At 43.2% G+C, this 288,358-nt stretch overlaps 4 protein-coding genes, 1 long non-coding RNA gene and 1 other non-coding gene across 12 annotated transcripts; 5 read left to right on the forward strand and 1 right to left on the reverse strand.

The window, feature by feature from the left end:
• The first annotated feature begins 37,662 nt into the window (after positions 1 to 37,662).
• On the forward strand, positions 37,663 to 38,280 carry LOC149744706 (endogenous retrovirus group FC1 Env polyprotein-like). The gene has a single exon (XM_089902487.1). The coding sequence runs from the start codon at positions 37,663 to 37,665 to the stop codon at positions 38,278 to 38,280; it is 618 nt and encodes a 205-aa protein (XP_089758613.1).
• Positions 38,281 to 46,825: 8,545 nt separating this feature from the next.
• MON1B (MON1 vesicular trafficking associated B) lies at positions 46,826 to 55,560 on the forward strand. Of its 5 annotated transcripts, none has more exons than XR_016391027.1 (6): positions 46,826 to 47,336; positions 47,750 to 47,907; positions 49,828 to 50,148; positions 50,670 to 51,489; positions 51,854 to 52,245; positions 55,115 to 55,227. XR_016391027.1 is itself a non-coding variant. In XM_022583142.2 (6 exons), the coding sequence occupies exons 2-6, from the start codon at positions 47,760 to 47,762 to the stop codon at positions 55,322 to 55,324; spliced, it is 1,647 nt and encodes a 548-aa protein (XP_022438850.1). In that variant the 5' UTR covers positions 46,838 to 47,336; positions 47,750 to 47,759; the 3' UTR covers positions 55,325 to 55,560. The 5 variants fall into 5 exon arrangements, 4 of the variants coding, with proteins under 4 accessions (XP_022438850.1, XP_022438852.1, XP_022438851.1 ...); XM_022583142.2 differs by having other exon boundaries at positions 46,838 to 47,336; positions 51,854 to 52,001; positions 55,115 to 55,560; XM_022583144.3 differs by having other exon boundaries at positions 46,838 to 47,206; positions 51,854 to 52,001; positions 55,115 to 55,560.
• Positions 55,561 to 55,673: 113 nt separating this feature from the next.
• SYCE1L (synaptonemal complex central element protein 1 like) lies at positions 55,674 to 70,292 on the forward strand. Its single transcript, XM_089903332.1, is given in 13 exon segments — positions 55,674 to 56,616; positions 61,787 to 61,849; positions 63,781 to 63,840; positions 64,032 to 64,106; positions 64,687 to 64,734; positions 65,005 to 65,059; positions 66,571 to 66,650; positions 66,653 to 66,738; positions 67,481 to 67,550; positions 67,637 to 67,724; positions 67,939 to 68,021; positions 68,024 to 68,124; positions 68,127 to 70,292. Coding segments are annotated over 13 exon segments (1,017 nt in total). The 5' UTR covers positions 55,674 to 56,555; the 3' UTR covers positions 68,274 to 70,292.
• Positions 70,293 to 75,644: 5,352 nt separating this feature from the next.
• On the forward strand, positions 75,645 to 168,296 carry LOC111179486 (uncharacterized). 3 transcript variants are annotated; one of them, XR_016391030.1, is made up of 9 exons: positions 75,645 to 76,705; positions 137,563 to 137,747; positions 141,056 to 141,231; positions 141,329 to 141,391; positions 143,356 to 144,704; positions 148,495 to 148,619; positions 149,372 to 149,438; positions 152,722 to 152,944; positions 163,962 to 168,296. It is a non-coding gene; the product is annotated as an uncharacterized LOC111179486 (long non-coding RNA). The 3 variants fall into 3 exon arrangements; XR_016391029.1 differs by lacking the exon at positions 152,722 to 152,944 and having other exon boundaries at positions 141,989 to 144,704; XR_016391028.1 differs by lacking the exon at positions 152,722 to 152,944.
• LOC115802522 (U6 spliceosomal RNA) lies at positions 109,625 to 109,731 on the forward strand. The gene has a single exon (XR_004022985.1). It is a non-coding gene; the product is annotated as a U6 spliceosomal RNA (small nuclear RNA).
• On the reverse strand, positions 140,486 to 221,960 carry ADAMTS18 (ADAM metallopeptidase with thrombospondin type 1 motif 18). The gene is given in 19 exon segments (XM_089903331.1): positions 140,486 to 141,386; positions 148,483 to 148,630; positions 154,368 to 154,580; positions 160,509 to 160,694; positions 163,052 to 163,256; positions 166,484 to 166,610; positions 169,246 to 169,387; positions 184,358 to 184,602; positions 185,331 to 185,454; positions 186,280 to 186,410; positions 190,583 to 190,755; positions 196,659 to 196,807; positions 201,046 to 201,141; positions 206,389 to 206,542; positions 208,584 to 208,721; positions 212,047 to 212,152; positions 216,773 to 216,932; positions 218,476 to 219,020; positions 221,226 to 221,960. Coding segments are annotated over 19 exon segments (3,420 nt in total). The 5' UTR covers positions 221,488 to 221,960; the 3' UTR covers positions 140,486 to 141,270.
• Between the last annotated feature and the right edge of the window lie 66,398 nt (positions 221,961 to 288,358).

The raw sequence follows: 288,358 nt of genomic DNA on the forward strand, positions 1-288,358 counted from the left end.
CAACGGGAGAGGCCACAACAGTGAGAGGCCCGCGTACCGCAAAAAAAAAAAGATAGAGCTCCTGGAAAAAGAATTAAGAACCTGAGTGGGTATAGTTATGGTTAATAAGCATAATGGGTGGCTGCAAAATCCATAGACCAATTGCCTGTGATCTCATCCTCCCTGGAGTTCAACTATCAACCCTGGAATCAAAGGATGATTCAGAAAATAGAGCAACTATGGGACAGATGGCATACCTGTCACAGGCTGGGGGAACCAAATGGGCACAAGGAGGTTTTCTGTGGCTACAAGGCCACACACACACACACACATAGATGCACACATACACACACACAGTTACAAAAAATGTTTTAAAATATTTGTGTATACATTGATAACATATATTTCCTAGCTTAGTGTGGTGAGTGCCTAAGTGAAATAAAATTTATCAGTGGCCCAGGCAACAGATACTCACAAAAAGCAAAAATCTATAAAAGACAAACTGACAAACTGTGCCTCATTAAAATGTAAGACTCCCACACTTCAAAAGCTGTAATTCCAAAAATAAAACAATAAGCTTCGGAAAGAAGTGTTATATGCAAAATATACATTATCTGACAAACAACCTGTATCCAGAATACATTAAAGAAAATTTAAAAACCTCTTACCACTCAATAATAAAAAGAGAAACAATACAAATGGGCAAAGTATTTGAATATTTTATAAAACATGGTACATGAATGTCTAATAGTCCATTACAATATTTATTGGAAAAATATATGTAAAACCTCTGCAGGATACAACTTCACATCCACTACAGTGGCTAAATTAATGACTGATAATACCAAGTGTTGACAAGGATTTGAAGTACCTGGAACTCTTCTTTTTTTTTTTTTTTTTAATTAATTATTTTTTTGTTTTGTTTTGTTTTCTTTTTTTGTTTGTTTTTGCGGTACGCAGGCCTCTGATTGTTGTGGCCTCTCCTGTTGCAGAGCACAGGCTCCAGACGCGCAAGCTCAGCGGCCATGGCTCACGGGCCCAGCCGCTCCGCGGCATGTGAGTTCTTCTCAGACCGGGGCACGAACCCATGTCCCCTGCATGAGCAGGCGGACTCTCAACCACTGCGCCACCAGGGAAGCCCCTAATTTATTTATTTTATTTATTTTTGGCTGTGTTGGGTCTTCGTTGCTGCGTGTGGGCTTTCTCTAGTTGAGGTGAGCAGGGGCTACTCTTCCTTGCGGTGTGCAGGCTTCTCATTGCAGTGGCTTCTCTTGTGGCGGAGCACGGGCTCTAGGCACGTGGGCTTCAGTAGTTGAGGCACGCAGGCTCAGTAATTGTGGCTCGCGGGTTCTAGAGCACAGGCTCCGGAGTTGTGGTGTACAGGCTTAGTTGCTCTGCAGCATGTGGGATCTTCTCAGACCAGGGCTCGAGCCCGTGTCCCCTGCATTGGCAGGTGGATTCTTAACCACTGCGCCACCCAGGGAATCCCCTGGAACTCTTCTAAATTGCTCTTGGGAGTACAAAATATGACAACCAATTTGGAAAAAGCCCAACAGTTTCTTATGAAGCTAATGATAAAATTATCATATGATCAACAGATTACAGCCTTAGAATTTACACAAATAATGAAAGCATATGACAACAGAGACTGGTAAGGACTGTATATAACAGCTTTATTCATAATGGCCAAAATCTTGAGAGAAAACAATTTTCCATCAGTAATTGATTGAATAAACAAATTTTGGTTTATTCATACATTGTAACAGTGACTAATAAGAAAAGGAATGAACTATTAGTACAGGCAACATGGATAAATTTTTAAATGACTGTGCTGAGAGGAAGAAGCCATTTACCAAAGAGATTATGCTATATTAACTTATTTATATTAAATTCTAAAATATGCAAAATTAATCAATATTTATAGAAATTAGGTCAATGTTTGTCCAAAGCTGGCATGGGTGAGTGATTAACTCCAAAGGGATATGAGGGAATTGGAGTATTTATGCTATTGTTCTATATCTTGACCAAGGTATTGTTACATAGTGTATTTATTCATAAAAATTCTTTAGACTGTGTGATTGAAATGTGTATGTCGTGTTGTGTGTCCATTTCTTTAACATATTTGATTAAATTAGTAACCATCATTTTACTACTTCTTATATCTATCCCAGTTATATTTTTGGAGACCAAGATCCAAGTCACTGACTGTCTGTAGCCCTAGTAGGAGTCACATCAAAAAATAAAATACCTAGGAATAAACCTGACCAAGGAGGTGAAAGACATATATGCTGAAAATCATAAAACACTGATAAAGGAAATTGATGATGGTTCAAAGAAATGTAAAGATATTCCACTCTCTTGGATTGGAAGAATTAATATTGTTTAAACAGCCATGCTACCCAAAGCAATCTACAGATTTAATGTGATTCCTATCAAAATACCCATGACATTTTTCATGGAACTAGAACAAACAATCCTAAAAGTTATATGGGACCACAAAAGACCCAGAATTGCCAAAGTAATTTTGAGGAAAAAGAACAAAGCTGGAGGCATAACCCTCCTAGACTTCAGATAATACTACAAAGCTATAGTAATCAAAAGAGTGTGATACTGGCGCAAAAACAGATATATGGATCAATGGAACAGAACAGACAGCCCAGAAATAAACCCATACCTCTAGGGTTAATTAATCTACAGTAAAGGAGGCAAGAATAGACAGTGGAGAAAAGACAGTCTCTTCAACAAGTGGTGCTGGGAAAGCTGGACAGCCTCATGTAAATCAGTGAAATCAGAACACTTCCTCACACCATATACAAAAATAAACTCAAAATGGTTTAAAGACCTAACTATAAATCATGACACCATAAAACTCCTAGAAAGGAACATAGGCAAAACATTCTCAGACATACATTGTGGCAATATTTTCTTAGCTCCAACTCCTGAGGCAAAAAGAAATAAAAGCAAAAATAAATAAATGGGACCTATTCCAACTTAAAAGCTTTTGCACAGCAAAGGAAATCATCACCAAAATGAAAAGACAACCTATTGAAAGGAGAGTGTATTTACAAATGATGTGACCAACAGGGCTTAATTTCCAAAATTTACAAACAGGTCATACAACTCAATATCAGAAAAACAAACAAACAATCGAAAAAAGGGCAGAAGACCTAAATAGACATTTCTCCAAAAAAGACATACAGATGGCCAACAGGCATATGAAAAGATGCTCACCATTGCTAATTATTAGAGAAATGCAAATCAAAACCACAGTGAGGTAGCACCTCGCACTGGACAGAATGGTTATCACCAAAAAGCCTAAAAATAATAAATGTTGGAGAGTGTGTGGAGAAAAGGGAACTCTCCTACACTGTTTGTGGGAATGTAAATTGGTGCAGCCACTATGGAAAACAGTATGGAGGTTCCTTAAATATCTAAAAATAGAGCTGCATTACAATCCAGCAATCCCACTCCTGAACATATACCTGGAAAAGATGAAAACTCTAATTCAAAATGATACATGCGCCCCAATGTTCATAGCAGCACTATTTACAATAGTTAAGACATGGAAACAACCCAAGTGCCAATCAACAGACAACTGGTTTAAGAAGATATGGCATATATATACAATGGAATATTACTCAGCCATAAAAAAGAGTGAAATATTGTCATTTGCAGCAACATAGATGGACCTAGAGATTATCATACTAAGTAAGTCAGACAAAGACAAATATCAGGGGCTTCCCTGGTGGCAGAGCAGTTGAGAATCCTCCTGCCAATGCAGGGGACATGGGTTCGATCCCTGGTCCAGGAAGATCCCACATGCCACAGAGCAACTAAGCCCATGTGCCATAACTACTGAGCCTGTGCTCTAGAGCCTGTGAGCCACAACTACTGAGCCCCCATGCTGCAACTACTGAAGCCCAAGCACTTAGAGCCCATGCTCCACAATGAGAAGCCACCGCAATGAGAAGCCCACACACCACAACAAAGAGTAGACCCCACTTGCTGCAACTAGAGAAAGCCCACACACAGCAATGAAGACCTAACACAGCCAAAAATAAACAAAATAAATAAATTTATGAAAAAAAAGACAAATATCATATGATATGACTTATATGTGGAATCTAAGAAATAATATAAATGAATCACTATACAAAACAGAAACAGACTCGCAGACACAGAAAACAAACTTATGGTACCAAAGGGGGAAAGGAGTGGAGGGAGGGATAAATTAGGAGTATGGGATTAACAGATACACGCTACTATACATAAAATATATAAGCATCAAGGATTTACTGTACAACACAGGAAACTATATTCAATATCGCATAATAACCTATAGTGGAAAATGTTCTGAATATACATATGTAACTTAATCACTTTACACCTGAAACTAACACAATATTATAAATCAACTATACTTCAATTAAAAAAATAAAAACTCCAAGGAGAAATGTGTGTGTTTCCTATGGACACCGCTCTATCAAATTCTACAACTCCTAGTATTCCCCTTACCAGAATCTGGATCAAGAAAGAAAACACAAACCACTTAAGTGTTATTAGATTTGAGGAGGTTGGCATGATGTCTGTGAGGGTCTTATTCAAGTTATTTCAGAACAACTGTTCACAGAGTTTAGACAGGTGCTTGGTTTGGTAAATTGTACACCCTGAAGACAGGAGAAATCTTGCCTATATGACTGTATGAGTATGAGTAAGCAGTGACCACTATCCCTACGGAAATCTCTCTGGAGGATGCAGAAAGCAGAGCAAAGTTTACCACGTCTTAATTCTGTGCCCTGTTCAATGCAGACAATAGAAAAAAGGTGGAACAGAAGATGAAGGATTGGCAGAGTCCTGGGAGGAGAGGGAAGGAACAAAAAGACAGCAAGTGGAGCAAACAGTAGCAAGTAAAGCAGGTAGTGACAACAGAGAACAGGGAAGATCAGAAGCTCATCAAAGAGAAAGGGCAAAAACAGATTTAATAAAAGGAACTACGGAACGGCCAAGAGGATAGAGAGGAGAGGAGGAAAGGAAGAGGGAGAGGCAGCAAGGCACAAAGAGAGTCGGCACCAGGTCCTGGGCTGAAAGAACAGCAGATGGGTCATTCATGGTAGAATGACCTGTCCTGTAGATATCGAGAAGGTATCTTAGTTATACTCTTTTCCGTATTTCATGCTACGTCTATTCAATTTTGATTTATTGTTACTCAAAACTGCTCATGAAGACAGAAGTCAAATTTGGAAGGTCAGCACACTGTGTCCACTCTGTGGTTTAAGTGAATCTAGCCCTAATGGCCTCAGGAAACCCTGGGCCGGGAAACAAATCAGCTATGGATGAGCAGTCCTGGGAGGGAGCACAATGTTCTAAGTTACTAAAGAGAGATTATATTTCTGGTCTGTTGGCCAAAACTGAGGGTTCCATGCCAGCGGGTGAGAGAAGGCAAAGGGCTAGGGGGTGTGTGACTCATCCTAGATTAGGTATTTTTGCTGAAAACTCCACTCAGGAATGTAACCATGATAATTTTCCTTACCACTTGCATAGATAAATTCAAATTTCTCCTCAGGAGATCTGATCACCTGCGGAGGAAAGAGAATGATATGGCACTCAGGAATATGTGTGGGGTGGAATGACTGTGGTGTTTGTGTGTAACCCAGACCTGTTAAGACTCCAGACACCCTGCACATTCTCTCAGTCAGAATCTTCCGTTGGCCAAAATCTTCCGTTCTCAAGGGGAGACACCTATGGGGAGGAATCGGTAGGGTTTCCCTGCTAATGCGCTCTCATAGGGCTACATTTTCCTGCTGACATGGCCAAGCCCTAGGATAAAACAGCAATGATTGAGAGGGTGGAAAGAGTATGCATGGGACCCCTCATGTCTAGGTATTCAAGATCCCACTCATGTGCCTCCAGCCAAGACTCAAAATACAAAATGTGCAGCCCCACTGCACTCATACCTGGGATCCTTCCCTCAACCACCTGAGCAGGGTGAACTCTCACCCCTTAGAACCAAATGTTGAAACACCACAGCAAAGGACCTTGCATTCTTTTTTTTTCTTTTTTAAGATTTTTTTTTTTGATGTGGACCACTTTTTTTTAAGTCTTTATTGAATTTGTTATAATACTGCTTCTGTTTTATGTTTCAGTGTTTGCCCATGAGGCATGTGGGATCTTAGCTCCCCAACCAGGGATCGAACCTGCACCCCCTGCACTGGAACCACTGGACCACCAGGGAAGTCCCCAGGACCTTGTATTCTTAACAGACTCCCCAACTTCTAAGCAGCAATCCAGCGGTGTAATAGTGCACAAGAGCAGGCCTGCCCAGGCATGGTGATGAGAGGCAGGAAGATGCAGAGGCCACCAGGAAGGTGGCAGCCAGGTGGGAGCGTGGGGGATAAGGAAAGATTTAGGAAAAGACCTTCTTGCAGTCTTTAATTGACGTAATATTGACAGGATGTAGATAAATAATACTAGTGACTTGTGATAAGTATTCTTTTAATCACCATGAGAAACACAGAGGTTAAATAAATGGAGCATGGACTCAAGGTGCTTGGGTGAAAATCCAAGTTGCATGAACTCCCGACTGAAGTACCTCAGCACAAGTCATTCAACAGCTTTTTGCCTCAGATTCCTCAACTATGAAATGCAGATAATCACAGAACTTCTCTTACAGGATTACCGACAAGGTTACACATTTAATGCACGGAGTACACTTGAGGTATGACCTGAAACCAAGTAAACACTCAAAAAATATGGATTTGTATTGTATACTCTATGGTTAGTAGTTTCTGTTACTAACATAGCTTTAATAAGTAAGGATCTACCTATTTTACACCTCACAAATACTCATAAAAATATAGATTTATCCCCCTAATTTACAAGTATCTCTTCATTCCTAATTATAGTATTAATTTCAATTATAAAGGCAAAAGTAATATCAACGATGCATCGTAACTATCCCAATTTTGTATAGATTAAGAGACAACAACAGGATTCACCAGGGTAGTATTAATCATGGTTATAATGTTATATTAATGTAAATTAACAGTGTACTGAAATCATCCCCATTTCCTAAAGGGAAATCAATACTCCCAAAGAGAATGCCAACATTCTTATGACGACTTTCTTGGCCCTGGTTATAAAGGTCCCGGGATATGAAAGAACGCTTGTAGGATATCAAAAACTGCTCAGAGATTAGTCCCCACAGTCGTTACCCCCCCATTTTCCTTCTAAGTTGGCCGTGAATTTTCTTGGACATAGCCACGTCCCTACACACTCACCCCATGCTGGCCACTCACCAGAGTGAGGCCATGCCCTAGTCTCCCCCCTCCTCTGAGAATGCCCAAGTCTAGGCAAGCACACAGCCACAACACACCTCAACAAACAACATACAATCTTTTTGAGGCTATAATCCCTGACTTTAATCACACACCCTGCCTTTTGCCTCAGGAGGAGGTCACAAATAGGTCAAGGATCAGTTTCTTGTCCCCATGCCCTCTTCTAGGGCCTCTCGGTGCCACCAATGAACACATCCAGCCCCCCTGCATAAGCAAGGGAGAGAAATGCTGTTGAATACATTGCATTTTGTGGTGACAGAATAGTCAGAGATATCAGTGCAGTGAGTATTCATGTCTATTTTACTATATATTCAGATACTCAGGTGCAGAAATAATTATAGATATGCTTATATACAAAATTAGCAGTATATATATATATATATATATATATAATCTATTTATTGAATAGATATTTACTGAATATTTATTCATTTGTTTCTTTGTCTGTTTCTTGGCTCTGTCTCCTGAGCAGACCTAGAAGCACTGACACCTTGAAAGCAATGAGCACATTCAGTGCACAGATCTTGGTTTCTAAACACCATTATCCATTAAAGGGAAACCAGAGCTCTTTGGAAAAAGGGCTGAATACAGGGCTGGGCCAGGTAAAACACAAGATGATCCCATCTATGTTATAAGGACACATGAATCAATATGAAAGAATGCCCAATAGACAAGGCTGGAACCATTTTCCTAGAAAACTATATAACAAATGGAACAATTAAAATATGGGACAGGGCTTCCCTGGTGGCGCAGTGGTTGAGAGTCCGCCTGCCGATGCAGGGGACACGGGTTCGTGCCCTGGTTCAGGAAGATCCCACATGCCGCGGAGCGGCTAGGCCCGTGAGCCATGGCCGCTGAGCCTGCGCGTCCGGAGCCTGTGCTCCGCAACGGGAGAGGCCACAACAGTGAGAGGCCCGCATACCGCAAAAAAAAATAATTAAATAAATAAATAAATAAAATAAAATATGGGACAATTTTCCTAGCAAAATAAATATATAATATTGAATTATACCCCAAAGAACAAAATAAATATCCATCAGCCCATACCAATATTTATAAAATATTGAATAAATAAATGGAGGGAACAAATCTTCCTTATGGAAGAATTCCAAATAACATGTTGAGATACCTGCCTTCTAAGAAGTGGAAATTCATTTCCTTCCCCTTCAGTATGGGGAGGACTTACCATATGCCAAAGAATAGAATATGGAAAGAAGAAAATCATGATTTTATAATAGAGAAGTAGTGAAGAAACATCTTAGGCAAGCAATCAAGGCTAATTTCAGCAGTGATAACTTTTACTGAAATCATATACCCCCTGACATGATGCAATGAGAAACACACTCTACCTCTGAGTATATTTTAGAAATATACTTTCTCTCTTTTCAAAGTGAAATTTACTTAAACATGTAATGAATGCATTATATTTAAATTACAATTCCTTTGTAAGCCTCTGCTACAACGTACTGAATTTATGACTATATCTATAACCACTGACTCTAAACTAATGCAAAAAAATTAAATGCTGACCATTACAGATTTGCCCTCATTTTTTTTTCTTGTTGAATTTTCTCATCTAGGATCCACTAAGTTAATGCAAAAAATTAATCTCAAAATTTGACTACTGGAGTGTAGGTGTCTTGCCTTCTGGTCTTTCAGGATGTTTGCTGAGAATGTGACTCAAATGAGGTCCTTCCCTATGAGACTGCAACTCATGTTGTTAATGACAGAAGATGGAGATGTCTTAACCTTCATGATGCTTGGTATATATATGTTAAAAAATAATGCTCTTAGTAATTTCCAGATTTTCTTACAAGCATGTTCCAAATTTCTTTTACATACTCTGAGCTCAGTTTTTATTTTTGCAGGCTAAGGGAAATTCAGGGATCTGTATAACATTTGGTTGATACCACCATTGCTTGTCAGGGAGGTGAGTAAGGCAAACAAATGATAAGGATCAGATCTTCTACTAATTTAAGTGATCTGGGTGTGTGGTTAATGCACGCCCTTGACACCACGGCATTTCTATGTGGATGTAACTATCCCTCCTTTCCACATATGATTCTGTATTTAGGCTTTAGAAATGCCTAATATTAAGGGTGAAAAAAATTTAGTGGATTTTCCCCTCAAGTTAGGCAATTTTCTAAAACTTATTTCATGATCTTGTCCCTAAATGATTCATCTAAGAGAAAACAGATAACAAGACAACATCACTAAGCCTGTGAATTCGTTCATGATGCAACACCAAGTGTTACTAATCCCAGCATCAGATGTGAGCCTACTTTGAAGGGTGATGAAGGGTGACATTCTGGGGCTCTGGTGATGATTAGTTAGATGCTCTCCTTTGAAGAGACTTACAAATAAAACAAGCAACCGTGAATGAAATGATTAAACAGGGCCTGTGAAGACCTTCAGAGACTGTTGTGGGTTTAGGCAAACAAGAGAATGCATTAGGTTGTAAGAGACAGAAAAGTAGCTCAAAGTAACTTAAGCAAAAGAGGAAGAATTTATGGGATCTCACAGTGAGGAAATACAGAACTGCCTCTGGCTTCAGACCTGGCTTGACGCGAAGACTGAGTACCTTGAGGCCTCCTGGTCTGCCTCTCCACCTCACACTCTCTGGATTCTTTTGGCGCCTTTCCTCCGATGGGCTCCTATATGCCGGCTCAGCCACCCCACTGAAAAAAGGCAGTCTTTTCTCTTTTCAGGCATGAAAATTTCCAAGGAGACCACCCCAGGGCCATGTGCCCTTCACCGACTGGTCACTAAGGTCTGGGCTGCGGTACTCCAATTGGACAGGCTTGGCCCAAGCCTTGACTCCTCTGTCCAGGGGAGAGTGAGGCCAGGTGATTCATGGACCAAAGGGCCACGTGGGTGAGGGAGGAGAAGTTCCTAAAAGAGAAGAGGAGCGCCACTTTCAGAAAACAGGGGACGGAGATCACAGCCCCTACAGCTCTCTCAAGCGAAAGTGTTCTCTGACCAGAGACACCTGTGATCATATGGCAATCATCCACCAGGGCCTAAGGGAATGCCCCAGAGGGGGCCTCATACGCCATCCACTACCCTGTTACTGTTCTGAGCAAGGTCTACCCAAGCACAACTATGGAGAGACGCTTCTCTGTCTGTTGCAGCCTTGTGGATCTGTGCACTCCATCTGGAGCCCCTCTCTCTCACACAGTAGGGACAGGCTCCCAGAAGCCATGTGTGTACCACGTGATCTTGCTCTACCCACAGCTGACTGGTAAAAGGCAAGTCTCAGAATTGAACTCATCAGATATTTGCTGAGGAACTTGGAATTGGGGCCAACAAGGCAGATCTTCCTATGTGGCTAAACACGAAACATGGGAATTTGAGAGCTTTGTGTGGTTAGGATTTTCATTCAGAAACAAGGAAAGCTGGGGGCTCAGAATTAAATGACAAAGATAGAGAGAGAGGTGTGGAGAGAGGTATAAGGATGTTTGGACAGAGGTATAGGCAGAGGGCAGAGAAAGAAATCTCAGGATTTCCAGTTTCTGATTCCATCCCTCCTGAAGTTCAGCTGCTTTCCATCCAATGTGCCATGAGGTAGGCTCTGATTCCTTACCTCCCTTTTAATGAGCTCACCAGAGCTGGGTTCTCTTACTTTCAACCCAGCATCCTAACCACTATAGCAGTGTTAGGAGATGGGCCAGTGAGTAGGGAGGCTGTTTTCTAGGCACAGGACCGTGGCACAACACAACACATCTCTGACAAAACTCACTCGGTCCCAGGGGTGCTGAGGCTGAGCTGTTCCACAAAGCCCATGAGCATCAAACTAGACCGCCAGAGAAACACATCAGGTTGGAAGAACTGAGTGATGTTCTGCCTGTGCAGGAGGAAGAAGATAGACTCAAGATGGCCCTTGGCAGCTAGGATGTGTGATTTAACCACTCCATCATACTAAAAGAGGGTCATGGGACTTCTCTGGCGGTCCGGTGGTTAAGACTCCACGCTCCCAGTGCAGGGGGCCCGGGTTCCATCACTGGTCAGGGAACTAAGATCCCACATGCCACACGGCACGGCCTGAAAAATAACATAACAACATAACAGAACATAATATAAAATAGGGTCATGTAACCTGGGGCCAGCAAGACAGTCCTGGTTGAAAATATTCTCTAACATCAGCCTGGATGCTATCACAGTGCTCTCTTAAGCATTCATTTACGGTCACACTTACTCAAGATAACACAGCTAAAACTGTTTCCCAGATCTAGGAAGGAGAAGATGTTAACCCATGTGTCACAGTGTCAAGAGAACAATAACATTTCACCTGAATTCATAAAGCTCCAGCAATGCTAACAACAAGCACCACATTGTTAACTGCATGTAGTATGAATAGATAAAAAGGAAAAGTCCTGAGCATTTTTCTAATTGTAGGACCTTGAACAAATTACTTGAACTCTCTGGGCATCATTGTACTTCTTAGTAAAAAAAAAAAAAAAATTGTTAAATAGCCATCACTTCTTAGGGTTATTGTGAAAATTAAATGTGCCAATATGAAATGCTTCATACAGCGCCTAGCATATAGTAAGTGCTAAATAAATATCAGCTTTTATTATTATTACTAAAATTATAGGGCTGCCTCCACCAAGTTAATTTCAAAAGCCCATGAACTCTTTCCTTGTCCAAAATTATTCACACACCATTCTATTACACATTCATCACTTTGGATTGCCAAATCTCTATTGTAATGCAGAAAACTCTAGTAGGAAACATGAAATACCACATTCAAGACTTTTATAGTTTTCAAAGTAGAGGGACTTCCCTGGTGGCGCAGTGGTTAATAATCCGCCTGCCAATGCAGGGGACATGGGTTCAATCCCTGGTCTGGGAAGATCCCACATGCTACAGAGCACCTAAGCCCGTGAGCCACAACTACTGAGCCTGCACGCCACAATTACTGAGCCTGTGCTCTAGAGCCCGTGAGCCACAACTACTGAAGCCCATGCACCTAGAGCCCAGGCTCCACAACAAAAGAAGCCACTGCAATGAGAAGCCCGCGCACTGCAACAAAGAGTAGCCCCTGCTCACCTCAACTAGAGAAAGCCCACGCACAGCAACAAAAACCCAACGCAACCAAAAAAATAAATAAATAAAATTTTAAATCCCTAAAAAAAAGAAAAGTAGATTATTTCCTCCTAATGGGTTTTAACGAAGAGAAAGGTGAGATTAACCACAACACTCTTCTGACAAGTACAGATTTGGACAAGTGACATAGAAGTAGGTGGGCAGTGTTATAAGCGGTGGGCTGAGAACAGAACGTCTTGATGGAAAATTTGATGATATCACGATGATCTGTAATTCTCAGTACTCACCAGGCAGATGAGCCGGTGTCCTTAGAAAAACTCTAGACTGTCAAAGCTCCATAATTTTTGGAGCACATGTCTACATATACAAATCATATATTTTTCTGCCATCTACTGGTCATTTTTGAGAAGGACCATAGTCTTTACGTGAGCAGAGACGGCAGGGTCTTGATGCTGCTCTTCTTTCTTGGCCTACCTGGGGCCTTGCCCACAAACCTCACTGGAACTGTGGAGTGTGAACTGGGTTTGTGGGATAAGTGACAGGGCTTTTGGGGTTGATGACGGTGGTGTATGGAGACACTGATGGACATATGTGGGGTAGTGAGTATCGATCCGTGGGCTTACAGAATGGGGTTTATATTTTCAGGAATGGGTTGTCTGTGGACTTTTATATCCCATCGAGACCAGTCATTGGATGTAGGCTGCCGCTTATGGGTAGGAAACCAGTCCTTGCACTCCAAGTGTGTGCCCTCCATGACTGGTGGCTGTGAATGGACCCAAGTTGATGTGGCGCCCAATCCTTCCCCTCCAAAGAAGAATCCTGAGGTACACCTGCCCACTTATAGCCTGAATCCCAACAGTTCCCCAGCACACATGATAACTTTTCTGGACACAACTCTACCGTTCCACCCAAGGACCCCACCAGCTCATCCAACTGTTAATCCTGTGACCTTTCCATCCAGACCCCTAACAACTACGTGGAATGCAAAAACTCCTCCAGTTCATTTAAACTACTTGAAGTTAGTCCAAGCAGTACTTCAGCCTGTCCTTTCACTGTAGGGTTATAATGTTTGGTTCCTTGATGTGGGAAATGGGGACAAGCTGGGGTGATTTTGTGAAAGTTCATTGAGTTGTACCCTTAAGTTTTGTTTACTTTCTATAAGTAACATATGCATTAATAAAATTTATGAAAATAATATGAAAATAAATCTCAGGATAACAAACTCCATCCTGATGAAAAATCCCCTTGATCCTCTGTATTCTTCATTTCCCTTTTTTTTTTTTTTTTGCGGCACGCGGGCCTCTCACTGTTGTGGCCTCTCCCGTTGCGGAGCACAGGCTCCAACGCGCAGGCTCAGCGGCCATGGCTCACGGGCCCAGGCGCTCCGCGGCACGTGGGATCCTCCCGGATCAGGGCACGAACCCGCGTCCCCTACATCGGCAGGCGGACTCTCAACCTCTGCGCCACCAGGGAAGCCCTTCATTTACCTTTTATCTCTTATTCATCCAGCAAACTCATGCCTGACCCTAACCCTTCCCATTCCAAAATTCCTGCCATCTTCTCACTCCATCCAAAGCAAAACACAGCCTGGACAAAGAAACAGATCCAGTGGGATCTGGAGTCAAACTCCACCTGACATGCCCCGAACATTCCCTAGATGATTCGCTGAACCCAAGAATCATTGGGCAAGAGAAGGGAGGGTATTCTAGCTCCCAAAGAGTAAAACTTTTAAAATTTTATCATAACACAAAGGAGACTATCTTTAGGACTTCAAGATACAAAAGGCACAAAATATGCAGGAAATTGTTAGTGAGTTTGACTACTTTTAAGTAAAACATGTTTCCAAAAATAAAATAAAGCACAGCCAACACTATGACAACACAGTAAGGTGCAGACACAAGTTAGATATGAGTCTGAACAGTTCATATTTTGGGAACTGATTAAATGTCTCCTTTTAACATAATTTCACAACACCAAACTTTTCTAGAGTCCTTCAAAGACAGCGCATTCTCTATTTTGTTTTGTTCTATTCATTTTTAGACTTTAGAATAAATTTAGATTTGCAGAAAACATTCTAAGATGGTACACAGAATTGTTTACAGCCTTAACCTAGTTTGCCCTAAGGAGAATATCTTACATAACCAGGGTACATTTGTCAAAACTGAAAAATTAATATGGGCACAGTACTATTAACTAAATGACAGACCCTGTTCAGATTTCACCAGTTTCCCCATTAATGTCGTTTTCTGTGCCAGAATCTAATCCAGAACATCACAGCATTTAGTCACGTTTCCTTAGTCTCCTCTGATCTTCGACAGTTTCTTAGTCCTTTTTTGTACAACTTAGAAAATGTAAACAGTATTTATCGATCATATATTTTGTACTATATCCCTCGATTTCTGTCTCCTGTATTCTCATTATTAGGCTAGGGTTACATTTTTTATGGGAGAAAAAAATCCCCGTAGAGCAAGTACCCTTCTCATGAAATCATAACAGGAGTATGTTATATGCCCGTGGTATCTCTGGTGATGTTAATTGTGATCATTTGGTTAAGGTGGTTTCTACAATGTCTTCTCCAACGTAAAGCCACTTTTTCTTTTCTCTCTCCATACCCTATCTTTTCTTTTTTTTTTTTTTTTTGGCCGCACCGCAAGGCTTGTGGGATCTCAGTTCCCCAACCAGGGATTGAACCTGTGCCCTCAGCGGTGAAAGTGCAGAGTCCTAACCACTGGACTTCCAAGGGAATTCCCTCCATACCCTAACATTAGGAAGTGAGCCAGAAGTCCAGCCTACACTCCAGGGAAGGGAAAGTAATTGGAATCAATTCAAATTGTTCTGTAAGGAAGATCGACCTCCTTTCCCCCCATCTATTTATGCATTCAATGATTCATTCACATTATCATAGACTCGTGGATATTTAGTTTCTTGGGTTATATAATCCAGTACTAGTATTATCTATGTATTTGCTCAAATTGTTCCAGCTTTGCTTATTGGGAGCAATTTCAGGTTGGCTCCTGTACCCATTTGCAAACCCCATATTTTTTAAAATCAGAGAATGGTATTTAAAAGCCAGTATCTAGAGGAGTAATGTCAGAAAAATGGCAGCTCTAAGCTCTTGTCTCCCCACAGACACATCAAAAAACAGAAACTATCAGAACCAATTTTATCAGAACTCTCCAGCAATCAACAATGTACAGCAACCAAGCCAATGCTGAATCAAGAAAAAAATGAATCTTCAAAATTGTAGAAAAGTTTTGTGGTTATTTTATTTGCCCTTATTCCACCCCTCTCCCCAGCCAAGCAGCAGTTTTAAAGCAGTAGCAACCTGCATTCCCTGAAAGGAACGCTTCTCCCTGGATCAGGAAGGAACTGAGTAGACCTTTTTTTCAAATTACTGTATATCTGTTCAGATCTGTCTGGGGGCTACCTATAAAACTAATAAAAGTTCCTCATCTCTGTTTCATCTAACTTGGAAGCCAGCACAGGACAACAGAGCAGAAAAGTAACAGGCATTCCTCAGAAACACTACAAGGCCTATTAACTACCCTCAGATGCCTGGGGTAAAAATATTACCTTCAAAACATTCAATAGATTGCTTAAGGCCAGAGAGCAAAACTTCAGAGCAAAATCTGGGAAGACTTTCTCTGGGAAATCACGCATTCAAAAGCACTCACATAGACAGGGAAGTTAGAAGGTTATGCACAGGCCCAGGACAAGGCACATGCTCAGAACAGACCTGAGAGGATGCTAAGTTTTCACCTGGGATTGATCCAGTGCAAGCATAGTTTATGTGGACCTGGTCAACTCAGAGTGAGCTGTTATTTGGGCCAGGATTCTATTAATTACCTGGATGTCATATGATCCCAAATCAAACTTGTTTCTCGGGATAGCAATGTGAACTCAGACCTGTGCTGAACAGTGATGGAAATGGTCAGTTAGACTCCTTGTCCCAGTATATAGTTACCAAAAGGTCCAGAGTCCCATTGGAGGACCAGGAAAATGTTTACTGTATGGTGTTATAGGGTCTTCCCTTCTGTGGACCAATCCTCTCCAGCATTTAGTGTGTTCCCAGTAAAGACAGTGGCTCAGGACTGGGGAAGTGTTCAGTTTGACAGCTTCCCTGAGCCTCCCACCCCTCTTTTACTTCATTTGATTGTACAGATTGAGAACTACCATGATGGCTGCCCATCTGTTCTGCTTTGGGTGGACTCTTTTCTATTACTTATCTCGATTACTTTCAGCCATTCAGGCCCCTTTGTCTTCCATTCCCACCTTGTAGCTCACGAAGATAATCGTGTCACCAGGCTTTTGACGGTTAAGTGCTATACCTAGTACCTATATTCTTGGTTACCTACCATTTCCAATGCTATTAGCGAGCTCAGATCTGAATGGCATTTCCTATCTTCAGTACTGAGCTTCGAGGGGAGCCACTAAATAACTTTCTATGATTCAGTGCATTACTTCTGGATGATATAAACGGTTATCTCATGGGCCCTCTTAAAGAACTGAGATGTCTGATAGTTCCTCTGGTCTTACATAGTTTATCCACTCCAACACGCCTACTTCTGTGCGTCTATGTTACCTTCTTCTGTCTGCTATGGCATTTCTGGTTTTTCTCCATCAAGTACTTTAGTTATTACACATTGCTAGGAGCCATCCTAGAGACAGGTTGACACCATCTAAAACAGTTCCTGCCTTGGTGTTAAATCCTGTATCCTTGGTGTTCCTATCCAAATGGAATCTTCAATACCACCTGGCCAGCAACCTCAGAGTCTGGTTCCACATCCACTCCATGGCTCTTGCCAGTACATGATATCTATGTACTGTCATTATACTGAGATATTGTCTCTATTCTCCTAGCAGGCTCAACGTGTCCCTCACTGGGATACATTATGACCTTTTCATAGGTATTGACTTAGTAGGGAAGCCCTTGAAAGGCTCTGAGTTAGGAAAATATTTGGTAGAACGTGACAGAGTGCAGCACCAGGGAGAAATGGCTGATTCCAGGACAGAAGCAGGGACAATGCAAAATGATCCCAGGGCATCATCTTGTGCCACAAGTCAAGGATGTAGAGATTTTTCCAGCTTTATTGAGATATAATTGATAAAACTGTATATATTTAAAGTAGTTAACATGATGGTTTGATATATGTATACATTGTGAAATGATGACCACAGTCAAGCTAAATTAATACATCTATCAGCTCATATAGTTGCATTTTCTTTAAAAAATTATTTCAGTGCTATGAGAACCCTTAATATACTCTCTTAGCAAGTTTCAAGTATACAGTACAGTATCATTAACTATGGCACCATGCTGTACACTCAATCCCCAGAACTTATTTATCTTATAACTGAAAGTCTGTAACCCTTGAACCCACCTCTCCTCCATTTTCTCCACCCCTCGGTGACCGTGGCCGAGAAGAAAGCACAATTTTTAAATAAATACATAAGAGTTACAGATATCCCAAAAGGAAACAGGAATTGATCTCAAAGAGATCTCAATGGCTAAAGCTGGAATAATTTGCCCAAAATATATAGTGACAGTATAGGATTATGCCCAAAAAGAACAAAATAAATATCACTAACTATATGGATATAAATTAAAGATTGAATAAAGAAATAAATGAGGAAAAGAGGCAAATCCTTCCTACAAAATTTTTCCAAATAACATAACGTAGATACCCCTAGAGCAGTGGTCCACAACTTTTTGGTACCAGGGCCCGGTTTTGCGGGAGACAATTTTTCCACAGATGAGTTGGAGGGAATAGATCAGGTGGTAATGCGAACGATGGTTCAGGCGGTAATGCGAGCGATGGGGAGCGATGGGGAGCGGCAGATGAAGCTTCGCTCCCTCGACCGTCGCTCACCTCCTGCTGTGCGGCCTGGTTCCTAACAGGTCACAGCCTGCTAGAGGTCCACAGCCTGGGGGTTGGGGACCACTGCCCTAGAGGACTTCACTTCCTTCTTTGAGTGCAGACTGGACTTAATGACTCACTCACTTCCAAAGAATAAAGTATGGAAAGGTAAAATTAGCAACTTTACAGTGGAGAAACCTGACAGGCACCTTCAACCAAGTGATCAAGGTGAATATCACCAGTGATGGTTCATACTGATATCATGTATCACCTGATATGATACAATAAGAAGGGGAATACACCTCTATGGTATTCTTCTTGAAAATCCATAACCCAAATTTAAACAAGAGAAAACACCAGACAGACAACAATGAGGGACATTCTATAAAATACCTGACTAGTACTCTTCAAAACTCTCAAGGTCATGAAAAGCTAGGAAAGATTGAAAACTGCCACATATTGTAGCAGACTAATGGCACTTAAGGAGTCAATGTCATCTGTTATCCAGAATTTGACCAAGGAAGTGAAAAAAGATATGGGTGGCAAGACTGATTAAACATGAATAAAGTTTATAGTTTAGCTCATAATATTGTACCAATGCTAATTTCATAGTTTTAGCAAATGTACAATGGTTGCATACCATGTATTTTATGTGCTTTCCCTGGGGAAACCGGATGAAAGGTATACAGGAACTCTCCATACTAAATTTCCAAAATTAAAGTTCATTTAACAAGTTAAAATGTAAAAACAAAATTGTGAAAAGGCCCTTCCTAAGAATAAACAAAATAAAGCAAAGGAGTCTAGGGCAGGTGGAGTTGGTGACTTGTATTAAGTAACCTAAGAAGAATGATTCCACTTGATTTGTGAACCCATCATCAGCCTGTATTTCTCTCACAGACATGCCCAAAAGACAAAAATAAACTACAGTTGACTATTTATCTCCTCAGGAGCTTGAGAGCCCTGCAGAAACTCTGTGGAGTGTCTCAGCCAAGAACGCCAAAGGAGCAGCACTTTAGAACAGTGGCCTAGGCTAGGGATATGTCATCTCCAGCATCTAGCTGTAGAATTCTTTGTGCTTAACCTATTCTGAATTTGTTGAACTTCTTAAATGCACATATTAATACTTTTCCTCATATTTGAGCTTTCAGCCATTAAATGTCTCTTTTTGACCCCTCCCTCCCTTCCTTCCTTCCTTCCCTTCTCCCTCCCTCCCTTCCTCCTGTCCTTCCTTCCATCTCTCTCTGGGATTAGCATTGCATGTTTAATGTAGTATGTTTAATGGTTTCCCAAGGGTCTCTTAAGATTCTCTTATTTTTCTTTGAATACATTCTTCTATGTCCATCAATTGGACAATCTGTATTGATCTATCTTCAGTTTTGCAGATTTTTCCTTCTGCTAGCTCATATCTGCTGTTGAACCTCTCCAGTGAATCGCCCATACCAGTTATTGTATTTATTTAACTCCAGATATTCCTACTAGTTCATATGTATGATTTCAATGTATTTATTCATGTTATCAATTTTATGAGTCATGTAATAGTATTTTCTTTGATTCTTTAGTTTTTAAAGCATATTTATAATACCTGTTTTGAAGTCCTTTTCTACTAAGTCCAACATCTTAGCCCCCTCAGAGAAGATTTCTATTGATAGATTTTTTTCTTCCTGTGTATAAGGAACACTTTCCTACTTCTTTGCATGCATTCTTGGAAAACTGGCATTTTAGATAGTATATTATACTAACTTTAGATTCTGTTGCTGCCTTGTGGGTGGTTGTAGTTGATGGATTTTTATTTGTCTGTTTAGTGACTTCCCTGGACTAATTCTGTAGTCTGCTTCTCCCTCAGTGTGTCTGTGACTGCTGTCATCTTGTTGCCTAGAGCTTGAAATTCCATTCCTACATCCTCATTGCTTCCCTACAATAATAAGATGGCATTTTTTCCTATCCCAACTAGAGAGTATGGGGAGCTTTATGGAAATGATGGAGCAGGAGAAAGGGATTCACTAAATCTGTATTTGATGTCCTGGTAGACCCTTAAGAAATGTATGTATGAAAGGGGCTATAACCAACACAGAAGAAAGTTTGAGAAGTGAATTACAATATAGAAAACCAAACAGGTTTCAAAATTGGCCTCTGGGTAGCACACACGTGAGGGAGACAAGAGTCACACTGCAAAGGCTTTGAAAGCTAAATTCATAGCTGAGCTACAGCCCATAAAAGCAGGTCAGAATATGCGTTCCAAACCAAAACAGACTGATCACTTACTAAAATGGAAGATTTTCAAAGGAACCATGTACAAACAAACAAACAAATAAACTCATAGAAAGAGAGATCAGGTTACCTGAGGCAGTCGTTGGGGGAAGGGGAAATTGGAAGAAGTCTGTCAAAAGCACAAACTTCCAGTTATAAGATAAATAAGTACCTGGGATGTAACGTACGATATGAACAAATAGAATTACCACTATCATATACAGTGCTCATATATATGTTATATATTAAAGTTGTTACAAGAGTAAACCTTAAGAGTTCTAATCACAAGGAAAAAATCTTTTTCTGTTTCTTTAATTTTGTCTACATAAAATGATGGATGTTCGCTAAAGTTATTGTGGTAATCATTTCATGATGTATATAAATAAGTCAAATCATTATGCTGTACATCTTAAACTTAATACAGTGCTGTATATCAATTACATCTCAATACAACTGGAAGAAAAAAAAGCAAATGCAATACCATAAACCAAATAAATAAATAATAAATAAATAAATAAAAGGAACCATGCCATATAATATTCAACAAGCCCAAGACACAGTCTAAAATAGCATAGTTGCATTCTCCCTTGTAGACCCAGAGTTTGCCTTGCTGCTACTCCCAGCTAGAAATCATCCCTAGTAATTCCTGCTGCATATATTCAGTTTTAATTTCTTGTGACTCAGAAAGGCTCATGGGAACAGAGGTCATAGCCCAGAGCCACCTCAGTGTGTAGATATCCACAGACAAGAACACGTTGTGGTTTACAAATAGTCTGTTCCAGAGACTCAGGGCACCCTGGGGCAGGTATAGAATGGACATGGCTGGTCAGTACTGGGAGACTCATGAAGAATAATGTGCAGGGAGTGGGACCTTTTGTCCTGGGAAGATGGGTTGGGTACACTTTTGAGGAACACATACCAAGGGTTAGGGGTAGGAGTCTGGACAATGGTCAACTTAGCCTAGATGAGGAACCAAGGTAAGTGCCTCCTGAGAAGTTCAACTTCTCCCGCGATGTCCACTTTTGGATGTAAATAGTTATCCTCCTTAGACGTTATACAAATGAACTCATACACTCTCTCAGTTGCCTTGATCATCTATAATGAAAAATAGGAGCGTGGCATGGCCTGAAGAGTATGGAAGTGTTTTAGTCAGCTTAAGCGGCTATAATAAAATAGCATAGACTGGGTGGCTTAAACAACAGACGTTTATTTCTCACAGTTCTGCAGCCTGGGAAGTCCAAAACCAAGGTGATGACAGATTTGGTTTCTGGTGAGGGCCCACTTTCTGGTTTGCAGATCACTGCCTTCTTACTGTATTCTCACATGGTGGAGAGTGAGCAAGCTCTCTGGTCTCTTCTTATAAGGCCACTAACTCCATGATGAAGACCCATCCTCACGGCTGTCTAAACCTAATTACATCCCAAAGGCCCTACCTCCAAATACCATCACACTGGGGGTTAAGGCTTTAACATATGGATTTGGGTGGACATAATTCAATCCATAGCAGAATAATGCCCCCCTCCCAATATGTCTGTGTCTTAATCCCAAGAACCTGTGATTATGTTACCTTACATAGCAAAAGGGAGTTTGTTGGCATGATTAAATTTAAGGACACTGAGTTGGGGAGATTATTCTGGATTATCTGGGTGGACCCGATTTAACTGTGTGAATATTGAAAAGTAGAGAACCTTTCTTAGTTCTCAGTCAGAAAAGTAAATGTGGCGACAGAAGAGTACTCAGAGAGATGCAACACTGTCAGCTTTGGATATGAAGGCAGGAGACCATGACCCAAGGAATATAGGAAGATTGTAGAAGCTAGAAAAAGCAAGGAAACAGGTTCTCCTCTAGAACCTCCAGAAAAGAACACATCCCCAATGATCTTTTTTTTTTAATTAATTAATTTGTTGGTTTTTTTTTTTGGCTGAGTTGGGTTTTTGTTGCTATGTGCAGGCTTTCTCTAGTTACGGTGAGTGGGGGCTACTCTTCGTTGTGGTGCATGGGCTTCTCATTGCGGTGGGTTCTCTTGTTGCGGAGCACAAGAGCACAAGCACAGGCTCTAGGCGTGTGGGCTTCAGTAGTGTGGCACACGGGCTCAGCAGTTGTGGCTCATGGTCTCTAGAGCGTACGCTCAGTAGTTGAGGAGCACGGGCTTAGCTACTCTGCGGCATGTGGGATCTTCCCGGACCAGGACTCGAACACGTGTCCCCTGTATTGGCAGGCGGATTCTTAACCACTGCGCCACCAGGGAAGCCCTCCCAATGACGTCCTGATTTTTAGCCTGGTGAGTGAGATCCATGTTGGGTTTCTAACCTACAGAACTGTAATAAGACACATTTGTACTGTTTTAAGCCACTGAAGTTGTGGTAAGTTGTTAAAGCAGTAAGAGGTGATGAATACAAGGGAATCTGTGGGAATCCAGAGTCCTAAAATTTCAAGAGAATTTGTTGGGCTCTAGGAATTCACCCAACCCCATTCACCCAGAGCTGTTTTTAAAGGCCTTGTATTTTGGTGGGGACATGGAGGTTGGAAAAGTTCATTTGTTTAAATGTTGATTTCATGGACAGGCATATTCCTGCTAATATGGCCAGGATCCTGGAATTTAACACAGGAGGCTGGCCAGGGTAAGAAAGGAGTTACAATTCAGGAATTCCCTGCTATGAAGAGACTAAAGAATTTATCCTTACACATATACCCAAACCTTTGGAGGAGAAAGTGTGCAGAGACCCTTTCCAGGCTCCCCTAACATGAATCAATGGGCCTGTGCAATCTGGGAGATTTGATGGGGGTTGAAAATGAAGGACAATCTGTTTTCCTGTGGAGGCTGCAGTGACACTGAGGGGACTGGCCACAAATACCAGATAATTCTGGATTAAATGTGAATTCCCAGTTCGGTTTATGATATTGAGCATCTGTCGTGTACTGATTAGTCATGTGCATACCTTAGTTTAAAAAGTATCTATTAGAACCCTTTGCTCGTTTTTATTGGGTTGTATTCTTCTTATTAAGAGTTCTTTCCATATATTCTTTGTCTGAGAATTTGAGACATTTAAAAATTTTTAAATGTGCAGTGGTATCTCACTGTGGTTTTAAATTGCATTTCTCCAATCCTTAATGATGTTGATCATCTTGTATGTGCTTATTTACCAAATGCACACTTTCTTTGGTAAAATTTCTTTGTCAATTATCTATCTACCTAATCTATCATATTCTCTCAGTCTGTGTTATTTGTTTTTATTTTCGTGGTGTATTTTGAAGTCCAATTCATCTATTTTTTTTTTTTTGCATGATTGATGCTTTTGGAGACATAAGTGAAAAAAAACGTTCCTAACCCAAGACTGTGAAAATTTTTCTTCTGTGTTTTCTTCTAGAAATGTATAATTCTAACTTTTATGCTTAGGTGATTGACGTATTTTATATTAATTCATTGTATGGTGTTAATTTAGGGTTGAGTATTTTTTTTCTGTATGAATATTTACTGTTCCAACTCCATTTGTTGGCAAGACCATCATTTCCCCCACTGAATTATCTTGTCATTTTTGTTGCACCGTAGAGGTGGGGGGTGGGGGGGAGGAGTTCTCTAGTGTGGTCCATTGATCTATATGTGTAAACTTTCTCACTATCATATATCTTTTTTTTTTTTTTTTTTTTTTTTGCGGTACGCGGGCCTCTCACTGTTGTGGCCTCTCCCGTTGCGGAGCACAGGCTCCGGACGCACAGGCTCAGCGGCCATGGCTCACAGGCCCAGCCGCTCCACGGCACGTGGGATCTTCCCAGACCGGGGCATGAACCCGTGTCCCCTGCACCGGCAGGCGGACTCTCAACCACTGCGCCACCAGGGAAGCCCTATATTTCTTTAATATAACCTAAGTATGTGATTAAACCTGCTAGTGTAGGTATTCCCTCATTTTTTAAATGGTTTTAACTACTCTAAAATATTTGCATTTTCATGTAAATATTAAAATAATCTCATAAGTTTCCTCAAAAATGCACATTACGGTTTTCATTACTATTATATTAAAAAATGAAACTTCTGTGGAGTTCTCCAATCAATGATCATAGTATACATCCCAACGTATTTACATCTTCTTGGTTTCTTGCAGCAAAATTCTAGTTACCTGGATACAGGTCTTGCACATATTTTGCTAAAATTCCCACTAACTGTCTTGTGGTGTTGATGCTATTGTTTATCCTCTTGATTTTTTAAATTTCATTACTTTTTTATGTTAAACATTTTATTAAATATGCAGTAGTATCTCTTTGTGATTTTAATTTGCAGTTCTCCAATGACTAATTAGTTCAGCCCTTTTTATATGCTTATTTACCATCTGTAGAACTTCTTTTGTAAAGCAGTTGTTCAATTTTTTGCCAATTTTGTATTTGGTTATTCATATTCTTGTTGAAATTTGAGAGTTCTTTATGTATTCAAGATACAGTCCTTTACTAGCTATGTGATTTTCCCCTAATCTGTTGCTTGCCTTTTATTCTTTTTTTTTTTTTTTTTGCGGTACGTGGGCCTCTCACTGTTGTGGCCTCTCCCGTTGCGGAGCACAGGCTCTGGACGCGCAGGCTCAGCGGCCATGGCTCACAGGCCCAGCCGCTCCACGGCACGTGGGATCTTCCCAGACCGGGGCACGAACCCGTGTCCCCTGCATCGGCAGGCAGGCTCTCAACCACTGTGCCACCAGGGAAGCCCTCCTTTTATTCTTTTAACAACATCTTCCAAATAGCATAATTTAAAGTTTAATGAAGTCCAATGTTTCAAAAGGTTCTTTTTTCAGCTTTGGTGATTGTGGTTCAGGATGATTTGTGAGACTATGATCAAGAAGAAAATCAGAAGCACAGATATCTCAAGACTCGAGTGTAGGAGAGTATGCCTCGCAGGTTACTTACTTGGATCTTGGCAGAGCTCAGTTTTTTGCCTTGAGACCCTCTTCACCTGCCTCATGACATGGCAGCTGGCTTCCCCTAGAGCAAGAGAGATGAGGGAGATCAAAAGAGTTTGCCCAAGAAGGAAGATGCAGTCTTTATAACCTAATCAGCAAATGGCATCCCATTACTCTGCAACATTCTATGCCTCAGAACTGTCATTAAATCGAGTGTACACTCAGATGAAGTCTTTACACACAAGTATGAGCAACAAGAGGCAGGAATAATCGAAGGATATCTTAGAGGCTGTTTACTACAGTTCACCCTCTGGCACTAAAATTCACAACACTTCCACAGGCAAAATACTCATCCCCTCCCGTTAAAGTATAAGCTAAAATATCCGGAATCTTATCATCTAGATCAGGTCCAGATATGGGTGAAACACCTCTGGTGTATTTCCTTTTGCAAATTACCAGAATCATCCCATTTCATGGAAGGGAACAGAGATCTCAAGTACTTGTAGCCATACATTAGGCCCTGGGAAGGCCCTGGCTAGATCTTGTGGAAGGTCACACAAAGATCTGAGGCCAGTTATGAAGCTCCCAGGTCACACAAAGATCTGAAGCCAGTTATGAAGCTCCCAGGTCCTAGACTGGGCTAATTATATGCAACATTAATGGCTTCATCTTCAGCCTAAGAATGTCCAAGACCTGTCAGGCCCTCAATGGAAGGAGATGCACTGGTCAATAGCTCGTGGCTCCCACCCCAATCTACGGGGCTGGCCATGCCCAAGCCATTACTAAGGCCAGTCCATGCCTCATTATGGGACGGGGAGAGAAGCAGGCTTTCTCTTATCTGAGTCTTTGAGGCCTCAACCAGCTCATCTGGTCTGCACTACAACTTGTTGACGTCCTAAAAGGTCTCAGGTCTCCTTGACCCCTGGAGACCCTATGTGCAGCAATCATAGGAGAGCACAAGTCAAGCAAGGAAATGTGCAGATTGAATCAAGGACTTAGTGAGAGGGCAATTACGGGTCAGAAAGCAGTCACCATGCCTTCATAAATTCTGGATACACACTGGTCTGTAACCAGACCATCAGCTCCTTCCCAGTCCTGGCAAGGCCCAGGGCCAAGGAGGTGTTTGGCTAGAGGATGCAGGCAGGTCAGGCTCTGGTGGCCCTGTTCTCCTCCAGGGCTCTCCTCTTGGGCTGTGACCCCAGGTCATAACCATTCTCCAAGATCTTCTCCGTACACAGCAGGAGATCACTCACTTCAGAATTAAATCCATTCGATCAGGCACGCTCTGGACCTCTCAAAGTCCCCAGGGTACTGTGGAGGAGACAGGGTTTGGCAGGATGGGCCTTGACTAGCTCATCTAGTCTGCCATGATGCCTGAACTCCCAAAGTGAGTGCCTCCTGCCTCGAGCCGTGTAATCCCCCAAAGACCCTCTGAGAACAGGAGCAGGAAAAGGGATATAGGGCCACTGGGATTCAGAGGAAAACCAGATTGTAGATAGGAGGAGGTCACAGGCAGTACAGGAACCTCTCCCCATGCACCATGCCCTTTTCCACAGACCTGTCCATTACCCCATGAGCCATGGCCCTGTCCCTGCCTTGGACTGGGAGCCAGGCTTACAGGCTCATCAGAGAAAAAGGGTCAAGCTGCCAATGGCATCCATGAGGCACAACCCTACTCTTCGAAGTACACCCACATCTCAAGACCATCTCCTGTGCGCGTCTAAGACCTTGTGGGATTTACCAGTCAAATGTAACACTCAACCCTCCAAACAGGCCAGATGTTCTGTCTCCCTATCCCAGATGACTCAAGGCTTCCATGATCTTTAAGAGAGGTTCACAAGATGAAAGTTTTCTTACCCCCAAAACACTCTGGATCTAGCACCCTCTCTAGCTTGAGGTTTTATACTCTCAGTGGGGTAAAGATGCAGACTATACTTGAGATTGAGGGGAAAAAAGCGCCAGGAGTGTGACTTGCAGGTGAGGAAGAATTCAAATAGCAAAGTACACAGAATGAAGAGGCAGAGAGGAGAGGACAATTTGGGTATACTTACTTATTCTATTATACTGATGTGTGAACATCATAAGTGTACAACTCCGTGAATTCTTACAAAACAAAACAAGTGCCCACATGCAGATAATTCATGTGCTTAGTGAGCTTTGGGGGCTTGGAGGAGGGGTGATGGGATTAACAAGAACGGTGTGTTTGGAATGACTGGTGAGCCTGGCAGTCTTAAAGTGTTTGGGAACATTGACAGCCTTGGGGAGATTTACGAGCTTAGAGATTAAGACAACTAACCAACTGGGTGAGGTGCAGTGAAATGCAGGAGGCTCTTATTTATATAGTTTCATTGACAGTGGGCAAGCAGAGAGGGCATCAGGAGCCGGTCACCAACAAGTGGATTGAACTCCATGTTTTCATGCAAATGGGGCTTCTTCATGGGACAGCAATTCAGGAAAGCAGCAACCCACATTTGTTTTGAAATCTATCTACAGAGTTCAAAGTACAGCAAAGTCGGTCCCCGTCTGCTCTCCATTACTGCAGTCTACTCCAACTAGAGAAGAGAAGTGAATCAAATATTTGAGAAGAGGAAATGGAGTCTTGGTGAAGCCACGGAGCAGATAGATGGAGACAGGCTGAGAGTGAGCGGGAAGAGAACGGGGAGGAAAAACAGAGACCAGATCACACAGAGAACAGCAACGGGATCAGAAAGTAGGAAGAGAGGGATCGGGGAACGTGGTAAAAGAGCTGGGAACAGGGACAGGCATTGGGGAGGAGGAAGGAGAGCAGGGTCAGTGAGTGAACGCAGGGAAGGAGAAGAAAAAGCAGAGAACAAGGAACACGGAGAAGCAGTAGGGAACATGGTGGGAAAACAAGCCATAGTCCTGGAGCTGCAGGGTCAGCTGCTTGTGGTGCCGTTTCATCCCACGTGTTGTGTACCAGGAAACCTGGTTTTGCTCAAAACGCAGCACCATCCAGGAATCCATAGGGCAAATACTGTGACTCAGATAACCTGTTATACAGATAACTTTGAGGGAACACACGGTACAACATTAGAGCCAGAACAATGTGTCCAGATAGCTCCATAAAAGGACACATTGTGGTTCACAAGGGTCAGTTCCAGAAGCTCAGAGGACGCCGAGGCAGGTAAGGAATCCTCTAGGACTCCTTGTTCTGCAGCACAGTGTCCTGGAGACAACTCAGAGGGCAGAAGACCTTTTGTGAGAGGTTCTGTGTGGCCAGGCCCATGTCTGAGACCCAGCTACAGGGAATCGTGCAGGGCAAGGAGACTGGCATGGGTCACGAAGCCCACATGAGGAAATCTTTGCTTGGGACTCCAGCCTCATGGCTGTTCTCAAGCAGAATCAATGACATAGCTAATTAGAAGACAGCAAATGTCCTCACAAAGCTTTTGGTCATCTACGGGGAGAAAAGGAATGAAATGGGACAGAAGAGTTTCTGTGGGATGAAGGGCCAGAGTCTTGTTCTTTCAACAGGACCTGTTGGAGGCCTGAGACCCACCTGGCTCCCTCAGCTACAGGAGACTGGGGCGGGGGGCGGGGTGGGGGGTGAAGGGTTCTGGGGCTACAAGTTGGAGGAAACATTGAAGGATATACCTGCCTGACGATGAACTCATGAAGTGTGTATTATCAGTAACCTTGCTGACATCACCCAACACTACTATGTCAATATAATGTGGATGACGCACAGCCACTAGAGGCTTGTGACAAGTTTCCACAAGGCACAGCATCAAAGAGAATGGAGCCAGACCCCTAGGTTGAAATCCAGGATGTTTTCTTCCTGACGTTTACCCCTCGGCTTTAGGTCAGGTGCCCCGGCCTTACCTCAGGTTCCCGGCTTCACAGCTGGTGCCACAGCTTTATTTCACGTTCCCTCTTTAGGTCTGGTCCTTGGGCTGAACGTCATGTGCCCAGCTTTTGTAACATAACTGACACTAAATACAAGGGTCCCCAGGCTTTACCTCAGTTTCCTGGCATTTACGTCACCTGACCCTGCTTTATGACACTTTACCCTGCTCTACGTCGGTTGACAATGCTTTACGGCACTACCAGGCTTTGCTTACATTAATTTCCCCGGCTTTACGTTACCTTACCCTGTTTTACACCACTTGACAATGCTTTACGACACTTCCAGGCTTTACATCAGCTGACTTTGCTTTACCTCACCTGACCCTGCTTTATGGCATTCCTCCTGCCTGGCATGACCTCAGGTTTTCAGGGTTTTCGTCAGGTGATCTGGCATTACCCGTCTTATCCCGGTTTAACTTTCCTAACCCTGCTTTTCCTCAAGAGCCTAGCTTTATGTCAAGAGCCTGGCTTTCTGTAACGTGCCCGGCCTTACATCAGGCGCTGTAACAGGGAAGAACTAATCTGGTTTCGTATTACATCTTTCTTTTATTTTAACTTTTGTTTTCTATTTTTACTACAAGATAATCACTAAAGGAATGTTGCCTATAGCTTAAAATATACATAATGGCCTGTCTTCTCTGAGAGCCCTGCCGCACCCCCAGCCCCATGCCTGAATGTTAAACTAAAATACCTTTGTTCAGCTCACAGGAAACATCCTGACCCAGCCCACCTATAAATGGCTGCAGGCAACAAGAAATTAATACATTCCCTCCGGGAGTCTGGATTAAGCCAGATGTGTGCAACAACTCATGGCCTTTTATTTTACCTCCTCACCTCCCCCTTTACGTGTTCTCTAAAAGAAACTAGCATCCAGACCCTAGTAAGATGCTTCTCTAGGACACTGGTCCGCCATTTTCTCGGACTCCCGGCATTCCAAACAAAGTGGTCATTCCATGCCCCAACACCTTCGCTCCCGATTTATTGGCCTGTCTTGCAGCAAGGAGAATGAGCTTGGACTCGATAACAAGCCTAGACCTAAGAAAGAGATGATATTATATTGTAATAGTGTATGGCCACAATGTGTGTTAGGATCAGAAGAGCGATGGCCCCTGAATAACTCACTCAATTATTATACGATCTTGCAGTTAGAATTGTTTTGTGAAAGAGCAGGGGAAAATAACAAGATCCTACACACTGAAGCATTTATACTATTACATCAGGAGGAAAAGGAGTCAGAGGGCTAACGCCTTACGGTGCATCGGTCTGAAAGGAAACCCAAGGGAAAATCTGTTCTACAAGAGGGAGAGAGAGGAAATGACAGCGGGGACATGTTATGTCAAAACTTACCCCGGGGGTTTCCCTGGTGGCGCAGTGGTTGAGAGTCCGCCTGCCGATGCAGGGGACACGGGTTCGTGCCCCGGTCCGGGAAGATCCCACATGCCGCGGAGCGGCTGGGCCCGTGAGCCATGGCCACTGAGCCTGCGCGTCCGGAGCCCGTGCTCCGCAACGGGAGAGGCCGCAGCAATGAGCAATGAGAGGCCCGCGTACCGCAAAAAACAAACAAACAAAAAAGAAAAAAAACCCGGAACTGTAGCCTATCCGCTTCCCCCACCGGCAGAGCCGATTGTACCAGCAGCTGTGCCGACCGTCCGCATGCCGCCAATATATTCACCCCTTTTACCGCCTCCTGTTTCCCCTACTAATGGGGATCAAGTAGACGTTTCTAGGTTAACCGCTGGGGCACGGAGACCTGGTTTGGTATCACCATTTAAAACCCAACAGCGCACTCAGTTTGGACCTGGAGCCACTTCCGGAGCTGGGAAATTTCCCTTGTGCTGATATCCCATAGAAGGCTTTAATGCAAATGGCCAACCAGATAGGTTTCTATGGATGCACAATCCATTCTCAACTTCATATTTGTGTAAGGCCAGCAGGTCCTGGAAAGGGCCCAGGGAGCCAGACGGAACCCCCGCCAAAGTGGCTGATGCAACCGACACCTGACATTGCCACACCACTCGGCCCCGGTCTTCCCGCTCCCCGAGGGGCGGAACCAACGGCTCTGAGGCTGATGCAACCGACACCTGACATTGCCACAACACCCGAGAGATTACCAAAAAAGGGCTGCTTCACACAGCAAGCACCTCCCCTGCGTCCGCCCCTATAAATTTTGTTCATGCCCGCACCCGGGCGCGCCTTCTCTGGCCCCTTTCTCTCGGACCAGTAAACCTCGCCCGGGAGCGTTCCCAAATAAAGCTTGTTTAAGCTCTCCTCCGTCTTTGGTGCCGTGCCTTACATTTGGTGCCGAAACCCGGGAGGGGTACCCAGCCCCACAAATTACCGCGGGGCCACCCCTCCCCCCCCAGGGAACGACCGGGGGCCTCTGCTCACCCACCCGATCCGGCAGAAGCGGGGTAAGTTCCTCCTTCGTTCCCCTCGACCCCCAGGGTCCCTACCCACCGGACTCCCTGTCCTTAACCGCGGCCGCGTCAGGGACTCCTCCATCCTCCCTCCGAGCCTCGGGCGATTGTGGAGACGTCCCAACCGCTTGACTGCTCTCCGATCCGCCGTGACCAGAGATTGAGACCAGAGACGTCTCTCTCTTTCTCTGTTCACCCGGGGACAGACCGGAGGTCATGGGGACTTCAGAATACAAACCAGATCCTAAGGCACCCCTGCGGTGTCTCCTGGCCAACTTTACAAAACTCGGCTTTTCTCAAGATCTCCGCCGCAGGCGGCTCATATTCTACTCCACCGAGGCTTGGCCACAGTACCCTCTAGACAATCAATCTAAATGGCCTCCTGAAGGGACTTTGGATTTCAACATCCTCCGCGATTTAGATAACTACTGCCGCAGGACGGGTGAATGGTCCGAGGTCCCCTACGTCCAGGCCTTCTGGTATTTACGCTCCCGCCCTTTCCCTCTGCGTCGATTGTTCCACTTCCCAGATCCTTCTTGCCAAACAGACATCTCCTACATCCAAGCCCCTAATTTCCTTTGACGATGACCCCTCTCCACTCGCCGACCCACCCGAATCTCTCGCCTCTCCCCCCTCCAGAGCTCCTCTCCAACCCCCACCCTACCCTGGACCGGCCCCTCTCCCTCCCGAACCCACTCCAGCGCCCCCCCACCGCTCCCCCGCTTCCCCTGGCAACCTCCCCCTTGGCTTCCCCTTCCCCCGCTTCCTCCCCCTCCACCTCTCTCTCCTCACCCCTCTCTTCGCCAATCAGCTCACACACCCGCTCTCACCACCACGACTCCCAAGACCCAAACCTTCTCGGTCCCTTAAGACAGGTGGCCGGAGCGGAAGGATTGGTTAGAGTTCATGTTCCCTTTTCCCTCCAAGATCTCTCTCAAATAGAAAAGCGATTAGGCTCCTTTTCTGCTGACTCCTCCCACTACATCAAAGAATTTTGCTACCTCTCTCAAGCTTACGATCTAACCTGGCATGACATATTTGTGATCCTATCTTCTACTCTGACCCCCGACGAGAGGGAACGAATTCAAACTGCTGCCCGAAACCACGCAGATCAGGTCCACCTCACTGATAACTATGCCCGTCGGAGCCACTGCCGTGCCTGGCACCAATCCGGGCTGGAGTTATCAGGACGGCCAAGACGGTCTCCGCAAACGCAATCTAATGATCCAATGCCTCTTGGCTGGTATGCAGGCTGCCTCCCACAAGATTGTCAACTTCGAAAAGCTAAAAGAGATAACCCAAGAGCCCAATGAAAATCCAGCCGTTTTTCTCAACCGCCTTACAGAGGCCCTAACTCTCTACACCCGCTTGGACCCTGACACCCCCGCAGGCGCAACGGTCTTGGCCACCCACTTTACCACCCAATCAGCCCCTGATATCAGAAAAAAACTTAAGCGGGCAGAGGACGGCCCCCAGACTCCCATCCGAGACCTGGTAAAAATGGCCTTTAAAGTCTACAATGCCCGTGAAGATTTGGCAGAGTCCAGCCGAAAAGGGTGGCTCTCCAAACCCAAGCCCTCGTAGCCACCCTGCAGCTGGCCATCTCCCATGGACAACATCCACGGGACCCGCCGAAGGCAACCCCACCAGGGGCCTGCTTCAAGTGCGGAAAAGAGGGGCACTGGGCTCGCCAATGTCCCAATCCCCGGCATCCTTCCAAGCCCTGCCCTGGCTGCAGGCTAACAGGCCATTGGAAAAGTGGCTGCCCTACGGCCGGCCCTCCCTCAGCGCCTCCACGTGGAGGGCGGACCGACGCAACGGCTCCACCACTCGAACTCCTGGGATTGGCTGACGACTGACAACACCCGGACTCAAAGACCCCCATCACCCTCGCCGAGCCCAGGGTAACGCTACAGGTAGCGGGTAAGTCCATCTCATTCCTGGTGGACACAGGGGCTACCTATTCGGTCTTGCCTACATATTCCGGGCCAGTTTTTCCTTCCCAGATCTCGGTTACGGACATCGACGGTAAGCCGTCCTTCCCGCTCCAGACCGGCCCCCTCTCATGTTACATCGAGAGGCTCCCTTTTACTCATTCTTTCTTAGTCATACCGTCCTGCCCGGTTCCTCTGCTAGGTCGTGATGTTCTCTTCCAATTAGGGGCCTCTCTATAACTTGCCAGGCTTGATCCTAAGGCCTCCTCCTCTCGACTCCTGCTCCCCCTCCTCGGTCTGGCAGCGGAGCCCCCTCCCTCCTCTCTTCCTCCTCCCATCTCCCCCAACCGGATAGACCCCCAGGTCTGGGATACATCAAAACCCATAATAGCGACACACCACACCCCTGTCCTAATCCGTCTTAAAGACCCCTCCAAGTTTCCATCCAGGCCCCAATTCCCCATTTCTGAAACTCATCTAAGGGGCTTACGACCTATTATCACCAGACTCTTAGACCAGGGGCTGCTCATCCCCACGGACTCTCCCTGCAACACCCCCATCCTGCCTGTCCGCAAGGCCTCAGGAGATTACCACCTGGTCCAGGACCTCCGACTGATCAATGAGGCGATAATTCTCCTCCACCCAGTTGTGCCAAACCCATACACTTTGCTCTCCCATATTCCCCCGTCCACCACCCATTTTACGGTCCTCGATCTCAAAGACGCCTTCTTTTCTATCCCCCTACACCCTGATTCCTACTTCCTTTTTGCTTTCACCTGGACAGATCCGGATACCCAGGCTTCCCGCCAGCTCACCTGGACGGTTCTTCCCCAGGGCTTCCGCGACAGCCCCCACCTCTTTGGCCAGGCTCTGGCGCGGGACCTCGCTTCCTGCCCTCTCACCCCCACTATAGTCCTCCAATATGTGGATGACCTCCTCCTCTGTAGCCCATCTCTCAAACTCTCAAATCAGCACACTGCTGACCTCCTCAATTATCTCGGCTCTCGGGTCTCTCCAACCAAGGCCCAACTGTCTACACCCTCAGTAACCTACATGGGGATTCACCTTACCCCCACAACAAAGAGCCTGATAGCCGACCGCACCCAGGCCATCCGCGACCTCCAACCTCCAGAGACAGCTGACCAGATTCTCTCCTTTCTGGGCCTAATAGGATTTTTCCGACACTGGATCCCTAACTTTGCTCTTCTTGCTAAGCCCCTATATTTAGCTGCTAAAGAAACCCCCCAAGGACCCCTTACCTCTCCCTCCACTGTTCGACAGGACTTTCTCACCCTCAGAGACACCCTGATATCCTCCCCTCCCCTTTCTCTGCCTAACCCAGACCGTCTTTTCCACCTCTTTGTAGATGAACGGATCGGAATAGCTACTGGACTCCTTGCCCAACCCGTAGGACCTTCCTACCGCCCCGTGGCTTACCTCTCCAAACAACCTGACCCAACCATTCGGGGTTGGCAACCATGCCTCCGAGCTTCGGCAGCAGCAGCTGAACTGACCAAACAAACACTCAAACTGACCATGGCCCGCCCGCTGACTGTATTTTCCTCCCACCGACTGGCCGACCTCTTCGGCCATAAGTCTCTCTCTCTCTCGGGCCCCTCCCGCATCCAGGAATTCCACCTGCTGTTCATTGAAAACCCTGCTATCTCCCTCGACCTCTCCCCCCCCCACCCCGCCTAAACCCGGCCTCCCTCTTGCCTATCTCCGATACCAGGACCTCCCCTTCCCACTCCTGCCCCCAAGTCGTAGAGGCCCTCAGCCGAGGGAGGGACTCTTTGATACTCCACTGTTAAACCCGGATCGCACCCTCTTCGTAGATGGCAGCTCTATACTCGGCCCCGACGGACACGCCGCCAGGCGGCCTACGCGGTAGTAACCATCTCAACCATTATCGAGGCCAACCGCCTCCCAGAAGGGACAGCCTCTCAAAGGGCTGAACTGATCGCACTCACGCGGGCCCTCGACCTCTCTAAGGGCCGAAGGGTCAATATCTATACAGATTCTAAATACGCCTTCCTGATTGCGCACAGCCGTTCAGCTCTTCGGAGGGAACGCGGATTTTTGACCACCAAGGGCTCCCCGGTGGTTAACGCCTCCCTCATCGCAAAACTCCTGGAGGCCCTCCAGCTGCCCGAGGAGGTGGCAATCACCCACTGCAGGGGCCACCGGCTCCCTCTAACCCAACAGCACAAGGTAACTCCAAGGCCGGCTCCGCGGCCCGCGAGCTCGCCAAAGAGGCCCCTCCAGCTCCGATCTTGTTCCTCACCACCTCAATCCGACCCGCATACGACCCCCACGAAGAGACGGCCCTACTATCCAAAGGGGGCCACAGGACCGAAAAAGGATGGATTTTTATGGACAACAAAGTTGCCCTCCCTTCAGCCCAAGCGGCCAGCCTCCTAGCAGACATCCACAAGTCCCTACACATTGGCCTGAAGGCGATGTTCCGTTTCCTAGATCCCCTCTTTTACATGCCTGGACTCAGAGGTGCCATCTCAAAAACTCACGCGGCTTGCCAGACTTTCGTGTCCGTCTCTCCACAAGGAGGCCTACGGCCCCGAATCCCTACTCACCAGATGCGCGGACACCAACCTGGCGAGGACTGGCAGGTTGACTTCACCCATATGCCCCACTGTAAACGCTTCCGATATTTGCTCACTCTCGTTGACACCTTTTCAGGTTGGATCGAGGCCTTCCCAACGGCCCAAGAAACGGCGGATACAGTCGCCACCATCCTTCTCCAACATATCATCCCCCGATTTGGCCTGCCGATCTCCATCCAGTCAGACAACAGACCCGCCTTCGTCTCTCAGGTGGTTCAACAGGTATCCGAGGCTCTTCAGATCACCTGGACACTCCACATCCCCTACCACCCCCAGTCATCCGGTAAGATTGAGCGTGCCAACGGAATCTTGAAAGACCACCTCACCAAGCTGTCCCTTGAGGTCCGTATCTCGTGGCCCAACCTGCTCCCCCTTGCCCTCACCCGAATCCGAGCCTCACTTCGGACCCCTTCTAGTCTCAGTCCATTTGAACTGCTCTACGGCCACCCTTTTCTCCTCCATAACTTACCAACCCAAAACCCACCCCTAGCTTCCTACCTCCCCTACCTGTCTCTGCTTCGCCACCTTCTCCGTGAGCACGCTGACCACAACCTGCCGACGGTCACGGCCTCTGAAACTTCCTCTCTCCCTACAACCCGGCGATAGCGTCCTCCTCAAAGAATTACACCCCCAATCTCTCAAGCCACAGTGGACAGGCCCCATACGGTGATCCTCACCACTCCCACAGCAGCTAAACTCTTGGGACACCCCTCCTGGTACCATGTCTCCCGCCTTAAAATGGCCCCAACTCCAGAGACTTGGACGGCCTTACCGCTGGGTCCCACGAGACTACAGCTTGTCCGTCACCCTGTCTCTCCTCCTGCTGCTCCTCCTGCCACCCAGGACTCGCCAGATGTCCCTATGGCGCTTCCATGTCCATGGGACATGGCAAGCTAAAGGTCGGACCCACGCCCGAGTCCTGGGCACGGGAGACTGCCAACCAGATGGGTGCCAGGCCCTGGTGACGATCCAGATCCCCATCTCTAACATAGAAGGTGTTCCCCTGGGTTGGTCCACCCCCACTGTCTGCTTCGCTTATGATCAGACCCAAGACTACTGTCAATGGTGGAATGAGACCTATGGGGGGTGCCCCTATCACTCATGTAACATCCATGTGGCAAAACTAGATACCAGGAGCTCGCTCCGACAATCCCACCTGCTCACCACAAATGGCAAGGGTCAATTATTCATCAACATCAAAGATCCCTGGGACACAAGATGGATAAAAGGGGTACAAGGAAAAATCTACCGGTGGGCAACTGATGCCTACCCCGTGGGCTCTATCATGGTCTTCCGCTCATACGTCAGAGTGATCCCTGAAATCATCCAGCACTTGAGCGAACAGGCCACCATGGTCCAGGAGACCGAACAGGCCCTAGAACGCCAACTACCCCACCCTGACCACAAGATGGCAGCCGTCCAAACTTAACTAATGATGCACTCCCTTGCAATTCATCCCTCCCTGTAACTACGCCAATGGGGGCCGCACCAGGCTTGTTCTTCTGGTGTAATGGCTCCCTTACAAAAGAGGTCAACTCTTCCTCCCCCTTCCCATGTATCCCCGTCACCCTTGTTCCACAACTCACATTATATGGCCAAGCCGAATTTCTCTCACTTACCACACAACTTTTTGGCCGACAAAAAAGGGCTATCTTTCTCCCTATGGTCGCAGGCATTTCCCTCGCCACCTCTCTTGTCGCCTCCTCTCTTGTCGCTGCGGGCATCAGGGGAGGAGCCCTAACACACAGTGTCTCAACATCCCGCGACCTAGAACAGAAACTCCAGCTAGCCATCGAGGCCTCTGCCGCCTCCATCACCTCCCTCCAGCGCCAGATCACCTCAGTAGCCCGAGTTGCCCTCCAAAATCAACGCGCCCTGGACCTTCTGACAGCCGACAAACGAGGTACCTGCCTCTTCCTACAGGAAGAGTGCTGCTACTACATCAACGAGACAGGGGTCGTTGAAGACAATGTAGATGCTCTCCGACGCTTAAAAGAAGAACTCCAACGCAGGCAGCGACAATCCACCTCCCCCACCCCCGATTGGTGGCGGTCCACCCTCTATACCTGGCTGACACCAATCCGAGCCCCTTAGTCCTTATCTGCATCCTATTCATGCTTGCCCCCTGTTTCCTCAGGTTTCTCCGCAGCCGTATACAAGAAGTCTCTCAGGTGGCGGTGAATCAGATGCTACTCCACGCATATACCTTACTACCCACAGAACCCCCCGCGGCCGCTCTCCCCTAACCTCCGGACCGCTGGCCACCCGACTCCCTTCCGGCGCCCCCGTACAGCAGGAAGTAGCCAGAGACCAAACATCGCCCCATTACACCAAAGAAGTCGGGATGTAAGGCCAGCAGGTCCAGGGAAGGGCCCAGGGAGCCAGACGGAACCCCCGCCAAAGTGGCTGATGCAACCGACACCTGACATTGCCACAACACCCGAGAGATTACCAAAAAAGGGCTGCTTCACACAGCAAGCACCTCCCCTGCGTCCGCCCCTATAAATTTTGTTCATGCCCGCACCCCGGCGCGACTTCTCTGGCCCCTTTCTCTCGGACCAGTGAACTTCGCCCGGGAGCGTTCCCAAATAAAGCTTGTTTAAGCTCTCCTCCGTCTTTGGTGCCGTGCCTTACAATTTGCTTAACTGGAAAGACCATAACTCTGCTTACCGAGAGGACCCCCTCTGCATGACTGAACTCCTTATATCTGTTTGCCACTCAACATGCCACTCGGGCGGACATTCACACTCATGAATAGGATGCTTACTGGGGATGAAAGGAGGATGGTTGTTGACAAGGCTAGAGAGGAAGCACACCAGCTCCATCTAGCGGATCCAGGTGAAACCCCAGAAGCAAATCTGGCATTCCTATTGCTGAGCCTAATTGGGACCTAAAAATGGACGCATGCCACACGCAGAGCATTATATCAATAGAAAGTGTAGCGGGTCTTCAAAAGGGGGTACCTAGGCAAAAGAGCTTAAACAAAATTCAGGAGATAGAACAAAAACCCAGTGAGAATCCATCAGAGTTTATAGAATTTATCAAGCTCATAGATGCTACAGGGATGCAGATCCTGAGGCCCCTGAGAATAAAAGGATGGCAAATATGACCTTCATCGGGCAAAGCTCCCCAGATGTAAGAAGAAAACTACAAAAGTTAGATGGTGCATTTGGAATGGACCCTTCTCAGTTGGTAGGTGTTGCTTTTAACGTGTTCAACAACAGGGGATGACGACAGAAGAAAGAAGATGCAAAACAGAACCACTTTTCTGGCAGCAGCATTGGATTCCCAGAAGGTGAGTAACCCAAAGAGAGGTAAGCCACCACTGGGGAAAGAACGATGGGCTTACTGTAAGGAGGAAGGGCACTGGAAAAAAGATTGCCCTAGGCTGAAACAGGAACAAAAACGATAAAAGGAAGCAGGGAGGCTCTCTTGCATGGTAGAAAGAGAGGAAAGCTCATGGTAAGCGAAGAGGCCCGGGGGCTCCCTTGGACTTGACGCATCAAATTCCAATCTCCCCACAGGAGTCCCGGGCAACTTTGACAGTGCGGAACAAGTTGATTGACTTTCTAATAGACATGGGTGCAACATATTCTGTGGTAAACACCAAGGTGGCACAGAAAACATCTCAATCCATCCTGGTCATGCGAGTCTCTGGAGAAGTACAAAATCGTTCATTCTTACAACCTCTAGAATGTCAACTAGGGGACCTCACCCTGAAACACATTTTCTTATATATGCCAGAGTGTCCAATCCCTCCTTTGGGACAGGACCTCCTTTGTAAATTAAAAGCTCAAGTAATATTTTTGACAGAATAGCTTGACATCAGGGACCCACCAGAGCACGCTTTGAGCCTACAGATGGGGCTCACGGAAACCCCAGAAAAGGAGACAGAGCTCTTTTCCCCCCTGAAGTCTACGAAAAGGTAAGGCCAGAAGTGTAGGCTGACAGCACCCCAGGGAAAGCCAAAAATGCATGGCCAATATGAATCCCATTAAAAAGGAATGCTGGGACACCTAATCTAAAACAATATCCTCTGAGTCAAGAGGCCCAAAAGGGAATTCAGCCAATTCTCGAAAAGTTTTTGAAAACAGGACTGATTAAACCTTGCAAGTCCCTGAACAACACCCCTATTCTCCCGGTCAAAGCCAAACTCAGCAGAGTATTGCTTTGTCCAAGACTTGAGGCCTATTAATGAAATAGTCCAAGATTTGCACCCTGTGGTACCTAATCCATACACTGTGCTCACAACGATTGCTGGAGAATACGGCTGGTTCTCGGTTTGGGACTTGAAAGATGCTTTTTTCTGCATTCCTATTGCAGAGGAATCATAGCAGCTATTTGCTTTTACGTGGCAGGACCCAGAAACACAGGTAGTCCAACAGTATTGTTGGATTGTCCTGCCTCAAGGATTTAAGAATTCCCCTACTGTAAGCTGCTCTTTGCAGGAAACCGCCCTCAGCAGGAAGCCTCTTTCCTTGTCACTTTAGCAAGGCTATATTGTAACTAACTTTTAAACCAAGCAGCCCCATGCCCTACTCATATCTGACCCAAGCACACCTTTCAGCTCTTTTAATCAAACAATACCTTACCTAACTTTTCGGTTCTTTCCATAGATCAAAGCAGTAAAAATGAAGAATAAGTAATTAACAGATGACCAGATCTCTTCCCTAGCTTCCCTTTCAGTAATCTCTGGAACAAACTGTGTGAGCAAACTCTGTGAACAAGATAATGTCTAGAGGAAGATCAGAAGTCGACAAGCCTGCACACAGTGGGCGGTGGCGCTGACTCTGACCCCCATCTCAATGACTAACTGAGATTCCTTCTCTGTTTCCCTTTCAAAACTTTGATGCCTGAGCAGAATCTTTGGAGGTGGTTTTGGGCTGAGGCCACCATCTTCCCAGATTGCTGGCGTTCTGATTAAAGGCACCTTTTCTTTCTACCGACATTTGTGAGTATTGATTTTGTAAGCGGCAAGCTGCAGGACCTGATTCATTCAGTAACACTACTTTGTTTGGGGAAATGTTGGCTAGGGACCTCAGAAACTTAATATTGGATGAAGGACTCTAACTCCAATATGTGGACAATTTGCTCATAGCAAGTCCTACATATGATAAATGTCTATAAGATACCATCAGAACCCTGAACTATTTGGCCAGCTGTGGATATAAGGTCTCCCAGAAAGAGGCCCAGATATGTAAGCAAGTCACCTATCTGGGCTCTTTTCTCTCCCAAGGACAGCGGGATCTTTTGCCTGATAGAAAACAGGCAATTGCAGGCTTGGGAATACCCAAGACCCACAGGCAACTGAGAGGGTTCCTGGGAATGGCAGGGTTCTGTCAGATTTGGATCTCACAGGAAAACCCCTCTATGAGGCTTTAAAGGGACATGATGTTGAGCCCCTTACTTGGACTAAAGAGTGCCCAACAGCCTTTGAAACAATAAAAACAAACTTAGTCTCAGCCCCGACTTTGGGATTACCAGACTGAAAGAAACCTTTCAAATTGTATGTCCATGAAAGACAAGGCATAAGTCTTGGGGTGTTAATTCAAGCTCTGGGGAATATCCCCCCACCCACTGCCTACTTCTCAAAACAACTAGAAGAGACTGTTAAGGGATGGCCACCTTGCCTTCGAGCTGTAGCCACTACGTATGACAGACTTCAGGAAGCTGAGAAGTTTACTCTGGGGCAACCCACCACTGTGTATGTCCCTCACCACGTCCTTTCTTTACTGGAACAAAAAGGGGGCTATTGGCTGAGTTCTGGGAGAATGGGAAAGTACCAAGCCATTCTCTTAGACAATTCCAACGTAAGACTTCAGGTCACTTCAGCCCTAAATCCAGCCACATTGCTCCCAATTGATGCTGCACAAACACCAGAGCACAACTGCCTACACTTCATTGAGCTAGTGTACTCTAGCAGACCAGACTTAACGGACCAACCCTCAGCTGAGCCAGATATGGAACTGTTCACCAACGGAAGCATGGACCAAGGTAGCTGACACACTGGGTATGTGGTGGTAAACCTTAAAAAGATTGTTGAAGCAAAAGCCCTGCCCCGCAGGGAGCTCAGCTCAGAAGGCGGAAATCATTGCACTGACAAGAGCCCTACTCCCACTGAAGGCAAGGGAGTAAATATATACACAGACTATTTGCTATGTGTTCTCCGTGGTGCATGCTCACGGGGCAATCTGGAAGGAAAAGGGGCTCCTCACTTCGAACAATAAAGACATAAAACATTCTTCTGAAATCCTGTCACTATTGATAGAGACAGTAAAGGGACAAAGTAGGTAATTAAATAGTTAATCCCACTAGGGTATTGTAGGTAAAGAAAAAGGGGTGGGAGACCCCTGTAAGTTAATGATCACTCAAGAAAGCAGGTTTGCTTAACCGCAAAACCAAGCAAGCTTGCTTAGCAATAAAACCATGGAACAGAAGCATGAGAAATGCCCCAAAACAATAAAACAATGGTGTCATGAGACCCATATCCTGCCCAGTGAGCTCAGTAAGTTAATGACCCCTAGGACATGCTCTCTGCACGCATAAAAAACAATAATTTATGGAAAGGTGACATTTCAAAGTGAAAGACCCTCACTGTACCGAGAGCTGAAATCATTTTTCCATAGTGCCATGACGCTCCTGGCTTGACCATGTAGGGACAAGAAAACTCCCCTGCCCAACCTGGAGGATGACCTGATGATGGAACTGTGACGTCTACTCAAGAATGAGGAAGAAGGTGGTCTTCTCCCCCTCCCCACTTTTCCTCTGATTATAAAACTGTAGCCCACCGAGTTCTCACGGTGCAGCACCCTCTCACCCGCCCACTTGTAAGCCTCACAAGTGTCCTATTCTAATAAATCACTTCTTATCTATCACTTTGCCTCTCGCCTAGTTCTTTCTGTGCTGAGGCATGAAGAACTGGAGCTCCTTGGAGCCCCCGAAATGCCACCTAGTGGTTTCTCTGTTAGAAGCAGTCCATAAGCCCTCCCAATTGGCCATGATGCACTGCCCAGGCCACCAAAAGGGTGAGACTCATACAATAGAGGGCAACTGGCTAGCTGACCAAAGCTGCAAAGAAGGGAGCAACCGTCAAGCCATGATAGGATCACTTCTCCCACAGATTGACTTGTCAAAACACCAGGCAGTGTATTCAGAAAAGGACAAGGAGAGGGCCGAAGGGTGGGGTTTCACTCTTGACCACACATCACCTGGCTGGAAATGTAGTGCACAAGGAATTGTTTTGATTCCTGAGATACTCCTGGACACTGTGCTGTAGCACATTCATAATCGTACCCATCACGGGAGAGATGCCACCTTACAATGGATTCAAAAGTATATAATGGGGCCTAACCTACAAAAAACCGTCCAGTGAGTCACTCAGAATTGCATGATTTGGGCTAAAAATAATCCAAAGACTGCCTGTCAGGCCTCCCCAGATGGGGACCCAACACAGAGGAACCTGCCCCACTGAGGACTGGCAAATAAAATTGACTCAAATGCCTTGAGCTGTAGGAAATTTCAGATATCTGCTAGAGTTTGTGGACACTTTTTCAGGATGGGCGGAAGCATAACCCACCAGGACAGGAAAATTCTCTGAAGTGGTTCCAGCCCTCCTTAAGGAAATTATCCCCGGGTTTGGACTGCCTAACACCCTTCAAAGTGATAACAGGCTTGCTTTTGCCTCTAGCATAATCCAACAAATGACGTCTAAAGCACTACAAATTAATGGGCAGTTACATTCATCCTGGGACCACAATCAACAGGAAAAAAAATGAGAAAATGAATCATACATTAAAAAGAAGCACTGCTAAAATAGGTCAAGAGAATAATTTAACTGGGGATAAGGCTCTGCCAACTGCCCTGCTATGAATCAGAGTGGCTCCCAGAAGCAGGCTTAAATTAAGCCCCTTTGAAATATTTTATGGTAGGCCATTACAGGTGTCTACCTGGACCAGGGAGTCTGTAAACGCTCTGAAAGATCTAGCTGTTGCTAATTAGTTAAAATTTGGGGCACTATACTGACCTCTCTTCAAGAGTTTGCCTCCAACAGGTCTGCCTATCCAACTGAAGTAGCCTTACATCCTTTCCGACCCAGAGACTGAGTCTTCCTTAAAACCTGGAGAGAACAAGGGCCTGAAGCTCAGCTGACTGCAAGGTGGACAGGACCACATGTGGTATTACTTACCGTGCACTCATCTGTCAAGTTAGCTGAAGAAAAGCCATGGATTTATCACACTCAGATTAAAGCAGCACCACTGTCATCAGAAAATGGCCCAACTCCCAAAAGGCCTAGAGAGCAATGGGTTTGTGAACCCTTAGAAGACGTAAGTTTGCTCTTCCAAAAAGATAAATATTGAGATTGCAATTTCATTGTAGCTGGAGAAGGGTGGGTCAACCTACGTGTTTAATCTTGTTCAACTGAACAACACAGCAATCTAGTGTAATTATGACACCGTCGGAAAGTTAAAATTAATAGATATGTATAGAAACTGGAACCAAAACCCCCAATTCCAATTACAAATTAGACAAGAGAAGGACTGAGGGATTTCATCGGGTTCAAATAATTGAGAATTGTCCTATCTACCAAAGATTCTAAGGACTATTCTTAGACTAGAATAGAATATTCTTATCAACCCAAGGCTGATCAATTCCATTCTACAATCACCCACATCACCCCTATTTAGCAGGAAGTAGCCAGAGGGGTCATTGCCCCTTTTCCCGTAAGATTGTGGAATGGACATTGACAGTGGGGAATTGTAATAGGGAATAACAAATCTGACTCCATATTAGATCTGTTTCTTTTACTTTAACCTTTGATTTCTGTTGCATTTGTTACAAGTTAATCACTAAAAGGATGTTGCCTATTGCATGAAGCATACATAATTGCCCGTCTCAGGTAACCCTGCCCCCTCTGCCTGAATGTTAAACTAAAATACCTTTGTTCAGCTCGCAGGGAAACATCCTGACCCAAGCCACCTGTGAATGACTGCAGGAAAGAAGAAATTAACATATCCCCTCCTTGAGTCTGGTGAAACCAGAAGATATTTGCAAAACGTATGGGCTTTTTACTTTACCTCCTCACTTGCCCCCTCTCTGTTCTATAAAAGAAACTAGCATCCAGGGCTTCCCTCGTGGCGCAGTGGTTAAGAATCCGCCTGCCAATGCAGTGCACACGGGTTCAAGCCCTGGTCTGGGAAGATCCCACATGCCGCGGAGCAACTAAGCCCATGTGCCACAACTACTGACCCTGCGCTCTAGAGCCCGTGAGCCTCAACTACTGAATCCCGCCCGCCTAGAGCCCATGCTCCGCAACAAGAGAAGCCACTGCAATGAGAAGCCCAAGCACCGCAAGGAAGAGTAGCACCCGCTCGCCACAACTAGAGAAAGCCCGTGCACAGCAACAAAGACCCAACTCAGCCAAAAATAAATTAATTAACAAAAAGGAAACTCGCATCCAGACCCCCTGCAAGACGGTTCTCTAGGACCCTAGTCTGCCATCTTCTTAGACTCCCAGCTTTCCAAATAAAGTTGTTATTCCTTGCCCCAACACCTCCTCTCTTGATTTATTGGCCTGTCATGCGGCGAGCAGAACGAGCTTGGACTCGGTAACAATGAGAGTCAACTTCTCCTAAGATTGCTCAACGTAAATAGGAATCCTGTGGGCAGTGGAGGTCGGGGTTCCAACTAGGCTGGTCCTCAGGGACTTTGCCTCATTGAGCTCCATTCGGCTGACCAAAGGGGAAAGAGTGGGAAGCCAGAGATCAAGCGAGAGCAAAGTGAGAGCGACACAGAGGAAGAGAGAGAAAGGGAGATATTGGAGGAGAGAAAACTGAAGAACGACTAAGACAAAGACCTGGAGAAAAAGACATAAAAAGAGCTAAAGGGATAAGGAAGGAGGGCACACAGACACACGGAGACATAAACATCGGAAGAGAGACAGAGATGCAGACGCAAAGAGACATCCAGACACAGAGAGAGAAAGAGGCTCAGAGACAAGGAGTCGCGGGCAGAGACATTCAGAGCAAAGAAGGAGAATCCAGAGCAGGACTGTCTACATCTGCGCTCACCCTCACACTAAATTTGTCGGCTAGGACCGCCTGATGCAGCCCAGGAAAAGAAGATCGGATCAACCGGACCGCGCACTCCTCTAAGCTAGCTTAGACACCCTCCAGGGAACGTATCCCAGCGGCGGGCATCTTGCCCTACCCTCGTCCAGCCAGTGGTGGCGCTCAGAGGCCGAAGGGGCATTTTCCTCAACCAACGAGGTCTCAGAAGGCTCCCAAAGCCTCGCCCACAAGCACCCCAGTTAGGCCTGGGCTCCTAATCTGCATGGCTCCGCCCACAGAGCCCTATCTTCGGAAGTGAGGTCAGCTCGGCCTTTTGCCGGTCTGGGCAGGCCCTGGTCAGCCTACACATTGCCTTTGCAAACTCACCCCTCTGCGCCATGAGCATGTCCACGGCTCGCGCTTGCCTTTTTCCAGAGGCCGCTAAGCCCTTCGCCTGCCTGAATACCCAGACACCCACGAATACTTCCTACATCTGAGAGGCCCGCCTCTCGCCTTAGAAGCTGAGTCCCATAGGCTGGCCAGCCTGCGCACGGCACTCCGATTGGAAGCGGCGACTGTCCGTCAATCATTTTCTCTCTGTCAGACTCCACTCCACCCTCACGCCCCTGCCTTTCCTGGTGGATAAATGAGGGTGAAGTTGCCTCAATTCTGGCAATCACGTCTATAGACCAGGCACGGGCATCTATCATGACCTAGGCTGCGAACCTCCTCCAGTGAAGAGAGGAATAGGCTCGAATCTTCGATTGGGTCCAGAGAGATGTCAGTCAAGGGATCGGCGGGTGCAATAGCAAGCCGACGCACAGTATTGGTAGAGATACGAAGCCGACGGAAAGCGGCGGAACGGTCGGAGGGGACCGGCTTCGCTTGATTGGGCCATAAAGGAGGCAGTGCCGCCCTCCGTACTCCGGATTGGCTGAACGTGATCCGCGCTCCCCTCACGCCGGCAACCTTGGGTACGAGAAGTGGCCCGGACTCGCCCCTGTTAGCCGCTGGTGCGGGTGCGGTGGGAACGAGGGCAGAAGGGGCTCTGGATTCCGGGCCAAATCCGACGTAGATCCGGGAGTGGCGCGCGCCTTCTCTACGGTGAGGGAACACAAGTGGGCGGCGGGAGAGAGGGGTCCGGCGCCCAGCGAGCGAATAAAGGTCCGCAACCGGAAGTGTCTTCAGAGTCGCGTCGCACCCGGAAGTGTGGCAAGAGAGCGGCCACATCCGGAAGTGTGATGCTTCCGCGGCTGCGGGAAGTAATGGTACCTGGCCAATTGAGATACGGAGTTAAAACAGGTGTTTATATATCTTTATTTCCAGAGGCTCGGTAGAGCCTCACTTTTCGGAAAGTGTTGGAGGTTGCAAGTATGTGGTCGTGTTTTTGAATGTCTCATCCTGTTGAAACGCGAGGGGAAACGAGCCCCAGGAGTGTGTACAAGGGGGCCAGGTTCAGTAACAGCTTTTAAGAAGTTTCTTTTGCTGCGGGTCACTCTCCATTCCCTCCCCCACAGGGATGTGCAGATGGAGGCCGGAGGAGGCACTGCTGCCCCAGTCCCCGGGGACGCGGAGGACTTGGAGGAGATGCGGTTCCCCAGTGGGGAGGCTAGAGACGGTGGAGGGATTTGCAGGGACCTACCCGGTACTGGAGATGCGAGCGTGGAGAAAACAGGTATGCATTCCCTTCACTGGGCTCTTGGAAGGAATCCCTAGTGGGTGTTACTGTTGGGGGAGGTCCATGGGGGACCAGAGGGGAGCCTTTTGGGACTCGGGGAAGTAGTTTAAACCATAGCTTGGGTCAGTGGGAAGTCATTGTGTACTCAGGTTGTAGTTTAAATCATTGAGGAGTGAAAAAGAAATGAATGGGCGTCAATGGATGTTCACTGGGGAGTTGGTATGAATTTAGGTAATGGAAGAATCAGTAAGGGATCCGTTGGGGTTAGAGAGGGGCACTAGGGATTGAGGATGTTAAGGTCAGTGAATGACCAAAAAAATGTTAATACGGTCAAAGGGGGACTATTTAGAAGTCAGTCCCCCTTTGACCCCTTTGGGGTCTTTAAATCACTGAGGTGGGAAAGGGGATCAGTGGGGACATTGGGCGCTCAGAGTATTTACGTGGGAAAGGGGATCAGTGGGGGCCAGTGGGCGCTCAGAGTATTTACATCATTGAGGAGTTGATGGGAGTTGTTGGAGGGAGTCTTTAAGGAACCAGATCTTAGTGGACGTTAATGATGATCATTGATGGGGAGACAGTGGACATCAGTGAAATTATCTGGGGAGTCAGAGGACCAGTAGGAAGATCTTTGAAGACTCTGATGTACGTGTAAAGGTATAGAGTGGAAGATCAGCGGAAGTCATTGCGGAATGAGTGCTCATTGACCACTTTGGAATTAGTGGATGTTAATGGGGTCATTGGGAAGGATCAGTACACTTCACTGAAAATCAGTAACTGGTGGGGGAGGGCGTCTTTGAGAGCTTGTTGGCAAGTATTGGGAGTAGGTACTTGGGAACTGTCAATGAGAAAATGAGGGAATATGAGGTCATTGGGATTTTATGAGGAAAGTATTGATACATAGTTTGCCAGTGGATAACACTGGCTGTCACTGGGGATCAGTGGACATCAACTAAAATAAATGGGAGGGTAGTCAGTAGAGGGCAATGAAATTGTGGATTTCATTGGTGAATGTTAATGATGGTCATGGTGAAGGGCAACAGAGGTCATTAAAGTCCTGTGTGTTAGTGGATGTTATGGTGGTTATTGTAGGGAGGGGAGTGGATAACAGTGAGAATAAAGGGAAGTCATATCAATGAGAATAAAAGTCAGGGGAGTCAGTGGAGGTCACTGGAAGTCTTGGATGTTAGTAGAGGTTAACGGTGGTCATTCTTGGGAATGCAGTGGACATGGAGTAGATTAAATTGTGGGTCGGGGCAGTCATTGAAGGTCATTGAAGACCCAGGTATTAGTGACGTTAATGTGGGGTCATTGGAATGTTAGTGAACAGCAGTGGGAATGAATGGGGGTGAGGGGAGTCCTAAAGATCCAGATGTTAGTGGATAATCATGGCAGAATTTGGATTAGTGGTCATCACCAAGACTGGGAGAGTCAATGGGGTCATTAGGATCAGTGGACATCAGTGAGAATAAATAAGGGGTTAGGGTGGTGAGGGGCACATTCAAAGACACAGATGGTAATAGATATAATGGTAGCTGTTGAGGGGTGAGTAGACACCAGGAAAATAAATGAGCGGTCCGAGATTAATGGGGGAATCATTGAAGATGAAGATATTGAAAATCATTCGGAGGCAGTGGAGTGCTTTGAAGACTTCGGAATGGCAGTCATTGAAAGGGGAATAATTAGTCTGTAGGGATATAAAGGGTTCAGTAATGACAGTGAGATGGGATTATTGGAGTTTTAGGGGGATCGTTGAAACCTAAGTGTTAGTGGATGTCATTGAGGGGCAGAGGAGACACCTGGAGGTCTGTGTCAGCAGCAGGGGGTCATTGCAGGGCTGGTAGGGATTTGGTTGGTCTGTGGGCACATGGGGTTAATGGGAGTCCACAGGCAGATGACTCACCAGGGGCTCCCTTTCAGGATCCGAGACCAAGGACCAGCCACCCGGCCTGCTGCTCCAGTCCGAGGCTCCATCATGCACCTGTGGGCTCTGGGGTCCGGCAGCCTCTGAGAACAGTCCCGTGGGCGGCCCTGAGAGTGGCTCAGGGGGCCAGGGCGGGGACCCCAGTGACGAGGACTGGCGCAGCAAGCGGAAGCACGTGTTTGTGCTGAGTGAGGCTGGCAAGCCCATCTACTCGCGGTATGGTAGCGTGGAGGCATTGTCAACTACTATGGGTGTGATGACAGCTCTCGTGTCCTTTGTGCAGAGTGCAGGAGATGCCATTCGCGCCATCTATGCTGGTGAGCAAAGGGGCAGGAGGCAGAACAGGTGACGGTGACTGGGACTGTGGCTGTCTGTCCGGCAGTAGGTCTTTCTGTCTGGCTGGCTGCCTGGGGGACTATCCAGCTAGTTAGGAGTGAGTCAGTGTGTGTGGAGGCTGGCCAGGCGTCTGTCTGTCTGTTGGCCCTGCTGGGTTCTGAGTGATTAACTCACTGGGATCTAAGTAACTGGCTGGATATTTCCTTCTTGCCTAAGAGGGTGAGTTTGGGGGCTGTTTGGCTGAGTTGGTGCCTTTCTAGCTCTGTTAGTCCTTGCCGCATCTTCCTCCATGCTGTGTGCCTGATTCCCTGACCATCCCATCGTGTCTCTGCAAATGTCCAAACTCCCCCAGTTTGTCCTTACCTTAGTGCTGTGTCCCTAGAGTGACCGTGTGGGCTTGGCCCAGGAGTGTATGCCTTCTGGGGAAGGGTGGAAGAGCCCCACCTGAGCCCGTCTTGTCACCACTGACGCATCTCTACCCCCTGCCCCTTCCCTCCCCCAGAGGACCACAAGCTGGTGTTCCTGCAGCAGGGCCCACTGCTGCTGGTGGCCGTGTCAAGGACGCCTCAGTCAGCAGCACAGCTGCGGGGGGAGCTTATGGCCGTGCACGCACAGATCGTGAGCACCCTGACGCGTGCCAGCGTGGCCCGCATCTTCGCGCGCAAGCAGAACTATGACCTCCGCCGCCTGCTGGCCGGCTCAGAGCGCACTCTAGACCGGCTTCTGGACAGTGTGGAGCGGGACCCGGGTGCCCTGCTGCTGGGCGCCGTGCGCTGCGTCCCTCTCGCTCGCCCGCTGCGGGATGCGCTGGGTGCGCTGCTCCGACGTTGCACGGCGCCTGGCCTGGCCCTCTCGGTGCTGGCGGTTGGCGGCCGCCTGGTGACAGCAGCCCAGGAGCGGACCGTGCTGGCCGAGTGCCGGCTGGACCCAGCCGACCTGCAGTTGCTGCTGGACTGGGTGGGGGCACCGGCCTTTGCGGCGGGCGAGGCCTGGGCGCCTGTGTGCCTGCCCCGCTTCAATCCCGATGGTTTCTTTTACGCCTACGTGGCCCGCCTGGACGCCATGCCTGTCTGCCTGCTGCTGCTCGGCACCGACCCCGAGGCCTTCCACGACATGGCCACCTGCCGTCGCCTGGTCGAGGACGGCATGCACTCCCTTGGGGCCATGCGCACCCTCAGGGAGGCTGCCAGCTTCTCCAACACCCCATCGGCCGGTGCCTCGGCCTACAGTGTGCAGGCTGTGGAGGCCGCCGGCCTCCGGCACTTCCTCTATAAGCCGCTGGACATCCCCGACCATCACCGCCAGCTGCCCCAGTTTACCAGGTGGGCCCCTACCCTGCGGGCAAGTGGCCCGGTGGGAAGGCTTATCTAACTGGAAGGTTCGGCAACTCATAGACATGAGTCTGGAGAGACAGCCAGCCATGCTCTAGAGATGCAATAGAATGGGCCTGCCCGATGCGGGAGGCTCAGCCACCAACCTCGAGAATTCCCCTGTTCTAATGGAGAGGAGGGCCCCAGGACTCAAGGAATCCCCGAGTTTGATAGGGAGCTTAGGCCCTGTGAAGCCTCCAGTCTAATGGGGGAGGCTCAGCTCCTAACTTAACTGAACTCCCTAGACTGAGGGGAGATAGGCCAGCCAAGAAAGCCTTAGACTGATCTTGTCCCCCACCTCCGTCCATCACTGCAGCCCCGAGCTGGAGGCCCCATACAGCAGACAAGAGGAGCGACAGCGCCTGTCCGACCTGTACCACCGCCTGCACGCGCGCCTCCACAACACCTCCCGGCCCCTGCGCCTCATTTACCACGTGGCTGAGAAGGAGACGCTGCTGGCCTGGGTGAGTTGAGTGGGGGGCTCTGAAGGAGTTAACTGCCCCACTTCAAGCCTTCTTTCCCTCCCCTGTATCCCCTCCAGCTGTGACAGCCTCCTTCAAGTGCACCACGCCTTGGCCTGGGCTGCGGTTCTGCCTCCAGAAGTGTCCTGGCCACTCCGTGTGTCTGTGAAACCCAGCAGTTGCAGTGTCCAGAACCTTTAGTTCCACCATTCTGTTGACCGTTCCCTCGGTCAACAGTAACCATCTGGTAAATACCAGAGAAACAACCAGTAGAGAGTCTGGTGGTTTTGGGGGTTTTTTTCCGGAAAAACAAATTTATTTTTAAAATTTTAAAATTACTGAAAACATTTAAAATGTTCTAAGTAGCAATAACTGTCTCTATCAGACAACACAAGTGTGAAAATTGCTAGCAGAAATATGAAAAGACGCATACTATTTCAGGTAAAATTGAAATACAAAGTTTTCTGAATTTCATTCAATAACGTGTTTCCAGATATTACGATCTTCTGCCATCATGTGGAAATTTTTGAAATTACACTTACACAAAAAATTCCTGTATCTGACTGGAGTATTCCAGTCAATACTAGAAGGAATAAATGAATCCAGTTGTAAACAAGGTAAATATTCTTAGAAGAATTTAGTGAAAATTACCATGCACAGTTGCTCCTCGTTTCTGTCTTCTTCCAGAGAGAAGATGGTGTTCACTGTAGCTTAAGGAAACTGCATGACAGACACTCAACTTCTTTTTCTGTTTCCAAGATTCTTGGCAGTTATGCCTAGGACTCTCCCAGTTCATGATCTTAAATTTCTTAAATACTCTTTAATTATCTCTTTCTATTCTTAGGCACTTAAAACACAAAAGTGCCAAATCTGAATTTGTTCTTCACATAAAACAGAAATTAAGTTTTCTTCTTTTTAGACACATGCATTGACACTTGTAGACAAACCACCAGTCTACAGTAGAGTGTCTCCTGGTTAGCCACCAGTAGAGTGTCTTTGACTTTCAAGAGGCCCCGTTATCCACCATCACTGTGCTCGCCGATTTCCCATGAGCCCCGCCCACATGTCTGCAGGTACCAGTTGAGCTTTGACTCCATGAGTCCCCAGCAGTCTTGAACACTACAGGCTTGGTCCCCTGCTGTGCCTTCCACCTGGGGTATCCTTCCCTGGGGTCTCTTCAGGGCTCCTGTGCTCACTTCCTATGGGTCTATTCAAGGTCAGCTTCAGGGAGTTTGGTCACGTGACTCCGCTGGAACTGGCGCTTTCCCCTAGATTCTGCTATTTAGTGTATATTTATTAAATCATTTATTTGCATGCCTGTTATGTATCAGGCATTGTTCTAGGCTGAGAATTTTATTTAATCAAAAAAATTTCTTTAGCTTTCATTTTCAAGCAATTTTAGACTTACAAAGAAGTTGCAAAAAGTTACTTTAAATAGGTCCTTCACGTAGTTTCTCCAGATGTTAGCATAACCACAGGAACCCATTAAATCAGGGAATTAACATCAGTACAATCACATCTTATGCACAGACCTCATTCAGACTTCACCACTTGTCCCACTAATGTCCTTTTACTGGTCCAGAATCCAGTCCAGGATCACAGATTTGTTTATTGTGTCTCCCTAGCCTCGTTTATTCTGGAACATTTCCTCAGTCTTTTTTTTGTCTTTTATGACTTGGGCACTTTTAGAAAGTACCAGCCAGTTAGTTTGTAGAATGTCCCTCAACTTGGGTTTTTCTAATATTTTATCAAGACTAAATTGAGGTCATGCATTTTGGGCAAGTGTATCACAGAAGTGATGTTGTGTCCTTTTCTGCTTCATATCAGGAGGACCACAATGTCACTGTATCCCATTGATGATGTTAACTTCTGTCGCTTCATTAAGGTGGTAGCTGCTAGGTTTCTCCACTTTAAAGTTAGGTGTTTTTGCCCTTTGTAGTTAGTAAATATCTTGTGGTGATTATGTCAGTGTTCTCTTTTTCACCGTATTTTCATCCCCTAATTTTAATATCCATTAATGATTTTTGCCTTTGACAGTTGTTTCTCTGGTATTTTTACCAGATGGTTACTTTTCTAACTCCATCATAACTTCATTTATTGGTTGAGATTCTATTGTATGGAAGAACTTTCCCTGCTCCTATTTATTTGTTGAATTTTGAATTTTATAGTATGGAATTTTCTTGAATTCAGTGGGCTAAAGTCTTTTCCTTTCATTTATTTTTGTGCTCAAATTGTCTGAGTTAGCCAGCAGAGCCATGATTTAGCTAGACTGGCCCCTGTGTCTTTTTGACACGTCTGCATGACCGCTTAAGCACTTCTAACTTTCTGGCACAAGGAGACAGTCCAAGCTCATTTTGTACTTTCTCTGTGCCAGTCCTGAAATTGGCCATCTGTCCAATGAGCCCTTGTACCTTTCAGTGGAGGATGGTATTTCAAAAACAAGATCTGGTAGGCCCAGGATTTTAAATCGGGCGGTCAGGAAATGACATCCACGTGGGAGGGGAGGTCCCAGGTCGTGTGGGTATCTCCAGGAACAGTACACCTGGCAGAGGGAAAGGACTGTGCAAATGCCATGAGGTGAGGCTGAGCCTGGTTATGTTTGAGGAACAGCAAGGAGAGGCTAGAGTGGCTGGAACAGAGAGAGCGAGGGGGAGAGCAGAGAGAGGTGATGTGGAAAGGTGCTGGTGACCTGGTCAGGTTAAGCCTCTCAGGTTGGAATGAAGATGAAATTGCGTTAATCCTCCTATTATGCCCAGGCTACAGATGATAAAAACAGGTGTGTGGAGCTTAGAACAGGACTTTGTATACAACCACTGCTCATTAAACGTTAAGCACTGTTGTCACCATCCCCAGTGCACACATGAGTGAACTGAGGTCCAGAGAGTGTACATACACACACACAGAGCCAGCATCACCCAGCTGAAGCCACTAGATCTCGCTGATCCCTTGGCCCACTCATGATACGATAGCATCAGCTTACCCACTTTAGCCCAGTGACCAGGCAGCACCAAGGAGGAGCTGCTGCCAGGTGCACCTTCCAAACGGGACAGGTATGGGGCTAGGGTGGGGTGGACAGCACCGGGCACGGCTGACCCTGTCTCCTCTCAAACCCCCAGGTGACCTCCAAATTTGAGCTGTACACCTGCCTCAGCCCCCTGGTGACCAAGGCAGGTGCCATCCTCGTAGTGACCAAACTCCTGCGTTGGGTGAAGAAAGAGGAGGATCGTCTGTTCATCCGTTACCCACCCAAGTACTCCACGCCCCCAGCAGCCCCAGCTGCCTCCGCGGACCAAGCTTCCCATAATGGCCTGTTTACTGGACCTTGAGAGGCGGAGCTCCCAGACTGTGCTGTGTGGGGAACCACCACCTTTGGCTTTTACTTCCTGTCTCCACCCTGGAAATGGGCCGGGGGCGGGGGGGAGGTGGGGGTTGCTGGTGGTGGTGTCTGTGGCTGGTCCCTGTCTCCCCGGGCAATGGAGCGAGATCTGGGGGGCTGCCCACACATGAGCGATGGGTGGCAGTGTGACTGCACACAGGTGAGCAGGCTGCTTCCCCAGCCCCCTTCTGCCCCTCCACCCCTCGGAAAATCCTTAGGACTCCCTCTTCCCCTCCCTCTGCCACACCTCCTTCACTTGGATGATGTTGCAGCCTCTGTCAGGGACCGTCTCCTCCAGTCCTGGGCACCACACCCTCCGTCCTGCATCAGCGGTTTGCCTCCCCCACGAGATCTCAGCCCTGAGGGTACAGGGCTGGCCAGGGTCTCCTTGGGTGGCCCACGGGGGTTCTGGAATTGGAATGCAGGACCAGCCTGTGCCCAGAAACGGCCTGAAGATATTTTAAAGAAAAAAACTGCATATAAAAAGCCTAAAACTGACCCCCATAAGGACATTCCTTTGTGCTTCATGTACTTCATCTTTACCCAGTCAAAAATGACCCCCACCAGTGCTGGCTGCTGCTAATATTGAGAAGATGGCCTCCAGCGTCTACCTGTCTGTGTAACCCGGGGCAAAGCACCTGACTTCACATGGTGGCTGAGATCCAGAATTTTTACATAGATCCACTTACCTTCCACGGCTCATTCTACTCACTCGTGAAATGGAGATACCTAACCTCTCATAGGCTGTTACATGAGGATTCGTGAACGAAAAGGGACTCAACGCTTGCGTACCACCACACAGCGTATGGACATTTGTCCCAGACTTGCACAACCTGCACAACACAAGCATCTTAGGGAGATGGCAAGACCTGCCTGTAATTTCCATGCGTGCACGCAGCGCTCACTCGCCAACGACCAAGACCCTAGTTTTGCCCTTCTTTAACCTGGAGTTGCAGGCCTCGTGGTGCACGCGTGCGGGCCAACTGTCGCTCGGGGGCGCTGGGCTGTCCCCTCCCGGGAGCTGAAAGCCCATCGCTCCTCACCCTGGTCAACTGACGCACAGACACGCACTGGACGCATGCGCTCTGCACAGCCTATCCGCCCTCGCGTGATTTTTTTTTTTTTTTTTAAGCCAATCATCGTCCCAAGCGCAGGCGCGCCAGTCGTGCGAGCGTTGGAAAATGGCGGGGAAGTTGGACCCTTCCAAAGCGGCACCGCCGGTAGTCCTTGAGGAGGCAGAAGGTAGTGAGGGCAAGTGGGCCTCTGGTGGCCAGGGTAGAAGGAAGGGAGGCTTCGTGCCCTTACAATAATGAAATGTTGATAGCAGTACTTAAAGAAGAAAAATTGTAAGCCTTTTATAAAAACAAAAAAAAGCTCTTCAACAAAGTGCAGATAAATAACATGTATATTCTCAGCAGGTCGATTAATTGCTGTCAACTTTATTGGCTATACTGCTTACGTATTTTAAAGTAAACAATAGACTGAATACTTCAGTATGCATCTCTTCAAACAAAAGAGGGGTGGGTGGTCTCACAGAACCCGCTCAGCTGCTGCCATAGCTAAGAAAATCAACAGTAATTCCCCTATATCGTCATTTCACACCCAGCCCATATCACACTGCATGGACTCTTAAATCCTAATTGTGAATGGCCACTCTCACAGACGGCTTCTTTGGAGAAAATTCTCCAGGGCATTTTGTTGATATTGACACCACACACCCCAGTGAGAGGAAAGACAAAATTTCCCTAGAGGGGGTTAGAAATTTAGGTCTAGCCAAAAGAAGAAAATCCCCCAAGACAACGATCCCCTGTTAGCCACTAGCATTTTTTTTAATTATAGAAATTTTCAAAATGTACCAAAGCACAGGAAATAGCATGTACCCATCACTCTATCGACTGTTTCGACTCTTGGCCCTCCTTTCATTTATCTCTGACCACCTTTCCTACACACTCTAAACCATCATATTAATGAGCACATTGGATTGCATCTTCCCAGATACATCTATGCAGATGACAATAATTATGCACTTGTATATTGTCTGTCTTAGGATGTGAGCTTCATGAGAACAGACCAATTATTGCCGTTTCCCCAGCACCTGAAACAATGCCTGCTTGGCATATAGTAGGTGCTCAGTGATTCTTTTACTGCATGAATAATGAAATAACTAACACTGAGAGCTCTCTTAGATTTTGGCCTCACACTGAGTGCAAGCTTTCAACAAGAAATAAGACAGATGCCAATATATCTTCCTTATTAAGCACTTAGTATAGCTGCCACTGTGCTTTAAAAAAAAAAAAAAAAAGACTATTATTATCAAATTTTTTTTAAAAAGGAAGTTATGATCAACTTCGCCAGCAATGGAGAAAGTTGAAAAGCATATCAAGTTACCATTTCTAACCCATCAAAATTGGCTTTAGAAAAATATATCTGGTATTTTCATATCTTCAGTCACCATGCTTGGTAATCTTAGAATACACAGATGTGTGGACCAAGCAGGGTCATTGGAATGTTGTTGATGGAAGCAAAACACAGGAGCAATCACGAAATGACTAAATTTAGGTATATCCATGCATTATGGAATGCCTGTATAGTGGACATTTTTTCTTAAGAGGCAGGAAAAAAATTCCCATTTAATTTAATTAATTAAAATTAATTTTGAAAGGAGAAGATGGTGATTCATTAACAGAGAGTGAGCTTCAAAAGAGATCATATTCTTATGAGAGAAAAGCAAAGTTGGGATTAAAAAAAGAAAAAAAAAAAGAAGAGGCAGTTCAACTACAGCGCTATGTGTGCTGCTTAGAAAAATGTCTGAAGGCTAAAGGCCTAACTGGTGACTCAACAAGAGACTTGGATTTTGGGGGCTGTGTAGAGGTGGAAGCATTTTTGTAAGTTTTTAGAAAGGAAAATGTAAGTAGTGCTAAATAATATTAAAATATAAGAGAAAAAATGCTGAATGGCATCTGAGGATCATACATTAATATTGGTCAATATTAACATCTCTGTTTTGATGGTTATACTGCAGTTACCTGGTAGAGTCCCCTTATAAATAAGAAATATATACTGGAATATTAAGAAATAATGGGTCATGATGCCTGCAATTTATGTGCAGTAATGCTCACAAATGGGAAATCTGATACAAGGGCAAATAGCCCTGTGGCCTATTTCTACAACTTTTATGTATTCAATACATCTGAAATTATTTCAAAATAAAGTGTTTCAAAGGGGTTCATGCTCTATAGGCTGTTTTGTTTTGTCACATTGATTTTTTTTTTTTTTTTTTTTTTTTGCGGTACACGGCCCTCTCACTGTTGTGGCCTCTCCCGTTACGGAGCACAGGCTCCGGACACGCAGGCTCAACGGCCATGGCTCACGGGCCCAGCTGCTCTGCGGCATGTGGGATCCTCCCGGACCGGGGCACGAACCCGTGTCCCCTGCATCGGCAGGCGGACTCTCAACCACTGTGCCACCAGGGAAGCTCTGTCACATTGTTTTTGTCAAGATGTTAGCTGGACTATTTGAAAGATTAACTGATCACCTATGATCTTACTGTGTGACTAGGACTAGCAATGCGGTGGAGAGGATCACATGGTCGTTCTATTTGTAGTTTTTTAAGGAACCTCCATACTGTTCTCCTTAGTGACTGTACCAATTTACATTCCCACCAGCAGTGCAGGAGGGTTCCCTTTTCTCCACACCCTCTCCGGCATTTGTTGTTTGTAGATTTTTGGATGACGGTCATTCTGACTGGTGTGAGGTGATACGTCATTATAGTTTTGATTTGCATTTCTCTAATAGTGGTGTTGAGCATCTCTTCATGTGCTTTTTGGCCACCTGTATGTCTTCTTTGGAGAAATGTCTATTTAGCTCTTCTGCCCGTTTTTGATTGTGGTTTTTTTTTTTTTAATTGAGCTGCATGAGCTGTTTGTATATTTTGGAGATTAATCCCTTGTCAGTTGTTTCATTTACAAATATTTTCTCCCATTCTGAGGGCATATACCAGAGAAAACCATAATTCTAAAAGATACATGTGCCCCAGTGTTCACTATTTACAATAGCTAGGACATGGAAGCAACCTAAATGTCCATCAACAGAAGAATGGATAAAGAATATGTGTTACATATATAAAATGGAATATTACTCAGCCATAAAAAAGGACAAAATAATGCCATTTGCAGCAACAGGGATGGACCTAGAGATTGTGATACTGAGTAAAGTAAGTCAGACACAGAAAGACAAATATTGTATGATGTTGCTTATATGTGGAATCTTAAAAAAAGGGTACAAATGGGTACAAATTTACAAAACAGAAGTAGAGTCATGGATGTAGAAAACAAACTTATGGTTACCAGGGGATAAGGGTGGGAGGAGGGATAAACTGGGAGATTGGGGTTGACATATACACACTACTATATATAAAATAGATAACTAATAAGAACCTGCTATATAGAACAGGAAACTCTATTCTATACTCTGTAATGGCCTATATGGGAAAAGAATCTTTAAAAAAAAAAAAGAGTGGATATATGTATATGTATAACTGATTCACTTTGCTGTACACCTGACACTAACACAACGTTGTAAATCAACCATACTGCAATAAAAAAATAAATGCAGTGGAGAGGAAAAACACAGATGGAGCTTTCACAGAAGTGGTTCAACAAGCCAGCTGTGAAAGACATATGGAGACAATCAGGGGAAGCCACATATGTTGTGGGCATTTTATGATATAAATGACCCGATGGTTAGTGATGATTGCTAATCTTGTCGGTGCGATTATAGGATTGGAGTCATCTAAGAAAATGTCTTCTAGTAGTTGAGACTTTCTTTTTTTTTAGTTGAGACTCAATGAAGTATCTAGGGATGAAATGTCATGAAGTCTGGGGCTTGCTTGAAAATACTTTAGCACAAGAGAAACATAGCTGAAGCAAATATGTTTTATGATTGTCAGATCTGGACAAAGTAAACTGGAGTTCATCATGGTATCCTCTCTACTTCCATGTGCCTTTGGAAATTTTCTTAATATTAAAAACAAAACAAGTAATCACAAATATCTCCCTTCATTATTAAAGTAGATTTAATTTTTTTATTTCATTCCAAATATTAAGAATATTTAAAGAACATAAAAGTCTCCAGAGGAGACATACCAACCAATGATACCAGATAAAAGCAATGAGATTTATGCAAAATTAAATTGATACATACCAATTTGTAAAAGATCTCAGACAAGACAAAAAGATGTAAAGAAACTGAACATACCACCAAACATTTCAACAAAATTTAATAAGCTTAGGTCAAGAAGCCCTGATTGGTTTTTTCCCCCGAGGCTCGTGGGATCTTAGTTTCCTGATCAGGGATCAAAGCCAGGTCCCGGCAGTGAGGGTGCTGAGTCCTAACCACTGGACCTCCAGGGAATTCCCAAGAACCCCTGATTTACAACATGAGTTTTAATGGCTGCAAAGAATTTTATCCTCAATGTACTGTAGTCAACCAAGGTACCTTTAAGTTGCTTCCGTCTTTTAAGATTATGAACAATGGAACAATCTTGCCCACCATCCTTAATTATTTCCTTAAAATGTCTAGAGGTGGAATTTCTGATCCAGAGGAGTTAAGTTTTTAATATTTACTACCAGAAAGTTTGAAATGAAATGCTGTTTTTGCCTATCCCATTGGCAAAAGTGACAAAGGTTGAAGTTTCCTTTTTTTTTTTTTTTTTCGGTTGGGATTGAGGGGAGCAGAATCCTTCACAGGTGGTGTTATGTTCTTCCATCAGGAGGCTTATAATATTCAGTTGTCTTTCGTGGATGTTAGCAGCCATTAGTAAACCATTTCCTAGACCCATCAGTTCTTTAAGAATTTGCACATTGTGGCCTATACTGATTTTAAAGAAATTCATATGAAATTGTTCTGTCCTACTGCATTGCTTAAAACTTCACACTGATTTTGAACAGCAGTAGCAGCAAAAGTGCATCCCCTTCTCTCACACCTGAATTTCATTAAAGGGATGTCTGTGGTGTTCTTTGACCTCTCAGGAAGAAACGGCCATTAGGGGTCCTGATTCATCTAGCACACACCATCAACCCTAGAGACACAAGGCGGGGTTCTGGGAGTTCGTTGATGGTCCAGTGGTTAGGACTCCATGCTTTCACTGCCAAGGGCCTGGGTTCAATCCCTGGTCAAGGAACTAAAATTCCACAAACCGTGTGGTGCAGCCAAAAAAACAAAAAAGGACAGGGGTCCTGCAGGGACCCTGCTCTGGCTGGAAAGCTGCCCCTCAGCCTATCTTTGGTTCAGCCCAGGGGTGTCCTCAGAACCCAGTGAGGCTTTCTTCCTCCCTGCCCAGATTAGCTTGGACCTCTCCTCAGTCCCCTCTCACTGTCACTGGGTGCAGCAATTCTGATTTTCGTCTCCACAGGTCAGACCAAGTCTTCAAAGAAGACTGAAGAGTTGCTGGAAATGGTGAAGAGGCTGCAGAAAGGTCATGTGTCTCCTCGTGTCTGAGGCTTAGCCTGAGGTTTTGAGTCAGGAAGACGTGGTTCAAACCCACCCTCTCAACTCACAACCTTGGGAAATTATCCCGTTGCACTTTCTCCCGCTTACACAATTTAATTCTTTAAACCAAAAACACAGCTTCAAATTTCAAGAAGTAGGGCTTCCCTGGTGGCACAGTGGTTGAGAGTCCGCCTGCAGATGCAGGGGACACGGGTTCGTGCCCCGGTCCGGGAAGATCCCACATGCCGCGGAGCGGCTGGGCCCGTGAGTCATGGCCGCTGAGCCTGCGCGTCCGGAGCCTGTGCTCCGCAACGGGAGAGGCCACAACAGTGAGAGGCCCGCGTACCGTAAAAAAAAAAAAAAAAAAGTTCAAGAAGTATAAAGGGATGGAAAACCCTACCCTCCAACACTCATATGCATGCACGCACATACACACACACACACACACACACTCACGCTCACACACACCCCAGCCATCCATTTCCCTGACCCATAGGCCAGCAGCAACTACTTTTAAATTCTTAGGTATTTTTCTAGACATTAAAAAACATACATTCTTGGGTGTGTATTCTTTGCCCTCCTTTTTAATATACAAATGGCAATGCAAACAGCTTTGCCCCTTGCTTTGCTTGTTGATGGGAGACTGGGAGCCAGCCAGCATCCAGTACCCACAACGGGGCTGGGGCAGAGTTCTGGCCGTGTTTGAGGTTGGATCCCCCCCAGTCCATCAGCAGCTTAAAATACTACAATCCATTGGTCTGTTCCAAATAAAGGGGAACCTCCCCTTCCCCTGACTCTGTGGCCACATGCAAAAGTACATTGGAGCTGCTGCCTAGACTAAACTTAGGTAGAGGAATTGCATGATTGAAAATGCAGTGACTCTGCCCGTCTCCAGTAAAACAAAGACCCCAGGGATTTGTATCATAATCAGCACCTCGGAGAGCACTCAGTCTCCTGGAAGTCACAGGAGGTGAAGGTAGTGGCCTCTGGAAATCCAGAACTTGAACTTAACTCCAGAGTGTCTCACAGGCTGGTAGTGAGACCCAGCAAGGGTTGGGCAGATTTTTGTCTTAATCCTGTGCTCCCAACCTTGAAGCCAGAGAGAGACGAGGAGGGCTTCCCCATACGGGGCACTGAAATTCGGACTGTGAGACGTTAGCGATGACGCCCTAAAGAGACAGTTGATCTCCCTGTCGTTGGAGAACTTGATAGCTGTCAAAATGACATTTTCCCCATATCTCATATGAGGTCAGCACCAGAGTCCAGGTGGACAGAAGCGACAACCCACCCCGCCAGCCTTTTCATGGGGGGGCACGGGGGTCTCCCTTGTCTCCCACCACATTCAGATTTCCATGTAGAAGCCTCTACCACATCCCAGGAGGCCCTGGGCGATCTGCCACTCCCACTTCCCCACTTGGCCTCCAGCTACTCTCCACTAGCTCACTAGAGCCACACGAGCCACAGCAGACCGCTTGGCCATATATTTTGGGCATGTGCCTCACTCAGCCCCACTGCGGGGGCTTTGCACTCATCGTCCTTCTGTCTGGCGTGTCCCCCACTCCACACTCCCCACCCCACAGAGCTGCAGGGCTGTCATCCTTCACATCATTTGGAGCCTCTCCACATCTCAAGAGGCACCTTCTACCCTTTCATTCTTCAGCCCCTTGCTTCACTTTATTTCCCTTCCTGGCGTTTGCTGCCACCAGCATTGACATCATGAATCTTTGCTTAGTGTCCATCTCTCCCACCCAGAATGCAAGCCCTGCAAGGGGTTCTTACAGAGCCTGGGACACAGCGCACACTCAATAAATTCTGATCCATAGCAGCAGAGACACAGTGGCAACACCCGCCCCCTCCTTCTGCCTTAGACAGCCAGGCATCTGCCTTCTCTGGCTCAATCTTTCTTTCCTTCTGCAGAGGGAAGCCTGGAGCCACAGGTCGAAGACCTGATTAACCGGATTAATGAGCTTCAGCAAGGTAAGCTCCGGGACGTAAGACGGCCAGCTGCCCAAGAGGGACCTGGGCTTTGAAAGTCTCCACTTCTTCATCTATGAGATCCAGGCCCCTCCGGGCTGTCTGAAGATGAGTGCTCAGTGTCATGGTCTGTGAGAGAATAGCAAGGCTAGTGGCTGCACTCACACCGTGTCTTCTTCCCTTTTTTGACCCAGCAAAGAAGAAATCCAGCGAGGAACTGGGAGAAGCCCAAGCTCTCTGGGAGGCCCTGCATAGGGACCTGGACTCCTGTAAGTGGGACCAGAAGAGGGATCCAGAGATCTCATGACCAGTGCTGACGTTCCTGTGCACACCTCAGGGTCTTTGCAAGGGCTGTTCCGTCCACCTGAGAGGTTCTCGTCCTACATAATCCGCATTGCCTCGTGCTATCTCGAGTCACCTTTCAGCTCTCAGCTGAAACTTCACCCCAACAGGTCTACCTTGATGGCCCCCTCTAAAAATAGAACACCACCTTCTCTCACTCCCCTGCTTGATTTATTTCTTCACAGCCTTTATTTCTACTTGACGTGGTGTACTTTTGTATTTCTCATCGTCTCTACCCTCAGTATAAACCATAGGCATCCTACACAAGGGAGCCCTGCAGCCCTTCACTACTTCGGCACTTACAGGGAATGTGTGCCCCGAGCGGGAAAACCTGGACCAGGATGGTCCCCAGCGGGAGATGGGTGCACGGTTGGTGAGGAGATACCTCTCCTCCCCTGAGGCTGTATCATATCTTCTTTGCGACCTTGGGCCTTCCCTTTGCATGAAGTTGCAGTCGGGGCTCAGGATGAGGGCCCTGGAGACTCAAAGTGTCATTGTGTTTTCCAGTGAATGGAGAGAAAGTGCACCTGGAGGAGGTTTTGAGCAAAAAGCAAGGTATTTACCAGCTGCTTCGTCCTCATTATTCTACCACATCACCCCACAAATGCCTGAAGTTCTCAGACAGCCAGAGGAATCCCCCTGACATCTGAGTCAGGGTGGCCCCCTCTCTGCTCAGATCTCTCCCTTGGCTGCCATCTGACTCGGAGTAAGCACTGAAGTCCCTCAGTGCCCTCCAATGCCCAGCATGATGCAAGGCCCCTTGCTTCTACCCAGCCCTGAGTTCTCAAGAGCTCTCACAAAGCCCCTTGGTTCCTCCTCCCACAGAGGCACTGAGGACCCTCCAGCTGCACTGCCAAAGGAAGGAAAGTGAGGCTCAGAGGTAAGAGGTCCTGCCCAGCTCTTCCCCGCCTTTTTCCCCAGCCCGAGGGAGGAGTGGGCAAGAGCTAGGGAAAATAAATCTTGGACACACACTCCTCAATTTCCCTTTCTATAAAATCGAGTGGCTAGACAAGAGACACCCCTGCTCATCATTAATATTAAGTGGCGGTGTTAAAATGAACTCATTTAATCATTCATTGCTAGTTTCTTTATCAAATAAATTTTATCCATTGGTATTATTCTAAGTCTTCCCCTATTGGTTAGCCAGCTCTTCTGCCATCCATTCATTTGTTTATCTGTCTACTCACTTATGACCCCAGCCACCCATTTACCCAGCCATCCACCCACTGTCCCACTCATCCGTACATACATCTACCCAACTATCCAACTCTCCGTCCAGACAGACAGCCATGATCCCTCCAGCCTTCCATCTAATCATCTTTCACCCATCCAATCATTCATTCATCTTCTCTCCACCTTTCCAATCATCCATTTAACCATTCATTTCTTTCCCCAACCATCCATCCAGACAGCTATCCATCCTTCTGACAATCTTTCCTTTATTTCTCCATCCATCCATCACCCCTCCACTCATCATTCCTCTAACCAGACATCATCTCTCCAGCCTACCATTCACCCGTCCAGTTCACTGTCCATCCAGCCATCTACCCATCTATCTCTCCATCCTTTGAACCTTTACATTCTTGTGACCGGAAGTCTCAAATGCTGGTACATCATGATTTTAATAATGTGGTAAAACTTGATGGTAGTTAAAGTGTATACACGCTTAACCACACCACACCTACCACCGTCTGATGAGCAGTTTACGTTCATTTGTCAACTAATCCTCGCAATGACAGTACCACCATTTTACATATGAGGAAACTGAGACCCAGAGAGGTTAAATAACTTGTCCAAGTCACAGTGGAGTAGCAGATCCAGGCCTCAATCTAGGACTTTATAATTTATGAAACTAAACTACTGTCCCCTTCACAAAGGTTTCTTGGGAAGGCATGGTTTGATGGGGGACAGAATGGACAGGGTGATAGTGTCAAGAGAGGCCTATAAAGGTTCACATTTGCTCAGAGGAAAGGAGAATGAGGACTCCCAGCCCCTCTCCTGCTGGAAGGAGTGGGGGCTCATTCAGAGAATATAACTGAGGGTTCTCTTTCCTTTCCCAGGAAGTACATGTTGGCAGAGCACATGGAACAAATTTCTATCCATAACTCTCAGATCACAGAGAGTCGAGGACAGAGGAAGCCGGGGTAACCCTGGGTCTAGGGCCTGGGGTGGCACGGTGTGGGGAATGGGAGTGGGGCTTGCATGAGGGAGAGTTTGTTGGAAGTGGTGCTGCTGGAAGCAAGGCTCAGAGGAGAAAGCACATAAAGGGGCTCCTAGCAAGGGACCACCAGGCAAAGATCTGAAGGCCTATGAATGAGAAACCCCCGGACTGCGCCAGGCTGGGTGTCAGTCCTAGCATGTGTTTTCTCATTCCTGGATGTCGGCCCCTAGGTTGCACGTGGAAGAACGTCTGGAGGATTTGACAGGCCAGCACAAGGACCCCTGGGAATTCCACGTGAGCCATTATCATTGCCTCAACCAAAGCCACTCCTCCCCTGGCTTCAGTGTCTCTGCTGATCAGCCCAGGGTCCACCTACTGCTCAGGCCCAATGCCGAGGGGTAGTCCTTGACTCCTTTCTTCCTCTCACCGCCTCAACTCAGTCCTTCAGCCTCTACCTTAAACCCAACCACATCTCATCATCCCCCACTGCCACACCCAGCATCCATTGCCCAGAGTGTTGCCGTAGCCATTGCTGATCGTGCTTCCCTCCTGCTTCCCTAGAGTGCTTATCCTGCAGTGGCAAATGGGAACTCCGAACCAGACAGACATGTTCAGGGCATTCCTTCGTTCAACCAATGTCTCTGGATGTGTCCAACAGCATTCCAAAGGGGCCAAGTCTTTGCTGTCCCCAAGTTGGTTAGGAGCAAGGAGATGCATACCCAGACTCTAAACAAGAAAATAAGTAGATAGATCATGTAACGCCAGTGGGGAAGTCCTGTCTGAGCAGGTGTCATCTGAACACAGACACGAAGGAAGTGAGGAAGCCATGCGGGTATCTGAGTGCCAATGTCCCTGGGAGGCTGAACTGTGCCTGGGGTATTTGAGGAAGAGCAAACAGTGAGGCTGGTGGATGAGACAGTGGGAAGAGATGAGGTTTAAGGTACACGGGGACATGGGAAGTGATTGAGGGGGAGAGCATCTATGCCAGCGCCCGGCCACAGCAGAAGCTGCACACTGAATTCACGGAGAGCTGAATGAATGAATGAACGCCCTAATTCAAGTAAGGACTTTCCGAGAGGCGCGAAGGAGGAGGGGCCAGGAGGACAGCTGGACGGACAGGGCTCCTCTCTCTCTTCACAGATGCTGAAGCAGCGACTGGCCTGGGAGATCCGTGCCCTGCAGAGCAGCAAGGAGCAGCTGCTCACCGAAGGTGGGACTCCTGCACGGGGTGGGGTCGGAGCCGGGGCGGCTGGCGGGAGCTCCCGGCCCCGCCCATGACGCCCCGCCCACCCGCAGAGAGGCAGGCGCGGGCCAAGCTGGAGACGGTGGAGCGGCGGCTGCGCTCGCCGCCCGAGGTCCAGAGCGCCCCGGCAGAGAAAGACGGGTAAGAGGGGAAAGGAGGGGGGTGGGGCCCGAGGTCCGCCCCGCCAACACCTCCCCTTCTGCCCCTCCCAGAAGGGCGGGGCCTCCGCGGGCTGGGCTCTCCTCCCGCCGGGGCTTCTCTGCAGTCTTCAGGGCTCAGAGTGGCAGTCGCTTCCTCCCTGTGCCCCCTCCACACTCCCTCTCTCTTCCTCCTCTCCTCTAACCCTTCTCCGCAGGCTGAAGGCGGAGCTGGAGAAACTCGGGGGGCAGGTCCCCGCCCAGACTCAGACCACCCCAGAGGACCGGGCCGGAGAGGTAGAGAGCCCGGGATGGAGGCCAGACGGGCCGAGACACAGCGGGCGGGATCTGGGATCCGGAGCCCCTCTGAGAGGGGGGTGTGCGGGTGCAGGGCGTCCTCGGGTTGGTGGGGACAGGGAAAGGGCGGCGCGGGCCAGCGTGGGCGGGCGCCAGGGCCCCAAAGCCTGACTCTCAGCTCCCGCAGGCCGGCCCCCAGCTCCCCAGCGAGGGCGACCTGGCGCCGCCGGCGGAGCTGGCCCTGACGCCCCCTTAGGCCAGTAGGACCCACCCGGCCCCACCTTCCTTCAAGTGCCGCCCGGAAATAAAGGCGACGTTCGCGGACCATCCTCCAACTCCCCGGCTGAGTCTGTGCCCCAGGAGTCATTGGGGGTGGGGGTCGTGCCCTTCCTCTCTCCGGGAGAAGGGGGAGTGGTTCAGGAAGTCTGGGCGGGGCCTCGCCGGACTCTGCCCACCAGTCCCTTGGCCGGCTCAGGACGCGGGAGCTCTGTATACGCCCCCGACAGCTCAATGACTGGGTGGGTGTCAAGACCACTCCATCTCTACGGCCTCATCTCGGGTTCCTGAACCGCCTGTTTTACCAGTAAGGGCTAGAAGGGACGTGTTAAAAACCCGCTGCAGGTCCTGTCAGTCTCCTGTGGTTCAGAGTAAAATCCCAGCCTCCCAGAGTCCCTGCATTACCCACAGACACCCTCGGACCTGCCCGCCTACCTGGCCTGACCTCTCACACCCTCACACGTTTGCTTCAAGCCACACAGCTGATTTTCCACCCTTCTCCAAGCACCTTGTCATCTCAGGGCTTTTGCCCTGCTGTGTCGTCATCTGGGGTGCCCTTACCCCAGTCTCCTCGGAGTGCAGGACTGTTAAGGATGTCAGCAGCTCAGGACGCTGGCCTGGGGGACCCAGTTCCAAAGGGCACCTTGCCACCTGCTAAGCACGTGTGGGTTAAACAAGCATTTGCTGAATGTCTGCTTGTGTACCAGGCACTATGGTAGGCCTCGGATTTTAAGTAGCAGTGTCAGGGAGGATGTCACTGAGGTAGTGGTGCCTGAGCAGGGAGGTGAGGGGGCAGGCGAGGGAGTGAGCCCCGTAGGTGTCTGGGCGAAGGGGCGCTGGGCAGAGGGGATGGCGCCCACAAGGGCTGTGGAGGGGACTGAGTTTGTCCAGTGCGAGGAGCGTCTGGAGTAGGCCAGTGTGGTGGAGCCGAGCGAGGTGACCAGGCACGGGGTAGAGTGCTGGCCCTGGAAGGGGGACGCCTTCGACACTCGGACATGCATTGTCCGAGGAGACACACATGCTGACAGAGCAAGACACTTTATTGGGGAAGGGCGCCCGGGTGCAGAGCAGCAGGGTAAGGGAACCGAGGAGGACCGCTCTGCCACGTGGCTCGCAGTCTCAGGTTTTATGGTGATGGGGTTAGTTTCCGGGTTGTCTCTGGCCAATCATTCTGACTCAGGGTCCTTCCTTGTCTCCTTTTGACCTTTCCCGAATTCTTCTGGTTGCTGGTAGCTTGCTAGTTCTGTGTTCCTTACTAGGACCTCCTGTTGTAAGAGAACTCCTGCAGGTGGTACTCTTGGGCCTGGCCAGGGCAGGTGGTTTCAGTCAGTGATTCCCTTAACAATATGAGAGACTTCCTGGGGACCCATGGCCCTTGTCTGTCTAGTCTGTTCTTCTCAGAACAGGACCTGGCATATAGTAAACACTCAGTAAAATGTTAGCTATCACTAATTACAATAATGATTTATTATTATTCCCAATCCATCTGTGAAGGAAACTCAGATGCATGAATCACTTTGAACGGGGGCCTATAATCCATTAAGTATTTAATAAATCATTCATATCATTTATTCTTATTATTACTTTTATTATTATTCCCAGGCTACAGATGAGGAACACCAGGGTGTGTATTTCTCTTAGAACAGAGAGTTTCATGCAAAATATATTCAATAAATGCTACCTATCATTTATTATTCTCATTACTAGTCTTGTTATTACCAGTCTAGAGATGAGGAAAATTGAGGCAGTGAAAGTATACAGTAAGCCCACGATAAATGTGGGGTCTCACCGTTGTTGCTATTATTATCCCAAGTCCACAGACAAGGCCCAGAAGGCTTTAATCCCTGTACCATGGCTCACACCAGGTCCAGCTGACCCCCCAGGCCTGGGTCCTGATCCCCTGCCCCACTGACACTGCCTGCATGCCTTAGCCCACCGTCCAGTGATCTTTAGGGAACTTAAATGTTCTCTATGTCACACAAATGGGGACAGCCTGGACATCACTTTTCTCCTAAGATTCAAATCCTGGCTTCCCTGCTCACTGAGTGACCTCAGGCAAATCGTTTAATGTCTCCAAAACTCAGTCACCAAATTTGCAAAATGGTGCCACCAACTGCACACAACTGATTATAAACCTGGCCAACTCCTTGCTCCTTCCAAAACCTCCTCTGAGGGAACCTGAATCTCCTCCTCATGTGAATACAGTGTGATACACAAGGAGATGGCTGGTGCCTGGGACTGCCCCTCCGAGACTGAACTCTCTGAAAGTGGAGACTGACCCGACCCAGCTTGTGGAATACTCACATCTCAAAAGGCACTGGGAAAGAATGCAAGTTCTGCCACCAAGGGCTCTTGTTTCCTAAATTCAGAGGTTTTACAAATATCTGCAAGCCTTTCGAGGTGAATGTTTGGGGCTCGGTAAAAACAATAGGTTTGCTTTGAATTGTTTCTAGAGCCACATGTCTGGTCTTGTAAAGACCAGATTTGTAAGACAAGTACATTTTTTAATTCCTCAAAAGATTGGGGCCCACCTGAATAATATGGAGGTTGACCCACTCACCCAACTACATTATCCTCAGTTTGCTTCTTTATATCAGGGAGAAGATTTTCCGCTAAGATGGAAATCAAAAGGTTCCTATGTTCTAGATTTAGAGCTGTGTGTCTTTGGAATGTTTTAGTAAATCCTTCCACAAAGGCTTCAGAATGTTTTTCCCCCCTGTGGGTACATAGTTTTATTTTAGGTTAAAGGAGAAAGCCTAAAAAAAAAAGTTCTTATCAGGTTCTGAATATCAGTTTCCAACTTGGCCAACTTCAGACCACAGAGCTATTTTTAAAAAGAATCCTTTCAAAAAAAAAAAAAGAATCCTTTCAAATATCTTGTCAGGCTTCAGCCGAGAAAAACAGTAAATATTCCTGGCAGTATTGAACAACCGCTTGGATGTGTAGGGATGGAAAATTTTCCGCCTTCTTCCCTTCTAACTTCTTTGGTCTAATAATTAAATTGATACGAGAGATTAACAGGAGAAACAAACATTTACGGAGCCCTGTAAAGATATGAAGGCTCAAAAGACAGCCAAGTAACGACATCCTATATAATACCTGAGCTAAGGAAAGTGTTAGGGGGTCTGATGATACCAAGAGGAGGAAGGTCATTCACAGGAAGGCAGAGCAGATGTTCAGAAAACAAAGATTGCCTGGTTAAGCACATAAGTTTCCTAGGTGAAACTGAAACCACACACCTCAGATGTGACTCAAACCAGACCAAAACTCAGGTTGGGTCTTGAACCGATGGACTGGGACTCGAACCCACTGTCTTTTTTTTTTTTTTTTTGCGGTACACGGGCCTCTCACTGTTGTGGCCTCTCCCACTGCGGAGCACAGGCTCCGGACGCGCAGGCTCAGCAGCCATGGCTCACGGGCCCGGGGATCCTCCCGGACTGGGGCACGAACCCGTGCCCCCTGCATCGGCAGGCTGACTCCCAACCATCTGTGCCACCAGGGAAGCCCCCCACTGTCTTTTAACTGAAATCGCACACCTGGTCTCAGGATTTAATGAAGCTCAAGTTCTTTATGTCTCATCGCAAAAAGAATTCAGTGAGAGGCAAAGTGATGGGTAAGAAGTGGATTCGTTTAGAGAGATACACATTCCATAGACAGAAAGCAGTCCGTCTCAAAAGGCGAGAGTGGCCCTGAAATATGGGGTGGTTAGTTTTTGTGGTCTGGATAATTTCATGGCTAACAAGTGGGAGGTTTATTCCAATGATTTTGGGGAAAGAGTGAGGATTTCTAGGAATTGGGTCACCAACCACTTTTTGCCCTTTTATGGTCAGCCTCGGAATGGTCATGGCGCCTGTGGGTGTGTCATTTAGCATATGCTAATGTATTACAATGAGCTTATAATGAGGCTCAAGGTCCACTGGACATCAAATCTTCCACCATCTTGGACTTACTTGGTTCTAAACAGTTTATGTCATATCCTCAACAGCTATGTCCTTCTTTTAAAGGTTGTGCCCTGCTGCCTTCCCTCCTGTTTCAAAATGATATCTCTGATAATAGTTTTCTTCCTGGTATAGGCCTTCTTTCCCATGTAAATTAGGCAGTTGAAGGGAAGGTAAAGGGCTTTTCCTGAATCTGCTGGGTTCAGGAACTCAAAAATAATCAAGAGCTCAAATAATAATCCTCATGTGTAAGTGGCATATTTTGGGGTGGCAAAGCCTGCTCCCCTTCAGATGCAAGAGATACTCCCAAGGGGGGTGCAAAAGATACTACCCTCCCAAGACCCAAACCATTCCCAAAAGACAGCTGAGAGAGAAAGATGTAGACAGTTGCCTTGAAAGCTGACAACAATCAGTAGAACTCTAGTTGCCAATGGAGTGCAACCTGCATTTCTTTCTGGCCACATTTTGGGACACCCAACCTGATGGTTCCAAAGCTAAGTTCTCAGGACACAAAATGAGACAGACAAAAAAGCAAAAGCTGTTCTGGGAGAGAAAGATTCAACAACCAATGGGTATTAACAAAATGAAGGATAAAAATCATATGATCGTATCAATAGATGCAGAAAAAGCATTTGACAAAATTCAACATCCATTTATTATTAAAAAAAAAAACTCTCAACAGAGTGGGTATAGATGGAATGTACCTCAATATAATAAAGGCCATATATGACAAGCCAACAGCTAAAATTATATTCAGTGGTGAAAAAAAGCTAAAAGCTTTTCCCTTAAGATCAGGAACAAGACAAGGATGCCTACTCTAGACACTTTTATTCAACACAGTATTGGAAATCTTAGCTAGAGCAATTAGTCAGAAAAAATAAATAAAAAGCATTGAAATTGGAAAGGAAGAGGTAAAACTGTCACTGTGAACAACATGATTTTGTATATGGAAAACCCTAAAGACTCCACCAGAAAACTGTTAGAACTAATAAACATATTTAGTAAAGTTGAGGTGTTAAAAAAATCAATATACAAAAACCTGTTGTGGGGACTTCCCTGGTGGTGCAGTGGTTAAGAATCCACCTGCCAATGCAGGGGACACGAGTGTGAGCCCTGGTCCGGGAAGATCCCGGACTGTGGAGCAACTAAGCCCACGCGCCACAACTACTGAGCCTATGCTCTAGAGCCCGCAAGCCACAACTACTGAGCCCATGTGCCACAGCTACTGAAACCCATGTGCCTAGAGCCCATGCTCCGCAACAAGAGAAGCCACCGCAACGGGAAGCCCACGCACCGCAACGAAGAGTAGCCCCCGCTCAGCGCAACTAGAGAAAGCCCACGAAAAGCAACGAAGACCCAATGCAGCCAAAAATAAATAAATTAATTAATTAATTTTAAAAAACCCATTGTGTTATTATATACTAACAACAAACTATCAGAAAGAGAAATCAAGAAAATCTTATTTACAATTGCATCAAAAAGAATAAAATACATAGGAATAAATTTAACCAAGGTGGTGAAAGATCTGTACACTGAAATCTGTAAGACATTGATGAAAGAAACTGAAGAAGACATAAATAGATTGGAAAAACTTAATATTGTAAAAATTTCCATATTACCTAAAGCAATTTATAGATTCAGTGCAATCCCCATCAAAATCTCAGTGGCATTTTCACAGAAATAGAACAAATAATCCTAAAATTTGTATGGAACCTTAAAATATCTTGGATGGCCAAAGCAATACTGAGAAAGAAGAACAATGCTGGAGGCATCATGCTTCCTGATTTCAAACTATATTACAAAGCTACAGTCATCATGGGACTGGCATAAAAACAGACACATAGATCAATGGAATAAAATAAACAGCCCAGAAGTAGACCCAAGCATATATGGTCAATTAATTTATGACAAAGGAGGCAAGAATATATCAAAACAATGGGGAAGAGACAGTCTCTTTAGTAAATTGTGTTGGGAAAACTGGACACATACAAAAGAGAGAAACTGGACCACTATCTTACACCATACACAAAAATTAACTCAAAATGGATTAAAGGGCTTCCCTGGTGGCACAGTGGTTAAGAATCCACCTGCCAACACAGGGGACAGGGTTTGAGCCCTGGTCCGGGAAGATCCCACATGCTGCGTAGCAACTAAGCCCATGCGCCACAACTACTGAGCCTGCGCTCTAGAGCCCGCAATACACAACTACTGAGCCTGCGCCTAGAGCCTGAGCTCCGCAACCAGAGAAGCCACCACAATGAGAAGCCCGTGCACTGCAATGAAGAGAAGCCCCTGCTCACCGCAACTAGAGAAAGCCCACACGCAGCAACAAAGACCCAACGTAGCCAAAAAAAAAAAAAAAAGATTAAAGACGTGAACATAATACCAGAAACCATAAAACTCCTAGAAGAAAACATAGGCAGTAAGCTTCTTGACATTGCTCTTTGTGATATTTTTTTGGATCTGACTTCAAAGGCAGTGGCAACCAAAGCAAACATAAATGAATACAACTACATCAAACCAAAGAGATTCTGCACAGTGAAAGAAACCATCAACAACATAAAAAGGCAACCTACTGAATGGGAGAAGATATTTGTAAATCATGTATCTGGTAAGGGGTTAATATCCAAAATAGATAAAGAGCTCATAAAGCTCAATAACAAACAAACAATCCAATTAAAAAATGGGCAGAGGATCTGAATAGACATTTTTTCAAACAAGACATTCAGATGGCCAACAGGCACATGAAATGATGCTGAACATCACTAATCATCAGGGAGACATAAATCAAAACCACAATGAGATATGATGTCACACCTGTCAGAATGGTTATCATAAAAGGAAAAGAAATAATAAGTATGGGTGAGAATGTGGAGAAAAGGGAGCCTAGGTGGGAATGTAAATTTGTGCGGCCACTATGGAAACAGTATGGAGGTTCCTAAAGAAATTAAAAATAGAACTGCCATATGATCCAGTAATTCCACTTCTGGATATTTATCTGAAGTAAATGAAACACTGATTTGAAAGGATATATGCCCACCTATGTTCATTGCAGTATTATTCACAATAGCCAAGATGTGGAGACAACCTAAGTGTCCATCAATAGATGTATGGAAAAGAAGATGTGAGATACACACAGACACACACAGACACACACACAGACACACACACACACACACACACACATACAATGGGCTACTACTCAGCCATGAAAAAGAATGAACTCTTGCCATTTGTGACAACATGGATGGATCCTGATGATATTTTGCTGAGTGAAATAAATCAGACAAAGAAAGAAAAATACTGTAGAATTTCACTTTTATGTGGAATTTAAAAAACAAAACAAACAAATAAGAAATCATATATACAGAGAATAGATTATGATAGCCAAAGAGGAGGGGGGTTGGAAGGGGGGTGGGTAAAACCAGTGAAGGGGATAAAGAGGTACAAATTTCCAGTTTTAAAATTAAATAAGTCATGGGGATGCAACTAAATATCTAGTCATCAGCATGGTGACTATAGTTAGTAATACTGTATTGCAAATTTGAAAGTTACTAAGAAGGTAAATCTTAAAAGTTCTCATCACAAGAAAAAAAATTTGTAATTTTGTATTATGACAGATGGTAACTAGACTGGTGATCGTTTCACAATGTATACAAATGTGGGCTCATTATGTCCTACACCTGAAACTAATATAATGTATGTCAGTTAAACTTCAATTAAGGAAAAACAGGGAATTCCTGGTGGTCCAGTGGTTAGGACTCAGCGCTTCCACTGCAGGGCCGGGGTTCAGTCCCTGGTCGGGGAAATAAGATCCTACAAGCTTCGCGGCATGGCCAAAAAAGAAAAAAAACAAAAATAAAAAACCACGGTGGATCCCCAGAACCAAATTAATAAGAGTCTGAATCTGCAAAGAAAAGGACAATGTAAAATTGCACATTCCTCTCTCAACCAGGCACCACAGATAGAGACCTGGGGGAAGCGACTGGTAAAAAGTCTCAAGCTTTGCCAGCTTCCGCTAGCTCTCCCAGGATGCTGTCTGCAGGCTCTAGAGAAGAGGAAGAGTAATTTTTCTTCTCCCCTTTATAGTGAGTCCTTGGCTGAGGCTTCTCCTTTTCTAGGGCATCTTGTAAATGGATAAGCTTACCGAAGTTGAAAGTTCTCCACTATGGCCTCTCTAATTCAAGATTATCTTTGATAAGTTTAACCTGCTAGTTCAGCCTTAAAACACAATTTTTTTCACCTGAGGCCTCATACTGGCTCGCTCCGGCTCAAGTCAGATCCAGGCGTGAGCCTTTCTACGTCAGACCAATCAGCCTCCATCAGGTTTCCGGACCCAGGCCAGAAAAAGGAAGGCTCAGATGGTCGGAAAGCTCGCGAGGCAAGAGCTGCGGGTCCAGGGTCCAGGACCGCGAGGACTTGCCCAGCACCTCCAGAGGCAGCGAGAAAACAGCCAGCTCCAGGGACTCAGCAGGTACCTTCCCTGGTTGCTCAGCGTTCCTGGGGGCTGTCGGGGGAGGGGGTCTCCTTAGGTTCCCTCTCTGACGCCTATTTATTGAAAAGATAAACCGAGGCATGTTACAAACTTGAAGAGCAAAAGTTGATTTGAGTCAGGCAGCATCCAGTGTAGCAGATGGAAAGAAACTCTGAGAAGCTGCACAAAATGAAAGAATTTTATAGGCAGAAGGGAGTGAGAACAAGGAAGTTTTATTAGTCAAAAAAGCCGGTTGGTTATTGCAAAGTTCCTTTCCTTTAGGGGCTGGCAGGGGCCCATCAGGCAGATTACCTGAGTAGCGCCAATCAGGGGCTTTCTGGTGTATTTATTTAAGATTCCATTTCTGGGAGAGCTGAAACTCTTTGTCTCTGTTTGGTGAGGCGGGGCTTAGCCTGAGTGACTCCATTTGGGGCCCGCCGTCTTGTTTTTAACAAAGGCTGGGGGCATTATCTTTATCTTTGTTAAAAAGTGGGGTGGAGGTGACATCGTGGGCACTTGAAATGGCAGATGCAACTTTTGTTTACATGTCATCCACTTGCACGTGGGTTCCCAGTGTTTCTGCAGACCTTGTGAGAAATACAGCTGGTTGGTTTTTGCTTTATTTCTGCACCTGAAGTAAGTTCTTGTTAACCATCAATACTGAAAATACTGCTTTCAGTTAAAAAGAAGCTCAGATCAAATGTAACTCCTGTTGAAAGAAGCCTCAAAGATCCTCGTGTGCCTGGGCGCATAACATCTCACTGAAAGGCTGGGCTCCACTGGGGGGAGAATCTGTTACATTTGCCTCCTTATTTCCTTAGAAAATTTAGGACTAGCTTATGAATAGATATGGTGGGGCAGCAGATGTACGTTATAAAGATGAACTTAAAAACTGTAATTATTATCTTTTGGCCTCTGGCCGACGCAGCAGTGTCTGGGAGCTGACTAGAGGTGCGAGCTAACTTCTTATTGCTAAACTCTAGAAGGCTTTTTATACACTTTCCTAACGTGTTAGTGAAATAAATAAAAGGAAAAAAAAAGAAGTGGGAGGAAGAAGAGGGGGAGGGGGAGGGACAGGGAAGGAAGGACGGAAAATCTTGAGTTCTCGTTACCAAAAGAAGGATTTATTCAGTAAACAGTGAACTTGCTAGATAGACCGTGAAGGGGTCTTGTATTCCTCATGTTCAATAAGCTCTTCAGGGAGACTTGGAAGAAGTTACAAAACCAGAGCAGGGTCAGAGATGTACCTGCATCCTGGGTTCTGAGGTAGGAATTGGAAAGGAGCTCTGTTATCAAACATTCAGATACATGAATTTGAGGAAGAGTAGAGGTCAGGAAGAATAACTTCAGACTTCATAGCACTTGTAACTTTTTACAGAGCACTTTTTAACACTACAGACTTTCTATTTTAATAAAGTGCTTTTATATATCCATGATCTCATTAAATTCTCAAAATAATAATGTAGGGCTTCCCTGGTGGCGCAGTGGTTGAGAGTCTGCCTGCCGATGCAGGGGACACGGGTTCGTGCCCCGGTCCGGGAAGATCCCACATGCCGCGGAGCGGCTGGGCCCGTGAGCCATGGCTGCTGAGCCTGCGCATCCAGAGCCTGTGCTCCGCAACGGGAGAGGCCACAACAGTGAGAGGCCCACATACCACACACACACACACACACACACACACAAAAGTAAATAAAAGAGGTAGATGTGGCACCAACGATGAGGTTCCCCTTGTAGTAGGAGGACTTCTAGGATGAGCCAGTGATCCAAGGCCATGTGGAATCCATCCTCTTGATTGGGGGCGGGACCTGTAACTATAGAGACAGATGCGGGGTGGGGCCTTCCCGTGGTGGTGAGAGTGTGGGATGTGGCACAGCTGACTTCCAGGGAGGGTGCTTATCCCCTGAGCTATTCAGGTGAGCACCTCGAAGGCACTGGGTGCTTCCTGGTGAAAGAGTCAAAGCCTGAGAGGGATTCAACACAAAGGATATTCTTCCTCACTGTCTTAGAATCTCAAGGGGCCACGTGACAAGGAATGAGGCTGCTTCCATCCCCTGAGGGCGACAGCCAGCAAGGAGGCTTCTCAGTTTCATTTGCATTTTTAATATTTTGTCCACCAGGTTCAGAAACATTTCTTGCAAAAGCCCTGCTGGTAAATATTTAAGACTTTGCAGCCACATACAGCCTGCCGCCATCAAATGTTTTATTTCTTGCTTGCTTTCTTGCTTTCATGCTTTTGCTCTTTCGCCCTCCCTCTTTTTCTTCCTTCCTCCTGTACTTCACAATGTTTAAAAAAAAAAAAAATCACTGTTAGTTTAAGGACTAAACCAAAACAGGTTCTGGGTGGTTTGCTAGCTCCTCCTCTTAGATAATCAACAGAACAATAAATTAAGGCCTGAATTGCAGTCTTTGCCAATTTCTGTAGTGGAAGCACACTGACATGATGGATTTCAAGCTGCAACATGAAGGCTCTTTACTGTCTGCAGACCTGCAGGAGCACGTGGTGATGCACTGTGCCCACACAGAGACACTACGAGTAAATAACCACAAAACAGGGGTAATGGTGAAATGTAGTGTGGTAATTAGGAAGAGTTGAGATCTGAGCCTCTGCTGCCCTTGGTTTTTTACATAATTTGTGAATTTCTATAATTTTTAACAAAGTCTGCAACATGAAGGGTCTTCACTGTCTGCAGGCCTGCAGGGGCACGTGGTCATGTGGTTTCCCACACAGAGACACTACGGGTAAATAACCACAGAACAGGGGTAACAGTGAAATGTAGTGTGGTAATTAGAAAGGGTTGAGTTCTGAGCATCTGCTGCCCTTGATTTTAATGTAATTTGTGAATTTCTGTAATTTAATTTTTAACAAAGGCTGTTTAACAACCAGCTCCTGTAGTCCCTGAAAAGTAGACAACTGGCTCTCATAGGCTGGTTCTGACCATCCCCAGCACAGCACTGCTTGTGCCCTTAGAAGAGAGAGGTCTGTGTTCCACTCCGGGTTCCCCCTTGTCAGCTGGGATGTGACCCCAGCCCCCAGTGTGATTATGGACCTCCTTTCACCCCGCAGACAGAACTACATCATCAGTGACGGGAGAACAGGAAAGGAGGCCGAGTTCCTGGCCCCGTGGTGCTGCCATGTCAGGTGTGGATGTCTCAGGAGCCTACTATGAGGCACAGGGGAAATCACTTCTACCTTGTTTAAGCTTCTCCTGTTTGGGGTTTGTGACAACCATCGGCTCTGTATTCCAACTAGACGTTAGAATTCCCTTGTTTGAGTGAGGAAACTGGTGCTTAGGTAAAACTGCGTTCCCGACATCAGAGGGCTGAAAGTCTCTTACTCAGCATTGAAACCACATCTTTTAACTCCAAGTTCACTGTGGTTCCCATGACATCGTGTTGCAGGTGAAATCAGTCATTAGTCCATGCAGGCCCCCAGCTGGGGATTTAACAGACACAAGGCTGCTCTTGACTGACTAGCGGTCTTGTCTCTGGAACTCTTTTACTAGTAAGTGGTAGTTTGGAGAAGGCGCCCGTGAAGGGGTGAGAGCAGGGCCCCAGCCTGGGCAGTCGGGGAGGAGGACAGAGGTGGCAGCGGTGCCCTCTCATGTCTGAAGCTTTATCGAACACAAACGAGGAGCTCGTTCCTGTGCTGCATGCTACAGGGATTAGAGAAATAGAGGGAAAAGGAATCGAGTATCCAAATATTTGCATATCCCACACGTATTAGCTTTAATGTCCTCTTATGAACATGCTTAAAAAGGACCACTTTTGCTGACGATAATCTTACAAGACCACGTGTGCCCAGGACCTGATTCGTTCGTAGATCAGACACTGAAAATAAATATGCTTTGTAATCATTTTTGAATTGAAAATTTCTAAGTTCTTGTAAAAAAAAAATAATAATAAAATATTATTAGTTTCTTAAGCAATTAAACAGTCAAAAACATTGTGACGTCTCATTTAGCATGGCTTTTCCGTGAATGAATTCTCTTTCCTTGTTACATGTGTCGGACTATGCTTATACATCAAAGGCAATAGTGATCTTTTCCCTCAAAATAACTATTTTCCGACATTAAAAATGTCTATGTCCTCTTTATATTTTGTCTTGGTCAGCCTAAATTCCTCCTTAATCTCACGGTAGATTATTTTCACTGTTGCTTCTCTAAACTCACACGCTGAAGACAAGTGGTTTCAGTCATCTGAATCCATTAGTGTGACTATGTGCTGCTCACTCTGTTGGAAGGGCAGGTGGCTGTATATTCCAGTAGCATACATTCCGGCATCCTACAGCTTTCTCTTTCCCCTTTTAGGAGAACTTATTTACTTTGGAGCTTTATTGTGTTGACACTTCATTTGTCAGAGTCTTCCCAGGTTACACCTGTGTGGGTCACATTTCTCTTGGCTTCATTGGGTCTTGGGCTTTTGGCTACTTGTTTATGGAGCGAGTCCCAGCCTTTGCTGCCATCTCCAAACCATGGCCACTGCCCCATCATCTCATAGCACAGGCTTTCTCGTCCTCCCCCCGGGGTGAGTGCTGGCATCTGGAAGGACTCTTGTGTCACCACTGGATTGAGACACACAAGCTCGAGGCAGCCCCGACCTGATGGACCCCCTGAGGCTCTGGTTCCTCCCACAGCTTCTGGGCAAGGATGAAGTGCCGTGGTCCAGAGCGTGCCGTGTGGCTTCACCTGTGAATGTCTGTAACGCTTGGGTGATGCAAGCTGGCAATGAGGAGTTAACGCCTAGTGGGCCAGACTTGGACCAGTGAGAGACGGGAGGTGACAGGGAGCTGGAGACACTTGTCCTCTCTTTGTCCTCTGATGCTATACACAGTCCAGAGATGTCCTGTGTGGCTGGGCCCAGCTGTTTCTCTTTGGGAAGCAGTGGCCACCTGAGTAAAGCACGACTTCATCTCTGCTTCCAGATACTCTTCCCCTCCCTCCCTCCCTCCCCCTTGCCCTCCCCCTCCCCTCCCTCCCTCTCTCTCTCTCTCTCTCTCCCTCTCCCTCCCTCCCTCCCTCCCTCCCTCCCTCCCTCCCTCCCTCTCTTCCCCCTGGGAATTACATCTCCCCTTAAAACATCAGCACTCTTATCTTTAAAAAAAATTTTTTTTTTAATATTTGAGCCTTGATTTGTGTATTATAAGGCATCTGAACAAAGACAACAGAGGATCCTTGGCAAATCTCCCAGTTTTCCTTGTGAACATAGCACAAGCTAAAAATAAGAAGTCAATCCTTAGGTGATTTCAGTTCAATTTATAACATGCTGACATTGATAAGTTGGAACCCACGTGGAAGAGCAGAAATAAAAACACAAGCAAGTGTTATGAGAGATTACCTAACAAAATGAGTCACATGTGTTAAATAACATATCAGGGGAATCAGTTGCCTCTGTATACATATTTATAAAGTTGGATTATGAGTACAAAGTATGTGTTGGAAAACAGGACAAATTATTGCATAAGCTCAAGTTACAGAGAAGAATCAGCCACTGAAAATGACAATAGCCTAATCTGTGTTTCTGCTTATGAAATAGTCACACTGAAATCTCCTTATCAAGTGCCAGTCGAGTGGGAACATTCTCACTCCTCTGTGGGAGTCAGTGAAGACCACCCAAGTGAGAATAAGCAGAAGGTGTTTATGCAGAATTTACTGTAGAAAGGGTGTCTGCCACCATCACTTGCTTTTGTCAGAGACTCAAAGGCAGGCAGGGGAGAAGAAAGCTTTACAGTGCCAAGAAAAAAAAAAAAGGCGTCAGATGTGCCCTGATTGGAGGCTGTTGGGTGGGGAAGCTGTGATTGGGTGAACTGCAAGAAGGGCATCCACGTGGTTGGTTAGGAGGCGTGTTCTCCTGTTGCTTGGTAAAGGCTGTCTCCTGTTGGTCCTAAGTTGGAAGTAAGTGCAAGAGTTAGGGAACCTGTCAGTTGTTAATCAAGTCCTGGTCGTTTTGGGACAGTTGCTAAAGGAGTTGCTGTTTGGCTTCCTGGATGGGTTGCTATAGATTTTAGGTATCATGGGTTGATGTCTTGAAGACTGTCGTTGCCGCAGATTTGGGTCAGTTCTACTTTCATATGTGTTGTGGCCGTTGTCCATTTGTACATTCATTCCCTCAATTCCAAGCACAATGAAGTAGTCATGAAAGAAATGGTATTGCATTTAAGTGCTATTAATAATGAACTGATTCTAAATATTAAGCTTGGGCTATAATCTAGTCTTAGTTGTTATTCATCTGTAGAGTTAAGTCCTAGATTTTTGCCAAAAATGAGTTTCAGGAAAAAGTAATCTTGGTAGGATTTTAAATAAAAAGGAAAAGATGAATGAGATTGGAGAGGTGAGGAAAAAAGATGAGAAGATTGCAGGGAATACATTCCATCCTCAAGAGTATAATGGCTGCATGATTTCCAGAAAGAGGGACAGGCTCAATCTGAAAAAGAAAACATTTAAGAGATGGAGTGCTGTGGTCCGTTGGCAAGTCTCACTGCATTCACAGTATTTAAGCACTCCAAATAATGTAATGTGATTTTTCTCTTTCTTAGCCCTAGAAAATTTCTGTTCATGGTTTTGTTGTGTCAGGTTCAGAGAGTCAGAAATAAGTGAAACAATATAAATCACTTCTGGGGTTGGGTTTGTTAAAGAGGCAGTGAATGATTGTTCAATTGTTCCATCCAACAGGTAATCAACTAAATGGATATAAACATGATTTTTCGTGTAATTAAATTATTTTGAATAAAAATATAAGAAGATAAACTGAGGTCTGGAGAGAATTTTAGAAGGAGCCTCTATACTTCAAATAAAACCAACCATAACATTAGCGAATTTCAAATGGAAGTTAATCACTGCATTCCATTTACAGCTAATCTAAGCACTATAAATGATTCTGATTCCTCACAACTTTCAGATTCACTCTAGAAAAGTCTACATGACATGTTTCAAGAGACACTGGAATGAGAGGGCATTTGGCTTCGTGAAGAAGGTGGATTTTATGAGGAAATAAAATTGTTTTCCTATAAGGGATGGTGTACTAGCTTCCTAGGGCTGATGTGACAAAATAACACAAGCTGGGTGTCTTAAAGCAACAGAAATGTCCTCATTCATAGTTCTGGAGGCTGGAGGTCTGAAGTCAAGGTGTTAGCAGGGTTTAGTGTCCTCAGGAGGCCCTGAGGGAAACTGTCTTGTGCTCCTCTCCTCGCTTCTGGCGGTTGTAACAAATCCTTGCAGTGTCTTGGCTTGTGGACACATCACTGCAGTCTCCATCTCCATCGTCCTCTTCCCTGTGCCTCTGTGCGTCCTTTTCTCTTCTTCTGAGGACACTCTCATTGGATTTCGAACCCACTCAAATTCAGCACGATCTTACTTTAATCCTTAACTAATCAAATCTGCAACGACCCTATTTCCAAATAAGGTCACATTCAGATGTTCTGGCTTTTGGAGCACAGTAGTGAACCCACTACAGATAGGGAAAAATTCTTAGAAAAAGAGCCAAGTGAGGCTCAGGAAGGTTTTCAGTTCAAATTCTGGCTCTTTGCCTAACTGGAAATATGACGATTAAACACCCGTCTTACAAAATTCTGTGTCTAGATTTCTTTGTTATCAAATGTGGGTTCCCACTGCTCGCCGCTTACAAAATCAGTACTCTCAAATGGTAGAAAGGAAAGGCGCCTTTAATCAGAATGCCAACAATCTGGGGAGATGTGGACTCAGCTTCCCCCCCAAAACCACCTCCGAAGATTCTGCTCAGCCTTGTAAATTTTTTTTGTTTTTTTTTTTCCGGTACGCGGGCCTCTCACTGCTGTGGCCTCTCCCGTCGTGGAGCACACGCTCCGGACGCGCAGGCTCAGCAGCCATGGCTCACAGGCCCAGCCGCTCCGCAGCATGTGGGATCTTCCCGGACCGGGGCACGAACCAGCGTCCCCTGCATCGGCAGGCGGACTCTCAACCACTGCGCCACCAGGGAAGCCCTACATATTTTGATATTACAAATATTCTTTTTTTTAATTTATTTTTTTATTTTTGGCCCCTTGCATCTTCATTGCTATACGCAAAATTCTCATTGCGGTGGCTTCTCTTGTTGTGGAGCACGGGCTCTAGGCATGTGGGCTTCAATAGTTGTGGCTCGTGGGCTTCAGAGCACAGGCTCAGTAGTTGTGGCTCACGGGCTTAGTTGCTCCGTGGCATGTGGGATCTTCCCGGACCAGGACTTGAACCCATGTCCCCTGCACTGGCAGGCGGATTTTTAACCACTGTGCCACCAGGGAAGCCTGATACTACAAATATTTTTATGAATTTCAATGTCAAATTGTTAGTTCCTAGAGACAGAAATATAATTTATTTTTTGTAAATTGATCTTGTATCGGCTTACTAAACTTAGAGTTTTAAGAGTTTTTTGGTGGATTTCATAGAATTCTCTCTATAGACATGCGTTTGAGACAATGTATATCATACTATTTTTGGTGCAAGGTTCTATAAATGTCAATTAAGTCAAGTTGGTTAATGTTGTTTGAGTCTTTTATATCTTTCTTGGTTTTTCTGTGTACTTCTTCTATGTGTTATTGAGAGAGGAGTGTTTATGTTACCGAACCAGGTTCATTTTGTGTAAACCTGAGATGTAGGGGTTTGCAGCAAAGAGGGGGTTCATTCGCGAGACAGCCAAGTGGGGAGACAGGAGAGCAAATCTCCAATCTGCCACCGTGAAGGCAAGGGGCTTGGGGTATTTATAGGATAAAGAATAGAGAAGCTGGGCAGCCTGAGGTGTGGGGTGAGTGAGGAAAGGTGATGAGAAAAAGGTGTGGCAGTCATGGTTCTGCGCAGATGCAGCTAGGCTGCAGGCCTCTGTATGTTCTGAGGGTGGAGTTTTCCGTCCTCTAAGGTCACTGAGGGGACAGTTGCGCATGCCCAGTTGAAGGGTCAGAGGTCCTATCCAGTCTCAACCAGCTCAGCTTCAACTAGATGCAGCTGACTCCAAGTTCCTGAAAACAACTTGGGCGAACATTTTATTGTTGAGGCTACTTGCTGCTTGAAGGAATTGCAAGTCTTAAAATGACCTTGATTAGTGAAGTCAGGTGAAATGGAGTTAACCCATGGTTTAAATATTTGACTGCAGTGGTGGGTTTGCCAATTCCTTTGCGGTTCTATTACTTTTACATTCATGCATTTTCAAGCTCTGTTATTAGGGTATTGTGCTTTTGGTGAATTTTTCATTGTAACTCTTTATTTTTATAAAATGACCCTCTTTGTCATTGGTATATTCTTTTCTCTAAAATCTACTTTGATATCTTTTTCCATACTTTTCATTTTTAATTATTTGTATCTCAGTATTTAGTGTGAATTTCTTGTAGGCACCCTAAAGTTGGGTCTCGCTTTTTTGTCCAATATGATAGTCTCTGTCTTCAATAGCATGTTTAGACTATTTACGTTTAATGAGATTATTTTTATGCTTGGATTTAAATTCACCATCTTGTTCTTTTTTCTTTTTTTATAAATTAGTCTCATCTAGTATTTGTTATTTTTTCCTTCTTTTTGTAACTTCTTCTGGATTGTGTATTTCTTTATTCCGTGTTATCTCCAGTGTCAGTATATTAGTTATTTTAAGGATTGTTTAGGGTACATAATTGAAATCTTTAGGTTATCTCAATCTGTTCAAGTGGTATACTTTTTTTTTCATATGGACATATTTTAGCTCTACATTATAGAGAGAAAGAAAGCTGAGATTCAGAGAAGTGACTTGTCTGTGGCCAGAAAACTTGGTTAGGGGTAAAATAGGAATTCTAGTTTACTGACTTTAGATTCAGTGCTTTTTCCACAGTGTAATGCTAGGATGAGTGTCAATGCACTTTCTTTGGAGAATACCAAGTCACCACACTTACAAATTATACGTATAAGCACCAATGGGAAAAATTGGGGATTATTCTTTTCTTTATTGGGAAAATACAAGTTTTAAACATCCAATAGAAAAGCCCTAAAATTTCCCCTGTAGACCACTTGGATAGGCATCACACAAAGCATCAGGTAAATAATTAGAGATAAACCTGTGAGCCAGCTTTTAGTTGAGACCCTGGAGCGGAATTTGGCTTCCTTTGGCTTCTCATATTAGTCACTGTGGGAGAGTGATTCACATCCCGTAAGTCACATTCTGCCCGTGGCTGGTAGGGTTGTCTGAAATCGTATTTACTCATATTATTCTATGTGCCAGGATTAAGGAATATCTGAGACCGTCAGCATGATGGGGACCTCTGTCTAGGCCTGGTTATGTAGAAACTGAACGGAAGATGCATATTTACTTCTTGAATTTGTAACATTAGGAGTGCACAGTTCATCTGTTAATATACTCAGTTTTGGGGAGATCAGATTTTATGTTCCCTGGATCATCACAGGAACAAAGAAAAGAGTCTATTAATAATACAAATACATTAAGATTACTTTTAAACACAAGTGTGACATAAATAGGAACCAATATTTATTAAATTCAAAATAATTTTTTTTTTCTTTCTTTTTTTCCCTTTGCGGTACTCGGGCCTCTCACCGCTGCGGCCCCTCCCATTGCGGAGCACAGGCTCCGGATGCGCAGGGCCAGCGGCCATGGCTCACAGGCCCAGCCGCTCTGCGGCATGTGGGATCCTCCCGGACCGGGGCACGAACCCGCGTCCCCCGCATCGGCAGGTGGACTCCCAACCACTGCGCCACCAGGGAAGCCCCAAAATAAATTTTTGAATTCCCACAATTCTCTCAGATAGGGTTTCCTTATTATAATTGTACTTATGTCCAGATTTATTTCGCATATTATATATTTATACAAGATTCAAATGAAATGCTCTTCTGGGTATTTACACACCATTATTTTTTTTATAAGTTATTTTTTAATAAATTTATTTATTTAGTTTTGGCTGTGTTGGGTCTTCGCTGCTGCATGCGGGCTTTCTCTAGCTGCGACAAGCGGGAGCTACTCTTCATTGCGGTGCACGGGCTTCTCATTGCGGTGGCTTTTCTTTGTTACAGAGCACCGGCTCTAGGCCCACAGGCTCAGTAGTTGCGGCACGCAGGCTCAGTAGTTGTGGTGCACGGAGTTAGTTGCTCCGCGGCATGTGGGATCTTCCTGGACCAGGGATCCAACCCGTGTCCCCTGCATTGGCAGGCGGATTCTTAACCACGGCGCCACCAGGGAATTCCCCACACCATTATTTTTTGTTAAGATCCATGAGCTCTAAATAGCAGATACCTACTCTCTGAACCCAGAAGACAGGTCATAAATGTAGTCAGCTGTTATCACTAGTTTGATTTCTGCTTTTTCTCTGGTTGAAGAAAATAAAGAGTAGAATTCTTAGGTTGAAACAAAGTTTGTCAGACCAGGAATTTATGTAAGTATGTATGTACGTGTGTGTATGTATGTATGTATTCATTTATTTTTCCAGAACTTGTTTTTAAAGAATATTAGTGATGCCAAAATGCCTGGATTTCTTTCCTATATTTATAAGAATGTTATACAGAAATATATATTTCTGAAAATAAAACTTTTGGACGAACATTTATATAACCAGAAGAATTTTTAGACTTAGTTGTTAAGGCATTTGACAGTATCTAATCAGCTTCTCCTAGAAGTTTACATCGTATTGGGGGGAAGAAAAAGGAATAACCGTCATCCGGTGGTTTCCACTGTAGATGCACAACAACGACTGTGCGTGTGTGCAGGCAAATGATCCTCACAAATGTAGGCCTCCGAAGACAATGTACAGACGAGCTCCTGTGCTGGGTGTGTGAGAGTGGAGAGTGGAGAGGTAAACAGTGAAAATGAGAGGACCGAAAAACGAGGCCACTTAGCTGAGTCCCATCACTCTTTGCTGTATAGCTGTGCAACTTCCAGACAAGATGCAGTTCTTTTCAGCCTTTCCCATATGGTTTAATTAAAAAAAGAAATTTCTCCAGGCTTCTGCAGTGCAAGCACCTATTGGAACAGAGGTTTAGCTGGCATTTTCACTCTCTCTTCTTTAAAAGAGATTTTTAGTGCCCTTTTCATTTCAGTTAAAGGAAATTGCTTTATTTCTGTGTGGTGGCTCTCTACCACATTAGACTCGATGATGGCGTGTTATTGCCCGGCACGTCCACTGCAGGTGACCATGATGAGTCCCATCCTGGGCATGGCTTGACTTCATTTCCTAAAATGTGCTTTCGACAGGCCGATCATTTGGGTGAATGATAACACAAAAGCTCTGTAAAACTGAGTTAAAAACATTTACTCAAGAAAATCAAGAATGTAGGGTGAAATTTTGTAAAGGATTAGTAGTAAAAGATTGGGATTGATTGAGATGTGCATTCACTTATTGAGAAATATTTCTGAATGCCCTCTGTGTCCCAGGCACTGTATTATGCTTGGTTATAAGTTGACAAATTAAAAAAAACAACATGACCCCTGGGAACTCAAAATTTAATCTGGGAGGGAATCAATAAACAAGTGGACAAGTAAAAATTTAAATTCTGTATTATAATACAATTATAGTTGATGAGTGCTATGATAGAGAATCGTTTAGTGGGGCTCCTGTTCAGAAATAAAGGTTATGAAAGTCCCTCAAGGAATTAGTATTTAAACCCAGACTCAATGATAGATATGACCAGTTGACCCTGTGAAAATTTGGTGATACCACTCTAGGGAAAGGAAATAACATGAGCAGAAGTCTGAAGACGGACAAAACTGAGCATACTTGAGAAAGGGCCCAGGGAGCCAGTGTGCTGAGGAGGAGACAGAACTGAAGTCAGGGGAGATGTAGTTTGGATCATTTAGGGCCTTTTAAATCATGTAAGGTGTTCAGCGTACAGATAAAAAATAGTTCAATATTTTAATTCCATTTCTTTACTAATTGGCATTCTGTTACTCAATATAAATGATTGAACAAACAAATTATTGAATAATATATCAACTACTTTATACCTACTTTAATCCTGGAAACAAATGATCTCAGACCATCCAGTGGAAAAGTACAAGCATTGTGATAGGGCTGACAGGCTGAGGGAAATGATAATGACTTTGAAATGACATAGACTAAGGTTAAGTGGTGGAAGCAGATTTAGAACTCAATTCATGTTTAACCTTTGACATGATTCTGTTAAGCATCAATGGATTGAAAAAATAAATCCGGGATGTATTGATGTATCACGATAAAAGGTGGCAAAACACACGGTATGACAAGCAGGATTTAGAAATGGATAATGTAATGGAGGTGGAACCGTTTTCCAGTTCGGTTGTCTATACTTCCTAAAGAAGACGGAAATGAGTAGAAACTTAAAATACCATGAGATGCGGTAACCCATATATGTGTCAAGAATGTTAAAATTAAGAGCTGGACCAAAACTGTCCCCAATTATGTGGAGCATTTCCTTTACTACAGTAGCTGGGGGGAAAGGCATGCAGGATAGGTCAATGTTGTGGTAGAGTTGTCACCTAAAGCATTTTTTATAATGATTTGTCTGCCCTACTTTCAATCTCAAAATGTATTTTTCTCTTTATGAGTTGCCTTTTCATGTCTTCCAACCCCCTGGGCTCTTCCCTCCTTTTGAGTTCTTTCGACAGAGTGCTGTCTCACATATCCCCCTTCACGCAGTAATTCACTATTTGAAAAATAATTTCTATTCAGGACATATAATAAGATACTGCCTTTCAAATAGTGAAACTGTATCAGTAGAAAGAAGTATTTACATTAGTAACTACAATGCAGGAAAAAGAGTTGTAGTTGGTGCTACAGAAATTAAAAACATCTGCAGGGGGCTTCCCTGGTGGCGCAGTGGTTGGGAGTCCGCCTGCCGATGTGGGGGACGCGGGTTCGTGCCCCGTTCCGGGGGGGGGTCCCTCATGTCGCGGGGCGGCTGGGCCTGTGCGCCGTGGCCACTGAGCCTGCCCGTCCGGAGCCTGTGCTCCGCAACGGGAGAGGCCACAACAGTGAGAGGCCTGCGTACCGCAAAAAAAAAAAAAAAAAAAAAAAAAAATCTGCAGGGCTTCCCTGGTGGCACAGTGGTTAAGAATCTGCCTGCCAATGCAGGGGACACAGGTCCGACCCTGGTCCAGGAAGATCCCACATGCTGTGGAGCTACTAAGCCCGTGCGCCACGACTACTGAGCCCACGTGCCACAACTACTGCAGCACGTGCGCCTAGAGCCCATGCTCCGCAAGAAGAGTAGCCACCGCATTGAGAAGCCCACGCACCACAACGAAGAGTAGCCCTTGCTCACCACAACTAGAGAAAGCCCGCGCGCAGCAACGACGACCCAGTGCAGCCAAAAATAAACAAATAAAAATAAATAAATAAATTTATTAAAAAAACATCTGCGGGGGCAATTCAGAAAAGAAAGTGACAACATTTAGTTGGGAGGGAGGATGCACACAATTACAGAAGCGGCGGAACTTGAAGTGAAACTTGAAGAGTGGGCGTTACTGTGCAGGTCGGGAAAGGAGGTCCCGGTGAAGGAATACGGTGAGCGGAGGGGAGGCGGGCACGCGCACATCCTCAGGAGAACGGGGTGATGCCGCCGACTGATGGTTTGTTTGGACACAAGCCAGTATTCTCCACCTTACTCACTTACTTGGTTCATCCTGCTTGGCACCGAGTGACTTTTGGTTATTATCAGAAATAACCCACCTAGTAAGATAAAAATATGTATCCTGATACGGCTCATTTACGTTTGTTTCACTGTGGGAGCCAGGTTCCCTGTGATTCGCGCTCTTGTGTAGTTCACTCCCACGTTGCACCAGGGTTGGTCTCCGGGTAAACATGATACAGAAGACAGGATGGAAAGCAGCTTCCGAGGTGAGGTCATAGGATACTGCTGCTTCTGGCTTGGTGGTTTGCTCGCTCCCTCTTGGGTCGCTGACTCAAGGGAAAGTCAGCTGCCATGTGACGAGTAGCCCTATGGAGCGGTCCACACAGTGGGGAACTGAGGCCTGCAGCCAGTAGTCACCTGAGTGGTCTTTGTAGGAGATCCCGGAACCCCAGTGAAACTTTCCGACGAGCGAGTCCCGGCCGCCATCTTGAGGGCAACCCCACGGGAGACCCTGAGCCAGAATCACCAGCTAAAGCGCTTCTAGGTTCTCATCCTCAGAAACTGTTGCTGAATGGTTTTTGTATTAAGCTGCTGGGTTTCGGGGTGATTTTGTTAAGCATCATCAGTAGATAACTAACACTTTTCCCAACACCTAGAATAATGTCTTTTAAAAAAGTTTAGTTCTAAATATATAATTTTTTTATAGAACTCAAATTATGTTTAAAGAACTTTAAACAGTATTAATTTGCAGCTATTCAATGTACTGTTGACTTATTCCCTTCTCAAGTTAGTCCCTGACATTCAAATATCAACATGTTGGCTGCAGGTTAAGATTTAATTTTCAGCAGCTGGCTCCATTCCATATAAAAGGCTATGATTCTATTTTGTTTATGATGTATGACTTTTATTTTGGTCTCCAGAAGCAAATTAGAAAACAATTTTCATGAAAGTGTTGATTCTTCAATGCAAAATTTGTAGATAAACATAATCAGGAGACTTAATTTTTAAAATTTTTAGTTTTTATTACATTTAAAAGCTCCTTGTCATGAGGGTATCTGATTTAAGAACTTAACATTTGTACAGGATCACAGTGAAATGGAGGCTTGAGGTATTATTCTGCATAAGTCTTGATCAGTCCTTTAATTTTTAAAAAGGCATTATCTTCTGAGAGTTTAAGGTTCACAGCAAAACTGAGGGGAAGATACAGAGATTTTCCATATACCTCTACCCCCGTGCATGCATAGCCTTCACCATTATCAACATCCACCCATTAGATGGTATATTTGTCTTAATTGATGAGCCTATATTGACACATCATAATTCTCCAAATACATAATTTACATGATGGTTCCTTCTTGGTGTTGTACAGTCTATGGATTTGGACAAGTGTATAAGGACATGTTTCTGTCATTATGGTATCATACAGAGTATTTTCATTACCCTGTTGATCCTCTGTGCTCTGCCTCTTCATCCTTTCCGCAACCCCCAACTCCTACAACCAGTGATGTCTCTGCTGTCTCCATAGTTTTGCCCTCGCCAGAACGCCATATAGCTGGAATCATACAGTATGTAGCATTCTCAGATTGGCTTCTTTCACTTAAGGCTCTTGATACGTCGCATTTTGTTTAGTGCTGAACAATGTTCTATTGTCTAGACACAGTTTATTTATCCACATCTACTGAAGGACATCTTGGTTATTTCCAAGTCTTGACCATTATGGATAAAGCTGCTATAAACACCCATGTGCAGGTTTTTGTGTGGTCTTAAGTTTTCAGCTCCTTTGGGGGAAGACCAAGAAGTGTGATGGATGGATTGGATTGTAGGTGTATGTTCAGTTTTGTGAGAAGCTGCCAAAATGTCTTCCTAAGTGGCTGTGCCAGTTTATACTCCCATCAGCGATGAATGAGCGTTCCTGTTGCTTCAGTCCTCGCTAGCATCTGCTGTTGTCAGTGTTCTGGATTTCCACCATTATAATAGATGTATTTTGTTGTTCTTGTAGTTTGCATTTCCCTGGTTACATATAATGTGGAACATCTTTTTATATGCTTATTGGCCATCTGTATGTCTTCTTTGGTGAGTTGTCTGTGACGGCCTTTGGCCCATTTTTTAAAACACATTGTCATTAAGTTTTAAGAGTTCTTTGTGTAGTTTGGATAACAGTCTTTTATCAGCTGTATCTTTGATATATATTTTCTTCTAGTCTGTGGCTTGTCCTCTCATTCTTTTGACATTGTCACAGAGCAGACGTTTTTAACTTTAAGAAAGTCCAGCTTTTTTTATCAGTTATTTCTCCCAGCCCTTTAAGTATTGAGGTAATGGATACAAATGTGTTTCTTTATAAGTTACTCACATTACTTAATGTAGAAGACAGAACCTAAAGTGATCCCCAGTGATTCCCAGCCTCTGATGTTCATGCCTTTGTGAAATCCCCACTCCTTGAGTGTAGGAGAGCCTGTGACGATATTCTTACCAGTAGAACACAGCAAACATGATGGGCTAGCATTCCTGTGATTATATTAGGTTACATAAGACTGTGTCATATCCTACTGGAGCTACAGACTCCCCCTGTGAACCTGATGAAAAGAGTGGCCATTTATAGAAGCCCCGTGGAAAGATCTGCAGGAGGCTTCTAGAGCCCGTGGGCCCCCATGACCTGCAGTCACCTCCAGCCAGCAGCCTGCAGGAAGCCGGGCGCTCAATTGTACAGTTATATTCGCTATTTCAAAATAAAATTACTTCAAAACAAATAATTACAATGACCAATCAGAACAAATCTTTTTTTTCCTTCCCTGAAACTGGATGACAATCATTTCTCTAACTTATTGGCACCTGTTAAATTATTTTTACGTGTAGGAAAACGAAAGGGAAGTGGGAAGGCAGGACCATTTGCTGTTGGTGGTCACTCCTGCATTTTCTTGCAAACAGAAGTGGTCCTGTACGGTGATCAGTCCCCCTGTGGTAAATGCCTGGGCCCGTTTCAACGTGGGGCAGCCAGCTGGCTTCTGTTCTGCAGGGAGGATTGGCTGACATCCGTGTACCAGTTTTCCTCCTGCGTTAGCTCCAGTCTCAATATATGGGCATACGAAGAACGGCTGCATTTAACAAAGTCACTATGTGTGATCATCTAATTCAGTATGATTTACACTGTGACGTGAACCTCAAACTTTCTTCAGTCTGTACCAGGTCATTCACTGACTTGTCCTGGCAAAAGTAGACAAGAAACAACTTCAGATGCTTCAGCCCACATTCTCTGCTTTTGTGAAACATGCAACTTAAATATATCCTGAATGGGAAGACTGCTCTCATCTCTACGACGTCTCTCTAATAACATTCTGCATGTTTTCTTGTTATTTTCTGTCTACATATTTCCCTGTCACATGACACAGCATATCCTTCAGGGCAGGAATATGTGTCCTTTTGCGTTCTCAGGCTACAGCCTAAGATTCTCCACCAATTATTCAGTTGCTACTGCCAGGTGCTAAATGTTTCATGCATTGTTTCATTTGGTTCCCCTAATAACTTTGTATTTTAGGTAATAATATTATCTCCAGTCTACAGATGAGGAAACAAGCTTAACATGTTGTTTAAAGCAGTTGGCATTGGAAAGGCAGTTGGAAAAGATTTTTTTAAAAGGATAAACAGAAAGCAAATGAAAGATAAGTTATTTTTTAAAAAAGAAAAGAGAAATAACGTGACACAGGAGAATTTTGAGGGGAAAATATTCAGTGAACAAAACATGTTTAGGGCCCTGACCTAGGCTCTGACAAGATTACAGATATATTAAGTGTGATCTGATAGTGAAGGAAGGACATTGCTTCCCCAGATATCCGATGGGGACAGAAGTGTGGACTGAGGGGAACAATGAGAGCTGCTGGACCTCACAGAAGGGACGGTCATTGATGGTGACAGGGGCCGCATGCTGAGATTTGATAGGTTAGTACAGTAGTAGTAGTAGTATATATTTTGCCTAGGCAGAGAGTGAGAAAAAAATTCTTCTAGACCAGGAAAACTGGGTGACCAAGAGTGGGAAAATGAGAAAATATATTGTGGCAGATTTAAAACAAAATTTTTTGGGGGGTGAAGTAGAAAAGAATCCTTTTATTTGCCAGGCAAAGGGGGCCACAGTGGGCTCATGCCCTCAAAACTGTGTATCCCCCCAAAATTTAAAAAAGTAAATCAAATAAATGCAAAAATGAAGGCAGAGGAGAGAAGGAAATCTCTCTGCCTTTCTCTCCTCTTGAAAGTCAGCCTCATGACCCTAATCTCCCCAGTCTGAAATCCAGCACCATTTTCACACCAGGCATGTTAATTTGCTTCAGTTGATGAGATGACCAAATAGATGAGTTGACTGAATACCCAGTTCCTAACTGAATGAGACCAGATCTCCGAAGTTCTCCTCTTCCTTCTGAGTCATTTTATTTTAGTGACATACGTGCATGGTTCACTTGACTGCTAAATATCCAAGTAGGGTTTCTATGTGCGTTTATCCAAGTGCCCACCACAGACCACTCAGCACAGCAAGATCTTAGTGATTGTTGAGAGCCCTGGAGGTGAGGTTGGGGAAGGGGGATTAGGTGGAAGTGGCTGGATTGGTGGCTCCTTCTTGGTGGCAACAGGAAGGGCTTGTTGAGAGCACAGCTGGGAAGCAGGGCACAGGAGACCAGGTTGTCTGTGTTTTGTCATCTCGTCACGAGCAGCCCCTGAAAGGTCTCTTGAGCGGTGGGAGCAGTCATGAGCGGAACCACTGTTTGAAAAATTTAACTGAGCAGGAGATTGAAGGAGGAAGGATGGTACTGGAATCTAATCTAATAGTTTAGGAGGAGGCAACAGGGGCCTTAGCCCGGCAGCAGGAATAGGAAGAAAGAGATGACAATGCTGGAATCTAAAGAACAGGGGTAGAAGTTCAATTCTAATTCCTTCTCTGAGACGCTCCGGAGTGTGAACATTGAGTCACTGTGTTCCTTTGATTGTTGGCCTCGAAAAGGAACGTCCTGTTGCTCTATCTGAGTGGAAGCGTGTTGGGTTGGTTATTGGCGTCGTGCCATTGGTCTGGTGGAGCTCAGCACCTGATTCCTACTCATGTTAGGGAGAGTGTAGCGTACACAGAGGGAGGTGCTCAAGTTCTGCTGTATACGTCCTGCCTGATAGGTTCTGCCTGTGTGTATCATGTTCTTAAATACTGGTCTCGCAATTATTTTTACAGTGGGACCTATTAAGTTTATTTTCTTAGGAACAGAATTGGTATGTATTGCCCCTTTTCAGTGAACAAAATAGAAGATTCACTTTTGAACTGTCTTTTGAAGAAGAGGAAAACTTCCACACAATGGAACTATAAATTTGAGTGAAATACACTCTGGAATTTACAAGAGATGGCAGACCATGTTCTTAGTCTTTCTGAAGGTGTAAAATTGTAGTTAATTGCTTTGTTCTCAATTTTAAAGAGCAAAGAGTTCATAAATAATACGCTTGAGTGGCAGTTTGCAAAGGCTCTAAAACCTCTCAATGTAGTTTTCATTGTCAAAGATGTAATTCTTCTGAATGCTCATTATTTCCATGCATCTTAAAATATTTAAAAATACCCTACAGAGACAGGTAAGAATAAACTCTGAATTGCTTTTGAATAGAGCTGTGTATTTCAATGAGAAGCCTAGTATTTTGGTCTCCTATGACACTTGCATCCTTTATCTAGATACAGTTCTTAAAAATGTAGGGTTTTACTATGAAATTACTACATCCTAACTGTAAGAAGTAAATTTTCAAAAATTTTGATTTACACACTATATGTGTACGTTTGTATATATATATGTGTGTGTATGAATATACGTACATATGGAGAGAGCGTCTATTTACTTCATATCTGGCAGCTATTTGTTCATTGCAAATATCCATCATTAAGTCTCTGCAAGATCTATTGGGTGAGCCAAAAAGTGCCTTGGGTTTTTTAAGTAAAAATATAAGACACATTTTTCATTTTCACCAAGAACTTAATTGAACAGCATATTCACCCTTTTGTTCCACTACCTTCTGCCATTTTTCAGGCAACTTCATAATTCCATCTTCCCAGAACTTTTTATCTTTCTGAGCAAAGAACTGTTCCAGGTACCTTCTACTGTCTTCCAGGGAATGGAAATATTTTCCATTAAGAGAATTTTGTAAAGACCGAAATAGATGGAAATGCGAAGGTGCAATGTCTGGTGAATACGACAGATGAAGCAGAACTTCCCAGCCAAAGTGCAACAGTTTTTACCTGGTCACCAAAGAAACATGTGGTCTTGCGTTATCCTGATGGAAGATCATGCATTTTCTGTTGACTAATTCTGGACGCTTATCGTTGAGTTCCGATTTCAGTTGGTCTAGTTGGGAGCAGTATTTGTTGGAATTAATCATTTGGTTTTCTGGAAGGAGCTCATAATAAAGGACTCTCTTCCAATCCCACCATATACACAACATCATCTTCTTTGGATGAACACCAGACTTTGGTGTGGTTGGCGGTGGTTCATTTCGCTTGCCCCACGATCTCTTCCATTCCACATTGTTGTATATAGTATCCACTTTTCATCGCCCGTCACAATTTGTTTTAAAAAAGGAACGTTTTCATTACATTTCAGTAGAGAATCGCATGTGGAAGTAACGGTCAAGAAGGTTTTTTTCGCTTAACTTATGTAGAACTCAAACATCAAAGCGATTAACATAACCAAGCTGGTGCAACTGATTTCCAACGCTCGATTTGGATATTTTGAGTATATCAGCTATCTCCCACGTGTTATAATGTTGATTGTTTTCAATTATTGTTTTGATCGCTATCAACTTCAGCTGGTCTGTCTACCTGACTGTGGAGCATCGTCCAGTGAGAAATCTCAAGCACGAAACTTTGCAAACCACTTTTGACACATTTGATCAGTCACAATACCTTCTCCATACACTGCACAAATCTTTTTGTGCGTTTCAGTTGCTTTTTTACCTTTCTTCCAATAATAAAGCATAATATGCCGGTTGATTTTTTTCCTTCCATCTTCAATATTAAAATGTCTACACAAAAATTAACCAATTTTGATGTCTTTTTTTTTTTTTTTTGCGGTAGGCGGGCCTCTCACCGTTGTGCCCTCTCCCGCTGCGGAGCACAGGCTCCGGACGCACAGGCTCAGCGGCCATGGCTCACGGGCCCAGCCGCTCCGCGGCATGTGGGATCTTCCCGGACCAGAGCATGAACCCGTGTCCCCTGCATCGGCAGGCGGACTCCCAACCACTGCGTCACCAGGGAATCCCTGATGTCTTTTTTTAAATGCATGCTGATATGATGGCTGTCACATACACTCTAACAAAATTGTTTCAAATGAAGTTAAAGACAGCTAAGTGCTACTAGAGCCATCTTACGGAAAAAACCAAATGAACCTTTTGGCCCACCCAATACTTTAGTATCCTGAATTCTTTTGGATTACAAACTTCATCAAACATTTAAAAATACTTAAATGTGTATTTAGTGTGCTACTGTCGTTCAAGTAAAGCTACAATAAATATACATAATTTCTCGCCCCTTCCTGTAGCCGAAATTCAGCTCCGTACCCCGATACTGAATTGAATCTTGGAAACAGAGTTTTGGGTGAAGTAGAAAAGAATAGCTTTATTGCTTTGCCAGGCAAAGGGGGCCACAGTGGGCTAATGGCCTCAAAACTGTGTGTCCCAACCTGGAGGGGGTAGTGAGGAGTTTTGTAGTAATGGTTCAAAGAGGGCGTGATCAGCTCGTGGACATTCTTCTAATTGGTCAGTGGTGAGGTAAGTGGAAGTCAGCATCATCAACCTTCTGGTTCCAATTGGTCTGTGGTCTACATGCTTGTGGGTAGCATAGAGTTTAATCCTCCCAGCTGGTGGGCCTTTCAGTATCTGAAAAACAGCTCGAAGATATTATTTATATTCCCCCCTTCAGGGGGAACCAGGACCCTGCCTCAAGGCTGCACTGTTGTTTCTTGACTGTTCCTCCCTTGTCTCCTCATCCTCTCACTTCCCTGATTACCAACTGTTTGAACCTGACCTTTGAAATTCAGGGAAGGTCGTGGAGGCTGAAGCCCATTCCCTGAAAATAAGAAATGGGGGACACACAAAGACTTTTATGCCTAGGAGCCCCACAGGGTCCGGCTCAGTTTCATTCCTACCAAAGCCAGCACAAATAACCCAATGAAAACCACAATTGTCTGAGGTAAATATAATTCTTTGGGACACCCCAGCACCAAATGGTTGAGATTTTCAAGGCACTAACTCAACCTGGCCATGTTGGATCACCATTTTCTTTTAAAGGCAGGTTTTGTTTACAAAGAACTTTCACATATAACAGGGTGATCAGAATCCTCGTTTTAGTGGCCACAGGTTCAGCAGGTAATAGTGTGTATTGCCTATGTATTTATTTGCTGCAGATTTAAGCAGCAAATAAATACATAAGCAAACCAACCAAATCAAGGCATGAAGAGAACAGCTGTTTTTCTAACTCAGCCCCCCCCCCTGCCCTGGGAGTCCATAGAGGGGGCGGTAACTAAGGTTTGTTTCACTTAAGTTACCAAGAATCCCATTTTCCTCTGGGTTCTTCAAAACCCACCATTTCCCACCCAAGCAATTAGAAATCATACATGAAAGCACAATTCAGAGAAGAAACAATAAATCGCTTAGCTTGTTTCTGAAGTTGAATGTAATTTAATCTTATGGTTTGTCTTTGAGAAGTTATACAATGGAAACATTTATTTTGGGTGACATTCCAATGCCCGTGCCATGACAACCAGGAGTTTGCCCTGGGAAGTGGCCAGTACTTGAGTTCTTTTTTTTTTGGCCACACCGTGTGGCTTGTGGGATCTTAGTTCCCTGACCAGGGGTTGAACCCTGGGCCCACAGCAGTGAAAGCACCGAGTCCAACCACTGGACCACCAGGGAATTTCCAGTACTTGAGTTCTAAACACAGCATTTGAATTACAACTTGACCACTAAGAAATCTTCCTCTCTGGGCTGCACTGTCTTCTTTTAATTAGGTTTCCTTGATGAGTAAATTGCTTGAGAAAATGGTTTGTAAATTTAAAACACTATGCAAGGATTAGTCACTATTATTTTTCCTTTTTTTGTAATTTCAAACTCTTGGGGAGCCATCTTGTAAGCTCAACCTGAGTGTGGTCTGTCATCCCTTGAGATTTAAGTATCATGTCAGTACTAGAATTATTAACAATGCCACTGGTATAGAAGTAAAAATTAACATTTCCATCAAAGAGCAGTCATATCTGAAAATACAGCATGAGTCATCACTGTTTGATGAGATTCTTTTTAGAAGCCAGGCTTAGAGACAGCAGGTTTTCTTTTCACTCTTGTAATTCCTTTTGTTTGGTGTAAGGTAAATAACCATTTAGAGAATACACTGTAGAGTATACAGGAAAATTAAAGGATGGTTGTACTACATAATCCCTAAAATCCGTAGAAAAGAAAGTTCTTTGCAAAAAATATCTTCCCCAGCGGGGTGGGTGCTCCAGAGTTACTATTTGTAGTGATAGCGTGACAATTAATTTTATAGAACAAAAACCATGTTGTATTCTTTCTCTTCTTGGACTTGTATCATCTAACTGACATTATTGCCTCCAAAATAATTGGACAGTTCACTGTTGGCACTTTCAGGGAATGGATGGTGGAAATGAGAGCTGTGCTCTTTTCTGACCTTCATCAGATTCTCAGCAAAAAACCTTTACCTTACTCCATCCTGTTGTTTTTATTCTTCCTGTCATCCAAAACAAAAACAACTACTTGAAAGAAAACTCTGTACTTTAAAGATTATACTCTTTTCCAGTATAATATCTACAGCTATTCCATTTCCCTAAATCATTACATATATATGTAACATTTAGGACCTAGAAGGAGGAAAGGAGGATTGTGAAATACATAGGCCTCATCTCTGATGTCTCTGAAAACAGAGAACCTGCTTTACTTGCTAATTCACACAGATAGGCTTGGTCTGGGTTCATCTGCCACTCTGTGCCCCACAGAGAAGGGATGCAGTTACAGCAGCACAGAGATGATTATGTGATCCTTCCAAAGAACGAGAACTGGGCACACCCTGTGGTGTGCAGCGTACAGGGATGGGATTTTCTCCATACTGTAATAAGGTGTGAATGGTTTGTGACCTTTCCTCATATTCCGTAAAACCTGACATTGAAACACTATGGACATGGGTAAGGTATACCCTTTAAGTAGAATTTAATACACACTTCATACATATTTACTTATTTATAAATATTTTTTAAAATTAGAGAAGAGGAATTCTGTTTTACTACTGGGTTTCACCTATGTTGATCATATATTTATTCTCACTCAAAACATCGTGGTAGCTCTGTGCATGTGTGTCTGTGTCTGTCTGTTTGTCTCTGTCTATCTCTATCTCCATCTCTGACTTGCAGAGGTTAGAAGCACATATGACACATGTAATCAGATAATTTCTCAGTGGCCTGGAACAGGTATTGGCACACGGCCCCCTGGGCTGCTTCTCTGCAACTCCATTCACTAAGATTATCGTGGGTTTCCTTTGTCAGTTGGGATGATCTGGGCTGCAGGTAAGACAGTATCCTCACTACAGTAACGCCCAATGCAGTGAGAAGGTTGTTTTCTGCCGTAACGATCGTCGGAGGGGTGGCCGGCTTCAGGCTGGGTGGTGACGCCCTCACTGACATCTTCGAGGACCTTGGTGCTTCCCGTGTCTCTCCTCTGTCTTGTGCTTTTCCACACAGCCTCCCTTCCTGTGTTGCGTGATGGCTACAGGGATTCCAGGTATCACGTGGAAAAGATAAGAATGAGCAGAGAAGAAAGGAATATCGTCCCTTGCATCTTTTCAGTTTAGGTTTGAATGACTCTTGCCAAAGTCAGCCCTGTGCAGCCCTTGCCCGTGGCATCTTGCACTGCCCCTTGGGACACCTGAGAGACAGCATTTCACCTGCGTGCTGTCAGCATGTGCCATCCCCGCTCTCAGCAGAGCGTTTGCAGCATTTCCAAACAACTGTTGCCTTTTACCGTGGCAGCATTCGCCTGACTGCCTGCCTGGTTTGACGTTAAAAACTTATCTCCTCAGAAGAAATTTATTTTTGTTAGTATTCTGGCAACAAGGTTGTGTAGATAGGGGGAAACTTTTTTTTCCCATAAACCCTATTATTTTTATTTTAAAAAACATATTTATTTATTTTTGGCTGCCTTGGGTCTTCGTTGTTGCGTGCGGGCTTTCTCTAGTTGTGAGCGGGGGCTACTCTTCTTTGCGGTGCGTGGGCTTCTCATTGCGGTGGCTTCTCTTGTGGAGCACGGGCTCTACACACGTGGGCTTCAGTAGTTGTGGCACGCGGGCTCAGTAGTAGTGGCGCACAGGCTTCAGTAGTTGTGGCACGTGGGCTCAGTAGTCGTGGCTCACAAGCTCTCGAGCACAGGCTCAGTAGTTGTGGTGCAGAGGCTTAGCTGTTCTGCAGCATGTGTACTCTTCCTGGACCAGGGCTCGAACCCGTGTCCCTTGCATTGGCAGGTGGATTCTTAATCACTGCACCACCAGGGAAGCCCAGCCCTATTATTATTTTTTTTTAACTTCAGAGAGAAGTTGCACCATGGTTATAATTACAGGCAATATCCTGTGATTATGCAATTATGCAATCTTTGGTTGCTGTCAGGAATGACCAATGAATGCTAAAATTCAGAATACTCTTTGATTCTGAGATGGAGTTTTTAAATGTGGTTTTACCTGGTTTCCAGTGGTTCACAAGGGCCTCTGCTTAATTCTCCATGCTCATTTCTCCCCATTTTCTCTTCCCCTTTACATTCTAAACCTTACAGCATGGATTTACCTTGTTAGCTGCTCAACACTCTCCATCCTCTGTGTATATTTTTGGCTCTGAGTGGACGACGTTCTCCCCATTTCTTACCTCATTGTCCTCTATAGTTGTTTAGATCTCAGCTGAGATGTCACTGCCTCTGCGAAGGTTTCCTAATTCCTTTAAGGTTTTTTTCCTCTTTCTCATTCTGGAACAATCAGTCATTTTACTTTCCTTATCTACTTTTCATACACAGTTGTTCCATTTTTTTTTTAACTTTTTTTATTATTTTTTACTTTTTAAAAAATTATCATTATTTTTTACTTTTTCTTTTTTTGCGGTACTTGGGCCTCTCACTGTTGTGGTCTCTCCCGTTGCGGAGCACAGGCTCCGGACGCACAGGCTCAGCGGCCATGGCTCACAGGCCCAGTCACTCCGCGGCATGTGGGATCTTCCCGGACCGGGGCACGAACCCGTGTCCCCTGCATCGGCAGGCGGACTCTCAACCACTGCGCCACCAGGGAAGTCCTGCACTGTTGTTTCTTGACTGCTCTTCCCTTGTTTCTGCACTCCCTCACATCCCTGATTAGCAACTGTTTGAATCTGCCCTTTGGAACTCGGGGAAGGACAAGGAAGCTGAAGCCCTTTTCCTGCAAATAAGAAACAGGGCACATAGAAAAGATTTGTACCAGGGAGGGCCTCACAGTGTCTTGCTCCATTTCAGTTCCACTTATTTGACTTTTAGTAAACCTAGGTAGAATAAAAGTATTATATTTAATGCTGATAATTCTAAAGACATGCATGTTTTAATTCAATCAACAAACTAGCTTTTATTTACTGAAGATTATCCTAGATCATGTGAACTTCTAAAACATTTGGCTTAGTTTCTATATTTCTGAGGGTATACTTGATTTCTTTTATAAATGCTTGTTTGTCTTTCAGCCAATTAAATGGAGCTCTTTACAAATTAATTTTAGTAATACCATACAGAGGTACAAAAAAAAATCACAGATTTTATAACATACATAAACACACAGACAAATAAAAACAGATATCTTACAGCTTTTGTTTTAAAATTTTAGCCATGAGACAGGTACAATAATGCAAAAACCACTAGTTTATAAAAAAAAAAAAAGTTGGTTCTAAATTGTTTCTGGCAGAGGGAATGAATTTTCTGCTCAGATGGCTAAAGCTTTTTACTGATATATGTGGAACAGAAACTTGAGATTTTTCACTTGCTTAATTTCCAAATAGCCTTCCCCCTCTTTTTTACCCTTCTGATAAGAATTACCTTCCTGAAGTTTGCATTTCAAAGAGATGGCCTAGATAAGAGTGCTTGGAGAAACTTGGTAGAACATTTACAACTCAAAGGCACAGAGAAAGAACGCACGTTCCTCCAAGAAGGACTTTTCCCCCCTAAGGCCAGAATTTTACAATATCTACAAGACTTTGAGATGAATAGGGGAGGTTTGGTAACAGGATAAGTGGGCATTGAATTGCTTTCAGAGCTGCATTTCTCTTATTGTAAAGACTCAGTTTGTAAGACAAGGAGGGTTGTTTTTAATTCCTCAAAGAATTGGGTTGCAACCTGGATGAGTTCAAAAGCTCCCCGTCCTTCCCATTCTAACTACTTATCTTTAAGTTGCTTCTTTATATCTGTGAGAGGATCTTCACCTACGATGGAAATCAAAAGACTGCCATGTTATAGATTTAGAGCTTTGTCTTTGGAATATTTGTTGTTGTTGTTTGTTTGTTTTTCCTTTGCATACATTTAGCTTAGTGGGGTTTAAAGTAGACTATAGGTCTGATATCTTCCAGAATTTGGCAAGGTTTTCCATTAATTTTAATTTTATTTTCCCCTCTGGTAACAGTTTACCAGGGAATCCCTTGGAGTCCCATAAACTCTGAGCAGCTCATATGGGAGGGTAGATATGGGCTTGTCTGTTAGGCCACTAACTCGGCCACTTAGTTAGGCCACTGACTTGGACGTTTGTTTATGGTCTTGTAGTTTCTTCAAAGTGGAAAAGCAATTCAGATAGAGGATTCATAGACTCTGAATATTCAGGTAAAGGAGGATAGAGGAGTGTAGCAGGAGTCATGTAAGTCTGAGTCTTTTGTTGTAGGTACCTCTTGTGTCTTTTAGTTTTTTTTAGCCTTTTGCAGTGAATCTTTCAGTGAAGCTACTTTGGAGTACTGAAGGCTTTTGGAGCTTTCTGCATGCCAGTTGAAGTAGGTATCCCATACTGTTTGTTTGATTTGGCAGCCATTCCTTTCAAGTGTCCTTTTTAGATGAAAGATCTTGTCTAGTGAGAACATTCCCTATAACGGTAATTATAATCCTAGGTTGTCTCAGTAAGATTCTGCCATTTTGATAAATATCTACAGCTTCCAGGACCACAGTTCTTAGATATAAAAGGATGCAGTTGTGCCAGACACTGGCATGCTGAATTCTTTGAAACTTGAGGACCCTGTTTCTTTACCTAAGACTTATCAAGTCTCTCCTAAGACAAATTAGTACCCAAGAGAAATGTGCCACTGAGTTGGTGATTGTGTGGTGTTTTACACTGTGCCTCATGGCATGGAAATTTTCATGAGGTTGGCCAGCAACTTACTGTCAATCCAACCTATTCCATGACCAACTTATTCTAGCACAGGAGCCTTAGAGTTTGGTGGCAAGTGCTATAATAGTTTTTATGTGCTCGATCCATGCCCACCAATTTTGTGGCTTTGGCTTCCAAGATTCCCACTAACAATAGATTTATTATTCCTTTACGTCATGTACCCATCCATAGGAATCAACAGTTAACAAGGAAACAGAGCTGTGCACACCAGCAGCAGCCCAGGAGATGGTCTTGCGGACTGGCCAAGAGAAGGCCTTAGGTGCTCACAACCAGTAGTTCCCAAAGTGGAACTACGGACTAAACGAGCAGAACCCAGCAAATGGGGACTGTGGGCCAACCAAAGGCTGGGGACTCAGGTTCTGGCTGGAACTGTCTGCCAGCTGAAGCCCTGGGCCAGGATCACACACTAACCAGTGGCTAAGGACTCACGCTGAGTTAGAGCCACCTGTCAGTCTAGACTGACTCCTTAACCGTGGACTGCAATGCCAGTTCGATCAGGAGCTCAACACACAGACAGCAGAGCTTAGTTCTAAGAGGAACTTACCCACGGCCCTTGGAGACAGCAAAAAAAAAAAAGAAACAGAGCTCAAAATGTTCACAGGTACCAATGCCTGCATTTCTTCTTGTCCTTAAAGCTGTCAGAAGTCTCCAGATCCCATCAATGCCACTAAACTGTTTTAAAAAAATTCAACTGAATACATTTAAAAATCTTATTGGCTTTATGTAATGATTCTTGAGTCAGGTAGCATCCAGTCTAGCAGATAGAAAGGAGCTCCGGGGAGCTGTATGAAATGAAAGACTTTTATAGGCAGAAGGGAACGGGAACAAGGAAGTTACACTAGACAAAAAAAGCTGGTTATCACAAGGTCAGTTTCCTTTGGGGGGTAGTAGGGGTCTATCAGGACGTTACCTAACTAGTGCTTACCTAGGACGTTACCTAACTAGTGTGGAGCTTAGCATAAGCAACTCCATTTGAGCTTGTTGTTTTTACAATCTGGTAGTGAGTAAAGATCACAATCCATTTGACTTAATTCTTTGAAGTTCAGTGATTCAACTTGCATTTGTTGAGACTCTGCCACATCCCTGGCACATTATTAGTCATTGGGAAAATAACAGAAAGTGTTTTAGTCACACGTTCTGCTCTCAAGGAACTTACAGACTCACTTGAGGGAGAAGACTTACACAGTTAACAGTAGCAAACATAAAACAGTATGCATTTGTGGGACAGGAAGGATCATTTTTCCTCTACCCTTGGAAGTTCTTGGCTGAGACACCCCCTGTAATAAAAGACAGATTAAGAGGAGAAAAACAAGGAGAAGTTTAATAACATGTATACCTCCTGTATACATGGGAGATAAACTGAGTAACTCCTCTAAATGGCCCAAGTCACGGCCTTAAATACCATCTCCAGCTAAAGACAAAAGATGTTGGGGGAGGGGGAGGCCACTTATTGGAGGGGACCAGGAAAAGCACAGTAAACAAAGGTGAAGTTGTGCAGATTTAAGTCATTGCCTTCTCCACTGATAAGAGTTTCTGGAGCTTTAGAGTCAGCCTTCTCTTCTTGGTACAGAGAGGGGTCTGTAACTTTTACAAATAGAGATGTCCCTTATAAATGTCAACGTCTCTTATGAAAGGATAAGCTTTCAGAGCATCTTCTATGGATGCCAAAACTCGGCTTCTTTGCACTGGTGCCATAGCAAATCTCGGAGACAGAGTTTTGGGTGAAGTAGAAAAGAATAGCTTTATTGCTTTGCCAGGCAGAGGGGGGGGACACAGTGGGCTTGTGCCCTCAAAAACTGTGTGTCTCAACCCGGGAGGATTTGGTGAGGAGTTTTATAGCATTGGTTCAAGGGTGGGGTTGTTGATAAGCATCAGGGTGTGTTCAGGGCCTGCACTCCTTTAATCTGGCCTCAGGTGGTCTCTTGAAGAGCTTCTGTGGTTCTCAAGGTCATCAAACTGTGACCTTCCCTGGAATGAAGAATGCTTCATCAGCTAGTTAACATCTTCCATTTGTTGGGGGTATTAATTCTGTAGAAGAGCTCAAAGATATTGTTATGTGTATCCCTTGAGGCAGGACCAGGATCCTGTCTCAAGGCTGCACTATTGTTTCTTGACTGTTCCTCCCTTGTCTCTGCATCCCCTCCCTTCCGTAATTAGCAACTGTTTGAACCTGCCCCTTGGAACTCAGGGAAGGACATGGAAGCTGAAGCCCATTCTGTACAAACAAGAAACGAGGGACACAGAAATGCTTCTGTGCCCAGGAGTCCCACTCGGTCCTGCTCAGTTTCACTATGTCTGCTCTTTCTTAAAAATAACCAGCTGAAAATAATCAGTATGCCAAAGAGGCATATTTTGAGGTGGTATGTTTTGCTCCCCTTCACTGTTAGGAGGAATCGGGGCCAATGGAAAGAGTATCCAGCCAGGAATCAGGTGTTTCCTTTTCTAACTCACTCAGTCCTGGTTCATTGTGTGACCATGCTGGGGAAAGATTACTAAAACAAGATCTTCTGCCAACCCACAAAACCTCTCTGCAAAAAGTAGAAGAGGAAGAATACAGATTTATTACTAAATAAGCATTAAACTAGAATGTGATGCACAGTGCAGGCACTCCACTAAAGAAGAGACCGAAAGCGGATAAACAATGACTCATCCTCAAACAGCAGGCTTGACAGCACCATTTGTCCTGCATAGGTTATCCTAAATTCATTTGGTAATTGGAGTGACCATATGTGTTAGCTAGTATGATTTATTCAAAGGAAAAATCAAACGACAGTAGGTCATTTTGAAACAAGGCACCTGCCAAATCAGGCTCTGACCCTCTCACAGAAAATGCGAGATACAGGTGCTGTCTTCCTTAATGATGACATTTCAAAGAGATGGTTCCTAGGTCCTTGAGAAAGACACTCCTGGGTCATAAAAGTGGTAAGAGGCTGATTTAGCTTTTAGTAAGATTTATATGCATTTCAAAGAAACAGAGATAGAGCCAACAAATTTTCTAAAGTAGATGCTGAAAGAAGAAGCAGGTGAAGCCTCTTCCCTTATTTTCAACAGGAAGAACTGAGCCTCTTATTTTTAATTCATATTTGCTCTTACAATCTTTCATCGGTCACTTCATTTTTGGCCACTTTTTCCTCTAGTGTAGAAAAAAGGGGGAGATCTATATTAGCATTCATAAACTACCTGCCCACCAAGTTTGAGAACTAGTGAAGTACCACAAGGAAGAGCTTCTGAAGTCTTGTACTTTTTCATGTCCCTTCTTGTTGTAGACTTAATAATAATGATAATAACAGCAACACTAATAATAATAAAAATGGCAGCCTTTGAAGGCAGAAAATTTTAGGTCCAAGACTGAGATCCTCACAACTAAAAACGTGACCCAGGAAAAAATATTTTCCTAATTTCCAATTACCTCACCTGTAAGTAGAGATTGAGATAGAGGTGGGTTTTTTTTTTTTTTTTTTGAGATAGAGGTTTAAATAAAGTTACTGTAAGGATGAAATAAGGTAGTGTCAATTTACCTCCCTTCCTTATTAAGGGGATCACTATTTCATGATATGCAGTCTATATATTAATGGGAATGATAAGCAGTTTTGCTTATTCACCCTGAATTGAAGCTTTGAATGCTAAATATGTCTGTCAGAATGTAATACTCCTTTTTTTTTTTTTTTTTTGATGTTTTGGGTAGTTCCTTTATTTATTTATTTATTTTAAAATTTTTAATTGAAGTATAGTTGATTTACAACATCAGGTAAGTTTCAGGTATACAGCACAGCGATTCAGATTCTTTTCCCTTATAGGTCAGAATGCAACACTCTTTATCCATGGCTGAGGTCAGTGTTTCACCAAAGTGTGGGACTCATATCACCTGTCATCCATGTGGTCTAGGTGACCCATTTAATAACATTGAATCACATGGTGGGGTGTTATTCATTGCTCAGAATTGTTCAGAATAGTTAAATACATTAAAAACTTACTTTGGTGCTTGCTTCAGCAGCACATATAATAAAATTGGAACGATACAGAGAGGATTAGCATGGCCCCTGCACAAGGATGACATGCAAATTTGTGAAATGTTTCATATTTTTAGAAGATGTGGTATGTATATACAATGGAATATTACTCAGCCGTAAATAAAGAGTGAAATAATGCCATCTGCAGCAACATGGATGGACCTAGAGATTGTCATACTGAGTGAAGTAAGTCAGATAGAGAAAGACAAATATCATGTGATATCACTTATATGTGGAATCTAAAAAAAGGGTACAAATGATCTTAGCTACAAAACAGAAATAGAGTTACAGATGTAGAAAACAAACTATGGTTACCAGGGGGTAAGGGGTGGGAGGGATAACTTGGGAGATTGGGATTGACATATACACACTACTATATATAAAATAGATAACTAATAAGGACCTACTGTATAGCAGAGGGAACTCTACTCAGTACTCTGTAATGACTTATATGGGAAAAGAATCTAAAAAAGAGTGGTTATAGGTATATATATGACTGATTCACTTTGCTCTACACCTGAAGCTAACATAACATTGTAAATCAACTATACTCCAATAAAATTTTTTTAAAAACCTCTTACTTTGGTTTAAAATGCCAAAAATACATCTCAAAAATGTCTAATGCCCCCTCCTCTTTCAATAAAGCCTTTGACAAGCAACTATGTTTTTCTAGAACTTAATATTTGTTTAGTTTTTCCTCAATTTATTTTTGCACTTTCCTTCTAAAGACAAATGGTGCTAGGTTTTCAAGTATGATAGTAATAAAAAGATTCTTTTTTAGTACGTTTAAGTAAAAAAAATGAGTTTATTTAAAGAAATATTTAAAATAGAATGAGTGGGTTCTACACAGTTATGACCAGTGTAGACATGCCTGAAAATCAGCATTTCCCATACTTCAGGGATGGTAAACAGAAACCGTAGCTTTAGACTCTCACAATCAAACAGGAAGATGAGTAGATGGAAAGTCTGAAAACAGAAGCCAGAGCCAATCTTGTCATGGCATAAATGTGAGTACTTTATATTCTGGCTGAAAGGCCAGGGTCAGTATATAGAAAATTTAGTAGAACTTTCTATGAAAGAGAGCTGGATGACATTGTATAAAAATGTTTATTAACCTTTTCAAACCACATGTATGCTGCTTTTTTTTCTTTCTTTTTTTTCTTTTTTCTTTTTTTTGCGGTACGAGGGCCTCTCACTGTTGTGGCCTCTCCCACTGCGGAGCACAGGCTCCGGACGCGCAGGCTCAGCGGCCATGGCTCACGGGCCCGGCCGCTCCGCGGCACGCGGGATCCTCCCGGACTGGGGCACGAACCCGTGCCCCCTGCATCGGCAGGCGGACTCTCAACCACTGCGCCACCAGGGAAGCCCACGTGTATGCTTCTTTAAATGCATTGATACAATTCTGGTGTACAGAACAAGAAGATCATGGTCCTGCTGATCAAGGCATTTTGTAAAACTCTGATAAACTCAGTTTGAGAGGGATATTAACAAAATAAAGCATATCCAAATAAGTAGGAGAAGTATGATAAAGATTTTGAAACCTGTATCATGAGAGCTGAGGCTGAAGAACCTAAGAAAATTAATTCTGATGAACATGGATAGTGAAATCCTCTTTGTACTTCTCAACGTGGGTCACACGAAAAAGGAGCCAGACAGATGAGGACTTGCTAACAAATAATGTCCAACAGTAGAATCAGCATCCACTTTGGGTAGTGAGAGCTCCATCACCAGAGGTAATCAAACAGGTTAGGCAGTAGCTGACGAGTGTGCAGTCACAGATGTGTGCAGTTCTGGGGAGGTGAACATAACACCTTGTTTGGGGTGTGTTGTGTTGAGGGGCAGGGTTAGAAAGGGAGTTATTAAGTGAAAAATAACTGCTATGTTTAGGCTATCTACCAGTATTTTGGACCACATGTTTCAGTGTATGAAGAACTTTTAAAATTTACTTTTAAATGTGTAGAATCGCTTAATTCCCACCCCAAACAACAACAACAACAAAATCTTCATATAACATTGATGCTTCAGAATCATGCCTCTCATCCAGGGTCTTCAAAGACCAGAAGGAAAGCTAGGAGCACATGCCAGTCTGCAAAGTGCAATGGCAGAGATATGTGTAGGGGAAGATGGACCCAGAGCATGTTTTGCGGTAATTATGGGCTCCGCTGACAGCCAGCTCGCTTTTCCTTCGTGTTTTCATGCCTTCCACAAGCCGACTTTGGGGCTTCAGGTGAAAAACGCCCAGCCCCTGTAGCTTCCGGCTTAGAACTTTGAACATTTGAAGGTTGCAAAATGTGACTCTAACCAGGAGATGGCAGCATCTACCTAGAGATGCGCCAAGCAGCGGCTGCTGCCTCACAGCACCATGGAATGTGTTCAAGGAACACTAGAGGGCACGTTCCCACTGCTGGTCAGAGATGGGGCTGGTTCAGAGCACCTCGTAGGGAACAGTCCTCCCCAAGTCTCCACCCTACACCTATTCACAGAGAGGGTCCTGTGGCTGTCTGCATAGGTGTGACTCACTCTCTCTCTCTCTCTCTCTCTCTCTCTCTCTCTCTCTCTCTCTCTCTCACACACACACACACACACACACACACACACACACACACACACTCAATTTCCAAGCTGATACAGGACCAGTGAGCTACCAAAGGCAGTTCAGAGGCAGCTGTCATCTCTTCTTTACCTACTCTTTTACACTTTGGCAGTCATGGGAAGTGTTCTACATTAAATGCCTATTTCAGTGGCAGGATTTATTAGACTTCCAGGGCACCAGATGGACAGAAGTTGTATCCAGTAGGAAACAACAGCAAATAAGGAGCTAGGACTCTCTGCGTGCTTCTATGCAGTGAATGTATGTAACCAATGAGATTTTAAACATACATACAGTTTAATTTTGTGAGAGAAGTAACTGTATCCCCCCCTTTACACTTTGGGCAGCTGATTCTCAGTGTTGTTTCTTACTCACTTCTGCATTGTCATAAACTACCTAGTGGTGGAAAAGAGGTTCAATCCCAAATTTACCTGATTGCAAACACTGTTCTTTCTACAGCCTCTTTCTAGTTTCCCCTGCAACACGGGGACAACAAGAGATATTCAATCCCCTGAAAGGAATTTAGTGTCACTTATGATTGTTTTCCCTTTTCCAAATAGAATGCAGTTGAATTAAACAAAGACTTTTTGGTCAGATCCTACTCTGGGCCATACCTCTCCAGGGCCCTCAGCGATTTCTTAGTCTGTAGGCTGAAGAGGAGATGTTTAAGGGGGGAGCATAGCACCTGTATTCAAATATGCAAACATGCAGGGGATGTTTTGGGAGCTCTCGGTGATCAGATGTAAGCCTATAAACAGAAAATAGAAATAGAGGCAGAGTGTATCTCATTTAAAGGAAAACACTGGCACACGTACCACTGTCCTGCAGTGGAATGGGTGACCTGGTGAGGGCATCAGTAAACACTTGATGGACTGATGAGACAAACAGCAGAAAATTCTTCCCACGCATGGCATGTGCTAAACCAAAGCTGGGAGCACAATAACGGCTGAGGCAGGCTCTGTGCTTGCTTTGTTGAGCCTTCAGTCAGATGGGAAAACAGGTATTATAACCATAAGGGTGTGAAAGGTACTATAATAGGAGAAAGAAGAGAGTGCTAGGGAGCCTGGCAGAGAAGCACCTGATCCCATCTCAGGGGAGTTGGAGAAGAATCCCCACAGAAATGTTGTCTAATTAGAGACCTGAATAGCAAATAGGAGCTAGTTAGATAAAGGGAATGGGAGAAAGAGAAATTTCCTATGGAAATAACCCACCTTCCCCAAAACAAAGGTTCCTGTGACTTCCTATATGTATGTGAACCTTTCTAAAACACCTAGAAAAATGTCTTATTTCATCTTTTATCTACTGCTGTCCAACAGACCACCTCAAAATGTTGTGTCTTGAAACCATGACTGTTTGTTTGCTCGTGGTTCTGCCGTTTGGGCTGGGCTCAGCTGGGTGGTTCTTCTCTTGGTTTGTTTGCCATCCATCATGGGGCTGCTGTCACCTGTTAGCTCAGCCTGGGTGGGCTGGTGGCATTTGGTGTTAGCATTCTCTGGGGGTACTTTGGATCTTCTCCACATGGCTTTATATTCTCCAATAGGAACGACTGAATTTTTTAATATTGTGGGCTCAGGCCAGCATTTCCAAAGAGCAAAAGAGGACATTTCAAGGCATCTTGGGAACTGGTTGTAGAATTAACATAGTGTCACTTCCACCACATTGTATTGTTCAAAGCAAATTTAAGGCTAAAGAATGAGTAACTAGAATTCTATTTTTGTGATCATGTTTTTCAACCGACCAGTATCATGCTGAGAAAACCCAAAGTAGAGTCGATTAAAGGTGAATCCAGAAACGTGAAGTTTGAGCTCAGTCTTTAACGATAAGATTTTATTAAGCAGAACAGAAGAGAGCACAGCATAGCAGGGGGAGGCTGGAGAGCATGGCTGGACTGTTTGGAGAAGTTCACAGGGTTGGGTATCAGAGTCAGGGGAGTAATTGCAGGAAAAGACACAGCCTGAGAAAAGCATCCTCACCTCTCAGTAGTATCCCACAGTGCACTGGGATGCCTATGGAGTGATCATACAGGGCCCTGTATGATCAAGGTAGGAGCTCAGCAAGATAACATTTACATAAGGAGATTTAGACCATAAGTCTTGTTTTTGTACATCTGAAGTGTCATTTCACAGACCCTGCATGAAGCAGCCTCAGAATTATTTCATTCCTATCGATTTGGTTGGAACCTTAATTACTAGGACTTGCTGGGTCTCCTAGTTCGATTATTTCTGTGAGTCCTGCCTGCTTTGGTCATGTTACTTCCCTAGGAGTAGAGAAGAAATGCTGTTTTCTTAGCTGGCTGCAAAAACTCCATTGGGTTTCCTCGTGGACACAAACCCAGTGAGTCTGAGGACCATTAGGAAAGCACATGGACTTCAGCACGTGAGGGCAGAAGCCATCTAAACCGACACACACCTGCTGACAGTAGGATCTCCACAGGATTCCCCCCTACCCCCCCCATTTATCTTTAATTGGTAGGGAGAAAACATTTTATTGCTGAACAGCCAGTGAGAGGAAGAACTGGAGAGCAAGCAACTTTTTGGCAAAGCCGAGAGAGGGATGAATCAGATCACCGAAGATCATACGATAGCCAGATGATCTAAACCACTGTGGATGGATTGCAAACATTTCCTCACATTTTTGGTTGCTCTGTGGGCAGGAACAAAGCATGATTTAAAATTAAAACGCAAACTCTCTGTTTTGAGCAAATCCTTCTGTCATTTTGAGGTGGGCTGGCAACCACGTAGCCTATACGCTGAGAAAGCCTTTTGAAAATCAAGCAGAGACACGTTCTAGAAGCAATAGCAGGCATAACAAGTGTCTTCCGCTTCCTAGACATCCCCCGTTGTTCCTTTCAACCCGAAGGAGCATCTTTTGAAATACAAACCAAGAATCCAGCCGTTCTTAATAGTTATCAGTGGGCATTCATGTTGTTTGGTCAGCCTTAAGGCTGGCAAAAACTATTCCTTTGTTTTGCTTTGGGGAGAAGTGGAGGCTCTTAGAGGTGGCAGGAATAAAAACCTGTTGACTCAAAGCATTTTGTGTTAGGTTAGCTAGAAATGAAGTGCCCCTGGGCCCTGGGTTGCCTGTGTTTTGCTAAGATAGGAAGGATTTCCTCAGGGACAGACAGGCCTGGGGTTAATTATGCTGCTGGGTGAATTCATCACTAAATCTTTTTTTTTTTTAACCAACAAAGACAAATTACCTCATATGTTTTAAAAGGCCCTAAAAAAAATTAGGTGAGTGAATCAAACATCCAGCCAACACATGAACCCAGAGTCAGCAGCTGGCAGCCTGCCAGAGAGATTCCTCATTGTTGGTTTGTATAGACAAAGATGAGAACAGGCAGCCATCCTCGGGCATAGAGTTCGCGTGAGCTTTCACATACCATGATCTTCGCTACAGTCATTGACAGGAGGGGTATTATTATTACCTTCATGTGTAAGCGAGGAAATTGTGAACGTCAGCACCATGGATGCAGAAGCTGGGGTCTTGCAGACACACAGCTCTGAGTCCCGATTCTGTACCTACCCGTCATTTGCTGCAAGCATGACGTTGAGATTTAAAAATCTCTTTGACACTCAGTCTCCTCATGTTTACAGTGGGGATGACAATACCTACCTCCTAGGCTTGTGACAGCAGAATTCATTCACGTCACACACTCACAACATACCGTACACGCAAGTCAAAAGTGCTTATTTTGCCAGGTGGTTAATAAGCAGTGGACCCAGACTATCTGTGTTCAAACCCTAGCTATGCTCTCTACCGAAATCATAGACTGGAGAACTAGTTCAGCTTCTCTGTGCCGCATTTCCTTGTTTAGAAAATGTGGGCAATTATAACAGCTGTCCCAATGGTTTTCTGTGAAGCTTAAAACTGAGAATGATGGGTAAAGTCAATAATAGGCACTTAGGGCTTCCCTGGTGGCGCAGTGGTTGAGAGTCCACCTGCCGGTGCAGGGGACACGGGTTCGTGCCCCGGTCCGGGAGGATCCCACATGCTGCAGAGCGGCTGGGCCCGTGAGCCATGGCCGCTGAGCCTGCGCGTCCGGAGCCTGTGCTCCGCAACGGGAGAGGCCACAACAGTGAGAGGCCCGCGTACCGCAAAAAAAAAAAAAAAAAAAAATAATAATAGGCACTTAGATGATGATAATGATGATAGTAGTGATTCTCTTATCTCTCAGATGATTTGTCCAGGGTCACATAGCATGTGACCCTGGGCCAGAGCCAGGGTCCAGTCTTAGGAATTCTAGCTTTGAGTTGTAAGGTTTTTCTGTTGTGACACAGGAGCGCAGAATTAAGTGCAAGGATGGGAAACAATTTGAAATCCCAAGAGATGAGATTTCTGTGGTGGTGGAAAAGACTTGAGCAACTTTCAAGAGACGGTGCAAGTGTGGGAAGGCTGGGCTAATGCCTTCCTTATGGCCAGGATGGGACCTCTCAGGCTTTGATGTGGGAGGCTCAGAAATGAGGTTATACTGCAAGACCTACATCGTCTCTCTAGTCTGTGCACAAATTGTGTTGGACATGGGACTGAATTATGGAGCTGTTGGATCCGGGTTGCGGTCTTCAGCTCAAGTTTGAGAGAGCGATCTCTGCCGTGGTCACGGGAAAACCATAATTCCTTTATTATTTCTCCCTTTGTCCCCATGGCTTCCTCTTTTGGGGGAAATATCTGGGGGTAGTCATTTATACGTGTAGTAAAAAGTATCTTATCCTGTATCATTCAGTCATTGACTCACTTTCTGTGTACTACTACTTGCCTGAGGTCAAATGGCCAATATATTACGTTTCAATGTCCTTATCTGTAAAACTGGTAATATGAGTATCTATCCCTTAAGATCTTGTTCAAGACCGTATAAGATAATATAGGTAAAACACTTAACTCTTATTGGTTAGTTGCTGGCTTACTGCTTATTGAACACTCTGTTAGAAGCACACTAGGGATACAGCAGCGCGAGAGGGATCTGGTCTTTCTGGTTATTGTCTGAAGGTCTAGGTTTGAGTCCTGACTCCCACTGATGGTTAATGTGACCTATTCCAAGTCCCTTTTTCTCTCAGACTCTTTTCTTCTTATCTGTAACATTAGGATATTGGAAAAGGTCAACATTGAAAGGTTATCTTCCAAGAAACATTAGTCTCATGAGATTGTCCTCAGAATGAAAAGGGGTTCGGTGGGCATATAAGTTTGGGGGAGTTTGTATCTTAGATTCCTCTCCTAGAAATCGTCAGTACACATCACCATAGTAAAGACCCTGCAGCGAAGGAGTCCGCTAATAAAGAAACCTGTTTGATTGGGTTTAAACTGAAGTTTCCCAAAGCCCTTTGATCACCGGACCTTTTTCCCTTTAGAAAAGCAAATTACTTTCCCGTGGATTATTCTTTGGGACATACTGAAGCGGGTAATCTCCTGAGAGCCTTTTCAACTTCAATGATCTTTTCCCCTCTGCCAACATCACCTACATTTGATGTTTCTTTCTGTAGTTGCAGCATCAGGTATAAGCCAGGATGCTCTCCTTGTTGATACAGGTCACATCTGTCAATCCCAAACCATGTGGCATGGACAGCTGAGAAGTCTATATTTACACAGAGCTGCATGGATACAATACACACCCATCTGTGTGCACAAAGATGATGAGAATATGAAACATCTAAAAAAGCATTTCACAACTTTCTATTGCTGCCAAAACTGTTTGGTTTTGATTTTTAAAATTTTTTTCACTGTTCCCTGGGCAACCTTTTTTTCCAATTGTGTCCCAGTTTTCTCACCCAAATGGAGAGAAAAGCTTGGACCCAGAGCCTTTCATTGCCTTCTGAGTAGCTGAGCCAAGTCAGAGTGATGGTCTGGAAACCAGAAAGTTCGGATTCCATTTCTGCCTGTGCCATGAACTTGACCTTGATTTGGAGCAAGTCACCTGTCCAGTCAAATCCTGCATTTCTCCACCTAGAAGGTGGAGGGAGCTGAGCTAGATTGGTCTCTGTGTTCTTGCCCGGCATGAGATGCGGTTCCTTCTAGAGAAATGGCATCTGAAGGCAGCTTTTTGGTCCAGCCGTCTCAGTTTGTTCCTGCAGCCTCCTGTAGTAGCCATCTGATCTGCATGGTTTGCATTAGCCTCCCTGCACCAATAAGCAATAGCAGGGGATGGGAACAGTTCAAGTCCCTCTGGCTCTTTAATTTAAAAAAAAGTTTTCTTTTTAATTTTAAAATTTTTATTGGAGTATAGTTGATTTACAATGTTGTGTTAGTTTCAGGTATACAGCAAAGTGAATCAGTTATACATATACATATATCCACTTTTTTTTAGATTCTTTCCCTATATAGGTCGTTCCTCTGGCTCGTTTAAAAGGGGCTGTACTTCACCCACTTCATGCCATTGCCTGTACGGTGTCCTCTTCATTCTTGGGGAAAATGCTCTATTAGGACAGCCTGTGTCCACTAGATCAATGGCCTGGATTGTAGGGATTTGGGTGTTTTTTTTTTCTTTTTTTATATTATAGCAAAAGAAATACTAATGCAAACCCTAAATTAAGTTATGTGAAGGCTTTTACTTAAATCCACAAAAGCAATGAGAACCAGACCTGGGCTTGCAAGGAGGGCCAGACACAAAGGCTTAGGTTAAGGCACGAGGATCAGCTTCAATTTTGAGGTTAAAGATTGTTCCTTCTTTTGTGGCTCTGTCAGGCTCTTGACATCACTTAAGCATAATTGATTCGGGGGGGACTGAATCCTGTGAATGTGCACACTGGCTTCTGTTTCTCCAAAACTGTGCTTTCAAGGAGCTCAAATTCCCTGAACTACTGAGCACAGAGATCCTCTCCCCAGAAAAGGCCTGAAGTGTTGATTTTGTGCCCCTCTCCGTGCTCCATAGGTGATCAGCTAATTAAGACCTAGTTGGGGCTTGTCTGGACCCCCCCCCAGGAACTTCCAATGGGGGGATATTCATACATTTGCAGGTGGAGGAGCATCAAAGACCTGGGCTGTCTCTGGGTGGCTCAGTGACTTTACTACCCTGTGATCGTGGACCAGGCATTTAACCCCTCCTGGCCCTACTCAGCTTCCTTTTCTGGGCAGTGCGGTACATAATGCCTGCCATGAACCTCTCATGGGGCAGCTCTGCTGGGACCCTCTTCCTTCTTCCCCAGTTTGTTCTGTAATATCCGTGGAACATCTTGCCTTTGTCTTGACCTTGTTCTCTGGTGTCTTGGAGATTTGGCAAAGGTTGGCCCCTCTTCTGGCAACAACCTTCCTCTTTTGCTTGGTGACGGTGTACTCATTCTTCCAGGCTCAAATGGAGTGTTTTCTTCCCAGGTAGTTTTTCTTGACGTTTCAGGGTATATTTTCCTTCTCTGTGCTCCCCTCTCACACCCTGTATTTACATTTGTCATAGCACTTAGGAAACCCGAAGTCCCCACCCCCAAGATGCTCACAGACCTGTGCTTCTTCTACAGTTGTATGTTTCCAGCATCCCATCCCCTTTAGGGTGGTTAATGCTATCCTAGGCATATCACAGTTGGTGAATGGAAGTGAAGAAGCTATCTCATTTTTACACACCGGTGGTGAAAAAGGTCTTTCTAGTGAGTTGGGTGAAGGAAAAAAATCTTGGTGTGTTATGAGCCAAGATACTTTACATATTGTACCTCATTTAACCTCTTCCAAATTCTGATGATGTATATGGTAACAATGTAATTTGAAAGAGGAAAAAATGGAATCACAGAGAGTTTAAGTAACTTACTCTGTTAGTTGGATCCTTTGGGAAGGAGACACTGAGATGGAATTAGTAGTTCTGGTGGCTCATTGTGTGTGTGTGTGTGTGTGTGTGTGTGTGTGTGTGTGTGTGTGTGTGTGTGTAGGGCTGGGGGATGGGGCAGGGGCTTTGACAAAGTGTGGGCCAATTCAACAGGGAGCTCCAGAGCAATGATTGCTCATTAGGGATGTCCCACGTTGAGCAGAAATGGTCATCCTCCAGTATCCCCACTGTGCTCAGAGGCTGATGTGAGTAATGAGGGTAGTGTAGCTGCAAGTTCTCAGCTAACTGTACTCCCTGCCGTGTTGAATCTAGATGTCCCAACAAAGCCATAATATGCAAGTGGGTCATTCTGACTTTAAAGCCCATTTTTTTTTTTTTTTTTACTACACTACACTTCTGAAATTTAAGGGGCCTCCTATTACATATCCTGAAATAAAGTTTCATAAATCAACTGGATGACCAACATTAACACAATACCAACATAAATGTGACACTTGAGTTTAAGCTCCTATGTAAAACAAGAGAAAAGGTGACCTGCTCATTCACAATCTTGCTTCCATTACTTTACTTCCTCTCTCTTGAAACTGTGTCTTGGCAGGACCTACAGGGATTGTATAATATACTGAATGATTAAAAGTTGTTAGAACTCCACACGATTGAACCTACTGATTAAACAACTGTATGCACATCCAAATCGCTTAACAGGCCTCTCGTGGTCGCCAAGTGTTGTAACCCTGGGCTGGAAAGGCAAGGGATTTATACAAGCTGGAATGCTTCTCATGCTTCCTCTACCAGGGCTTGGTCTGAGCCAAGTCTTGATTAACCATGACCTCATCTTCATCACAGACATCCTAGGACTGCAACCTTCCCACCACCTTTTTCCGAGGCCACAGGAGGGCCATCAGAGTGAGGGGGCACATGATCTATCACAGTGTGAACTCTCTGGAGTATTCAGAAAACTACGAATCAACGCAAAGCCTCTTCTTTCAATCCAGTGCTTTAAAATAGCTGCAGGATCAGATACCAACTAGAGAGAGTGAGTTGGGTTCAGCTTTCCCTCAGATGATTCCTTTGCTCAGTTGGGTAAAGCCAGGTCTAGAAATGGCAGTAATGGTAAAGTTTCAATCACTCTACTTCTCAGACCCCAACCTAGAGTTAATGACCTCTGGGGTTAGAGCTCAGAATCATTACCTTATTACTGATCTGCTTGAGCTCATCTCAAGAGAATGAGCAGACTAGTGGCAGCCCCTAGAGTCTTGAACCCCATCCAAGTCTTCACTGATCTGAAAAATTCTAGTCCCAAGGTGACCAGTTGTTTAGTGGGAGAGACAAGCCTAACACCCAGTCCAGTAGTCCGTTAGAATTACAGGGAGTCTTCAAATCAACATGTTGGTGGCTGGCTCAGCTGGTGGTGAGCTTCCCATCCCTGGAGATAATCAAGCAGATGTAGGAAGGTTATCAGTTAAGAAGGCTGTAGATAAGGGTCTTGAAGAGGGAAGGAGGTGGGAATCCATAAATTCTCTTGCAACTCCTCTGAAAGTCAGCTTCTCATAAAGGTAGACACAGACAATCCAGTAGGAAAAAAAAATCACTGTAATTCAAGGCTAATATCATATCTGCCAACACCTTTCTTCAGATCATGCTCTGGTGTCTAGGCATTTACCTTCTAACTTTCAAATCCAGTTGCATCAATTTTTTGCTAAAGTCAACAACAGTCCCCTCTTACAGCTCTCTATGGTCCCCCCTGACTACAAGATCTTTCCAATCCCATCATCCCCTTCCCTTCTGGACCCCATCCCTTACCAGTTCCCCTCTTATCTCAGAGCATGACATAAACTTGGATGCCACCTATATTAACTACATATTACAGTGTAACAAATTACCCCCAAATTGAGTGGTTTTCACTAATAAACATGTATTATCTCACAGGAATTTAGAAGTGGTCAGCTGTGTGGTTCTGGTTTGAGGTCTCTCATGAGGTTTCAGGAAAGATGTTAGGCGGGTCTCAGTAATCTGAATGCTGGGCTGGGGAATCTGCTGAGCCAAGATGGCTCACTTACATGGTTCTGGTTGTTGTCAGGAGGCCTCAGGTCTTCTTCATGGGGTCACCTCCATGGTGCTGCTTGAGCATCATTACAGCATGGTGACGGACTTCCCTCAGAGTGTGAACTCCGAGAGGGACCAAGACAGACAAGAAAATATTTTTTATGGCCTAGCCTTGGAAACACACACAGTCATTTTGGCAATATTTTATAGGTTACACAGGTTGGCTTTTTTTTTTTTTCCTTCAGTACAAGAAGGGACTACAGAAGGGCATGAATACCAGGTGACGGAGATCACTGGGGGCTTTCTTGGAGGCTGGCTGCCACATTCATAACTCTGAGCATGCTGTTCCTTTTGCCTTGATTTCCCTTGCCTCTTCTCTACCTATTACTCTTCTAGCCATCCTTCTAGAAGCATCTCAGATCCCATCCCATCTGTGAAATCTTCTCTGAATCCATTAAACAGAACTAAAACTTTTCTGTTTTCCCAAAGCACTTTGTACATACTGCTACATTATCTCGTATAAAAAGATATGTTTTATTGTAAAGTACAGTTTTATCTCTCCACTAAGAGATATATAAAAGATGAGGCCAAGAGGTATGTAAAAGAAAGGGCCATATCTTATCTAGTGTTTCTAATATTGAGTTAAGTTTTGGCAAATAACAGGTATTTATGGAACATGTCAATGAATTAGTATCATTTTCTTCATCTTATCATCTCTAACCTACTTTCTGGGCCAAAATTAATACAAATGAATTAAAGTATAAAATACTACCTAAGGCAAAGTAAAAAGCACCAAGTGTTATTTTTTTTACTTAAACCCTAAACCTAAGTATAATTTTAATAGGAAACAATTTTCTGTAGGGAAAAGTTGAGACAAAATGGAAATTAAGTGTTACAGCAGGAGAAAGCCTTTAAAGTTATGTTGTCCAAATTTCTCCTTTTGCAAATTGGAAAAATTGAGGCCTGATTGTAACACATATTTTTCCCACACATTTTCACATACATTTTAACTAGAAAAGAGGGTTAACTAACCTTGATAAAAAGAGAATTAAATCTCTTGAGTAGATTTGGTTTTTATTCTTTTATCCGTTTCATAATCCAAATTCTCTAATTTCATCCCCATAAGTCACCTTAAAGAAAAGAAACAGAGTGAATTAAATTGAATGAGGTATTAACTCATTAAAGCAGATATTAACTCCAAAATATTAAGAGAAAACTCAGGCATTTGGTGCCAGGCATAGGTAGAAAGAAGTCTTAAAAAAAAAAAAAAAAAAAAAGAAAGAAATCTTGGAGGAGGCCCAACTCACCTCTGTCTGAGCTCCAATATTCTCTGTTCTTGATATAGAATCCTAACTCCCAGAGTGGGGTGGTTTTTCTCTGGAGAAAGAAAAATAAATACAATGGCAGAGGCTAAGTACTGAAGATCAGTATTCAACAACAGAGGCAGATTCAAGATGGCCAAGTTGGAAGATGTGGAGTTAGCATCTCCCCACAGCTAGGGTGCCTGCCGGCCACTGGTGGGAGACTCTAACCTCCAAGGAGACAGGTGGAACCCCAGAGTGAACTGGTAGGACATAGGGGGAGAAAAGGGGGAGGAGAAGTGCAGGCCAGACAAGATTGGCGCCCCTGAGGCCGGGGAGATCAGGAGCGGCAGGTGGGAGGGGGCCTCCTGACCCCAGACCAGAGGAGCAAGAGAAGAGAGGAGAGGAGGGTGTTTGCTCCGCTCACTCAAGCCCAGGAAGCCTGTTGGGCTCCCAGGTGAGGTCCCCTGCCCAGAACCATGTAAGTGAGCCATCTTGGAAGCAGATTCCCCAGCCCAGCATTCAGATTACTGAGACCTCCCTAACATCTTTCCTGAGACCTCAAAGGGAGAGGACACAAATCAATAAAATTAGAAAGGAAAGAGGAGAAATCACAATGGACACTGCAGAAATACAAAGGATTATAAGAGACTACTACAAACAACTATATGCCAATAAAATGGACAACCACGAAGAAATGGACAGATTCTTGGAAAGGGACAATTTTTCAAGACTGAACCAGGAAGAATTAGAAAGTATAAACAAACCCATCACAAGTAATGAAATTGAAATTATAATTAAAACTCTTCCAACAAACAAAAGTCCAGGACCAGATGGCTTCACAGGCTAATTCTATCAAACATTTAGAGAAGAGCTGACACCGATCCTTCTCAAAATCTTCCAAAAAATTGCAGAGGGAGAAACACTCCCAAATTCATTCTATGAAGCCACCATCACCCTGATACCAAAACCAGAAAAAGATATCACAAAAAAAATTATAGATCAATATCAGTGATGAACATAGATGCAAAATTCCTGAATAGAATACTAGCAAACAGGATCCAACAGCACATTAAAAGGATCATACACCATGATCAAGTGGGATTTATCCCAGGGATGGAAGGATTCTTCAGGATATGCAAATCAATCAATGTGATGCACCACATTAAAAAATTAAGGAATAAAAACCATATGGCCTTCTCAATAGATGCAGAAAAAGCTTTTCACAAAATTCAACACCGATTTATGATAGAAACTTTCCAGAAAATGGGCATACAGGGAACCTACCTCAACATAATAAAGGCCATATATGACAAACCCACAGCAAGCATCATACTCAATGGTGAAAACTGAAAGCATTTCCTCTAAGATCAGGAACAAGACAAGGATGTCCACTCTCGCCACTCTTATTCAACATAGTTTTGGAAGTCCTAGCCACAGAAATCAGAGAAGAAAAAGAAATAAAAGGAATCCAAATTGGAAAAGAAAAAGTAAAACTGTCACTGTTTGCTGATGACATTATACTATACATAGAAAATCCTAAAGATGCCACCAGCAAACTACTAGAACTAATCAATGAATTTGGTAAGGTTGCAGGATACAAAATTAATGCACAGAAATCTCTGGCATTCCTATACACCAACAATGAAAAATCAGAAAGAGAAATTAAGGAAACACTCCCATTTACCATTGCAACAAAAAGAATAAACCTGCTTAAGGAGGCGAAAGACTTGTACTCAGAAAAGTATAAAAAACTGATGAAAGAAATCAAAGATGACATAAACAAATGGAGAAATATGCCATCTTCTTGGATTGGAAGAATCAATGTTGTGAAAATGACTATACTACCCACAGCAATCTACAGATTCAGTGCAATCCCTATCAAATTGCCAGTGGCATTTTTCACAGAACTAGAACAAAATATTTCACAATTTGTATGGAAACACAAAAGGCCCCGAATAGCCAAAGCTATCTTGAGACAGAAAAACGGAGCTGGAGGAATCAGGCTCCCTGATTTCAGACTCTATTACAAAGCTACAGTAATCAAGACAGTATGGTACTGGCACAAAAACAGAAATATAGATCAATGGTACAGGATACAATGCCCAGAGATAAACCCATGCACATATGGGCACCTACTTTATGACAAAGGAGGCAAGAATATACAATGGAGAAAAGACAACCTCTTCAATAAGTGGTGCTGGGAAAACGGGACAGCTACATGTAAAAGAATGAAATTGGAACACTCCCTAATACCATACATAAAAATAAGCTCAAAATGGATTAAAGACCTAAATGTAAGGTCAGACATTATAAAACTATTAGAGGAAAATACAGGAAAAACACTCTTTGACGTAAACCACAGAAGATCTTTTTTGACCCACCTCCTAGAGTAACAGAAATAAAAACAAAAATAAACAAATGGAACTTAATTAAACTTAAAAGCTTTTGCATAGCTAAGGAAACCATAAACAAGACAAAAAAACAACCCTCAGAATGGGAGAAAATATTTGCAAATGAAACAACAGACAGAGGATTAGCCTCCAAGATACACAAACAGCTTATGGAGCTCAATATCAAAAAAACAAACAATCCAGTTAAAAAATGGGCAGAAGACCTAAATAGACATTCACCGAGGAAGACATGCAGATGGCCAAGAGGCACATGAAAAGGTGCTCAACATCACTAATTATTAGAGAAATGCAAATCAAAACTACAATGAGGTATCACCTCACGCTGGTCAGAATGGCCATTATCAAAAAAACTAGAAACAATAAATGATGGAAAGGGTGTGGTGAAAAGGGAACCCTCTTACACTGTTGGTGGGAATGTAAATTGATACAGCCACTATGGAAAAGAGTATGGAGGTTCCTTAAAAAACTAAAAATAGAACTACCATATGACCCAGCAATCCCATTACTGGACATATACCCTGAGAAAGCCATAATTCAAAAAGAGACATGCACCCCAATGTTCATTGCAGCACTATTTAAAATACTGAGGACATGAAAGCAACCTAATGTCCATTGACAGATGAATGGATAAAGATGTGGCACATATATACAATGGAATATTACTCAGCCATAAAAAGAAATGAAATTGAGTTATTTGTAGCGAGGTGGATGGACCTAGAGTCTGTCATACAGAGTGAAGTAAGTCAGAAAGAGAAAAACAAATACCGTATGCTAACACGTATATATGGAATCTAAAAAAAAAAAAAGTGGCACTGATGAACCTAGTTGCAGGGCAGGAATAAAGAGGTAGACATAGAGAATGGACTTGATGACATGGGGTGGGAGGGCGAAGCTGGGGCGAAGTGAGAGTAGCATCGACATACATACACTACCACATGTAAGATACTTGGCTGGTGGGAAACAGCAGCATTGCACAGGGAGATCGGCTCAGTGCTTTGCAATGACTTAGAGAGGTAGGATATGGAGGATCGAAGGGAGGCTCAAGAGGACGGGGATATGGGGACATGTGTACGCATGTGGGGATTCGCTTTGTTGTGCAACAGAAACTAATACAGTATTGAGAAGCAATTGTACTCCAATAAAGTTCTATTTTAAAAAAATTGAACAGTAAAACTGACTTCCTTTTAGGAGTAGGGAATCTAGGGAATTGGAAAGAGGACAGAGAGAGAACACTAACTTTTCAAATTCAATCTTGAACTTAAGCTGTATTTTTTTTCTCAGTAGAGCAGGGCTCATTTATGCCCCTGTCTCATTCCTCTGTGACCTTCACCAACCAAAAGTGGTTTGAGTAGTTCTATTGTCAAGAGTTACGCCAATATCAGTGTGAGTTTTCAGATGTTCTTGGGTGAGAAGGAAAGTAGGTAATTGTGGAGCCAGAGAACTCTACTGCCTGTTGTACCAAACCTACCAATAGAGTGTAGGCAGGATGTTTGCTGTTAGCATCATAGCAACAGTGACATACATCTAAAAAGGTTTGATTTGAGTTTTCCAACAAGTTCCCTGAGGACCATCTTCCCCCATCCTCGTTGTGTCCCATGTCACTGAGGCAACTAATAACTCAGCACAGATGTTTTCAATCTTTGCTTTTTGAGCCCACGCAGGGCAGATAAATAAATTTCTTCAGCAATTGCACTTTTGGGCCACTTACACAATAGGCTGAAGTCATTCTTAGATTTCCAGAGACTGGAAACCACCGTAAAATTATGGAAGGTTCAAGGGCTTGGAAGAGCCCTTAAATGTCTCATCTACAATGTTGTTGGAATTGGATCAATGGTTCCAAGTCCTGCTGAATACAAAAATAACCTGGGGAACTTTCAGCTCTATCCCAAATCAGTGGAATCAGAATCTCTGGAGGTGAGGCATGGCATAATCTTTTTTACATTCTCTCCACATTGCTGTAATGTACATTCTGGGTTGAGAATCGCAAGATCGAATGATAACGTGGGTTCAAGAAGGGTATGAGAATAAATGAAGTTCATGCAGAGAATTAATGCAGAATAAAACCTAAACCCCAGATTTTCTGGCTTCCAATGTGGTCTTCTTTTCAGTGCACCATAGCAATGCACTTAGTAATTAATGCACTTAGTAATATCTGCTTAATCAATTCAGGGAAGAGAGACAGTAAATCTTAAGATCTCTTTCTTTAAGTAATGAAACTCAGGGCTTCAGGATCCTCAGTTACTAGAATATCGGGTTCTATTACTTGTTGTTGAGAATTGGGCTGAATTTATTATTTTTGAGAGGCAGCAGAGCTCTTAGAAAGCATGTTGGGACTGCAAGTCAGGTAAAACCAGTTTCTAGTATTGGCCTTGTCAGTCTTGTTTGTTTTCAGTGACAATTACTCCATGTGTAGGTGCATTTTTGATGTGTTTGTGTGGGGAAGTGAGCTCAGTGTCCCCCTACTTTGCCACCTTGATCTCTCCTCACCAGGTTAAGTTAGTTGTGCTTCTCTACTATCAACAATCTACCAGAAAAAGAAATTTAAAAAACAATTCTATATTTACAATAGCATCAAAAGCAATAAAATACTTTGGAATAAATTTAACCAAGGAGTTAAAATATCTGTGTACTGAAAACTGTAAGAAATTGATCAAAGAAATTGAAGACACAAATAGAAAGATATCCCATGTTCATGGATTCGAAGAATTAATATTGTTAAAAATGTCTATGCTACCCAAAGTGATCTATAGATTCATTGCAATCCCTATCCAAACTCCAATGGCATTTTTTCCCCACAGAAATAGAAAAAAAAATCCTAATATTCATATGGAACCACAAAAAACCCAGAAGAGCCAAACCAATCTTGACAAAAAAGAACAAAACTGGAGTCATCAGTTTCTGATTTCAAATTGTATCACAAAACCATAATAATCTCAACTGGTTCGTGTTCAGGTTTGCTGCTTCTTCCTTTTGTCTTGTCAAACTTGTTTCTTAGCCCCTCTAGTAAATTATTTTTTGTTTCAGTTAGTGGACTTTTAAAATCCAGAATTTTTGTTTGTTTGTTTTTTAATAATTTCAACCTCTTTATTGACATTCTCTATTTGGACCATTGGTCTCATACTTTACCATCACTCTTACACTTTTGTTTAGTTCTTCAGGCGTGATTTTCTTTCGTCTTTGAAATATTTGAAATAGCTGATTTATAGCCTTTTTTAAAATTAAGGCTAATATCTGAGCTTCCTCATGGAGAGGAAAGGAAAGAAAGGAAAAGAAAAGAAACTTCTTTGCTATTTGCTTCTCCACACTTGTCCCTTCAACAATGTGCCTGTTTATGTTTACTCTCAAGATCGTTAGGCAAGTGCTGTTCCTATTTTAACCAAAATTTCTTTGATTGAGACTTGGTCTCTAGAAGACTTAAACCATCATCCTGTAAGTGGAAGTCACAGGGCAATTTTTAAACAAATCTTATTATTGGCTTGTTTGTTTTTTTTTTTTTTTTTAAATTAGCTCCTCTCTTTCCTAAGTGGAAAGATTTTACTACCTGAGACAGACTTATATTCTAAACCCAGCAATATCATGTTTTGCTCTGTGACCTCAAGAGAATTATTTACCTTTATCGAACCTCAGTTTCCTCATCCTTAAAAGGGAGGAAATGATAATAAGGGATTTGATGTGAGAATTAAAGGAGAGAATGCAGAAACAGAGCACAGGACAATATCTGGCACATGATTGGGGTTTGGTAATTATCAGCCCACTTTTCTCTGTGCAGCAATAAAGGCTTTGGAAAGGAATTGAACTAGCTGGTGATGATTATCTGGCTCCTGCATTTGAAGGCAGTAAAACCAACATCTGAATTATCTGAGTTGATAAGATTATCTAGATCACTGCTAAATCTCCCTGCCACTTTGTACTGGGGATACCAGGACACCTAACTCCCAAACATAATCTTCTGAAAAGCAGTTTTTTTTACAGGGTAACTCTGAAAGGCGCTTTGTGCTAGGAACAATACCCAGAGTGTGCCTTCCGGGTAGACAATATGGTACAGAAACACATTAATCTTCCCCGCAATCCTATTTCATGTCTTCCGGACCTTGCAGAGGGGAGATGGGTGGAAACAATTGATCCATTGAGAATCGCAGGCTGACCTCCAACTCAGACCTCTACCTGGGTGAGTAAATTTGGATGGAGAACAAGTGCTCTGGCCCCAGCCAAAGGTGGTTTCCTGCTCCTTGACTGAGGCTGGCTCCAGTTCAGTTATGAGATCTTGCTAGCAAGGCTCCCCTTGGAAAAGACGTTAAAAGTGCCCACCCAGTCAGGATTTAATTAATAATCACACAGGAACCAACTTCCTCCCACTCTGGGAAAAGGAGGAGTTGGGCAGGTGGCCATTCCCAGGCTGCCAGCTCTCAGACTTTTGAGATCCTCAGCCGTGCACCTGTGCCAGGACGCTGTCAGCTGAGGGTCAGATGATCCGGGGCCTCAAGAAATCTTGGCCATGAATAAACCTGCTTCTCAAGTTATTTCCTGGAAAGCTTCAAAATCACAAAACTCTTCCTTTACCCTTTAAATCTCCTTTGCTGTTGCAAGAGCATCTGTTGCCTTCTTCGCGATTCTGTCTTCTTTTTCTTGATTGTCATTTTTATGGGTACCATGTGTTCAGTATTACGATGGGTCAGGATCTCCCATTTAGTGAACAGTACCTTACTGAGTATTCAAACAATTTTAGTTACTGGAGTCACTCCTGACTAGGTTAGTCACCAATGAATGAATGACATATGGGTTGAGGGTTTGTGCAGGGTTGAGTCAGGGAATACATTTCCAGTGGTTTTCTGTGCTTGCAGGCAAAGTGGGTGCTGGTAGTGAGAGCATGATCTTAAGAAAAATAAATGCAGGTGCTGGCTTTGGGAGCAAAATCACACCACAGACTGGTGTGCAAGAAATTGATTAAGGGTTCCAAGCACATATGGCTAGAATACCATGTAGTTTCTGCTACGACTATATGCTTGTTCTGCTTAGTGCTTATCACGGTTGTAATTTTATGTTTGTCTATGAGATGCCTTGGTTAATTAATTTATTAAAAAAATTTTTTTTGGCTGCGTTGGGTCTTCGTTGCTGAGTGTGGACTTTTTCTCTAGTTACGGCGAGCAGAAGCTACTCTTCGTTGCAGTGCGCGGGTTTCTCATTGCGGTGGCTTCTCTTGTTGCAGAGCACGGGCTCTAGGCTCACGGGCTTCAGTAGTTGCAGCACTCAGGCTCAGCAGTTGCGGCACGTGGGCCCGTAGAGCGCATGAGCTCCAGTAGTTGTGGCTCAGGGGCTCTAGAGCGCAGGCTCGCTAGTTGTGGCGCACGGGCTTAGTTGCTCTGCAGCATGTGGGATCTTCCCGGACCAGGGCTTGAACCCATGTCTCCTGCATTGGCAGGCGGATTCTTAACTACTGCGCCACCAGGGAAGTCCCGATGCCTTGGTTAATAGCTGTGCTCACCCGTGAATATAAACCCAAAGAGGGCAGAACTCTATTTTTCCTTAACCTTGTAGTATCCAGCACAGGTGGTGCTAACTTTTGTTGAATAAATGATTCAATGTCTGTTCCTAGATGATGAAATTAAGGATCAAAGAAATGAAGTCATATTGCCACTAACGAGATGGGTTCTCAGAGGGAATTCAGGATATGAATTTGAGGTTTGTGTAGATGGAAATTTCTTGCTCTTAATCAACATAATAGTGTCACCATGAATCTAATGCCATCGTATAAAACGTCTGTGAGACTTATTTCTTATGAAAAACTAGGGGAGTTAATAATAATTATTTTACATTGTTGTTTTAAGATTCAGATAACTACAGAAATTGAGATTAATATATGGAAAATACCAAGTACGTTCCTTGCACATAGCAGATGTGCATTAATGTTAGTTATTATTATTATTATCATCACCACATCATCATTGCCTCTCCCTGCTGTTCCCACCCTAGTATCTTATTACATTGTTATTTTTGGTTTTCCAAGTAGGTCCTAGGAAAATTTTATGAAAATAAATGAAACGCTTACATTTCATCAAATCACTCTTAAAGCATTAAAAAAATCTGTTTCATAGAATGCACATGATATTAAAGAATACTGGGTCCCAAACACCTTCCCTCAGGTATACCTCTTTTTCTCTTTTAATGTGTGGGATAGGAAGAAGGGAGTAAGATCAAATTCATTTTTTCTTCCTTCCACCATCTCCAACTCCAACCTTATCATAATTTTGGGGGGATGGAGGTGGCTAGAAATGCCAGATATAGCTGCCCCTGCCAAACTCTTGAAGAGTAGATTGAATGAGTAAGGCATAATGCCAAGGGTAGCCCCTACCCTCCCAACTGTTTTCTACAACCAGATTTCAGAACTTTAAAAATGCTTCCCACCTTACTCTTGTCCAGCAGAAACAGACCAGCTCCTGACAGGTCCTTATCCTTCAGTGACATCCCAATAAAAATGAAGGGTTGACTTCCAAGCTGCTTAATTTCCTCATACAGTCCAAGCAGGGGCAGGAGGGTTTAACGATGATTGCTTCAATTGTTCTCTGTTTATTAACAGATCAAATACAGTAAATCAAACTACCCTTTTAACTTAGCATTTGTGGCCGTTTTAAACATAATTGATTCATGATAACATTTGGGTCAAAACATGCTTACTATCTGTGTCCTAAATATTGATACTGTGAATGTTTCTACTTTTTGAAAGAGTATAAGGGAATCCACTTAGAAAATGTTTAAAACAAGTGCTAACATTGAGCTTTTCATCTCAGTCATCAAGTGAAATAATCACAAAAAAGAACTTTAGAAACAATATGATTTAGTGCTCTTTTTTCTGGCCCTGCAGAGTTCTATTTCATAGATGATTTCAATTCTATAGTAAAAACGCTATTTAATGGGTTTCCCTGATGGCGCAGTGGTTGAGAGTCCGCCTGCCGATGCAGGGGACACGGGTTCGTGCCTTGGTCTGGGAAGATCCCACATGCCGTGGAGCGACTGGTCCCGTGAGCCATGGCCGCTGGGCCTGCGCGTCCGGAGCCTGTGCTGCGCAACGGGAGAGGCCACAGCGGTGACAGGCCCGCGTATCGCAAAAAAAAAAAAACAAAAAAAAACCCCAAAACAAAAAAAACGCCATTTAATTTTCTGAACCCCTAACACCTAGACTACAAGTTTGAAGAGGCAGAGACTATGTCTATCTTGTTCCCCTGTGTATCATCCATTCAAGAAATGGTAGGTAATGACAATACCATACTAAACAAGATAGAAAAATCCCCTACCCTCATGGACCTTACATTCTAATTATATCTTCAGTACCAAGGACAGTGGCTGAAAGTTACCCTTGTCTGGTTGAGTGAAATAGCAAATAGATGAAGTTGCCCCTTCTGTAAACAAAATTGATTTGGGGCACTCTTGAACCAAGTAAATGGGGTGTGAACAGTACAGGAAGAATTAGTGCTACACAGCAAAGTTCCTATGTGATCATAGACGTGAGCAAAGACAGTCCTCGTTTCAACCACATTCTTATTTAAACAATTTTATATCTCAATAAAGAGGTATAATCTACATGCCATAAAATCGCCCATCTAAAGTGTCCAATCCAATGTATTTTAGTATATTTACAAAGTTTTGTCACCTTCAACATCCTTACTAATTCGCGGCTCAAAGCAAAGCACTAGTTCAGTTCCCTGAAGATACCAGCCTTTGGGAAAGGAAATGGGTCAGATATTTAAAAAAATTTTGTTCTTTCATGAAGTCCCCTTTGCCCTGCAGAGAGGAAGTATGACAACATCTTTATGCTTTTTATGGTCCCAGAGTATTTCTTTTGAGGAAGGGGAACTTAATACCATAGATATCATATGAACTCAGCAGTTTTTCTTACTAGGTTTCTATTTGAAACTCACTACTCATTAAAATTCTCTGAAGTCTCCAGAGTAATTGTCAATAAAAGCATTTACTTATCAAGTGAAAAATCAAATATTTTATAATACAGTGAAAAGAATACTTGTATAAAAATTATTGTATCTGATTTTACTCTTGGACTTACCATTAACTCACTGGGTAATTTTAGGAAAGGCCCACAAATATTTGGGTCTCAGTTTCTACATTTGTGAGGGAGAGAGAAGGAAATGATAATTAAATTCTCTTCCAGTTCATAGTTTTTATACATTAATTTGCAAGTGGGCCACTCTGCTTAATTATAATTGGGTGATTTTATTATTTTAGAAGGGGACCCCGCCTTCTACATCTACATGATCCTGATTTGCATTATGTGATATGGACAATAATACAGGCTGAAAACAAGCATTTTCAAATGCTGAGTGGGGTGAATGTAAAAGTGAGGAATTCTAAAGAAATCTTAGGACTATATGACCTTGGACCATTGCCTCATTTCTGTGTGGATGAGTGTTTCATATTTTTAAGAATCCGTCCCTTTGGGTCAGGAACAAGATCTGTTTCTATGCTTGGATCTCACATTGTAGTAGATGCTCAGTAAATGCTTGTTGAAGGATGAATATGTTTTAGATAGCAAAAATGCAGGAAAAAATGTTAGTTTAGGTAGAGCGAACTACAAGAGAGTACACGTGATTTTTGTTAGAGAGATTTTAGTGTGAAAACAAATAGTAACTTCCACGAAAATGTGAAGTCTGCCGACCTATCTGCATGTAATAAAAGCTCTGGGTAATGTGGGCCTCATAACAAAGGCAGAAATTCACTGTATAGGATAACAATTACTCTTTTATTGCTTTAAAATGATGCAGATATATACATACACAGACACGTTCATTTTAAATATCTGGAACCAATCTTAAAAATAAAAACCCATAAATTAATAAAATTAGCCATTAAACAAGAAAAATAAGAGGCTCAGAAAAGCACAAACCATGGAATTAAACTGTTTATTCTTTAGCATGGCCCCAAAGCATCCTCCTAGAAGCTCTTGCCTATATTATGAAAGATGTTGTTTCGGGGCTTCCCTGGTGGCGCAGTGGTTGAGAGTCCACCTGCCGATGCAAGGGACACGGGTTTGTGCCCCGGTCCGGTAAGATCCCACATGCTGTGGAGCGGCTGGGCCCGTGAGCCATGGCCGCTGAGCCTGAGCGTCTGGAGCCTGTGCTCCGCAACGGGAGAGGCCACAACAGTGAGAGGCCCGCGTACTGCAAAAAAAAAAAAAAAAAAAGATGTTGTTTCTTTGTCTTCTGTTGGACAAAAGCTGAAGTTACCATTTTCACTCAGTCGAGTCAGCCAATGCATTTTTTGCAGTTTGTAAGGAAGTGAGAATTGGCCTAATTCCTAAAAATGATTGATTCACCTCTTGGTACCTAATGACCGGGCAGGAAATAGGACGGAAGCCTTCATTCTGCCTTGACTCTGGATCTCAGGAGTACAACTCTTTTCATGCACTGTGTGTTTCTTCACACACACACAAGAGCGCTGGGAGTGATTTGCCAAAAGACACTTTCCGATGGGGATTTCACTGGTTTCTCTATGGTAGGCCCTCCCTCCCCCATCATTTTTAAGAAAATAAACGACAGTATAGTAGCTCTTGCATGTGGGTGCTTGACTGAGAGAAATGGCTAATTGCCCTCAATACTGTTCCACTGCCCGCCAAACCCCTCTGTAGGCTACTGACATGTTTGGGAATGAGAAGAGAGAAAAAGGTGAGCAGGTGGTCCCTGCCTGCACATCCTCTTCTTGACACACGATTTACCAGCACAAGAGTTTTCCAGGTGAAACATACATGCAGAGAACGAGAATAGGCCAAAGGCCCTTCATTCTCAGCTGAGTTTGGCCCAGACCACTGCAGAGCTGCACTGCAGGGCGTGGTACCTAGGGGACTCCCTTGCTGGCATAAGGTAGACAGACCCAAGGCACTTCTTTATTTGCCCTAGACCAGTGGTTCCAAACCTAGCTGTTCCTCAAAGAAACCTGAATGCCTTTTAAAAAATATTAATTAATTAGTTAATTTATGGTTGCATTGGGTCTTTGTTGCTGCGCGCAGGCTTTCTCTAGTTGCGGCGAGCGGGGGCTACTCTTCATTGTGGTGCGTGGGCTTCTCACTGCAGTGGCTTCTCTTGTTGCAGAGCACGGGCTCTAGGCGTGCGGGCTTCAGTAGTTGTGGCACGTGGGCTCCAGAGCGCAGGCTCAGTAGTTGTGTTGCACAGGCTTAGTTGCTCCGCAGCATGTGGGATTTTCCCGGACCAGGGCTCAAACCCGTATACCCTGTATTGGCAGGCAGATTCTTAACCACTGCACCACCAGGGAAGTCCAACCTGAATGCCTTTTAAAATGTAAATGCCCAGGTCTTGCCCCCAGGTTACTTAATTAAATTTCTGGAATGAGGCCTGGGAAGTTCTATGTAAAATATCCTTAGGTGATGGTAATGTAGCTCATGATTTAGAAATTATTGTCCTGAGACTTATTCTAGATATAACTTGGCTTTCAAAGGGGATGGGGCAGGGGAGAGAGGACCCTCTTTCCAAGAAATGGGAGATACTATGCCCCTTGGTATATGAAATGGAAATCTGCAAGAATGGTAGACTATCTAGACCTTCTGCCAAGTGGGGGGCTGCCCCATCCTTCCTGTGTTCCGGCCACATGAAAGAAGAGAGAGGAGAAGTCAGAGAGAGAAACACGTCTGGGCCTTGTCTCTGGCAGGAACAGCTCCTGGCCCTGGTTCACCTTGAAAGGCCATTTCCTCCAGGGCTCTGATTGTTAACACAGAGAAAGGGCTACTCTTTGTACTGCACACCAGTTTTAGTTAAGTCTGTTAGCCACGGGGATGGAGGATTCAGGCGTACCAAGTGTTCATTTAGAGTAGTGCTTTCCAACATGGCGTATGGACGTTCTGGTGCAACACCAGGTAATGTCAGGTGATGTCCTAACCTGTACGAGGCAGAGGCAGCCTAAATCAGGAGGCCAAGGCGATGGAAGGAAGAAGAGAAGAGGGGAATAAGGAAACAGGGGGGCTGGGGAGAAATGGCCTACAGGATTTCCTTTCCCTAGACCTTGGTGCCTCTTTCTCATCCCAGTTAGCATGCTGGGAACGATCCATGAACATCATTTGTCCATTTTACCAACCAACAATTGTATAAATTATTTTTTTTTAAATTGAATGACCTGGTTATGAACTCAGCTGTGTCCCTTATGAAACAGAGTTTAGGAAAACCCTTAGAAATACTTTGCAAGTATCTCTTCATAGTGTTCAAAGGGGATGCCGGGTGTGTGCACTGGGTAAGGCAGTTTGCCATTGTTTTGCAGAAACTAACAACTAACTGGATACATTTAGAAAAATACTTTCTGGATATTTCTCCTAATGTCTTCTTTGTGCACAAAAATTTGTTGAACAAAAGTCAAGTATGATTCTCAATGTCTAATTCTATCAGCATAGGCACAGTTAAATGGATATAATCTGCCTTTTCTATGTACAAATATGAGGTGGGATTCAAGACCAAAATAATCTTATTGACACAGAACTTTATCTTAAGCTTAATGATGCTAAATTGAATATTCCTGAGGAACTAGGAACAGTCACTTATTCTCAGGGAGAAATTTTTCTTACATATGAATTCTGTGAGCCAGTCATAGTGACTATATTTTATTTTTCATTAAAATAAATTTAAATGTTAATACTATTCAGTGGGCTTTTATTTGTCTTCATTTATGGGAAATAATGTAAATTTTCCATTTACAGGAGTTATAAGAAGTTTACTTTTTAAACAGTGTTTTCTTTAGATCACATCACTTTTAATTAAATAGATAAATTTAAATAACACATTTAGTAGAGGTGTTTTGTGCTTGCAGGGAAACTCAAGATTTATAGTAAATGAATGACAGCAGTTCAAGAATCACTTCCTCCTGTGGTACCTTCCGGAGGACGAAGGTAAAAATCACCCAGATACAGGGGTTATTGATGAGGTGTTCAGAGCCTCAGCATCAGTGGCGACCACAGAGGAGCTGAGGACTTAAGATCTTATGGGAAAGATAAGGTAAGGCAGACGATACATGGAATCTGCAAACAAATTTTTAGTTTCCAAAATAAACCCGTATAGGACATAAGTAAGTGGCCTTTTCTACCGATATATCACGTTTTGCAATAACGGGTTCTATGCAGTTAATTCCATAAACTATCTCTTGCATCATGCACTCTGCCTATGACAGCGTCCTTCCCCACAGTTGGCACATAGAATCTATGCCAAGAGCACTGTTCCTCACTCTCTCTCTCTATCCTAATGGACTTGGCATTGCAGGCTCCCGACACTGAGGTCCTGTTGCCCAGGAAACACTACCATCCCAGAGGGAAACAGTTATTAAAGAATAAAGACTTATGCAACAAGTCTTTAGGTATCTTTTTATGGCCGCTCCGCACGGCATGCGGGATCTTAGTTCCCCCACCAGGGTTTGAACCTGCGCCCCCTGCAGTAGAAGCCCGGAGTCTTAACCACTGGACCGCCAGGGAAGTCCCAACAAGTCTTTAAGCATCCTTTATTGAAAAGACAGGCTAAGTGGGAATGTATTGCCTCCCATCTCCAATGCCCCACTTTAAGTCATCCCAGCTCTCCCCATAATTCTTCACTGTTAAACCATTTATTGTCAAACCGTCTTCACGTGTGTCTCAGGGGCCATAACAAAATTCTAAGGCCTAGATGGACTTCTCTTTTTCTTTCTCTGTCTCTTTTTAAAAATCCTTCCCAGGGTGATGCAGCACAGTGACAAAATAATAACCTTTTAAGTCTGACAGACCTGGATTTGAGTCCTGACCCATCACTCAATGACCATGTGCCCTTGGGCCAAATATGTGATCTCTGTGAATCTCAGAGTCCCCGTCTGCAAAGGGAAGATAATAGTATCTACCTAACTAGGCTGTTGTGAGGATTAAATAAGATAACATATGGTTGCTTTTATTAATAATATTTTATTAACACAAGGTAGTAGAAAGGTAACTTATCTGCCATCTATTCCATTTTTCATTATTAACCATAATTTTTGTTATGTCTGCCAAATAGCAATAATTCACTTAAAAATCCTCTTAAATATATTTTAAAAATAGCATGCATAAGTTTTATACATATATATGTGTGTGTGTATATATATATATATATATATATATCACATGTAGGAAAAAATACTGTTTATTCAGGTCATTTGGACTTACTTTGCCCAGATAGTTTTATTTTTCTCTGGTCTGAATATTCAAAATTTCAAAAACCTGAGAGCAATTTGCTTTTCAATTTATTACTTAGTTTTTTTTTCTTTCCCCCCTCCTTTCCCTTGCCTCTCTTTCTTTCTGCAAAAAGATTTTCAAGCAGAAAAAAAAAAAAAAGAGATGCAACTACATTTATGGTTTATCTAACTTGGATGATTTCCATAAATAAATGATTACATGACTATTAAGGGTAGAAAAAAAATAATTCAATATCTCTATAAGATGGTAAATGTCATGTATTTCATCCCAGCGTTTGATGGTTTGTAATCTTCTCATACACAAACAAAAAAAAATGATTAATTAATATCTTACCCCAAACCTTTTCTCAACTTTTTGAGAAATTACTCTGAGATTCTTAATCAACATTTGTACGCTTATATCACCTTGGTAATCACTGGCTTCTCACTAATTTATTCAAGAACTTAACAAGTTTCAAAGACAAAGAAACAGAACACTTTATTATAAAACTTATAAAATAATTAAATATTACACATATATTTTGACTTTTCTCTATAACCCATGTTTATTTATTCAACATTTTTCCTCAGAATTAATATCACTTAGCAAAGCAAGTGAGAACACATAATAGGCTATTAATTAATAAATTAATTCTCCATAAAATAATAAAATGATAATTATATAAAGAAACAACTTGCAGTTTTTCAGAGGGCAAGGGCGTGGTGATGTGGCACGATATATATATATTTTTTATGATAAAATGGCCATTATTCTCGGCCAAGCCAAGGAGATTGAGAGAATATTCTAGTCATCATTTCTCTGAGATCTGAGAATGCATGATTCTAATTAGAATGGAACAAAGGATGCTCTAAATTTAACAAACCGCTGTCTCGTTGGTTGTGCTGAGCTGGCAAATCCCTGTTTGAACTGAGACTTTTTAAAGCAGTAAAATTGGGTTACATTCATCAAAGACTTTGAGGAATAGAGAAGAATTATATAAATATGCCCTTAATAACCACATCTCAAAAAATTACAGGACACAGTCTCATAAGTTACTTTGGTTTTGGCAAAATACTGTGGTATTTTTCCAGTTGAGCGCAATTTTAAGCTCATTAGTGCCTACCAACAGCTGGCTTCTGAACACTGAAACTATGACCTGAAAGATTATAAAACACTCTTATTCTTGGCATATTATGACTTATTAATATTCACATAGCAAGAAGACAGATGGATTTTTCTATTGCTACTGTGACTTTTTTCTTGTTCACTAAATCCTAGGGCAAATTTAAACATGTCAGTTGGTAGGAAAAAAACCACAAGCGGCCTTTAATTTTCCAAGCATCCCTGATAATATGTAGGGAGCATTATAAATGATGTTTTCCTCTCCTTCAAAACAGGGCTGTTTTGCTGTTTAGCTCCTCTTAGATTTTTACCAGAAATGAACATCTCACCAATTGTGATTCCCAAAGAGCAGACTTGAGGCTCCTGAGTACTTGTTCGACTAGCACCAAAAATTATGAGGTTGATGGAGTGTGTAGGGCAACAGTGTTTTGTGGGTTTTGTTTTTTTTCTCCTTTTTTTCAGAGTGTGAATTTCAATTAAGTGGCAATCTTAACTAGTTCACGTTGCCCTGTTTTCAGAATATTCCTTTTCAAGTTGTGAATTTTAGTCTTGGAGACTGTCTATAAGTAGAATATACTTTAAACAAAATAATAAAAAACAACACACACACACACGCACACACACACACACCCCAAATAAACAGGACATGAAGCTTGCCAGTCCAGCAGCAAGCACAGTCACGAGCACCATCTGGCGTTTGTATAACTTCTGGTTTGGGGTGTCCACAGTTGCGTCAAACTGTGAGCTCCAAGGAAGTTAGGCAGTGTGTTCCGTCCACATTTGATTGCTCCAAGTCTCAGTCTTTGACTTGAAGTCTTAAAGGGCCTTTTCACAACTGACGTCTTGGTCACAGAACCCTCTGAGGTTCACGGGGGGGGGGGGTCTGTCCCAAAGTTAACAAGAGTCTCACTTTGTCACAATTTGTTCTATCTCATTGTAAGTCATCACTTCTTGCGTGTAACAGTGCAAATCAAAGCTGTTCTCTTTTTGTTTTACGTTTTTGTAAATCAGATTTGTCATCGCTTCCCATTTTCAAGTGCTCCTGAGTACCATGTGCATTGGGGAACTGAAAAAGGAGCCTGTCTGTACTTGAGAGCGGGCCCCTCCAACACTGCGGTCAGCTCACACGTGGTTTGCGGTGTTCAGCTTTCGACGGGAATGTGGCTGGTCTCTCTGGAGGTTGGGAGGTAAGACCCTGGCCCTTCCGGGCTGGAAGGGTGTCAAGATCAGCTCTTCCTTGTGCATGACTTGCAGCATTGTTTGCCATAAAATTTGTGGTTGCAGACACCATGCTGAGAAACAAGATGACACCAGCCGAAGAAATCTACACAGGATGGATCCTCTAAGGTGAGAGAACACATTCAGCACGTTAGGGTAGGTTCTTAGCCTTTTTCTTCAGGTCAGGGCCTAGAGAACAAAGACTTGGGGTCGACTTGCCTTGTGCCCCTGAGTGGTTCTTACATTATACATTAGGACTTTGGTGGGAGGGTGGGGAAAGCAGGATTAAGACACCTAAAGGGACCCATAACCATTAACAAATGTAAACAGGTGGGGGGGGAAAGTGGGTGTTTGAAAGAAGTCATATCCAGCCTGAGATTAATGTCGGATCCTCCCAAATAACCCGGGGGCTACCATTTTGCCTCCAAGGGACGTACGGTAGAACAGCACGTTAGGGATGCCCTGAGGATGTTGTTAAACCAGTAGTTCTGCTTCAGAAGGTCTGGGGTGAAGACTGAGATTTTTTATTTCTAACAAGCACCCCAGGGTTGCTGCTGCTAATCCAGGCATGTTACTTTGGGGAGCAGTGAACCTAATATATTGGGAGTCAGGAAACCTGGATTTAAGGCCCAGCTGTGACATTCTGTGTAGGTTTAAATAAAATCTCATGGCCAATTTGCAAATAAGTGAATTTAAGTCAGCACCAATCTTTTCAAACTTCTTTAGTTCTTTGAGATAACAGACGTGATTATCTACTGGAAGCAGAACATCGGGCATCAAAGGGTTTTACCCAGAAGGGCCTCAGGAGATACAGAAAGCACATGAAGTTGTATGTAAATTTTTCTTTATGTAAACATAAGTGCATGTTTTAGGAGTTAGGGTTCAGTCATTCTACTGGATTCTCAAGGATTTTTGACTTCAGAAATATTTAGGGTCTACCCTGTACTCTCATTCATAGCTGGAATTTCCTTCTCTTTGAAAGCCTTAAGTCACTCTCAACTCACCCAAAACCACACTCTGCCCACAGGCACCCAATCATGTCCCTTCCGAATTCATCCTTCACTGGCTCCCCTGTGTGCCTTTAGACATGTCATGAAAGGTTGCCGCTCTTCTGTTTTTCCTGCTGCTCCCAATTTGTATCCTGTCCTCCTGCGATTCAGAACTGCCTACAGTTCCTTCTTCCCTTCCTTAAGACTCGGTTCCTCTGCCTAAAACTCCCTTTTACACACACACTTCACCCCTGTCTCATAGTAGCTCCAGTGATCCTTTTAACACAGAAATCCACTCATGTCATGTCTCTGCCCCTAACTCTGCCACTGGATCCCATCCACCCAGAGTGAAAGCTATGGTCCTTACAATGACTGACGAGGCCCTAGGACCTGGTTCCCCTAAGACACCTGAGACACTTCCCCTTCATTTCCCTTAAGTCTTTGCTCAGAGGTCACCGATCAGTAAGGCCTTCTCTGACCACCCTATAAAAATAGCAAGCCCCTTGGCCTCCCAGGAAGGACTCCCTATGCCCTCCCTTGCTTTATTTTTCTACACTGGATTTACTGGCATTTATCATATTATGTTTACTATCTGGGTCCTCTCTAGAGTGCAAGATCCTTGAGCAGAGATTTCATTATCTACTTATTTTCACTGCTTTGTTCCCAACATCTAGTGTCTTCCGAGTAGCTACTCTAAAAGTATTTGTTGAAAAAATAAATTCCCTCTACCTCTCATGGCTGAAACAACCAACTGAAACTATACTGTCAACTTGGGTGTAAGGATGAAATGGAGTTGTTATTGTCTTTCCAATAAGTCCTGGGTATATTTTGGAGGTAGAGTCTAAAGGATTTACTGAAAGGTTGGTAAAGGGTATGAGAGAAAAAGAAGAATCAAGAATGACTCTAGGATTTTGACCTGAGCATCTAGAAGAATGGGATCATGTTTACTGAAATGGGGACTTCTATAGGAGTGGAGGTAGGGCACCAGGAGACTGGTTTAGGATGTATTGTTAGAGACAGAAGCTAGACATGAGATGAATACTTTGCCTATGTGTCTATTTATACATCTTCAAGTTCAATTTTTTTTTTTTTTGCGGTACGCAGGCGTCTCACTGTTGTGGCCTCTCCCATTGCGGAGCACAGGCTCTGGACGCGCAGGCTCAGCGGCCACGGCTCACGGGCCCAGCTGCTCTGCAGCATATGGGATCTTCCAGGACCGGGGCACGAACCCGCATCCCCTGCATCGGCAGGCGGACTCTCAACCACTGCGCCACCAGGGAAGCCCCTCAATTATTTTTTAATATACACTTGTACAGTGTCTTATACCCCATTAGCATGGACCCTAATCAATCAGAATGTATGCCTGGATCAGTTTCTATTTAGATTGTAGAGATTATCTTCTTGATGCAGTGGAAATACTGCATCACCACTAAAAGCATGGTCCTAACTGCACTGTTTATCATCACCTACCCCTCTCGAGATAAGAATGGAATTTTGACAGGCAGCTGCAGCTTGTGCTATAAGCTAAACGTAAGTCCCGAAGCAGACGTGAGGGGTCTCACTATGCTATCAGTCAAGTGCCGTGTTGGGTTATAGTTATCATGATCATTACTAGTAGCTTGTTATTCGAGCTTCTATTATGAGTCAGGTATTTTATTTACACTATTAAGGACGACCCTAGAGTGAGCTTCACATCTTACATGCAAACAACTGACAAATATTTTTGGCTTCATCTTCAAAATACACTCAGCATCCAGCCACCCCCACATCTGTGACTGCCCCAGTGGAAACTCGTCCCCTCGCTGGACTGTTGGAGCTGCCTTCTGCAGAGCAGACAAGTCCTCGTTCTGTTCTAGGTCCCCTGCCCTCATCTCAGTATAAGTGCCAGTGATCTCCAAGTCAGATCCTCCTGCACCTCTGCTCTAAGTTCTCTGTTGCCTTCCGTCTAACTCAGACTTTTATCTGAGGTCCTTATAATAACTTTCAGGGCCTCCAGGACCACTTTTAGCTCATGGCTTAACCCCCCTTCACTGTATTCATCCTACTCCATGTGTCTTGCTGTCCTGCCTTGATCAGATTTACATATTCCTGCCTCAGGGCCTTTGCATTTGCTGTTCCCTCTGCCAGGAACACTCTCCTTCTAGATGCATACATAGCTCACCTTCCTTTAGGTTGTCTTCAGGTCTCTGTTTAAATATCGCATCATCAAAGTGGCCTTGCCTGACTATTCTATCTAAACTGGTTTTCCCACCACCTCTTCAACCCCAACTATTCTCTTGTCATACACCCTTCTTCAGTTTTATTCTCTGCTACTTTGTCATATAACATTGTACATTAATTGGTTGGTTTGTTGTCTGTTTCCAGGTATGAAGGTGAAACTGCCCATTTTGTTCCCTGCTCTATCTACAGTCAGACATCAGAACAGCTCCTGGTTCCCAGTAAGCACTAAATAGGTAAGTATTAAGAACTGAATTACCTTATTTAACTCTCAGTAACCTTTTACGGTAAGCATTCTTTCTCCATTTTATAAATAGTTCAGAAAGTTTAAAACCTTGTCCATGTCCACACAGTAAGTGGCACAATGTGGACTCAAATCCATTTTTTTCCCCATTATTAATAGATGCATGTTTTATTAAAGGTATAAAGACCAAAGATTTGTAACTTTAATAACCCAGATTCTTATTTTAAATTCACCAACATTATTTATTCATTTTTTTAACTTTTTTTTTCTTTTTAACATCTTTATTGGAGTATAATTGCTTTACAATGGTGTGTTAGTTTCTGCTGTATAACAAAGTGAATCAGCTATACATATACACATATCCCCGTATCTCTTCCCTCTTGCGTCTCCCTCCCTCCCACCCTCCCTATCCCACCCCTCTAGGTGGTCACAGAGCACCGAGCTGATCTCCCTGTGCTATGAGGCTGTTTCCCACTAGCTGTCTATTTTATATCAACTCCATTTTTATGAATTCAGAGTCCTCGCTCCTTTCCTTGTACAGTGCTGTCCACCCGTCCCCCTCCCGACTTGAAGACGTGAGGACTTCCATGAGGAGTAGCTTGGTAGTATTGTGTGTCTAGTCATCTCCAACTTCATCTCACTAGTCTGCAGTCCAGGCATCTTCCAGACTGTTACCAGTTACAGGGCAGTGTGACCGACAAGTGTCTGGTGGTTACAGCCCAGGGCTTCGCTCTTTTCTGAATAAGGCTTACACATAAAATATGTGTAATACCAAGTCATAGGGTTGGTCCCCAAAGTGGAGACCCAATGAATACATCCAGGTAAAGCATCCCACAGTGATGATGGTATGAGGTGAATGCCCTAGACCGGCTGCCAGCATGGCGGGGGGTGTGAGGGATGTCACACCTGCTTGGCTGTCCTGGAAGACAGGATGGAAGAAACATCTGCTCTGAGGTCCAGTTTGAGTTACTGCAATGCCTCAAAACTTCCACCTGACTGTCAGCTCCTTGAGGGCAAGACTATATGTCTGAAACTCTCACAGTGCCTAGCAGAGCACGCAGCCCCCCCTCAGGGGTCTCAGAGAAGATTCAGAGAACTGAAACCTCTTCCCTGTATCCCCACGGGAATGCTTACTGCCCACTCACAGTTCCTGAAAACTCAGGGCCGAAAATACACTCAAATCACTTCCCCCAGTGGGCATCCAGCCAGCAACATAAGAAGGAAGACTTCTGGGCAGTAGCGTGTGCATGCCACCCTCCTTACCCTCCTTACCTTGGGGATGGCAATGGGAGAACTGAGAGGAAATCTCCAACTTAGTAAGACTATAGCCCACGTTTTTGGCCAGGAAGAAACACCTGGGCTTGTGTCCTTCATATTTGCCTTCTCATTTTACTCCTCTTTCTAAAAGGAGGGGTCAAGAGGCATGGAGAGAAGTCCCTCTTCCAGGAAGCCTTTCCCCACATCCTCCTTTTTCACCTCGCACCATCCCTGCAAACCAGCTAGAGCTCACCGCTGTCACAACGCTAGGGACGTTCCCCCTGTTTTATTTGCGGTGGTGTCTTTCTCCTCTTTTGAGACACTGAGCTCCCTGTGGCTTAAGAACAAGACCTTGCCATGTTCTTTTATCCCTAGAAGAGTGGTAAAGGTGAAACAATAGTATTTAACACACAGTCTTTTATTTATACACTCCTGCATTTGTTCATGTAACACGTGTTGAGCACCTACTGTGTGCCATGTGTGGTGATGGGTGCACAAAATAATAAACATCAATAGCCTCCCCACCGCCTTGCCCCCAGCATGCCTCTTGACTCTCCCTACCTCACAGTCCTGCCTAGGAAACACGTACTCGAGTATTTTCAGGAGTGGCCATTGGCCTTTGGCCTTTCTGAAAGTACTGAGGGGGCATGCCCTTTATTTGTGGCCCTTCCAGACTGAGCCTTTGTATGTGTGGGTTTGTCTGTGGCCAACTGACTAAAGGGTGAAAATGAAAAATCACCGATGGTGAGGAAAGGGGTCGTCAGTCTGGGAGTATATGACCACTTGCTTCTTCCCCTATAAGCTTTCTGCTGAGAAAGGCTGCAGGTTTGTAGAATTCTGGCATTGCCTTAGAGGTGATCTGGCTCTGCTATGTTATTGGTTTTCTTATCTTGTGCAAACCCCAGATAAGAAAGGAGAAAGAGCAGAGGAGAGAAAATTGATGCCTGGAGCTAAGGCTGTAAGAAGGAGATAAACAACATCAATTTAGAGATGGGAAGTGGTATGGACAGTGAAAAAGGAAGTGAGGAACAGGCCTGAACCTGATTCACCACAAATTGGAAAACCTGGGGTAAGAGATTGGACAGTTTTCAAAAAGCTGTGATTGGATAAAGTGAAAACTCAGCAGGTACACGATGGAAAATGATTCTTGGGCACAAGGAAATCTGAATAGGCTGAAGAAATATTTCCTGGTGTTTGTCAGATTACTTTAAAATAAGATGGTCTAGTGAAGAACAGTATGGTTCACTCAGACAAGTGAATTTCCCATTTTTCCATCAGCACTCACTGTACTTCATTTGACCTAACTTGAACCAAAAAAAACCCATTCAAGGTGTAGTGCTAGGATAACGCATATTCACTGCAATTGTAATTTATCTGTCGCCTCAATTAAAATGTAAGTTCCTAGGGCTTCCCTGGTGGCGCAGTGGTTGAGAGTCCGCCTGCCGATGCAGGGGACACGGGTTCGTGCCCCGGTCCGGGAAGATCCCATATGCCGCAGAGCGGCTGGGCCCGTGAGCCATGGCCGCTGAGCCTGCGCGTCCGGAGCCCGTGCTCCGCAACGGGAGAGGCCACAACAGTGAGAGGCCCGCGTACCGCAAAAAAAAAAAAAAGTTCCTAGAGGGCAGTTCTTGTTCACTCTTGCATTCTGGTGGATCAGCATTATCTCTGGCATATGGTGGTTACTTTGTTCAACTTTTTTTTTTCTTTTTTTAAATGTAATTTTTATTTGATATTGGAGTATAGTTGATTTACTATGCTGTGTTAGTTTCAGGTGTACAGCAAAGTGATTCAGTTATACATATATCCATTCTTTTTTAGATTCTTTTCCCATATAGGATATTACAGAATATTGAGTAGAGGTTCCTGTGCTATACAGTATGTCCTTATTGGCTATCTTTTTATATATAGTAGTGTGTATATGTTAATCCCAAACTCCTAATTTATCCCTCCCTCCCCACGTTTCCCCTTTGGTAACCGTAAGTTTGTTTTCGAAGTCTGTGAGACTGTTTCTGTTTCGTAAATAAGTTCATTTGTATCATTTTTTTTTTTTTAGATTCCACATGTAAGTGATATCGTATGATACTTCTCTTCCTCTGTCTGACTTACTTATTATGATGAGCTCTAGATCCATCCAGGTTGCTGCAAATGGCATTATTTCATTCTTTTTTATGGCTCTGGCACATGGTGGTTACTTTTTTCAATTTAAATTTAGTTTAACAAAAGGGCCTTGCAACATTACCATTTCGTCCTTTCAAAGTAAAAATTAATGGCTAAAAAGCCATTAATTGTAGAATTAAATGTTCTTGCATACCCATGCAAACAAGATCATTTTGAGCAGGAACCTTCCTGGATTTGTGCCTTGTACACCTCTCAGGAGTGCTCTTCACATAGACTTTGATGTGAATGGCGCCCCCTACAGTTGTGCAATGCATAAGCTGCGCAATTAAATATGGTAGGCTTTTGAAAAATATTCCAAAGAGCAGTAAAACTGACTGGCACGTGGGGTCCTTTACCTCTCTTTTCAGGAGCTGGACAGAAGTTTGTATTACAGGCTCGTAGCACTGGAGGTTTCTGCCGGAGCAGACAACTTGACGAAGGCCGGCCCTGCTGAACACAATGGACGGATCGGGTCTGGACCCCTCCTCCACAGGTCACCGTGCACTGCAGAAAAGGGAAAAGAGGAAGGAGTCAGGAACAATCGGCATGGTGTCCTGTCTGATGTCAGTGACATCAAATAAAAGGAATCCCCATGCTTCATGACATCGCCAAGATGCCTGTCCATAAAACAGGGATTGTCCAGAGCCAGGCACAATGTGCTCGTGGTACACTGAGTCTCTTCTAACATGTGGGAGCCATGTGATCTGATTAGAAGGCTCTTAAGCAAATGCTATCTATCTCCCCCAAGAGTGTGTGCCTCCCAGTTAAGTGACTCATAAAGAAGAGAGCTTCCAGAAATACAGAAGCTGCTATAAGAATGCAGAAACAAATAGAGACACATCTAGGCAATTCATCACAGTATTTAAAGAATTCCAGGCAATCTCTGCAGATACGATAGTGGAGGGGATAGTTCAAAACTTGGACAGCAAAAGAAATAACTCTCCAAGACAGCTTTGGAATTATGCCCTCTGTGCCCAGCCGAATTCTGAGTTAGCTTGGTGGATATGGTGCTTCCTAGAAGTCAATTATTTCACTGTCCAACTAAAGTTAAAAAAAAAAAAAAAGACTAATAAGGACTGTCAACTTATATTTTTCCAGGCACACATATAAAGATATTTGTGCCTGGAAAACAAGAAAATATTATCAGGGGAAAAGATAGCCCTTTAAATAGATTTTTATATGTATTTTACTTTTTAAAAATTCACTAAATTATCCTCATTATTGTTCTTATTTTATTGTGGACAGGTGCAGACTTCATCTTGGACAAGCATCACTATATGGATTGGCATTTGAGAGGAAAAAATACATTGAGGTAAAAAGAGTATGAGTTTTGGAATTAGCCCCAAATTCAAATATAGCTGTATTAGTGTTATGAAATCATTTAAACCAGAAGTTGGCAAACTTTTTTTGTAAAGAGCAAGACAGTAAATATTTTTATTTGATTTACAATATTGTATTAGTCTCAGGTGTACAACAGAGTGATTCAAAATTTTTATAGATTATATTCCGTTTATAGTTATTATAAAATATTGGTTATATCCCCTGTGCTGTAAAACATGTCATTGTAGCTTATTTATTATATATACAGTAGTTTGTACCTTTTAATGTTTGTACCTTTTAATGGTTTGTTCTCTATATTTTTTACATTCTACATATAAGTGATAACAAACAGTGTTTGTCCTTCTCTATCTGACTTATTTCACTAAGCATAATACCTTCCTGGTCCATTGATGTTGCTGCAAATGGCATTGTTTCCTTTCTTATGGCTGAGTAGTAGTCCATCATATACATGTACCACATCTTCTTTATCCACTCATCTGTTGATAGGTACTTAGTTTGCTTTCATATCTTGGTTATTGTAAATAATGCTGTTATGAAAATTAGGGTGCATGTATCTTTTTGAATTAGTGTTTTCGTTTTCTTTGGATACATACCCAGGAGTTGAACTGCTGGGTCATATGGTAGTTCTATTTTTAGTTTTTTGAGGAATGTCCATACTGTTTTCCACAGTGTGCACCAATTTACATTCCCACCAACAGTGTATAGGGGTTCCCTTTTCTCCACATCCTCGCCAACATTTGTTATTTGTGTTCTTTTTGACGATAGCCATACTAAGAGGTGTGAGGTAACATCTCACTGTGTTTTATTTTTGGCTGTGTTGGGTCTTCGTTGCTGTGCGTGTGCGGGCTTCCTGTAGTTGCGGGGCGAGCGGGGGCTACTCTTCAGTGTGGGCTTCTCATCGCGGTGGCTTCTCTTGTCGTGGAGCACGGGCTCTAGGCACGCGGGCTCAGTAGTTGCGGCACGTGGGCTCAAGAGTGCAGGCTCAGTAGTTGTGGTGCATGGGCTCAGCTGCTCTGCAGCATGTGGGATCTTCTCGGACCAGGGCTTGAACCCGTGTCCCCTGCATTAGCAGGCAGATTCTTAACCACTGTGCCACCAGGGAAGCCCCTAACTGTGGTTTTGATTTGCATTTCTCTGACAATCAGTGATGTTGAGCATCTCTTTGGCCATCTGCATGTCCTCTTTGGAAAAGTGTTTATTCAGTTCTTCTGCCCATTTTTGATTGGGTTGTTTTGTTTTTTGATATGGATTTGTGTGAGTTGTTTATATGTTTTGGATATTATCCCCTTATTAGTCACATCATTTGCAAATATTTCCTACCAGTCGGTAGGTTGTCATTTCATTTTGTCTATGGTTTCCTTTGATGTGAAAAGTTTTTAAGTTTAATTAGATCCCATGTGTTTATTTTTGCTTTAGTTTCCTTTGCCTGAGGAGGCAGACCCAAAAACACATTGCTACAATTTATGTAAAAGAATGTTCTGCCTATGTTTTCTTCTAGGAGTTTTATGGTTTCTGGTCTTACATTTAGGTCTTTAATCCATTTTGAGTTTATTTGTGTATATGGTATGAGAAAATGTACTAATTTCATTCTGTTACATGCAGTGGTACAGTTTTCCCAGTACCACTAATTGAAGAGACTATTTTCTCCACTGTGTATTCTTGCCTTCTTCGTTGTAGATTAATTGACCTTAAGTGCATGGGTTTAATTCTGGGCTCTCTATTCGGTCCCATTAATCCATGTGTCTGTTTTTGTGCCAGTATCATACTGTTTAGATTACCATAGTTTTTTAGTATAGTCTGAAGTCAGGGAGCATGATACCTCCAGTTCTGTTCTTCTTTCTCAAGATTGTTTTGGCTATTTAGGGTCTTTTGTGTTTCCAAACAAATTTTAAGATTATTTGTTCCAGTTCTGTGAAAAATGCTACTGGTATTTTGATAGGGATTGCACTGAATATGTAGATTGCCTTGGGCAGTATGATCATTTTAACAATATTAATTAATTCTTCCAATCCACAAACACAGTATATCTTTCCATCTGTTTATGACCTCTTCAATTTCTTTGATCAGTGTCTTAGAGTTTTATGAGTACAGGTCTTTTACTTCCTTGGGTAGGTTTATTCCTAGGTATTTTATTCTTTTTGATGTAATTGTAAATGGGATTGTTTAATTTCTCTGACAGGTTTTTATTAGTGTATGGAAATATAACAGATTTCTGTATATTAATTTTGTATCCTACAGCTTTACCAAATCCATTGATGAGCTGTGGTAGTTTTTTTGGTGGTGTAGCTTTAGGAGTTTCTATGTATAGTATAATGTCATCTACAGACAGTGACAGTGTTACTTCTTCTTTTCCAACGTGGATTCGTTTTATTGCCCTGCCTTGTGCAGAGGCTGCTGACTGCTGCTTGGTGAGGCTGTGCACAAGGTGGCTGGCTGCAGAACCCTGGGGTTAGTGCTGGCTTGCTGGTGAGCAGGGTCAGGGTCCAGGAGATCCCAGGGCTGACGCCCACCGACTGGTGCATTCAGCCAGGTCCTGGGGCTAGTGCCAGCCCAGTGGCAGGCAAAGTCAGGTCCTGGCGTCTGGCTGCATTGTCCAGTGGTCCCAGAGGCTGTGTCTAAATATTGGTGGGTAAAGCCATTTTCTGACACAGCTGCTGTGGGTCTGGCATGTCTCACAGCTTGTGTTGGCCTACTGATGAGTTGGGCTGGATCCCAGGGCAGCTGGCAGCCAAGGTATCTCAGAGCTGGTGTTGGCCTGCTGGTGGGTGGGCTGGGTCCCGCCATGGCTGCAGTTGTCCTGAGGCTGCTGTCCACCCGCTGGTGGGTGAGGCTGGTTCTGAGGCTAGAGCAGGCTCACTGGTAGGCTGGGCTTGGGCCCAGGGAGTCTTAAGGCAGCCTCTTTGCTGGTGGGTGGGGCAGCATCTGCACCCAGTTAAATTGCTTGGCCTGAGGCGTCCCAGTACTGGTGCCTTTAGGCTGGTAGGCAGGGCTGGATCCCTAGGCTAATCAGCTAGAGGGAGGTTACAGAGTGGCGCTTGCCAGCACTAGTGTCCACGTGGTAGAACGAGCTCCCCCAGTGCCAGTGTCTGTATCCAGGGTTTGTTCCAGTTGCTTCCTTCTTCTCCAGGAGACTCTCCAAGATCAGCAGGTAGCTCTGACCCAGGCTCCTTTCTAAGCATTGCTTATGCCCTAGGTCTCAGAGCGCGTGAGATTCTGTGTGCACCCTTTAAGAGCGGTGTCTCTGTTTCCCACAGTGCTCCGGAACTCCTAAAAGTAAGCTCCACTGGCCTCCAAGGCCAGACGTCCTGAAGGCTCATCTTCCTGGTGCAGATCCCTCACTCCCTGGGGACAAGCTCTGCAACTGTAGCTATTCTCCCATTTGTGAATCACCCACCTGGGGGTATACTGCGACTCTGCCTCTCCTACCCATCTCACTGTGGCTCCTCCTTTACATCCTTAGTTGTAGAAGATCTTTTGGTAGGTTCTGGTCTTTGTCGTCAATTGTCGTTCTGTAAATAGTTGTTATTTTGGTGTGCCCATGAGAGGGGGTGAACTCCTACTGTGTCATCTGGGGAACTCTCCTCTCACACTAGTACATATTTTAGGCTTTATGGGCTATACGATTTTTGTTGCAGTTACTCAACTTTGCCTTTGTAGCACTAAAGCAGCCGTGAACACTACAAACAAATGAGCATGGCTGTGCGCTAATAAAAGTTTATTCAGGCAGCAGCTGGCGGAGATGATTTGCCCACTGGAAATTATTTGCTGATCCCTGATCTAAATGATTTTACATGAATCAATTTCCAAATCTGTTAAAAGAGTAAAATAACGATAAAAATTTTTTAAAGGAATTCATAGCAATAGGCATAGCACCTAGTAGGAGCCTAGCCAGTTAGAGATATGCAATCATGCTAATTTCCTGATCTTTCCTCCATGTTTGAGTTCCCAGAGCCTCCCCAATACATACCCAAACCTACCTGGCTCCTGTGTTGCATGATGAGGTGGGTAGCACCTCTCAAGCCAGTGGGGTCTCTGAAGAGCTATGGAACTCCCATTGGTTGTAACAACGCACGGACCAAAACACAGCTTTGGATTCCTGAAGGCATATTATTCTCTGAGACTGAGCATCACATACCAATCCTAGCCCAAAGCAGTGTGTCTAAAGTTGCCGCCAAGTCTTTCGAGGAAAAGGGTGTCTCTAACAAACATCTGAGTTTAAAAGCTGGGTGTCTTTGGCTGAATTGCTGAAGTCGCTGAGCTCTACCTGCCTCAAAATAGGGACAATAATACCCACTGATAAGACTGTTTCCAGGACGAAGGGAGGGAATAGAGGATGCGTGTACAGTCCGTAGCATAGAAAGCGTTTGACAAATGTTACCTATTATTCAGAAACATGACATAAAAACGAAGCGAGTCAAGCCTCTGAGAAGCATTTCTAAAATACAGAAGACCCTCGTGATGGTTTGAACATCAGCACGACGTGATGGCCCTGGGGCTAAGGACTTTATTTACTCATTAAAAAAGGCTTCCCTGGTGGCGCAGTGGTTGAGAGTCCGCCTGCCGATGCAGGGGACATGGGTTCGTGCCCCAGTCCGGGAGGATCCCACATGCCGCGGAGCGGCTGGGCCCGTGAGCCATGGATGCTGGGCCTGCGCATCTGGAGCCTGTGCTCCGCAAGGAAAAAAAAAAACCCCAGCTCTGCAAGATATTATCATCTCCATTTTCTAGATGTGAAAATGGAGGCTCACCGATGATGGAATCTGCCCAGGGCCGCATGGGCAGTGGAGCTGGCCAAGGAGCTCAGGTTGTTTGGACAGGTCTGTAACAGCAGCAGTTGTAAACTGCCTCCTTTTGTTGAATGTCTCCTAAGTGTAAACCCACTCAATCTGTGTGCGCTCACCTGTTGCCATGGCGACGAATACCACCCAGCTGCCATACTGTACACTGGACGGGCTGGACACGCCCCTCGGTTGCAGGTTTCTTCCAAGTCCAGGTTTGGTTTCTTAATATTGCGGCACCGTCGCTCAGGGAGGGTTATCAGCTTGCCCTGGAAGGCCTTCTCGCTGCATTTCATTTCCCTCTTCCTTACCCCCAAACCACAGCTAGCGGAACACTAGGGGCCAAGAAAAGAGGCGTCAGTGTGCAGGCTCCACCGTCAAGTCTGCTGAGCAGATGCGTTCTGACCTAAGGATGCACCATCCACTTGTAATCCGAGGGATGGAACTGCAGCAGGTCAACCACACCACACCTGGATCCCGAAAGCACTGCACCCAGTCCCTCGTGCTGTAGAGGCCAGAGAATCGGAGTCACTTTCCCAAGGTCACAGAATTCATCAGTACCGTAGAACAAAATGAGGCCCTGCCCAGCAGGAGATGCCACGTGGAGGGAGTGAGACAAAGTCCGAGAGAAAGACAAGATTGGCAGAGGATGTGATCAGGATCTCTGTGTAGTGACTGGATGTCCAGGAATACCTGAGGCCTCTCTGCAGAGTCAGGGCTCGGTGTGCCAAGGAAGCAGGGCAGGGAGACTGCGGTTAGAGGCAGTGCAGCGGAAGAATCGTCAGATCACAAGTAACTTTCCTTCATTTTTACCCTGCCTCTCTCTTGGCTGAGATACAACCTGCAGCTGTGGTATGGCAGGAAAAACAAAGAAGGATGGAGGCTGATGAAACGTATGAGAAAACCTGTTTTGGTTTTAAACAGTATTATGGAATACTGTACGAAGCCTTGATGAACTGAATAAATCAGTAAGAACTGGCGTCAGTGTAACCATCATAAATAACGAAGGACAGGGATAGGATCAAGATGCTGGAGGACCAGGATATGGAGCTCACCTTCTGCCACAAATACATCAAAAATACACCTGCACGTGGAATGATTCTCACAGAACATCTACTGAACCCTGGCAGGAGACCTCAGACTTTCAAAAGGGTAAGAAAATCTCCACCTAACTGGGTAGGACAAAAGAAAAAAGGAAAAAAAAGAGAGAAAGGAATTGGGACAGGATCTGTGCCCCTGGGAGGAAACTGTGCAAGGGGAAAGCTTTCTGCACCCTGGGAAGTCCCCTCACTGGCAGGGAGATCAACCGGGACAGCGGGGAAGCTTTGGAGCCTTGGAGGAGCACAGCAACCAGTTTGTAGAGGGCAAAGAGGAGAGAGATGTGCATGGAGGGTTGGCATCACTGCCCAGCACCCCCTAGCCTGAGATGCTCCTCTGCTGAGGCAGGCAGGGGCTGGGTGCTGACGCTCGGGATTTGGAGGTCAGACCCAGGGAGAGGACTGGGGTTGGTTGCTTGGAGACACCTGGAGGGGGCTAGGGCATGGTATGCCCCAGCTGAGGGAGGACAGAAAGAAGCCTGGGCCCATTAGAGAGGCAAGGCACTATTGTTGGGGGGGGGTGTGTGCTAGGAGGGGGGCAGGACCGCCACAGGAGCTTCTTTCTCTGTGAGGGCACTCTCGGCAGCAAAGTCCTGGAGGGGAAAGTCTGCAACCTAGGTTACTCTACCCAGCAAGATTACCATTTCGAATAGAACGGGAGGGAAAGAATTCCTCAGGCAAGCAAAAACTAAAAGAATACAGCACTAAACCTATCCTAAAAGAAATACTGAAAGGTCTTTTCTAAACAGAAAGGAAGATATAGGAAGGAGGAAATCACAAATGGAAAGTAAATCACTTAAAGAATTCAATATACAGATCAAAAGGAAAAAAAAACCTATCTGTGAAAGCAATGATAAACACAGGAACAGCAAGAGGATAAACATGAAGATGTACAAAAGGACATGAAAATCATAAAATGTGGAGAAAGAGTAAGAAAATGTAGGTTTTTTTTTTTTAGAATGTGTTTGAGCCTATTTGACTATCAGTCTAAAGCAAGCAGATATAGGAAGGGGTGAACATACTTGAGAAACAGGGCAACCACAAATCAAAAACGTATGATAGATTCACAAAAACCAAAAGGAAGAAAACACAAGCATAAAATAAAAGGAAATCATTAAACCACAAAAAGAAAAACAAGAAGACCGGAACAAAGAAGAAACAGAATTAGAAGAAACAGAATTAACTGGAAAACAAGGTTTAAAGTGGCAATAAATACATATGTATCAATAATTACCTTAAATGTCAATGGACTGAATGCTCTAATCAAAAGACACAGAGTGGCAGACTGGATTAAAATACAAGAGACCCACCGTAGGGCAAAGGACACAAATAGATTGAAAATGAGGGGATGGAAGAAGACACTTCGTACAAACAGAAACGACAAGAAAGCGGGAGTCACAATACTTGTATCAGACAAAATAGACTTTTTCTTTATGGCCTCTGTTTTAAAGAAGGACACTATATAATGATAAGAGGATCAATACAAGAGGAGGATTTTACACTCCTTAACATATATGCACCTAATATAGGAGCACCAAAATACATAAAACAAATCCTAACAGACATAAAGTCTCCAACTATTATTGTATTCCTGTCAATCTCTCCCTTTAACACCCCACTCATATCAATGGACGTATCTTCTGGACAGAAAATCAAAGACAACAGAGATCCTAAATGATACAATAGAACAGTTACACTTAATTGATATTTTTGGGACAGTACATCAAAAAAAACCCAAACAAACCAGAATACACATTCTTTTGAAGTACACATGGAACATTCTCTAGGACTGACCACATACTAGGGCACAAAACTAACCTCAACACATTTAAGTGTATAGAAATTATTTTGAGCATCTTCTCTGACCGCAATGGCATGAAACTAGAAATCAACCATAGGAAAAGAAATGAGAAAAAAACCGATTACATGGAGACTAAACCATGTGCTACTAGAAAAACCAATGGGTCAACAAGGAAGTCAAAAAAGAAACTAAAAAATACCTTGAAACAAATGAAATGAAAGCACAACCATACAAAATCTATGGGATGCAGCAAAATCAGTTCTTACAGGGAAGTTCCTAGAAATACATGCCTTCCTCAAAACAACAAGAAAAATCTCAAACAACCTAACCTACTACCTGAAATAATTAGAAAAAGGAGAGTAAATTAGAAAAAGGAGAGTAAACAAACATAAGGCAGCAGAAGGAAGGAAACAATACAGATCAGAGGAAATAAAACAGAGATTAAAAAACAATAGAAAAAAATCAATAAAATCAAGAGCTGGTTCTTTGAAAGGGTAAACAAAATTGACAAACCTCTGACCAGACTCACCACGAAGAAAAAGAGAACCCCAATAAACAAAATAAGAAATGAAAAATGCCTTAAAGACTTAAACATAAAACATGACACTGTAAAACTCCTAGAAGAGAGCACAGGCAAACCATTCTGACATAAATCATACCGGTGTTTTCTTAGGTCAGCTTCCCAAGGCAATAGAAATAAAAACAAAAATAAACAAGTGGGACCTAATCAAACTTACTTACAAGGTTTTTCACAGCAAAGGAAACCATAAAAAAACTGAAAAGACAACGTGTGGAACAGGAGAAAACTTTTGCAAATGATGCAACCAACAAGGGCTTAATCTCCAAAATATACAAACAGCTCATACAACTTAACAACAGAAAAGACAAACAACCTAATTGAAAAATGGGCAGAAGACCTAAATAAACATTTCTCCAAAGAAGGCGTACAAATGGCCAATAGGCACATGAAGAGATGCTCAACATCGCTAATTATTAGGGAAATGCAAATCAAAACTACAGTGAGGTACCACCTCACACTGGTCAGATGGCCATTATTAAAAAGTCTACAAACAACAAATGCTGGAGAGGGTGTGGAGAAAAGGGAACCCTCCTGCCCTGTTGGTGGGAATGTAAGTTGGTGCAGGCACTGTGGAAAACCGTGTGGAGGTTCCTCAGAAAACTAAAAATAGAATTGCCACATGATCCAGCATATAACCAGACAAAAAACTTTAATTCAAAACAATACACGCACCCCTATGTTCATAGCAGTACTAGTCACAATAGCCAAGACATGGAAGCAACCTAAATGTCTATGGACAGATGAATGGATAAAGGAAATGTGGTACATATATGCAGTGGAATATTACTCAGCCATAAAAAAGAATGAAATTATGCCATTTGCAGCAACATGGATGGATCTAGAGATTATCATACTAAGTGAAATAAGTCAGAAAGAGAAAGACAAATACCATATGATATCACTCCTATGCGGAAGCTAAGATATGACACAAATGAACATATCTATGAAACAGAAACAGAGTCACAGACACAGAGAACAGACTGGTGGTTGCCAAAACGGAGGGGTGGAGGGAGAGGGATGGATTGGGAGTTTGGGGCTAGTAGATGCAAATTTTTACATTTAGAAATGGATAAACTACGAGGTCCTGCTGTATAGTACAGGGAACTATATCCAAGCTCCAGGGATAAACCATAAAGGAAAAGAATATAGAAAAGAGTGTATACATGTGTATAACTGAGTCACTTTGCCATACAGCAGAAATTACCACAACATTGTAAGTCAACTCCACTTCAATAAAGACAAAATAAATAAATAATGAAGGATAACACTGAGCTTATACTTACAGCAGCTCTATGAGGGAGGGAGGTGCAAGTGTTGGCTCCAAGGTGCCGAGGAGGAAAATGAGGCTTAGCCCAAGGTCACACCTGTAGTAATCACTGAAGGCTGCTTTTTAATGGGCTAAGTCTGATTCAAGCCCATGCCTTTAGCCATTAGGTTATAATGTCTCTTAAAGAAAATGAGCGAGGAGGAGAGAGGCGGATGTGTTGCTCTATACTTGTCATCTACATAGAATGAAAGGGCATTGATGGAAAAGACCCAGAGGCTGTTGGGATAGAAGTCCCTCCACTACTGGACCTCACCATCCCCACTAGTGACCTTTTCTCTTTCTGGGCATCTGTCTTTGCTCACCAGACGGTGGACTCCATAAGAGCAGAGACCTCGCCTTACGTGTTTCTGATGGACACTTGCGGTTTGGCGTCTTTTCTCATGTTTCCTATGCCTGTGAACTCAAAGGATTTTTCCCAAGCTAGAAGTCTGGGAGGCATCTATAAACTTCCCTCTCCCCTACCCAACGTATGCCTGAAGGTACCAGCCGGCTTCTTTAGGAACTCTCAAAGACCCTGCTTCCTGCCATCCCTGGAAAACTTTCATCTTTCATTTTCATCACTGCAACATCCAGGCAAGCGCCTTTCCTGCCTCTGGCTTTGGGTTCCCCTCTGTCTGAGATGAAAACCTGATTGTTCCACTGCTTTATTTAAAATTTTAAATAGCTCCCCAACCTTTACAGGATGTATTTGTAGCCCGCCACCCCCGGCCCTCACGAGCTGTGCCTGATGAAACCTCCAGCTTCCACCCCGACCCCGTGCCCAGTTCCGCCCTGACTGCGTTATATTCTCCGGTCTCTCCCTTGCGTAGGGTGCACCCTCTGTCTGAACAGCCGTGGCCCTGGCTTTGCCTGATTCCTGCTCATCCCTCCGGCTCACACTCCCTGGAAAGTCTCTTCTGCCAAGGTTTCCTCCTGACGCGGGGGTTGGGTGGACCTCAGGCTCTCCCGTGGGATCACAGACCTCTACCACAGCACTCCGCTTACCTTACCTGTATATTTTTAAAATTTATTTAAATTATTTATTTTTGGCTGCGTTGGGTCTTCGTTGCTGTGCATGAGCTTTCTCTAGTTGCGGCTAGCAGGCTCTAGAGCGCAGGCTCAGTAGTTGTGGCGCACGGGCTTTTAGTTGCTCCGCGGCACGTGGGACCTTCCCGGACCAGGGCTCGAGCCCGCGTCCCCTGCATTGGCAGGCGGATTCCCAACCACTGCGCCACCAGGGAAGTCCCACCTGTATTTTTATACACATGCTTTATGCGGTTTGGTACCTCCACGGCCCAGACAGTGCCCAATCAGTGTGATGGGTGCTTTATTAATGTGTGAGGAAGAAATCAGCAGGGAAGAATGAATAGTAAGCAGCCACTTGGTATACACGTGTGGAACAGAGAGGAGCATTGAGTGGATGCTGGGGGATGAGCTGAGCATTCCCAATAAAACCCAGCACTACATCTAAACTCATACCTCACTCCACGAAGAGACGACCCACTGGAGCCGACTGTTCTTGGGACATCGTCCTAGGACGCAGCCTTCCTGCGATTCTGGTCTCGGGATGCTGGCACACAAGCTCTCAGGGACGTCCTCTACCGTGGCAGAACTTTTACACAGGACTTCACGTTTCCTCACCCCTCGTCCACAGGTCTTAGAACACTTGAGATTTAAAAACAGGCATGTACATGCTAGTCTCAAAAGACTGTCTTCCAGATGAATGCATTAATGAAGGGTTTACAGAGCAATTTTTAAGCACTAGAACCAAATGCCCAATAAAATCCCTTGCAGCCAGCACAATAAATCTTTCCTCCATCCAGAGCCTCTAAGTACAGATTACTGTTCCCTTTCAACATTCTGAATGCCCAGGGGTTGCTGTGTTGCCACAGGTCTGAAGACAAGTTTTATTCTTAATGGAGAAGACAGGGGTTCTGTGCACAGCACACATGATAACAATTCGGAAAATGCTACAGGGCCTATTCATGGATGTAACTGTATCTCTCTCTGGCACAAGGCAGAGTCAATCTGGGCACTGGTGAAAGAGGATCGTCAGTGCTTCGGACAAGGAGAATAATAGCAAAGTATAATATGTACAATAGGGACGGCAACAGACCTGACATTTATGAAAATGGGGTGGGAGTGTCCAATCCCTGCCCCTAACATCTGCTGTTTCTAGGCGGGGCCTTGTGCTAACTCTTGGGGAAAAATTAAGTCGACACTCATCAGATATTTGGAGGTAACCGTGCACGGTGGGTTCATACTCTTCTACTCTTACTGTCTTGACCTCCACCAGAACCGTGAAACATGTAAGGCGGCAAATCACCTCCTGGCTTTCAGATTTGTACTTCACAAGTTGCCAAGATCACTTAGAAGACTTTGGCCCCAGGCTGGGGTGTGCCCTCAAGGGACGTGTCCCCTCCCTGGCCTTTACAGTCTTCTTGTTCGCCTCTCAGAAGGGCCGCACGAGATGTGGTCCCACTTGTCTTGGCTGTTTGTGAGTTTGCAAACATCTGGGGCACCGTTCCAAGCCTGCTCAGAGGACCAGTGGGAATTCTCATTCTTCCTATTTCTAAGGGAGATGGAGACAGGATGATGACGATATCATAACAATCATCTCTCTGCAAACCACAGCAGAGAATGTCTATTGAATGCCTTCTGTGCATGATGATATACCTTAGTGTATACCAGGGTCTATATCACATGACCCTCTAAAGAGCCCATGAGATAACTGCTATTATCCCATTTTACAAAGGAGGTGTCTGAGAGTCACAGAGCTTAGGTACCTTGACCAAGATGAATCGACCGTCTGCCAAGTTGTGGAGATGGGCAAATTCGTCTGATATCAGACCAGGGCTCTGCACCCCTAAACATCTCTCATTCATGTTCATAACATCCAAGTAGTTAAATTCTTATTCAATAGAATTCTTATTTATCGCGATTTTTTTCCAGCATGGTAAAATGTTTAAATTGCTTCCCAAATGGTTTCCAGAGCCATGGTCTCTAATGGAAGAACTGGTTGCTATCACAGTTCTGAAGGACCCCTTTCATACTGAGTAAGTTCTCCAAAGGACATATTTGGTTTTAGTTGTCAAATAAAAGGGGGTGTGAGGGTGCAAGGCTAAACTGCATCCGAAATCAATACGCTCCAGGATGTAATGCACCCTATGTGGAAACTCGGTAGAAATGTGGTCAGGGGCTCCTACCTGGCTTCATAGTTCAGGTGATGAAACCTCTGCATTTTCTTTGCATTAATCCCTAAAACTGGCTCGCCATCCATGGTTTGGCAGAGGCTGGGCTCTCACCTGCAAGGATGCTGTGTACCAGGGTTCTTGGCACATTTTGGACCAGATAATGTCGGGGGGCCAGACATTTTTTACAATGCCCTGTGCATTGTAGGATGTTTTCCTCTACCAACCAGATGCCAGTAGCACCATCCTCCAGAGCTGTGACGATGAAAATGTCTCCACGGCCAAATTCCCCTGGGGGGCAAACTGCCTCCAGCTGAGACCCTCTGAGTTGTGAATGTTAGGTCATTCTAGGGCTCTTCCAACTTCGTGAGTTTGTACCTTTCACTGGGAGTTCGTGGCAAGAGCCGACTTCACGCCCAACTCCTCTCTGTAGCCTAATAACCGCACCTCTTGCCATCGAAGCAAGAGTTAAATAGCCTTTCTATGCCTAGTTCTTGCTATTTTCCGTTTGCTTTGGAGAATTCAGTAGCCAGTTTCATCTGCCAATCCTCCCACACTCGCTAGTCTAGCCTAAGTGGCCTCCATATTCTAATTTTTTAGGAGATCAGACTTATTCTAAGCTGTTGTACGGGGGGGTCTCACACTTCCGGCTGCATAAGCATCGCTACAAATGCTCATTCAAATGCCCCATTTCCCACTAACTCAGTGTGATTCCCACAAACGTATCAACAGCTGAGACGCTCTTAGGGGAAAAAAGATACCACCCATATTTTTGTCACCTTCCTTTTCCATGGGGAACGAGTCCAATGACTCCAAGCCTTTGCCACTTACCTGAGACCAGGGCCCAGGGCTCCATTCTGGAGGGCAGGCATGGCTGTTGCAGACTTGAACCTGAGTGGGTGTGCTCACTGGGCAGAGAGAATGCAACACCGCTTCCTCCTTTTGGAAGGGCTTCTTCTGGACACACTGGACCTTCCGGCTCTGCTGGCCTCCCGCACATGACCGGCTGCACACGCTCCATTCACCTGGCTTCCAGCTTTCAGTGAAAGACAGAATTACTTCTGGTGAAGCTAAGACTATGGATCATCAATTCCAAAGCAGTTACTGTGAAAGATTAACCACGTGATGAAAGTCTAAGGTCAACTGTAGAACCAATATGGCCAATTCATACTGATTCTGCTTTTATAGATTTTCAAGCCTATGTGAGCGTGGTCCATTTGTAGGGAATCACATGTAATCACCACGTAATTCTGGGGAAAAATACGTTCCTGTCCTCTGCAGGCAAAGAAACATGTGCCATTTGGAAATGCGAGCGATTCATTCGTTCAGCCAATTGGGATCTTAAACCCTGCGCCACGGGACCTCCTAGGCATTAGGGTTGGAAAAGATGGATGAAACAATGCTTCTCCCATTAAGAAGCTTATGGAAGAGGTGGCTATGTGGACAAATAAAGAAGATACTTTCTGATAACTGCTACAAAGAAGTTAATAAAAGTACAATAATGAGACTAATGAAACAAGGGGTCAGTGAGGGGGAGAGAGAGGGGTGTGTGTGCGCGCGCGTGCGAGCATCTGAAAGAGAGGGGGGCACATTCGGAGAGGGTCTTACAAAGAATATTTCTAAGTAGGTGGTTCCCCCAACTACTTTTTCTGGTTAGCCTTAAACTTTACTGATGGGTTAGAGATATAATCTCGAGTTCTTTATTTAAAGATTGCCAGGTCACTTCTTTTTTTTTTCACAGCTGTCTGAGACTTGGTGTACACTGAAGAATGATCAACTGCAACCAAGAATCCTTGTCAACAACTGGCTGTGATTAGTTGAAATTCTCTGATTCGAAGGCCTAGCATTAAAAAGATCCACCAGATAGGATGACGATACGTTTCAAAGCATCAATGTCTAAAACTGCTCTTGGTTTACAAATCTTCTAAGTATCATTTGAAAGCATAAAAACATCACTGAGACCAAATGTGTGTTTGTTACACGTCTGCATTTCTGCATCTTCCTAGTCCTTTGATATTTGCTCTGGTTTCCCCTGCCCCCCACAAGCCTGAGGTGTGAGGTTAAAGACCTTTCTTTCTGTTAGTCCAGAGAATTTAGTACATGAGTTCTAGGATTCTAAGTATTCTAAAACATTGCATAATCCATGTTATCTTAGTTAAAGAGAGATGATACCAAATAAAAGAATTCCTTATATTTGTGTAATCATTTTCTCTTACAGTAAGATGCAAAGAAAAGATAAATATTATCATGAAATTATTAGTTTTAATCAACCCCGACCTCACAGACCTGATTCCTCTACTTTCCATTTTCTCCCTTATTGCCTTTTTTTTTTTTTTGGCCGTGTCTTGTGCCTTGTGCAGAGTCCTAACCGCTGGACCACCAGGGAAGTCCCCTTACTGCTTTTTTATATTTATCATTTTTATAGCACGTATCTCACTGCATCTCAATTATCTGTTTACACATCCACCTCTTCCATTCGACGGTGGGTTCATTGATGGCAGGAACTACAAGCTATTCATCTCCACCTTCCAGTCCTCAGCTGAGGGCCTGGCGTACCGTAGGGCATATAACATGGTCATTACATGGGAAAATAATGGAGTTAGATCAGATGAACTCCTTTGTCCTTAGAGCTCTAATAGTCTAAGCCCTTATTTCTAGTATATCTCTGCAGAAGAATAGTCCCTAAAAGGTCCCATTATTCAACAGGAAATACTGAGATAAATAATAGGGTTGCAGGGAATTCCCTGGAAGTCCAGTTGTTAGGACTTCGCAGGTTTGATCCCCAGTCAGGGAACTAAGATCCTGCATGCCTCTCACTGCGAGGCCAAAAAAAAATAGGGTGGCATAAAAGGGAAAAGAAGCAAAAGACACTGCCCATTTCACTCCAACTCTGCAGAGTCACTGCAGGGGCTGTTCTGCTTTTAAAGAGCCAGCAAACTTGTTACTACACAGAATATCATTTCTACGTGGAGCCATCAGGAAAGTTCTGGGAGTTAAGCATGACCAACGCTCTCTCTTCCTTTTCATGGATGTACATACGAATGGGGTTCCTTTCTTTTCTTGGTGGAGATAAACAATGATGGAAAGGAGGCTAAAAACAAGAAAATATTAGCTTGCCATTCAAGTGTACTGACAATCCCTACACGTACCTAAACGTACACATGTGCGCGGGCACACGCGCACACAGCCCCATCTAAGGGAGAGATTATTCCACAAGGATCAATAACACTGTCTGGTTATCACGTCTTAGAGCCACGGGATATTTTTAGAGCCAGACATTTCTTAGCAAGAGAGAAAATTCCATGGAAGCCCCCCACATGTCCTTCTCCTTTTTGTGTTCAGGATACAGCTGGTTCCAAACTCTAAGGGAAAAACGGAGTTGACAGTTGGACCTAGGGGATCGGTGGGGAGCTGAAGCCCCAAACGATTATGACAAATACACTATTTACAAGGAAAAAAATATGTATGTATATAAAAAGATTGTGCAATATAATCGCATCACCACAAAGCAAACGCCACTTACTAAGATGATCGGAAACAGCGGGGAACACAACAGTGCTGTAGGAGAAACGCTGTCAACTCTATATAAATACATTTGGCAGAAGATAAATCAAACAAGAAGAGACTCCATTTGGCTGGGAACGTTAGTTAAAATTAGCGTTCAAATAGTAGTGTGGCTAAAATCAATCCAAAAGCAAACCCACTGAGCTCCCCACCGTGTCTCTTCATCAAAAACGGGGTTACCACTTGGGCTCTACACCCTTCCTTTTAACTTTGTGTCTTGCTACTGTGTAATTTGCATTTGGGCTTTCGTGGGTTGTAGAGTAATATGATTTTTAAATTCTTGGATGACTCTATAAACGTTAAGCATACAACCACATAGAGATTTAACTAACATACGATTCTGTGTTATTTAAATATCTGTTTTAGTTCAGAGAAGAGGGGTCTCTATGAAAAGGTTGAAAAAAGATGTCTTTATGCCTTTTTTTTTACCCCAAGGTTATGGTGGCAGAGCCAGAGTCTGAGTGTGTGAAGCAAATTTGTGCTTTTCAAGTTATATATTTTAACTGCAACTCTCGTCTCCTTTCTTATATTTGCCTTTTTTGGGGGGGTGGGGCGGGGGGTATTCTGTCTATCTTTGAATCACTTTTTTTTTGAGTCACTTTGGATCAGAGGCATCGACAGTGGCTTCAACCATCTCCTATCAACAATAAAGGCACACAAGTACAGATGCAACCAGAAAGACATTTCCAGATGACTTACTAGGCAGGGCAGGAGAAGGCGTTGCACATTTTGGGTTCAGTTGCTGGCTTGGCTCTCGCATTGCAGAATGAGGAATTGACTTGAGTGTTTTGATCCCGTAAGCAAATGGCCTTGACACTTATGTAACCTAATAAGACATGAGAAGTTACAAAGTGAAAATCGCAGGTAACCAATTCCACTTAGTTTCCAAGTGTAGCTTCAGGTTTACCAGGGTTCCGATAATTTACTGAAGATACAGAACCTAAATATTGTACGAAAACACTTCCTTCTGATAAAATCTACAACTAATGTGAATTCCACCCTCATGCCACGCCCCCCCCCAACAGTTTTCATATTTTAATAGTTTTTAACATGTAGCGTCTTAGTTTTGAAGACTGCCATGGATTCTAGAACGATATAGTAATGAAGGCAGGGCAATATTTTGAAATTGAAAACAGGGCAATATCTGTTTGAGGGAAGTATCCCAGAAGCTTTAACTCACACTGCACATATCTAACGGAAAATGTCCTGCAAAGAAAAATCTTGGGGGAATTATGTGTGGAAACCCTAAGATTTTGCTTTTTCATGAAGCATCTTCTACACTTGCCTGAGAGTGTGTGTACATATAAACAGAAAGTTGAACTCACTGAATATGTGTTCATGCTTGTCCGCAAGGACTCTGGTTTTTTGTTTCTGTCTGGTTCACCCCACTGCCTTGTTTTCGATGTTCATTTCAGGACATCTCATCAAGATACACTTTATTTTGTGTGTGATTAACTGTATTTGTCAGCTCCCCACATAGGAACGCTGCCCCCTCTTTCAATTCTCTTTATTCACATGGACTTTTCCTTAAAATGGAATCTGAGCAACAGTGAAAAGTCACTCCCGCTAGAATGATTAGGTTGAAGGGGGTTTACTTTCAGGAGGAACTGATCAAAATATTGGGACTCCCTAAAGTCAAGAGTTTGCTTCCGGAGAACGTATTCATTTGGACTTGTCTTCTCTTAGACTTCCGACATGCTATGGTCTGTGAGTCACACGAAGGTGTTGCTAACTCAAGGCAAAGGAGAATCCCATAATGCACTTGTCCAGCATCCTCCCCTTGGTTGTATTTATTCCCTGTAAATGGAAAACGGATTGAATCTCTCTCTTTCCCAAGGAACCTGTGCTCTCTCTGGAATACCAGGAAGTTATCGCGAATGATCTCAAAGAGCATTTGATACATGAACAACTGCTCATGCTCGAAGACTACGTGAAAAACAGCATAAAGATTATGGTTTCTGTTCGGTAAAAAAAAGAGAAAAAAGAACAGAAAATGATACATGTGTGGCATGTGTCTGAGTATGTGAAACACATGTGTTTTTATGTTTGCTTCAGAAAAAGAATACGATGTAGACCAAAGTATTAACACTGCTATTGCTGATTAAAAGATTATGGGAGATTATTTTCTTCTTTATAGCATATTGCTTTTAAAATGTGTATGAATAAAAAATATATTCCCTTTTAATTATTTCATATATATTTTTAAAAAGAAGTATTTCTTCATATTTTGTTAACTAGCATGGGCAGCTGAAGACAGAATTTCTTCACTTCCTGTATTTCTGCTCTGTCTCTGGTCCCAAGATGCCCCATTTTGCTCAGTGGGATGGACACAGTAGGGAGACCCTCTGTCACCAGGTGCTCTGAGCATGAGGAAGTGAGGGACCAACCTTCATGCTTTGGTTTCATGGACTCATTTATGGACTCATGCTTCTTCCCAAAGGGCAAGTGGGACAAAGATTGACTTACCAACCAATATGTGATATTTTGGGACCTAAATAAAATGCCTCCCGTCTACGCACTGAGAGGATGGCTGTTGTTTTTCCCTTCCTTACAAGGGCTATTTCTCGGATTTAATCCATTTCCCTGCGGGGCTGGAATGCCACTGCTTCCACGTGTCAGATCGCTGTCTTAAGTCTGCCTTGCGTGTTTTTTCACTGTCTTGCCCCTACCTTCTCCAAGTCCCACTGGGAGGCTGACAGCAACAGAAAAGTCAGGACAGAAAGACAGGAAGCTGTGAGCTGAAAAATCCATCAATGACTCAATCCTTATAAGAAATGGACACATATTTTCTATTTCCCCCCCTTGTACGTTTCAGATGCGTAACTTTTGAGTCCTGGTTGTGGCTGACTTGAGAATTGTGTGAGTGGGTTCCTTTCTACATAGGAAAATCCCCGAAGAGTACAAATAATATTTGCTTTTTGGTTTTTTTTTCCCTTACAGTGACAGTTCCCATAAAGATAGTTCTTTTGTTGCTTATTTAAACCATACGGTGGAAAGACGTCTGGAGTGAAAGAACCTGTTTTTTTTTTGTTTGTTTGTTTGTTTTAAAAACAGGGCAGGTGGGGGGGTTCTACAAAAGGAAACTGAGGCAGGGGCCAGACCACACGGGGTCCAGTGGGCCACAACGAGGAGCGTGGGTTTCATCCAAGTGCAAAGAGGAACCATGGATGACTTTGAAGTAGAAGAACATAATTTCATTTTTTTTTTTCTGTTGCTGTAATTTTTTTTGAATTTAATTTTTTTATACAGCAGGTTCTTATTGGTTATCTATTTTATACATAATAGTGTATATATGTCAATCCCAATCTCCCAATTCATCCCACCACCCACCCCTGCCCGCCACTATTCCCCCCGTGGTGTCCATGTTTGTGCTCTACATCTATGTCTCTATTTCTACCCTGCAAACCAGTGAAAGACCCTGTTTGAGGAGAGACGTGGAAGACGGTGAGGAAATCAACTACCTCCACCACAGGAGAAGGAGCAATCTGACTGCACTGTGCTCCAGGTGTGGCTGTGTCTTTCTGAGGCTGGCTGAGTTCCATTCACGACCTGGGGAAGTGCATATCTCCAAGATATCCCCGGATTTTTGCCTTGCATCAGAATCTGGACAGTGTAAGATACAAATCAGAGATCAAGATACAGGTCAGACCCTGGAATTCCAGAAATCTCACTGAACATTTTAGAGATATTTGCATGCCATTTTGACCTCAAAGCCGGTTCACATCATTGTTCCCAAGTAGGTTTTATGTTGATTTAAAGTTTGCCCATGACACTTTAAAATGTGTACCTCTAGAGCATCAGAACTGTGATTTAGAAAGACAGTAGGAAAACAGGACATTTGCTATAAGCCCACAACCCTCAGTTCTAGGCATATCCAATGAATAAGGCAAGAAAATAGATTTTTACCTTGTGTTGAAGGAGAGGTTATACTATGAGGTCTCAACCTTCACTTTAAACTTGAAAGCCTAGCATGATACTAAAATATGCTAACTCTCAAAACAGGCATAAAACTCTCAGCAGAAATCATTCTCATACTGAATACTGGGTAGATATATGTGGAACCTCCCAGGTTTGGGATGTTTAAATGTCTTTCCCCCCCCCTACGGTCTCAAACCTTTGGCCCATATATCTTTGTTCTATTATTTTAGGTATGACACTAGACAGTTCAACAACTCTTGCAGAGAGGTTCTAGTCATGGTGGTGCTCCAGAGATAACGGCTGAAATTGAATCAGCGTATATAGACTTTTATGATTTATCCTGGCTCACAACTTATAATCCCTCTCCTGGATGCCAGTACATGCTAGACACAAGGGAAGCACACAGAAAACCTCAGAACACCCCACTTAGAATCCCTATCATCAACCTTAGAATCCAGGCAGATTCCCAATAGGATTTCCAAAGAGAATCTGCCCAAAGAGCAGGTGTCTGTTAACTGTGTCCCAGGATGAGCAGATAAGACAAAAAGAAATACGATCAGACGTCGTGGTTGGTAATATATATACTGGAATGGATCTGACCTCAAAAGGGCAAGGACTTGGGATAAATCTGACACTATCAGGTCTGACTACAAAAATAAGAGCCATCATTTACTGGCACTTCCCAGGTGTCAGACACTCTGCTGGGCTTTTTCTATGCATTATTTCAAGAGTCCTCTAACAACTCTATAATGTAGGTGTCTATTTTTTCATCGAAAAAAAAAAAAAACTGAGAAGAATGAACTTGTGCAAGATCACACAGGTGACTGGTGAATGAAATTAAAATAGAATTTAGGCCCTCCAACAAAATGTGCCTAAAGACTGTAAGATATCACCTTTTTTTTTTTCTTGGAGTATAGTTGATTTACAATGTTGTGTTACTTTCAGGTGTAGCAAAGTGATTCTGTTATAGGTGTGTGTGTATATATATATGTGTGTGTGTGTGCGCACATGTGTGTATGTATATATATTCTTTTCCAAATTCTTTTCCATCATAGGTTATTACAAGATATTGAATAGGGCTTCCCTGGTGGCGCAGTGGTTGAGAGTCTGCCTGCCGATGCAGGGGACAAGGGTTTGTGCCCCAGTCCGGGAAGATCCTGCATGCTGCGGCGCGGCTGGGCCCGTGAGCCATGGCCGCTGAGCCTGCGCGTCCGGAGCCTGTGCTCCGCAACGGGAGAGGCCACAGCAGTGAGAGGCCCGCGTACCGCAAAAAAAAAAAAAAAAGGTATCGAATAGAGTCCCCTGTGCTATACAGTAGGGCCTTGTTGTTCATCTATTTTATATATAGTAATGTGTATCTGTTCATCCCAAGCTCCTGATTTATCCCCCCACCCCTTCCCCTTTGGTAACCGTAAGTTTGTTTTCTGTGTCTGGATATCACCTTGTTTTTGGTTTAGGCAAACACATTATCACATTATTTGCCTCCCTTCCTGATCCTCTCTTTTCTTTTTTTTTTTTTTTGCAGTATGCGGGCCTCTCACTGCTGTGGCCTCTCCCACTGCGGAGCGCAGGCTCAGCGGCCATGGCTCACGGGCCCAGCCGCTCCGCGGCATGTGGGATCCCCCCGGACCGGGGCACGAACCCGCGTCCGCTGCATCGGCAGGCGGACTCTCAACCACTGCGCCACCAGGGAAGCCCAAGGACAAACTTTCATATTGAGTTTCCCACCTTCCTTCCCTTAGGTGAAGCAAAAATATGTAAAGATCCTCTGAAAAGTAAAACGTCTGCGCTAAAAGTAGTTAATAGCAAGAAGGCAACTACTCCATTTCATACTATCAAGGTAATAAAAGAAGCTTACTTATGCAGCCACGTCAAGAAGAGAAATAACTCCCACGATTTACTGTAAATGTGCACGAAATTATGCAACTTTAAATGACTAACTCATAACATATGTCGTAGCTGGTTACTGTCATATTACTAGTATAGTTCTATAGCCAATGGCCTACAGGACATATTGTTTATATTCTTTTGTTGGACATATTAATGCATTCATTGAATGCACAAATGAATAAGACTCTCAAGTTTAAAAAAAAATCAAATGACTCACGGCTTCACTATAATGTCTGTGTATCTGTAAGGTCACAGGGGAGTTCTATGTGTAATCACGTAGGCTGAAGGACAGTATTTGTATAAACCAGCAGAAAGCTGACTTTAGAATTTACTTTAACATCAGCTCACAAAGCCTTCTTAAAGAGAGTAATTATTTAAACAAATAGACACCAAGACCAAATATATAAAAGATGAGTATTTGCCAATTACATTATTTGCTTCTCTATGATAATTCAGGCATTCTCTGCCCTTTTTCTAATCCTGTATGAGGAACAAAGTAGCCAAGAATGGAATACACAGCAGTTGTCTTATCTTCTACTGTTTGATGCTTGCAATAGCCAATCCTTTGGAAATAGACTGATCGTCTGGCTGAAAGAATCTCTAGGTCCCTTCTTTACTCCATTCTGAAGAAAGACTGGACTTTGTTTAAAAAAAAAAAATGTCAATCCCACCCACAGGAATGGCTACATAATTTGCGGGGCCCAGAGGAAAATGGAAATGCAAGGCCCCTCGTTTAAAAAAATGATTAAGGATTTCAAGCTGGTGACAACAGAACAGTGAACCAAACATAAGGCACTTCTGGGTCCAAGGTCCCCTGTGACTTTGCGGGTTCCACGTCCATGAAGCCACCTCTGCCCAACCTTAAGGCTGAGGTTTTCTCACCTGCATCAGTTTTAAGACACAATTTAAAATGTTCCAAATTCTACATGGTCCTGCGGTCTAACAATGACTTTGCCCACTCCTCTCAGTGGACATGACACCCACTAATTTGGCAGGCTCGGCTATACCTAAGTACCTCAGTGTGACCATGACCATCACCTTGACCACAGACAGCGCGACCCACCCGACGCTCGGAAGCAGGACCGTGGGACGATGTGTGATAAGCGCGTAGCTAAGATTCTAACTGCCTCTGTGGATGCTGAGGAGCGAACACATCTGAAACAATACGTCATTTGAAAATGCTAATTCCCATCACTCACATCTATTTAGAGATATTTTCAGTGACCCTGTCAAGCGCAGTTGATAACTTTTTTCAGCACCAGTGGAGAACACAAAGGCCCTCCATGTCACATGGATGCCACAACCCTCCCCCACCCCCCATCGTAGCACAACGTCACAATAACGCCCCGTGCTGCGCGTCGGACTGTATAGCCCAGCTGTGAAATGCACAAGTTTGGAAAGACTGCCAGCAATTCAGTCTACTTAACTGGACTCAGTCCAGAGGATTTTCCAGCCAACTGGCACTGGGTCTCTAACTTACAGTTGGCAAGCAACCTCCTTAAATGCTTCCAGGTCCTCAGTAGAACTGTTCAGTGTCTACCTTTAACACACCAACCACCTGACTTCAGACACAGCACTCAGCAGCTCTGACCGCGGGGTGCGGAGCTATAAAATTTACAGCTTCTTAAGTTGGAAAACCACAGACGGGGGCTGGACTCTACCAACTGCCCTCTGAAGGAAGGGGGATGCAGGCTCCGCTTGGGGCACACGAAGTTAAAACAAAGGACACATTGAGTAATCTTGGGTAAACGGCTTGCTTTCTGTCACTCCCACTTTTAATTTTTAATGTGCAAACTATAAATGCCTTCAATCAGCTTCATTTTTGTTTCATTACTTGAGGCCCCTTTTTCCTTTTAAGGAAGTTGTCCTAATTCTCCCATGGAAACTAAAGAGTTATGCATAGGTTCTGAAGACCGACTTTTTATTTAGTGCCTGCTTGGAAGCTTATTTCTTGTCTTCAGTAATGTACTTGATCGCTTTAAAAAAATTACAGCAGCAATACCTAGTGTTATGCCAGGCAAAGCACTGTACAAGCATTATCTCATTTAAAGCTGATAACAACACTCGGGACTTCCCTGGTGGCGCAGTGGATAAGACTCTGCGCTGCCAAAGCAGGGGGCCCGGGTTTGATCCCTGGTCCAGGAACTAGAGCCCACATGCATGCCGCAACTAAGGAGCCGGCGAGCCGCAACTAAGGAGCCCACCTGCCGCAACGAAGACCTGAGGCAACCAAATAAATAAATATTAAAAAAATAATAAAGCTGATAACGATACTATGAGGAAGGCACAGTGCTGTTAATATCTTAGTACTGTAGATGAACGCACCAATACACAAGGTCCCGTAGCTAGTAAGTAGCAACACTGAGAACGCAAGTCTCTGATATTGTCCGACTCCCAAACTGGACATCTTAACTCTTGGGACACTGCATCTCCAGCTCTGAAATGTCACATCTAGGATTCTAATTTAAAGTTCCAAAAACTGGATGAACTGTTGAAAAGACGTTGTCACTGGGATCCAAGAGCATGCTATAACATTTACATTGTGCTATCGGGTTCCAACCTGAAAATGTTGTTTCTTGAACACGCTAATATCTGACTTAAGGATACATGATTTTTAATCTCCTCAGTCTATTTTCCCCTGCATTTATAGAACTGTTGGATTTCACCATTGTTTTAACCGCTGAAGTACAACCTGCTTTATAGATTGACCCCTTCCGATAAATGATGAATTGCGCCGTACATTACGCATTGGCTAAGTCAGGGAAGGGATAGTTTTGTAGTGTGAATTCCTGTTTTTGTATAATCCTGTGATTTTTTGGAAGCCTCATGATGTGAAAAATCAGCCAGTTGTCTTTGCCTTCTTGTTTGTTTCAAAGCCTGAAAAACATGACCAGGTATCACCACTGCTATTAGGTGTGAGTGAGTTGGATTTGACAAGACACAGCACCACAAAGATCCCGATCGGGGCCTTGGAAGTACATCTGTGAGGCAGCTTCAAAGGTGTGGGCTGACACATTGAACCCCGACTACAGTTCTAATTCAACTCATCAACATTCCTCAGAGTTTAGTGAAGAGAAATAGTGTTCTCTGACCTGTCACAGAAGTATTTGCCATGAGTTAACTGGAGGCCTGCACTTCAAATAGCAAATGGCAATCTCTAGACAAATGATGTGGCATCATGAAAGCACATCTGAATCGTCCTCTGGAGTCTGGAGTTTCCCATCATGTGTTCTGAATTTATTCTCCATTACTTCTTTGCCTCTTTTGTGTTTTGTGTCTTCACCCCATCCCTGCTCCTTGGATAATCTCCTTTCCCTTACACTGATTTTATCGTGAGGCACATCTTTACTCATTTCAGCCCCTTCCCCTTGTGGGGGGCGGGGGATGCAGACAGCAGGGTCACAAGGAAGGAGCTGGCTGAGAAGGTAAGTCTCTGTCAGTGATGCTTGCACACGGTCAACTCAGTGATCAATGTGCCTGTCTACCTGGTCCCCCGCCACCCCATCATCTCCTTTTGCCAAAGAGCGGAGGAAGTTGTTTATTATAGTAATTTTCTTTAGATGTCTTTTTCTGCCTTGAAACTGGCCTGTGGTTAACCTATTTCTCACTTACTGTCATTACAAAGGCTGCTGTATTTGTCAGCTGCAGGATTCTCTCTCGGTACACGATTCATTGGGAAAGGGTTTTCAAAGAGTTAAACACGCCCTTTTGCCTCTTAACAGAGAGAGAAAAAAAATCCTTAACATAAAGGAGAGCTTTCATTTTTAAGACTTTTTTTTTAAAAAAAGGAATGCTGTAAAAACACAGGGGATCATATTTCAGTCCTAGACTAGCAACCTGTGTTATCATGTCGTCCTGACTCACTGTTTATCAGACAGAGATGAAGTTACTTTATAAATGAAACACTCATGATGAATTTCCTCACCTACCCTCCAACTGCATGACAGTTTGATGGAGAATATGACTCATTCACTGTTGTGTGTGAGAGAGAGACAGATAGAGAAACAGAGACAGAGAAAGAGAATAAAGGAGAGGAAGAAGAAAGGGGGAGGGGCACGAGAGGGGGAAGGGGGAGGCGGGGAGGTGGGGAGAAGTGGGGGGAGAGAGAGAGTGTGAGAGTGCATCAGCTAGCAAAAAAAGCTGATCTTCAGTCACTTCTAAAGAATGTATCATCTCTAAGTGGACACCTTCACTAATCACGAAAAAAAAAGAGAATTTTTGTGTTTTTCATTCTCATTGCCAAGGCTCCCTAAAATTATATCTTAAACGGGCCTTTTGCACTGCACTTATACAAAGGACAAAACCAGTGACCTTACATTACCTATAGCTCAATCTCAAAACGGAAAAACATTAAATTTTCAGCCATACTCAAAACGCCCAGCATATCGACGTCTACTTCAGATTAAATGATTATTTTTCAACGAAGACGTGTAAATTTCGACTCTGAACTTCAGTTTTCACATTTCTACCACTTCAACATTTAATTCCTTGTACAAGACACACACATACACACACACACGCACACGCACACACAATTTAGCTATGTGATGTGCAGAAGATTTAGTTTTTCTTGTGTTCCCAAACCCAGTAAAATAAATACGGTAGGTCTATGCATAGTATCCTGAAGACTATTGAAATATAAGCTGACTTTTAAATCTTTCAGATGACTAATGAGTGCACTAGTTCAATGAGAAATTCCTTAGACTCTGTGCCAGACTCATGTTGTAGGGGATAAGCTGAAATAAAGAAAGATGTGGAAATGATCTAGTTTATAATAACTGTGTCTGTAGTGATCTCAGAAAGTATATGGTTGCCAAATCAATATTGATTTCTTTCTGTGCTGGGGTGTGCACGTGTGTGAGTCATTTTCCCCTGGGCAATGCAGAAATATGATACAGGGTCATGAACATTAGCTCCATTTCTCCAAGTCATTTACATGTATATGTATGTCTGTACTTCAAAATAAAAAGTTGATTGATGGACTTAAATAATGCCTAAAAATTTAAGACCTCAGACAATCATATAAATCCTTGATTACCCTTAGGAATTTCCTCTTGGCCACTGAGGAAATTAAGGGGCCAGCTCACCCTAAATTGACATCCACCTGTTGCTAATGTTGGACCATGTAGAATCCGGGTTCCGAGAAGAATGAAGGTTTGTAACAGAGACTGCATTTGAAAATTAGGCAGGCGCATGACTTGGTGATAAAAGTGAAAATCTGTTTTCCATTTAAACTGAGCTTCCCTATGAAGACATTCTGTAAAGTTCTGACATTAAAAATAACCAGAAGCAGAAGACACTTTTGTGTCAGGCCATGCACTTATTTCTTGAGGTTAACTGACAGCAGTCAATCTGTCCCAGGACTGCATTACCCCTGCCTTGCACTAGAAAACACCCAGAAATAAGTGAAAAGATCTGTTAAACCCACCACCCTGGGAGGGCAAGTTGCTGTTCTCCCAGATTAAGGTAAGTCAACTGTGAGCTAACTGGTCAGCAAGTTCTTACGTGTAAATTATTCACTTTGGGAAAGGCAAGCCGTTCAGAAAGCAGATCGATTCTTCAAATGCAATTGAGGAGATCAAATTTCAATATTTAAATGCCCTTCACTGTACTTAACTTTCAACTGTACAATTCTAGGACTAGTCCTAAGAGATGATGAAATCCAGTGGTTTTTAAAATGTGTACCGCAGAAGTCTAAGCCTTTCAGAGAACTTCAGATTACGACTGTGGTTTGGGACAGAAGGGCAGAAATGGGGAGGAGAGGCTGGCCTCTGGGCCCTGTCACTCTTGACTTTGGTCAGAGAAAGTCTCCTTGCACTCGATTTATTGTCTCCATGTATGATTTTTCAACTTGGAAAGAAGATTCTACTATTTATTTATTTTATTTTTAATATTTATTTATTTCTTTGGTTGCACCAGGTCTCAGTTGCAGGAGGTGGGCTCCTTAGTTGCAGCACGTGGGCTCCTTAGTTGCGGCAGGCAGGCTCCTTAGTTGCGGCCCGTGGGCTCCTTAGTTGTGGCATGTGAACTCTTAGTTGCGGCATGCATGTGGGATCTAGTTCCCTGACCAGGGATCAAACCTGGGCCCCCTACATTGTGAACGTGGAGTCTTATCCACTGTGCCACCAGGGAAGTCCTTCTACTCTTTAAATGAATGAATGAATTTTATCATTGGATGTCATTCATTCAGTAAATTTTTGTTTTTGAGTGACCACGACGTTCCAGATACTGTGCCAATTGTGGAATCTACAAAGAGGAGTTAAGTCATCTTTTGGCAACATAGGGTTTCAGGTGCTTAGAAGTGCTTCAAGACAGTGTTACAGGACAGAGTAGAAGATATTAGTTTAGTCTGGGGAAATCATTTCCCAAATGAGAAGACTGGGCCTCAGATAGTTTAAGTGACTCACGCAAAGTGACAGAGGAGTATCTGAGTGACCCGTATCACCAACTATTTATAGAGATGTTCCCTGTTCAAACCCACGTTGCTTCCAAAAAGAATGGGATCAGCCTACCAAAACTCGCTCTTTACATTTTTTAAAGACCTGAGACTATAATGATTTGCTGACATGATTTATGTCTTAACCATTGGTGCATCTCCAATGTCTATACAGGGCTGGGCCCAAATGGGCACTCAGCAAAAGTTTAGTTTTCTTCTATCAGACGTCAAGAGAAAATAAACAGAGGAATACTGCTTTGAAGGTAGCTACCTAAATCAACACATGCCAAAGTAGATGAAGATAAGACTTAGCTAAGATATTGGGAGGATCTGATTAAAATAAATGAGTGAGATATAAAAAGGGACATTATCCTTACACTGCTATCCTCATGTGTTCTGGCAAACACACCCTTCTGCTGAATTTTACACTATAATACGAGCTCAGTGAACGTGCAGTCATTTTAAGCGGCCAAGAGAGAAAATGCTTTCTTTCACAGACTTATACTTTCTGTGGATAGAACAGCACTTTCCATTTGGTAGGTTCCCACTTTCATCATCCCACAGGATTGTGAAACACATTCAACATTTCGTATTGGACTGAACATACTTTTGGCTCCAAAAGTATTCATTTTAGTTCAATTCATAGTTGCATGGAAAGGCATATGAACTTTATTTAACTTCCTTTAAAGAAGAAGGCCATGGATTACTTGGATGTTGATATATAGCCCAGTTTGGGAAAATGTAATTTATCACTTATTGTGATTTTCAGTTTTTAAAGTCACTGCGTTCTCTCGATTTTGGAAAGGCATGAGCATGCGATAAAAACTGACCTGAAATTTGATGATGTTCTCCTGAGAGCAATAAAGTACAATTTAAATATTAAAGTCATTAGCCCAAATTCTTTGAAAAGATAAAATAGACATAATACGAGGTTACTGGATTGGATTTTTAAAAATCTCCTAAAATAGTTGCAAGTTTTGAATGAAACCATAACTCCTTTAAAAAATACAAGCAAGGCATGACCAATTAATCATACATGTTTCCCTCTGGAATATTTTCAGACAAGTCACATTCTTAGGACATCAATTGAAGCTTTCATGGAATCTGTAAGTAGAATGTATACATAAAGTAAGACTTTGTAAAAACAACAGCTAAGCAAATGTGACCTTACTGCATTGTGGTGAGACTACAATTTTGTATTTATAGAGATCTTATTATAGTTTTTACCCTATTTATATAGTAGGGAAAGTTATTTTGTAAAACCGTACATATCCAGTTGAACCTGGGGAAGACTTTATGTTTTTATAATTTTACTAGATCTATCCAATAATTTATCCTTACATTTTGATTGTTTGTGTGTTTGCTTTTTTCCCCCGAGGAGGTGTCTGTATCTGCAAGGACAATCCATCTGTTTTTGTTTGTTTCTTAGTTTGTTTTCTGGCCGTGCCCCACGGCTTGTGGGATCTTAGTTCCTCGACCAGGGATTGAACCCAGGCCCTCGGCAGAGAGAAAGAGGAGTCCTGACCACTGGGCCGCCTGGGAATTCCCTGTAAGAAAATCGATGACGAACCTGACCGATTCTGCAGAACTCCATCACAAATTAAGGCCACCCTTCCATTTCTCAAAAATAGCTCCTAATCGTCAGGAAAATGTTTGGACCTGGTGAACAGTCCAAAGGTTTACTTTTAATCAGCACTAAATAATGGAGATGAGTGAGATAAGGAGCTACGCTTCAATTAAGCAAAGCCCAAATAAAAATTCTCGGCTTCAGGCTGGCATAGCGTTCGGTGACAATGTGGCCATTATCTGGTCAATTTGATCAACACAGACAATGACAGGGGACATTCAGGTTCTAAAGATGAAAGTCAGAAGGAACTCTGTGATTCTGCTTTGCACTTTCCATCACTTCCTGTCTCATTCTTTGTTGTGTTTTCCCGCAGATAACGTATGTTTAACAGCAAACCTTAAATTACAAACAGAACTGTGAAAACCTACCGGAATGACTTTGTGATTATGAAGAAAACTGGACAGAGAAACAGCAACGACAAAACATGGCTGCTTGTCATCAAGTAGTAAAACACATATTTCTTACGAGGAATCATTTGGACTTAGTTCTGGTTGCCCGGGGCAGAAGCCCTGAGAGACACCCACCTTCCAATTTGGTAACTTTCTAGCCACAGAACTTGGTTTGTGTACATCTGCTTAGAGATGGATCAAAGGCCTCGTGGCAAAACTAATGAAACCATGTTGCTCTAAAACGAATCCCTTGCAAGCTAAATATACCTCTCTAAAGAAAATACACCTTTTCTAAAGAAATGGAAAAGATGTTTGCTGCTCAAATGCTTGATAGAAAAGAAATAAATATATGCACCTAAAAAATTAGGACTGAATAAAAAGTCTCAAAATCTTTAACCAGAAAGTTCGATTCCTATGCCTTAGGTGTAATTACAGGGTGATTTTAGGGCCTTGATTCATTGTTGAGCTCCAAACTATCCTAAAAATAGTCTAATTTGATTTGGGGTTCCTAATCTCATCTTCTGAAATAAAAGAAACAACCCAATCAAAAAATGGGCAGACGATCTTAATAGACATTTCTCCAAAGAAGACGTACAGATGGCCGAAAAGATGCTCAACATCACGAATTATGGGAGAAATGCAAATCAAAACTACAACGAGGTATCAGCTCGCACTGGTCAGAATGGCCATCATCAAAAAGTCTACAAACAATAAATGCTGGAGAGGGTGTGGAGAACAGGGAACCCTCCTGCACTGTTGGTGGGAATGTAGATTGGTGCAGCCACTATGGAGAACAGTATGGAGGTTCCTCAAATAACTGACAATAAAGTTGCCATATGATCCAGCAACCCCACTCCTGGGCATATACCCAGACAAAACCGTAATTCGGAAAGATACACGCACCCCAGTGTTCACTGAAGCACTATTCACAATAGCCGAGGCATGGAAGGAACCTAAATGTCCATCGACAGAGGAGTGGATAAAGAAGATGTGGTACATGTATACAATGGAATACTATTCAGCCATAAAAACGAATGAAATAATGGTATTTGCAGCAACACGGATGGACCTAGAGATTATCACACTAAGTGAAGTAAGTCAGACAGAGAAAGACAAATACCATATGACGTCACTCATATAGGGAATCTAATTTTTAAAAAATTATACAAATGAACTTATTTATAAAACAATCATGCAGATTTAGAAAACAAACTTACGGTTACCAAAGGGGAAATGTGGCAGCCAGGGATAAATTAGGAGCTTGGCGGTGCTTTGTGTCCCCCTTGAAGGGTGGGATAGAGAGGGTGAGGGGGAGACGCAAGAGGGAGGAGATATGGGGATATATGCATATGTATAGCTGATTCACTGTGTTATAAAGCAGAAACTAACACACCATTGTAAAGCAATTATACTCCAATTAAGATGTTAAAAAAATAAATATGTAAACACACACACACACAAATTAGGAGCTTGGGATTAACACACACACACACATTCACACACACACACACTACTATATATAAAGTAGATAACCAACAAGGACCTACTGTATAGCACAAGGAACTCTACTCAATACTCTGTAATAACCTATATGGGTAAACAATCTGAAAAAGAATAGGTACATGTATATGTATAATTGAATCACTTTGCTGTACACCTGAAACTAACACAACATTGTAAATCAACTATATTCCAATATAAAAAAAAAAAGACCTGAGAGGGTTGGAAGAATATTTCCTAAAGACAGCTGCTCTCAATTGTGAAATCTTTGCAGGACCTTCTATCACACAGACAGAGATGACAGGACCTAGTATCTCAAGTTCACAAGATAATGGGAAATTAACCCACGGTCAAGACCTAGGGCCAGGGTTGCAAACTCAAATATCTACTGGGACCAGAAGTTCCTTTTTCGTGAAAGATGTCAAAATCTATATTTTTATAAGAAATCACCTGATATTAAACCTCTGATCCATTTTTAAAAAATTATGAAGATCTGGGAGCTGGATTTGGCCTGTGGTTGCCAGTTTGCTCATCATGGTCTGAGGTTTAGGTTTTTAAAAAATATATCTGTTATATGCTCAGAAGGCAGAAGTATGGTAACAGTTAGAAACGTTATGCGCCAAGCACTCTGTAAGCACTGAAGTTATCTTCAATTCTTCTTATGCTAGCACTGACAGTCAGCTGGTATTGTTTGCCCATTTTTACAAATGTGGACATTAAGTGACACAGAGGTGAAGATACTTGTCCAAGTTACATAGCTAATTACAAGTCTGTACTCTTAACCATACAATGGGTACAACATCTGACTTAGAATCCAAAGTTATGTTTGGTCTATATACAACGGAATATTACTCAGCCATTAAAAAGAATGCCATTTGCAGCAACATGGATGGACCTAGAGATTAACATACTAAGTGAAGTAAGTCAGACAGACAAAAACAAATATCATGATATCACTTATATGGAGAATCTAAAAAAAAAAGATGCAAATAAACTTATTTACAAAACAGATATAGACTCACAGTCTTAGAGAATGAACTTCCGGTTGCCAGGGGGAAGGGTGGGGGGAAGAGATAGATTGGTAGTTTGGGATTGACATGTACACACTGTTATATTTAAAATAGATAACCAACAAAGACCTACTGTATAGCACAGGGAACTCTGCTCGATACTCTGTATTAACCTAAATGGGAAAAGAATTTGAAAAAGAATAGATACATGTATATGTATAACTGAATCATTTTGCTGTACACCTGAAACTAACACATTGTTAATCAAATATACTCTAATATAAAATAAAAATTAAAAAAATAAAAAACGCAGTGCTTAAGAATCCGCCTGCCAATGCAAGGGACACGGGTTCTATCCCTGGTCGGGGAAGATCCCACATGTGGTGGAGCAACTAAGCCCGTGCGCCACAACTACTGAGCCTGAGCTCTAGAGCCCACAAGCCACAACTACTGAGCCCACGCACCACAACTACTGAAGCCCGCGCACCCTAGAGCCCGCGCAACGCAACTACGGAAGCCCGTGCGCTCTAGGGCCTGCATGCCACAACTACTGAGCCCGTGTGCTGCAACTACTGAAGCCCGTACACCTAGAGCCCGTGCTCCACAACAAGAGAAGCCACCACAATGAAGAGTAGCCCCTGCTCGCTGCAAATAGAGATAGCCCGCGTGCAGCAACGAAGACCCAACACAGCCAAAAAAAAAAAAAAAAATGTATTTCATAGCAAAAATTAAAATAAAATAAAATAGGTCCCTTCAAGGGGGAAAAAAGTTCTATGTAGTCATACTTTTAAACTATCTTTTTTTATTCATCTTCCTTAGTAAATGTTTAAGACTAGTACCTTAAATAATAACAATAATAGCTGAATTAAGCTTATGTTTCCTTGATTCCAGAAGAGTATAGCAGTGTGACTGGACTGAGAGGAGATATCATACTTGTAGATGGAAAAGATTTGGGCTCCAATTCAACTCTGCTTTTTTCCTAGCTATGTGAGTTAGGCAAATCTTTTAACATTTCTTCACACTTCTTTGCTTATTTTTCTGGCAAGTCAGTGAGGTAGGTTTTCTATCCCAATTTTGCAAGTGAGAAATTGAAACTCCACGTGACTAACAGGAGTGCCTGGTCACATGAGTCCTCAGTACATGGTGGCCACGACTTCTACACAACCTCAAGCAAATCACGTGCCTCTGAAAGTGCACGATTAGCCCCATTTTACACACTGGAAAAAGCAAACCCAGAGACGTGACGAGGACCAAAGAAAATGTACCCAGGATAATTGCGTTACAGAGTCATTTGCAGACATGGTGGCTGTTTTTATTATCCTCATCATTACCCACTTATTTTTTTTCTTTTCTCACCTCTAAAGAAATGATAGCTTACAAAAGTAAGGTGGTTTGCTATGACTAACACTTTCCTGACATCAAGCAAGTGTGCTTTCTGTTACATCACTCTGCCTCCTAGGCCAGCGGATCTATGTGATGAACAGCCACCATGGATGATCCCAACAGCAGACACAGACAAAAACTGGAATCATGTAAAGACGATTCCTTGTATATTCCTCAGCATTCAGAACAGCCAAGTGTACCCGCATCTGCATGTGAACATCAACACATTCTCTCCGGGACCCATTGGATCCCTGCCCGCTTCCCCCAGATGGAGCTGCTGTCTTTTCCCCTTTGCACATTGAGATTTAGCCTATTAGGAAACAAATTTGAACTAGGATTTTTTTAAGCTAGCTCAAATCGGGGTCATCACTATAAATTCCACAAGAGGCACTGAGAACTGAATAAAGAGAAGGGGCTTACTTCAAAGACCAGGGTCTCATTGGTGGGTCCCAGCGCGGACAGGCGTTCTGGGTGGTTGAAGGTGCGCTGGTACTCAAACACCGTCCCCGCGAAGGCGAACTCCCCTGGCCAGTCGATGCTCCAGCCCCCCGTGAGGTAATACTTGTGACTGAGGCTTCGGACGGCGAGGTAACTGGAGGATATCTGAAGCTCCTGGACCTCGATGCTGCGGGCGCCCGGTGGGACGGTGACAACCGGATAATATTCTAAGTGGAAAAGAACAGAATATTTCTGACATCCACATCGTGCATTGGAGATGGGCTCAGAGACAGGTAGTGGCCATTTTTACAGAGTGGGGTGTTTGACCATCAGCTGACATTCATTTCTACTCTTATGAAGTGAAAACACTCAGTTATTTCATTTTCCAAGTGGTAGGAACACCAGAGAGAGAAAATGGGTGACCTTTTCCCAAGCACATGTGTGTGGACAGAAAACGCTCTTCCCTTTTCCAGAACCACAAAGGCCATGCAACTCAAGGATGCTTTTTATTTTTAATCTACCTGGAAAAAACTTGGAGCCACCTATTCTCAACAGTGATGTGCAGGAGACAGGGCTCAAAGTTCAATTCTACTCCAGATAATGAGAGAATTGCTTCAAATATTCATCTGACACTGTAAGTGTGGACCATCTAAGTTTCATAATTCTTTGTTTAACAAATGCACGTGGGGCATATGGCAGCCTGGTCAGAATATTGAAATTGCTAAGCAGAAAGGCGTTTGCTGAACACCCCTCTGGGGTGTATGTATTGATGAAACTACTCACACGAAAAACCCACCAATCCTCCCTTGCTCTTGCATAAGCACCAAAAGCCATCATCTACTGTGTGTCAGGTGAGTTAGTAAAAGGCTCAAGCGTACTTAGCATGACTTAAGTTTGCCCAGCAGCAAAGGGTGCGTCCCACCAACGACAGCACTGAATTTGCAGCATCACTTACCATTCGCTTTGTGCTGGTTGAGGTACAGGCCTTTATAAAACTTGCAAGTTGAATTGTCACCTTTGCAAACACCACAGGCATCTGAAACTGCTTTAGAGCCAAGTTCATGATCGCATCCCACTGGCTGTAACCAAAAAAAAAAAAAAAAAAAAAAGGGAGAAAAGTCAAAGACTATAGAAGCCAGTAGCTTAGAATAACCAAGAGGTACATGGTTTTCCATATTTACTGAACATTAGGAAGGTAGGGCAGATTTATGGTTAAAAGCAGAGTCTCAAGTTTGACTAGGCATTCAAATCCTTCCTCTGTCATGACTGGATGTAAGATTAGGTAAGTTACATAACTTACAGACATCTGTAAAACTGGAATGAAACGTCACCACTGCTACTAATGGGAGGGGAATTTATTCAGGCCAGCTCTACCAGTGAAAAATAAAAATGCTGGGATACCACCCCCTTCCCCACCACGAACACACACACAACCCTTAAAAGATCACAGAGCTCACAATCAAATTAAGACCAAAGAGAAAGTGGATCCCGGAAGAAAAAGAAAAACTAATCTGAAATAAACAGAGTGCTATTTCCGAACACACTTATGAGGTTCTAATCACAGGGTGAAAATACTTAGTGAACACGAAAGAAAAGTCTACTACTACTATTATTTACATTCTAATTGAATTTTGACAACTACTGTGTAAAGTAGAATATATCATCATCTCCATATGTGGAAAGAGTGAAAAGGCAACTCAAAACACTGGATGGGGGTCACACAGAAATTAAGAGGGAATTTGGAGATAAAACTCACATCCAACTGGAAAATGTTACCCTCTTCCCCCCACACCACCTGCTTTTATCCAGACCCAAGAATCTCTTGGAACACTTCTCACGCTATGCATTTGATAGGAGGCAACACAAGCATGACCATACACCCCAAAGCAGAGATGTTCTCTTACTTCACAAATCCCATCAATGCAAACATCATTTTTGTGTGGGGAGCAAGGAGTTCCGTCTTTCACCTTGCTGGACATGGCAAAAAAGAATTCAAAGTTCTCAGCCTTGCAGTACAGCTTACATCGATCTTCCTCTAGAAGCAAAGAGATCAAAAGAGGTCATGGTCAAGAGGAAATCATAGGAAAATGACACGAGTACCAAAAAGATGAGTTAAATTTAATTAGAAAGCTATTACGATCAAGATGGAAGATGTTACACACAGTTTTCTGGGCAGATGTGTGTGGCTTTTAAAAATATGAGTTCCTTTTAGTAGTCCATATAACGTCTGCTTTAACATTGATACATGAGAATTTTATTTCTCTAATCCTGAGTAAGAGCCATAATACACGTGGTTGGTGGGTTGTGTCACTACCCTCCTTGGATAGTAGATATTTAAGGCTTTACAGGCCCTGAGGTCAGCCATTAACATTATGTAAATGAAGGACAATTGCTGTGTCCCAATAAAACGTTATTTTTTTTATTTTTTATTTTTTTTGCGGTACGCGGGCCTCTCACTGTTTTGGCCTCTCCCGTTGCGGAGCACAGGCTCCGGACGCACAGGCTCAGCGGCCATGGCTCACGGGCCCAGCCGCTCCGCGGCATGTGGGATCTTCCCGGACCGGGGCACGAACCCGTGTCCCCGGCCTCGGCAGGCAGACTCTCAACCACTGCGCCACCAGGGAAGCCCTAAAATGTTATTTTTAAAAAACGGGCCAGATTTGGCCCACAGGTCATAGTCTGCTGACTGTGATTTAGGACACGGATTAGTTTACATATTTATTCAGTCTGTTAAGAGCGAAAATTCTAGGCACTTTGGAAAAAAGGCATATGGTCAATAATGTTTATAAAACATATAGAAAAGAATCATGAAAAGGAGGAGGAAGCAAACAAACTAAACATTCAGGTTAAAAAAATGTAATTTTTATTGATAATTAAGTCCCTGAGAGGTTTCTGGTATCACAGGCAAAAACAAAGAAGCATTATCTCTATAGAGCACTTGTTATCAGAAAGGAGTTGTGCCTATTTCTCCAATAGAAAGAGTTCTTTCTTGGCCAGGAATTCCAGATGACGTTTCTCCCATGAGACCTGATGTGCAACCGTGTGATATCCCTGATAACAGTCTTACAACAAACGTGTAAACAGTTTGCAAACGGTTGTGCTTCATAAAACCTCTCAATAAAAGACAAAGTCAAAAATATGAAGGCAGTGAAATTATTATGGTCCAAATATGCAGCCATGTGGATGGATTCCATTTTTTTCTCACCTAGGAATTCTTTCTAATAGAAGTTTTATCTCACGCCTCCTACCCTGTGCATATGAGATTAGGGAGCTGGAAGGCATGTTACCCTCTTTTTTCTCCCTCATTCCCAGGAATTAACAAGTTCTAGAAAGTTCAGTTTTTCCAGTACAGGTTCCTGGGAAAGTTTAGGAACTAGTCTATTAGAAAGAAACAAAGAAGCTGGGGCAGGGGATAAATTAGGAGTTTGGGATTAACAGATACACACTACTATATATAAACAGATAAACAACAAGGTCCTACTCCATAGCACAGGGAACTATACTCAATATCTTGTAATAACCTGTAATGAAAAAGAATCTGAAAAAAAATATATATATACACACCAACTGAATCACTTTCCTGTACACCTGAAACTAACACAACATTGTAAATCAACTATACTTCAATTAAAAAAAAAGAAACAAGGGGCTTCCCCGGTGGCGCAGTGGTTGAGAGTCCGCCTGCCGATGCAGGAGACACGGGTTTGTGCCCCGGTCCGGGAAGATCCCACATGCCGTGGAGCGGCTGGGCCCGTGAGCCATGGCCACTGAGCCTGTGCGTCCGGAGCCCGTGCTCCGCAACGGGAGAGGCCACAATAGTGAGAGGCCCGCGTACCGCAAAAAAAAAAGAAAAAAAGAAACAAGAAGAAGGAAACTCATCACTGGAAGACAAAGACTGTCTATGTTTATGAATAAATTCTTTCCCAAACTGCATGAATGGCACAGACCTTCAAATCATGGTCAGTCTTTTCGATTTTAAATAAGTATCAAAAGGAGAAGAGGGAAGGATGAGAAGGCCTTTAACTTTTCTGTCTCCCACTCTAGGATGTGCGACCCTAAGTGTCTGTTTTTTATTCTTTATTTTTATTTTTTGGCCAAGCGGCATGTGGGATCTTAGTTCCCTGACCAGGGATAGAACCCATGCCCCCTGCAGTGGAAGCGCGGAGTCTAAACCGCTGGACTGCCAGGGAAGTTCCTGGGGTCTCTGTTTTATTCAATGTACTCGCCGCTGTATCTAGCAGAGTGTCTCCCAGGCAGTAAGTATTCAGTCAACATCTGTTGAGTGAATGAATGAAATGCCAGGCTCCCTACCTGGTAAAAACTGCAATAATATTAGTGAAAGAAATTTGAAATCAAAAACCATCTTATAAGTCACAAAGTTTATCTGCTTCACTTTCTCTTTATGTATTCAACCCACAACTTATCTAAAGGATGATAACAACAGATTCTGTGCACACTATATTTAAAGGAAGATGTGGGAAAGACCAAGGATTATCCAAGACGACAAAGCAAAGGAAGGACAAGAGAGTCTTGGAGAAAGAACCATAGATGAGAAACATGGAATTAGGGGTGAATACAGCCAAGAGAAAATAAGTCTTCAAGTGTCAGAACTGAGAGCAACTGCAGCTATCCTAAATGTTCGTGGGAACCTGCTGCATGGTACCCTTCCTAGGTAATTTCTTAGTTCCTGATAGAATGTCTCCAGTGATAGAGCATTTACTGCTCAGGATGGGACACGCTTCCATTAAGGACAGTTGATATTTATTTATTCATTTGTTCCAAAAGTTATAAATATGTTCCAAGTGCTGTTCTTAGATGAGAGAGATACAAGCATACTCAAAACGGACAGAGGCTTCAACCCTGGGGAACCTAATAATTCTTGTGGGGAGAAAGATAATGAATAAATGCCAATATAATATCGATTCTCGCACCAAGAGCAATGAAGAATAAAGCAGGGCAAAGGATTCAGAAAATGACAGGAAGGAAGGTCTCTCTGAGGACACGGCCATAGGAACCATAGGAATTTCTGAGCACGTGAATTAATTCTGCTTTCAGAAGCAATTTCCAATAAATTGAAATCTCCCTCTGTTCAACCTCTCTTTGAATTTTTGAAGGTAACTAGTTTCTCTCCTACAGTCAACATCTGTCAGTCCCTCGCTGCTTTCTCCTAAGACACAGATTTCAGAATTTTAATGTCGGTCCCAATTTGTGCTTTTAGACAAGCAGCTTTTGGACCCAGAACTAGATTCACACTCCTGCAACGGCTGGGCTGGTGTTGAGCAAAGCTGTAGTACCATCCCCTTGGATTTGGAGATGTTACTTGTCCTAACGATGTCTCTGATTATATAGGTTCATTCTGAGCTTTCGCACAGAAGCAGCCCTCCATCTTATTTCCCATGAATTATCGTTAAATTTGGTCTCTTCCCATCCTGCATATGTACAATTGGGATTCACGTTAATCCCTTTTCCAAAGGAAGAGTGGATGAGTTCTGATAAAGCAAGTGAATGGAAAAAATGAAAAGGAAACAGCCAAAATGGTGACAGCTTATTCTGCACAGGTAACACAAAGTACGTTAAATTTGGTACTTGTACTTTGTACATATGGTAACTAAAATAAATTCTGATGCTCAGCCAAGATCAAATCAAACCAACATAAAAGGTCAAATACAAGCCATTACTTTAAGGTATAATAAGTACCAAGAACTTACTATAGAGACATTTTTCATTCATGATGCGTGTGTGTGTGTGCGTGTGCGTGTGCGTGTGTACACTCTGCAAACAGGCCTTTCCATGCTTATAATCATCTACCACCCTCAGGTACCGAGTGTGGTGTCTCTATGGCGCACATATGGTTTCATGACTTTTTGGTCTGGACAATTCATACCAATTTCAATTAACATCCCTGGGAGACTTAATTGCTGAAATGTCAAAGGTAAGTTTAGAAACGTAAGTACATTCCAAACACATGAACTCTTCGACTTATACATGTGGGAGGAAAGGGGTGTCTTGTGAAAAAAAAAAAAAAAAGTGTGGAAAAATAAACAAAACCTAAAGAAATGAATGAAAAACCGGGCCAGGACGGGTCTGGGGAATGAAACGTAAACATGGAAACTTTTTTACACAGGCAGCAACTTCTTCTGTGCTGTTCATGCACGTTACTGTTCACATAGAAACATATTTGTTTGAGGTTCGTAGAGACCAAATTACCTTCCACTTTCGTATAGGGTTTCCACTGGTAGAACCATCCACGGAAAGGTTTGCTGTTATATTCTGCACACTGCTGGGCTCGAAAATCCAAGCTATTTCCATTACAAGGGTTAATATTGCACAGCTGATATACACGGCTAGAGCCATGACAGAACTTGCCACCATACTGAGGCCTAAAAAGAAAATTAAAGATCTTCAATACTAGCAATCAAAAGGCTATTAGTCACAGGCAATAATATAAGGAGGGACAGTCAAGATGATCATGGTCACAGTGTATGCAGTCCATACAGTCCATTACAAAAATGGAAATATGTAGTCTACTACCCTTGTGTCCCAACCCTTCTTATACCCATGGCAGACATAACTAATCAATCAAGGATTTTTCTTTTTCTTTGCTTTCTTTTCTCAGCATAGCCCTTGGGTAGCCACTACCACTGCTCATCAATTTCCATGTTAGACCAAACTTACTTGCCACCTCTGAGCCAATTTTTACATTCTGGCGATTTCCATAAAGACTGATGAAGGCATACTCTTGACACTCATCCTATCACCTCATGTGTTAGGGAAATCTGTAAACACACCTAAATGTTCTTGTTAATGTAGATGCGTGCTTGTGTGCTACCCATGCAAACACACACGCCCCATTTGTTGGCATCAAAGCTCTTCCAACGCAGACCCAACTCCTCCCCAGCTTGTCTGCCATCTCTGACCACTCCCATAATCCTCCTACAGCTTGCCATGCACCTGCTGTGATGCAGAACAGCGGTCCCCAACCTTTTTGGCACCAGGCACCAGTTTCGTGGAAGACAGTTCTTCCAGGAACCGGGGTGGGGGGCGGAAGGCAGGGGATGGTTCGGGAGGCAACGCGAGCCATGGGGAGCGGCAGATGAAGCTTCACTCCCTCACCCGCCACTCACCTCCTGCTGTGCGGCCCGATTCCTAACAGGCCGTGGACCGGTACCAGTCCGCAGCCCGGGGGCTGGGGACCCCTGACGTAGAAGGTCAGTCAGGACACTGAGGATATTACATGCCATATTTTCCAATCCAGCTTTGTCAGTCACTGAGCTGATAGCTTGATGACTGTCAGACTCACGCGTGCTTTATTCTAATGGATTCTAAATTCTGGGGGGAAAAACATGTCCTTGTTTTCATCTGCATCATCACTTTTTAACGTTGCAGGTGGCCTGCTCCTTTCCTGCCAAGCACAATGGGAAATGGATTTCCAGAGCAGGGAATCCCATTAGAACATAAATAATTGTGATCTAATGGCAAGCTCTTTAAGATCTCGCTAGGCAGACTGCAAAGACCAGAAAGCAAAGTAAAAAGGAGCGTCAGCCACACTGAAAGTTACCAGGGACATCTTACCCAGCTGACTCCTCGCACAAAGCAACTGCTTCTTTTCATTCCCACTTTGTTTTGTAGTTTTCTCCTAAGGCTAGATCCCAACTACGGATCACCTCGTACAAAAGCTCAGGGCAAACATGTAACATGAAAGAAGGCTCCAAGTTAATAAATTTCTGTGATTAAAATTCCTTGTCTCTTTAGGAAGCACAGGAATGCTATAAAACACCCCTGGATTTGCTTCGGCACATTTTATCAAATTCCCCTATGCTAAAATGGATTCAACAGAAACGGGAAGTGTCACACCGCCAGAATGAGATTTTTCAGCTATTTCAAAACATTCTGGAACAACTACTAAAACATTCAACAGTCACTGTGCTAGATTAAATCCCTGAAGACTTCGTAAATCATTATCCGAAAAGCATTTCGAAAAACCTTAAAGTGCCATATGAGAGCCTTACTCTATTCCTGCTCATCTTTATGAGGCATAATTAAAATTTTCTCAGCGTAAGTTTTTCTTGTCGGAGAGTTTACAAATAAGCTTCATTTAGGCTACTCAAATTCAATAAAGTGAAAGAGGACCACGTGTGACTGCTTCAAGTCAGACGCTGTAACGTGGGAAAGACCTCAAAACTCATAGAGCCATCCCCTCATTTTATAGATGAAGTGGAAAACGGCTAATAGAGCTTCCAAAATGTGCTCAGTGAAGGTCACATGTCTAGAAAGAGACAGAACAGAGCTCAACCTCATCCCTTTGGGCTCTCCCGGATGCCGGTCCTGCCCTGCCAGGCATGCATTTAACTGAGTTAGGCTAGAGGGGCGGGGCATGAGAAGACCAAGAGGGAGACAGTGATGTCCAGTGGTTAGGGAACTGGCCTTGGACAGTGAAGCAGACCTGAATCGAAACAGACTCTGCCCTTTCCCAGCTTAACTTTAGGCAATTTTAGTTAACCACCTAATCTGTAAAATGAGGACAGCTGTGATGATTACCTGAGAGAATGTTGGTAAAGAATTTAGGGCAGAGTCTACAGCCCAGCTAGCACAAATAAATTGTAACTATTTTAAAGTGCTTTCTACTTTTAATGACTGGCAAGAATTTGGACTTTGCCATCAAATCCTCAATTACAGATACATTTTTTTCTGCAGCTTTGAACGTATTAGGATAAATTAACAGAAAATTCTACCATGATGTCCCTTGGTACAATGAGTTCTTTATCATTAAAAAAAAAAAAAACACCAGAAAACAAATATCTAGGCACCTGATTTTTTCTTTGTATTAAGCTACTATAAAGTATACCCATATTTGCTTCTGCATAATTTACCAACTCCTGACTACAAATGGTTATTCTTGGCTGAGTGGCTGATCATTAATATCAGTTGGGAGGCTCTGTTTAAAAAAAAAAAAAAATATATGTATATAACACATACATATACACATATACACACATATATTTATACATATATATTTACATATATGTGATTTACATACACCCACGGACACATATACGTAAATGATATTCCTGGGCCCTCTGCAGGCTTTCTCAATAAAAATACATGATGAGGGATATCAAGAAATCAGTGCTTTTTAAAGCACACTTGATGATTCTGATAATCAGCCGAGCCCAGAATTTACTGGTTGAAAAATGGGCCAGAGATATGATTCAACGATTCTCCTGGCACTGTGACTCCAGTGGCGTGACATTCTTTCTCAAATCGACTCATGTTTTAGGAGAGTTCTAGAATGCTTTAGCAAGCTTACTTATTTGAATTTTACTATTTGAATTTTCACTATTAATTTTCTTGAACAGAGTGTATAGGCATTTCACGAGGCTCTCTTCCAGGGACCCAGAAAAAATGTTCACTGTAAGGACTAAGACAGTGGGATCTTGGTCTGACTCTCCCATGTGCAGCTTGGGGACCCAGCAAGAGCTACTCCTCTGAATGGGACCCTCTGTCTCCCCTGGCTACCCATTTGCAAAATAACTAGAGGAAACAACAGGTTTCAACTCACGTATCTGTTCTAACCTGATTGGGAGCAAACGCCTGGAGAAGTCTTTTGAGAAGGCACAGTGGGGAGGCTGTGATCAATTAATAAGGTCTGTCACAGACACGGGAAGAAGAAGAAGGGCCATATTTGCCAGGTACTGGCCATTCCAGAACCAGATAACCTTTCAATTCTTTTGAAGCTGAAAAGTTGGATAAATCCATGACCCAACCAGAAATAATTCATTTTTTATGAAACAAACTATGTTCTGAGAAAACCATCATTACTGTGCAATGAAATGCTCGCATTGCTTTTCACGTGAAAAAATGAAATGGTTAGGCTGATCTGAACAGGCCAAGTGTTTAAACTGAAGCAAGCGAGAAATAAGTAACTTGAAAGAGGGAGAAAAAAACAGCTTTACGACAACAATGTGAAACAAGAATGGAGAACTGATTCAATTGTCTTGAAGCAGCCGATCATTTACTTGTTTTATTTGTGACTTCGTGCATAATTAAAGAGAATCCTGATTAGCCTTAATCTTGTTTAAAATGATAAAACTGCACCAAGTAGAACTACTCGAGTGATTAATTCTTTTATAGGCATCTCTAAAGTTACAGTATGCTATTTCCATGAACAAGGCCCTATTATAACGAGTGTTCTCAATCCCACAGATATGAGAGAGGTTTTAATTTAAATCTCAGGGGCGTCATTCATGCACTTCACCAGCAGAGCTATTAAATTAGGTAATCTCTTTCTTTCTTGGGGAAGTAGCGAGATTGTAAAATGTTGCGATGTATGAAAACCAGATTCATGAAATATGCTGCAAAAATGAAAAGTAATACAATGATTTTAACAATTCTATCCAAGACACGGGCTACATTCAAAGTATGAGGAGGGTGTTTTTAATAATCTGGTATAAACTGCAAATGTATCACAAGCCTCCCTACCATTAGACCTAGTTATTGGGTCTGATTAGAGCAGAGCATCTCAACTGGGAATGACTTTGCCCCCTACAGGATGCTTGGCCAAGTCTGGAGATATTTTCGTTGCCGTAACTTGGAGGTTGGGGGGAGGGGGACTCATCCTACTGGCATCGAGTGGATAGAGGTCAGGATTACTACTAAACACCCTGCCACATACAGGACAAACCCCCAAAACAAAAAATTTTCAGCCTAAAATGTCAAGAGTGCCAAAGCTGAGCGATCCTAGATCAGCCTGAGATACTGCAAGCACCTAACAAACCATGGTCAAAGCATCTCCAAACCCTCCCTTACATTTTGGAACAAACTGGCCTCTTGATCCAGCTGAGATGAAGTACAGTTTGTCTTTTCAAAAATTTCCTTTTGCTCTAATTTCATTATTTATTTAAGTTTGCAATCCACCAAACATTTATGCAATGCTTGCCACGTACCAGGCAATTTTGAAAAGCCCTTTACAAGTACCAGCTCAGTTGAGGTAGGTCCCATCATTATCCCCTTTTTACAAATGAGGGACCCAGAGCAGGGAGAGTTAGCCGTCCAAGGCCGCCTAGCAAGGAAGGGGTGGACAGGAGGCCCACTTAGGTTCCTGGGCTTGAGAGTGTCTGTTCTCAACCTCCATGCTATGTCACCAACCGAATCGTGTGGTAAAATTAAACCCACTAGGTTTTCAGGGTCCCATCAGTTATCTTCTCACCCCCATAGCCTTCTCCAAAGTCCAATTTCATCAGGAAGGCCTCTGCTCGCTGCTTCTGAGCACTGACCCTCTGTTACCCGTGTTCCTGGCGAGTTTAAGTTTAAAAACCACACGGGCCCCAGAACCTTTTGCCGAATGCCCACTGGATGCTCCCCAGCGTGCCGGGAATTCTAGAGACACAATCTCTAATCCGGCCAGACCATGTGAGGTGGGCGCTGTCATCTCCATTTTATACATAAATCCAACCTCCAAGTTCAAGCGATCTTCCCAAAGCCACACAATTAATAAGTGACAGACCCAGGATGTGGAGTCATATCTTTCCATCTCCAAGTTCTGAGCTCTTTCGACATCACCACTCCAGTCAGGAAATGTACACCTCACACTTGTTTCACATGGGAATTAGAGCAGATAAAAGTAACCTAAAACCACCTTCATTTCACAGAGCACAGAGGGCAGCTCAGACTCCCAGCACCACCAGATCAGATGGTGCCCACAAGCCAATCTCAACCCAGGGATGTTTTGATCAGTCCTCCCAGCATTTTATCTTTCTAAAGAAAATTGAATTTGGTGTCAATATTTTAAAAATTGGGAAATTTCACGCAACAGTTTTTCGGATTTCTGGTTTCTCTCGAAAAGTCAGGCTGATCTGTCAACACATGTTGATGTACATTCCTGTAAGGCAAAAATCAGCATACTTTCTCCAGTTCATCAGTTTGCAACACACACACACATACACACACAGAGTCTACCAGCCAAGCTTCTCTGTTCTACAATATCCCAGGCATGCAGCTCTAATTTAGACGCACAAAGGAATTCACACCATTACTGGAGTCCGTGACAGCAGACTCACACAGAGAATAACTCCTTTGCTGCTTTGAGGTTTCTGCCCATCATACCTCCCCCAGTGCATACAGCCTTTATATACAAGCAGTAAAACCCTAATTCGTTGATTGCTATTAAGCAGATGGAATAAAACTACAGTTATAAACAGGTATAAACAAGACAGACAAATATGCAAATATGTAACAGGCTGAAGGTTCATGCCTTACAAATGCTGACTTCGTGTCAGAGCCTTACTTGGGGTTATTGCAGTGTCTCTCCTGATACTTCACGCCTCCACCACACGTTCGGGAACACTCTGACCACTTCGACCAGGCGGACCACTGGCCGTGGATGGGCCGAGGCCCGTGCTCCCCAAACTTGACACACTGGCCTTGCCGACACCACTGTGAAAAGAATGTGTGACTTTCAGAGGCCACCTGGGAAAGCACGCGGAGATGCCTTGATAGCATCCCTTTCGCTGGCTGTGCTTACACGCTGGTACCCTGCCTTCCCCACGTTCATTCTGAAAGGCTGACATCTAGGGAGAAGGGGCATTTGTCACCAGAAGACTGAGTATGAGAGGACAGGCTTTGTGAGCTGTCCAGGTGACGTGTTCAGATAAGGATCTACCCTACCGCCTACGGAGGCAGCGCAGACACGAAGGCGAGCCTCCCCTGACATTTGGAAACAATGGGGCTCAGAGAACCCTTGGGCTCATTTTTCTTCCGGGAGAATCAGCTTTTCAGATATGAACACAGAATTTATCATGATTATCACATCCAAAAGACAGATATAAGGATGCATACATTTTTATTTCAAATCATCCCTATAGAGCATTTCTGTTGAAACCGAGTAGCTTTCAGGCTACACAAATTGTGTTTTTAGATAACACCTTTGCCCTTCTGTCTGTAGGAAAGGTCCCCGTGTCAGACCCTCTGATGACTTTGAACTGAGTGTCTTTTCTGAATCAGCTCTGGGTCTCTCATGTGCTGGTGATCTGCTCAGTCCGAGAGCTGTTTTCTGTGCTGACCTTTCCATTTGAGTTCTTCTTTGTCATCCAGTCCAGTTCTGTGGGTCACCTCTGTCCTCTGGGGCTGCACTCACCGCTGGGAGTGCTTTCTTTTTTCCCCCTGCGGCGCTTTTATTACGAGCAAGTTCTGCATGATTTAGAGCATAATTGCACACTTGCCTAAAAGTCTCTGCAATTAGATCCAAAGGGTTGGGGTTTGGATCGTGCCAGGTTCTGCCGAGGAGTGGGGATCGGTTACAGAATTACGGGGAGTTGGTTACGCGTTCAAATCTCCACTTTTCCCCCGTGATACACTTGGCTTCGTGGTGGTTTGTTGTGAGGCTTGGTTGCTAGCGCGCTTTGACTAGGTCAAGAGATGGCTTCCTTCCTTCAGTTTCTTGCCATGTGCTGATGAATTCCTCTGTTTTCCATTTTTCTTTTCCCTGGATTAATTGCTACTTCAGGGTTTGCATGCAATCATATAACGTTGTTGAGAACTTTGACGGGGGAAGCAATGGGTCATTTGAGGATTTTGTCAACCATAAGCACGAACCTGAATCTTCCCCACCAAGAATGGCTGCGTCTCTCAGGCACTGAGCTCAGTGGCTGGGACAAAATAATAACAAGAGCCAAAAATAACAACAACAGCAGCTACAGTTTATTAAGTTGCTTCTCTGTGTGCACAATGGTGCTGGGGGGGGAGATGGGGGAAAACTTCATATGCAGTGTCTAACGTAACCTTCACAAAGCACGTCGCAGTTAATAACTATTTTCTGAGTGAAAGAAATTTAGCAAAGAAATACTAACTTGCTCAAAGTCAAACTACCCAGCTAGCTACACAACCAGCTGAGACCGGGTTTAAACTCAGTAACCTAAGGACATATTTACTACTCACCTCGGAGGCAAATGACTGACCAATGCATCTTAACTCGAAATTTTTTTTATTTTTTAGAAATATGGTTTTGAGATCTGTTCCAATCCTTCAATTAACTTGCCTTTCTTTTATTTCAATATTCATCCTGGTATCAAGTTAAGCTGCTCAGAGATTGGTCTCCTCTGGCGTTTTTAATCAGTAGAGAAATCAGGAATACATAGGAATATACACACATACATGCACGATCTGCATGTTTATTACATATAAAACGTAATACATAAGATATAGACACATGTAGTTATATGGATCTATGCATATATGCTTCTATCACTGCTTCTAATTTCAAATTAAATGGCCACGACTTGGGCAAATACCTTTTATAATAGACAGCAAGCACAAACCTTTCTTTCCTCGTACACATAACCTAGATAGAAGTATGAGACTTTCATATCCTCACGTTTACCCAGTATTCGTGGCACAAATACCACTGAAGGACCAGCGAGAAGGGGGCAGGGAGGATTCAGGTGGGTTTCAGTTACAATGAAAGAAACAAAACATGGGGTGACTGCTACTCTACAGGACATGGCCCTGGCCTCATGGAGTTTACAGTCTAATGAATAGCCAATTACATCCCCTAGCGGAAGAAGACTCCAAGAACCATATCTATGAGTGCAGTGTAATTATACTGGAGTGAAGCTGGGTGGAAGTTACCAGAATACTCTCAACTGAGGGTGACCTTACCGGTAAGGGCTTTTCTGCAGTTTATTGTATAACCATAGTCTGGTGTTTCAAAATAGTGAGATGGGGGCAGTGGTCTAAGGACATCTATTTTCTAATTTCTGGCTTGATTAATCTCATGCTATATGTACTTAAGTCTAATCCAGAAGCAGTCTAGCCCCTGTCGAACTAGATCCTGGGTGTATTTACATAACAGACCTTTGATCTATGCCATTTATCACTTATTTTCCTCATTTACTATATAAATCTTTTCTCGTACATCCCTCTCATGTTTAATGCTGTTGCTTTCTTAATGAAAGAATGCCCACTAATCCTCAAGTTGCAAGTTCGAAACTCTGACACTCCAAAAATAAAAATGATGTGAGCGGTATTTCCATATTCGATTAATTCATTGTTTTGTATCACCACAGCTAAAACACCCTTCCGCACATTTTCGCTGAGAATCCTTACTGAGATTTCCTAAGACCAGGCCATCTGATTAAAAATTGCATACGATGCTTCAATTTTTTAAATGTTTATTTTCTTTAAAATAAAAACAGTTAAAAAATAAAATCTTTTTAGAGGTATCGAAGAAATGCCTTAACGAATATCAGAAAGCATCTTCTGAATATTCATTTATTTCGTGTGTCTGTGTCTTTGCCTTTATTGCTGGTCTCTTCGAAAAAGTCTCTCTTTCACCCAACTGAGGAACTTCAAATTCAAATTCCAACAGCCATCTCGGGGCACCCATTCATCGTAGTTTATTCTAAGTGCACCCCTATTTCCAAGCAGGATTCATTTCTGATTCACTTGGGCTTCGATAGCAGCTACGCGCTTCAAGAAGATGTGTTTAAAAAGAACCAAAGTTATTGGCTTCTGTGCAGGTTCCCCCACTGGACTGTAAATGTTTGAAGAGATAAAATGGAGTTTTATTTATCTCTGTAGATATTTCACTGATATCTAGTGGTCAAGAAATTATGATGGAATTGAATTCAATTTAAGTGGCCAATTCTTTTCTACAGGCTTGGCTGTCTCAAGAGAGCCAATGGCAGAGACCAAAAAACCTGCAAAATCTCCAGCTCTCTCATTGTTCACAGCTTCTCTGTCATGGTCTTTCAAAGTTATGCCCCAAATCTGGATCATTTTACTGGGACCTCAAGTGTATCTTTTTTTTTTTTTTTTTTTGCGGTACTCGGGCCTCTCACTGTTGCGGCCTCTCCCATTGCGGAGCACAGGGTCCGGACGCGCAGGCTCAGCGGCCATGGCTCATGGGCCCAGCCGCCCCGCGGCACGTGGGATCTTCCCGGACCGGGGCACGAACCCGTGTCCCCTGCATCGGCAGGCGGACTCTCAACCACTGGGCCACCAGGGAAGCCCCATCCTCAAGTGTATCTTCCCCTCCAGACTCTACTGGGAAAGGGGGAGAAAAACAGAAACTCATATATGAGAGTCCTTCCTTCAAAACGCAGAAATCTCCCATAATCTTCTGTAACAGAAATGGTTCTTAGGGTTGAAGATATTGAAAGCGAAAAGCCTTTCTGTACAACCTAGATGGAGATGCAGCTTGCCCCTCAAGAGATGTTGCTAGAAGGGACAGGATGCTGCTATCGGGCATGTCAGAAGCTCAATGATTGGTCCTGTGAGGTGCATCACAGAGGCTTTGTATGGAGGCACAGTCCTTCCTTTGCTACTAAAGGAAATATTTGCTTCCCAAGGCTTGTCTACACTGAATCAAGTTTAAAAAACAAACAGTAAGCAATGAAGCCCTCCAGCTCGCTGAACTAGAAACATTTGAACCCAAGCCTCCATCTAAAAATGGAAAACAAAGGCAAAAGGAAAGAAACCTTCTTAAAAGATGGAGCCAACTCGGTTATATTCGCAGTGAGTTTTAGAATAGCTGCTAAAGAATGCTGGTTAATTGAAAGCAAAGTCCGAAAACAGATGAAGCCAAAGTGTTCCGGTCTGAGGTAACAGTACAAATAGTTTGGGTTCTATACTTTATTAAGTCTCTAGAACTAAAAACTAACAAGTAGGCAGTTTACCATACTCAAGCCACAAACGGTCCCTTCCGCGGCAGGCATGAACTTGGTCTCACACCTGTGGCCCACTCGGTGGCACCAAAGTGATTTGCAAATGTCCTGAAAGGAAAGAAAGAGATGGCAAGGGTGATGATACAATAAAAACAAAAATATCCAAAGCTGTTGTATAAAACATTCTATTTTCTGGTGGCCGAAATGGGACATTATCCAGAAAGTAGAGTCAAGTGAAGTTAGTAGTAGCAAGGTAACCAGTAATATGTCCTAGCAGATACGTAAGCAGGAAACTTCTACACTACCCATATATTCACGTGTGTTTAGTAATGACCGGGAGGTAACAATAGTTAATTTGGAGACTATTTGCCTTTTAACTAAGAGATCTGGTTTCTAACCATCATCACCACCATCATTATCACCACCAACATTTAAGTAGAACAGACCAAGACTGGAATAATGCATGTCTGATTCAAATCCTTGTCCTGCATTTCCAGGTTGCAGGACCTATGGACGTGTTATAGAAGCCCTTTAAACAGCAGTTTCCTCACCTGTGAATAAGTGATAAAATTAGCACGTGCCTCAACAGGGTTGTTCTCAAGGATAAATGGTGTAAATGATCATCATCGTTCCTTCTTCACCTTTATAATAATTTTCAAGCATTTGGACAATTTAATTCTTTCACTAGGCCTAGGAAATAATATAACTCTCATGCTGGATTGTAGTAGGCAGAATGATGGCCCCCAAAACAACCATGTCCTAATCCTTGGAACCTGTGACTATATTAGGTTACATAGCAAAGGAGAATTAAAGTTGCAGATAAAATTAATGTTGCTAATCTGTTGACCTTGAGATGGGGAAGCGCTTAGATTTTCCAGATGGGCCCAAGGTAATCACAAGGGTCCTTAAACAGGGAAGAGGAAGACAGAAGAGAACCGGAGAGATGGCAGCGGGGGGAGGACTCAGGGAGGTGTTGCTGATTCTGAAGATGGGGGAAGAGGCCGTGACCCAAGAATGCCAGCCACTTTGGGAAGCTGGAGAAGGCAAGAGAATGGCCTCTCTTCTAGACCTTCCAGAAGGAACACGACCTGGCCAACACTTGATTTTAGCCCAGTGTGATGCATTTCAGATGTCTACCTCCAGAACTGCAGGAAAATAAATTTGAGTTGTTTTAAGTCACTGCGTTTGTGGAAATTTATTACAGCAGGCATAGGAAATAAATACTGTCGTTAACACCATTTAGTGGTGAACAGCAATTCCTCTTATAAACTCATTGAGATGAGGAAACTGAGCAAGATATTGACAGTTTCAAGCTGTAAAGTCTCCCAGCTGGTAAGTGGCAAAGGCAGGACTCAAACTGGCCTGATTTCAGAGTCCGGATCCTTGACCATTGCTCTGGACCTGGATGTGCCATCAATGGATGCTAGAAAGCTCTCAACTTCTCCAGGCCTTGGCTGCCTATCTATAAAGGAGCGGGGAGGACTTCCTTGGTGGCACAGTGGTTGAGAATCTGCCTGCCAGTGCAGGGGACATGGGTTCAAACCCTGGTCTAGGAAGATGCCGCATGCCGCGGAGCAACTAAGCCCGTACGCCACAACTACTGAGCCTGAGCTCTAGAGCCCGTGAGTCACAACTACTGAGCCCCCATGACACAACTACTGAGCCCATGCGCCTAGGGCCCATGCTCCGCAACAAGAGAAGCCACCGCAATGAGAAGCCCGTGCACCTCAACGAAGAGTAGTCCCCACTCGCTGCAACTAGAGAAAGCCCGCGCACAGCAATGAAGACCCAATGCAGCCAAAAATTAAAAAATAATTTAAAAAAAGAAAAAAATAAAGGAAGGGGACTGAACCAGATTCCTTCCAGCTCAAAAGGTGGAGTTGCTTTTCAGAATGACATCATTAATGGAATGTCAAAATCATGAATCGCCAAACTCATTCCATTTTGTTCACCACATTCTATTGACTAAGGTAGAAAGTGAACACATCTATTTTTGGGAAAATAGTAACAATGAGGGAGGATACAAAATGATTTTTGTGGTCACTTCTTGTACTCCTGAAAATTCAATGAACCAGGCAGGCACCTGATTCTCCAAGCATTCCAGTTAATAGACACTTCATGGTTAGAAAATATGGCAAGAACATACTTAGAAATATTTCACAAAAAAAGTGTTCCACAGGACTGAGAAAAGAAAACACAAGGAAACGAGAGATACAGGCAGTGAGCCTGGTCTTACGGACCGTAAAATTCTTCTCCCAAAAAGAGAAGGGAAGGACCTCCAGGACACTGCTTGGAAACACCACCAGGAGCAGCAGCCCCAGATAGGCACCACACATACTATTTCCAAAGCTCAATACAGCTCAGAAGACACAATATGGAAACATTTCACATGGAAATGGACCTGCTACTGACATTAGTAGAAAGCCTAAGGCAGCCTTCCAACAAAATGAATGAGGTTCATCATCTCCGTGTGCTCCCATATTGGGTCATAGATGGGACAAGTTAAGCTGGGAAAAGGATAATCTACATCAAAATAGAGGAAAGGGAGGTAACCATTGAAACAAAGCCGCAGTTCGAAAGGCTGTCAGAATTAAATTGTTTTCCCTCTTACAGCCAGGGGAAAGCCATAACCCACACCCGGAGCCTAGGTGGCAGCCACCAAAATGACCCCAGGGTGGACCAAAGCAAAGGAGACCCCCTCATCCCACAGCCAACGCCAAGCCACAGGGCTAAGGAAAGGGGGTAGCTGGAGAAGACCAGGAAAATAAAGCAAAACACAAAAACACAGGGATTCCAGAGTGAAATACGACAGGCTGTATGAACATGTTATTTCTTTTGCGGTGAAGTACAGAAGTCAAATGTAATTATAGCCAACGACATGCTCTGACGACCCGAGAGCCCTCTGAGAAGGCTTCCTTTCAAAGTAAACAGAAATGAGAGTTTGCACTTTTTGCTTATTCTTCCCTCTTTTTTCCCCCAGCCTATTCATCTAACTTTTCCTTATCTATATAATTCCCTAGACTTAAGTCATAATTTAAGGGAAAGGAAAATAACCACGGAGACTCCAAAGGTCTCAGGTTGCCTGGATGTGGCTCTTTAAGGAAAGAGTCTCAATGCTGTATGTTGTTCTGTCCTGTCCCTGGTTGGCCACCTTCTCCTGTTGTATTCTAAAGATTGGATGCCCCTTCAGGGGAAGCGTGACATACTCAAAACGTTAATGGTCCTTGCATATCAAACTCTATCAAGCGTCTCAAGCTTAACATGTCCAAAACAAAATTCCCCAGCTGTCCCCGCAAATCTGTCCCGTGTTCAGCCTTCTCCAGCTCACTAGCGTTTGCCAAATTAAGATCCACATACCATGGAGGATACACCAAAAAATGTGGATGGTGTATGCATAAATTTTTTTAATGGTTACGCATTTAAAGTGCACTAGAAAAATATGCACCGGGGCACGAACCCGTGTCCCCTGCATCGGCAGGCGGACTCTCAACCACTGCGCCACCAGGGAAGCCCTGGACTTTTTTTTTTTTTTTAAAGTGAGTTGATTCATAGAAAAGCAACAAGTGAAAAATAATACAGAGATATGGCACAACTAATAAAGGTAATTGTTAAGGACTGAATATTAATGCTGAAGTTTAGGAAACACTGGTGTTAACTAATGAAGAAGAGGAAGCTTAACATCAATGTGGGTGATGCAGTTTGTTTAGCTTCCACCAAGGAAGCTTTTTTTCTTGTGGCTCTGGGCAAATGGAATACATTCTCTGAGCTCCACTTAAAAAGTGGGTGATAGGGCTTCCCTGGTGGCGCAGTGGTTGAGAGTCCGCCTGCCGATGCAGGGGACGTGGGTTCGTGCCCTGGTCCGGGAAGGTCCCACATGCCACGGAGCGGCTGGGCCCGTGAGCCATGGCCACTGAGCCTGAGCGTCCGGAGCCTGTGGTCCGCAACGGGAGAGGCCACAGCAGTGAGAGGCCTGCGTACCGCAAAAAAATAAAAAATAAGTGGGTGATAATTCTCACTTCAAAAGTTTTTGTGAAGATTGAGGAAAAGTAAAATAAGTCTCTAAGTGGAATGCCTTATGTGGAGCAGAGGCTCACTTGGCAGTTGTTGGGGGGTGATGGTGGATGGTGGTGACGGAGGACAGTAGTGATGGTGATAGCGATGGTGGTGGTGTTGCTGATGGTGGTGGTAATGGTAGTGGTGATGGTGGTGGACAAAAAGGAAGAGGGAGAAGAAAGGAGGAGGAGAAGGAATAGGAATAGAGAGGGGAAGAGGAGCTATAAATCTCCAAAATTTCCATGTATCCAGATACCTAGAATTTCCACGTTTCTCTCTGGTTACTAGGAATTAATCAACTTAAAAATGATTCTACTTTTTAGGGATGTTGAGATGGTCAGTGATGTAGTTGTCAACCAGTTGGAACCATGCTTCTCCCATTTCTACATCCTGGACTTTTGCGCCTTCCCATATATCTTTTTCACAGAAAGGTAAGTCTTCCTTTTTTTTTAATTTTTAATTTTATATTGGAGTATAGTTGATTAACAATGTTGTGTTACTTTCAGGTGTAGAGCAAAGAAGAATGGATAAAGAAGGTGTGGTACATATACACAATGGAATATTACTCAGCCATAATAAAGAATGAATTAATGCCATTTGTGGCAACATGAATGGACCTGGAGACTTTCATACTAAGTGAAGTCAGACAGAGAAAGACAAATACCGTATGATATCGCTTATACGCAGAATCTAAAAGAAATGATACAAATCAACTTATTTACAAAACATGTATGTCTTTCTTGAACGAAAGATGACACAAAAATTTTGTTAAGATTACTCAAGATACACCTTGATACTCAAAAAAACAAAAGATTACTCAACATACATACAAAAGAAGTGTTAAGATTACTCAAGACACATACAAAAAAAGTTAGCTGCCGATGATCGTGTTCCTATTACCGTAAAAGGCATATGTATGTCTTCTGAGGTGGTGATGATCTTATATGAATTACATTAAAAGGGAATAGGAAACAATGATAACAAAAACAGTTACGAGCAGTAGGTAAAAGCTACTGTATCTAGATTTACTACTTGTGATAAAATCTCTGTCTACAGAGGAGGAATTTTCTTCCAAGGACGCAGTCAGACGGTATTTAAACCAGGCACGGTCTACAGGGGATAAGCCTGGATAATTCACTGACAGTAAAATTGCCACTTAATTATCACGCCAAACAGATGACATTTTAGAGATAACCCAGACTCTAACCCTTGGCCTCAGCAAACCAAATGTTTATACTTCTGGTAGATACACAGACACACGATAGAATTTCAATGTAAGTTTGAAATCACAAGCAAACATACCTTCACAAAACCAAGGCTGCATAGCTTGGCTTTGGCTCCGAATTGCCACTTGCACTGTGTGTCAGCATCGTAAATCTGTCCTGGTAGTTGGTCCGGATATTTATACTGTCCTGTTTGCTTGGGCTCATCCACCAGACACCCAGCCTGAGCTGTACTGCAGTGATAACACATCCTTATTAGTTACCATGTCTATCTGTGATCTGGCCACACAAAACAACATACCTCTGAAGGCATTCACGTGAAGAAAAATGTAACATGGCAAAGAAATAGGTACATGCTTAACGTTAAAAGAGGGAGTCCTGTCCCGTCTAAGAAGATGAAATTTACACAACTGCAAAGGGTTGTACATGGTACTGGAAGTTATAGCCATCCAGCTTGTGAGGCCTGACCTACTAGGAGGTGGGAGAAGTCAGTATATTTGAAAACTTTCCCCAATAGTCTCATTCAACAATGTTCAACAAATCTGTCTGAGTGCCTACTCTGCGGTGAGTATTCAAGTTACAAAATAAACTAGTTAGAGACAGTTACTTGTCTTCAAAGAGCTGAAAGTCACGCTGTGTTTTTTTACAGACAATGGGGCAGTGGTCAAAGATGTGTTTTACCTCAAATAATCTTTATGAGCAAAAAACGAAAAAGATTTTGAAACAAATCAGGGAATCAGGAGAAAGGATGTGTTGAGCAAAAAAAAAATCAGTCTTCATGGGATGGATTTTCATAGAAAGCACCTTATCTCCACTTACTTAAATAATTAAACTAGGATGTCACTGAGAGGTAAAACAGTATGGTGGTTATGTGGCATTTTGGAGTCAGACAGATGGGGGTCCTAGTCAACCATGCAATCAAGATCAACTCTTATACATCTCATTACTGACATAATTTGACTTCCATAAGAGTTGTTAACACATCAAGCGAGACAATGTAACATGCTCACCACAGTGCAGGAAGCATTCAAAGTTAGCTTCTGTTGCTGTGATTATTATTATACACAAAAAAGCATTTAACTATATCATAAAAATGATGGAAGTTCAATCTATACTAAATTGACCTTGATTTATAATATTTATTGATTTCATTCTCACATGAGATAGAAGAGATAACTTCAGGCCCTGGATCATAAATTTAAAATGAATTAGAAAATCTTCTATGTGCGAAAGTCACATAGCGAGAGGCTTGTCAATTTTTTACTGTCCTTTGGGGCATCGTTTGGTTAGACACCCTTCCATTGGATCAGCCTTGCCTGTGTGTATGGCTAATTCTGTAAACATTTGCAAATAATATGCACTGGCACAGGTTCAAAACAAAAAGTATCAGGGGAATAATAATTCTCAAAGAAACGTGGTTAGTTTCCCTAATATCTGGTCAAAGGGAGATGCGATAAGAACCTGAGTGTTCTTACGAGTCAACATAAACAAGCTATATCTACAAACATATAAAATAATACAATACATGTATGTTTAACCACAACTCTAGTGTTGTAAAATGGTCAAATATATATAATATTTAAGAAAATCAAAGGAAATGTCCAAGAGTTTCAAGTTTGTGTTCATCATTTACTATGAATCAAATAGTGCTATCTTCCTAACTCCCATTTTACTAATGAAATCTAGGAGTTTTGAGTTATTGAAGGGATTTTACGTAGCTATCATCGTGCCCTTTGGATGTCTCTTGGACACTGAGCTAGCTCGTGGCCATTTCAAACAAAATAGCCAATCAACACAAGGCTCCATTCACTGTAACACAAGCACACCATTTTAGCACTTTTAATACTCTTATGACTGAGGTGACTGATCAGATTAAAATAACTAGTTACAGTAAAAAGGCAACATATCCAGCAACCTCTGGACATCATAGAGGAGAGAGAGTTCTAAGCACAGGCCATGGAGTCACAACAGACCTAAGTGTGAGGCTTATGTTGACACTTACCAGCTATAGACCCTTAAGCACAATTAACCTCCCTAAGACTCAATTTCCTCAACTCTAGAATGAGGATGATAATAGGATCGACGTGAGGATGGAATGGGGCAAGATATGAGGAGCATTTAGCACAATATTAGACCTTCACTGTATTTCTTCAACAATAATCATGACAATATCATCGTCATCAATCCACCAAGTATTTGTTTTCATGTCTGTTGAGCACCGTTCACGGTCACTACTCCAAACCTGGGAACGCCCCTGGCTCTGGTCTGTGTTACCTGAGGAATTTCTTCAGGTACTGCCGGCTGCACGAGGACCATGAGAACACCCCATTGTTTCCGGTCAGCGTGGGAGACATGATGTTGCCTTCCGCTTTCCTGCAGGGGTTGCCTTCCCCATCGTGAACCATGCCGAAACTAAAACACAAAGAAGAAAACAGAAAGCCTTCTGGGAACCCGTTGCCCAAACTATAAGCAGAGGAAGAAAAAGATGTATTGAGAATCAGGGAACCCAAGTGAGGGACAGAGTCACTGAGATTGTAAGAAAAGGGAAAGACAAAACGAGGTACTATCTATTGTTGTAAAATTCATGTAGAAAATTCTAAAGAATGCTAAGGCCTTTTTTATATTATATCTTGGCCGCAAAATCAAAGAATGGCATACGTGCTACAGATTTGAAGGGCAAGAAAATTCTGGTCAAGATTTCCAAGTTAAACTAAAATGATGAGACAGTCAAATTCTTTTATTTCAAACAGCAAAAATTTTTTTCTTGCCACCCATATGGAACTGTGGTAAGAAACTTCAGAATGAGTAGGAGGTAAGTACAGACAGAAGCTGGTTATACTTGTTTATTGACTCTTTACGCATTAGTGTGACATATAAACTTCTAATGCTGATCACTTTATTGCTGAAATCACAGACTCTTTATATAATTAAATTCCCCTACCTACAGCCATAAACATCTTTGAAAATTAATGGTTGAATCCATCTACTGAAGGCGCATGATGGACTTCTTTGGAATGCATTTTTTGAGAAGACTTTAATTTGGTCTATTTCACCAAAGAAGGTTCTAGCAATAACAGAGTAAAAATAATTTTAGGTGGTTTACCTAGAAATCATATCCATTACACCTCAATGACTCCCAAATCTCCCAACTGGTAGCATAAATGTGACATTAAAGTTTATATGCACATAGAATACACACACCACAAAGACAGAGCTTATTTCAGGCCATATTAAACTGGAAGGGGATGGGGAAATAAGCTTCTTTGGTCATCTCCAAAAAATTCAGGGCCCAAAAAAGCTTTTTCTGACTTTTCTCTGGAGGTAGAGAATGGAGGGATACCAATTTATCATTGATTTAGATTGTTCTTAGCCTAATTATTTAGAGGAGTAAAACGTGTCTCTTAAGAACATATTTTTAAGAGGCAGGTAGGATTTCTGTGGAAATAAGCATGCTAGTCTGATATAATAATTTATCAATATAGCCATCCTTCGAAGGTAGCCTATTCCAAATAAACAACTGTATTATAACCATAGGTATGATCCTATTGTGACCCATGTCTGCAAACTAGCTATTTTCCCATCATTCCTTCCAATTTACCAGGCAAGGAATGGCAGGATGTTGGTATACTGTGGTCCTATCAGTGAGTACCTCAGGGCTTTAGAGGTGACGGATTCACACATAGGTATTAATTAGCCTCAAAACACACTCGGGGAAAGCATTTCCTCATCCTCCACCTTGCCCAATTCAGTTCATCGTTGTACCTAACCAGGAAACTAAGGGGGTTTGTTTGGGAGACACTCTTTCTCAAAATATTTGTGAAAGTCAAAAGCAGAAGGAAATTTACGTGTAAAGCACCACAGGAAAGGGTAAGAATCACAGAAATGGGGATAAGGTGGGGAGAGATCAAAGCCATTACTCTAAGAGGAGAAGGTCATCAAATCAGTATTTCACTGTAGTTTTACGGACATAAGAAAACCAAGTTTGAATTGAATTTTGAACTTGAAATTTCTTAATTTTCTAATTTACTTTGATTTAACAGCCTTTTAGAAGATAACATGAGTTTTCTTTAGCACATGTCAAAAGTCTTGTCAAAATCTCATGAATTGTCTGTTTCAAAATGTAACTCTGTTAGGCCATGTTATTTAGAATTTGAGTACGTACTTTCCATTATATCTGTTCTTCCTCCTACCTCTGACTCTCCTCACCCCACCTGGAGAATGTCTTTGGTTTTCCTTACTAATGTGTTGGATTTTGATCTTGGTAACTTTAACTCATGACCAAAGATGATTACATTTTTTAAAGGCCAATACGTTTTTTTAAAATTTATTTATTTTTAATTTATTTATTTTTGACTGCATTGGGTCTTCGTTACTGTGCGCGGCCGTTCTCTAGTTGTGGCGAGTGAGGGCTACTCTTTGTTGTGGTGCGCGGGCTTCTCATCGCGGTGGCTTCTCTTGTTGCGGAGCACGGGCTCTAGGTGCGTGGGTTTCAGTAGTTGTGGCACGCGGGCTGAGTAGTTGTGGCTCGCGGACTCTAGAGAGCAAGCTCAGTAGTTGTGACACACGGGCTTAGTTGCTCCGCGGCATGTGGGATCTTCCCGGACCAGGGATCGAACCAGTGTCCCCTGCATTGGCAGGGGGGTTCCCAACCACTGTGCCACCAGGGAAGTCCCTAAAGGCCAATACTTTTTTAAAAGTGAGAGACTGGTTCATGTGGACCTCATGCTGGTGAAACATTTAGATATTTTATTTTCTGCACTTATCAGGGACCTTGTGCCTAATGGGCATTTTTGCACCACTGTTCCAATAAAATTGGTTCATTCATATCTTGCTATAAAAGCAGTTGTGCATAGACATAAAATGCTGGGTGACTGTTGGATAACAGTAATGGTCAAGATTCAAATTTTCTGAAGATAATAAATAGCTCACAAGACACACTAATACCAAAATACCAAAATATAAATCATAGTTGCGAAATAGATCGCGTTTGCTTTTATTTTTAAGTCAGAAATTAACTAATGCTCTGAAAACGAGCATTCAGTATAAACGCTGAGTACAAGACACATATACATACACTCCTAAACTCATACACCCTCTGAAACAGTCATTTTGTGAAGCAGTATGCTTATTCCAGTATAGATGCTACTGCTTAAATAATGTTTGAAAATTCTCTGTAGAACTGTATGTGTACCAGGTTATATGCTTCATAAAATACATTCATCTCATTACTCTTAGGTTTCTTATTCCTCCTTTCTAACCCTATTCTCACAAAAGAATTCAATTAAAAGAATATTAAGGACACGCAATGACACCGAGGAAAAGAATATCCAGCATACAGCATACACAAAAGTTTTTAAACAATTAACATGTCATTACATTCTAGGAATTGACATGTCCCCATGATTATTTCTGTAGTATAATGAACTAAAAGTATCTTTACTGCTGCAAAACTTGGAAGAGAATAAACACATGCCTAAATGACCAACGGATCCATTAGATAACTCGCAGTCCATTTATGCACACAATGTACCATTGAGTAGCTATCAAATGTTCTTTAACAAAAGCCTCGACAATGACTGGCCTTTGATTGAGCCCTCCTTATAGTCAAGTACTATTCTAAGCTTTACACAAGATTTATCCTATTTATTCTACCCAGGTCAATAATAATCCTTAGAGGAATGTCAACGAATCACCCAACTGGTTCTCATATAAAGTGGTATATCAAGGGGTCACTTACTTGTGCCCTGACTCATGGGCGATGGTGAAGGCCAGGCCAAGTCCCGTGTCCTCATTGATGGTACAACTTCGGTACTTACTGCACATCCCACTGATGGGGGCAAACCCTGTTGAAAGAGCAATTTCAAACCCAAATTCGAAAGGAACACACACAGATACCTGATCATTTCCGATGCCCTCAAAATGTTCTGCACAGTTTTAGTTCAAAGGATTAATGTATTTTCTTTTTTTGGTAGAAAAACACTAGAGGTATACGCCTCTCTGTCCTCTCTAAATAGATAAGAGTAGGACTTAATACTTTCTTGCTTTTAAAAGATATTGTCATCAACTGACCCTCCTAACACTGTATGAAGGCAGTATGAGTATTGTAATTCCCATTTTATATACAGGATGGATAGCAAGTCACAGGATATGTATATGCCTGATCTAAGCTCATTATTTGGGTCAGAACAATTGCTAAAATGACAGCTAAACCTATGTAAAACAGTCACTTAACAGTAGTATTAGCATCAAAGCTCAAGGTGTATTTTCTAAGAGAAAACAAGGTATATTTTCTAAGAGACGCACCCTCATTTTTTTCTAAAGCAGATAACATGCAAAGGCCTAAAGAGTGTTAGCAGATTAACTTTATTTTTCTCCTAGGAGCAGTTATAAAATCATTCCAGCCTGTTCTCAAGTTTATCTTGAACTACGTTATACTGTTGAATGCCTTTCTTCCCAAGTGTGGGTCTTCATAACTAGTAGAACAAGGATAAGTACCCAAGAGTATGAAATATATGCTTGTGAATTGACTGCTTCCACATTGCTGCCATGACGTAAGTGAGGTCATCTGCTAAATCTAATGTATAGGCAAACCTCGTGGATGGCACCATCATCATCAATGCTAAATAAATGGCAGTTAAATACAATACACTGTCCTATATGCCTCGTATACATCTACGTGTGTATAATTATATATTAGAAACTGAGGCTCAGAAAGGTGAATTAATTTGTACAAGATCTCACAGTCATAAATTCTAGACTCAGGATTTAAGTGCAGACATATTCGAAGTCAACACCCATGTTCTTTGCATTAGGACATGCTGCTTTAAATAAGTGACTTACAGAACAGTTGTTAGGGTTATGTCCTGACATAACTGTACTTGTTTCTCCAAGCCTTTCCGTATATTTTGGTCTCTGACTGACTGATAAAACTACCTCTTCTCAGAATCCCTCTTCAAAACAGCAACAATGCACTGGGCTATCAAATGTCACTTTGCAAATTCCAAGCTGAGAATATGACTGAATGTATGCCACCCGCATCATAAAAACCCAACCTATGGAACAACACCCCAAACGGTTGATTCTCAGTCATGCATCGTGTTTTGAAGACAGTGATTAATGGTGAACTATTAAAATAAACTTATTTTATAGGACATAATACAGGCATTACAGAGAATTTTTTTAACATCTTTATTGGAGTATAATTGCTTTACAATGGTGTGTTAGTTTCTGCTTTATAACAAAGTGAATCAGTTATACATATACATATGTTTCCATATCTCTTCCCTGCCTCCCTCCCACCCTCCCTATCCCACCCCTCTAGTTGGTCACAAACCACCGAGCTGATTTCCCTGTGCTATGCGGCTGCTTCCCACTAGCTATCTATTTTATATTTGGTAGTGTATATATGTCCATGCCACTCTCTCACTTTGTCACAGCTTACCCTTCCCCCTCTCCATATCCTCAAGTCCATTCTCTAGTAGGTCTGTGTCTTTATTCCCGTCTTGCCCCTAGGTTCTTCATGATCTTCTTTTTTTTCTTAGATTCCATATATATGTGTTAGCATACGGTATTTCTTTTTCTCTTTCTGACTTACCTCACTCTGTATGACAGACTCTAGGTCCATCCACCTCACTACAAATAACTCAATTTCGTTTCTTTTTATGGCTGAGGAATATTCCATTGTATATACGTGCCACCTCTTCTTTATCCATTCATCTGTCGATGGACACTTAGGTTGCTTCCATGTCCTGGCTATTGTAAATAGAGCTGCAATGAACATTATGGTACATGACTCTTTTTGAATTCTGGTTTTCTCAGAGTATATGCCCAGTAGTGGGATTGCTGGGTCATATGGTAGTTCTATTTGTAGTTTTTTAAGGAACCTCCATACTGTTCTCCATGGTGGCTGTATCAATTTACATTCCCACCAACAGTGCAAGAGGGTTCCCTTTTCTCCACACCCTCTCCAGCATTTATTGTTTCTAGATTTTTTGATGATGGCCATTCTGACTGGTGTGAGGTGATATCTCATTGTAGTTTTGATTTGCATTTCCCTAATGATTGATGATGTTGAGCATTCTTTCATGTGTTTGTTGGCAGTCTGTATATCTTCTTTGGAGAAATGTCTATTTAGGTCTTCTGCCCATTTTTGGATTGGGTTGTTTGTTTTTTTGATATTGAGCTGCATGAGCTGCTTGTAAATTTTGGAGATGAATCCTTCGTCAGTTGCTTTATTTGCAAATAGTTTCTCCCATTCTGAGGGTTGTCTTTTGGTCTTGTTTATGGTTTCCTTTGCTGTGCAAAAGCTTTTAAGTTTCATTAGGTCCCATTTGTTTATTTTTGTTTTTATTTCCATTACTCTAGGAGGTGGGTCAAAAAGGATCTTGCTGTGATTTATGTCATAGAGTGTTCTGCCTATGTTTTCCTCTAAGAGTTTGATAGTTTCTGGCCTTACATTTAGGTCTTTAATCCATTTTGAGTTTATTTTTGTGTATGGTGTTAGGGAGTGTTCTAATCTCATCCTTTTACATGTACCTGTCCAGTTTTCCCAGCGCCACTTATTGAAGAGGCTGTCTTTTCTCCACTGTATATTCTTGCCTCCTTTATCAAAGATAAGGTGACCATATGTGCGTGGGTTTATCTCTGGGCTTTCTATCTTGTTCCATTGATCTATATTTCTGTTTTTGTGCCAGTACCATACTGTCTTGATTACTGTAGCTTTGTAGTATAGTCTGAAGTCAGGGAGCCTGATTCCTCCAGCTCCATTTTTCATTCTCAAGGTTGCTTTGGCTATTTGGGGGTCTTCTGTGTTTCCATACAAATTATGAAATTTTTTGTTCTAGTTCTGTGAAAAATGCCAGTGGTAGTTTGATAGGGATTGCATTGAATCTGTAGATTGCTTTGGGTAGTACAGTCATTTTCACAATGTTGATTCTTCCAATCCAAGAACACGGTATAGCTCTCCATCTATCTGTATCATCTTTAATTTCTTTCAACAGTGTCTTATAATTTTCTGCATACAGGTCTTTTGTCTCCTTAGGTAGGTTTATTCCTAGGTATTTTATTCTTTTTGTTGCAATGGTAAATGGGAGTGTTTTCTTAATTTCACTTTCAGATTTTTCATCATTATTGTATAGGAATGCCAAAGATTTCTGTGCATTAATTTTGTATCCTGCTACTTTACCAATTACAGAGAATTTGAAAAATACAAAATATAAAAAATTCTAAAAGTCCAATCTACTTTTTTTTTAAACAAATTTATTTTATATATTTATTTTGGGCTGTGTTGGGTCTTCGTTGCTGTGCGCGGGCTTTCTCTAGTTGCGGCGTGCAGGCTTCTCGTTGAGGTGGCTTCTCTTGTTGCGGAGCATGGGCTCTAGGCACTCGGGCTTCAGTAGTTGTGGCTTGCTGGCTCAGTCATCATGGCTCGCGGGCTCTAGAGCACAGGATCAGTAGTTGTGGCGCACGGGCTTAGTTGCTCCGCGGCATGTGGGATCTTCCCGGACCAGGGTTCGAACCCGTGTCCCTTGCATTGGCAGGTGGATTCTTAACCACTGTGCCGTCAGGGAAGCCCATTAAAGTCTAATCTACTTTTATCTTTAATATATTATGAAGGATTATAAAGCACTTCAAGGAAAAATATATTTTGAGGAAAAAATGGGAGTAAATCATGTAAACTTTTCTCAGTACCCCCAAATTTTTACCATCAATCTGGACTATCAGTTGTGTCTGAAAAATATGGTTCCCACTGCCTGTTTTAGTAAAGGAAGCTTTATTGGAACACAGCCATGCTCACTTGTTTACATACTGTCTTTTTCACTAATACAGTGGAAGTGAATAGTTTCAACAGAGCTTATATGACACACGCAAAGCCTAACATATTTACTGTCTTGCCCTTTACAGAAAACATTTGCCCACCCCGATCTAGATGAGCATCAATTCATTAAAAAAAATTGTTGAATTCCTACTGTGTGCAACAGACTATACTAGAAAATATAATATAGATGTGAAAGATAGAGTTCTAATTCACTGTCTTTTACAAATATGGAAGAGCTGAGTCCTTCAAAGTTCAAGTAACTTTCTAAAAGAAGCGTGCTACCTAGGGGCCACAGTTGAATGCCACGGAGACCAGTCAAGTTCTTTTCAGCTATCCAGTTCTGCAGTCAAGATGCTTATGGAATAACCTACAACTTGTGTAGTTACATGACAATTTATCTCATGCCTAAAGGATCATCAAAAGGTTTAAAGAAAAACACAACAGGAATAAAGTAAAGGGGTCCCCATTCCACACTGAGCTCAGTTAAAAAGAACAAAATTCAGCAGAGGGTACAATGAAGATACTCCACAATTTGCAGATTAAGTCTCCTTATTAAGAAACCTGAGGGCCATCCACCCAATAGAAAGTTTCCAGACTGTGTTTTTAGCTAACATGGGTGTGCATGAAGCATTTGCTCATATCATACCTAGAGTATCACATGGTTCGTTCTTCCAGGAACAGATATCAAATCCCGTGAGTAAGATGGCGTGGTCATGCCTCTTCCCATTCTTTCCAATGAGGGCAGACTGCCACTGACAAAAACTATTCAGAGATTGGTCTGCATGATGGTTGATCAATAATCCTCCCTATGGGAAACCCACACAAATTAAAGTGTGAATTTGTCACAGAGATGAGAATGTTACATCATTCCATTTGTACAGGCAAACACAGAAGCATCTTGTTTCTGGGGGAAGGGTCAGCAGAGGAAAACATTTGAGCTAAGGCTGGACATACTGGTGTTAAAAAAAAAAACTAAAAATATTTTGGGTAAATGCTCACAGTATTGATAGTTACTACAGAGTTTCAGTAGTGTGCTTTATGACCAACCGTGTTTCCACAACAAATAAACTGGCATCAGTTAGAAACACCTTTGTTCATCTCACGCTGGTACCATATTTATAGAACTGTTATTACTTTTAGAACATAATTATTAATTAATGGGGATAAAGTTCCATGGCTTCTTCAACAAAGCATGAGGACGGTACTGACCATAGCTTGTTTACCCCTATGTCAAAATTTCCAGCCAAGGGCTCGGCACATCATAGGTTACAATCCATCAACCAATAAAATGAAAGCTCGCTGAATGGATGAAGAAACAAATAGCCACAATATTCTAAAGAATAAGAAAGGACTTAGTCTTCAAATAATTTTTATCAAAATGTTTTCTCAGAACTATTGACTTGGGTCAAATTGAGGGTTTTTAGGCAAAATCTTTAATTATCAGTGAATTAGGAGGTTGCTGTCTTTGAGTCCTTGGGCAAAGTGTGAGTGGTAAGTTAGACAGAAGGGTCTCCCGAACAACACACACCTTTTCTGCCCTTCCAAAATTCTAAGAATAATTTGATACGTTGTTAACCTCTGTAGCGCTATAGACCTGGGCAGTTAGGTTCATTTTTGTCTGGTCTCTGACTCTCTGCTTTGTCCATTCATTACTGGAGTTACAGATGGAGAGGAAAAGCCTCAGGGGACTTAAAAATAGTTGTATTGGTAATCCCCACCTCAGAAAATATAGTTTCAACATCAAAATGCTACAAAGCAGTAGGCGCCATGCAACTTAACACTTTATTATATGTTCTGTCTTGCATCTCACTGTTAGCAGGTCAAGGGCAGTTAAATATTCCTTGTTCAGTTTCTGTAGTACCTAAGGTGGTTGGTTTTGGGAGACAGTAGGTTTACCACCAGAATTTTCAGATGACTTATTTCCAGTATATTTTCAAAATACCCTCTGTACCTACCCAGCATCTCCAACTTGCAAAATCCAGCTAACTCTTAAAGCTCTTACCAAATGCACTTTCCTTGTGAAGCTTCCATAATATTTATATAACGTAATATCCATACTTTACTTTTGTATTCATATTATATATGCACATTTAATCATATTGGATATCACCGTATATTGAAAAATATATATTGCATATATATTGTATGTTTATATATAAATAATTATTTTGTGATGTTTCAGTATTTAAATGCACAACCCTATTAGATTGTACTTTCCTTGAGGGTAATTTGAAATTTTCCAATTTGAATTTCTAATGACAATGACATGGGTTGGCACATAGTAGGTGTTCAATAAGTGTATTCTGAATGGCAGGATGAATGATGAAGTAAATGAAGTTTGGCACTTACAGGTTCTTGTTCCAGAAGAATGAGGCTGACTACAACAATGTTTATATCACTTCCAATGGTCCCATCTTTAAAGAGGCTGGAAACCTGTTGGAACAAATTGAAATCAAACAAAAGTAAAAGAAACAAAATTTGAAAATTTCCGAAACTGCCAGGGGAGATCAGACATATATATAAGCATGTATGTTTTGATTTTACCAAATACATGTAGGTATGAAGCCAATTTCCTCCAAATTTAATTTTTTTCAATAAAATCATGTGGCTACACCTGCTATTCAACCCATGCGAGGGAATTCCATGATTTTTAGCTATCTTGGAGAGGCAGGGGGTTGGGGTCCTGACAATCTCTCTTACCATGTTCATGACCGTGAGAATGTACGTGGTGACATTGGCCTTGCCATGCTTTTCCACCATTTTCTTATCTGCTACCACAAGGGTTTCCACGTTTAGGCCTTTGTGTGACTTTCCAGCTGATCTTCTGGGCCGCCCTGTGCTCCCGTATTCATCAAACATGAGATAGGTATCCTCTGTGGGAGGCTTAGGGGCATCTACAAGGAACAGAAGAGCATTTGGAGGGCTATCAGCAGAGATCATCCAGGGGACACAGACAGAAATCTAAACAAGGGGAGGACAGAGACCATGTAACCAACACTTCACTCATCTCCTGATAAATGATGCCACTGGTACCTGTCCTGGGGCTAAGGACCTAATCTATGGTCAAGAGAGATTCTGTCAAAAGAAGGCTGGTTGGATGGATGGATGGATGGATGGATGGATGGATGGATGGATGGATGGACGGATGGACAAATGGATTCAGTAACTCAAAAATGTTCTTCTAAAGAGTCAAAGAAAACAAGCTACAATTCTGGTTGGAAGAGTGGGTCAAGAAAAATCAGTATTGTGGGAAGGAAATGCTCATTTTATTTTATTGTCAAGAAACTGCAGAAACAAGACATTATCCTTTGCTTCTGAATTCATTATCACACTTTGTATATTATTTTCTAAATAAAATTTAGAAATATGTATCCTGTAGAACACTGCCCATGTTCTCGTTTCATCAACACAAACTTTAATGTAGCACAAAATAAGTGGTCAATAAGGGCTCTTTGACCTGATATTAATTTAGCTGCTGGGGAGACAGCATAGTCAGAAGTGATATTTAAAATTAATACTTTGTAACAGATAAGGTGCAGGCATGGATACTGGCCACAGTCTCTGAGCAGAGACCCGGAAGTACCCGTTGGATTAAGCACGACCCCTTTAGTTAATGGGCTGTGACAGATCCAAGGGTTGCTGGGAAGGAAAACGCATTTGAAAAGCTCAGGACAGTACGTACTACTAATATAGATATATTTTAATACTTGAACAACTGGTATAGTCATTATAGTGAAGTCAACGCTCCCCAGAGAGAAATTAAAACATCAAATCATTGAGAGTTAGAGTTAAAACCTCAAGTACGCCATTTTGATAAATGACTCTGAGTTTGTTTCCTCATCAATGAAAAGAGTATAATATCCAACCATAAGTTTGCTCTAAAGATTAGCTTTTACATCTCATATCAAATACATATCACTGCCACTATAAATATCATTACTATCATTAATTAATGCCACTACTAGTATAAAATTCATGCCAAATAGATGTTCTTTAAAAAGGATGTTTCAGTTACACCCAAATCCCCAAAACGAATTAAAATGGTAGAAAGTGTCTTGCATTTTCCTCCTGATCGGCACGGCAGGGATACCACTTCCTCTTCTCCGTGGATATCACCTGGCTGCTCTGTCCAACTGGCTAGTCATGTGCTGCTTACGGCTCCTGAGACTTTGAAATGGGGCTGGCGCCACTGAAGGAACCAAATTTTTAATTTTATTGAATTTTTATTCATTTTGTTTTACACTTAAAAAGTAATATTTGTTTCAGCTGTTGAAAACCTTAAGCATATTTGGAACAGTCTGACTATGTAAGTCTACTTTTAAACTTGAAATTTTATGAAATCGAGATACAGATGAAGTATTTCTGGTGAGAATTTATTGTCTGATTTGAAATTGTTCTCGAAGTGTTAAATACATAGATTTCCAAAACTTCATATGAAAAAAGAATATAAAATACTTCATTTTAATTTGTTTTCATTGATTATATTGATGACATGTTGAGATATTTTGTATATATTGTGTTAAATATATTATTAATATTAATTTACCCATTTAAACATTTTTTAATGTGGGATTTAAAAAATGTAAAATTACATTTGGGGCAGGTGTTATATTTCTATTGGACACTGCTGGTTTGAAAAATGCAGACGGTTGGGCCCGGGTCACAAATCAAGTCCAAGGGTCCTTATGTTTCATCGCCACCTCCAATCAGGTGCCAGTATTCTTGTTAACTGGGAAGTCTTTCCCTCAAATCCTCAAAAGGAACACCCAACCGCACCTGGGAATTCACCTCTGATTTCTTTCATCATTTGGAAGACTGGGTCCTTTTCTCACGGGTACAGAAACTAAAATAACATTGGGACCTTCGATTAAAAAGTAAAAGATGTTAAAAGAGGAAAATAAATCTTTCTAGTTTAACTTAGAAAAAATGATCACCCAGTTTTTGTCTGACAGGGATGATTTATGGTTCATCTCCAAGATTAATTTCAGTGGGGGCTTAGTGTAGCCCAATTTTAACCTGCAAAGTCAGCACACCCAATGGCACTTGGGAAAACCTGTCGAGGGCCCAGAGAGGAACAGAACAAGAAAAAGTTTCCTTACATACATTTCTTGCGTCGTCCACAAAAATGCTGCTTTTGCAACCTTCCGTGGTGATGTCTTCTTTCTGGACTCCAAGATGTGTGGGGAGTGCGACTTGGGGGGTGACCAGCAGAGTTCCCGCTGGAGCTCAGGTAGCCATGGCAACGCTGGACCTTCTCCTCCGCTGTCCTTTTGTATAGCACGTGAGGATGGTGGCCTGCAGGGGAGCTGTAGTTGTGTTCCTGGGCCAGGAGCTGAGGTAATGGCGAGATGAGGAATTCATTTTTTCGTGTCCTTATGAGACCTGACTAAAAAGCCAAACACAAAGAAAACATTAAGGATACCACGCATCCCTTTTTTGATGTGTTCATTTCCAGCAACTGTTTATCGGCTTCTTCCCATATGCAGGCACTGTGCTAAATGCTTGGTGTGTATCATGTCGTTTTATTTGCACCATGAGCAGTGGCAACTGTTATTACCCCCATTTTACAGATGAGAAAACTTAGGCTAAGATAGTAAGTAGGAAAGCTAGTACTGGCACCCAGAATTCTCCACCTACTGGAGCAGGACTGTTAATTACTACTCCAGGCTGCCAGCCTTGATGTTTGGGACTCAAGGGCTAAGCCATGTAACATCCTGGGAGTCTCCACATCTAGGACATGGCAGACACTGTGGTAAACACAGGACAGAGTGATGAACTGAAAAACAGCCCCACCCTGAAAGAGCTTATAGTGTACGCAGTGAAAACAAAGACATTCCATCTTGATTTCATAAGCGCTCGACAAAAGAAGTAGCAAGGATTGCAAAGTGAGAGATTATCACTTATCTCCAAGTAGAGGTCTGGGGAATCCAATGGGTTGCACCATCACGAAGAGACATATCTGCTAAACTGAGAAGAAAGAGGGGACTGGGGCGAGCCCATCCAATCACAACGTCACTTTCAGGCTCATGGCACAATACGTCTATCTTTGTACCTGATATTTTGGCCACAGCACACCCCTGCCTTGTCACCTGCACGCTTCGTGCTCTCTCTTCTCTGCATTTGGCTTAGAATTTCCCTGATCTCCAGGCGCTGCTATGGAAAGTGTAGTCTGTGGACCAGCAGCTCCGGCCTCAGCCGGGGGTCTGGTTAGAAATGTAGACTCTTAGGTCTCTCCCCAGAGCTGCGGACTCAGTATCTACATTTTATGTAGATCCCGGGTGATCTGCCCGTTAACGTTTGCAAAGCACTGACATAGGCCAGCAATTCTTAAACTTTGCTGAACATAGGAAACGTCTGCAGATCTGAATACACACACACACACACACACACACACACACACAGAGTCACTCACTCCCAGACAGAATCCCATACCATCAAAAACCGAATCTCTTGTGACTCACGTATCACAATTTTTTTTAACTGCTCCAAGGATGACACCAAAGTACAGAGTTTGTGACCCAGTGCTTCAGGTCCCACCTTCTTCATGTGCAAAATGGGCAGAATTCTTCCTGCCCTGACCACCTTTCAAGGGGAGATAAAATAACCATTGCAGAAGCCCTTTAAACACTCTCAACCCCAGCAGTTTGGATGACTGACAATAATGAGTGAGTGAATCAACCCACATTCACTGAGCGCCAGCGACGTGCCAGGCATTCAGGTAACTGCGAGCACATAGCTGTGCAGGACATACGCACACAGCATGCAGTTTACCAGGGAGCCAGACACATAAATATTCAAGGACGTAAGGGGGTGTCAGGGTGAGGGCAGGTTACCAAGGGAACACAGAAGCGTGTGTGGGGTGGATGGGTGGCATCAGAGGGGCTGTCCCCAGACCTTATTTTAACCCTCTGTCATGATTCAGTTTCTCACTCCTAAAAGGAGTCCCAGAATGTGTGATGTGGTCCTGATTTTCCTTCCACTTCAGAAGTCGGCTGCCTTCTTAAAGACTGTCTTGTGAGGACTTCCCTGGCGGCCCAGTAGTTAAGACGTCGCGCTTCCACTGCAGCGGTCGCGGGTTCGATCCTTGGTCGGGGAACTAAGACCCTGCATGCCTCGTGGTGTGGCCAAACCCGCCCCCCCCCAAAAAAAAACCAAGCCAAAACAAAACAAAACAAACAAACAAACAAACCAAAGACTGTCTTATGGTCTGCAGCACCAGCCTGATGCTTTCCTGCGTTCAGCAAACACACTGAGCATCTAATTCACAGCCCTGTTCTAGGCACTGGCACAAAGAGGCACAAAGTCATGAAGCAGTTCACATTCCTGCTGTCATAGAGATGATGGGAGAATCAACTGGCAACAAAAATTTAAAGAAGTAATATCTCACAATCCCAGAAATCCTGCCCACCCACCGTACCTTAGGTTGTATCTCAGAGCAGCCCGTCCCCCCCACCAGCCCAGTGCCAGGCTGGCAGATACTTTCATCCTTCATTTGGACACTTGCTATTGAATCTTCCAAATCCCCCAGCTTCTCCAATATGGTCTCCTGACATTGGCCAGTGTCCTCGGCCAACATGAATCAACTCACTTCACGCGCCCTGGTATTCATCTCAAATACGAATCCCTTTTCCTGGCCCACGAATCTCTCCACCATCTGCTTACTTTGGAGCCTGGCAGCTGTGTCTGTCCCCTCTCCTTCATACCATCCTGAATAGGACATGTCTTTGACTTTTTCTTTTCTTTTTTGGCTGTGTTGGGTCTTTGTTGCTGCGCGCAGGCTTCCTCTAGTTGCGGCGAGCGGGGGCTACTCTTGGTTGTGGTGCGCAGACTTCTCACTGTGGCGGCTTCTCTTGTGGAGCACGGTCTCTAGGCGCACAGGCTTCAGTAGTTGTGGCACACAGGCTCAGTAGCTGTGGCGCAAGGGCTTAGCTGCTCCGCGGCACATGTGATCTTCCTGGACCAGGGATCAAACCCGTGTCCCCTGCATTGGCAGACGGATTCTTAAGCACTGCGCCACCAGGGAAGCCCCAGAGCATTTACTTTTATAAGGGAAAAGTCCATGTGTCGGGGGCCTCCCTCTTTTACCAGGAAGGAGAGGTTGACTAAAACTCTAGAAATTCTTACCAACTGAGAAGTTTCCGCCTTAAATCTGCATCTGCGTAACAGCCATACCCTTGTTTACTGGGCTTTGCCTGATAGGCTCCCATAGCTGGAGATGGTATTTAAGGGGGCGGGGCATGCTTTCGGCCTTTTGGGGGAGTTATTCAGCTTGCCTGGGCATCTCCCATGCACACAGGAGGTATACTTGTTATTAAACGTCTATTTGTTTTCTCCTGTTAATCTCTCCTTTATTACAGTTGGGGGCGTGGTCTCAGCCAAGAACCTAAAAGAGTAAAGAGAAAATTCCTTTCCTAGCCTACACACTCTTTTTTTTTTCCTTAACATCTTTTTGGAGTATAATTGCTTTACAATGGCGCGTTAGTTTCTGCTGTTTAACAGAGTGAATTAGCTATACATATGCATATATCCTCATATCTCCTCCCTCTCGCGTCTCCCTCCCACCCTCCCTATCCCACCCCTCTAGGTGGTCACAAAGCACCGAGCTGATCTCCCCGTGCTATGCGGCTGCTTCCCACTAGCTATCTATTTTACATTTGGTCGTGTATATATGTCCATGCCACTCTCTCACTTCGTCCCAGCTTCCCCTTCCCCCTCCCCGTGTCCTCAAGTCCATTCTCTACGTCTGCGTCTTCATTCCTTGCCTACACACTCTTAACCGAGTTCACACACACTTTTCCATTCCTCTGCCAACTTCTTCCTCCACAGGCTCACTTGCTTGGCCTTCTGACGCTCTTTGCTTCGTCTTCGATTCAATACCATCTTCCCAGAGAGACAGGACTCAGGATGCTGCTGAAAACTACTCTCTCCACTTCCCATATTTCAGGCCACAGTTTATTTGCTGTGTGTCCTACTTCAATGAAGCAAACAACGAAAATGCAAACTTCCCACCACGTCTGACGTCCAGTTTAAACGTCCAGTTGTACACTGGCATCCCTGGTGTGTGCCACACATCACCAACCAATAAATAACTGGCTATCATCCTACATACATTTGTGGAATAAGTGAACTGAAGAATCTCAGAGTGGAGGGGATGCTGAGGGTGGGCATGCCAGCACTCCCCTCCCTTTCCAGGCAGGGAAACCAGAACTGGGAAGCGACACGTTCAAATTCATGAAAACCTTGAACTCTTTCTATATTACAGATTTTGTAAGCAGATCGGTTATGGGGTCCCTGGAGAAAGAGAACCAGGCATGGCTTTCTTGACACAAGAGAAGCCATTTTGGCCTAAGCCATTTTGTGATCTAAGCCTGGCCACCATGCTTGCCCTTGAACAGGTTTCAGCAGCCAATGATCTTAAGGGAACAAAGGAATGCGGGAACAGAGGAAAGGCAGTCAAGTAACAGTGCAGCGATAAAGCAGAGTCCTAGTTCCTCCTCAAGGGGATATACGTAATTTTTGTCTTTGAGTTCTGCAGGAACTAAGACCCCAACTCAGGTGGAGGATGGAATGATGACGTTGACCCTCCTGACTGGAATCAACTAAAGCTCGCACTCTGTCGACCCTGGCCCCCAATTCCGTGCTGAAGCCCCTTCATGAATACGCATGTACCCGGAGCTTCAAACTGCCCCAGTTGTGCTGTTCGGGGAGATGGTGCTCTGGGGAGCAGCATCTTTTCCAGTGTTCTGCTTACTTGCTGCAGGTAGTAACACCCCTTCGCTTGGTTGTGTCTATTGGCTGGACACCCACCAAGAGGCGAATCCAGTTTTGGGGTAACAGTGTGAAGGCAGGAGCCCTCCCTGTAATACCTTAGTTAAACTTCACAGCCACCCTGTGAGCGACTCTCTGCTGGGAGCCCAGGTAGGATTCAGGCCCCCTTTCCCTGAGCAGGGCCCTCACATCTAAGCCCGGCCTCCCAGTGCCCTCACCTCGCCAAGCTGCGGGAAGACAAAAGACCCCATTTACAATCCCCAGCAGACAGAGTGAACAGTTAAAGGGAAAAAAATAAAAAATAAATAGGGAATTATCCATGAAAGCTCTGCAGCCTTGCTAACTTCCTCACTTGGTTAAACTCATATCAACGGCTTAAGCCACTCAACTGCCTTAACTGGACTAACCGGTTTAGACGCTTTCTCTTTTCTCGGTATTTCTGGAGAACCTTAGGCAATTCAAATGCAGAGTGACAACTTCTGCATCAAGAAAGCAATAAAAAAAAAATGGGCATCTTATATTGGGACAACACATGGGGCCCAAACAATCCTTTTTATTACAGTTTAGGGCAACAAGGACAAAGCTTCAGAACAATTCTTTACAGCAAAACCAGCATTTTACAGGGCTGGATATTATGGAAGAAAAATCTTCTTTTGGGGGGTTTAGTTTGATGGAAAACAGTGGAGTCTAACCAAAAATACATTTTATAGTTTAAAAATATAAACCCAGTACCTCTAAAAGGAGCCATCTGTTTAACTGTAGAATGTATGAAGCGTTTTGAGTGACTGAACACAGGTGACATTCTGACAAAATGTGGCTTGGAAGATGGATCTGTGGTCCCATGGGCTTCCAACTGAATGGGAGAAGCAGGGATGAAACAAGTAATGATCACAACTGGGTAGGAAATATTCCTTTGTGTCAAGTATGAAGGAAAACAAGCAGGGTTCTACGAGAGAAAATAACAGAAAGAGTGAGGGGAGAGGGGAGACTGATTTTGGAAGGTTTTTAGGAAAAAAATTTCTTTATTGAAATATAGTTGATTCACAGTGCTTCAGGTATACAGCAAAGTGATTCAGTTATATACACACACTCACTCATACATATGTACATACATATCCTTACCATGTTCTTTTCTATTATGGTTTATTATAGCAGATTAAATATGGTTCCCTGGGCTATATAGTAGGACCTTGTTGTTTATCTATTTTATATATAGTAGTGTGTATCTGCTAATCCCAAACTCCTAATTTATCCCTCCCCCACCCCCTTTCCCCTTCGGTAACCATAAGTTTGTTATCGGAAGTTTTTTGTTTGTTTTTTTTTTTTGTGGTACGTGGGCCTCTCACTGTTATGGCCTCTCCCATTGCAGAGCACAGGTTCTGGAAGCGAAAGCTCAGCGGCCATGGCTCACGGGCCCAGCCGCTCCGCGGCATGTGGGATCTTCCCGGACCGGGGCACGAACCCGCGTCCCCTGCATCGGCAGGCGGACTCTCAACCACTGCGCCACCAGGGAAGCCCTGTTTTTGGAAGTTTTTTTGAGGACAGGTATTTTCACAGAGACCAGAAGCCCTTTCCTGGCTCATGCAGGGGGAACCTAGAAAGAACTATGAGGTGGACACAGCTCAGAACTGAGGACAGGAGAAGCTGGCCAGGCAGAGGAGGCTGGTGGAGACCTAGAGGTCCGCTCAGCAGAGGCTGCAGCGTGAGGACACCCTTAGGCGTCCACTAGGCTAGAAGGACAGGAAAGGCCCCAGGTCCATGGAGATGTGGATGCAATAAGCTGAGAGCTGCTCCCAGCTCCCCTTCTGGACCGAATATGGTTCCCACGTGTTCAACCTTTTCTATCAATATGGTTCAATCTCTTCCAATCAATATGGTTCAATCTCTTCCAGTTTGAAGACCTAGAAATTCAGTCCTGTAGTTCAGCTGCTAAGTTTAAAAATTCAATGGATAATGACCAAGAGTCAATAATATGTTCAGATCAGATTTTTTCCATTTTATACTTTTAAAAAGGAGATACTGTAAGAGAATATGTTTTATTTGTTAGCAGTTGTTTCCTATTTTAGATTTCAATGGCCTAAATTTTTCTCAAAGGACTCATGTCAGGTACAAATCAGACTTCAAGAAATTTCCCTCAATTTCCATTTAAAACTCCCGCCCTATAGGTCATATTTGAACTCTATCAAAGGCTTTAGATTTAACAGAAAAATGGAGACTGCAGATTCTAGAAACAGTTGATGAATTAAGTGCTGGTATGAAGGCACAATTTTTTTAAGAAGTTCGGAGTTGGGCTTCCCTGGTGGCGCAGTGGTTGAGAGTCTGCCTGCTGATGCAGGCGACGCGGGTTCGTGCCCCGGTCCGGGAAGATCCCACATGCCGTGGAGCGGCTGGGCCCGTGAGCCATGGCCGCTGAGCCTGCGCGTCCGGAGCCTGTGCTCCGCAACGGGAGAGGCCACAGCGGTGAGAGGCCCGCGTACCGCCAAAAAAAAAAAAAAATGTTAGGAGTGAATAGCCTTAAAGATCAAAGAAAATTAGGACAAGACAAGCTCCCTGAAAGCAGGGTCTGTGTGTTACGTGACTTGTATCCCAACACTTACACACATTAAATAATCAAAAACCAAAGACTTAATGGGTTAATGAGGTTTGTTAAAAATGAAGCAGAACTTCAAATGAAATAATAATTGAAAAAGAACTCCACAGGCAGTATCATTAATCTATTTCTATTTTTAGTAAGGACTAACTGACAGAACAACAAAGTAGCCCCCATGAGGCTGGCTGGAGAAGTAATGGCAAAGACATATATTTGCGCTTATCAATAATCAAATTATTTTTCACTTAAAAAATTTTTAACGTATCTCCAGCTACAGCCACATAAAAATACTGACTTCATTGAAGACATCACTTTCTTTTACGACAACATGGATGGACCTAGAGGGTATTATGCTAAGTGAGATAAGTCAGATAGAGAAAGACAAACACCGTATGGTCTCACTTATATGTGAAATCTGAAAAACAAATGAACAAACATAATACAACAGAAACAGAGTCACAAATACAGAGGACAGGTGGTTGCCAAGCGGAGGGGGAGAGAACTATGTGAGGGCTATTAAGAGGCACAGACTTCCAGTTACTAAATAAATGAGTTGTGGGTATGAAAAGTACACTCTGGGGAATATATAGTCAATAATTATGTAATATCTTTGTATAGTGAGGGACAATAACTAGTCTTATTGTGCTGATCATTTTGAAATGTATAGAAATACTGAATCACTGTTGTGCACCAGGAACTAACATAGTGTTGTAGGTCAATTTTACTTCAAAAACAAATTCATAAAGAAAGAGATCCAATGAGTGGTTACCAGAGGCAAGGGGTTGGCGGGAGGAAGAACTGGATGAAGGCTGTCAAAAGGTACAAACTTCCAGTTATAAGATAAATAGGTACCAGGGATGTAATGTACAACATATAAATATAATTAACACTGCTGTATGTTATATATGAAAATTGTTGAGAGTAAATCTGAAGAGTTCTCATCACAAAGGAAAAATCTTTCTCTATTTCTCTAATTTTGTATCTATATGAGATGATAGATGTTCACTAAACTTACTGTGGTAATCATTTCATGATGTATTAAGTCGAACCATTATGGTTTACACTTTAAACTTATGCAGTTCTGTATGTCAATTATATCTCAATAAAACTGGCAGGAAAAAAATAAACAACTACTTTAACTCCCAGTGGGATGGGAGGTGAAGACATCACATTCTTACAAAAAAAAACCAAAAAAAACCACCCCACTCTTTTGTCTAAATAATAGTACTAAATAATAATTAATTTGTTGTCCAACATATATGAGGACATTCCAAAGGAGAAATCTCAGTTCAGAATAAGCAAAAAGCTTAAGAAATGTCATCAGTATGAAACAAAATTCCACCGCCCAGAGATTCGGGAAGGAGAAAAAGAAAGCATCAGAGAAATGAAAGACCAGGAAGTAAGGAAAAGTCCGAGAAAGACTTTAACTGAGGAAAACCATCGGCAATAGAATATTTTAGGATTTTGCGAAGAAGTAACAAATATTATCAAGGTAAAATGGAATGGTACAAGGACAATGCATTAAGGGAAGCACTCAATATAAAAATGAAAGAGTTTAGAGGTAAAATTTAAGCTCTGCTGCTTGGTAGCTGGGCTTAAGCACTCTGAACTTCTGTTTGCTTTTATCCCCCTTCTTTTTCCCATCTGTGAAATGGGAATAAAAGTATCCCTACCTTGGGGGTTTCTCATTGGTTAAATAAATGAATATTTATCAGGTACTGTGCTTAGCTGTGTATTGCTCAGTAAATGCTAACATAAAAAATAGAGCCATAACGACTGTTAAAAAGAAAATTAGGGACTTGAGAGTATATTAAAAAACAAACAAACAAAACAGGTTCCAGGTGAAAAACATGTGGAACCATTTCTAGTCCCATGATCAGAGAAGAGACAAAATCTGATAAAATTTTGCCAAGAGCATGTGGACCCTGATAACATCCTCAGTTCTCTATAAAGTATGTAATTCTAAGAAACGGAAATCGAATTTTTTGCCATATGCATCTACACATGCAGAGCTGGATTAACAGACAACAGGCCCTTACACGTGGAATGTGTGTTCAGGATTCCCTATTACCGTCAAAGGGGGAAAAGAATCTCATATGCTGGGAGAAAAAAACCAAAAATATGTATGTCAACCAAAATCTAGCATTTCTCATCCATTCATTGATGTTAATATGAACATCAATGGGACTCACACTACAAATACGATTTAGAAGGGAATTTATGTTTTCCAGAGTCATATACATGGTGATCTTTCTTCAAAAAACTGTAAAGCCCAGTCCATAAAAATTTAATCAGATACCATCAATATCCCCAAATTCCTCACAGCCTGGTGAGAGAGGAGGGGGTATGATGCTAATAAGAGCCACAGCGTATTTTCAGTCCTGTGATGGTTAAGTGCCCCTTTCAGCTTTTCTCTTATCTCCTGAGGAAGTTTACATACCTCTCAAGAACAAACCTCTCATTTTCCAAGTCCCTGATTTGTAAAACGACAATAATAATAGCACTTCCCTTATCGGGTTTTTAGAGAATTAAGTGAGTTAATACTTTTAAAGTGCTAAGAACAGCTCTTGGCAAGAAGACACTCAAAATGTGTTTATTGTTATTATAATTATTATATTTGATCATTTGAGGGAACAGAGCAGAGAAGCCGGGCCTTGTTCTAACAGTGTGTATTAAAATTCTCCCCTTCAATTGGACCTGAAATTCTGGGAAGTGGCATCAGTGTTCTGTTATTGAGAAAAACAGTGAAAGGACTGAACAAGGCTTTAAGACCTGAAAAGAGACATATTAATGAAATTCTTGCAAACATAACTGAAGGTATTTAAAGCCAGAGGTGAAATCATGAATTTTTCTACCTTGGAGAATTGCTGGAATTCTAGGTTTTGGTTTCGACTCGGTGGTTGGTTTTGATGGGGATGGGAAAGAGAGATGGGAAATGAAATCACGGACTGCTCCTCTACAGATCCTTTTTGTGCCCATCAACTTCTCCTCCACAATGTTCTTTAGTTAAATTAAGTCTATGCTTACTCCCTTCTGAAAACCCAACCTCTTACCCACCTGCCCTCCTTGAAAAGAGACAATGTCATGGAGAAAAGGATGCTTTTGATCAGCCTTAAAGACTAGATGGATGGTTGCTGCTGGGAGAAAAAAAAAAAAAAGCAAAGTAGACTTTCTGGAGTATAGGGTAGAATGCACCATAACTGTGGACTAGCGTTCTCACGTTACAAGCTGGCCATCTGTTCACATGGGACAGGTAAGGGCCCACCTCCTCCCAGTGAACACCTGAGCAGATCACTCCAAGCCGTTCAAGAGATGCTCACTGAGCACTATGCCTGTGGTACACGCAGCTGCATCACTGGGCAAAGATGATTTACCCAGGTGACCCCTGACCTCAGCCAGGCAGGTAGAGCCTCCACGTACTCTCAGCCCCTGTGGCTTTCTGAATCACATTGATAATGATGGATTTGAAAAAAGGTCCAAAAATCTTGCTGCAGGAGCTCTTAGAAATGCCCGGTTTTTTTCTTTCCTAGCCAGGGATTGACTACTTCTTCAAATACTCCAGTAGGCTCAAAATAAATTATCCTTTTCTTTCACTTACAGTAACCAAATCTGGCTCCCAAATAATATTAACTAAGACGGCTTTGACCGTATGCAATGGTTTATGCTACTGACTCAAAGAGGAATCGACTCAGCCCCTTTCTTCAAAGCATTTCAACCATAACCATCTTTACTGGTAAAGATTATGCCATTCAAGCAGCTCTAAAGAGATATTCATAACATGCTGATGAAACTTTTTTAGTTGGCAAATTAGAGACCAGAATACACTGGTTCACAACTCAACATGGGGACGAGAGGTGTATGCCGATTCTGTCCAACTCGTCCCTGTGCCCATTCTCAGAAGAGCAAATACCTCTAAGAAACTATTTTTTTAAAACAATTTATAAATATCAAAATGGTTGACATATTTACCCTGGCCTAACTGTATAAATTTTAGTATTAATTTCAAAAAAAATTAAATGCACACATGCTCAAAAACGCACTCAGTTTGTATAAGCAGTCACAATCTACGGTTCAACATTTATAAATTAATCCAAGTGGTTTAAACATGATCCGTAGGTGTTGGGGAGTCTCTCTCCTTCTCTCTCTCTCCACCTTCCTTTACTGCTCCATCTGGAGGAACAGTTCCTGATTTCCTACGTACCAGACTCTGTGCAAAGCATTCTACCTGCAAACTCTCGTCTCACCCCTAGAGCAGTTCTATTTGATGGGTACTTTTATTTACCTCTCGGTATTCCACGGCTGTCTGAGTCCACAGCCTTCCCTCACTCTTAAACACACATCCTGCTAGGAGTCAAGAAAAGTTCCAGAAACGCTGTCATTGAAATTTGCTAGGAGGGCAGAACTTAGATGTTCATACATACACACACACACACACATACACACATATGTGAAGTGATGGATGTATTAATTCAATGAGGGGAATCCTTTGAGTGCATATACAAGTCATGACATTGCATGTTTTAAATATCTTATGTGAATGAAAAATGTTGCCTGCCATGTCAGTAAACAAAGGATGCTGTAGCCATCCAGCCATCACATGACAGCCGCCCCCATGGTGAGCCCTGAGGAAACTCAGGATGGAGGCAAGATGCTCCCCATCTAGCAGTCAGCCACTGCAGCAACCCCCAGTGATACCCCCTGAGGAGACTTGATGAAAAAGCACAGGATGGATGCTGGCCCCAGAGAGCTGAGGTGCACATCAAAGGAAAGATTTCAACGAGCTCAGACTCTTGCATCTTCCCATACATAGAAAAGTGCTGAGTTCCTTAACTCAGGATGTCTGGTTTTCTTTAATTGTCATCTTCTGATGTTCCATCTACCTGGTCTTTGTTGCAAAAACTCCTATATATCCAGGCTCCTCCCTGACCTCTTTGGGACAATCTCTCAGAGCGATCTGAGATGCTGTGTCCCCGGCTTAAGTCCTCAGTTTTGTCCGCCAAATAAAACATAATTCTCAACTTCTGGTTGTGCGATTTTTTTTTCAGTTGATGCTTACGTTTCTATTTGTCAATTATACCTCAATAAAGCTAAATAAGAAAGGAAAAGAAAGATTCCAGAGAGGATATAACTTTCTGCAGGTAGTAGGGTAGCAGCACAAACAACTGACTCTTAAGAACAAAACACTTCCAGGCACGCTTAACCTAGGTCCTAACTCCCTGTCAATTACTTTTTACTTCCATTTCAGAGGGACTTGAAGGACACAGAGAGATGGCCACAAACTCAGACCTTCCAGAAATGCAGGCTGGAAGCTGGAGGCAAGTGGCACTAAAATCAGAGACTCATCCTTTTGGCTTCTCCTCTCCATTTTCACCCCAAAGAGAGGGTGCTGAACGGTGTTCACTGAGAAAGCATCTCCATGGATCCGGAGAAAACTGGCTCAACCTTCAAATGTGGCCTTACTGGACAGGTCTGATCTAGTTCTAATTACACCCTGCAATGCTGTGGTTTGCTCTCTTCTAGTGCACTGCAAGTACTTTGCGAGCAGTGATGGGCTCTTCTGCTTTGCAACAGCTATGTCACACCCTGGACGTCATAGGCAACTCGTACGTCTTTGGGAGAGATCTACACAGAGTAATAAGGAAGAGAAAGCATATCTTCCCAGCCCCTCCGACAGCTAGCTATACCTTGACAATCAACAAGACAGATGTCAAAGCTACATGACCCTTACAAGCAGTGCCATCATGAAGATTTTCTCATCTAGGAAAGACTAAGGTAGGAGCCATCTGACAGCTTTGTGTCACATGATCCTCTGCTCCAGCTCTCTCTCAAGGATCAGATCATTTCAAAGTGAGCTTAAGGAAGGATGTCATTTGGAAAACACGTGACTGCTGTAACGGCTGTTGGTTAATTGTGAGTGACCAAGTAGAGACAGCTAGCATGTCTGGATTTAATAGAAACCAGATGTGCCACAAACTTCACATGGGACCATGCAGCCAGCCTTTCCCCCAGATCATGGGAGGCTTTGGTGCTGTGTCTGCTAATAACAGTCCTCCTCTGTCACATGTCATGTCAGCATCCTCTGGAAGACGGGGGAACGGGATGTGCTAAATGTCTGGGAGGAGATGTTCAGAACTAATATCCAAGTTGCGTTTTTTAATGTCAATTTCAGAATCTAAATTTGGGCTCCCAACCTCACTATCCCATCTTCTTCAAACAGTGTCCTACAGAACGCAGAACTACGCGATTCACAGTGCTGACAACATCGATGTACGAGGGACCTCTGAGCTCCAAACTCTGTCCTTCTGTGTTCTCCCTCCAGCTTAGTCCTGTATCACCCCACGCGGAGAATAAAGCAGTGACCTCCTGTCTCATCTCTCTGTTGGCGGTCCCCACCCTCTTCTGCTCCAAAATTACTCTTCTAAAGCATCACTTTGAACAGGTCACATTCATGCTGTATTATCACAAGATGAGCGCCAGAACAAGAAATGTGGATTTCAAACCACTTTGAAGTCCAGTCCCCGGTAGCCTTTCTATCCATCTTCTACCCTCTTTTACTGAACTCCAGGTACGTTGGCTCCATTGCTGTTCCATTAACAGGACAGCCAACCCATGCAAGGAACTTGGTGATTGCTGTTTTGTGTGTCTAGAACGTTCTTCTCCCAAATACTTCACTTCATTTAGATTTCTGCCCAAAGGCGACCTCTTTGAACCATCCTATAAAAATAAAGCAGACCTCTCCATCTCAACCAGCTTTCTTTTCCTGTACAGCCCTTATCCCTACTTGATGGTCCATCGTGTAGCTGTTTGCTTAGGTGTTTATTGTCTGTTACTCCTGTTAGCTCCCTAAAGCCTAGGGCTTGTCTCTCTCTTGCTCATTTTCATATGGTCGGCGTTTGGCACATGGTAGGTGCTCTGTAAATATTTGTGGAATTAATTAATGAGCTAGGAACAAGGAAACATGCTTGGTACGAAGGGAGACAAAAAGACACCGAAGCCTGCACTTAAGGATGCTTCTACAACAGGAGACAAACATATAACCAACTAATCAGACATACTGTACCTTTTTCCCAATTCATCTGATTTGTCTATCTCTGGAGTAGGCTTCTCCACCATCCTGCAATGAATGAGGGAATACACAAAATTCTGTGGGAGTGCAAACTCAGGGCACACCACCTCTTGAGGATAATATTCTAACTCTTGTACAGTGAGGGACAACTGAAGGTTTTGAAGGAAAAAGCCCTAAAAATCGATCTATGGAATAGAAAACTGGTTGGACCCAAGTTGTTGGGACTCTCTGCCTCCTGTTAACGCTGAAAGATAAACTGATTAGATACTTTGTATTCTGCCTGGCATTATTGGGAAATATGCCAAAAATTTAGAGAAGAAAATTACATAATGAGCATATATTAACTGACATCTGGTTTGTCAATTCTTACTATGCACCATCTGGCTTCAGGTTTCTTTTTTAAAAGAGCCTAAATATTATTAGCTAGAGGTATTCAAGTATTGAAACCTAAACTCTCAGTGTCAATTAAGATGAATACTTCATATAAGGTTAGTATCCCTGGTTATCAAAATTCTAACTGCTCACTATTGGAAAATAATTAATACATTATTGGTATCACTTGCTATTTAAATTCTCACTATCCAAATTTCTTTGGTTCCTGAGTTTGGAGAGTAGAGTATTTATGCAGTTGGTGCTTAATACATGTTGGCTGAAAATAGTGATTTTCCTACAACGAAGACTTGACATGGGTCTTACGATTCAGCGGGAGCTGTATAAATAGTGTCTGCTGTATGTACAAGATAGTGGAGCAGCCGTTTTTGGAATAAGTGATGCTCCTCCATGCTCAAGGCTGACGCACAGCATCAGGAAGACACATGTTTTTACTTGTTTCTGTAGTGGTGATGGTTTATGTCAAACTCTCCACCCCACCTTTCCCCACCTCCCTTGGAATTGACAGCATTCAATTGTTAAAAAGACAGCTGGAGCTGGAAGTCATGCCAGTAACCAGCTGTTAGTGATGTGATGACGTCCGCCACGTGGTGGCATCCCATTGGGCAGCCACACAGGGGCTGGATGATTGACTGGACTTCCCAAGTTTTCCCAGGGGTGGGGTGTGAGAGCCAGAGACACCATATTGGAAACGCCTGGTCCCAATTTTCCTCAGTTATTTATCTTCTCCTTTCCCTCCTCACCCCCTGCCTTAAGGTAAAACCAAGGAAAATAATCACGGGATTATGGGGTGTTAGCAATTGTGTATTTCACCCCCCTGATTTTACAGAGAAAGGAAATGGGATCAAGGGAGAACAAAGGAGGTACCCAAGGTCTCACAACTGACGAGCAGCAGATGGTTTAGTTTCTCGTATACTTAATGAAGGGATTGGACTTGATGATTTAAGGGCCCTTCCACATCTGACGTTCTATTCTTTTTATCAGTTGGTATGACACGCAGGTAAATTAACTGTGATGCCAAATACAATTTCCGCACAGGATAGCATACTCGCTTGAGAGCGTGGTACACACATAGCAAGGAACGATATTCGTTGATTGTGTCGCCTAATAACAGAGCCCTTTTAGAGCCCTGAGGTCCGATCTTCAACCCAGCTGAACACCCAGCTTAAAGATGAAGACACGTGTACCCAACTCAGCCCTTCTAGAGTCTGAATGCCTAGGGTTTGAAAACCAATCTTCTAGAACAGAGACTACAAACTAATGCCTCCAGGCCCAACCTGGCCCTCAGTAGGATTCTTTTCCCCCGGCTTTACTGAGGTATAATTGACAAATAAAAACTGTATATCTTTAAGACGTACAACACGATGTTTTGATACACAAATACACTGTGAGATGATTACCAAAATCAAGCTAGCTAACCTACCCATCATGTCACAGAGTTCCCATATATTTTGTGTATGTTCTGAGAACACTTAGGATTTACTCTCTTAGCAAATGTTAAGTTTACAATCCAGTATTATTAACTATAGTCACCATGCTGTACATTAGGTCCCCGGAACTTATTCATCTGGCCTGAGTACCCTCTGACCAAGATCTTGGCATTTCCCCTCCTGTCCCTGGCAACCACCGTTCTATTCTCCGATTCTCTGAGTGTGAGTCCTTCTGTGTCTGGCTTATTTCATTTAGCATAATGTCCTCCAGGTTTATCTACGTGGTTGCAAACGACAGGGTTTCCTTCCTTTTTATGGCGGAGTAATATTCCATTGCATGCGCACGTGTGTGTGTATTTTCTTTATCCACTCCTCCATTGATGGGCACTTCAGTTGATCCCACATCTTGGCTATTGCGAATACTGCTGCAGTAAACATGGGAGTGTAGACATCTCTTTGAGATCCTCGTTTCATTCCCTTCAGATATATACCCAGAAGTGGAATTACTGGATCACATAGTAGCTCTGTTTTTTGAAAAAATTCCATATTGTTTTCCTTAGTGATGGTACATTCCCATCAACAGTGTTCTTTTTCTCCACGTCCTTGCCAACACTTGTTATCTCTTGTCTTTTTGATAATATCCATCCTAACAGGTGTGAGGTGATACCTCGTTGTTTTGAGTTGCATTTCCTTGATGGGTGATGTTGAGTCTTTTTTCCATAGCCCTGTTGGCCATTTGTATGTCTTCTTTTGAGAAATGTCTATTCAGGTCCTTTGCCCATTTTTTCATCAGGATGTATGTTTTCTTGCTATCGAGTTGAGTTGCTTACATATTTTGCATATTAACCAATTATCAGATGTACGTGGTACAGATATTTTCTTTCATTCTGTAAATTGTCTCTTCACTTTTTCCATTGTTTCCTTGGCCGTACAGAAGCTTTTTAGTTTGATGCGATTTCATTTGTCTGTTTTTGCCTTTTTTGCCTGTGCTTTTGGGGTCATATACAAAAATTCATGGCCCAGACTGACGTCAAGAAGCATTTTACCTGTATTCTCTTCTAGTAGTTTTACAGTTTCTGGTCTTATTTTTAGGTCTTTAATTCATTTAGGTTCACTTTTGTGAATACTTCCATGCATGGATGGATGTTCTAAGAGGAGACAAGCACTTGGAAACTTCTACTCCACCATCTTGTTGACATAACTCCTCCTCAGTGGGTTTTTTTTTTTTTTTTTTTTTTTTTTGCGGTACGCGGGCCTCTCACTGCTATGGCCTCTCCCATTGTGGAGCACAGGCTCCAGACGCGCAGGCTCAGCAGCCGTGGCTCATGGGCCCAGCCGCTCCGCGGCATGTGGGATCTTCCCGGACCGGGGCATGAACCCGTGTCCCCTGCATTGGCAGGCAGACTCTCAACCACTGCGCCACCAGGAAAGCCCCCTCAGTGGGTTTTGTTGTTCAACTCTGTGTTAACGTTTTCTCCCATGTAGGAATTTGAACCCAATATTGTCATTTCATCCAATTATTCAAGGAAGTCAGAAGTTCTAATGTGTATGTACAACTATTGGGCAACTGCTAAGGAGTGGCTACCCTGCAAGGATATAGGATACTTTCCAGTTTTTCACAGTCCCCACCACTCCCCACTGTCCTGTGTCCCTCACAACACTACTAGTCTGGTTCTTGCCAACATCTGCCTTTGTGACCTCTGCCCTAATTCAACCTACATTCGATGCATGGCTTGTATAAGAGTCACGTCTTATTTTCCAAGGCAGTTCTTTATCCTTCTTTCACACCCTGCCAGATCACCTAGGACAAGGCTAACTCCAGAAACTTGTCACACATAAACCTAATAACTGAGGAATATACCTGAGTCTGTACTGAGCAAAAAGAAAAAGAGCTGGGATTCTGAGTCTGGACTTAGATTCAAGTTCTCACCCAACACATAAAATCTTTGCAACCTTGCATGACCTACCTTAGTCTGAGCTTCCTCATCCGTAAAATGAAAATAACAGAATTCTGATTTTTAGCATTGCTTGGGATGACATTAGGAAATGCCTGGAAAGCACACTGCTTGGTGACAGACATTCATGAGGCAGGTAGATAAACACAGCTTTCTTAGAAGGCTGGAATAGAAGCCTAGTTTATTTACCCTGTGAGGTCTGTGAGTTTGCAAATACTCGGTACCTTCATGCAGGAAACAAACTACAGAAGCCTGCAATTGGGTAAACATTTCTGCTCTGTGAACCAAACTTGCCTTCCGTAGCATCCAAATTACTACTCTAAACAGATGCTGGGGATGGAGGAGGGAGCCTGGGGGCAAAAATAGCAAAGGACTGTTTGCCTTCAATTAAGCGAATACCCTCTATCCAGATTCAGCTTCAGAAAGACATAAATGACACAGGATGTAAGGCAAACGCATATTTTGTTAACTCATTAACATATAACTGAGGGATTACCTGAGTGTACGCTGTGATTTCCAAGTTTTTCCTCACACTCTCACAGATTTCGTAGGCTTATCCAACCTCCATGCAAGTTCCCTTCCTGTTACAAGCACAGAGTAGCAGGAAGACAGGAAGAGGTTTTCTTACCACATGTTGGGTCACTTCCATCTAATGCTAGTAGTTACAGATTAGTCTGTCATGGGCCATGGATCAGTTTACAAAGTTATTATATATAGAATGGATAAACAAGGTCCTACTGTATAGCACGGGAAACTATATTCAACATCCCGTAATAAACCAGTGGAAAAGAGTATGAAAAAGACTGTATATATATGCATAACTGAGTCACTTTGCTGTACAGCAAAAATGAACACAACATTGTAAATCAACTACACTTCAATAAAATTAAAACAAACCAACCAACCAGGTAACTAGGTTCTCGGAAGCTATCTCAAAATGCACTGTTTAAGAGTGTACACACGAAGACGGCTCTACCGTAACTCAGCTGCTGATGCCTCACACACTGCAATTTACTCCACAACCCATTCTTTTATTTTAATGTAAAGCAGTTCAAAGTGAACTACTCCTGCTGTCACATCTCTCCTTTAATCAGAGATTACAGACTGCATATCAGTGGTTTACCATGATCACACTGAGAAAATCAGTAGCAGGATGCTGAGTTCTTTAACTTCTGCCAAAAAAAAGTTTTATTTGATTCTGCAACCATAGCTAAGATAACGTGAACTGAGATTACAGCTAACATCTTTACAGCGATCCATCAATAACCAAGGCTATGAGTAGAATTATAACTTTGCTCTCCAGCAGTTTCTTTATTTACCTGATGGCTGCTGCCTTCACTTGGGTGCTGTGAACTCATCTACAGAGCTTGAGTGAGAAAGATGGCGCCTGCTCTTATATTCTTTTTCTTTTGAATTTATTTATCTTATTTGTTTTATTTTTGGCCGCGTTGGGTCTTCATTGCTGTGCGCCGGCTTTCTCTAGTTGCAGTGAGCGGGCGCTACTCTTCATTGTGGTGCCCAGGCTTCTCATTGCGGTGGCTTCTCTTGTTGTGGAGCATGGGCTCTAGACATGTGGGCTTCAGTAGTTGTGGCATGTGGGCTTCAGTAGTTGTGGCACATAGGCTTCAGTAGTTGTGGCATGTGGGCTCACTAGTTGTGGCTTGCAGGCTGAAGAGCGCAGGCTCAGTAGTTGTGGCACGTGGGCTCAAGAGCGCAGGCTCAGTAGTTGTGACACGCAGGCTTCAGCAGTTGTGGCGTGCAGGCTCACTAGTTGTGGCTCGCAGGCTCTAGAGCGCAGGCTCAGTAGTTGTGGCGCACGGGCTTAGTTGCTCCGCGGCATGTGGGATCTTCCCAGACCAGGGCTCGAACCCGTGTCCCCTGCACTGGCAGGCGGATTCTCAACCACTGCGCCACCAGGGAAGCCCTGCTCTTATATTCTTTCTGACTTTCTCTCTCACCACTACACCCGCCCGCCCCCACCAATCTCCCATGCTTCCCTCTAATGAAGTATTAAAGCAGCCGGGTCTTTCTGCTGTTCTCTCAACTTGCCAGACCTATTCCGGGCTTTCCCCACTAGGAACACTGTAAGCCCTGCTCTCTGAAACTCTGGATTCGCCTTCTCAGAAAATTCTTCCTGACCATCTAATCAAAAACACCCCTCGTATGTCCTCATTGCAGGCAGCGTTGCGGTTGTGCCACAGACCTGAACCAAATGTCTGGGTTTCAGTTCTGGCTCCACTACTTGTAAGACTTGTGACCTAGGCTGAGCTGCTTGACTTCTTGTGCCTCAGTTTCCTGAGGACAAATGAAGGATATAGACTTGCTCTGGGCAAAGGTATAAATCATTAATAATTATTATAGGTAATTAATATTAACATTAGCATTAATAATATATTAATATTCTAATATAATATTAGAATAGTGACTGACACACAGTGAGTGCCTGGCTGGCCTATTTCAGTTGCTACTTCACTGCCTAAAAGTATCGTGTTTCCCGATAGACTGGCTGTTTATCTTTCCTTCTAGCATGTGGGGTAGCAGAGAGGAGGGACCTTGTATGTTCTTGGCCCGTTTTTCATCCTTAAGCTTACCAGCATCAAGACTAGTGTCTGATGTATGAAAGCAACCTAAGCGTCCATCAACAGATGAATGGATCAAGAAGATGTGGTACATATATACCATGGACTGCTACACAGCCATAAAAAAGAAGGAAATTTTGCCACTTGCAGCAACATGGATAGACTTGGAGGACATTGTGCTAAGTCAGACAGAGAAAGACAAATACTGTATGATATCACTTACGTGGGGAATCTAAGAAATACAACAAACTACTGAATATAACCAAGAAGCAGACTCAAAGATATAGAGAAAAACTAGTGGTTACCAGTGGGGAGAGGGAAGTAGGGGGGGGGCAAGATAGGGGTAGGGGTGTAAGAGCTACAAACTATTAGGTAAAAAATAAGGTTTAAGGATATATTGTATAACACAGGGAACATAGCCAATATTTTACAATAACTATAAATGGAGTATAACCTTTAAAAGTTACGAATCACTATATTACATACCTGTAACACATAATATTGTACAGCAACTACACTTCAATAAAAGAAAGTGTCTGGCACATGGCAGATCATGTGTAAGTATTCGTTGATTGGATGAATAATGTCCAAACAATGCTTCTGTAGCAGCCACTAATGACGCTGTCGGCAGTCAACTAAGTAGTCATTACCTGGAGAACCCGGGATGTGATGCAATAATAAATAAAAACGAAAGTATCCCAAAGCTTGTATTAGCTAGCTCCACAAAATGTACATAGGATTCCAGTCTACATGAGGAGTTGGGTTTTCTTTTGTTTGCTACTTTTATGGGGTGTGGGGCGGGGGAGGCTGGGGTCTGGAAAACTCCCCACATGACGGCATGTGACTGACAGATGAATTCATTTAACAAAAATTGACTATTTACAATGGGCTAGATGCTAACCTAGGCCCTGGGGATAAGGAACGAAACAGTTCCGGTCCCTGCCTCAGGTGCTCTGATACTGAGCAGGGAGACCAGCAGCTAAACAGACACCCCAAGACAGTCTCCTTCTGCCCCACCCCCATCCTCCCAAGGAGCTTGGGAGACCGCTGGAGGGGCACCCAACGAATTCTTAGAAAGGCTTCTTAGAAGAAGGGCTATCTAAGCTTAGTCTTTAATCTTGAGTGAGGCCAGGTGAACAAGGTGGTGGTAGGGGGTAGAGGAGGATAGCCAGGTGAGGGAGCAAAGGCGAAAGAAAGAGAGGCTCCGTTGCCTGCAGCTACTGGATACGTCAAGCACAGAATGGTCCTGTGCACTGGCATGCATACGGCTTTAGAAGTGGAAAGTGGCAGACTTTTTAAAGTCCCCAAGTACAAAAAAGATAATGTGTAACCACATGTGATTCCAAATAAAAATAACATCATTCGGAAAACTTACATTCAGCTGACACAGAAAACAGCCAGAATTTTACAACTTGCGAAGAGAAAGAGCCATTCAGCTCATTAAAGCTAAGGACTGTGAGCTCTATCCTTCAAGAAATGAAGATTAATTGGGGATTTAATCCTGAGGAGAGTTAATATGCTTGCAATGTGGAGGACGGATCAAAACAAAGTTAAGAATTGAGATTAAGAAATCCAGCAGAGGCTACTGCCTGGGGTTTTGCAAGAGAAAATGGCAACGGAAATTAAGTCATGGCGGTAAAGACGGAAAAAAGCAGGCAAGTTAAAAAAAAAAAAAAGAATGTAGACTTACAAGGGTTTAATAATTGGGAATGGGTAGTTAAGGAAGGTACTCGGAACTCTTTTGCAGGCAACTGGGTAGATCAAAGGTAAAAAGAGCCTTTGGTCTCAATTTTTAAAGAGTCACCCCTCCCTGCTGACTTCCTGTAGACAACTCCTACAACCCATCAAATCTATTCTGTTCAATACAGGAGCCACGAGCCACATGTAGCTATTTAATTCATTAACATGAAACAGAAGTGCAGCTCCTCAGTCACACCAGCCGCATTGTAAGTGCTCACTAACCACATGTAGTAGTGGCTGCCACCTTGGACAGCGCAGAAAGTTGTACCGGACATACTACGCCACCATCCTTACATCAACAGTATCCAGTAGATAGTCCATGATCCCACACACTTAAATTCTGCTTTCCTTTTTAATCTAAAAGATGTCCAGCTACTTCTAAAGACAGGAATCTCTATCTACCTATATGCATAAATTAAATGCCACTGCATACGTGCATTTGGAAGAGAAAAGTGGCAGGATTAGAAACCAACCCTTTATGTTTCCTCCATCTTAGAGAAAACTAGAAAAAGCTTGCTGCAAACAAGCTGGGACCTAGGCACATCAAATAACAAGTCATTCTTTGGGTGTTCCTGATAAAGTATCAATACCCACAACCAGGGGAAGGGGGGAAGAGGAGGCGTCAGCAAGAAGATTCTACCAATTTCCCTTTTAATACCTGCAAAGAGCCTTATGAACAACCTATAATCTGCTGGGGTTAGAATTAATGCGAACTGTAACATCTGAAAACAGTAACAAAAACTATGACAACTGTATTTGGTTTCAAGTTGAACAGAAAGAAAAGGTATTGTTTTCTTTAAGCAGGGGGCAGCCAAGGGGGGAGAAGGTGGCTTGGTGAATTGGACAATGTGCCTTGGCTTTGAAAAATGTAATTCACACTGCTATTAACTAAGAAAATAATTCCATTGACTACCTATGTTCATGGAAACTTCAGTACCAGAAAAGCAGTCCCTTCCACATGGAGGATACCTAGTCATGGTAGAGGAAATTGAACAAAACTAATGAGAATCATTTAATCAAATTGCTGAGCACATACTACATGCTGGGCACAACTGGTAATGTTATGGGAAAGGAGATAATCCAGGTCAAGGGCTATCACTTCCCTTCTCTGCTCAAAACTCTTGGGCGGCTCCTGTCCAGCTCAGAGCAAAAGTCAAAGTGGTCGGGCTTCCCTGGTGGCGCAGTGGTTGAGAATCTGCCTGCTGATGCAGGGGACAGGGGTTCGAGCCCTGGTCTGGGAGGATCCCACATGCCGCGGAGCAACTAGGCCCGTGAGCCACAACTACTGAGCCTGCGTGTCTGGAGCCTTTTCTCCGCAACAAGAGAGGCCGCGATAGTGAGTGGCCCCCGCTTGCCACAACTAGAGAAAGCCCTCGCACCGAAACGAAGACCCAACACAGCAAAAATAAATAAATTAACAAACTCCTACCCCCAACATCTTCTTAAAAAAAACAAAGACGTCAGAGTGGTCATTATGGCCTACCTGGGGGTGTCATGTTAATTTCATGATTTTCATGATCTGAACTCACCCATTCTTCTTTGACTTTATTTCCTAATGCTTGTCCTTCACTAACTGAGCACCTGCTATACTGGCCTGATGGCTGATCTTGAAACACGCCAAGTATAATGTTCCTGTGTAGGGCCTTTGTTAGTCCTGTTTATTTTGCCAAAAACACTCCCCTCAACTTGGCTTGCACCCTCTTTTCCTTCCTGCTCACGTCAATTTCAGCGAGCCCTTCCCTGCCCACCCTGCATGAACTTCCCACCCCACCCCTCCCCATGCCTATCCTCTGCCTCTACTTTCCTTCGGAACATTTTACCTTCTGATAATTATAAATGTGTTTGCTTAGGGTCCATTTCCTCCCACTGAGTTTAGGCTCCAGTAGGGCAGGCACTTCTACTGACTCACTGCTGTATTCCCAGTGCCCAGCCAGCTCCTGGCATGAAAAATATTTGTCCCATGAACGAGTGCCTCCGTCTTTATGGAATTTACATCCTAGATGGCAGATCCTTGTGCAAAGTATCATTAAGTACTAAAAGATGTAATAGGAATGGTGTATTTCATTTATGATTAAGTTTAATTAAGCATTAAATCAGAAAGTATAAATGGCAACTATCAAATCTTTTTCTGTGCTGATTGATGAGTGGGCTGGCAGAGGGAATTTTCAGACAGTATGGAGAGCTGAATGTACCTAAAGGAGAAGGGGAAGGCAGTCATTAAGGAAGGAAAAGGACCCACAGTAGGAAATCAATGGGTACCAGAAAGGAGTAATGTGCTGATCACAACTTCACCAAAAGTCAGCTGTATTTGTAAGGATACTATTTAACTCTAAAACTGAAAGGGGTCCTAGTCACCATCTGGTCACCATGGAGGTGAAAATGGATGGCCAGAGGAGGGTGTGGCTTGTGAGGTCGGAGAGCAGCCAAGCTGTGCTTAGAACCCAACGTGCACACTTTCAAGCCAGTCACCTGGTTCAGCACAGTCTCCACGGGCTTAATGCAGGCGTCTCAAAATGAAAGGCTGCTTGGGGAAAGTGCAGTCCATTCAAAACGAGGAACGGGGTAGTTTGGAGCCAGCAGGGGCCAGGCAGCTCGTACTGAGATCACGCATAGCCCAGTGGACAGTTGTCTAAACCCTAAGCTGCGATATAAAGCAGCCTAACTAAACCCTCCGTGAGCCCAGCCTGTTATGGTCCAGTGGCCTCTCATATGACTCCCACTCCAGATCCATTATTTCTTCAAGTATCTCTGGCAAATGTAAGCCACACATGGAGACATATCCGTCTAGTCGGATTCATTTAGGCCAGGTTTGCACCACTGCACTTGATTCTGGCTATGAACCCTGCACGTAGCCCAGTGGGATTACTGTTGCCAAGATATTTGATTCAAGTTAACAGGGTTTCACAAGATTGACAATGATTTTGTTTTTTCAAGTCCATCAGCTTTGTATAAAGCTTTGTATAAAGATTTATTCCCCAGTATCCATTAAACTTGATATCACTGTACATTAAAAATACAACTCTAGCAGTCATTTGGGTGGAGTGTGGGTGGGAAGGAAACTGATCTCACTTCTGAGAGATTTTTCACTTCACATATAGGGCCCTATGAATTTAAGTGTTTGTTTACAGACTATTCATTGCTTTGTATGTGGAGACAGCCCACCGTCATAGAATAGGCAAGGAGTTATTTAACCCTAGTTTTAAGTCCTGGTCACTAGCTAAGTGACATTTTTCCCTAGCTAAGAGGCTGTTTAATCTCTCTGAGCTTAAGTGGTCTCATCTAAAAAATGAGAAAATAATAGCTTTATTTGGGGGCTGATACGAGAACTTGATATTTGTTCAATACCTGGTACAGACAAAAACGTGAGTCATTAGTGTTATTTCAAGAAGAAAGTTTTAGGAGAAAACACAGGCATTAGAAATTTGTGCCAAAAGAACTGATCAATATTTTAAAATACCTTAATAAACAGAAAGGAGGAGGAAAAATGATCTGCTGGAGATTAAGATAAACTGCATTTGATTTACCTTATGAATAAGAACAAAATAACATCCCCCTATTATCAAGATGAAAAGTAACAAATTTTGGCGAGGGTGTGGAGAAAAGGGAACCCTGTGCACTGTCGGTGGGAATATAAATCAGTGCAGCCACTATGGAGGTATGGAGGCTCCTCAAAAAATTTAAAATAGAACTGCCAGATGATCCAGCATTCCCACTTCTGAGTATTTATCCAAAGAAAATAAAAACACTAATTTGAAAAGATACACACACTCCTGTGTTCATTACAGCATTATTTACAATAGCCAAGATATGAAAGCAACCTAAATGTTCACTGATAGATGAATAAAGAAGATGTAAGAAATGCACGCACACACGCACGCGCGCGCGTGCACACACACACACACACACACACACTGGAATACTACTCAGCCATAAAAAAGAAGGAGACCCTGCCATTTGCAACAACATGGATGGACCCTGAGGACATTATGCTAAGTGAAATAAGACAGAGGAAGACAAATATCATATAATCTCACTTATATGTGGAATCTGGAAGAAAAAACAAAAACAACCAAGCTCATAAATACAGAGAACAGACTGATGGTTGCCAGGGGGTGGGCGAAATGGATGAAGGGGTCAAAAGGTACAAATCCTAGTTATAAAATAGATAAATCATGGGGATGTAACGTACAGCGTGGCAACTATAGTCAATAACACTATATTGCATTTGAAAGTTGATAAGACAGTAAATCTTAAAAGTCTTCATCACAAGAAAAACATCTGTTAGCTATGTGTGGGGATGGATGTTAAGTAGACTTACATGGTGAACGTTTTACAATAGCTACTAATAACAAATCATTATGTTGTACACCTGAAACTAACATGCTATATGTCAATTACACCTCATTAAAAAATAAAAATTCTGCTGCTGAAAAAATGTTTCCACCCAAAGTATGATTTACAGGAAATTTTCAAGAAAATACATAGCATGAAAAGCAAGGAGTTCTTAGACTTTTGGAATTCTTGGGCTGGAAATAGAAACTGTAGCTGATTAATATTTACATGTAATTTCTGCCTTTATTCCCCAAACTACCATCTTATAGCAACATCATTTCATAAAATAAAAATTAGGACATTTTATCACCAATGGGTGACAAAGAATAGGAACACACAGATACAGATACACACACACACACACACACACAAAATAATGCATATATATTTCTTATCCTCTTTTCATTGAAAACCAATCTTGTCTTTTGGGAATTGGTAATATAATAGAGATCTCTGGCTTAAGGGTCCAAACACACAACAATGTAGTCACTGCCTTTAGAAAGCTGATGCTCTAAGGCAATATGCCTTGGAATCATCTGGAGAGCTTGGGATAAATATCACTGCACAGGCCACACCATGATAAACTGGGATTCATCAAATCTGAGATGGTCCTTTAGCAGCTGTGCTTTTATAAGCTCCACAGGTGAAACAACTCAGTCCTCCTCACACTTGTGTGGGCAGCCAAGCTGTAAGATAACATGACCACCTGCACATAAGTTACAAACCCATGGTCCTCCCACTTGGGTGGGTCTGGGCTCTCAATGAGCAGAAAGTTACACGCAAATGCCTCCTCTTAACCACCCTGAGTCAAGCATTCCTTCACTGCAGCAGGCACCTTTCTTTTGAAGCACTTACCAAAGTTGCAATTGCATGTCTCCAGGATTCTTGAATGGACATACGCACTCTGACAAGGTTATAAGCTATGCAGTCCACAAAGGGCAGGAACCTACCTTTTAAAAAGGCCATCATTCCATCTCTAGCATCTCCTAAAGGCCCCAACAGCGAGTAGGAGTTAATAACAAAATTAATGAAAGGATGGAATGAACAAACAGGATGCTGGAGAAATCAGAATTGGGAAAGCCTTTAGGTATGTTTAGATCCACTCTAGAGAAATGTGATGGACAGAATTATTATTCCTACCACTGTAACTACAAGTACCAGGCCCAGTAGTAGTTCTTTCAAATGTGTATGAAGCACTTATCACTACAAGCTGGGCAGGGTGCCAAGGTGCTTAATCTCATTTAGTTCTTCTAACAGCATTGTCAGGTGGGAAAAATACCATTAATATTTTGTAGATGAGAAAAGTTTAGTGACTTGCCCAGGGCCACCCAGCTGATAGGGGAAGCCAGGCTTTTCACTAGCCATTGGACTACCAAGCTCGAGCACTAAACCACAACAATTTAGAACTCTCCAACACGTTCCATCCAAGTTTTACACAGAATCAAAGCATTTTTAATCTCTAGACATCCCCATTGGGTAAATAAAGCTTTGCCACTTGACAGCAAGGGAAGCCAAGAGGTTAATCAACTTACTGTGTTTGCCGTAAAGGGAAATTTGAAATATCAGCAGAAAAGAAAAAAAAAGCATCAATATGGTCTCAAACTGCTGCAAATTAAAAACAGATCACCGCCTCTCTACAAAACTATGACTATACTTCAGCATAAAGTCATCTAAAAAAAACTACTTCCAGACACCATATGGGTTATGGGCCAGTTTCACGTGATTAGTGTAATGTTTGAAGGAAGCTGTTATCAGAATCACAAGGTTGAAAAATCATTTTCCACCAAAACCGCAGGAACTTTTCAAAGGTAAAAATCTGAATGGAGAAACGACTGTTGAAGGTAAGACAACAGGTCAAGAGAAAACCTGCAAAGACCAAGTTCTAAATTCCAGCACACAGGGCAGGTCTGGATTCCGAGAAAGCACGTCAGAAACGGGGATTGGTTCATTTTGTAAACCAACGTCACAGACCAGGTGAATTCCAAAAACGTGATTGTGTTCCGAGAGTTTCATATTAAAGGATACCCCGGCTTTGTCCACTAAGCCTGGGCCAATCTGCATTGCTCTTTAGGGTACTCACATTATACCAAGTGTAATACTACTATTTCCACCAGTAAAGATGCAAAAGTCATTTTCAGATCTGTTTTGGACATGGGAAAGAAGAAAAATCAACCATGTGGAAAGGAGGAACTTTTATCTATCCCTATATAAGTAAAGTATATATAGGTAACTTCACATATATATATAAAGGAGGGCAGGATCCTCATTTCCCCAATATTCTTAAGTACAAACATAAGTGGATGTCAGACTTATCAAATGTTGTGGCTAGAATATTAATACATCATAGGACCTCTTCTTCTCTGTCATCATTTTCATCGGCACCACCACCCAGCAGCTAATACATTCACAGAAATGCACAATTAACTCCTTTCCGAAGAGCGCCCTTTTGTTTGACAAGCTGAACGGAATCATCTTGGCTAGACATACAGACCTTGTAGAATTTGGAGTCATTAGTTTATTGATGTTAATTGACTCCAAGAGGGACTTGCCTGGCCGTCCAGTGGTTAAGATTTCACCTTCCAATGCAGGGGGTGAGGGTTCGATCCCTGGTCAGGGAGCTAAGATCCCACAGCCCTCGCGACCAAAAAACCAAAACATAAAACAGAAGCAATACTGTAACGAATTCAATAAAGACTTTAAAAAATGGTCCACGTCAAAAAAGAAAACAGATATATATACGTATATATAAACTGACTCCAAGAAACTGGGTAAGTTTGCCACTATACAGAGCATGAGAAGAAAACAGAGATGATTATCATTATTTTTGGCCGTGCTGCATGGCATGCGGGATCTTAGTTCCCCAACCAGGGATTGAACCCGTGTCCCCCGCAGTGGACATGTGGAGTCCTCACCGCTGGACTGCCAGGGAAGTCGCAACAGAGCTTATTTTTTAAAAATCCCCAGGAAATTCTGATACTGAAGGCAGAGGTGGCTACACACTGATAACACAGAATAACTTGCCCGTGTTAAACATGGGAAGATTTCACACACTATCCAGATGCATGGCTTGTCTGGGAAACTCAAGGAAGCTGGCAGCACTGGGACACATTCCTGAGAAGCTGGAGGTGACAAGTAGCTCCCTCTTCAGCTGAGGCCCAGCCCCTCTTTGCCACAGGTCCCCCCACCCCCACCCCCGTGCCCTCCTCCATGCATTGGTGCACTGATATTGCTTTATATACTTGCTTATCCTGCCTGGGCCCAGGATTTGAGTTTGGGACACCTGATATAAACAATGATAAGGGTAAGAAACTAGGAAGAAGCAGTCAAATGAATACCAGGAAACCCAGGGGGAGGGGGTGTTACTAGTATCTAGGGGGAGGAGGCCAGGGATACAGCTAAACATCCTATGATGCACACGACAGCTCCTACCTTCCGCGACAATGTCTCACCTGGCGCAAAACATCAATCATGCAGAGGCTGAGAAACCAAGATCTAATCAATGCCTTAAAGCTACGTCTAAAACATGGCTCCCGTGTCCCAAACAGATCTGAAAGCTACTCTTTCTTCTTTACTGGTGGAAATAATAGTAGTAGATTTGGAATAATGTATCTTAAAAAGCAACGTAGATTGGCACATATTGAGTCCATAGTCACATACTCCACGGCAATGGGGGGTTTCCAGAAAGCCACGGCCAAAATTGCCAAACCCTTTGGAAAGGCTGGATAATCTAAGGGCTGAGAGGACTGTGCCAGCTTTAGCAACGAAGAGGATGTAATAGCTTTGGTCACGAGTGTTTTAAAAAAATTTTTATTGAAGTAGAGTTGATTTACAATGTTGTGTTAATTTCTTCTGTACAACCAAGGGACTCAGTTATCCATATATATATTCTTTTTCACATTCTTTTCCATTATGGTTTGTCACAGGATATTAAATGTAGCTCCCTGTGCTCTACAGTACGACCTTGCTGTTCATCCATTCTACATATAACAGTTTGCCTCTGCTGATCCCAAACTCCCACTCCATCCCTCCCCCACTCCTCCTACCCCCTTGGCAACCACAAGTCTGTTCTCTATGTCTGTGAGTATGTTTTTGTTTTGTAGATATGCTGACTTTTATCGTATTTTAGGTTCCACATATAAGCGATATCACATGGTATTTGTCTTTCTCTTTCTGACTTATTTTGCTCAGTAGGATCATCTCTAGGTCCGTCTATGTTGCTGCAAATGGCATTATTTCATTCTTTTTTAATGGCTAATATTCTGTTGTATACATATACCACATCTTCTTTATCCATTCATCTGTCGATGGACATTTAGGTCGCTTCCATGTCTTGGCTATTGTAAACAGCGCTGCTATGAACATTGGGGTGCATGTGTCTTTTCAAATTATAGTTTTGTCTCGGTGATTTCTTTTTTTTTGATCGAAGTATAGTTGATTTACAAGGCTGGGTACAGCAAAGTGATTCACTTATATATTGATATATATGTAGTATATATAATAATGTACATATTCCTCTTCACATTCTTTTCCATTATGGTTTATTACAGGGTACTGAACACAGTTCCCTGTGCTATACAGTAGGTGCTTGTTGGTTATCGATTTGGTATACAGTAGTCGTCACAACAGCTTTAAGACATTGATCTACATCTTGGGTTCTCAGCCTCTGCCTTATTGATATTTTGGACCAGGGCAGACTTGTGGGGGGCTGCCCTGTGCGCTGTAAGCTGCTAAGCCACACTCTGGCCCCAACCCACTAGATCCTAGTGGCACCCCCTTCCCCAGATGGAACAACCCGAAGTGTCTCTAGACACCGTCCACCGCCCCCTGGCGGGGGCAACATCACCCATGATTGAGAACTGCTCTAGGTAGAAAACAGATAGAGGGTTAAGCAGAAATTCAAGACTGAAGAGAGGGAGGATTGAAAATATGTATCTAGAAGTTTGGGTTCGATGAAGAGAAAACAGGCATAGGATGTCAGCCACTGGGAGATGTGTATACGAAATGATGGCGTATTTATGCATGGACGTAAAGATAGAGATGACATGAGCCTGAGTAGTGGCCGTCAGCGTTCTGACCTGCCTGGTGTCCCTTCTTCTGGGCCAGAACCACACCTCTTTGAGGGCAAATGCCTTCCAAGCCCCCTGCCATTCCATGTGGTGCAGGTGCCAGGTGGACCCACCACTTGCTTTGGGAGCTGCCGCTTTACCTGGGTCCAGAGATGAGCCCATCTTGATCCTGGCTGAGGACAGTCAGCCCTGTGCACGGAGCTGGATCTCACGGGAGAGAGGCTGTCTCTAGTCGGAGATCATTAAACTTGTAGGAAATGAGACCAGGACTGTGCTGGCCAACCTCACCACCATTTAAAGAGACCCGATTGAGAAGCCGACACAGAGGGACGCGGACCCGAGAGAGGGAGAGAGACCAAGTCCTGATGGCCTCGTTTAGCACCTAAATCCAGAAAAGCCCCAAACCGGACACTCCTTTTTTTCACTCAAATCGGTTAAGTCAAGCTTTTCACTCATGGAAGCTTCAGGGAAGCTAAAGGAGTTCTAAATTTTTCACTTTTTTCCCTCTAAAAAAATATAAAGTGGTACGTGTTGTTTCTTCTAAGTAAGGTGTTAGGACCCTGGAAGGTTACTTAATTTCTCTGACCTTCAGTTGCTTCAATCACCCAATGGGAAAGATGACACTATACATTTCATAGAGTTGTCTTGGGCTGCAAGTAGGTTAATACTGCCAGAGACAGAGCCTAGTGCCTGGGTGATGCCAAGCACTCAATACATAATACATGTCAATAGTTACTGTTCAGCATTCAACCATGACTTAATTACTACTATTATTACTACTACTAATTACCACCACAATTGTAATGATCCTAAGTAATTCTGTCACATCTATAATTACAGATAACTTTGCTACCTACAATCTAAACATTTATATCGGCCTACTTCTAAGAAAACAGTGCCTTATACAAATGACTGGCCAGGTATATCTCTCCTTACAATAAACAAAAAGATGTTCTGGTACTAAGAAGCGTGCAGTGGCATTGGTTACCGTGAATCAATGCCTGCAGTCAGATCTCTCAAGTAAGCTAATAAAATTGAAAATGGAATTTCTGACACCGCACAATGGAAAAACTCGCCCTGTGATTCAGGACCTCATAGGAGACCCCTCTGGTGCCTCACATCACGTCCCCTCGAGCCCCCTCTGATTTCAGCCCCACTGCAATGGACAGTTCAGAGTGAGCTCAGGTTTACATCCAGTTGGCCACATCCCACCTCAAACCACCACTGTGTATCTTTGCATGTCTGCTCCGTAGCTTTCTTCAATGCCAAAGTCCACTCATTCTCCAGCCCAGCATTGAGGAGAGACTGAGTTAAGACCCTCAGGGTAACCCTCAACTAATGGAGGATGAGACTCAATAAACGTCACCCTCCAGGGAGAATCCCTGGAGGCATTCCTGTGCTTCTCAAGATATCTTGTCTGAATGGAGCTCACTGTATCCCCAGAAGAATCCTCTAGAAAGCACCCTAATACTATCGTTTTTCCTTCCTTACTGCCTTCTCCCTTCTCTCTCACTTCTGGTTCCTGGGATCACCCACCACATAAACTACCTGCACCCAAATCCTTGTCTCAGGTTCTGCTTTAAAAGAGACCAAATTAAGACAGAGTCGAGGCTGAATAATGCAAGATAATCAGAGCTAATATGTTTACTGTGTTCTAGGTGCCATTACCAGAGTTTTACTTAAATGAATTCATCAGTCCTTTGAAGTAGGTGATATTACTGCCTCTGCTTTAGATTTTTTTTGTTTTTTTTTCCTGGCCGCGCCGCGTGGCACGCAGGATCCTAGTTCCCTGACTAGGGATCGAACCTGTTGTCCCCTGCATTGGGAGCGTGGAGTCTTAACAACTGGACTACCAGGAAAGTCTCTGACTCTGCTTTAGAGTTGTGGAAACTGAGGCACAGAGCATTTAAGTCATTTGCCACCAAATGGTGGAACTGGGGTTTGCACCTGGTCTGTTTCCAGACCCTTAATCACTGTGTTATAGTGTCCTCATGAGACACTAGAATTCACAAGCTCTGTATCCTTCTAGAACAGTTGGAAAAACACAGGTAGAAAAGAACTTGAGTTATTTAATGAAATATTCAATTTCCAAAGTTTCCTGTTACAGCACAAAATATGACCCAACACTTGCTTCCCACCCAAAGAGAGGGCTATTCTACTGGGAGATATCTGCCCCTCCACCTCTGATCACTCTTGTCCTCTTCCTGAACGAAGCTGCAGGGGATAGCAGGGTTCATTACCCTGATAGTCCTGAGAGCACCTTTCTCAAGAGATGTTCTAGCACACAGGGGGCTCTTCCAGGCTCCCACAACCCCGAGTGCAACCTGGAGTGTCCGAGCATGGGAAGCAGAGAACGGAGCCCACTTCTGAGTGCTGGCTGCGCTTCCTGATGGGCTTTAAACTCTGAGAGTAAATTTTAAGTCGCAGATTTAAGCAGAATGTAAACAATTTTAAAAATCAACCTTAAGTGGAAGAATGTTTTTGTGCCTTCTCATCCCCTTGATATATGAATCTGCATTTGATCAACATGGATCATTAGTCTAAAGACTAGATAGAAAATACGTTTTTATGAAAGAAAGGAAGGAAGGCTGGATTAGCACTGCTGGCCCCCCCAAAAAACAAAGCTTTAACTTTCCAGTTCTTATTCTTACAAAATTATCCTAACTCTCCAGTTTTAAGAAATGCCTGGCTCAAGATCAAGAGCTCCAGCCATGGCTGAATGCCCTGAATTCTTTACCTCTGCACCTGGCTTCCTCATGGAAAACGCCCCACAGTGCCATAAAAACACAATCTCTACCAAATACACGTGAAGCAATCACTGGACAATAGTCACGTGGTGATATGTTATTAATAATTACTATAAGTTATAACAAAGGAAGCTAATATCTTAACCGCTTACTATGTGCCAAGCACTGTTTAAACCTCTCTACATGCATTAACTCAATTTCATGCTCAATGCAACTATGAGCTTGATAATAATAATGTCAACTTTAGAGTTAAGACAAACGATGCACCAAGAGGCTGAGTACCTTGGCCAAAATCATATAGATAAAGAGAGGAAAGAAGAGGAATTTATCATTAAGAGGTGTTGATACCATTAAGAGGTGAACAGTAAACACAAGTCTGGAGAGACTTTATCCCTGGGCTAAGATTTGATATTACTGGGAACAATAAAGCAAGCATTTATTTATCTATTTATTTATGTTTTTGCGGTACGCGGGCCTCTCACCGTTGTGGCCTCTCCCGTTGCAGAGCACAGGCTCCGGACGCGCAGGCTCAGCGGCCATGGCTCACGGGCCCAGCCGCTCCGCGGCATGTGGGATCTTCCCAGACCGGGGCACGAACCCGCGTCCCCTGCATCGGCAGGCGGACTCTCAACCACTGCGCCACCAGGGAAGCCCTAGCAAGCATTTATTGAGTATGCTTTCTTTGACTCGCATCATTTAATCCACATAATGATATCCAGACAGAAGGAATATTTTATCCATATTTGGAGGCAGGATATAAAGAAATGAAGATTCAAGCCATTTTTCCAATGTCACAATCCTAAGTGGCAGAGACAAGGCTTGAACTTAAGATTGTCTAGGTTCGGAACCTATGCTTTCAACCCACTACACCCACTGCATATGATATATGAGGCTGGGAAAGGGGGTTAGGAGGTCCTGGGGACCGATATGGCTAGAAGTCCTTTGGCTTCTGGATATCTGGATCCCTTTGCCTGGAATACAGCCTTTTGCCATCTGAGCAGGTCCTCTGAACAAGGTCTAAACGATCTTCACATCTCAGCCAGTTTATGATCTATTACAGGACACGGAGTAATTGTTGCATTCAAAATATATATGTGGGGTACTTGTATAGGCCAGATAATACAAGCAAAACACAGTCCTGCCTCGCAGTCCTTGAGGTCTGGTCGAAGACAGAAACAATACCCAAAGACTCACACAGTGAAGAATACGCTAATTACAAATGGAGATCACAAGTTTGTAAAGAAGTAAAATGAAGGGACTTGGACGAATCTAGTCTGGAAAGAGGGCTTTCCTAAGAGTGTGACTTGGAAGAGAGGTCTGAAGGAGAACTGGAGTTAGATTTGGAGCAAGGTTTCTTCAGGGTACCACCTCTGAAAATTCTTCAGGTGCTGGTTCTTGTGACTTGAAAGTCTTGGCCTCTAAGAAGACTGTCTCCTTGCAGGACGAGGAGGAGGAAGCAGAAGAGCAAAGGGCTTGGAAGGAATGAACCAAGAGCTTGAACTGAGTTCTGCATTCCTACTACAACCATCGTAAAGCCCCATGAGACAATGGATGCCTGTGACCAGGGAGAAGGAGGTGCTTCTCAGAGGGACAAGAACAGAGATTGGGAGGAGAACGTCTCAGGGCCACAAAAATATTAGGTTTGAGAGAAAATGGATTTTGAGGGTGAACTTCAATTCTGTCCGACTATATTATATGGATCCGGGGCTTCTAACTTAATAACTGAACCAATAATAGCAACATAACTATGAGAAGAAAAAAAACCATAGAAAATTTACAGTAAACTCCAAGGCTAACTATCGTTTAAAATTCAATTTGGGTTGGGAGGGGGGGAGATGCAAGAGGGAAGAGATATGGGAACATATGTATATGTATAACTGATTCACTTTGTTATAAAGCAGAAACTAACACACCATTGTAAAGCAATTATACTCCAATAAAGATGTTTAAAAAAATAAAGATAAAAAAATAAAGACTCACTCTAAAAAAAAAAAATTCAATTTGGGAAACAACAGTCATCATGATTTGACTCTCAAATACATGGAGATGGGGTAGTTAATAATGCTGGGGTTTTCTCTTTGTTCTGTTTGTATAATGAAGAGCTATAAACTCTCAAAGCTCAATTCAGGTCATTCTGTCCATCTACTTTTCTATGTATTTCTTACCCAGTTCACTCTGTGATCCTTTGCATCTAATGTGACTGATTCTATGCCAGGTTCTAAGACTGCAAAGATTTTGATCTGGTCTTTTTCCTTAAAGAGTTACCTGTCAGGGAGACGGCTAAGTAAACAGGTAATTGCCATGCAGCATGATGACCAAGGTAAGCCCCAAAAGCACAAAGCTTGAGTCCGTAACTCAGTGTGGGAGCATCAAAGATTTCTTGATGAAAAGGATGTTTGAACAAAATCTTAACGAAAGGCAGGGCCAGAGCCTCCAAAAATATGTTTTTTAGCACTGCTGTTAATTGTCTGAGCCACTGGTGAGGAAAAAATTCCAACTGATTTTGGGCAGATCAGCTCTGACTAAAAGTGACATTGAAATCCAGACAAGGAGAATGCAAAAGACAGACTTAGTCTAAGACTTCGTCTTGAAGCAGCATTTGGCCACCCCTGTGCTGGGAGTGGAAGAGAAAATCTGGGCATCCCAGTGGTGTGTTGACAGCTACGTGGACCGAAATTCATGTCCAGACAAGCAGCTCTTGGAAAAATGCATCCAAAACTTTTCAATCCTGAATGAAAATCAAACTGAAACAATGGAATTCTTTTCAGTATCTTCAGCACCTCTCCAACCCATGTGGGAGAACATCTTGCAATGTCCAGTCCATCGTCCAATGCAGCCCTGACTTCAGTCATGAACAGAACAGATACATTTTAATGCTCTCAAGGAGCAGACAGGCTATAATCAGGTTTCAACTCCACTTAATGTTCAAGTATACTGCTTAGGAAATTAACTCATCCAGTGTGTTATTAACAAGAAAACAGTATTACTCCTGCAAAACTTATTCCTCTGCCTCAACACATAAGAGGCTTTAAGTGATTAACCTCTTACATTAGTCAGCTAAGGCTGCCATAACAAAATAACAGACTGGGTTGCTTCAGCAACAGAAATTAATCTTTTCACAGTTTTGGAGGCTGGAAGTCTGAGATCAAGGTGTCAGCCAATTCAGGTCCTGGTGAGAGCTCTCTTCCTGGCTTGCAGACAATATCACCTTTTTGCTTTGTCCTCGGCATGGGAGAGAAAGAGCTCTGGTGTCTCTTCCTCTTTGTATAAGGGCACCGTTTCTACCAGATTAGGGCCCCACTCTTATGACTTCATTTAACCTTTATTACTTCCTATCTCCAAACACAATCACTTAGGGAGTTAGGGCTTCACCATCTGAATTTGGGAATGGAGGGAGACACAAACATTCAGTTCCTAACACCTAATGCTTCATTTCTTCTCCTGTAAAATGGCGATGATAATGAAATCTCTGTAACACAGTTATTATAAGACTTAAATGAATAATTAAGTAAAGCACTTAGAACATATTTAAAATAAGGAAAAACCGTTATTATAAATTGAAATATAGTACAGTATAGTGCTTAAAATCTCAGACCCTGGACCAAGAAAAACACTTTCAAAATTACTAGCTATATACAGAAGGAATGCTGATAAGGAAATGAAATGTTCCCCTACCTTAAGTATAACTCTTCATTTAAAAAGTAGCATTACATGCAAAATAATTACTCTTCTTTTCAATACCTGTGTGGTTTCTTTGTCTCTCAGTTCCCCACAAAGCCAGCCACAAAATAGGTATACAACAGTTTACGTTGGCTGTCCTCAGTATTCTCAAATTTTACTTTTCTCTCTTTTCTACAGTGTCCTCGATAATTCAGTAGTAAAACAATAAAGACATACACTGAGATTATCTTGTAGTACACCATCTCTTCCGTTAAGAACAACTAGATCAGCTTTATCAGATGTCTACCTCCCCCCAAAATCTATTTTAGGATTTTAAATAACTATAAAGATACCCAGGACCAAAAGGGTAAAGAACCGAGAGGGAAGGAAAAGGCTGTTAAGTGATCTCTGCATTCTACATTATCTTCCCCTCAAGACATTCAATGAAGAGGCTAAAGAGAGTAATTTAAGCCAGATGGTAAGAAACAGAAACCTCAGCCTAATTTTCTGCTGAGTCAAGAAACTAGGAGGACTGAAACTTGTGTTTGGGTCTATCAAAATATCTAGGACTTGAAGTGCCAACATTCCGTAGAGAAGAGCACATAGAAGTGAATGCAATAGTCTGAAATGCTTTTCTCTCTGCAGAATTTGCTAACTCATAAATGGTGATGATTCAGAGAAGCCAAACAGAAAGTGACAACTCAAAGTTTGAGGGAGCTAAACTAAGGTTTTGGTAGTTTCATGCAGAGATAAAAAGAAGATGGAGCTCATTCATCATCATGGAAGAAAACTGGTAAACATCTCTCAGTCTTCAGTTGAGACACCTGGACGTGAACATGCTAGGTACAGGGGAATACTGGAAGTAGAGTTGACTTTAAAAAGACTGCAGTTCAGCCTCAAAACTGTTGTTTGAAATAAACTGATATACCCTCACCTAACTGTTTCAAGAAGCTAAAGGCTGAACTAGCATCTCTACAGTTTTTCATACATAACACTCACCATTTAATTAAAATTATAAGGCATAACAAGAAGCAGGATGGGGGGTGGGGGGGAACCCCAGAACCTAGAAAAAGACCCACAAGTGATGTAAATATTGGTGTTATTAGCCACAGACATTAAAGTTACTGTGGTGGTTAACATGTTCAAAAAAAATAATAATAAGTAGCAAGTGAGAAAATTTCAGTAGAAAACCAAAATTTATTTTAAAAATCAAATTTTAGAAGTTATAATTCAAATGAAGAACTCAGATGGATTTTGAAAGGATTCAGATACAGCTGAGGATTAACATTTCGGAAAACAGGTAAGTAGAAAATATTTAATATATATGTTATTGGTATATTTTATGAAAATCTATGTGTAATACATAGGCAACTGGAGTCTCAGAAGACGAGGTGAGACAACATAAGATGAAACATGTGAAAAGATAATGATCAAGAACTTTCCAGAACTGAAAATGACTTCAAGCCACATATCCAAGAAGCATTATAAGGGCCAAGAAGTTGAAATAAAAAAGAAAAAGATATCTAGGCACATCATAGTAATACTGCTGCAAACCAAAGGTGTAAAAAAATATTTTAAAAGCAGAATAAAAAAAAATTTAAGATATATTACCTTAAAAAAAGCAACAGTAAGAATGACAGTAGTTGACTTGACAGAAACAATGGAAGCCAGGAGATAATGGATTAACATCTCTAAAGAGCTGAAGGAAAATAAAGGCCAACCTAGAATTCTAAACCCACTGGAGACAAAGAAAAATCAAAGACATTTCCAGTCAAATGAACACTTAGAGAATTATTTGTCACCATCAGATGTATACTAAAATAAATATTAATGAGATTTCTTCAGCACAACATAGATGAATGAATACACACACTTACAACACAAATGCACACACACACACATATTCATTCCCAGATAGAAGAATGGAAATAAAAGAATGAATTACAAAGTGAAATGGGTAAATGTGGGTAAATCTAAGTGAATATTAATAGTATAAGCAATAGTGATAATATCTTGTTGAATTTAAAGTATATCTAAAATTAAAATACTTGACAATAATAACCTAGCTGAGGGCAGATGGATTTCAAGTGTTCTAAGTTTACTATAATATAACAGAAGTAGTAAAGGTATTCATTTATGTTAGGCTCTAACAAAACAAAGATAGATGTCGAAATCTTTAGGATAATCGTTATAAGAAATAAAAAATAATTCAGGGCTTCCCTGGTGGTGCAGTGGTTGAGAGTCCGCCTGCCGATGCAGGGGACACGGGTTCGTGCCCCGGTCCGGGAAGATCCCACATGCCGCGGAGCGGCTGGGCCCGTGAGCCATGGCTGCTGAGCCTGCGCGTCCGGAGCCAGTGCTCCGCAACGGGAGAGGCCACAACAGTGAGAGGCCCACGTACCGCAAAAAAAAAAAAAATAAATAATAATAATAATAATTCACATATAATAAGCTGAAAGAGGGAAAATAGAACAGTAGAGATAAAAATAATGATTAATCCACAATAAGGCAAGAAAGGAGAAAATACAAAGCAGAGAATGTGGTACAATATGAAAACAAATAGCTAGTAAATTTAATACCAAATATACAGGTAATTATATTAAGAGTACATGAACAAAATACTCCATTTAAAATGCAAAGAACGTCAGAATGGATTTTAAAAACTTCACTATGTGCTGTTTATAAATGACTCATCTTAGATTAAGAGATACAAACTTCCAGTTATAAAATAAATATCATGCAGGATGAAATGTACAGCATAGAGAATATAGCCAATAATATATTAACAGTATGATGACATATGGTAACTACACTTATCATGGTGATCATTTTGTAATGTATAAAAATATCAAATCACTATATTATATATCTGAAACTAATATAATATTGTAAGTCAATTAGACTTCAATTAAAAATTAATTAATCAGGGGCTTCCCTGGTGGCACAGTGGTTGAGAATCCACCTGCCAATGCAAGGGACATGGGTTCGATCCCTGGTCCGGGAAGATCCCACATGCCACGGAGCAACTAAGCCCGTGCGCCACAGCTGCTGAGCCTGCGTGCCGCAGCTACTGCAGCCCGCAGGCCTAGAGCTCATGCTCTGCAACAAGAGAAGCCACCACAATGAGAAGCCCGCACACCATGACCAAGAGTAGCCCTGCTCACCACAACTAGAGAAAGCCTGCGTGCAGCAACGAAGACCCAACTCAGCCAAAAGTAAATAAATAAATAAATTAAAAATTTTAATTAATCAGTTACTATCTCACCTTAAAACTAAGGGCAAAAACGTAGAAAGTGAATGGATGGAACAAAGTTATGCCACAAAAACATCAAACAAAATAAAACTGTTGCTGTACTAATCAAAGTAGACTTTAAGGCAAGAAGCATTACTACAGATAAAAAGAGACATTTCATATCTTAAAAGGGTTTAATTGACCAGGAAGAGATAAAAATTTTAAATCTGTATTAGCTGACACCAGAAATTCAAAATAGATAAAGCTAATTTTATGAAACTAACCAAAAAAAATAGATGCCTTCACAATCATAATGAGACTTTAATGTACATCTCTCAAAAGCTGAAAGGCCAAGCAGCCAGAAAAATCAGTAATGGCAAAAATGATCTGACTAGCATAGTTAATATACGTGACAAAATTGATGCATAAAACACTGTACACACAATGAGTAGATTCACATTCCTTCCAAGTGCATATGGAACATTTATCTTGAACCTAAAAATGGCCACATCCCAGACCATAATGCAAGACTCAATAAATTTCAGAGTGGAAAAGTGGATGGATATTCTAAAATCCCTGTGAAACTAAACTAGAAATCAAAAACAAAAAGAACTGGAATGCCTCCAAATGCCTGCAAATTAATCAATTAACTTCAAAATAATCCTTGAGTTGAAAAAGATATTGCCCCCCAATAAACATATTGCCCCCCAATATCAGGACTGAAACAAAGGTGTTTAATATTATCACTTCTGGGCTTCCCTGGTGGTGCAGTGGTTGGGAGTCCGCCTGCCGATGCAGGGGACACGGGTTCGTGCCCCGGTCCGGGAAGATCCCACATGCTGCGGAGCGGCTGGGCCCGTGAGCCATGGCCGCTGAGCCTGCGCGTCCGGAGCCTGTGCTCCGCAGCGGGAGAGGCCACAACAGTGAGAGGCCCGCGTACCGCAAAAAAAAAATTATCACTTCTATTCTTCAACGTACATAAGGTCCTTGACTTTGCAAGAGGCAAAATGATAATAAAATAATAATAATGATGATAATAATAATAGTAAATTCAAAAAGATTGGGAGAAACTGTCACTGAAAGACACGGTTTTATATAGAGAAGTCAAAAAATTTATAAGTAAATTTCTAAAATTGAGACGTGAAGGATTTCTAGATAAAGCTCTATACGCAAAAATCAATTTCGCTCTACTTATCAGTAGCAAAAGCTTAGAAAATGAAATAAGTACAAATATTTCATTTCAAGCAACATTGAAAACATTGGTCAAGAAAAATAATCTAACAACACAAGACCTCTCTAATGAAAATTACAAACCATTACTGAAAGAACTTAAAGAGTTAAACAAATGAGATATACCATATTTATGCACTGAAAGTAATACTGTAAAGATTAACCTATAAACTCAACGTAATCCAAGTAAATATCCCAGCAGCATTCTGATGGGAATTGGCAAACTGATCCTAAACTGCATACAAAAACGCAGACAATGCAACATAGCCAAGCCAATCCTGAAGTACAAAGATGTAGGACTTACATTACTAGATATCAAGACAGGTTAGAAAGCTACAGTAGCTAATAAAGTGTGGTATTGAAGAAAGACTTAAAAAATAGAATAAAATAGAGAAATCAGGAACAGAACAACGCATATGCTATCACATGATTCACAAGAAAGATACCACTGCAGTGCAGTACTCTTAAAAGAATCATCTTTGAAATGAATGGTGCTATATCAGCTGGATATCCAATTGGGGGAAAAGCTATCTTTTCCCACCCCTCATTCCATTCACAAAAATAAATTCCAAGTATAGACTAAGCGTGAAGGTAAATAAATAAATAAAGCTTCTAGAATTTCACACTGGAAAACACCTTTATGATCTTGGATGTAGGAAAGGGTTTTAATAGAGGATGCCAAAGACTGATCAATTGGGAGACATTAAAATTAAGAATGTTATTTATCAAAAGAAACCATTAATGGGGTAAAAAGATGCGCCAGAGGGTGGGAAAAAATACATTTATCCAAAAGAGATCTCATCTCCAGATAAACCAATTGAAAAATGGCAAAAAAAAAAAAAATCCCAACCGAGACATTGGATAAAAGAAGTTATTCACAGGTGCATTAAACTCTTCAGTCATCAGGGAAATGCAAAATCACAGTATGGTATACTCCACACACTCCAGCTTCGTTAAAATGAAAAAAAGGGAAAAAACAAACAAACACCAAGTGCTGGCGAAGATGAGGAACAAGTGAAACTCATATACAGCTTACGGGAATGTCAATTGGTAAACCCACTTCAGAAATGGACAACTTCTAGTGAAACTGAATTTGCACACGCTTTATGACCCAGAGATTCCATTTCTAGATACCCAGCAGAAATGACTACATCTTTGAACAGTAAGACCTGCAAAAAAATACTGACAGCGGCCTTATTTGTATAGCCCAAAGCCAGAAACAACCCAAATGTCCATCAACAATAGAAGAAAGTGTGGCAATGAACGTAATGGCATACTCTGAGCAATGAAAGTGAATAAACTACAGCTGTGTACAACAAGATGGGTGGCTATCACAACACGAGGCTGAACAAAGTAACCTAGTCAAATAAGAACATTCCGTAGACTGTGTTTAAACAAAGTTCAAAAACACGCAAAGGGGGCTTCCCTGGTGGCGCAGTGGTTGGGAGTCCGCCTGCCTCTGCGGGGGATACAGGTTCGTGGCCCAATCCGGGAAGATCCCACATGCCGCGGGGCGGCTGGGCCCGTGAGCCATGGCCGCTGAGCCTGTGCGTCTGGAGCCTGTGCTCCGCAACGGGAGAGGCCACAACAGTGAGAGGCCCGCGTACCACAAAAAAACAAAACAAAACAAAACAAAACACGCAAAAGGAATCTTCTATCATAGAAGTCATGATAACGATTGTTTTTGAACAGTGAGGCAATTACGTAACGAAGGGACACATAAGAAGGGTTTCAGGGATGCCGGTGATCCTCTACATTCGATCTAGTTACATGAGCGGCCACTTCACAAAATTTAAGTTAACTACATATTCATTATTCGTGCGTCTTTCTAAGTTACGCTGTTTCGATTTTTTTGTAAAGCAGAAATAGAAACGTTCTCTAAAGGAGAGAAGTGGTATGCAGGATTTCAGAATCACCTTGTAAATTGAATGGCAACATTTAGGCCAAAACTCGAGACTAAAGCTACATTGCCTGAAGCCCTGTCCTACTGACACAGGCAACAGCAGAAAGTGCAGATAAGAGCTATATATGCTGGAGTCACAAGGAACATTTAACGGGGACTGGCTTATTCCACAGAGAGTAACAAAAAACTGCTCACCTAAGCTGATATGACAGGATAAACAGCCCCACAGACATTCTGCCCTCAGTAGCTGACTCAACAGCCGAGGCTGACAGATTTACAATGGAGAACTGAATCCTCAGATCAAAAACTGTGTGCTCTGTTTAGGGCTTGATGACCTACAGTATACAGTGAAACCCTTAAATCAACACGTTTATGGCATTTACGGAAAAGCGCTCCGACGGGTCTTACTCGGTCAAACAAGCCTTGTCTTGAATCTGAGCTCAGCTAAAAGCTGGGCTATGAAAGGCAAGCATTTGCTACCAGGAGAGGAAGAATGCTCCACTTCTGTTCAACGACTTAATGGAAATCTTACTTGCACTTCGGGAGTAAAGGGGAAAAAATGGCATAAGTGTATAGAGCTGTACGTAATCCTTAAGACCTATCAGTGCTAGAAAAGACATTTGTTCAATGACTCCATAGTTCCTGTTAATGTTACCATAGCACAACTCTCAGTGTTTGTCTGGGTTGGATCTAAGTGGCTCACACAATACCACTTTCTTGAGGTACAATGACAGAGACCACATCACAGCCATTAAATATGGATGCTCTATAACAGTGTCTTTTAAACCATTTTGACTAAAAGCCATGTCTAAAACATTAGCATACACACCCCACACATTTTATAACCTGACTCAGTGAATGCACACATACATACCCACACTGCAAAATGTCATGAACTACCCTTCCTAGACACCAGTTAATCTGGTATTGTCTACTCTACCTTATTTTTACGCTACTCTGTAGTATTTCCTTTCTTACTAACGTTCATCATAATACCTAAATTGATTCATGACCCACTAATTGATCCCAACCCCAAGTGTGAAAAAGATATTTCCTCTAAGGAATTATAATTTTTTTCCCAAATCTGTGAGCCAGGCAACCTTTTTCTAAACTGAAATGTGACATATAACATTATATTAGTTTTAGGTATACGACATAATGATTTATGTATATATTGCAAAACGGTCACCACAATAAATCTAGTTAACCGCACACAGTTACATTTTTTCTTTTGTGATGAGATCTTTTAAAATTTACTCTTAGCAACATTCAAACATACGATATATATTATTAACTACAGTCAATCATGCTGTATATTCCATCCCCAGGCTATCATTTTTTCATTTTACCGATTCTCAAAATGTGGTGAGCGTGAGAATTATTGAAAGTGCAGATGTCAAGGACCCCAGTCTCAGAGATTCTAACAGATCTGAAGTAGGGCCTAGGAATTTCAATTTCTAACAAGTACAGCAAACAATGCCTATGCAAGTAAACTGAAGTTTGAGAAATGCTTCTCTAATCCCATCCCTCCAGTTTGAGATGAGGAAACCCAGGCTCAGAGAAGGGAAATGATTTGCACAAGGTCACAGAGTAGGTAATAAGAGTCCTGAGGCTAGAACCAAGTCTCTGGGCTCCCAGACCATCTCAGCAGGTGGCCAATGACCTTTCCCCTTATTTTAACCCCTATTCAGAGAGTGAAGAAAAAAACCTGCACATTAGCAAGGTGGAAGAGCAACTCAAACACCGGAGGTTCGTCTTCAGGAATTAGCTAGAACCAAACCGAGGATTGAGTACAGGAAGCTGAGAGCATCTTCTTCCTCCCAGTTAATATGGCAACAGGATGTGTTCAGCATAGTCAACCTTTCCAAAACCTTCCTTATTGCCCTCATACCTCAGAGTGTGGCCAGCAAGAGAATATCCTGGCCTTTCAGATACTCCCTGTTTACCTAGAACTTTTGGAAGACCCTCACATCACTTCAAATTGGCCCACTTTCTCCAGCTGAAACCCCTATTTTCCTGCAAAGTGTCACTGAGGCATAAATATCCACTGCCTACCCGTTTTAGGTGATGAGCAGGAGAGATGAGTGTGGCAGCAATGATTTCTGGTGATGGAAGATGTCCACTGAGTATCGGGGGCTCCTGAAACACACCACCTATTCCCGTCTACCCCAAGGCATGCACTCACCGCCTCTCCTCATGGAGTTCTCTTCTCCAGCACGGTCACCACTGGCTCCTTCACATCCTTGGGTCTCCGTGCAATTTTCAGTTCATCAGTGAGACCTTTCTTGACCACCGATAGGGAAGAACAAACGCCTCCTTCTCCAGCCTTCCATCCTGCCAGCATTCCCCATCTGCCTTACCCACTCTGTAGCACTTTGACCTTCTGACATACGATGTGTCCACTTGCTTGTTTACTGTCCCATGAAGGCAGGGACTTCCTCTCTCTAGTCACTGCTCTATCTCCAGTACCTAGAATGCGTCCTGGCAGACAGGGGGCATTCAAAAATTACACATTCAACGATTAAGAGATAGATGCTTGCCCTCTCCAGTGCATCCTGAGATGTGTTCTGCACGAAGAAGGTAAGACAACACAACCGTAAGAGGTAGGTGACCTTATCCACAGGTTGTTAATTAGGAAAATGAGAAGCACAGTGGAGCTAAGGTTGTTCAGCTCACATGTGGATGTGCTCAGATTCACACTGCCATCAGTCTAATACTAACGTCCCCTTTCAGGACCGCGAGGCTATACTGCTCCCTGAACACCTCCTGGGTGGACCTGGTTGTCACTCAATACATATTTGATAAGTGAGTGAAGTCATTTGGATATATATATATATTTTTTTTATATTAATTAATTTTATTTATTTATTTTTGGCTACATTGGGTCTTTGTTGCTGCGTGTGGGCTTTCTCTAGTTGCGGCGAGCAGGGGCTACTCTTCCTTGTGGTGCGTGGGCTTCTCATTGTGGTGGCTTCTCTTGCTGTGGAGCACGGGCTCTAGGCGCGCGGGCTTCAGTAGTTGTGGCACGTGGGCTCAGAAGTTGTGGCTAGCAGGCTCCAGAGTGCCCGCTTGGTAGTTGTGGCACACGGGCTTAGCTGCTCTGCAGCATGTGCGATCTTCCCGTACCAGGGCTCGAACCCGTGTCCCCTGCATTGGCAGGTGGATTCTTAACCACTGTGCCACCAGGGAAGCCCCTGGATATATTTTTAATACTTAAAATATTATCTGATTATATTACTCTATTATGAATGCAGAAAAACACTTGTCTATGTTTATACTTGAATATATATATTTGAAGAAAGAGTGAGTGCCGGGCACTATAACAGATCGTTGAGATACAATGACGAGAAAGAAGATTTTTAAGGCAGAGCTCACACTCTCAGGGACACTTGTCATCTAGCCCAGGAGACGGACGTTATTGTAATCATGACATTACTAACTGTAAAAGCACAGCTGGTGTATGTTATGAGAAGAAGGGGTGTAAAGTCAACTTTGCCGAAGGACAGTGAAAAGACCCCGTGACGGTGAATTTTCTGTGTCAACTTGCCTCGGCCACAGGGTCCCAGACAGCTGGTGAAAAGTGATTCTGGGTGGGTTTGCCAGGGTGTTTCTAGAGGACATGAAGCTGTGAGTTACAGGAGACTGAGGAAAGCAGAAGGCCCACCCCAATGTGGGGAGGCCTCAGTCAATTCTCGCAGGCTGACCAAGGGAGGGCTTGCTCTCTCCGCCTGCCTGTCCTTGAGCTGGGACATCAGTTTTCTGCTTTCAGACTCAGACTGGAATTCACCCCATGGGCTCCCTGAGGTCTCAGCTGCCTAACTGCCAAATCTTGACTTCCGAGCCCATATCATGCATGAGTCAATTCCTTACATATATACAATAATGCATGAGTCAGTCCCTTAGTTATATACAATAATGCATCAGCCATTTCCTTACATATATATAACAATGCAAGAGTCAATTCCATATATATACATACACACATACACACGTACATATAAATACATACACACAATGTTATAATACATATTAAATATATGTATTAAATATACTGTATATTAAATATATTATATATATTAAATGTATTAATGTAGTATATATTAATTACTTTTCTGGCCTAAGGCAGGCAGGACTCAGCAAGGGCTAGACCCTCAGTACCAGGGTCAGGCAGCTTGAACTCTGCAGCTGGAGAAGCCACTGCTGGGCCAGGGCCTGGAGAAACCCTTCCCTCTGCTGACGGCTCCCGCCTCTCTGTGGGAGCCGCTGGCTTCAGGGAGTCATGCCGCCAGCCACAGAAATGGGCTCAGATATCCACTGGAGCAGAAATACAATGGGGTAACTACATTTTTTGATACATTAAATATGATTCTAAATCAGATACAATGGGTTTTTGAATCGTCACTGATCTGGATGACTTTGGCCACCGAACCCTCCGTAAGAGGGGGGACCTAATAAGAAATGTAACATTAACTTTTAATGTCCTGACCATGAATCTTTTAATGCCAATTTTACTTTGGCTTCTAAATATGTTAATTAGTATAGCTAAGAAAGTTATAATGAAAACAAACTAGAAAGATGAGAGGAAATAAAGAGGTTTCCATTCAAAAGAGAGCAAACGTTAATTAAACTAGCAGGTTTGGAACAAGTATAATTAGAAGAAAATATATGTGTATATTCTGAAATTTTTCAAAACATAGTATCTTTCACTTATCTTCAAGAGAAATATTTAATTCAGCATCTGGACTTTAAATCTGATTGTCGCCATCAGATTGCACAATTCTCTACGTAACTACGTAATGGTGAGGCGTCTCCGAGTCAAAGTTATCGACGTGTCCACACCAGAGAGTATCTAAATAAAAACTGGAGCTGTTCTCCAAGTACTATTTGGAATTTTAGCCAACTAGTCAATGAAAAGGGAATCTTTCCTGCCTGTTTGCTTTCACTGTCCATGTTAGGAAACTTCAAGACAGGAGATGAATACAGCTATCCGGTCCAATCCAGTAGCTGTTACCAGGCACTTGAAATGTAGCTGGTCTGAAGTGAATGTGCAGTAACTGTAAAATGCACATTGGATTTTGAGGACTTGTGTGTAAAATATCTCATTAATAATTTTGGTATTGATTATATTTTGAAATAACATTTTTGATATACTGGATTAAATCAAATAAAATATCAACACAAATCTCACCCATTTTTTTTACTTTTTAACATGACTACTAGAAAATTTGTAATTACACACGTTGGCTCGCACTATATTCTATCGAACAGCACTGTGCCAGAGCAAAGAGGAGATGGAATTCTATGCATCATAAAAAATAGAAGAATTCATGGGGTGAACAAAACCACTTCTGTTATCATCATTTCAAAAAAAAAAAAATCCCCGCAGACTAAAGTTAGACTGATTAAAATAAACATCTTCAAAGACACAAATGAACGGCGTATGAACGCTGAACCATGTGCATCAATAAGCATTCCTGCTTTACAATAACGGTCCACATGTCATCAGCCCAAGAAATCAATGAAAAGTGGTTTCAGAGTGTGAAGTCATCCCCTAAGCCAACCATGGAGGCTCCATCTCCCTCCAACTGCTCACTGACAGGCATGTAACGTGCTCACTTGTACCTGGTTGTTTGAAACCCTTGTGCAGTCATGATTGGCGGACACAGAGAGGTGTGTGGTAAAAAGACAACTGACAGATAAAGTAGTGAATCAACAAGCTAGATGATGCATCCAGGACGCACTATAAGGAACAAATACTGACAATTCTAGAGGCAGTCAGACTCTGTGCAGTGGGCATCACACCCAAGAAATGCTGATCATGAAACGCGTAGGCAAGCTGCCCATTGCATTTACCTGTCGCTACTCCATGCTGAATGCCTGGTTGCCTTAAGCTTACTTTCTCTGGGAGTTTAGGAGTTCTTCGTAGAAAGTGTCCAGAACTTGTTCATCCCTACCACAGTTAGGACTTTCATTTCAAAGGGAAAAAAGTTAAACTAGATTAATCCAAAAAATGGGGTGACGGTTTATGGTTCATACAAATGAAAAGGCCAACACACTTTAATTTCAGGCATAACTGGACACCAAGGCTGTGATGATTTTACTACCATCACAGATGGTAGTAAAGATGGCTGTAAAGATGGCTGCAGCTCTGGACTTACATTCCATCCTCTCTGCTTCCCCCAGGTGTCCCAGAATTGATTTTATTGGCTCTGATCCTGTTACACGTTCACCCCTGAACCAATCACTGTAGTCAAGGATAGCTGATGTTCTGACTGGCCACTATGGAAAACAAGTCACCTCCACCCAATTCCAAGGCACAGGTAAGGAAGGTAGGTCCCCAAGGAAAACTTCAATGTTTTTACCAGAACACTGGGGAAACAGATGCTGGGCAGACAAAAAATTATAGGTGGCCACTGCTCTCTCTCAATCTCCATTATCTAACCTGCATATAAAAGATACGCAATTGATGAGTTTTTCCAATGAATGCATGCGTGCATAAGAAATATCCAATCCCTGATGTATGCCAAACATAGAAATGATGTATCTGTTTCTAAATTACCAGCATATTAGTTACATACATTCACATAACAAATGTTAATCGAGCGTCTACTAGTGGCCAGGGATTATCCTAGCCACTGGAGACACAGCTGTGGAACAGCAGAGACAAAGCTCCAGTCTTCAACGACCAGATATTTAAGAGCGGAAGGCAGCATATGCAAGGTAGTAAACAAGTCAGTCAGGTAGTACGTGTAAAGAGTAGGAACAAAAATAAAGCAAGATCAGGGGAGGAAGAGGAACCGGGTGTCAGGGAGGAACTTTCTGCAATGATGACATTTGCACAGAAAACTGAAGTGCCAAGAAGTGTCAGAAGAAAACAGGTGAGTATCTGGGGGAAGAGCAAAGTGCAATCACAGGAGTGGGGGCTCTGGGGATGTTCAAAGGCCCCCACTCCTGTGGCTGCACTTTGCTCCTTCCCCAGATATCAGAAGGGCTGGGGTGGAGTTTACGATGGGAGAAGATATAGGACTTCAGGCCAAAGGAGCCAGATCACACAGGGCCTTGTAGACCACGGTAAGAAATCTGGATTATATACTATGGGTAATGGAAAGCCATTAGCTGGTGGAGAAGAGGAAGGTGAAATCATCTGGCTACTTGCGAAAAACACCTCATAGGGACACAACGTAAGAGAATCATCAGATTGGAAGCTGCGGGGGGAATCCAGATTAGAGTGGCTTCGATCACAGTGGTGACAGTGAAGGTGGTAAGTAGTGGCTGGAATTGGGTATTGAATTGACCTGTGAGCAATGAAGTTTACACAGACGTGTGCATAAGATCACCTGGTATTTATATATCCTCGTGGGCTAATGGGATCATTTAAATTGCCTGCCCATCAAATTAAAAATTAGTCTCATCACTTTATTTGTGCTCTCATGGTTCTTTAAACACACCTTAGCAATTATATTAATGTTGTTACATTGTCCTTATGTGTTTATATTCCTGTCTACAATACTCCCCACTCTCGCGTTGGAATATCCTAAAATTTAAGAACCATATTATCATTTTTGTATTTCCATAGTCTATAGGACTGAGGCACATAGTAAGCTGGGAATAAATGTTTTGGGTTAGAAGGATGAGTAGATGGGTGGGAAAGAGGAAGGAATAGAGAGAAAAGAAAGAAGAAATGTCAGCAATTCGTTACTAAGAACTAAGAATACAAGCCCCAAAGGGACCTTCACTTGGCTTGCCTGGTATATTTATAAAGAGGTTGAGTAATTTAAAGAATGTTGCAAATTACATAGGACCCACTCTTAGATGAAGGGTCTATTCAAAGAAGGGATGACAGAAATAGATTCAACGATCAGGTCAGCCGGTGAGTCTATGACTATGAGGGAATTAGGTTTCTGACCTAGCATTCCAATTAAAACAGAGCTCCGTACCTCTCCCAACACCTCCAAGTACCTCGCCTCTCCAAGAACTAAGAAGTTAATGTATAATAAATTGCCCAATTCCATGCAGTAGATACAAAAATCGAATATACCTTTACAAGGCTCCTAGGGTTGAACACACGATCACAAAACATAGAGGACATTCTCCCTTCATTCCCAGAACTGCCCACTGACCCCCGTCCTATAGATCAAGAGAACACACAGGGTATTTAACTCTTCTCTAAGCTCAGCTGCAAATCCAGAAACGGAATCCACATTTCTAACCTACATCCACATGGTCAGACTCCCTCCCGCACAAGAATACAAGAGTCAATTTTCTTATAAATATATCCCTGTGCCTTCAGAGATCCAGTTATTTTCAGCAGGCTGGATTGGCATACTGTGAAATTCAAAAGCAAATACACATCTTTCAATATACTTCCAGACGGTTTCCCTGCTGCCACCTAATCCACCTGCCAGCCCCCATACACCATTCCTCTCGATCTCCTGGGCTAAATTCCTCAAAAGTAGGTGAAGTACCTAAAATCATTATTCTTAACGGCATTGAGATCAACAACTATACACTAAAAAAAATAAACTTACGTGAATGCATTCTATTAAAGAGGCCAGTTTGTGATTGTGTTGTATCAACTGTTCTCAGCTGGGCACAAAGATGTCCCCAGGGAACACCTGGCCATGTCTGGAAACATTTTTGGACACTGCCAGGGGGGTGTTACTGGCATCCAGTGGGTAGAGGCCTGGGGTGCTGCTAAGAATCCTACCATGCACAGCAAACTCCCCTCCCCCCGCCTCAGTGGTGTCAATGGTGCCCTGAGAAACCGTGGGCTAAATATCACAATTTCCTGCTCAGTTGTAAACAGTGAAATCGAAGGAGGCTTGCTGCTTCTCCTTGGACCTACTGTCCCACTTGCCCCACGAGGCAGCATGAGGGGCTGATGGATGATCTCAGATGACCGTGATTCTGCAAAGGGAAGGGACCGTGTGCTTGAGCCAACTACAGAGTAAGCACTCTAGACGTTTTCTGCATTTGTTTTTTTATTGCTACAGAACAAATTACCACATAGTTAGCAGCTTAAAAATAACCCTATTTATTAGCTCACAGTTCTGCAAGTCAGAAGTCTGGGCACAGTGTGACTGGGCTCTCTGCTCAAGGTTTCTGCCTGAGCCAGGCTGCATTCCTTTCTCCGGGAAAGAATCCACTTTCAAGTTCATTCAGATGGTTGGCACAGTTCAGTCCCTTCTAGTTATAGGACCAAGGCCCCGTTTCCTTGCTGGCCATCAGCTAGAGGCCACCTGCATTCGTTGCCACGTGGCCCCCTCCACCTCCAAAGCCAGCAATGGAGAATTTTTCACATGTCAAATCCCCCTAGCTATGAAACTCTCTGCCTTTCCTGATTCTGTGTGATCACAGAATAGGTCAAACCTACCTGGACAATCTTCCTGTCTTAAGGTCAAGTGATTTGAAGCCTTCATTACATCTGCAAAATCCCTTCCCAGCAACACCTAAATTAGCAGTTGATCGAATCACTGGGAGAAGGTGTGCATATACCAGAGGCTGGGAAGCTTGGGGGCCAATTTAGAATTCTACTCCCACAATTTTTATATGTTATCATTATCTCATTTAATTCTCAAGGTAACCCTTTCGAAACAGGAAGGAAGGGGGCAGGGCACAACCTCTAAAAGCATGACATAGCCCTTGAGGATACAACATAAATTGGTTAGAACCAACTAGTTAGAACCAACTAGGTTCAAGATGGCAGAAGTTTTGACTTCCAATTGAGCCTCATTATGTGCTCACTGTAATACATTAGCATATGCTAAAGGACACACCCACAGGCGCCATGACAGTTCCGAGGCTGACCATAAAAGGCCAAAAAGTGGGCGTGGCCCAATTCCTGGAAATCTCTGCCTCTTCTTCAAGATAGTTGGAATAATCCTCCCACTCATTAGCCTATGAAATTACCCAGCCCATAAAAACTAACCAATCCATATTTCGGGGACTCTCGCCTTCTCAGATGTCTCACACTCTGTCTGTGGAGTGTGTTTCTCCCAGGGCCGTTCTTGCCTCTTGAGATGGACAACATTCTATCTACGGAATGTGTATCTCTCTAAATAAATCCACTTCTTACCTATGACTTTCTCTCACTGAATTATTTCTGCAATTAGAAAAAGAACGGGAGCTTCATTAAGTCCTGAGACCAGGTGTGTGATCTCAATTAAAAGACAGTGTGTTCAAGTCCCAGTGTCGGTTTTGGCTGGGTTCAAGTCCCAACCTTAGGTGTACGGTTTCACTTTGAAGGTTTTTTTTTGATTTTTGTTTTTTTTTTTTTTTTTTATCTCTGCTTTACAGTCAGGGAAACTAGATTCTCAGATAATTTGATAATGTCCCAAAGCTGGGTGAAGGATACATGGGAACTCTCTATATTATCTTTGCAACTGTTTGTGAATCTAAAACTATTTCAAAATAAAATGTCTGGACTTCCCTGGTGGTGAAGCAGTTAAGAATCCGTCTGCCAATGCAGGGGACACGGGTTCGAGCCCTGGTCCGGGAAGATCCCACATGCCGCGGAGCAACTAAGCCCGTGTGCCACAACTACTGAGCCCACATGCCACAACTACTGAAGCACGCACACTGAGAGCCCGTGCTCCACAACAAGAGAAGCCACCACAATGAGAAGCCGGCGCACCACAACGAAGGGTAGCCCCGCTCGCTGCAACTAGAGAAAAGCCCGTGCGCAGCAACAAAGAGCCAACACAGCCAAAAATAAATTAATTAATTAAAAATAAAATGTCTTTAAAAAGAATAATTTCACCAAGATCACGTAACTCTTAAGTGAAAGAGATGAACTTCTAAAACTCCCATGCATTTTAACATACCATCCTGCCTTCTTAAATTACTGTACAAGGCATTTCTAAGGTGACAGCATCTCTAAAGCCCCTGAGGACATTTATCTAGAGCAGGGGTCCTCAAACTTGACTGCACATTAGAATCAACTGGGGAGTCTTTTAAAAACACAGATACCTGGGCCTCATCCTCAGCTCTTCTGCTTTCATTGGCCTGGGGTAGGCTCTGGGCATCTACATTTTTTTAAAGCTCTCTAGGCTGAGACTCACTGATCTAGATATTATTTTATCATAAATGACAGTGCTAAATATATAATATTAGACAGAAATTAGCATTTGCTTTATGCACAAAAGGAATCTTTTAAAGGGACTGGAATTCATCTTACTTCAGTGCCTTTTACAGGAAAACAATGACTGTAAAACCTGAGATAAGACTAAGCCTTAGGAAAATACATTAGCATATTTAAAGAGTGAGAACGCTTTTCAGTAATATTTTCTTTCAGCCACATCTCTGTGCTGCCTACAACAGACCTCAACTCGACAATCAAGGTAGAAATAAAAATTGTGTTCATTATTTATCGACAGAGAAATTCATCTGGGGTAACTCTTCATTCGCCTCCTCGAAGTGACAAAGGAAAATATGAAAGGGAGCTGAGGAATTGTAAAGTCACAGAATGAACCCACAGACACTCAAGCAGCACTTGGCTGTGGGAGAACTCAGTAAATAATGAGAGAGATAATCTCCTTTGACTAGCTTATCTCAATCCCTTTCAAGTGCCGGTTCTAAAGAAGGGTGTGCACATAGCTGGCTTCTAGTAAATTAGTGATGTGCACTTTATAATTTATATTAGAAAGCATGCCCCCTTGACTTGTGGTGGTAATAAGGGCAGATAAGATATTTCAAAGCTCAGTGGCATGAATAAGCAATCAAAAGAATTCAGCTGAACATGAAATCCTTCCATACATCAAAGGCATCCCTTCAGGAGAGGTGAGCATGCAGTCCAGACAGAACACTCTCACCAGACTTGTATTATGGTATTTGAGTGTACGGGGCCCTGTAACTGGATAGAAAAACTGTGGGAACGCGCTTCCATGGGAATAACTTGATCTAACTGAAGAGGAACTCCTGGGTTTGTGGACAGAGATGTGTAGGGAAGCCAGGCAAATATTCTGGGCCATGAGAGCCTTCATGTGCAGTGTTAACATTAGGCCTGTTTATACTTGGACTTCAGGAATTAATCAGTACCATTTTCCCTTAAATTGTTTATTGTTGATGGTGGGAAACCACGCAATTTTACCAGCACACATGCTCCACTGGAGAGAACTGGTTTTCTAAGCCACTGTCTTAGGCTCATGGAAAACAAAGAATGAAGTGAGTTCTCAGTAACTCTGCATGTTATACAACCAAGGTGATAGTGATATTGGGTGGATAACGTCAGTATCAGCAAGTCAATCTCCGGCCATAGCTTACATCCCATATGCGTTTGGCATCTCAGCTTTTCACAAAGTAGGTCTTTCTGGCTCTCTCTCTCATAAAATATAGAATTGCATGCAACTAAGAAGACCCATATACAGGGAGATCAGCTCAATGCTTTGTGACGACCTAGAGGGGTGGGACAGGGAGGGTGGGAGGGACTGGAAGCAAATATATTAATCGGAAGGGAATGATTACATATACAGCAGTTAAAAGAGTAAGACAGATGCTTACGTCGCGATAAGGAACTCCAAGATACACATTATTTTAAGCACTTCTCCACCAAAAAAAAACAGTGCTTCAGAAATAGTACTGGCTAACACAATTTACGTACATTCTAAGGGCACACACACAACAGAAAGAATCAACTCTGGTTTCAAAAAGAGCTTCAAACTGATAGGTAACTGTGGAGCTCTTGGCTTGCGGTGCATGATCCCAGACCTCCTCCTGTGCGTTAATTCACATGCCAATACAGAAACCAAAATACGATTTAGTCTTGTTTGGACACACAGATGGTTTGACTGTGGCCCTGTGAGGCTTACTGACAGGTGAGAGAGCAAATGCAGCCCAGAGCCCCACCCACTTGTTCTCACGCATGATATAGGTTACAACTGCGGAGTTACTGCTCCGTAAGGCACACGAGATACCCAGGCACCCAGTGAAACGTCTGAATCATGTCTGGAATTCGGGTGGTCCTGCATGCAGAAGGGCAAGATAGAAGAGAAAAGAGAGCTGAAAGACTGATAGAAAGAGGGCAGTGATTATGTCATTGGGCAGCTTGGGTCCAGCCTTGCTGAAAGCTAGTCATCTAGTACAAGGTGGGGGAGAGGAAGAAGGAAAGAGGAGGAAGGGGGGCGGGAGGAGAGGGAGGGGGAGGGGGAGAGCAGGAGGGGGAGAGGGGGAGAGGGGGAGGGAGGGGGGGGAGAGGGGAGGGGGAGGGAGAGGGGGAGAGGGGGAGGGGGAGGGGGAGAGGGGGAGGGAGGGGGAGAGGGGAGGGAGGGGGGAGAGGGGGAGGGAGGGGGGAGAGGGGGAGGGAGGGGGGAGAGGGGGAGGGAGGGGGGAGAGGGGGAGGGAGGGGGGAGAGGGGGAGGGAGGGGGAGAGGGGAGGGAGGGGGGAGAGAGAGAAGAAAGTTTATCCCAGAGCCAAAAAATATATTTTCTTATGCTTAACCAAGTTCAAGGTGGAGTTGTTCTAATACTTGCCACTGAGAAGCCCTATAATATAGAAACAAGAACCACCTGTACACCTGGATTCACATTAGCCACCCCTACCTGCCCCCGCTTAGTACACACAGTGCCTAACGCTAGTCAGAGCATCAATGACCACACTTACAAGGTGTGATGCATTCCAAAAGCAAAAACAATTCTCCAAAAGCATGTTCCACTAGTCTTCTATCTCCCCGGAGAAGGTTCTTTGCGGACTTCTTTAGGACAATGATTCACAGGCCCCAGTGCCCCCGGAACCATCTGTGAAGCTTTTCTTTCCTTCATTCAAGTGGACACACAGGCTCTACCTAGTACCTACTGAATGTTCAGAAGCGGAGCCTAAATATATGTAGTTTTTTCCCCTCCAAAGTGCCCAAGTCTTTTTCAAGCGCATGGGAAAAAAAAAAAATGCTACTTTAGACCTTGAATAGCAATATGCCGACTGGTGCTTAAATATCGTTAAGACCTCCATCCGTGTCTTAGCTGAATCTTCCTCTCCATGGCGCCAGTTTTGTTTTTTTGTTTGTTTCTTTTTGCGGTATGCGGGCCCCTCACTGTTGTGGCCTCTCCCGTTGCGGAGCACAGGCTCCGGACGCGCAGGCTCAGCGGCCATGGCTCACGGGCCGAGCCGCTCCGCGGCATGTGGGATCTTCCCGGACCGGGGCACGAACCCGTGTACCCCGCATCGGCAGGCGGACTCCCAACCACCGCACCACCAGGGAAGCCCATGGTGCCAGATTTAATAATTCAATACATGCTCAATCAATATAAACTGTTATTAATATCTAGACTAAAACTTTACTGTCTGTGGGTGGTAAGGTGGATTGGCATTAGCCAATTCTGCTACAATAATACCAATTACTACTTGATATATTATCACACTATCAATGTTATTACTATGTGCCAGGAACTGTTTTTTAGCATTGTACACGGACCATTTTTGTTTCAGTTAAGCATCCATAAACCTGAGGGAGGAACTACCGTTATCCTCATCTGGCCAGTGAAGAAATTAAGCCCAGAGAGGGTAAATAATCTGACCTGGGTCACACAGTAAAGCCATTACACTGCCCTGCTTTATCTTATGCACCTTGATCCTCATCTTTACTGATTTCTTTGCTCTTTCCTCTTTGATTCTTTATCTTCCTCTCATTTTATGTCTTCACAGTTGATCAAGTAGTGGTTACCTTCCCCCACAAAACCCCCAGGACTCTCACCAGGATGATTGCCAACATCCAAGGGCTCATTTCCTGTTCTGACGAGCTTGAAAAGGCTCCAGGGCAGGAGCTTCAATTACCGTTTCCTTCCTAGACCCTCTCACAGACCAAAGTCAAGAATAATCAAGGAACTCCCATATGACACAGCAATTCCACTCCTGGGTCTATATCTGAAAGCAACAACAGTAATGCAAAAAGATACACGCACCCCCAGTGCTCACGGCAGCACGATTTACAATTGCCAAGATACGGAAGCAACCTAAATGTACATCAACAGGTGAATGGATAAAGAAGATGTGTGTGTGTGTGTATCTACACACACACACACACACACACAATGGAATACTACTGAAAAAGAGTGAAATTGTGCCATTTGCAGCAACATGGATGGACTTGGAGGGTATTATGCTAAGTGAAGTTAAGTCAGACAGAGAAGGACAAATACTGTATGGTATCACTTATACAGGGAATCTAAAAACTACAACAAACTAGTGAATATAACGGAAAGAAGTAAACTCTCACAGATACAGAGAACAAACTAGTGGTTACCAGTGGGGAGAGAAAAGGAGGAGGGGCAATATAAGGGTAGGAGAGTAAGAGGTACAAACTATTACATATAAAATAAGCTACAAGGATATATTGTATAACGTGGGGAATATAGCCAATATTTTATAATAATTATAAATGGAGTATGACTTAATCGTACATCACTATACTGAACATCTGTAACTTTATAATATTGTATACCAACTATAACTCAATAAAAAAAACAAACAGCAATGAAAAGAATAATCGAGGATAGACTTCATTCATCGCTCGTCACAATCCTGAGAGAGGGAGTTACCATTGCCCATTTCTCATCTCTTTACAGATGAGAAAACTGAGGTGCAGAGCCCAAGACTCACAATTCTGGCCCTTGGGGAGACTGATGCTTCAGTGGCCATCCTCTAACAGGCATAGAGCATGGGGAGAAAGGATCAGCCTTTCACCCTCCCATGAGAGCACCCTTCAAATCAGCCTGGGGGTCCCGCTCTCTGGCAAGAACCTTGGTGGGGTTTTCTGTTTGTTTTTTTGTTCAATGAAACCTAGATATGCTTTATTAGGATGAAAGAATTTTACATTTGTTTTAAATATCAAAATAACACAAAGAACTAGTTCAATATATAACACCCTTCCTAGTCTTCACAGAGAACTGAATTTTTCTAGAGAGACACTGGTACTCAGGAAACACGACACAGTCAAAATATCTATAAAACTCACAAGATACTTTACACAGTTGCCAAAATGATGAATCTTGATATTTTAGATTTTTCTTTGTAATTGTTTTTAAAAGAGTCTTTAGTGATTAAAAACAAAACTTAGGATTGGAGACTGAAAGCTAAGTTCAAAGGCATTTCCACTTTAGTGTACATCATAAATCCCGTCATCAGAACACCTTGGCAATTTTTTTTTAAAAAAGACTGCCTGGCATTTTGCTAAAAGTGTTGTTATGAGCAAATAATCATCTTCTCACATCATGTCTGAAAGGAGCATACAGGAAAGAGGAAAAAAAAAATCTTTTTCCCCTTGATGAAACAAGGCATAACCTAAGAAAACATCTCTGATTTGGGTCAGCCTGTGTCCAAAAACTTGTAAATAGAACCCAGTCTAATCCTTAACCTCACGTGATCCTGTCAAGTGACCAAAAAGTGCCAAGGGGGTGTGTGTCACGCAGCAAACCTCTGCTGGTTAACGAGGCCCCACAAAGCAGGAGAGCCTGCGTTCTTTCTGCCTGTCTGGACTAAGGTCATTTAACTTCAGCCCTTTTATGAATGGAAATCTTTCTAAAGACTACCGGGCAGCCAGCAACCAGCAACAGACAACTCAATGGCGGAGCTTTCTGAGTCATAAAATACTTCTGAAAAAAAAAAGGAGATCAAAGTGTTCCCCTACTGCCTATTGAAACCAACTGCTACCAAAGCTCCTTTCAGGGACCTGGGCTCTCCGGAGAATGGGTCCCTGCCGTCAGAGTCCGAAAAGGCCACCACTAAGAAAGAGACAATGGGGACATCAGGGCAGCCAGCCATGGAAGAGAAACTCCACTTATGGTTTAATTGTTGCAGACAAAGCAAAAGGAAAGGAAGGAAAACCAAGTGACAAAACTGGACGGTGCATCGGCAGTCAAGGCTGGAGGGATTTCGTGGTACATATTCCACTCTGAGCCCCTGATGTGATGCTGAGGCTGGATCCTAATCAGAGACTGGACAGAAGATGCCAAAGGAACAGCACAGCTCTCTACCACTCCCGCCAGCGGGGCCCCCTGCTGAGGTGATTAATCAGAGGTAAAGCACCCACGTATCACAGATCTGGGCACAAATGCTATATGGGTGGCATTTTTGCATGCCTCTTGCTTTGATCTTCACATTGGAGCTGAGTGTCCAGAGTTTAAGCAAGAGGTGCGTTTTCCCAACTGGAAGACGTACGCGGTAACTGGATTCATCTGGTACCAATAAAGTACAAATAATCTCAGACCTAAGAATCGTTCGTTCATGGTGAACCATGGAACCCTGGGCAAGTTGTGGATGGAAGCATGGCTTAAAAGAGGGGATGGGGAAGCAGTCAAATTAGTATCAAAATCCCACCGCTTGGAGCTTCACAATGCACATTAGAAGGTGAGAAATGTATTAGAGCAAAGACACTTGCTTAATAAAAGTTTCCCGAATTTTATCGGAATGTATGACCAGGATACCACTTAGAGGGTCATAAAACCCTTTTATGGCTGGAATACCTCTTAGTTAGAAATCAATACATAATATTATAGTAGCTCTTTTGGGAATTAGTGCTTTGGTGATTTTCTTGTCACTACCAGACTACGAAGAGAGGTTCCTTGAAAAAGAGTTTCCATAGTCAAATAAGTTAGGGAAACTTTTTAAACAGAGTTAAGCAAATGTCTTTAACATAGGACATTTCTGAGTTGTTAACATCCTAATCTAAAACCATACTCCATGAACCCTTTGTTCCAGGGCTCCACTGCATCACAGCCTGGTTCAGAATAAAATAGCATTTCTCGGTCTAATATCACCACTCCATTTCTTCCTTAGAATGAAATCCAGTGACACGGAATACAGCATCCACCTTGCTTGCAGCTTCTTCCACCCTGTGCCCTGAACAGTGCCTGACATAACAGAAGCCCGTCAATACTTGAATGACAGTCATTCAATGTATCATTCCAGTCAGTTCTCCAAATGTGACATTTCTACTAAGTTGCAGAAATCGGCTCAGTCTGTCAAACCAACAGCAATTAAGAAAAAAAAACTTGTACTGCAAAAAAAATAATAAATAAAAAAATAAAAAAGGATACAAATGAACTTATTTACAAAACAGAAGTAGACTCACAGACATAGAAAACGACCTTATGGTTACCAAAGGAAAGGTGGGGAGAGGCATAAGTTAGGAGTTTGGGATTAAAATATACACACTACTGTATATAAAATAGGTAACCAACAAGGGCCTACTGTATAGCACGGGGGATTATACTCAATATCTTGTAATAACCTATAATGGAATAGAATGTAAAAAGAATACATACATTTATATATATGTATAACTGAATCACTTTACTGTACACCTGTAACTAACACAACATTGTATATCAACTATATTTCAATAAATTTTTTTTAAAAAAAGGAAAAAAAAAAAAAAAAAGAAAAAAAAACTTGCCTATATGTCCAATGTCTTAATCCAATGGTTCTCTAATGTTAATACGTATTAGAATCACTTGGAGAATTAAAAATACATACTCCTGGGCCCAGCCTCCCTGACCTTCTGTTGTATGTAGAGATATTGACATTTTCAACACCTCAGGTTAAGCTAATCCAGCTAACCACACTCTGAAAATTACCGTCTTCCTGAAAAAGGAATGCCGAGGTAGAAAAAATGGGGGCAAAAGGGTCTTTGAGATCTCCTAGTAGGTAGGAAGAAAGACAAAGGTTTGTCCTAGCATCCCAGACAACGAAATTAAGAAATACAGATGAAAGTCATAAGAAGGCAGGTTGTATGTAGTTCAACGTCAAGATGAAGGGTCTCCTGACAATGGCATAGGCTTCCTGGATGTAATGACAGTTTCATCAACGTGGTGGTCAAGGAGATGCTGGGTATGGTCAAAAGAACGTGCATGACAGAGAGCGATTAGACTGGGCTCATCTGCAACCCTGAGATTCTGGGACAAAGTTCTGCAAACCTACATAACCTTCACAGGGTGTAAGGCAGCCAGGCATAGGGGGCAGTGGTGAGCTGGAGAGAGCTTGCTCCTGTTGAAAGGCATTCAAAATTTAAAAAACTTAAAAGCAGGGGCTTCCCTGGTGGCGCAGTGGTTGAGAGTCCGCCTGCCGATGCAGGGGACACGGGTTCGCGCCCCGGTCTGGGAGGATCCCACATGCCGCAGAGCAGCTGGGCCCGTGAGCCATGGCCGCTGGGCCTGCGCTGGGCCTGCGCGTCCCCGGAGCCTGTGCTCCGCAGCGGGAGGGGCCGGAGGCCCGCATACAGCAAACAAACAAACAAACAAACAAAAAAAAAAAACTTAAAAGCTTTTGCACAGCAAAGGATACCATAAACAAGACGAAAAGACAACCCTCAGAATGGGAGAAAATATTTGCAAACAAAGCAACTGACAAAGGATTAATCTCCAAAATATACAAGCAGCTCATGCAGCTCAATATCAAAAAAAACAACTCAATCCAAAAATGGGCAGAAGACCTAAATAGACGTTTCTCCAAAGAAGATATACAGATTGCCAACAAACACATGAAAGGACGCTCAACATCATTAATCATTAGAGAAATGCACATCAAAACTACAATGAGGTATCATCTCACACTGGTCAGAATGGCCATCATCAAAAAATCTACAAACAATAAATGCTGGATAGGGTGTGGAGAAAAGGGAACTGTTGGTGGGAATGTAAACTGATACAGCCACTATGGAGAACAGTATGGAGGTTCCTTAAAAAACTAAAAATAGAACTACCATACGACCCAGCAATCCCACTACTGGGCATATACCCAGAGGAAACCATAATTCAAAAAGACACGTGCAACCCCAATGTTCATAGCAGCACTATTTACAATAGCCAGTCACAGAGGCAACCTAAATGTCCGTCAACAGAGGAATGGATAAAGAAGCTGTGGTGCATATATACAATGGAATATTACTCAGCCATAAAAAGGAACGAAATCGGGTCATGTGTAGAGACGTGGATGGATCTAGAGACATACAGAGTGAAGTCAGAAAGAGAAAAACAAATGTTGTATATTAATGCATATATGTGGAATCTAGAAGAATTTTATAGATGACCTAATTTGCCAAGCAGAAATAGAAACACAGACATAGAGAACAAATGTACAGATAACAAGGGGGAAAGGAGAGGGGTGGGGGGAATTGGGAGATTGGGATTGACACATGTACACTATTGATACTATGTATAAAACAGACAACTGATGGGAACATACTGTAGAGCACAGGGAACTCTACTTAATGCACGGTGATGTCCTAAATTGGAGGGAAATCCAAAAGGGACGGGATCTATGTATATGTATGGCTGATTCATTTTGCTGTGCGGTAGAAGCTAACGTAACATTGTAAAGCAACTATACGCCAATAAAAATTTTAAAGAACACCCCCTCCAGACATAACAGGAGGCAGGATTCACTCGTGGAAGTTTGCAACTCCCGTTTGATGGATTATTCCAAGTAAATAACTGCCTACTTAACTCCTGAATAAAATGAGACCCATCGTGTGTGGGGGGTACATTTTAAGAGACTATTTCGAGTATAGTTTAATTCTGAATTACTGAATTCCCTGCCGGAGAAATCCTAACCGGAATATGTATGTATGCAAATATATTTCACTATTAGAACCCCTCCACCCTCTCTCGCTCGCTCTTGGAGTTTCCCTAACAAGTCAAGTTAATGGTTAGCTTTCCTGTCAGTACTCTTATCTAAAGGGGACTTCTCACTTTTTTTAATACACACTGATGCACACTAGGAAATTGCTAGAACCTTGAAAGTCACTCTGATGCCAGTTGCCAGCACCTGTCTCGGGGAAACACCAATGGAGACACTTCAGGTGAAAGAAGATTCATCTCGGTCTCCTTCACCTCATGTCAGTTTCCGTATTCGTGCCAGAAGAGTCGTTTATCTCTTCTGACTTGTGAACTCTGACACGCGTGTAAGAGACCTGCCCATCCACCAAGCATGTCAGAGACCTGCCCATCTCCTGAAGCCTTGAATCATCCACTATTCTGAATGCATTACAGCACTTGCTAATTCACTTTAGGAACCCCCTGTCTGACCAAAGAAGGTGAGCAGTGTTCATGGGTTCTGGGTAGCTAGAAGGAAAAATTCTTCCTCCTGGAGTGATGATTTTCCTCCATCCCCATCTCTCAATGGGCCTAGAGAAGAGATTCCTCAATGTGGAGCCTCAAGTGATTTCCCAGGGTTCACTATTGCTATTCAACAGTGTTTCATATGCAGGTCAATGCATCGTTAGAGACGCAAAGCCATGATATCAAAGATGCTAAGTTGGCAAAGGTGTTTTTGCTCAGAAGCCTCGTTTCTCTTCACAAAGAAAGGAAAAAGCACCACAGTTTGGGCTGAAAACATATACAGGAGTCCTCCACTTTCACAAGTTTGCTTTATGTCACTTCGCTTTTACGAAAAACCCAATTAGCACCTGGTTTTTGCTAACCAAAAGGAATCCGAAGAGGATTTTCGTCTTTATGGAAAAGAAAACCAAAGCAAAATAGCGATCAGCGTGGTCAGTGTTTGTTGGTTTTGCACCTAACCCTTATACAGGCAGCGCTCACCCTAAGCAGGGAGAGTGGCACCGCCCAGCTCCTTCCCCAGGAACTGCACTAAGAATCTCTGCATCAAGCCACTGTAGCTCTGAACTATGTCTGTGAGCACTTGTGCTTTATGTCAATTTATTTTGTGCATTCATTGCCAAGATGTGTCCTAAGGTAATTGCTTCTTTGCTTTTGTCATTTTGGCTTACGAAAGACTTCATAGGGACACTCTACTTTCAGATAACAGGGAAAACCTGTATAATACTTCTTGTCCATATATGATATCACAAAAGAGGGTATACAAGTGGCCAGTAGGCATAAGAAAGGATACTCAACTTCATTAACCATCAGAACGATGCAAACTAAACCCACTGTGTGCTACTGCTTCACGTCCACCAATGGGAGTGGCAAAAATGGAAAAGACAGACAACAGCCAAGTGTTGATGAGAATGTGGAGCAACTGGAACTCTTATACACTGCTGATGGCCGTGTAAATCAGTGCAACCACTCTGAAAAGCTGTTTGGCTGAATCTAGGAAAAGAGCGGTAAGTGCAGTTCCTGGGGAAGGAGCTGGGCGGTGCCACTCTCCCTGCTTAGGGCGAGTGCTGCCTGTATAAGGGCCAGCTGCAAAACCAACAGACGAACGCTGACCACACTGCTCGCTATTTTGCTTTGGGGAAAACATATATATTAACCTATGACCCAGCAACTTCAGTCTTCGGTATGTTTCCAACAGAATGTGTCCATAAGCTCACCAAAAGGCATAGACGAGAATGTTTAGTATTACTCCTCCTAACAGCCCCAAACTGGAAACAGTTTAAATGCCACCAACAATTAGATGGAAACAATGTAGAATATTCATACAGAGGAATTATTGTATGACCATCTCTTAGGTAAAAAATTTTTAAATAGGCGAACTTAAGCTATGTTACAAATTAGGACAGTGGTTACTTCTGGTGGACAGACACTGGAAGGGGATGTGGGGTACCGGTCTTCTGGGACACTGGTAATGTCCTGTTTGATCTGGTTGTTGGTTACAG

Source organism: Delphinapterus leucas, chromosome 20, assembly GCF_059928025.1.
Source record: "Delphinapterus leucas isolate spDelLeu-1000000601 "Yukka" chromosome 20, BTC_Dleu_Yukka2, whole genome shotgun sequence".
In the NCBI taxonomy this organism is placed as follows: domain Eukaryota; kingdom Metazoa; phylum Chordata; class Mammalia; order Artiodactyla; family Monodontidae; genus Delphinapterus; species Delphinapterus leucas.

Bases quoted from the DNA above. Each gene is read 5' to 3' on its own strand.
- LOC149744706 (XM_089902487.1), top strand. From the start codon at position 37,663: ATGGGGGCCGCACCAGGCTTGTTCTTCTGGTGTAATGGCTCCCTTACA.
- MON1B (XM_022583142.2), top strand. From the start codon at position 47,760: ATGGAGGCCGGAGGAGGCACTGCTGCCCCAGTCCCCGGGGACGCGGAG. The intron at 50,149-50,669 runs GTGAGCAAAGGG...TCCCTCCCCCAG, and splicing joins CATTCGCGCCATCTATGCTG to AGGACCACAAGCTGGTGTTC. The intron at 52,002-55,114 runs GTGAGTTGAGTG...TCAAACCCCCAG, and splicing joins AGGAGACGCTGCTGGCCTGG to GTGACCTCCAAATTTGAGCT.